The sequence below is a fragment of the Rhopilema esculentum genome, chromosome 5, assembly GCF_057945365.1.
Source record: "Rhopilema esculentum isolate cy_ngs chromosome 5, ASM5794536v1, whole genome shotgun sequence".
Classification (NCBI taxonomy): domain Eukaryota; kingdom Metazoa; phylum Cnidaria; class Scyphozoa; order Rhizostomeae; family Rhizostomatidae; genus Rhopilema; species Rhopilema esculentum.
Genome location: NC_142819.1, coordinates 9,738,994 through 9,980,137, shown reverse-complemented (window position 1 = coordinate 9,980,137; position 241,144 = coordinate 9,738,994). Strand labels below are relative to the sequence as shown.

General features: G+C 36.5%; 14 protein-coding genes and 1 long non-coding RNA gene across 22 annotated transcripts; 8 read left to right on the top strand and 7 right to left on the bottom strand.

Moving 5' to 3' along the window:
• Positions 1 to 4,964: 4,964 nt before the first annotated feature.
• Positions 4,965 to 7,682, bottom strand: LOC135689475 (large ribosomal subunit protein eL34). The gene is made up of 6 exons (XM_065206711.2): positions 7,611 to 7,682; positions 7,424 to 7,491; positions 7,012 to 7,025; positions 6,405 to 6,484; positions 5,459 to 5,562; positions 4,965 to 5,072 (listed from the first exon to the last, which is right to left on the bottom strand). The coding sequence occupies exons 1-6, from the start codon at positions 7,668 to 7,670 to the stop codon at positions 4,994 to 4,996; spliced, it is 405 nt and encodes a 134-aa protein (XP_065062783.1). The 5' UTR covers positions 7,671 to 7,682; the 3' UTR covers positions 4,965 to 4,993.
• On the top strand, positions 7,485 to 18,372 carry LOC135689784 (uncharacterized). Its single transcript, XM_065207128.2, has 9 exons — positions 7,485 to 8,696; positions 10,776 to 10,887; positions 11,114 to 11,207; positions 12,441 to 12,523; positions 13,001 to 13,161; positions 13,849 to 13,900; positions 14,421 to 14,491; positions 15,175 to 15,266; positions 15,372 to 18,372. Exons 1-9 carry the CDS (start codon positions 8,011 to 8,013, stop codon positions 16,049 to 16,051), a joined length of 2,031 nt encoding a protein of 676 aa, XP_065063200.2. The 5' UTR covers positions 7,485 to 8,010; the 3' UTR covers positions 16,052 to 18,372.
• An 876-nt stretch (positions 18,373 to 19,248) lies between these two features.
• On the bottom strand, positions 19,249 to 22,119 carry LOC135681158 (protein CFDP2). The gene is given in 2 exon segments (XM_089116196.1): positions 19,249 to 21,073; positions 21,076 to 22,119. Coding segments are annotated over 2 exon segments (1,560 nt in total). The 5' UTR covers positions 21,731 to 22,119; the 3' UTR covers positions 19,249 to 20,168.
• A 1,649-nt stretch (positions 22,120 to 23,768) lies between these two features.
• On the top strand, positions 23,769 to 32,454 carry LOC135689761 (uncharacterized). Its single transcript, XM_089116309.1, has 4 exons — positions 23,769 to 23,937; positions 28,182 to 28,350; positions 29,428 to 29,538; positions 30,852 to 32,454. The coding sequence occupies exons 1-4, from the start codon at positions 23,835 to 23,837 to the stop codon at positions 31,087 to 31,089; spliced, it is 621 nt and encodes a 206-aa protein (XP_088972435.1). The 5' UTR covers positions 23,769 to 23,834; the 3' UTR covers positions 31,090 to 32,454.
• Positions 32,455 to 38,792: 6,338 nt separating this feature from the next.
• Positions 38,793 to 55,985, bottom strand: LOC135689641 (lysosomal alpha-glucosidase). The gene is made up of 18 exons (XM_065206940.2): positions 55,408 to 55,985; positions 53,982 to 54,127; positions 53,105 to 53,273; positions 51,111 to 51,207; positions 50,337 to 50,449; positions 49,708 to 49,965; positions 48,768 to 48,986; positions 47,585 to 47,787; positions 46,714 to 46,847; positions 46,369 to 46,520; positions 44,984 to 45,132; positions 44,275 to 44,359; positions 43,535 to 43,591; positions 42,463 to 42,587; positions 41,654 to 41,739; positions 40,760 to 40,809; positions 40,347 to 40,496; positions 38,793 to 39,241 (listed from the first exon to the last, which is right to left on the bottom strand). The coding sequence occupies exons 1-18, from the start codon at positions 55,819 to 55,821 to the stop codon at positions 39,179 to 39,181; spliced, it is 2,670 nt and encodes an 889-aa protein (XP_065063012.2). The 5' UTR covers positions 55,822 to 55,985; the 3' UTR covers positions 38,793 to 39,178.
• Positions 55,986 to 64,276: 8,291 nt separating this feature from the next.
• On the bottom strand, positions 64,277 to 69,226 carry LOC135689786 (uncharacterized). The gene is made up of 3 exons (XM_065207131.2): positions 68,875 to 69,226; positions 65,687 to 66,029; positions 64,277 to 65,233 (listed from the first exon to the last, which is right to left on the bottom strand). Exons 1-3 carry the CDS (start codon positions 69,170 to 69,172, stop codon positions 64,405 to 64,407), a joined length of 1,470 nt encoding a protein of 489 aa, XP_065063203.2. The 5' UTR covers positions 69,173 to 69,226; the 3' UTR covers positions 64,277 to 64,404.
• Positions 69,227 to 78,245: 9,019 nt separating this feature from the next.
• Positions 78,246 to 92,143, top strand: LOC135689513 (5-hydroxytryptamine receptor-like). Its single transcript, XM_065206761.2, has 2 exons — positions 78,246 to 78,360; positions 89,968 to 92,143. Exon 2 carries the CDS (start codon positions 90,803 to 90,805, stop codon positions 92,141 to 92,143), a length of 1,341 nt encoding a protein of 446 aa, XP_065062833.2. The 5' UTR covers positions 78,246 to 78,360; positions 89,968 to 90,802.
• LOC135689878 (DNA polymerase beta) lies at positions 83,348 to 146,869 on the bottom strand. Of its 5 annotated transcripts, none has more exons than XR_016143787.1 (17): positions 146,614 to 146,865; positions 145,788 to 145,855; positions 143,630 to 143,687; positions 142,669 to 142,735; positions 141,617 to 141,691; positions 141,072 to 141,130; positions 140,476 to 140,525; positions 137,645 to 137,696; positions 136,268 to 136,322; positions 135,926 to 135,998; positions 134,549 to 134,631; positions 132,345 to 132,428; positions 119,459 to 119,634; positions 119,231 to 119,247; positions 115,345 to 115,451; positions 98,637 to 103,301; positions 83,348 to 88,023 (listed from the first exon to the last, which is right to left on the bottom strand). XR_016143787.1 is itself a non-coding variant. In XM_089108624.1 (16 exons), exons 1-15 carry the CDS (start codon positions 146,655 to 146,657, stop codon positions 115,357 to 115,359), a joined length of 1,056 nt encoding a protein of 351 aa, XP_088964750.1. In that variant the 5' UTR covers positions 146,658 to 146,865; the 3' UTR covers positions 91,530 to 103,301; positions 115,345 to 115,356. The 5 variants fall into 5 exon arrangements, 3 of the variants coding, with proteins under 3 accessions (XP_088964750.1, XP_088964751.1, XP_088964752.1); XR_016143788.1 differs by having other exon boundaries at positions 103,233 to 103,301; XM_089108624.1 differs by lacking the exon at positions 83,348 to 88,023 and having other exon boundaries at positions 91,530 to 103,301.
• A 2,972-nt stretch (positions 146,870 to 149,841) lies between these two features.
• LOC135689512 (sialin) lies at positions 149,842 to 159,772 on the top strand. The gene is made up of 10 exons (XM_065206760.2): positions 149,842 to 150,218; positions 150,714 to 150,747; positions 151,226 to 151,425; positions 153,327 to 153,414; positions 154,169 to 154,264; positions 155,205 to 155,335; positions 156,716 to 156,865; positions 157,565 to 157,697; positions 158,301 to 158,545; positions 158,928 to 159,772. Exons 1-10 carry the CDS (start codon positions 150,009 to 150,011, stop codon positions 159,102 to 159,104), a joined length of 1,464 nt encoding a protein of 487 aa, XP_065062832.2. The 5' UTR covers positions 149,842 to 150,008; the 3' UTR covers positions 159,105 to 159,772.
• Positions 159,773 to 170,558: 10,786 nt separating this feature from the next.
• On the top strand, positions 170,559 to 172,304 carry LOC148960266 (uncharacterized). The gene is made up of 3 exons (XM_089108612.1): positions 170,559 to 171,018; positions 171,263 to 171,372; positions 171,552 to 172,304. The coding sequence occupies exons 1-3, from the start codon at positions 170,559 to 170,561 to the stop codon at positions 172,302 to 172,304; spliced, it is 1,323 nt and encodes a 440-aa protein (XP_088964738.1).
• A 3,777-nt stretch (positions 172,305 to 176,081) lies between these two features.
• Positions 176,082 to 190,892, top strand: LOC135687772 (ornithine decarboxylase). The gene is made up of 10 exons (XM_089108623.1): positions 176,082 to 176,213; positions 183,948 to 184,044; positions 185,208 to 185,503; positions 185,702 to 185,790; positions 186,377 to 186,458; positions 187,051 to 187,134; positions 187,781 to 187,954; positions 189,156 to 189,239; positions 190,047 to 190,139; positions 190,632 to 190,892. Exons 1-10 carry the CDS (start codon positions 176,103 to 176,105, stop codon positions 190,800 to 190,802), a joined length of 1,281 nt encoding a protein of 426 aa, XP_088964749.1. The 5' UTR covers positions 176,082 to 176,102; the 3' UTR covers positions 190,803 to 190,892.
• Positions 185,497 to 207,849, bottom strand: LOC148960265 (uncharacterized). 2 transcript variants are annotated; one of them, XR_016143785.1, is made up of 4 exons: positions 207,252 to 207,849; positions 207,019 to 207,123; positions 189,313 to 189,405; positions 185,497 to 187,260 (listed from the first exon to the last, which is right to left on the bottom strand). It is a non-coding gene; the product is annotated as an uncharacterized LOC148960265 (long non-coding RNA). The 2 variants fall into 2 exon arrangements; XR_016143786.1 differs by having other exon boundaries at positions 207,019 to 207,120.
• LOC135689823 (ornithine decarboxylase) lies at positions 202,521 to 216,816 on the top strand. Of its 3 annotated transcripts, none has more exons than XM_089108622.1 (10): positions 202,521 to 205,931; positions 209,607 to 209,703; positions 209,870 to 210,162; positions 211,069 to 211,157; positions 211,786 to 211,867; positions 212,037 to 212,120; positions 212,282 to 212,455; positions 214,036 to 214,119; positions 214,584 to 214,676; positions 215,233 to 216,816. In XM_089108622.1, exons 1-10 carry the CDS (start codon positions 205,758 to 205,760, stop codon positions 215,392 to 215,394), a joined length of 1,332 nt encoding a protein of 443 aa, XP_088964748.1. In that variant the 5' UTR covers positions 202,521 to 205,757; the 3' UTR covers positions 215,395 to 216,816. The 3 variants fall into 3 exon arrangements, 2 of the variants coding, with proteins under 2 accessions (XP_088964748.1, XP_065063256.2); XM_065207184.2 differs by having other exon boundaries at positions 209,867 to 210,162; positions 215,233 to 216,815; XR_016143784.1 differs by lacking the exons at positions 211,069 to 211,157; positions 211,786 to 211,867; positions 212,037 to 212,120; ... (2 more) ...; positions 214,584 to 214,676; positions 215,233 to 216,816 and adding an exon at positions 209,212 to 209,258 and having other exon boundaries at positions 209,867 to 209,909.
• Positions 216,817 to 217,709: 893 nt separating this feature from the next.
• LOC135689693 (coadhesin) lies at positions 217,710 to 226,595 on the bottom strand. Its single transcript, XM_065207007.2, has 5 exons — positions 226,302 to 226,595; positions 224,619 to 224,780; positions 220,125 to 220,268; positions 218,919 to 219,110; positions 217,710 to 217,999 (listed from the first exon to the last, which is right to left on the bottom strand). Exons 1-5 carry the CDS (start codon positions 226,504 to 226,506, stop codon positions 217,944 to 217,946), a joined length of 759 nt encoding a protein of 252 aa, XP_065063079.2. The 5' UTR covers positions 226,507 to 226,595; the 3' UTR covers positions 217,710 to 217,943.
• An 8,816-nt stretch (positions 226,596 to 235,411) lies between these two features.
• LOC135689686 (dopamine receptor D2) lies at positions 235,412 to 239,625 on the top strand. Its single transcript, XM_065206999.2, has one exon. The coding sequence runs from the start codon at positions 235,712 to 235,714 to the stop codon at positions 237,182 to 237,184; it is 1,473 nt and encodes a 490-aa protein (XP_065063071.2). The 5' UTR covers positions 235,412 to 235,711; the 3' UTR covers positions 237,185 to 239,625.
• The last annotated feature ends 1,519 nt before the right edge of the window (positions 239,626 to 241,144 follow it).

Sequence of the window (241,144 nt, the reverse complement as noted above, 5' to 3'; positions counted from 1 at the left end):
TTACGCTCAATTTACGCCTTAATATAAGAAGCACCCTGAAGTAAACAATTATTTGATTTACAGCCTATTCTTGTGATTATTATTTTCCTTTTTGCATTCTCGATGATTCTGCAACCATGGAATATTGAGACTAAGCGAATAATCAAAGTGTTACAGCCAGCCTATGTATGATTTTCATAAAACCTAAAATTTCGAATAATGGAAAGCCCATTTAAACCCACTACCATGGAGAATATTGTCAACATTATGCCTATGCTTGGAGGCTTTGATTGAATTATTTGATTGAATCCCAGCTGTATGGGTGGAACAGATCAATGCCAATATTTTATTTAGCATCCCCCCCATCCCTCACAAAACATCGATTATTGTAGTGGAAAAACTTCTACTATTTGTCCTCAGCACCAACACTGCCCCCCCCGCCTTAACCCTGTGCAAGCGTCCCTGGACCCCCCCCTGGACCAATCCTCTTCCAAACTATCATTCCAGTCTGTGACGTAGTCCAAAGCATTTTAAAACATCTTATGATCTTCACCATCTTGACGTGGCCTCATTGCCAATAAGACATCAAAGTGGGGTCGAGAGATAATTGGCGCGAAGCATGTTTTTGTTCGGACAGCACTAAGCACTGATCTAAAAAAGTCTTCACTGTTGGAGGAAATATGCCAAGAAATATAGATCTAATTTGCTTTGGAGATTGCAGGTTTGAAGATGCTGTTCTGGGAGTAGAAGAAAGCCTAATGAGCATTTTGCCTTTCGGCTGTGTAACTGACGAAGAGAAAGAAGCTCTGTCCCTCCATGCTTTGAAGCAGATTCTGGTAAACGCAGAAAACCACAAGGGACTCAATTTGGAAAATTATGAATCAAGCCAGTGTCTTGAAAACTGGATGCTCCCCTCACAGCATACAATTTTTTTACAGTCTAATGTTGGAGTATTTTGCGATCAAAAAGCTGGTATTGATGTTTGGTTAGAGATTATTTCAAAATTTAAATGTGAAGCACAGTTCATGTCATTGCTTATCGAAGATGGCGAAATCATCAACTCTATTGTAGCTGAAGTATTAAATTCTCTAAAAAGATGGAACCATACAGAAAAGGCTGGCAGATTTCTTGTCAGTGGTTTGAAATTCCTTCTTAGTGCTAGCAATTATGTATCCATTTCTTTTGAAGAAGTTGACAGCATTCAAAGACAATTATTCAATGTATTGGAAGATGTCTTGTTGAAAACCTCATGCAAAAATACAATGCTATTTTCATTTGAAATAATGAACATTTACTTCATTGAGTTTACCAAATGTTTTCTTGTGATAAAGGAAACAAGAAATAAAGACCTACATGGCAATTTTCCACTGATGATTCACAGTGCATTTGAAAATATTATTAGCAGAGACACAAATTTTGTCAAAATGGATGGTTTGAGTCGTGAATTTCCTGTAAAGCTGAAGAAAATATTCTCAGAAAAACTGCACCAAGTGTCAGAAAACAAGGAGTCACAAACAGTCAAAGAAGTTTTATTAAATAAAAACATGCTAGACTCAAAGTTCTTGGACTGTTGGGAAAGATTTGATGTATTGTGTTATGGTATTGAAGAAATAAATAAGATTCATGGTATTGTTTGCAAAAGTTTGAACATGTCTGAAATAGAAATGGATGCAACATTTCCATCAGATGATTGGCTATCAGTTGTTGAAATAGTAAAGGAACCAAAAGATAGTGCCAAAAAGGAGGATATGATATTGTCAAGTTCTATGAAGATGAGTAAAGAGTGGGAAGCACAATCATTTTTAGAACTGCTGAAGGGCTGGGAGATCTCTGCTGTGTCATGTTTACAGCAATATCAAGCCTTGGCTTCTCTTTACAATCCTTTAATAGTAACTGAGAAATTTTTGATTGGTTGGTTCAAATATCTCCAAGGATGTCATTTGCATTCAGCTGCCGATGTCGAAAGCGAACAGAAATTGGACAAATTGTCCAAGATATCCTGTGAGATGATTAAAGGAATTGATATAAAAGTTGCACAAAAAGTCATGATTGCCTGTGCTGACATATTTCAGAATGAAAGCTATAATTTGCTACATGGAGAATTTGCTTATCAGAATTTTAAAAGCCAGTTAAATTTTGGAATAAATAAACTCTCATTTGACAAGTCAGAAAAAGTATTTGATCACCTTTCACAGTTGACATTAATCCACCCATATGAGGTATTATATGAACTTGTGATAAGAGGTGTCACTTCAACACCAATGGCAATAGTTATTCTTCAGTTTTTGAAGGAATTAAGTGCCTTGCTATTGTTAAAGAATGATGGAAGTCATACAAATCAAGTTATTTGTATCCTACAACAGTTTTGGAAACAGCTGAAAAAAGATAATTTTGAGACTGTGTGCGTATTTATAGATGGGCTTCTGAGGATAAAATATGAGGAATATGGCAATCCTGAATGGAACCTTATAAGTCCATTGGATATAATTGATGATATTTTGCTTCCAGAGTTAGAAAAACACAGAGCTGGTTTGACAAGTGATGTTTCCTTGTCTCTGATTATGCAGATCATGCAAGCAACAATAAACTTTGTAGCCTCCTACAAAGCTAGTGATAATTCTAATGGAATTGTCAAAGGCTTTTTGCAGTGTGTTTTTGATGTGATCCAAATCAAGGAAACATTTGAACGCAAGGCTGATAATGACTTGGAGGCATTGTTTCAGTTAACAAACAGAATAGAGCAACTGCACTTAACAATAATTCTGACTCTAAAACAACTGAAGCCTCTCTTGCTCAATAGTCAAGAATGCCTTGGTATGATAACAAGTGAGCTACCTGGTCTTTGTTGGTTGTCCCAATTTTATTTTGCAGATATTTTTTTGAATGGTGAGACTCAAGCGTCACTGTCTCTTCCACATTCATTGTTATATTTTTCAGACAGTTTCATGAACTTAAACTTTGAGGAAGAGATGACTGCAGCAGTTGAAAGTTCTTCAAATAATGCATGGCTTTTGATTATGAAGTTGTGTCAGATTAACACTGACACCAGTTACCACTTTCTCCATAAACTTACTTGTCATGAAAAGCCAATCACCATGAAGATTTTAACAGCCCTTGCGGTAACAATGATTGAATCAACCAAATCTGGTTGGCAATGTAGCTTAGATTTAGTTGATAAGTACGTAGAAGCACAGGAAGAATATTTCCCCGCCGATCTTGGGCTTGCAGAGCTAAGTGGAATGGATGGATTAATTAGGCAGCTTGCTTGTAAAGTTTCTTTGATTTCACATGCATTTCTCATAATCAGTAGAAAATTTGGAGAGTCCAATGATTGTTTAGTCGTGGATGTGATTCAGAAGTTGCACATAGCTTTTGTGGGTGAGGTCAGCAAGATGCAGACTATGGGTACAAAGGATTCTGTGATGTGCCTTGCAGTTATATACAACTCATTATCAAAAGTCTGTGGAAAGTCACCATTTTTTGCAAAATTTTTTTCAGGACTACTGCTTCAAATTCTAGAAACAATTAATCAGAAATTGGTCTCAGAAAGTGTAGAAAGTGAGGTCATTTTCTGGAAGAATAAACTTGAACACTTGAAACGATCATTGACTAACTCGTAGTTTTTGATACAAAAACATTTTGCAGAAAAGTCCATCTCCCAGGTTATCCTCTGAACGGATGTATTTGTATTAGAAATGTCCACAAGATGTATGGTAAGCTAGATGTTTTCGTGTTTAAGTTTTAGTTGCCTAGATGTTTTTGTGTTGAAGATATCTAGTCATTAAAAAAACCTGTTGCTGCAGACAAGCTGCTGTCTCCAAAAGACCTTTTTTTGTCTCCAATACTGTTTGCAGTTTCGTTCAGGGCATATCCATACTTTGCTGTAAAATTGCAAATGAGGGGGGGGGGGGGTCTAACTCAAAGAGTACATACATATTAGTGGTGGGGGGTTTCTATCTATGACTGCATACAAGAGGGAGGGAGAGTTGAGAACATCAAAAATTTTGCAAATGTATAATGTGAAAGACTCCCTGCATTGAAATTCAAATTCATGTCTGAATTTAATGGCATCAGTTTTAGCAGCAATTTAAAAACTTACTCAAATATTTGCCTTGAAAAATCTGTATTTGCCTTGAAAAATCTGACTTGTGCAATGAAAATTGATAGCACTTATACCAGATAGACAGAGAGTAAGCATTTTTGTATTAGTTATAAATTTCTGACTTCTGAAAGTCTGTCCATGAGTTTGTTTCAAATTTTTGTCAACAGTATAGGAAAACAACCCTCTCCTCATTTTGGGCTATAAGCTTTAAAAGTTTGCAATTAAACTTTTTATGTTTTGATATAATGTACCCTTTTAGTTAAATTGTTTAGTTACTTCCACAGACTAAATCTGTACCCTCAAGACTCTGTGTACGAAAAAATTAACCACTCATCTTGTAAACAACTGCTCATTATAAAAGGTGTTCAAGTGAATTGATTACTCGACAATTCTCAGCAAAAAAGACAGAAAGCTAATTGAAATCGAAAATCTAAATGATTCTGAAGATAATGGCAGAATTTTTTGGACAATGTTGCAGTGTCTGTTTTATTATCTCGTATCCTACTTCCTTTTTGGTTATGCTTCACATTTAATTTCACACTGAGTTTCAGTTTTTTGTTTACACGCCTTTTTGGAAATCAATTTGCAAGCGCACAATTGGACAAGCACACAATCAGGCAATGATTAACATATCGGTTATTGTTTTTCTCAAACGATATGATATCATACCAGTATAGTGTAAACAGGGCTCAAGAAAACTAAGGATTTAGGCGTCAAACCATACAGGGATGATACGGACATAGTGTAAACGGGGTCTTAAGTATCCATGGAATAAATCTAAAGATTTACAAAAAGCTGCCTAGTTTGGGAAGAAGTTGTTTTGGTGCCACATTTGGAATGAACAGGCACTTATAGAACTCCAGAGAACAAAAATACACACATCTTGGTCTTTACAATGTCATAATTATACAATTACTTTTTGCCACCTTGTTGTGCTTTAAGTACACGTACAACAATTTTCTGTTCTTCAATGAGAAAAGCACGGACAATCCTAAAATAAAAAAGCAAACATTAGAATACCTTCAAGAGAAGAAAGTGATGACCCTGATTCAACATGTCAAAAAACATTATGAAATATGTATATGATTTGTCAACAATGATTTACAGTCAAAATTGCCAAGGTGGCAAAAGCAAAACTGTGTAGATGAAAGAGACTTGGCAAAAGCTTTCATAAGTGGCCCAACTTCATGTTATCATTGACATACAAATCAGTTATTTTGATGTTTTATACACAAAGTTCTTTTTTAGAGCTGCCTCCTTTATCGGAAAACAGAATTTAGTTGAAGTTCTTAAACAAGCTGAACAATACTGGCAAAATGAAATAAGTGCTATAAAAAAGACAGAAACATTGGCACAAAAGGTTAGGCTAATATTTACCTTTCTCTGACACATTTTGCACATCGTGAGCCTCCATATGCTCGGGTGATGTTCTTCTTTGGCTTAGACAAAGCTTTTAATTCAGTTGGACGAACGGCTGGAAGCTACATAAAAACGGAAACAAAAATGTTCTAATTATTGCCATCAAAATGCGGAAAACAACACAAAATTGACTGCATTGTGATAAAACTGCACAAGTAAGAAACTTAAAAGCAGCTTAATTTTCATCATGGTTAACAAGAATGCTGTTTTATTAACATATATAAAGTATATGCAAGTGAAGGAAGAGAAAAATGTCATTTGCACTTTAGACTTCTCAACCCGAGAATGACATGGTAATTTTCCATATCAGCATACCAATTATTTCAGTATCTATTGCTTCTAAAGACTTGCAGATTTCCACTCTTTCATCCTTTCAATTTCTGAAGCTGATGTTTTTCATGCTAGGAAGCTGACTTTTGCGACTTTTTCATGAAGATTCAGGATGTTCTTTTTCCATTCCAAAAAATTATCATTGTGATAACAAAATTGTTTCAAGATATATCTTTCCTTTTCTTTCATGGTGTTTGGCAGCTTTATTTTAACCCTTTTTATGTGATAACTGAGAGAAAAGGCTTAATTTAATGGGGCTTGACTTTGTGCAGCATATAAACAAACACCCTATTTCATGTAAGAGGAACATTGAAGTAAGTTTTTATTCAATTTGTTATTGTTAATAAGATAGCTGGTATGTAAAGCTAATAGTGTTGTGTTAGTGGAATTTTAAATAAATTAACTGAACTGAGTTTAAAACAGACTCTACTATTGAAATTATAAAAACCTGTCACTGGGAATTTTTCATTGCAACTTTGAATTTGATTAAAATCTTTGTATTTTGGAAATAAATTTGAATAAAACTGAATTGGCACACATTCATATTAGTAAAATTTCATAACTGGATGCATACCCCACGGAGCTTTAACTTGCAGTCACCGCATTTTGGCACACTTCCTACTTTCTTTGTGTAAAGATAAACCAATTTTCCACCTGGGAAAAATTCAACAATGTTAGATGCCAAACAAAAACTTATACATAGATTAGCAATGAATTGATGCTCTAGATTACTCATAATACATATTTATATATAATTAAATTGGTGATAAAGTCATTTGTTTCCGTAAATATTTACAGAAAGTTTCTTTTTTGAGTTCATACATCCAATTCAAACAAGCAAAACAAAATGAAAGCTTGACAAGTTTTCAAAGGATTAACATTAGCTGCTGACAAATGTCAGTCTGCAGGTATGACAGATGCATGACAAGATCAATGTAGTGCTCAATGCCAAAATTCCTTATTAAAAAAACTTCCTTTTGCATGCCATTTAAATAGTAATAGGAGATTTTCATGTGGATCTATTTGAAATGACTATGCATGCACAATATCTTGTTGAGAATCATTCTGGAACACAGGTACACAAAATCAACTGCAGTGGCTGAAGTCCTGTTCCAAAATGGGGTCCTATCAGCACTGTATAAAACAAATAATATATGATAAAAATATTGATAATAACAAACCTGGAGTCTTTGATCTTTAGATGAAACAGCACATGGAAAGCAAGTAATACTTATAATCATAATTCATAAAGGAAAACATGGACTTGTGGAGTTACTAAGGAAATTCTTTATGGGTCGACTGAGGTAATGAGTTTGATGTGATTAAGCTAAATATGAAATAGGAGATATATACATGTTGTTTTAACATTCAAATGCTAGCCATTTGCAGTACATTGCATTTCTTTGGAGCAATATGCTTAAATCATATCTAGCTCGTCGGTAAAAATACACGAGGAATTACGGTTGACAAAGATACAACCAGAAAGAATACAGATTAAGGCATTAATAAGACGGTGTTAGCTATAATCATAGAGAGCTATAAGAACTGTCGAGCATAATTGATAAAAAGAAGGTAAACAATTTATCGACTCACATTCTTCTCCTGTTCGACTTGGTGTTGTAGGAAAGGCGACGACGAAGTACTAAGCGTTTTGATCCCATCTATAAATACATAAATTTTTTTAAAAATAATCAACAAATACCAAAAACGACTCAAAATGCTATCATAGCTTGAGATGTAAAGGTTTTTAGAAGATGTTATGAGTTTTCGAAATTCTTACTTCTTCGCCGTTTAGGACAAATTTAGAAAAGGACTTTTCGTTTTGAAGCGAGACTGGCATACATTTCAAGGACGAGACTGGCCTCGAATAGGATTCCCACGCTAACTGGCCTAACTCACGTGGGACTTAAAACATGCATGGTTTCACAGAATCGCGTTACAATAAAACGTTCTAAAAAACACCAACAAGGCCAAACTTCATTGTTTTTGTATATTTATGAATATAATGTCAAGAAGGGAGGTTGGATGCTGCTTTATTAAGATAAAGGCTATACCAGTCTTGCGTTATAACAACTGGATATATTATTAGAGTTAGAAATCATGGATTTGATGTTTACATGAAGTTTTAACTCGTTTTAAATCCAACAAGCTCAGAACAATAGGGGATACACTGGTACACGATGAGTGCCATGGAAGATGAAAGCGTTAGCGCTGGAGCTAATTCCTCAAATATTATAAATGGAAATGGTTTAACGATGAGTGCAATGGAAAATGAAAGCGCCAGTGCTGAAGCTAATTCCTCAAATATTGGAAATGGAAATGGTGTAATGGAGTTAAATGACGATGAAGGCACAAACGTTCCATGTTTAAAAGCTGATGAATCACCAAGCGAATGGACATATGAAATGTTAGAATCGACTGATAACATCAATAGTGACATATGTGAAAGTACAATGCCTGAATATTTTGATGATCCTCATCTAAATGAGAAAAGTAACCTGCCCCAAGTCCAAGAATCTGTGGCAGTGTTGGCTAAGAACGATGTCGAAAAGGAAAGCGATTTAGACTCAACTGAAAACAATAATGATGATGATAATGAGGAAGAATTCTGTGACATGTCTGATCTTGCATTCATCACCAAAATTGTCTTGAAGAATCAATCATTTGAGCCCTCAAAAAATCAAAGAAGGGTTTCACCTTTTTCTAGTGATGATGAGTGTGATAATGGTAATGATGTTGTGTCCAGAGCAAGTCAGTTATTAGGAAGAAGACTTGTTTCTTATGACAGTGACACAGGTGAATCAGAAGAGAGCTGTGACTCTGAATCCTCATCATCCTCATCCTCAACAACATCATCCTCTGAAAGGTCAGTTACTAGGAATCCCTATTTAACAAACAGGGGTGACTGGGTGGAGAAAAATATTGAATTCAACCTGCTGCATAAGAATTCACATTGGAAAACTATTTAGCAGGGTTGGAGGTTACATTGTTTTGATTAAGCAAAAAGACCTCTTGGATCAAAAATTATTCTAAGGCACTGGCCCCATAGATGCTGATTTCCCTTTCGTTTTAAAGGACAAGTGACACACTTTTCACCCTATCTTTTCTTTTCATTAACTTGTAGATCATCATTTAGAAGTAAGTTTTTCCTGGTTTAGAACAAAAAATTCTAATCAGGGGGCACAGGGGGCGCGATTTTGCTTTTTATCACGTGACCCTATGACATACTTTGTGATAACTCGAAATTTTCCTGTCATTAATAGAGAGTCTATGAAACACGACGCGACAGGCCCAGACGAACTGAATTCGTTTAGAAGCATGTTGTAAATGTTAATATTGCACTGTATACCAGTAGCAGCAATAACAGATTATCACAATCTATGTCACGGTGTCACATGATTCATTTCCCGCCATAATTTAAAAAGGGTTTTTAAGTAGGAAAATGAAATCAGAAAGGAAAAATATTTCAACAACACTCTCATGCAGCATTTTACTTTAAGTTAAAAGAAAAAAAAGTTTGGCGCCAAAAGCGTGTCACTTGTCCTTTAAATTTGAAATTTGGTCACTGGTGTAACTTATCCAGTTAGTTTCGGGCGAATGATGTCTCCTACTTAGTATACATAGATAATGGCTATGGCAAAATATGGGATGAAATTAGTCTTTTTATACAGTAGTTTTGTATCTAGTACTTGAGTCCCAAGGTATTAACCCATTGATTCTAGTAACATGAGGCTTTTGCCTGTGAATGAGAGCTTCTACTACAATATACCAAAAGGTTAACCAATAGAGATGTGCAGCGCAAGCTCAAGATATATCTTATCAGAGTAAGAATGTGAAACATTGTTTGAGAAGATCAACAACCTAACATGTTGAATCACAATTTCATAAACAATTTATACAACCAACTGTCTGACTTTAAAATCAAACTGTTCCAAACCGGTATGACTCTATGGTCATATCAGTCCAGACAGCACGACAACATTTAGTCATTTCAGGCTAGGAAGTCCCTGTCAGTCTGGGCAAGAAAAAAAGTGCCAGCTGTTTTGTTTGTTTTTACTTTGATTTGATTGGGTTCAAGAGAGTAACTTAAGCTGATTATTTTCTTTGAGGCTTTTAGGTTTCTCTTGCAAGGGAAAAGTGAAAAGTTTAATGTCAAAAAACCTTTAATCTGGTGGTATTCTTTCATGGAATATGCAGTTTGAATAGCTTGTCATATAGTCAAGGCAGAATCATATGGATTTGAAAGCAAAAAATGATAGGCTTGATAACAATAAACAGTTTTTGTTAGGAATTTACAGTCTAAGCTGAGGTTCTATCCACTATCTATTTGGCAGACAGTGGCCCTCAAGATTTTAAAAATGAGAACTAATACCTTCCTGCTGCTCAGCCATTCTTCCATCATTGCACAACAAAGAAAACTTGAGCCTCAAAGGTTTGCACAAACAAAGAAATTGTTGGGCCACGATGTTAGTTTTAGGAGGCTAATACCAGGGCTAGGATTTTTGAATAAACCATGGATTAAACAATGGCACATTTTGAAGATGTCATTGGGGATTACAAAAGCTTTCATTTATTAAACAGATAAAACAAACATAGTTGATTTTTTCACCAATATAGCTGATTATCTTTGAATAACGGGTGGCAGCATACAGAAAAAGCATGGAAGTTTCCTGCTTAATGGAAATGGTATTTAGTTAATACCTTTCATATAGTTAATACTGTTAACACATCTGCCCTTTTTTTGCCCATCTAATTCATTTTTAGTCCAACTAAGTGAAATAAACACACTTTTCAGTGCCCCATCTTTTTGACATTCCAGGGTTTAAGGGGATGTTATTGAAAAATGTTATTTCTTTTAATTTGCCTTTAATTAGGTAAATTATTTCATTTTATTGTCATTATCTTCATTTTCAATGTTTTTCAATTATTTTTCAATAATTTTAAGTGATGATGAAGACAAACCTAACCTACGTAAGATTATTATGGATGCTGAAAATGAAGAGGATGAAGTAAACCATGCTACTTTACCAAAGACAAAAGATGAAATACTGCCTCAGGTAATCTTTAAACTTGTAAATGCCATCATTGGCTTGTCTCAGTCTACAGTAATTATGTTTATATCTCTGTTTTCTTTATTGATAAAGTAACCTCTATCCACATAACCCTTTTCATTATTTTTTTGTTGTTTTATATAAATTGTAAATTTTAATATAAATTTTTACGTGTTTATTATGGAACACTCAAGTTATATGTTCTATTCAAAAGTGCTTGATACTTTTCTAGGAACTTCCAGTGGAACCTGAAATTCAAGATGAGCTACCCAAGGATGCAAGATTAGAGCAAATTGGGGAAATACAGAGCTTTGTTGAACTAATGGGTAAGATGAATTTTGTTGATTTTTGTTTTATTTCCAGTGACAGATCCTTACCAAGTTTCAAGATCTTAAGAATCCTGATAAAGTTATGTAATATCCAGGAACCAAAGTTTTGCCTGTGATTTTAGAGAGGCCTCTGTATTAAAAGGGTCTGTTTCTATGAGCAAATTTACCCCATATTTCAGCCTATAAACTGGCAGTGGGATTAAATCATTGTATGTTTACATGCAAATACCGTCCCACCTGACTTTTTATGGCTTCTTTTCTATACCACCTATCAGTTTTCCCAGATATGGCAATGCATCATTTTTTTCCATGGTGCAAACACATGCTCATAGATAAAAATTTCATCCAACCAGTTTTGTTTTGTATAGCCAGTTTTGTATTTACATAGGTAAATACCACCCCAATAAGCTTAGAGGGGGACATTACAAATATTTGTATAGGAAGGTAGAGATCTCATGGGCTAAAAGGTGGGATAAATTTGCTGATAAAAAGAGGCTCTAAGAAAGGACATTTAATCAGTTTGTAGTACTTCAAATTGCAGATGGACGCATAGTTGCAGAAAGCTCTTCAATTTGGTTTTTTACCAACTCCAAGCTCTAATGAACAGAACTTTTTACTCCTTCTAAGAAAGAAACTCTTTCTAAAGATGTTTCTCGGTTTTTCTGAATGGGAATAACCTATCACGGCTGTTTAGGTCAATTTTTTATGATACCAACAAAGCAAATCCACTTGTAACCCATTTGATTAACCCATAGGCCACCAGTCATACCTTTTTTCTATGTCTGTAATGCTAGTGCTTGTATTCTACCAAGAGAGCTTGGTTCCCTCACCAAGCAATTTGGGGGCTGAATTTCAAATATCTTATAGAAAGCGCATAAAAGCTAATTTTATAAGTGATTGTAGTTTTTTACCAGGGTGTACAGGAATTTACAAATCTTGGCATTTGGCACCTGTTTTCTAGACATTTTGTTGATTTTCTTTATAATGTATCAACTGTCATGTAAGCCATACAAACCTCAAAGGCTGATATTGTTTATCGTTGTAACACCAAACTATAAAATGTTATATATCATGTAAATAAACATTGTAAGAAACAGTTGTCCTACTCTGAATATAAGTTGCTTATCCCAATAAGCTGTTTTCCTAATTTTGGGAACCCAATTATTTTCTCAAGTTTGTTAACCAGATAATCAATCTGATCTTGAATTTTTTCTTTGTTGCACTTCTTAGTTGTCATCAAAGGAGTCATAGATGGTCCAGCTTTAGATGTAGGTACAGTATGTTTCAAAGAGGATCGAAAGCCATTTGGAAAGGTGAGGGAGCTTGTAGAAAAAGCAAAAGATATATTCTAACTTACAGCATGCTCTGATATTGGAAATTATCTGTTAACAGGACGTATTTGATACCTCACTATGATTTGTTATATCCAATTTAGTCATTCCTTACATTCTTATGGAATTTTAAAGTTTATGAAATTTCATTTTCAAGCTTTTGGTGTAGAGAACAGGACGATTCTAACCTGCTACCCTGAGTTTCACACTGAATGTGATCATCGAGAACAGTTTTTTGTTTGAAAGAATACAAAAAAGACAAGCATAACTTATCAGAAAACTAGGAAATACCAACAGTGGATCTGGCTACTGAATTTTGTTTTCACATAATAACGCTTAAAGCCTTCCCTTTTGTAATTCTTTTATTTTCTGCCATTCTTCAAAAGCATGCAAAAATTTGCCCTACGCTAACACCTGTTTTTATGAGTTCACATGATTTAATTTTCAATTGTATTTTAGGTTTTTGACATCTTTGGTCCAGTCAAATGTCCATTCTATACTGTCAGACTTTCCAGTGAAGAAAAATTTGCCAGTCTTGGTCTTGCTGTTGGTGAAACTGTGTATTTTGCACCAAATTACCTAACTTGTACCAATTATGTCTTCGTGGAGCAGCTTAAGAAGTACTTTTTCCTTTGTCATACAGTAAATTTCATTGTTAAACCTGTTGCTCAGAATTTAACACTAAATCAATTAACTGGCAGTACCTTTACCTCAATCAGTGTCCAAATTCTTGCTATTTCAATAGAAACACCCCCAAATATAGGGGCGTCGCAAAAGGGGTGTTGGCGTGCTGTTTCCTCAACACTTTGTCCGTCAGCACATAAAAGGTTTTTGCCGGGCAAAGAAAGCAATTTTTTTCTCATCTTGTGTGGAATTGTAGCCTTTTTGAAACAATTGAAACCTATAAACAGTTCCTTAGCAGTTAAACTTTCAAGTATGGCACTAAAGTAGGAATTTTAAAATAGAAACACATGAAAGCAGCTTTTAAGATTATTTATCTTTTGCCCCCCCCCCACCTTGAAGATTGAGGCATGCCCTTTTTGTCGGCAAAAATCATTTCTGTTCCCGTCCGAAAATCTTTTTGGCTTGCCCCTGAGTGTCTAATGCACGAGGTTTACTCAGACAACAGGGATTATGGTCAGTGTATTCCCTATTAAGTGTGCTTTTCGTAAGGCAATATTTTTGCAAAATTGTCAATATTCAAGAGACATCTTCATCAGTGTTGAACTTTCAGTGTACAGTGGAATTTGATCAACTATTTATAAACTCATTTCTGAAAGTTCCTAATCACATCATATTGTTCGTAGAATGAAAGGCTCTGATGCATCATGGCAGTTTGACCAAGAACCACCTCCAGAGGCAAGTTTTTTCTTTATCTTAACCCTTCCAAAGTCAAAATTACTTTAGACATGAATTCAGGTATCGAGTATCTGTAAACGTTTGCCTTGAATGTTAAATTTTGTAAGCATTCAAACCTACCCTTTTAAGGTGCAAGGAGGGCCCAGGGCGCTGACTACAGACCCAAGGGTCCGTGGTTCGAGTCCATGGCACGACGAAACTCTCACTAAGAGTGAAGAGAGTCGCCAACTCTCTAATTCAAGGCGTAGGAATCACGAGGTGTGGTCTCATCGAGAGGAAGGACCTGGACACTGCTCGATAAACATAGCATCACAGTGTCCTAAAACACTACCTTCGTAGGCTAAGTAGCAAGTTACATACCTACCCTTCACAGAAGAAGGGCGTTTTTTGTCGGCCTGGGGATTTAACCACTAAGCGTAAAGACACCCCCAGAGAGAACAGCTCTCTTTTTCTTTACCGTTCTTTTCGGCACCCTATGTTTTGTGACATTTTGACCGTTTTGCGTTGTTTCATTCTTCAGTGCATAGATTATTCTGACGACGAACAAGAGGCCAAAGCAAAATCAGCAGCTAGGAGAAAAAGAAAAGAAAGGTGAGCTCCTTTTAATTTTATGACTGTATTTTGTGGCTTATCAGTAAATATGGTAGAATAAAATGGCATCTTTATAATGAAGATTGACAAATATCCCAGCTTTTTGGAATAATTTCAAGTTCTATTCAATTTGAATTGACATTGAGCTGTATCCAAGGAATTATGGGATGCCTAATGTGTGAGATGTCTGGTGACAAAATGGAATTCGATCTCGATTTGTTGCCTATAAATAGATTTATAGGTTTATAGCCAATGTTATATCAGTTCATTCCCAACAAGTACTTGCTTCTACTTTTTTAAAAAGATTATATAATCGTTCCTCTTGAATTTGCATATACACACATTAGACAATGAGATTAACAATAAAGATGAAAACAAACGCTAAAAAAAGCGCGGACAAGCTTTCAAATAATTGCAGCAAATAGGTTTTTGCTCAGGATACCTGAAAAGTTATCATTAGCGAGGTAGGTGCCCTGTAATTAGTTTCTCGGTTATCTGAAATATCTGTAGGCCGTAAAGTCATAGGTTAGAGAGGTCAGAGGTCATGGTCATAGGTTATTTACTAGGCAACTTTTTGTGGGTTTAGCGTCTAGTTTAAGAAATTTCTGGTCGTCCTTTTTGTTGCTTAATACCATGTTAATTTTATTTTCTTAGCGTGATAACTCATCTTGCTGTTCTTTTAGAAAAACAAGAACAGAAGATGGCGACAATCAAGCGGATGGCGAAGACACTAATATGGAGAAAAGTCACGCAAATGCAAACGGAAAAGTTCGAGGTTAGTTGATTGATTTCAAAGGCACGGACAAGGATACATCTTTTACACTGTATAGTACTGAGATATCAGATGAGAGCTTTACGACAAAATTATATTTGCTTTCAGGGAAATTCAGCGACTCGGGAAAAGGAAGTTATCGACAGACGCCAGTGAAAAATGAATTTCAAGTTGGAAATGCTAGAAGTAGCAACACTGGTATTTCATCCCATGGCTTCCATGAAACAGCTACGTCTTTTCAAAATGAACCTGCCATTAGCCCAGTTGGTATTCGAGGGCACTTTACAAGACCGCCCTTTCCTGCTGGGAGCTTTCAAAGACCTGGCAACCAAGGGGGCTTGCCTCCAGTCAATGGTATGCCAAGAGAAGCGATGCCAGGACTGACCAATCAGGGAGCGGGGTTTCCACGGACAAGGTTCCAGGGTCATATACAAGGACAAGCACCTTTTGGAACATGGTCTCCTAGAGGCTGGGTCCCTTCGGGTGAATTCCAAAGGCCACCACCAGCCCATCCTGACATTAGACCTCATTCGATGAGACCTTGCAGTACATTTCAAAATGGCTCCATCCGGCAAGGTTTCCGGTTCCCTCCCTCAATGCCCCCTTTTGATCCAAATGTTCCACCGCCGATGTTTCATCACGCAATGCCACCCTCTAGTATTGCTGCAGACTCATTTCCACCAAGACCCCCAAGAAATATCTTGCCAGATCCACGTTTTGCTCCTGGTTTGCCTCCATCAGGTTTTTTTCCAAACAATCCACACTCACAATGGAACACACCGAAGTGACATTAGACATTTCTTTATGTACAAAACGATTATTTCTTGAACAATCCTTCGTTGAAGTTTCGTTTAATTTCATGTTATTTGTACAGGAAAATATTTCAACCAAAAAATTAAAGCAAGAAGCTCCTGAAAGATGCCTTCTAAAAAAGTTTCGGCACCTAAACTTGACTAAAACTTTTAAGCTGCGCTTTTGTTGGCTAGCATAGAAAAGCAGTGATATGAAATTAGGATAAAAAATGATGTATGTCTTTATATTTTTATTATGTCGCATTTTTATTCAAAGAAGCTGAGCATAGATTTGATATTATACTCTGTACATAAGGAAATCCTTCACCTTTGTCCAGTTGTCACTGTCACTGCACAATCTGTCACTGCTTTAATTGGCAGTCAGTTGGCATTAACATTTGTTAGTTACACTTAAGTTTTCCATGTCGTTTGGTTTAGTTTATATTAAGTAAAAGCTTAACTGTTTGCCTAAGGTGGGACACAAAGTTGTGCAAGTAAAAAATATTTTACCATCCCCCCCTCCCAAGAAAAATGTGGCGTCATCGTTCGGAAACAATAGGCTTGCCCCCAAACCTTTCATTATCATGCTGTGAAGCCCAAAAGAGCCGCACATAATGTATGCTTCCACCCTGGGATGTGAGTCGGATGTACAAAACACTGTGGATATGTGGATACGGCATTAGAATCAATTTCGATAACTTTTTGTTTTGGCAATATGGCCTAAAGGAACACTATAAAATGTCTCTAGGAAATCAGTTGAATATGTTGCAGATTTTGTGAGACATGGCTACACGAGCACTGGCAGAACATGTAACCGATTTAATTGATTTTTCATGTTAGAGTTATTGCCTGGTGTTTTTCGGAAAATATAATCACCATTCTAAGTTCTAGAAATGCATCTCGCTACCATAATCACTTCCCATTCTAGAACCCTCGCATATTAGCTGTTTTCCCTGGAAATAAAACTAATAGGGCGCTTTGTTTGATTTTGTGATTCTGCCACTGTCAGAGCTGTACGTTAAAAAGTTTAGAATATCACTGAGAGTTTACTCCTCAAGGTCATTGCAAAATGTTGTCGCTGAATTTTTACCTGCCACCTGTAAAAGTTCACCTTTTTCAAAGTTCTTCATTATAATTATTACTTTTACATTCATTCGGACAGCCTTCATCCCGATGAAGAGAGATAATCGTTTCTTGGTCTTCATTTGTGATTTTATAAAGAAAAATTAACTCCACTTGAAAATGACAGACAGTGTTTCTCAGACAAATAAAATTAGCCCTCCTTTGTTTATAATCCGCAGTTGAAACTGAGGCTCAAAAATAGTCGATAAGATTTTTGTTAGCTGCGGCTACATTTTGATCTAACATTATGTATACGTTTTTATGCAAGCTATCAAAACTTTTACCTAGGTTGAATTTTCAGTTTTTTGGTTACTACGAGTTTTACTTCATTGTAATTTTTCTTCGTTTTTATTCGAATGTTGCAAGTAATATGAAAAACTGAAAATTATCCAAATGCTCCTGTTTTAAATACCATAAGTTTAAAAATGGACTAGAAGCTATGAAATGATAAAAATTTTGAATTTCTAGGATCCTTTTCTTTTCAGAATTCTAAAACGCTTGTAGATGTATGGAAATGGCTGTTTGTAAGGCGTCGTCTTGAGACAATTTGAGATGATATTACATTGTAGATAGCAAACCATAATGAAATTTGTAATTAGAAGCCACTTTTGTTACAAAGTCAACTTGTATCTTAAACTGAATTGAAACAACTCTCCGTTCATCTTTGAAGTTAACAGATTATGGTGATCAATAGCAAGAAAATATTGTCGTGTAGAAAATTTTTGCAGATATTTGACAACTTAAGGTATGCAATTATTCTTTACTTTCATGTATACTTTTCAAGCTTGAAATATTAAATATATTTTTCAATTTCATTAAGCAACCTGCATTTTGATTTTTAATCTATCTTTGTTGCCTGGGGTGTGCAGCATTTGAAAACAATGGGTAAATATTGGCTGAGATGCCTATCAACAAGTCGACCTAGCTTCCCCGCCCAATATTGTAATCGAAAATATTGTTTTTGTACATGAAATTATTGTTTTTAGAACGATAAAAACAAGTAAACTTTTGAAGTATGGCAATTCTAAGGAACACTAAAAACCATTTTGACCATCTAGCAATTTGCTGATTTCAAACGTTTTGTAAGAAATGTCATAAACCATGATTTATCATTAAGTGATTTTAATACATCATGGTGATTGGAATAATTTGAATGCAATCTAGAAAACTTTCGTAAAGAAAAGCAATGGACTAAATTGTGAAATCCCCACTGTTTTGAAATTGATAGCTCTATTAGTTTTTGCAAAATATTCCATTGGAGGAATGATAGAAATAAAATAATGCAGGTTACAATCGAATTCTTATCTTGAAAATTGAATGGGTTGGTGGGACATTCAAGAGAAGGCTTTTAGATTGAAATTTAAAATTTAGAATGCCTCTAGAGGCTTTTGAAATTTTTTTTCCACTTTTAAGACCATTATAAGTAAATTTTATTCCATATTATACGAATGTCAAGGTAAACCTGCTGAAACATTTAGTATACAAGGTTGATTATAATGAGAAATGAATCCAGAACATCTGTTGTTGTAGTTGTCCTTAAGCTCGTTTGACCCCTGGTGATGTTATGAACCTGACGTCTCCATTCAGCTCTATTTTTAGTGTCTTTGTTGAGCTGATAAACATTTCTTGTTGTCATCGCCTTAATGTTGTCAAACCACTTTGTTGCAGGTCTTCCTCTACCTCTTTTCCCTTCAATTTTTCCTTGCATTATCAGTTTTTCTAAACTGTTGTCTGCTCTATTTATGTGGCCATAATAGGTTAATTGCCTCTTTCTGATGGTGTTGAATAATGATCTTTCTGTTTTTATTTGGCCTAGTACCCATTCATTCGTTCTTCTAGATGTCCACGGCACCCTTAGGAGTCTTCTCCATACCCAAAGTTCAAAGGCTTCAATCTTTTTCATTTCTGCTTTTCTTATTACCCATGTCTCACTTCCATATGTAACAACAGGAAATACTAATGCTTCGATTATTCTTATCTTGGTATTTAGTGTGATGTTTTTGTCTTTCATTATCGTTGTCAAATTGGTCATAGCCTTCCTACCCAGCATAAGCCTCCTTCTATTTTTTTGTGTGATCAGAGGTTCTGGTTAATGTACAGCCAAGAACATTGAATTCCTGTACTACCTCGATGGATTCCCCATCTACTTCAAAGTTGGTTATTTCTGCCGTCGTCATTACTTTTGTTTTTTTTTAAATTTAGTAGTAGCCCTTTTTCCTTGCTTGCTTTCTTAACATTTCTGATAAGTTCTTCCAGATCTTCTTTGGTTTCGGCAATCAGGGTCGTGTCATCTGCATACCTTAAGTTATTAATGAGTCTACCATTTACTTTTATTCCGATGTTGTTTTTATATAGTCCTGCGTTTCTCATAATAATTTCACCATATAAATTAAATAGGTATGGAGATAGAATACAGCCTTGTCTCACTCCTTTGCTGATTTCAAACCAATCTGTTGGCCCATACATTGTTCGTACATGCGCTTCTTGTTTATGGTAAAGATTCTTAATCAAGATTATTAGATGTTCTGGAATTCCCATCTTTCTCATCACAAACCACATAGTGTTATGGTCCACACAGTCAAATGCTTTGCTGTAATCAATAAAACAAAAATATATTTCTTTCTTTACTTCGCGTACCTTTTCCAATATCCATCTTATGTTTGCAATTTGGTCTCTGGTTCCCCTTCCTTTAGTAAATCCAGCTTGCTCAATTGATATTTCTCTGTCAATATAGGGTGTTAGTCTTTTCTGGATTATTTTCAGAAGTATTTTGCTCATGTGAACAATTAAGGATATTGTCCGATTATTTGAACATTCTCCTATATCGCCTTTCTTTGGCAGCGACAAGAAGACAGATCTTTTCCAATCTACTGGCCATTCAGTGGTTTTCCAGATTAGCTGACACAGCTTGCATATGATGTTGAGTGTTTCTTTGCCAGTATTTTTTACCAGTTCAATGGGGATGTTGTCAATACCTGGAGCTTTATTACACTCAAGTTCTTTTAATGGCATGTTCTATTTCTGCTAGAGTTGGTTCCGGTTCTTCTGTAAATTCTTCTTCTGTGAAATCATTGGATATGTCTGCATCCCTGCTGTACAAGCGTTGTGTGTATTGTTTCCATCTCTCCTGTATCTCTTTCCCCTCTGTGAGTACTTTACCATTTTGGTCTTTCACTGTTGCCATGCGAGGTGTAAACTTTCCTGTGATCTGTTTAATAGCGCGGAATACATTTCTTGATTTTCCTTTTGCTTGATTTTCTTCCATATTCCTACAAATATCATTCAAGTATATTTCTTTATCTTTCCTTGCCTGATTTTGAAATACTCTGTTCAAGTTATTAAATGTGGAGAAATCTTTTTGTTTTTTAGCGTTTCGTCGTTCTTCAGCAATCTCTATAGCTTTCTGTGATAACCAATGTGATTTTCTTTTTCTCTCTATCTTAGGAATGTTTTTTCCCGCAGTGTCAACGATGATATCTTTTGTTGTCTGCCATAATTGCTCAACACTAGTGTCCTGTGATTCTAGACATGAGAAACGATTCGATAGCTCGATTGTAAAGTTTGGCGGTATCTTTGTTAAATCATATCTAGCTTGCGCATGTTGCTGTCTTCTCTTTTTTAGCTTTACTTTGATAGTGGCGTGAAGCAGCTCATGATCTGTTCCGCAGTCAGCTCCAGGAAGAGTTCTGACTGCCTGTATCGCACTTTTCCATCTCTTCCTGCCCAAGACATAGTCAATCTGATTCCTATTTTTACCATCTGGTGATGTCCATGTATATAGTCTGCGTTTGTGTTGGAAAAACATAGTGTTGGCTATGAACAATTCGTTTTCAATGCAGAATTCTATTAATCGTTCTCCTGCAGCATTTTGCTCCCCTAGTCCAAATCTCCTTTTTCTTCGATATTTCCCACTTTTGCATTCCAGTCTCCAATTAAAAACAACATATCTTTCTTTGGTATATTATCTAGCACTTCCCGTAGCTCTGTGTAAAACTGTTCTATTACATCATCATCGGCATCTGTGGTTGGTGCATATATTTGTATTATGCTGGTGTTGAAAGGATGTCCTTGAAGTCTTAATGCAATTATTCTGTCATTAACCATGTTATATCCTAGCACTGATTTGCTTATCTTTTTATTGACAATAATGGCAACTCCATTTCTCTTGTATTGTTGGTGTCCTGAGTAGTACACTGTGTGATCACCATATCTAAAATCCCCACACCCTGTCCATCTCATTTCACTTATTCCGAGTATGTCTAAGTTTATTCTGTCCATTTCATTTATTACAACTTCCAACTTTCCTTGATTCATCGTTCTAACATTCCAGGTTGCAATTGTGTGGTTTTTGTTGTTGCGGAACTGCTTTGGTTTTTCATCCTCTGCAGTGTCAGCTATCATACGCCCTAATGGGTTTAGTACAACAGTTTCATTATTGCTAGAATTACTCAATCCAGAGCTGCACCCTTCCTCAGTAGCAAGTTGAGTGCCATCCGACCTGAGGGGCACATCTTCAGTCACTATAGCTATTTTACTTGAGACTGGCATTTTCATAACATTTTCTTGGCAGGATACTGTAGTAGTTTGCCGTTGCTTTCTACAGATTGCAGTTCTCAACTAACTAGAGTTTGATTGCCGCCATTCATCTGGTTGTACCATATTTCTGCCAGCAGTCATAGTGCACGATACTTCATCATTTATTTAGCAAGACCAAATCTCTGCTAAAGCATCTCCACCCTGCTCTGTCGGTGGCGCACGGATGTAGTTTAAGTTCATACCCCAGGAACGATATTTGACCCATATCTGGGACCCTTGCAGGTGCTACCACCCCGGGACAGGGTGGACCTGAGAGTAGTGGTAATTAAGAGGTAACTCCATTATCCCCAAAACTCTGGATCTCCCGAACCATAGCCTTACCACCGGATGTAGTTTAAAGTCATTACCCAGGATCATTACCAGAACATCTGGTAATAGTCTTTATATAGCCAGAATAGTCTTTATATTGTGTTCTGATGAATAATTATCAATATATAATATATTCTTCTCATTTGTCATGGCGTTAACCTGAAGTGAAGTGTCAAGGGTGTCATTTATCTATTCATTGGCTGCATCCTACTTAGTAAAGAACGATACTTTTAAAATATTACTTTGGCTTGGGCTGCATATCTAAAGGCGTGAAAAAACATCTAGGTATTTCACCAAAGGTTTCACTTGACATTAGCCTTCTCGCTCTTAACCAAAAGGTTCTGGCAAAAAAAACCTTTGACCATTTTAGCGACCACTTTCCGTGTAAAATCTAGAAAAAAGCAAATTAATTATATTCTTATTTGCTAATGAGAGTTTCTTTTATTCTGCTGACCAATTTAGACTTGTAGGGTGTAAATGAAGCTTCATTGAAGGATTCTTGAGAATATTAAAGGAAGCAACTAAAAAATCAATCAAACTACAGAAGCGAGTCTTGAAAGGCTAACTCGAGTCCTTGAGGCTCACCCGAGTCCTTGAGGCTCACGCCATTCCTTAGGGAGCTACTCCAGTCCATAGAAGCTCTGGTACCTAAGAAAGTAATTAGCAGGGACAGAAAGAACACCCTGGCCATACTAAAATATACAGATACTAGTTGCATTCAAGTTACTAATTACTAGATATAAAGTTTCAAAGTCTCATATATTTCAAAATACAGCTATATGTTCTCAAACCAAACCATAGAATTCGTGTGTCAAGCTACTGAGTTTATATGAATGAATTAACTTATTATATACTCGTTAACGAATATGTTAGTATTAACTTGTAAACGACTGAGCAGTAGAAGTAGATTTATGACTTGTTTGTAATGAGGCCAAAAAATGACGTTGCAGATTTTCCTTTTTTGACTTTTGAATCTTGGAAAATACTTGTGCAAAAAAGCGCAATAAAGATGACTCTAATTTTATCGGCATGATCGCTGTTTTATTTAAGGGACACTAGAATTTGTTGCGAATGCATGGCATGTTTTCAAAAGTTTCTTACAGCTACAGGATACTGTTACAGACATATCTGAAAACAGTTCAACCAAATTTTTCGAAAACGGACCAATTCTAGAAGAGCCTGCCTCAGCCACATTGTTAACCGAGGAAAGTCAGTACAGAAACGGAAAACACGAAATTTGACTGCGTAAAGGAAAGGAAAGAACGAAATGTTGGTGCATATTCTTTCGATGCTTGAGGCCAGCAGAACAATGTATTTCATTGTATTATCAGATTCAAATAAGGCGTGCAAGGCTATGATTCGTCTTCTTTGCGAATGAATCAGTAGTTAGCAGGACAATCTTTGTCAATAAAAGAGTTGTTTTTGCCCCATGTTGTTTTTGCGCCACTCGCCCCCACCTTCAAATAAGTCCCACCCTAGGTACCACTGTCAACATATAAGTTATACCCTAGCATAAAAAGCCTCTGAAATGTGCTTTTTCTAAGGTCATTCAAATATGATTATTTAACGGCATCCCTGTTCCATCCAGCCCCTGAAAATAACGCACCCACAACACAGATCAGTGACCCACAATCAGGAATTTCTGTATGGAGCAGCCCCGTATTGATGCACCAGCCTCGTTTAGGCTCGTTACAGATGCCAAGAGTTTTAAAAGTCAAAAGCTGGTGCAGCAGTTGTCTAAAACCTTGTCAAAATGGACATAAATGGCGATCTTGACGAAAGAGAAGTTCCGTTTATTGAGAATGATAGTCATGAAATAAAAAGGCCATTGAATATGACAGTGCCTGAACGGATAGGTAAATATTTTTAGTAGGCCTTTTTCATGCCAATAATTGCAAATGCTGAAGCTGCTATCTTCATCGCCCAGCCCATGTAAAATCCAACGAATTTTACCATTTAATTAAATTTTGATCTACTGACAGACTCCTGAGCAATAGAAATGTCATTTTGATTTATTTAAGGTCGGTTTCCGCTTTGTCTTATAGTTTGTCTATGGTTATAACTTCCTTATAACAAAACACCTACCATATCATAATTTATTTGTAGATTCATCAATTGTAGGATGATGAATCTATATGGGAAAATATTCAGTTGTAGGCTGTGAAAGCTCATTGCAACATAAACTGTTATTAAAATTTCAATATCAAAGCTTTGCAAAATTTAATGTGAATGGCTGGAAAATTTTACAAGCAATTTGGAGTTATTAGTTCTTTGGGTGAGGAAAGGCTTTTGGATTTATATACACTCATCTTTTATAAGAAACAAAGGCCAATGTTGAGTACTCCAGTTTTTTAATGTTCTTCAAATTTCAATACTCATTGTTTCTTAAGAGTTTCTTAATTATGATGTCATGAATAGTGTTATGGAATGTTCATGACCTTTTTTATCACGTCAAGAGATTCCCTTCCATTCTGATGATGTATTTAGATGTGGGAAGTATATTTTTATCCATTGTGTCTTAAGTTCTAGGCCAACAGGGCAATCATTTTCTTGGATTTTACAAAATTTCGTTTTTCTCAGTTTTATCACGATTTAACAGTTTCTTAATTTTTTTTGCTTCGAGTAGTGAAGTTTCTTAATTTTTTCTGACTGTCCAGTACTCCAGTTTTTTATATTTCCAGTTTCTCATGAAAAAATGAGTGTATGCAGTGATTGGGACTTTTTAATATCAATCAGGTAGCTTTTGCCAAATAATCAAACTGTCTCTGTGCTATATGTTGTTGTTCTTGAATTGGGCAAATAATGTTGCTGTTTCCTTGAAGTTCATATTTAAAGTTTCTGGTAATAAAACATTGTCCATTATTTTCGACATTGTCCACAACAACGTCGTCTTTCATGGAACATCCACGCAAGTGAACACAACTAGAATGTGACTTTTTATAAAAGAAGTCTGTGTAGCTAGCTGAAGTGGATCCATAGTTGTTGATATGCTGTTTGGAGGTTATCAACATAAGATTCAAATAGAGTTTCTCGTAAGAAAACACAAGGCAATATTCTCAAGGTTTTTTATAACTGCCTTTTTAAGTTACAATTGTTGAAAGAAATTTCTAAGCATTTTTACAAGTGGGTATAAAAGATGTAAAAGATTTTCACATGAATCGAGGGCATGCGGATATTTCTCTGCAATAAACTTACAAGACTGTAGTTTGCCCCGAGTTGGAGGAGGTATTGAATTGAATAGAAATTTGTTAGAAAATAAGGAGGCTTTGCATTTGATTGTTGGACGTGACCAACAAAGAGACAACCAGCTATACTCAAATCGTTTGCCACTTTTTACTTGGCTGCTTGGAGTTTATTCCTATTGTGGTAGACTTCAGTAAGTACATCTCACAAAAAGCCCCTTCCCTTGCTAGTTATATCAGTTTTAAAGATCCTGATTTGCTTTGAAAATCCACGTTTCACGAGCACAGCAAATCATAAGACTGCTATTCTTTCATGAGTCGTCGCAAGGACAATGAAATTGAGCCGCCAGTCTAGTTTACACAATGCGTATTTACTCATATGTCAAACTCATGGGTAAAAATTGCATCCTGGAAACAGGACTTAGAGAATTTCTTGGTGTGGCATTTCCAGTCTTCATTCAGTAAGTGTATATGTATATTCATAAAGCTGTAGCCACAAATAAATAAAGATAGAGACGACCGAACAAGTAAAAACTGGCTCTTGATAGTTAAAACGATAATGTAGATTGCACATCAGGGGGTGGGGGGTGGCTTTGGGAACTTTAGATTCCACAAAAATGTCAGCGAACTTTCAACTTCGTTCAAAATAAAGCAAGAAGCTAATTAAAAACGATTGAATAAAACTTCTGGCAAATAATAAAGTAAGATGGTGCCTAGAACGTTTGTTTAATTTATTTCTCGATAATTTTGCCTAAAGCCATCATATGTCTGAAAGGGTAAAAATAGAATTTCAATTTTTTGCGACGGATAATTGGAACCTTGCTACTTTGACTGCATTTTATAGTTCTCAAAACTCAAACTCAAAACATTTCATTCACAGCAATAATTAACTACTACATTTCTATTTAATACTTGAACCACAAATAACAATTATTTTTTACAAAAAAGAAAAACTACAAACAGTAGATAGTTCAAAGTTTGGTATGTTTGCTGTCGGACATATGAAAAGAACTCACAAGGAGCTATCTAGGTCATATGCCCGATTGGACGTTTATAGGTGTAGGTGTTCGATTTCAAAAGAAGAATGTGAATGAAAAATAAAAAATTAAATTCTCAGTTTTATCCCAATTTAATAATTTCTTAATTTGTTTGCTTCGAGTACTGAAGTTTCTTAATTTTTTTGATTGTCCAGTACTTGTTTCTTCCAGCCAGATTCTTATAAAAAAATGAGTGTACATGAAACTACAGGAATGAATTCATCGCATTTGAGATAAAGTCAACAAACCATCTGCCATTTGTCATCTCAAATTCTTCACCAAAATCAACTGAGAAACACAACCACCAAATATACAAGTTTAGTTTACATATTCCAATATGGAAATTGAATTAGTATGCAGTGAAAGTAGGATGAATATGAATGTCTTAATATTTTAAAAACAGTGGTTATTCTGTGTGAACAATTCTAGAGGGAAAGAATATTTAAACAAATTCTAGAGAAGATAATACACCACAGGGTGTATTCTATGTTGGAAAGGCTTAGTTTTCAGTAGAGGTGCGTTATGGCACCTGAGCCTGCAGGCATGCACCCATGGGAACATTAAGAATGATAAATAGTGTTTCAAAGAAAATTTTGTGACAAAAATTTGATATTCCGCAATGAAAATGTCAGAACATTATATTTTTTTCATGTTTAAAAAAGATCTTTCCACTTAAGCGAGAAAACTATTGAGAGTACTATCAAACTAAAAAAATGAAAAAATTTAGATAGTCAGAAAAAGCAGGTAAAAGGAAACAAAGCAGCTGCATGGCTGATCCACGTCTCAAAGTGCAAAAGTTTTTAACCATCACCTCATTTTGACCACTTCCCCCCATAAGGACAACCTAAACCCTGAAGTTTTTTACAGTAGAAAATTGAATTTGGGGTCAAGGCTCCTTTCAATGAAAACTAATTGATGAAAATGATGAAATTTGAAAAACAAAAGTGCAAAATTTAGCTCTATGCAATCGAATAAAAAGTGCAAATGGTTTTCTTTCTACTTTTTAAGTAATTTGTTCACTGTCTTTAATATCAACATTATATAAACATATATATATATATATTGGTCTCCAAATACCCTAGTGTATATCAATTTATAAGACAGATATAAATCTATAACAGATATCAATTTGGAAACAAATATTGACAATGGAACAACACAAAAACATATCAAAATGTAAATGGTTTCAGATGAAAAAAACGACAAAGAAAATGGGTCAAAATAAAACAGCCTTTTCCTTGCTCTTGTTTATGACAAAAAATCAGATGGTCAAGGAAGATTGATTAAAATTTTTGAAAAACCTATTAACGTTACAGGGAAAGCTTTAAATTTCCAAGAAAAGATTGCCTAGACATGTGCTTGTTTTAAATAATATTACCCTTATTGTGATCTACAACACCAAGTTGTTTTGTATCCTGACTCTTCTTTTCCTGACATTGACCTTGGGATTCTTTAGCTATGCTAAACTTAGAATTTTACCGTTGTCTTGGCACATGTAAAAGTGTGAAACCCCCTTAAAATGTTTTGTTTAATAAATGATGAGCTTTTGCCATCTAAGGGTGCTTAGTCAGCAAATTTGTTTGCAAATATTGATAGCTCACCCTCAGCCAGCATATGGTTCTTGGAATCCCTCCTTGAGCACAATATCTAGCAATGACCCTGTTTAGAAAAACACTTAAGAATTGTCTATTGGAATTGTGTTTCAGAGGTGGAAAATCTTTAAACAGCTGTAAACAAAATTTAGATTTGCACAGCCAGCTGCTACCATGCATGTCTTTGATGGTGTGCATAAATTTTTGAGAGTGAAAACCTTGCAAAGGTTTGTTTTTCTTAGTAATAAAATGAGAAATGTTGATACCTACTCTTAATGTTATATTATAGTCTTGTCAGCTGGCTATGATGGTGATGACAATGAGGATGAAGAAAGTCAAACATCAGGGCAATACCTTTTTGATGATCAACCCCTGCACCCACCTGATGTATTGATGGGGGGCATGCATACCCCTCCTTCAACATTGACTATAGATGATTCAGATACAACATATGCAAGGTCAGTAGCTTCAGTATCCAATACCTTTTTGCTATTTGTGTATTATAGTTAAATGTTTATGCTTTTATAAAGCTAGATTTCTTGATTATGCAGTATTATGCAAAGTTTTAATTGTACATTGATAGTGAGGGGGTTTGCAAGAGCTTTAAGGATGACGAGCAAGAGGTGAACACCTCAAAATTATTTTTTGTTTTTTTTAGACTTGCGTTAGACTTTTTATTGGGAGGGGTTTTTAGGGATTTGACAGTATATTGAATGAAAAGTCAAATACTTCCTTGAGTCAGATGTAAAATTGTGTGCACAATTGATACCTTCTTCATTTGATTTGCATCAGTGACAGCGGACATATATCATTATGTGGACTGATGTTATATCTTAATGTGCGGCCAGTTTGGAAGAAAAAAGTGTGGATGTCTTGCATTCCTGCAAAGCACATCAGTAGTAATTCCTATGTGATGCTAGGCATCAGCTGCATACCTTGATTGTTTTTACTAAAGAAAAAGGACCGATATGGAAGCTGCAATCTACCAACAACAGTTTTACCTTCTTCCAAGCTATTTGATGGAAAACCCAAATATAGTTCCATAAATACACTAGCTTGCGTATCGTAATGTGACCAATTGATAACGGGCTATGCTTGAAACGTCATTATTTTGTATTCGCTTGTTTTCCTCGCACAATTTCAAGTTATTTTAAAAGATGTATTATCTAAACAATATTTTTATCATTAACAAGTGGCACCATAAGTGGATTTTATTGCTTTAGAATTTTTTTCTGTATTGGAGATATCTGTTTCCTCTTTTTTCACCACAATGCAGGGTACATTTTTATTTTTTTCAATTATCAGCTCTCTAGCTCCTTTTCAAATTTTTATTTTCCATATTTCTAACTTTGTTTTGACTTGTTTATTGCTTCTCCATAACAATTGGATCCAAGCCAGATTATATTTGTCAACCCTCCTTTGTGAAAAGAATTTCATATTGTTTTTCTCTAAAGATGGACATAGGTTTTATAGCTACAGGTTAATGGTATCCTATGATTTCATTTCATTGCAACTACTGTTTCCATTTCACACAGATCTCGAACTCAAGATGGTGACGGCAGTGCCACTAGCCATCCCCAATTTCAAACAATTTCAATGCTCCAAAAACAGTACCAAGATGGTGAAGATAGCGACGAAGAGAGTAGGTGGGTTCATCTTTACAGGTTTTTTGTTTTTCATGCCTTTTGCAATGTGAATTTTTTATAAAAGTTTTTAATAGAGAATGTTAGAGTGGATTTTTAAACGAAATTGTTAGATTTTAAGGAAGCACTTCACATGTTGTCACGAAGAGGTTCATATCCATAAAGTGACTGCGTTTACCAATCCAACTTTTCTCTCTCTGTACATCTCAATTTTAGGAATCACACCCATAAAGATAAAACCCAGGCTAAATCTGTCCGTCTTCTTAATGATCACTTCTTATGTTCCGTGCATTTGTTTCCCGTTTTAAGCAAACCCTACTTCCACAGCGAGTGCTCTGCTGAATGCAATTTGCTCATGTTTTCTGGTGCCACTGCCCTTCTTTTACTTATTTTCATTCCTTTTAGGATTGCTCAACTTTTAAATTCCCTTCCCAATATTGCACCACAATAAATTTTAAGTTAAAAATCAACACTTTAATCGGATCTCTCTCGGTTATTGACTCCATTTCTTCTTTTCGTTCTTTGCTAAAGGTCTCTTGACCATAGGCCCACTTACATTTCCAAAGTCTCCATACCAGCAAAATCTTGAAATTTTGTTCTACCTGTTCAGGCTTTTACTTGGAGCTGATTTTTGTGACCTTAATAAAAGCATTTTACAGCATTCGGGTTTAGCCTAGTTATTGACACAACTTGAAGTCTAATAATTGATGTTATTGGACCAAAGTATTTGTAATAATTTTCCTATTTCTTTTCGCTTCAATTTTGACACAATCAACCCCAAACAAACTCTTGTTTGCTATCTTTCCTGTTTCCTGTTTCTAATATGATTTTAGCAGATTCCACAATGCTAGCTGGTTAGCTTGGCCGATTAGGCTTGGCCAATTAGGCTTGGCCGATTGTTTGAAACATAGTAAAATGCCATGTTTTGGAGCAATTAGGGTATAGAAAGTACAACACTCAACGTTTTAAAGGCAATCTGTCATGACGTTGCTTGATTATAAGATCAGAGGGATTTTTTATGTTTACGGTCCCCCTTTAATTCATCGCATTGTAGAAAATATGGCGGAGCGCTGGAATTGTGTTTAGGCTATTGTTCAAGCTATTGTTCTCGTTAACTAGTCCACAACGAGACAGATTGCCTTTAAGCTGTAGCAAGATTTTTCCTATGATGATCATGGCTTGTTCCATTCGTACACGACAAGGTTTTTGTTTCACAGAAACATGTTTTAGATTCTACGATGAACCTCAAGTTATCTGAGAGGCTTCTTTTTTGTCTCTGATGCAACTGTAACACTGTTCTGTTCCTTGCCCATAAGGTTATCAAGTGCGGGTCGATTTGACAAAGATAGAGAGCGAATGGCTGTTGTTGGAAGGGAGGATGAACAGTGGGTAGTCAACAGTCAAATGTCACTTAGTCAACTTCAAAGACGCGTACGAATGCTTGAAAACGAACTTATAGACACTCAGCGGTCTCAATCCGTATGGAAGATGGTTCTTTTAGCCATGACAATTATTAACCCTTTTTTGATCAACTACTTCATGCGTAGGAGGTAGAGAAATTGAAGCAATTCTTTCCTTTATTTAATTTCTTGTTGCTTCATGTAAGATTGAAAAAAAATTCAATGTATTTTGTTTTGCGAAACCAGATTTACCTTATAAGGTACCAGAAGCATGTCTTCTGCTTTACAGACTATGTATCCCTTGTATGGTGCAAACATACATTTTAGTGTCCTTTGTTCCGGAAAGCCATATTTCTTTCGTTATTAAAGGCAGTCTGTCCCCTATTGTGCTCAGTTTTATTTTCACGGGAGTGAAATTCACGCACCGTTGACCTTGGTCGATAATTAAACGATTTAAACCAATCAGAGACAATTTTTATTCCAGAGCTTTTGAATCAAATGGCTGTGTTTCCGTTTTAGCGAAGCTGTGGGTTGGAAAATTTAGTTTCCCTGTTTGGTTTCTGCGACAGATATGTCAACAGGGCAAAGAAATGCGTCCATTATTTCCTTTTTATTTTATTTCATTCCATTTTAAACTTATTTATACAGGGTAACAATTCAGTGTAGAAACCTGTTTTACAATTGGCCCTGTGAAGAAAGTATCTAATAATACCGAGTTATTTTGATTATAAAATATAAATGTAAAATATAAATATAAAAATACAATATAATACAATCTGAAAGAATAAAAAGAAAGACAGAGAAACGGAAAGAAGGACGAATTTGTCCATGTTAGAGACCCTTGTAAGTTTTAAGTCTCGATTTAAAGCAATGGATGGAGGATGCCAATTTTGATTCTAAGTCAAGATCATTCCAAACTTGACATATTGTCATCATTCAATTCCAGTAATTAAATCTTTTTTGCCATTTCCGATAGCCTTTTGCTTGCAGTTTCAAATGTCTTCCACTACCGCAGCTAGGCCAGCCAAAGCGAGCAGCGTAATCCGTTAAGGAGGAGGTAAGCTATTGTTCATATTAGCCAATCATCGAGGGGACAGAATGCCTTAAAATCCATGAAATGCTTTCTGCATGGAACGTGTCCCAAACTGGCGTGTTAGATTCAAGATCCTAGATCCAACATCCAAGATCCACGTCTTGATAAAGCCTGCAGGTGAGAGAAACTGATTCTAATTTCTACGAAGAGGTGTCATTTTCTGCTTTTTCACCTTACTGTTTTACTTGACCCAACATGAAAGCATTCCCGAATCCCGTTTCTTCCTCCAACATCTCCCAGAATTTCAGTTCAATTGGTGCCTATTTCCTGAAGACTCACGTTCTATTGGTGCCGAAATATCGTTAGTTTGTAATGTTGCCTTGAACTGTGTAAAATCCTTTCTTATTCTATTTTACTATGTTTGATAAGTGTTAAAAGGTATGCAATGTACGTTATTTTTGTATTTTATTCGATTCTAATTCGAAAGATTATTTTTTTTCATGTGACAAATATTACCTTTAAAAGTGATATCTGTGCATTGCTTAAGCTATGTTCATTTGTTCTGCAATGTACCGTATTTTCTCTAATGAACGCCACCCTCTGATAAACGCCGCATCTTCAACCAACCATGTTGAAAAACGCCGCCCTCTGATAAACGCCGCCCTCTGATAAACCCCGCATCTTGAAAAGCGATGTTTATTAGAAAAGACACCAAACAAGAAGTAACGAATAGTTTTTACGCTTACTATTCGAAAGCTATTAAAGTAGTATGTCATAGAGACGAGGGCTCTGACGAAGAGAGGGATATTGACATTCCTTGACATTTCTTGACATTTCACGTGAACTTTTCGTGTTTTTGGGAAATCTTTCTATCGTGTTTTTGGGAAAAGAAAACATTGTTTAAAGTCTGTTGTTATCTTTTTTCATCAGACTTTTCTTGTCATTTCTCATTTGACAAACTTTTCATCAAGTCTTTTCATTTCGCCGCCCTCTGATAAACGCCGTCTTCTATTGAACACTGCATCCAAAATTTGTATGAATTTTTTGCTAATCAACGATATCCTTCGGTTTCCAGAAGTATTGGAAATGTTTTTAGACACTATTGGGCTCTACTAGGATTGGCTTTTTTTTTCTAAAAATCTTCCTCCAAAAATTGCGATTTTCCAAAGGCAATAGGCTTGGTTCTTTGTGATAAATTTCAGTCCAAAGTTTCCCTGATTTTTTGCTAAATAACGAGATTCTTCGTTTCCAAAAGTATTGGAAATGTTTTATAGACACTTTTGACCTCTTCTAGAATTGGTTTTTTTTCTAAAAATTTTCCTCCAAAAATTGCGATTTTCCAAAGGCTATAGGCTTGGTTTTTTGTAATAAATTTTAGTCCAAAGTTTTCCTGTTTCTTTGTTAAATAACGAGATTCTTCGTTTCCAAAAATATTGGAAATGTTTTATAGACACTTTTGACCTCTTCTAGAATTGGTTTTTTTTCTAAAAAATTTCCCTCCAAAAATTGCGATTTTCCAAAGGCTATAGGCTTGGTTTTTTGGTGATAAATTTTAGTCCAAAGTTTTCCTGTTTTTTTGCTAAATAACGAGATTCTTCGTTTCCAAAAGTATTGGAAATGTTTTATAGACACTTTTGACCTCTTTTAGAATTGGTTTTTTTTCTAAAAATTTTGCTTCAAAAATTGCGATTTTCCAAAGGCTATAGGCTTGGTTTTTTGTGATAAATTTTAGTCCAAAGTTTTCCTGTTTTTTTGCTAAATAACGAGATTCTTCGTTTCCAAAAGTATTGGAAATGTTTTATAGACACTTTTGACCTCTTCTAGGATTAGTTTTTTTTCTAAAAATTTTCCTCCAAAAATTGCGATTTTCCAAAGGCTATAGGCTTGGTTTTTTGTAATAAATTTTAGTCCAAAGTTTTCCTGTTTCTTTGTTAAATAACGAGATTCTTCGTTTCCAAAAGTAATGGAAATGTTTTATAGACACTTTTGACCTCTTCTAGAATTGGTTTTTTTTCTAAAAATTTTCCTCCAAAAATTGCGATTTTCCAAAGGCTATAGGCTTGGTTTTTTGTGATAAATTTTAGTCCAAAGTTTTCCTGTTTTTTTGCTAAATAACGAGATTCTTCGTTTCCAAAAGTATTGGAAATGTTTTATAGACACTTTTGACCTCTTCTAGGATTGGTTTTTTTTCTAAAAATTTTCCTCCAAAAATTGCGATTTTCCAAAGGCTATAGGCTTGGTTTTTTGTGATAAATTTTAGTCCAAAGTTTTCCTGTTTTTTGCTAAATAACGAGATTCTTTGTTTCCAAAAGTATTGGAAATGTTTTATAGACACTTTTGACCTCTTCTAGAATTGGTTTTTTTTCTAAAAAATTTCCCTCCAAAAATTGCGATTTTCCAAAGGCTTTAGGCTTGGTTTTTTATGAAAAATTCCAGTCCAAAGTTTTCCTGATTTTTTGCTAAATAACGAGATTCTTCGTTTCCAAAAGTATTGGAAATGTTTTATAGACACTTTTGACCTCTTCTAGAATTGGTTTTTTTTCTAAAAATTTTCCTCCAAAAAATGCGATTTTCCAAAGGCTATAGGCTTGGTTTTTTCTGAAAAATTTTAGTCTAAAGTTCTTCTCATTTTTTGTAAAGTAACAAAATTCTTCGGTTTTCAAAAGCATTGGAAATGTTTTATAGACACTTTTGACCTCTTCTAGGATTGGTTTTTTTTCTAAAAATTTTCCTCCAAAAATTGCGATTTTCCAAAAGCTATAGGCTTGGTTTTTTGTGATAAATTTTAGTCCGAAGTTTTCCTGTTTTTTTGCTAAATAACGAGATTCTTCGTTTCCAAAAGTATTGGAAATGTTTTATAGACACTTTTGACCTCTTCTAGAATTGGTTTTTTTTCTAAAAATTTCCCTCCAAAAATTGCGATTTTCCAAAGGCTATAGGCTTGGTTTTTTCTGAAAAATTTTAGTCTAAAGTTCTTCTCATTTTTTGTAAAGTAACAAAATTCTTCGGTTTTCAAAAGCATTGGAAATGTTTTATAGACACTTTTGACCTCTTCTAGGATTGGTTTTTTTTCTAAAAAATTTCCCTCCAAAAATTGCGATTTTCCAAAGGCTATAGGCTTGGTTTTTTGTGATAAATTTTAGTCCAAAGTTTTCCTGTTTTTTTGCTAAATAACGAGATTCTTCGTTTCCAAAAGTATTGGAAATGTTTTATAGACACTTTTGACCTCTTCTAGAATTGGTTTTTTTCTAAAAATTTTCCTCCAAAAATTGCGATTTTCCAAAGGCTATAGGCTTGGTTTTTTGTGATAAATTTCAGTCTAAAGTTTTCCTGATTTTTTGCTAAATAACGAGATTCTTCGTTTCCAAAAGTATTGATAATGTTTTATAGACACTTTTGGCCTCTTCTAGAATTGGTTTTTTTTCTAAAAAATTTTCCTCCAAAAATTGCGAATTTCCAAAGGCTATAGGTTTGGTTTTTTCTGAAAAATTTTAGTCGAAAGTTTTTCTCATTTTTTGCAAAATAACAAAATTCTTCGGTTTTCAAAAGCATTAGAAATGTTTTATAGACACTTTTGACCTCTTCTAGGATTGGTTTTTTTCTAAAAATTTTCCTCCAAAAATTGCGATTTTCCAAAGGCTATAGGCTTGGTTTTTTGTGATAAATTTTAGTCCAAAGTTTTCCTGTTTTTTTGCTAAATAACGAGATTCTTCGTTTCCAAAAGTATTGGAAATGTTTTATAGACACTTTTGACCTCTTCTAGAATTGGTTTTTTTTCTAAAAAATTTCCCTCCAAAAATTGCGATTTTCCAAAGGCTTTAGGCTTGGTTTTTTATGAAAAATTCCAGTCCAAAGTTTTCCTGATTTTTTGCTAAATAACGAGATTCTTCGTTTCCAAAAGTATTGGAAATGTTTTATAGACACTTTTGACCTCTTCTAGAATTGGTTTTTTTTCTAAAAATTTTCCTCCAAAAATTGCGATTTTCCAAAGGCTATAGGCTTGGTTTTTTCTGAAAAATTTTAGTCTAAAGTTCTTCTCATTTTTTGTAAAGTAACAAAATTCTTCGGTTTTCAAAAGCATTGGAAATGTTTTATAGACACTTTTGACCTCTTCTAGGATTGGTTTTTTTTCTAAAAATTTTCCTCCAAAAATTGCGATTTTCCAAAGGCTATAGGCTTGGTTTTTTGTGATAAATTTTAGTCCAAAGTTTTCCTGTTTTTTTGCTAAATAACGAGATTCTTCGTTTCCAAAAGTATTGGAAATGTTTTATAGACACTTTTGACCTCTTCTAGAATTGGTTTTTTTTCTAAAAATTTTCCTCCAAAAATTGCGATTTTCCAAAGGCTATAGGCTTGGTTTTTTGTGATAAATTTTAGTCCAAAGTTTTCCTGTTTTTTTGCTAAATAACGAGATTCTTCGTTTCCAAAAGTATTGGAAATGTTTTATAGACACTTTTGACCTCTTCTAGGATTGGTTTTTTTTCTAAAAATTTTCCTCCAAAAATTGCGATTTTCCAAAGGCTATAGGCTTGGTTTTTTGTGATAAATTTTAGTCCAAAGTTTTCCTGTTTTTTGCTAAATAACGAGATTCTTTGTTTCCAAAAGTATTGGAAATGTTTTATAGACACTTTTGACCTCTTCTAGAATTGGTTTTTTTTCTAAAAAATTTCCCTCCAAAAATTGCGATTTTCCAAAGGCTTTAGGCTTGGTTTTTTATGAAAAATTCCAGTCCAAAGTTTTCCTGATTTTTTGCTAAATAACGAGATTCTTCGTTTCCAAAAGTATTGGAAATGTTTTATAGACACTTTTGACCTCTTCTAGAATTGGTTTTTTTTCTAAAAATTTTCCTCCAAAAATTGCGATTTTCCAAAGGCTATAGGCTTGGTTTTTTCTGAAAAATTTTAGTCTAAAGTTCTTCTCATTTTTTGTAAAGTAACAAAATTCTTCGGTTTTCAAAAGCATTGGAAATGTTTTATAGACACTTTTGACCTCTTCTAGGATTGGTTTTTTTTCTAAAAATTTTCCTCCAAAAATTGCGATTTTCCAAAAGCTATAGGCTTGGTTTTTTGTGATAAATTTTAGTCCGAAGTTTTCCTGTTTTTTTGCTAAATAACGAGATTCTTCGTTTCCAAAAGTATTGGAAATGTTTTATAGACACTTTTGACCTCTTCTAGAATTGGTTTTTTTTCTAAAAATTTCCCTCCAAAAATTGCGATTTTCCAAAGGCTATAGGCTTGGTTTTTTCTGAAAAATTTTAGTCTAAAGTTCTTCTCATTTTTTGTAAAGTAACAAAATTCTTCGGTTTTCAAAAGCATTGGAAATGTTTTATAGACACTTTTGACCTCTTCTAGGATTGGTTTTTTTTCTAAAAAATTTCCCTCCAAAAATTGCGATTTTCCAAAGGCTATAGGCTTGGTTTTTTGTGATAAATTTTAGTCCAAAGTTTTCCTGTTTTTTTGCTAAATAACGAGATTCTTCGTTTCCAAAAGTATTGGAAATGTTTTATAGACACTTTTGACCTCTTCTAGAATTGGTTTTTTTCTAAAAATTTTCCTCCAAAAATTGCGATTTTCCAAAGGCTATAGGCTTGGTTTTTTGTGATAAATTTCAGTCTAAAGTTTTCCTGATTTTTTGCTAAATAACGAGATTCTTCGTTTCCAAAAGTATTGATAATGTTTTATAGACACTTTTGGCCTCTTCTAGAATTGGTTTTTTTTCTAAAAAATTTTCCTCCAAAAATTGCGAATTTCCAAAGGCTATAGGTTTGGTTTTTTCTGAAAAATTTTAGTCGAAAGTTTTTCTCATTTTTTGCAAAATAACAAAATTCTTCGGTTTTCAAAAGCATTGGAAATGTTTTATAGACACTTTTGACCTCTTCTAGGATTGGTTTTTTTTCTAAAAATTTTCCTCCAAAAATTGCGATTTTCCAAAGGCTATAGGCTTGGTTTTTTGTGATAAATTTTAGTCCAAAGTTTTCCTGTTTTTTTGCTAAATAACGAGATTCTTCGTTTCCAAAAGTATTGGAAATGTTTTATAGACACTTTTGACCTCTTCTAGAATTGGTTTTTTTTCTAAAAATTTTCCTCCAAAAATTGCGATTTTCCAAAGGCTATAGGCTTGGTTTTTTGTGATAAATTTTAGTCCAAAGTTTTCCTGTTTTTTTGCTAAATAACGAGATTCTTCGTTTCCAAAAGTATTGGAAATGTTTTATAGACACTTTTGACCTCTTCTAGAATTGGTTTTTTTTCTAAAAAATTTCCCTCCAAAAATTGCGATTTTCCAAAGGCTTTAGGCTTGGTTTTTTATGAAAAACTCCAGTCCAAAGTTTTCCTGATTTTTTGCTAAATAACGAGATTCTTCGTTTCCAAAAGTATTGGAAATGTTTTATAGACTCTATTGCGCTCTTCTAGAATTGGTTTTTTTTCTAAAAAATTTTTCCTCGAAAAATTGCGCTTTTCCAAAGGCTATAAGGTTGGTTTTTTTGAAAGATTTCATTCCAAAGTTTTCCTGATTTTTTGCTAAATAACGAGATTCTTCGGTTTCTAAAAGTATTGGAATACTTGTTAGACACCTTTGAACTCATCTAGAGCTGTTTTTTAGAAAATATTTTACCTCGAAATGTTGCGAGTTTTGAAAGGCTATAGGATTAGAGTTTTACTCTCTCTCTCTCATTCTACTATAAAAAGGTATTTTTCAAATTGCCCTATATGCTGAGAAAAGTGAAAAAAATATCCATCACCTGCAGGATTAGCGCTGTCTTAAGCACATTAACAGTCTTCTTGGACAAAACCAGAGAAAAGATTCAGTGTTTCATAAGAAGGAGCTAAAAGTTTTAATTATAATTGAGAAATAATTTACAATTTACAATTTTACAATTCTTTTTCTACTAGACAGTCATAACCAAAAAATTTATTTGGAGATGTCTTTGATTTACAATTATACAAAAGTATTTTAAAGCACTCAGTTCACTTCTTCAAAACACTCTTTATCAGCAATCTCCAAATCTTCCCTTTCAACGATTGCAACCAAATTCCAGTATTTTTATGTATTTTTAGAATACGGCATAAAACTCACCTCACGTGGGTTGTTTTGAGTTGCAAAGCTTTACCAAATCATAATATTAATAGTTCGTCCACAAAAATCAAACTCTGAAATCACTCCATCTAAATAGTGACAACTACAAGGCACTAAATGGTGTTCTCGCTCTATTCTAGTTCCATTGGATGGTGTTCTTTTGTAGTATTGAAAGCTTCATGTTTGAAACAGTTAGTTGCTGTCAATGAAAAAAATCATGTATAAGACCTTGTATTTGAATCATTGCATCAATACATTTCTAGCTGCAATAGGAAACCATTACTCTCTACCAGATTCTATCGCGATCCCCCTCTTCTATGTATCCGAGTATTTCTGGGCCACTATCACAATTCATTACCTTCTATTTAGCCTAAAGTGATCATTTTCCCTCTAAAATACCTTAATAATTCTATCAACCACTCTCTAATAAAACCCCTCATCACCAATCACCAGTCATTACTTTTTATTAGCATTAAGTGATCTTTATCCCTCTAAAACACCTTATTAATTCGATTAACTCTCTCTCAAATAAACCCCTAGTGTGTAGCATCGAATTTTGAAAAAGTCAATCTCCTCTTGAGAAAGCCTTTCTATTACGCTGTCAGATTTTGAACAAGGAACAGTTAGTTGATTTAATTTTTTCGAATCCTTTCTGCATTAGAGCAACTAAAAATGTAGATTCTTATAACGAAATTTAAGAGCCTTTTTATCTAGGAATTTTTCCTAAAGTTGTTAAATTATGCTCCCACTTAAAAAATCAAGTTTGGAATAAACCCCCCTTTGAATAAGCCACCTTCTAAGCATAGTTTTCAATAAGCTCTTAAGCTTGCTCGAATAATGACGATACGCAATCCTTGCTACGAGTTCCTTATATTTTGAATCATGCGCGTTCTGACTCTCTATGCTAGTTAGTATATCTTTTAGGCAGAGTAGAATCTAATAACATCAAAGAATAATTCTTTAGAATTTATATATTTTGATTATGTTGTATGGAAGGACATGATAAAATGGTCCAAAGAGATTAACCTATACTACATTGGCTGGGATATAACCAGATGAGGTCGTTCCCTATCATATTACTGTAGCCTTGGCTTCATTTAGAACTCCAAAAAAAATACATTGACGTTTTAACACACGTCAGCTCTTTCAATTGCCATACCAAAACAAATATGTAACATAGTAAACGGATTTTTGGCTTCTTTTTAAACGGCATGGTCCAAACTCAACAATGTGAAAATAGATCTATATACCATCATCACCATTCAACTTAATATTTCTCAAAACTCTCGAAAGATACAACATACCATTTGCTTTTGATCGTATTGGAATGACGAAGTACCGGCACCATTTATGGTGACTTTGCCAGGGGACTGCTTAATTCCAAAAACGACCAAATCATCCCAAGTTACTTCCGGTTTATAATTTGCCATTCCTGGATAGCTTGTCAGAACACCCTGTCAAAAAACCAAAGTGAGATGAAAATCTTTGCTTTTTGAACATCAAAATCAAAATAATTGTGATTGTAGTAATAGCCAGCAATGATAAAGGAACTGATGATAATTGTAAAAACGTGTGCTATACGAACAAATAAAAGTTCTATATTTGTATGAATCCAAAATACAAAAGGACAACTGCTTTATAAAATGTAAACAGAACATAACTGCTACAAAGACGGTTGACACGGCAAATTATCACAATTTATAAAGGTTATACTCACATCTTTAACCGTGTAGGTCACGTTTGTAGCATGCAGCAACATATCTTGCACTGAAAATGAGGAAGAACATAAGAATCTATTCAATTAAAAGCGCATTTGATGACAGATTTGAGAAAAGCGTTAGCGAATGCAGATAGAAATATACAAATATAAATTTACGTGGAGAAGCAAAATTTGAGCTAAAGATATTTACTTGTGGCTGATGTCATGGTTTGACAGGTCTTACATCCACCTATGCCTAAAGGCATTACAGACAACATTTTACCGATATAGCGAGCCAAATTAGAGAGGTAGGCGTCCAAAATGAGTTTAGGAATCTTTGGAGGTAGGGTGGTGGTGAGAACGTTTCACTGTACATGTTTTACAAACCGTAACCAAATCTACTCAGGGCTCGGAGATTTTTACCAAGCAAATACATTAGAAGCATTGTTAGAAAGTCTTCATTGTAAAAGAAACGTAAATGTTTTCCCAGGAAACTTTTTCAATGTTTTTCTCTACAGCAACCGTGTTTTTAGATGAAATCTTGGAAAATCATGACTTCCCATGATTTCCAATGACTTTTTGTAAACAAACCCATTGATTGATCTAAAAAATGTGCTATGGCTAATACAATATAGGGTTAGATATGAGGAGGCCAGTGGGAGCTGTAGGTAAGAGATGGAGATATCTGCTTGAACGCTAGATGCTGGAAAAAGCTTTAAATGAGCTTTAAAAGCTGTGATATGGAAATTTTAAAGTGATGAAATACACTGCAAAGTGATGCAAAGTGATAAAATACACTGCATTAGGACGCTGCAAAGCTGTAACTAGTTAAAGTTAAAAGGCAGAGTTAAAAAGCAGATTTAAAAAGCGCGAGGATAAATGCGAATGTGACATTTCAATGATATTACTTACACACTTCACCATCATCAATAAACTGGGTGCCATGGGCTTCACCATTGTCATCTAATGCAGCGTACAGACCAAGAGGATTTTTGCGGCTGTATTGAAAAGAAGCGTGATCACAAATATTACTCGGAAATTATCTTGCACGGCAAGAATTTAAGAGGACACACAACAAAACGGCCAGATGAATTCTTGACTGACAGGCTTTGAGGCAATCAATATGATATTTGCACAGATACTTGGAAAGGAAAGGTATAAAATAGAGTTTCGGGTAGCGAATCCGTACTTGCCTTGATTAAGGTATTGCTGACTTTTTTGTGAGGACAAAATTGATGATTTTGCTATTTTCTCATTAAAATAGTGCACAGAGTTGATTAGAGCCAGAATGAAAACTTATTGGTATTAAGGAACATGGCTATAAATAAAAAGTGTTTTTGTTCAGGTTGAATTTGACTTAAACTTGGTTGAAAATAAGCCGTTAGCATTATTTCACGGTGTCCTGGAAAGTGCATTTTAGCAAAAATGCTGAATACACAGCCTTGGATGGGTAGATCATTTCTCTTTAATTAATTTTTCTGCGATGATAGTAAAAGCTTTTGAATTATCAATATTTCAATTTTCAAAGTTAATTTTTTTCAAATCAGAAACCAATGAAGACCTTTGAAGTTCCATGTCTGTTTGTAAAACTCGCGATATAGGTTTAAAGTTTTCTCGTTAGATGCTAGAGATTTGAAATCTAAACTCATTGAAAAGCGGTTTTAAGATGATTTTATATAGGTAGATCGATTTAAGTATAAAAAATTATGAAAAACTTTTACCTTGCTGTTGTAGTCAAGCCAGGCTTCTGCGTAGGAGCAATAAATCCGCCTCGCATATGCAAGTTGGGATACTCAAGTGAGGCTGGAAGTTGCAAAGTCTGTCCTGTACTGTTGATGGGTGGACCCTGTCAAGAAACCCTGGTATTATTAAAAGGATCAACAATGCATAGAGATATTTTAATAAAGAGACAAAATCGCTTCAAATTTAATTCAAAAGCAGCCAAATAAAGATATAGCAACCAAGAGGAATACTGAACATTTTTCAGGCAAAGATTCATACCAACTGCCTTTTATGAAGAAGGCACGAAATAGCGGAAACAAAGTATACTTAAAAACTTTTTCATCCGAGACTCTTCAGAGTATAAACATCAAATAATGACCGAAAGTAAGCGGAAAATTTATGTCCAAAATTTATGAAAGGCACGTTTGATTGGTTCTTTGTTTTCTACCAATCAGCGACCGCTAACCTCTCATTTGATACTGAAATATGCTTCCGCTATTTCGTGCCATCTTCAAATTTTGCGGTACCAAAAACTTATTTGGAAATTGCCTTTTATTTCTTTTTCGCTACACTCAATTCTAAAAGGAAACTAAGCTCGTGATTAGCATGCAGTTTCATATTTTTTTATGATTTCTGTGTTGAATTTTATAAAACGCTTCTCAAATACTAAATACTTAAGAGCTGCTTTTTAGAAACAAAATACGTGAGATAAAACAGGTAATGAATCACAAGGAGCTGTTCTTTCGATTTATATTTGGAGATAAAACAGGAAATAGGTGCATACTGCCCAATCGTCGAAAATAATGATTTCAACCCTAAAAAGAAGGTTTTTGAGCAGAATTTCAAATTAAATTGACATGTTGTTTTTAGATAGTCACCAGCTTGAGAAAAAGAACGTGACCCGTATTTTTTTACAAGAAAATATCAATGATTCTTCAGCATTTTAAGCATACGTTCATTTCTATACAAGAACTGTAGCATATTAGATATTTAATCAACGAAGCACAAAAGGAACAAAATCAAAGGCAACTATGTCAACAACATGATTTTAATTTATGCTGAAATACTTACACCAGTAAGAGAGTACCAGATTCCACTTGGGAAATAAGCCATGACTGAAGATGCTCCCTGGAGGGAAAAAGCGACTTTTTGCTCAATTATCAAGACATTTAGTTAATTTTATGTAAACGGAGTTTTTTGAAACGATAATTTAATATTTGAGCATCAGGGAATTGATCTGTGGAAGGCGACCACTGCTGTGACCAACATTAGCATAACGGGTTATTAACAGAAGATGAAAAATTAAGCAATAGGAGACCTCGATTAGCCACTGGTATTTTCACAAAGAAAGTTAGGAATAAAATATAAAAACGAGCGAAAAAGTTCATAGCAAAATGATTTGAGTGTCAATCGCTTCAAGTCTTTCTGCAGATGTTTTTAAGCAGAGTAAATTTTACCACATTAATAGGAAGGTACTAAAACACGACAACACTGGGATGAGCAATTTTCTATCAGAAAAATTATTTCTAAAAATATTCAGGGACTCCATAATATTTGTTGTTAAATCAGGTTAACAGTAAATACAACCATGTTGTTTGATAAAACAAGTAATTGAGATCAAAATAGAAACAAATAAATGTTAAAATTACAAGAATTCACAAATCAGCAAAAAGTGAAGGCTTTACCATTTTATGCAACCATAAAATGAAGATTGTCAGGAGTTTAATAGTGAAGATTGATATTAGGAAAAGAAACTTTGACTTTGGTCAAAAGTTTAATGAAAATAGATGCCGCGAGCAAGTTGTTTTTACCTGTTTAATAACTGGGCTTATTAACAAAGCATTTCCCCACATAAACTGCTGGTCAATGGCATAGGTGTTGGCATCTTTTGGGAACCTGGAAAGCAAAATTAAGCAATAGTCTCATTTGCAATTCAACAAGGTAAATTTAAATAAAGCAACAGTGCAGTTTAATCAATGTTGGGAAAATAAGACAAAGGTTTGTGGTAAAAATCCAAAAGACAGAGAAATCTTTATGAAATCTATATAAAAAGGAAGGACGTTTTAAAACAGCTTGGCATTTCAGTATTAGCAATTCGCAGCTCTGACCCTCCCCCCTAAATGTCCTTGCCAGTTTATAGAGCAAATAACTTTTTAATTAAAACCAATTACTAGACAAAAGACCAGGGCGGTAACTGTGGGGAGGTGGGTTAAGGGGGGTTACAACCCTTAAAAACCTCCTCATAAAAACGTGGAGATTTTTGCCGTCTAGGGGTACATATTCGGCAAATTTTCAAACATGTCGAGCGATAAAGGATGGCTAACTTAATTTGCAAGCAAATGGGACTGGGCCTCTCTCCCCCTTTGGCACAATAACTAGCGACATCCCACAGGGGTATGTCATGCCTCTTAGCCGTAACTTTTTAAGCTTGTGCTTAATAAGCTGGGGGTAGAGTGAAAATGCTTCAAGCAAAATAGAAAACACACGAAAAGGTGATTTGGCCAGTAACAATCGACTCACTCGAACAAAAGGGCTCTGGCAACAGGATGTCCAGTGAAACTTGCCTCGTAGAACAAAGTGTATAGATAGGGCAATAATAAATATCTCAGGTTTAGCGCGTTCCTAGAAGCAACAATCACTTGCTGTCCAAGAGAAGGAGGATCTTGAGCCTAAAAGAAAAAATATGCTACAGTTACTATAGCTGTACAAAACTGCCCAGAGAAAGTTAGCTGGCATGCGGTAAGCTGAGGTCGGTTACAGCATATACTTCTACTCACACCCCTTTAGTTTAAGAGGGCCTTTCTGTTTCAAAAAGGCTTCTTTGCGGTTTTGGTGAAGTTATTTTATATACATAACAATATATATAACAAACTTATATATACAGTTGAATCCCGTTTAGAAGGAACTTCATGGGGGTGTCAGGTAAAGGTCTGACTTAACCCGGGGACGACTTTCTATTCAAATAAGGCAGAAAATCTAATGGGAATTGAAAATCAGTCAAACTAAGTGAAATTCCAAGCTATCTAGCGCACGACTTTGGACTAGAACAAGGTAGGAAACATCCTATGGGACCTTAAAATCAGTCCGACTTAGTGAATGTCCACGTTAACCAGGGCACGACTTTGGACTAGAATAAAGTAGGAAACATCCTATGGAACCTTAAAATCCAAGTTATGCGGGGTATGACTTAACCAGACTCAACTGATATCACAATTACAGTGACTGCTTTGCATCTGAGAGCCATGACACAAAACTCCACTTTCAAATGATATTTGGAGATAAACACAGAGGACTCCCGACAAACGAGGTCAACAGTGTAAATGATGGGATTAATTACAAAGTACACATAGACAAGTACATCAATATCATTTCTGTCCTAAACAAAAAGACGTTTGAATTAAAACATACGCCGAGGATCACAGTGGCTATGAGATACACGTTGCCAAAGAGCTACAGGTTTTAAAGCATGTCAAATATGTTTCTTTGTAGCAAAAGAGAGTATCGTGCAGTAGATATTGATCGAGGAAGACTCGAACACTCATAGAGCAATCTTGCATTGCACTACAGAATAGCTAAGGGAGGATAAATATGAGTACACCTTTAATTTATAAGAATGCACTAAAGTTGCAGAATGTAGCAAAGTTGCACAGACCCGAAAGTTTCAAAGCAAAGACTCAGCAACACAGTAGGGGTGCACAGTCCAGTTTTGTAGTTTGATAAGTAAAATTGCAAATGGATATGCATTTTTCTGTAGCAAAACAGCATGAGCACTGCCACGCAAAGTAAAGAGCAACGCAAAGCATTAAGGTAAAGTATAGAAAAATACAGTTGTAGTCACCTTGTGCAGTTGAGTGCAGTAATAATTAGATAGAGCAATGATGCTCAGAATTTCTTGTTTCACTTACTTTAACATTGATTGTGTTGTGGTTTCTGGAGAACGGGTAAAATGCACCTAGTTGCATCCATCTTGTGCAAAGCTCTACGTTTGTATCACCCTGGAATCCACATATATCAGCACCAACCAATGGAATACCAAACATCTGGAAATTCAAAATACCTGGCAGAAGCAAACAGAAAAAGAGTTGGCCGTTGGATTCATTAAATATAGAAAGCTTCATGTAAAATTGATATTAGCTTTCAATTATGTACTTGGGATCTTTTGTGTATTTTAAAGAAAGAACTTGGCTTCTTTGACGCTAACTGCCATGTCTCGGTGTGTGGCCGCTAATTAGAAAAATAAAAGTAATTACCTGGAATTGACTTGTATAAATCGTCCCAATTAGCATGGTTGTCACCTGTCCAATGACCCTGGTGGGAGCCGCTGCCAGGGAATGTTGATCGACCAATGACTAATGATCGCTTTTTGCGGACTGACATAAGAGCACTGCGATGGAAAATCAAATATTCATGTCAACTTCTAATGCAGTATTAAACTGATAAAGAAATGTCTGGAAGTGCTCTCTTAATTGCATAAATTGTTAGAGTTTACCTAAACTTAGAAAACCTGCCTTAGGAGGTTTGCTTATCACCAAAACACAACCTCTGCAGGTTAAAGAATGCTAACTTTCATTTTAACTGTTTGTGAGTTTAGTTACAAAATTTTCAAGCCTGACTTGAAATCTGACCAATGCTAACTTTCTTTGACAAATAGTGACGTAACGGGCTAAAGTAACTTTAGTTAAAAAACTAAGGGCCCCCTCACCTTTCGAGGCCCCAAGCAAAATATTGTCTATGCTATTTTACCAATAAGTTGGTATTCTGGAAAAGATAAACGAATTCATGGGACCCTAAGCCTAAAATGTAATTGACTGGATTACCGCCTGTTTGGTAGTATTGCTTTGTTTAAACTGTTATATTTGAATGCTTTGTTTAAACTGTTTTACTAATGTTTATCATTATGGGGTCCCCGAACTGAAATGTGGCTACCCCCGAACTGATAATGAGCGAGCCCTTATTATGGGCTACCCCTGTTACGCCACTGTTGACAAAGCACCATAACGAGCATCTCTAAAACAGCTTTTATAAAGTATTTCCCTAGGTATTATTCGTAATCTTGGTTATTCAATAATTCGTTATTCTAAAGCAAACGGCGAATATAAAGTTGGAAAAACTTTCACTTACTTCTGGGTTGCGACACCCTCTGAATATCCGTACAAACTGTGGAGATCATAATGAATACCATTATACTGTTTGGCCGTCATGCAAATAGTCTGCGCTGGCAACTGGCCGCTTGCAACGCTTGGCATGTATGGTGGCGTATTGTACGATGAATCAGGGCAACCTTGTGTGGAGCCATAAACAAAGTTGGATGGCTCATTCATGTCCTGGTAGAGAGAAACGTAAATGCGATCAGAGCAAGGGAGCAGAAGTTAATGATGGGAATAGAGGAGGGGGGAGGGGTGGGGTGTTTAAAGCATTAGAACGTGAAAAAGAGCGGGGAGAAGAAATTTAGACATTTATGGAAATGGATTGATACTCTGTAACCATGGTTGCCAAAAGACAGAACCTTGAAGGCTGATTACAGAAGTAATTTGACACCAAGACGATGCAGCAAATTGTTTCTCTAGATATTGTGAAAAGAAGAAAGGGAAAAATTGCTAGTTTAATGACCCGGCATGTGGATTCGGTGGTAACTGACTTTGCGACCTCAATCTTCATATTGTTGAAGTGGAGGCAAAAATTTTATTTGAATTTCTGGCAGTTTAGGGGGATTCAGGTTCATTGTTAAATCACATTCTACTATCAAATACCAAATAAGACTCCAAAAAATTAACGATTTACGCTTGAAGGTAAACGAGATTCCATGTTGGAAAGTAGTAATATTTATGTTGAGTGTTGGCATAGGAATGTTGATTGTGAAATAAATGTTTATTATCAATAGGGAAATTGCATGTTGAGCAGATATTTGTTGATTATGAAGGAAAAATTTCAATGTTCATCGTGTTTTTGTCCTAGACTTTGCACCATATGGCAAACCTTGGGAAACGTCATCCAAAATACACTGTGATGTCAAATTTTCATAACTGCGTCACCAAAGGAAAATTCCTTTTCTTGTCATTCAAATCAATTGAAAAAGCAAATCCACGATCAGCCCTTTAAAACGTGGGTGTATCAGTTTGGCGGTATCGTTTGGCATACAGCAAGTTCTTTGCAAAACGGACTTGTATTTGATATACCGTCAAGCTGTAAGTTAGCACGCAAATTACAAAGATTTTGTAATCTCACTTCCTTTTAATTCATAATCTTGATAAGAAATTCTAAATTATTGCTGATAAAAATACCTAAACAAAAAAATTCTACTCACAATCCAAAGGCCATCAAACTTGATCGTTTTCTGGAATCCGTCAATCATTTCTGTCCAGTACTGCTGGGCATTGGGATGGAAGAAGTCTGGATACACTGTCAGACCAGGCCACACTTTACCAACAAGCGGTTGACCATGGGAATCTTTGATGAAAACATCTAGCTCCATACCTCTTTTATAGGCGTGGTAATCTGAGTATTGATTGCTAATGCCTGGGTCCTGCAAAACAGAAAGTCTTGTATTCGTGGAAGAAGAGAAAAGTTCACTTTGTATGCAGCTAGATTCATCTTTTAGCTTGGCAACTGGTTTCTATTCTCTAAGTTACTTTATATTTCACATTTTGTTCTCACATTTAGAAATGACACTTTTCATTACATTTTCCAAACATTCATTACTGTACAGCGAGAAATAATGAGACAATAACAGGGTTATGATTAGACTTATAAGAAATGTAAAAAATTAAATCTAGAATTAATTTATGGGACTAATCAGACTAATTGCAATAGCAGGAATATAAGATGTGCTTTTGTCAACACAAAACGCAAAAATTTCCTATAGCATGATGCCTAGGAGCACTTGCCCCCTCCCCCTTTAAAGACACCCTTAATGAAAAATCAGTTCCACAATATATAACAAAGAGTGAGACAATAGTTTATTAAAGATTACTTCCTTAAGCCTATTTCATCCACATTTCATTAAAAGATTAAACCTTGACTGGATTAAATGTGTAACAAACGCAGGACATGCTGTCCGCTGGATACTGTGAATCTTGCAATGAGTGATAATACAAAGGTAATAGAAAGGAACAAAGACACACGACGACAGAAAATAATCTAAATATTGGCATTTATAAAATTTAATTTACTTTAAAATTATATTTCAATATATTAGATTCTCGCCGTCGTGTTGCTTTGTTCCTGACACTTTACTGGATACGTACAATTATCATGACGTAATGCATCCCTTTGTTATGCAGGTCATCAACATACTGAGGAAGGCCATGCCATTTCTTGGAATCGACGGAGAAGTCCAAGTAACGATCCATATACTCAATATCATTCCATTGAGTGTCAAGCGGTATTTTGTTATCGGCCATGTTCTTGTCAACTTCTTGCATTCTTTCAATTGTTCCATAACCCCAACGACAAAGATGAAATCCAAGCGACCAATATGGCGGTACAATTGGTTTACCTACCAACTAAAGGAAAAAAACGCTCTCATACATCGTATAATTTTGGGGGTAACTGATTGCCTACTGAAAAGCGCACGTGAAAACTCGATCTAAAAGGAGCTTTATTAGAAATTAAAACTATCAAATCGTTCGTTAATCATGGCTTAAGAACAGTTCTACCTAGCTAAGACACTGTCACAATGCAGACTGAAATCAATCCTGCCTCCAGAATAGCCATATTTGCTGTTTTCATTCTAAACTACATGTTCGGTTCAGACACGTTTTATTACAATATCTTGATGACTAGATACAAAAATTTTTACAATCGTTTGCAATTTTAGACCCTAATAAACTGATCTTACTCAGAAATAACATTGAATAGGGCTAAAATTACGTACATCAGTATACTGCTGAATAACGTCGTTTGGAGTTGGCCCCATGAAGAAGAAGAAGTCGAGAATACCGCCAACTGTCCTGAAGGTGATTGCAGGTTTTGGTTGGAGAATGATGTCTAGGTAAGCAACATTAAGAGTACCTTTAAGGTTAGGCAATGGATCATATTAGAGTCGTCAAGCAACACATATTATTACTGTGATATGAGGAGACAAATAGTCAATGAGGTAGTATTGATAGCAGAATGCTTCCTGTATAAATGTTTATCGACAGTGATTGTGATTAAAAGAGCTACATTTTTTCAGAGTTTTGAAATTAGAAATTTTACGTGTGCAAAATCTTTCAAAAGCTAAACTGTCACGAAATCCAATACAATGATATTTTCAAGGTGCAAATTAATTGATAATCGATTTTATGGCAAAATGTTTTCAAAGAGTCATCATAATCAGATAAATCAATTCTGTTGGAAATATCTCTCTCGCTGCTTATTAAAAGAAGATTTTCAAGCATTTTAGACAATATCAAAAAACAAAGTATGGTAATCTACAAACTTACTGACAAGGTGAAAATTTTACATGGAAAATAATGCCATGGCTTCATACCAAAACCAGCCTCTGACGACCTAGATAACGTACATACTCAGCCTCCCCCCGAAGTTTTCTCATTGGATCCCCCAATTCCCCCATCCCCCCACCCCCCATGGCTCTGCCACTGACTGTATCAATTAAAGCAGTAACATTAAAAACATGCAGCTTCTGCCATGCTAGCATTCAACTGACCTTGTGCATTGCTGTTAAGAAGAAAAACTCCATGTGCATTCCCGTCATTTTCAATGTTCATATAATATGGGAAGACACCATATAAGTTGACACCACCCTAAAAATATAACAGAAAAAATCAAAGTTGACAGCATCTTAAGATTGAATGCTTTGACAGCTATTGTTGGAATTAATTTGGCTCAAAAGCGGTTTTTCTTTGCAAGTCTTTGCAAGATTTTCCTATGAAACCTTACAGAAATAATTTTTGCAAATTGTCCTTTTCCTTCCTCTAAGAATGAAGCATTCAAGCTGGAAAATTTAAAAAATCGTGAAGGGAATTTAAAAAAATTAAATATCCACATTACTGGCTCGGTGGCTTTATATTATTTAAAAAAAGCTGTTGGAAAGCAGTCGCGAAGGGTGTCTCTTCAGTTTCTGAGCTGTTGAAGGAAGCTGGTCCCGCAACATCAGAAAGACTTGTGAATACCGCCCGTATCTGAATGTGGCAAAAGCAGATTGGTATCAGTTGCCAGTGGAACACAATCATACGTTTCTAAACATCTTGTGATTATAATGATTAATGCACTGTAATTTCAAACCAGTATTGGACAATATGCTAGCTGATTTAGATTAGGAAACAAAATAAAAAAAAATTCTTCGAATTACTGCAAAAAGTACTCCCAGTGAGTTGTTGTTGAGTCACTTTGTATTATGATTTTTTCCCATTATGGTGTTAAAATTTGCAACAGCTATTGTATCAAAATTGAAAATTTTGAAAACAAATTGATGATATTTGTAGCATTTGTTAATGTTTCTCAAGTAAATGTTTTATTTTTAATGTAAGGTATCTAGGTTCTAACCTATTTTCATGCTTCCTATGAATAATATCATCTTATTTTGTAAAATTTAGAAAACTAAAAAAAGCTGCTGTAATCCCAGGGCTTTCAATGGGGGGGGGGCGCGCGATAAATATTTCTCGTGAAGAGCGCGATTGCCGGATGCTGATAGGTCAAACCACTTGAGAAACGAAAGTTTGACATCGAATCCTTGTTGTTTCCACTGCTCTGTTTTCATATGTCTTCCGATCATTCAGTTTCCGTTTTCTTGAGCCGTTCCCATTGCTCCGGCCCACACCGCTTTGGCCAAAACGAAAATGAAGGTTTTCCCATTACTCTGTTTTGTTCGTTTTCATATCCTTTATTTAAGCTCATCTTGAAACTGAAGATGTCGAATTCTTTTTTTAATTGACTCTGTTTTCGATATTCTCATTAAAACAATTCGTTTCTAAATGACTCTGTTCTAGAATGACTTCTTTTTCGCTGTGTCCATTAAAATGATTCGTTTTCAAACGTTTTTGGTTGATAACTTGGAACATCATTATAAATGTCTCCGTTTTTGAGCGTATTAATGGGAACCAAAATAAAAAACGATTCATTTAGTTCCTTTTCCTACGAAAGCAGAGTAATAGGAACAGGGCCTGCTTTCCAACGGACTTACACATTATTAATTGCCCTTTTGCCATTTGTTGGTTACGTGGCCTTCTTTTTGTTTGATTTGCTAAAGCTATTTTTGTCTGTTTTTTTTTCTTTAACTTTGCTGAACTGAATTGAAACTTCGTCACGTTTCTTAAGTCACTGAAACCTCTCTATGTCGCACAGTACCCTTCACGATAACTCCTGAGGGAAACACGTACATAACTATACAATGTGTAGCATTCAGTTCATTTCAAAAGTTTTTTCACGTTTAACGTTTCAATAGAAAATCTTTATTGTTCTGTGTTAACAAATAAATTTGATTCGCGCGCCCCACTCTTATCACGCGAGTTTTTTACCGCGCGCGTTGATTTTTGAACGTGAAAGCCCGCCTCAAAGCTATGTTTTGCAAACCGTTAAAACTTGAAACAGACATACTCAAACTGAAACATCTAAGCCTTTATTGGTTCTCAATTTTACATTATTTATAGAGAAAATTTATATAGAGTTTGAATGGAACTTTTTGAAATAAGAAATGCTTACCGGTGGGTCTCCAATATCTCTAGCAAAAAGAGTCAGCAACTGCCATTGTGTGCTAAGCTTGAATGGGAGAACATGCTCTCCAAGGCCATAAATATTATCATTCTGTAAAGCTGATGCTATTTGCAAGAACTGATTTGAAAAGATCATCGGACCAGCTGAAGTATCAAATCTAAGAAAGGTAGAAATAATGTAACTATTTGACATCAAAATAACTTGGCCCTTAAAATTTGATTCAGTAAACAATCAGTGAAAATTTTTTCCAGAATGTTAAAATTTTCAGAGAGATATAGTTGTGAGGGGTGGGGATAAGGAGGGCAACTGTCAATCAAGTTTTCAAGAATTCATTAGAGATTTCCTGAAAATCCAGCTTCTAAGAATTCATTAGAGATTTCCTGAAAATTGGCTGTTTGGGCAAACATGCCTCCTTGTACTAGTTGACAATAAATAAAATGTAGAAAAAGGTCATAAATGCCTATTGATTGGCTTATATCTAGGAAATAAAAATGAAACACTTTGACCAATTAAACATTTTATTTGACAAATCATTTTAATTTGACTGTATGACACAGAACTGTAGACTTAAAGCTTAAGAAGCTTATTTCACTTGATATGACTGAAATAGTTGATGCAACACTTCACGAGAGGTTGAAAAAAGAGGAAGAAATCAACCGGGGTCTGAAGAAAAAAGCTGGTGTCATAGAAGAACTTTGTAGTGACTTGTACCAAAAAAGGATAAAAGCTAGAAAAGGAAAAATAAATTAGATTTTAATCTATCATAAGGTAACAAGCTATTAGACACCACAAACTGAAGGTACTGATATGAATGACCTTGTTCCCAAAAACAAAAGCAAAAACAAACTGGAATCTTCTCACTCACATGACTTTCCCAGTAGATTTTCTTTTTACTTGAAAGCTAAATGGGGAATTCTGGTATGTAATATCATAGTCCTGTGATGCACTCTTTTGTGTGACTTTCTGAATTGGAACAGGAACTCTATATCTTTTGTCATCTGCACCACGAATCTAGAACATTCAAACAATACAAATTTAATGTTTTCTGTGTCATAATAAGATGGACAATAAAATACAGAAACAACCTAAGACTCCCTTTATTAAATTTTTATCAAGTATGAGATATTTCATTAAATCATAATCAAAACTCTATTGAAAACTAGAAATCCTCCTTCTAGTGTTAGCTTAACATGCCCCAACTGGATAATCCTATCGAGTCACACAGTGATTTCTGAATCTTTAAGGTTTAGATCTGGAGCATCAAAATACGACTTCTGTCTAATGATACATCTTAGTAACCATAGTATTGATCAAATAGAAGGATCAGCAGATTAAAAAATGGCTTTTAGAGATCAAAACAAGCAAGAAATATAGGTTAGAGCAGCCATGCACAAAACAAAAGCTGTCAGGATATCTTGTATAATCTGTATTAAGAGTATGCATCCTGAAACTCTTAAAAAGAAATTCATCTTCCAAGATTATGGAGATACAGAGCAGATTTACATGATAATCCCCAAGAAGACAAATCTTGAATCCAAAGGTTTCAGTTTCTTGCCTAAGCAAATCTGAAGAATACTTTCAATCCCACATTCCAGACCGAAAAGTTTGGTCTGTGTGGGAAATTTTTATCCTTGATTCCACCCGCGCATTATTAAGAATCTGTTTTTCTGTTTAGCAAAAATATTTGTTTATCTGGTTGTGTTCTCTGCGAATATTCCACCATTTAAACTTCTCATAACAAGAAAAAACAAAGAATACTAAGCTCTGCTTTTTACAAAGACTTTAGAATATGTAAAAACTTTTTTCAGGTTCTTTATAAGCATATGCCTTTAATTAATGAAACAAAATGCTGCAGTGATAATAACTAACAATTAGAGACTGTCAAGCATAGGTATTGAAAAGACACACATCGAGCAAAAATGTTATTCTATAGTTTGTTATGCTTTATGTGCAACGTTTGTCTATGTATTCAGAGGATTTCAAATCATATTCATGATACATTTAAAATAGATTTTCCTTCCATTTACTCACCATTATACCGCTTTGTGTATAATGATGATATTCACCATTCGGTGCAGGTTTAATCAAAGCCGCTTCAGTATCATCTTGGTGCAAAGCGGTGTTTCATGTTCTCTTCATTTTTATTTTAACTTTATCAAAGCAGCAGCTGAAATTTGTATCTAAAGCATGTTTAGGCAGTTGGTTTAGGCGAAATGCGTAAATATTAATGACTTCTAAACTGTTTTTTAAGGATTGGGAGAATAAAAAACCGGTAATGAAAATGAACTCACAGTTACTCTCAATCTAGTTTGGGTCTCAAAAGAGACATCTGCCACAATTTGCTTATAGTTGTTTCCGTATGGTCCACCCCTGCTGTTCAACTCGAGGTAAATCATGAAACCCATGTCAGTGTTCTTCACATTTGTTACTTTATAACCCCCGAAATCGCTCGGATAAAAGCAGTATGGTGTATCTAGATTCGATACGTTGTAGCGGGCAGCTCTCATCTTTGGGTTTCTTCTCGAAGCAGCAGGCACCCAGCAACATCCTCTGGCTTTGCATTTCTCTTCAGTTGCACCTAATCCTGGATAGCAGTCAAATCTTGAATCATCTGCTACACTGCAGCTATCGGCACTTGAACCCTTGATGAGAAAAAAAACGAAAATCACAGCCAACAACGCTTCCTTCAAGCCGGTTAGGCCCATTTTCAAATTCTCAAAAATTCGTGCAGCTGACCACCCTGACGAATGCACCCCAACCAAATGATTTCCTGTTTTTGTATAGAATCAATAGTCTCATGACTTTCAGGTGACAGATATCAGACCCCGCTGCTAAAAGAGCATTGAATTCCTCAGAAATGCTTGTCTGTTTAGCGTTATCAATTTTTCCCACATGACTTTTCACCTGACCTCGATTTGGTATCAAATGTCATTTTCGAACTTTCCTGGAAGTCTCTTCATTCCTGGATTTTAGATTAAAACATTAACATTTCCCGGATTAAAACACAGATTTTGGACATGGTTTGTGTTAGTTTCTTAATACATTAAAGATAACAGTTCTTCCAAGTAAAGGATCCCAGGTTTGAAGGATTTGTAGTGCAAATTTATACAAAAAAATGTACATTTCCAAAATGCCCTCGAATACTTTATTATATAATACTTTGAATAAATTTCCCCACTTTTTACAGGTTAGATTCATTTGGACTTTACACCTTCAATATCGTTAAGTCACATACATTTGGCTATTTTAATTATTAATCCTGGATGGATAACGAAAATGGCTCGTGGAGTGTTACGTTCAAATTGAACCCTAGCAAGCACACCATTCTGTGGTAGAAAGTTCACAGTACGTGCACGTGTGTGTCCATACGCTGATTAAACTGCACCAGTTGCTCGAGTCGTTCGATGTTGAATTTTTTAAGTGCAATATTAACAGGCCAAAGCTTCATAAATGCAAATTTTCCCTACTTTTGCGGCAGGCAGGTTCGCAGGAGTGCAAGTTTATAAGCTAAATATCTTTCCTGGAAGTCTCTTCTATCCCTGGAAGTCTTCCTGGAAGCTTTCCTGGAAGTCTCTTCATTCCCGGTTAAAGCATAAATTTTAGACATGGTTTGTGTTAGTTTCTTAATACATTAAAGATAACAGTTCTTCCAAATAAAGGATCCCAGGTTTGAAGGATTTGTGGTGCAAATTTATACCAAAAAATGTACATTTGCAAAATGCCCTCGAATACTTTATTATTTAATACTTTGCATAAATTTTCCCACTTTTTACAGATTAGATTCATTTGGACTTTACACCTTCAATATCGTTAAGTCACATACATTTGGCTATTTGAATTATTAATCCTGGATGGATAACGAAAATGGCTCGTGGAGTGTTACGTTCAAATTGAACCCTAGCAAGCACACCATTCTGTGGTAGAAAGTTCATAGTACGTGCACGTGTGTGTCCATACGCTGATTAAACTGCACCAGTTGCTCGAATCGTTCGATGTTGAATTACGTAAGTGCAATATCAACAGGCCAAAGTAACATAACTGCAAATTTTTCCCTACTTTTGCAGGCAGGTTTGCAGGAGTGCAAGTTTATAAGCTAAATAATGCCACTCCTGCAAAACCAGGGAATAAGTGGACGCATATTTTCAAGACATGCTTGAAAATAAAGAAAAACCGAATGGATAAAGGAAATGAAATATGGCATTATCATCATTAAATAGCAGAAGAAAAAAAAGCAACAGATTTTTAATTATATTAGGAAAAAATACTTTCTACGAGCACGTGCTGTACAATAGAATGGAACATTGTTCCGTTTTTCAATATTGCGTTTCTATAGCAACATACTATCAAATGTTTCTAAGACAACAAGACAACAGTTTTGCATGACATTTCTAGTAGAACGGTAGATTTATTCGCAGGTTCCCTTTAGCAAATAGACTGTACACCTTCCATCAAAACATGACAATTACCATCGCAAATGTTAGTTTTTACTGTGCTACTGTACTATTTTGTTACAACTGCAAAAGTTAAGATAATGGACAATATCGATCCTTATACGGGAAATTTCTCGGACGGAAAATCTTTCAGTAAGCATGTTAAAAAAATTATGACTGAAAACTACTAATTTTCAACAACTATAAATTGTATCTGGTAACATCTTCTTCGGTCTTTCTATCTTCATTTCTATTTTCTACCTTTTCTCTGCCAGAACTTTCTATAAGTTTGGTTTGTTTGAAATTTTATTATTATCTTTTTTGATTCTTTACATAGTCAAAAAGTATTTGAATTTCATTGTTGCATGTATACCTCTACGATTTATATCTTTAATCCTTTTGAAGATAGAACCACATCGTCGAAAGCATAGGGCTCGAATGCTCTAGAAAGTTGTTTCAGATTTTATTATGAATATTTGATGCGTAACTGCTGTACCTCTATAGAATTTTTTTGCTTTTGCCTTCTTTTTAATTCTATTAGAATCAGTGGCGTACCCAAGGGGGGAATAGGGGGGTCCGGACCCCCCCCCACTTTTCTAAAATATGGTCCTCGAGTATTGTCCAAAAACGATGTAAAACTCATTGGGGGGTAGTATACTGTATGCTTGTGTCAATAACAATTGTAAAATACTTTGCTAACTGTAGCTGAAATGAATCAAATAACGGGGGAAAATTTGCAAAAAGGGCGTTTCCCCGAATTTGCGAGTGTTTGAAGGGCGTGGTCCAAAACAATATCTGGAGGCTACGCCCCAGACCCCCCCAGAAGCCCTGGGTACGCCACTGATTAGAATATATGTGAAATCAAGATAAAATTAACTCCATCATGTCTTTTGTGAGTCTTCCGAGCTCTTAAAAGAGTCTCTAGAATCGAACCGTTCCAGCATGGTTCCAATGTAAACACGAACTGATGTAGATTCGCACTAATTTTTTGCGTTTACACTTGAACGGATCCAACAGTTTCCGTGTCAGTGTAATATCATGAAGTACTTGAAGTTTTATACGAACAGCACTTGTACGCTGACTTCCACGAGACAGCCTAGCATTGTTAAGGTTTCTTTGTTTTCAATTGTGACCTTTCCCCCTTTATCCCAGATTATGAGGAGCTACCCTCAAAGTAAAGGAAAGGAAATGAAGCTCTATGTTTCTTGGAAATTTTTTTGCGACTCAAGTATCTGGATCTCTAATACGTTGAATAGCTTGAATCTGCTTTTGTAAAAATCACTCTTTTTTCAAACGCTCTTTTTAAGAAACAGACAATTGTTGCCGAATATCGATTTTTTTTGATGCTCAAATGAATTTATGCTCAATGTTCTCTATGTTTTTCGAACTAGGTACTATAAAAAATTGTTACTAAGACCACTTGCATGACATTTTTAAAAGCACGACTGCTTAACTGGTAAACTCTGATCTGTTGCGTTAAAATAACAGAAGGTTTTAACAAACACACATTTTCCCTCTAATTGTTGAGCTTAGGATGAGCATAATTCTGGCAAAGTGGACCTCTCGATGCTTTATAAAGTGTGTTTTTGTAAAGAAAAAGAGTGTGTGCATGACTCTCTCATAGTCCGATTACCCTGTCAAATGATGTGGCTCTGTTTTTAGCTAAGATTACAGAAGAACAAAAGTTCTCCTCAAAGCCATCCCTGATTACGCTAAACACCAGCTCCTTTCTAACTTCAAAATTGAATGAGCTAAAAAAAATTATTATGAGGACTAAAGGTTATTGTTTGCAGTTCAGGCGCAAATTACAGTAAACAGTTTCAAAATACCAACACCCAAAATATGAGAATTACCAATGCGAATGTCAAGACCAGAGCTGCTAGGTTGAATTATTGACTGGAAGTATCACTTGTCTTCAGTTTCAGGGGCTGAATCACTTGAGTGTTTATACTGGAAATAAAAGATTAGATAGCGAACCATTTTCTCCTTCCACGACATTTTCAAAATACTAACATGGAATCACGTGTTCAAGTACGGTTAACACGTGTAATATATAGCATTCTTTGTTGCTAACAGTAACGAAACACTGAACAGTTCCCTTGTTTCCGGGGAAGTATCTCTTCGCATTTTAGCCTTAAAGGCATTGAGTCATGATAAATTGGAGTGGGTATACACAAAGTGCGAAAATCCGCTGTGATTTGGAGTGATTTTCATGACTGCGGTGCTATTGGTTGACCTGGAACTGATCACATGAACTCACCTCGTACTGATTGACAAAACAATTTCCATCAATAGCAAGTTGTCAACAACGGATGCTGATATCACATGAAACTGCAGCGATCACGCCGAAACCAAATGGCCCCTATCGAGAAGACCTATTTACCACAACTCAATGCGCACCTCTCATTAAGCGTATGAGTAGTATCAATAGGAAGGAGTTGAACTCATGATATGCATAAAGAGGCGAGTGGAAATTAGGTTGTTTGACAGGTGAATCTACTATCAGAGTCTTGAAAGTAGGGGTAAAACTAAAGGGGGCTTAAAGGTGCATACAAAGTCATCTATTTATCGACATAAACGGTTTTAGGATAGCGTCTTTTCTCATTTAAATATGTTAAAAGCAACACAACGTTTAGGTCGTGTCATTTGCTGCCCTGTCACGAAAATCTCTATTTTTGTTACTTTTTAACCGGGAATTAGAAAATGGCAGCACCCGTATGCGTTTACCAAAGAGTTTGAATAATATTGGTTAAAAAGCTACTAAAAAATTGTAAGATTCATTGAAGGGACGGTGCAATGGAGAACGAAGGCAATTTGGGCTGTGGGCTGAGCAGAACGATTTCGATTTTCGCACTGGCAAAAAGTCACCGATATGGAAAATGCTGCTTGAGAAAGTTGCTTGTCCAAAAATTTCAAAATAGATGAACAATACTAAAAAAGGATTTTCCAAGTCTGAAGGGCGTAGCCTGCGACACAGACCAGACGCAGAATTGAAGGGCATGAAAAATCCTTTTTTAGTAAAATTTATTTTTTTCCAAACCCCAGTTTTTTCGAGCTTGCAACGCCACTGACTGGGAGATTCTGTCTTTCCACACTTTGTCAAATCTTTCCTCTTGAAACAAGCTTTCAATAAAGCTAGCGACAATTGTTTTCATATATTTTGTGCGCTTGTTAGCTGCTTTTAATCCATTCCTTATTCTTTGGTCTTGAGGTTGATTTACTTGAGAGAAAAATCTTAACTATTCAGGACTCGAACACAGTAGAGAACTCGAGCCTTTCTGCCTGTAAATCTTGATATTCATTGTCAGAGATAAAGGTCAAATAGAGCGGCGCGGTACCTCTTAAGACGCGTCAATGAAAGTTTAGCAAGTACTTAGATACCATAGTAGATAAGACCATGGCTTGCTAAGAACAATAGTTTACAATGATACAATGATACAATTCACAGAGGTACTTTGAACTCACCTGCTCACGGACTGCATTATGTAACCATCAATTACATAACAGAAGACAGAAAACTAGCAACGCAATCTAAAATCAACACAAAGATGCGTCATTATACATATAATCCTAATATAAGAAAATAGTATACTCGCTTATGGCATTTTACGGAGAATACCTCGAAAGAAGTGCATTTCTTATTGCCCTTTCGTGAAAAATTCACAGTATGTGTGGTACAGTGGGTAGTTATAAAGATACAGCTTTTTTGGGGGGTGGGGAGGGGGCAGCACTGATAACCCAGTGTAACAACAGCCATATCTTACAAAATAAAAGTATTTTAGTTATGCAACTTATGTTTTTTGGGGTAGGGGGGCAAGGCCCCCCGGTATCTCGGTCCTTGGTTAATTAGGACAGCTGTCCACTTGATGTGGAAATACTCATTTATTAGATTGAGTCTGAAGGGTCCCGTGGCTCTCCTGCAACCATTGGGCAAAGGGCGTTTCCAAAATATTTCAAAGTTGGATGTATAAAACCAATCAGTCGATTCGATCAGTCGATTCTTGAAACGAAGTCAAACTAATCCGTTTTTTGCCTTGCGTTCACTCTGCTATGAAAACGGAGTCGTTTGAAAACGCTCATGAAAACGGATACTTTCGAATACGGTGCGTATTGAATACGTACACCAAAAACGGAGACATTTTAACACGCCAACAACGGCAACAAAATACGTGGTTTCTAGCACACCAAATCTTGCAAAATTGAAAATTCACAATGAACTGGTAGCTGTTACAACAAAGGTTTTCACGATTTGCTTTTATTTAATCTAATTCATAATGACGCCAATTTGTTGAGGATTCGTAAACGCCTCCTTTCCAAAATGAGGCCACCAACAGCGTTTTTGTTGGAGCAGTGTGAACACTTAGGCCTGGTTCAAACGTCGCGCTTCTCATGTGCGGAACCTAACTCGAGAATTGAGTACATGAGGGGCGCGATGTTTGAATCAATTTGGTACGGCAGATTTAGTTAGAAGCGGCACACTAGTTTGGATCGGCAGAGCTTGCCGAGCTGCACGGCTCCAGCACGGCACGGTTTCAAGCATCGAACTTGTCATGTACCGAACTCAATGCATAATTATATTTAATTTATTTTCCTTCACAGAATTCATTTCTTTCTTGGAGGGCGCATGCGTTTCAAACAAATATTTGAGATTGCGCGCCTTAACCAAGATACTTCATGTAACAATCCTAAAACCCATTTGGCGCGACATGATTAAGTTCGACGTTTGAAACGGGAGTCGCGCTAAACATGCTCAAGTGTCACTCCAAACAGAGTTAGGTTCGGCACATGACAAGTGGGTCGTTTGAACCAGGCCTTACCGTATTCAAATCATATCCTTTTGAAAACGGATAAGTGTGAACGGACAGCGTTTTCGTCAACGAAAACGGAGCGAAAGGCACCTGTAGAAAGATGCTATGCTGCTATGGAAAGAGCCTTAGAAGATGCACAAGTCATGGAGGGCTTCTTAAAGATACACAAGATCTATATAATCTCCAAACAAATCAATTCATCAAATTTGTCAAATGAATATAGTAGATGATCTTGTCCTCCCTTTTCTATTTCCTGAAAAAGCTCTTGCCTTGGCATTAGTGGCCGTATCCCTGGGCCTCTTATAAACCTGCAAACTAAGGAACTTTCACCCCTCCAGCCCCGCTGAGATGTTTTAAGTTAAAGATCTTAATTTAAAGAAAAACAAGACACCGCAACAGTCGAAGTCTCTAACACTGTGCTTTCAAACGGTGCAATATAAGCTGGATCCAATGGTTATTTTCGGGAATAAAAATGAAGACAGTATTGAAATCTTGTTAGTTTCAACAGCACTCTAAACAACGAGAACTATGCACTTCAACAATTCTTGACTTGTAGGTAGAAAAGTGTAGATATAGTATGCTAGTGTATTAGTTTGTCCTGTTTCCACTTTTCTGTGCTATTTAAAATTTTGAAATACGAGTGGCCTATCTTATTTATTACTATCAAAAATTTTGGAAAAACATTTTGTCAAAACAAGGGGAAAAGTTCCTAAAACACCAGATGACAGCAGTTCAATTACCGCAGCATTTTTAAAGTATTGTCAATACAGCATTTTCGATAAAGCATCATAGAAGAGTAGACTACTGATTTCTTGAAAAATATGTTCCAATGGGTACAGCCCGGCTCTATGATGAAAGTCACTTGCGAACACCAACATTGAAAATAAATTGGTAACAGCAAAAACTACTGCAGAAAGAAAAGCCATCTTGCCCTGAGGGGAAAGAGGATTAACGCTAATAATGTTCCCATACGATGAGAAAGTATGGGTAAACTAACCCCGTATTACCTTCAATTGATATACTATCACGAACAAATATATGGTTATAGTCATAAGCAATCTATGTCACGAACATTGCAACATAAATACATGAATTTTTTATAAGAAACAAAGGTCCGGTGCTGGTAGGCAGTTTCTTAAATTTTCTGGCTATTTTTCTATCAAAAGTTCGGAAAACTAAAACTGTTTTTTTCAATTTGGGTAGGGTTGTTTCGAAAAATTGAGCCTACCGTTTCTTATAACCTGTTTCTTTTAAAAAAATGTCCACCAAAAGGGCGTAGGAGCATGATGACGGGGTTCCAGAACAAATATATTTGGTACACCTGCGACTACAGATCAAAAACATCCCACACAAGATTTGCAAAAGTCAATCACTGAGAAGACAGATGTCGGCTAACCTAAAATGAAATCCTTATGACGAACAAAGCATCATTAAGGTCGATGTTTGTTGTGATATTTTCATCTTCAAAGGAAACGAAAACATACTTTAGCTATGGGTCAAGTTTGGTAGGGTGCAAATATGAAGACGTTAGCCGCTGTATTTATTTGTAGACCATTTCAATAAAATAGTGTTTCAGTAATGTTTCGAAAAACGTGGGCGCATAGAAAACCTTTCGCGAGGCGATTATAGATTATGTTACAAATTTGTCTGCAAAATGGAGGTCAAACAGCATAACAAAATCAAAAGATACACGAATAGTAGAGGTTTTTGAAGAACCTCCAGGATGGAATTGCGAAAATTCTATCACGTTGTTCGCACCGTACTCACTTTACTCGACAGTCTTCAAATTAAGAATCAAAACAACTTTTGACAATTATTGCGATCTCAAAAGCAAAGGCCATAACGAAAACAAACTAAAGAGAAACATGTAGTGGCAGCGATATGAATTTCAGGTTTCATTTCAAAAACGTAGTAAGACAAGGTTTTTCTTGTCTAGTATATTTTCTGATTGCTCAAACTTGAGGAATGTAAATTTTTACAAATTTCAAGGGAGATGCCCATCAAACCTAACTTGTGCTAAAGTTTCTTTAGAAATTTCACCAAAACTAGTTTAAAATATCGACACGTCAAAATCATTTTTGAGCAATCCATTTTCAGCGACTTGACCTGTAGACTCATCGGCATCCAGCATATCAATTTCTTTCTGTGAATGTCGAATTGGCTTTTTCGCTGGTACATAGGCGTTGATAGCATCTGGTAAAACATTAAGAGTCCGTTCAGTCTCATTTAGGTTCGCTAACACGGAGCCAGCCTTTACTTTGTTCAAGTCGCTTTCGGTTAGGGACCACGATTTCAACATTGCACCATCTCCGAAATAGGTTGCGTCAACTTGATGTTCCAACTGTAACCCACAATCTTGAATAGGGTATTTTGAAAAGTATCTCGACAGCTCTTTTTCATCATTATCACATGTACCTTTGCCTTTTGTTAATTTCTCTGAAAATATGATATCATTAAAAGGCTCGACGACTTTCCAAAGATTTTTTAACTGCACCAGTTGATTTTCGTCTATATTGAGTAGCCCAACAATTGTTAATGTTTCCGAGGTAGGATTTTGCAAGCAATAATGCAAAAGCTTTTCTTCTAATACCTTGTTACGTGAAGAAGGCTGAACGTCCCTCAAGACACGAATTAAAAGCCTATTTAAAAATTTTATTTTGAAATGATTCATTGGATATCGCTCTAGATAACTCAAAACAAAATTTAGCAACTCAGAAAAGAATTGTTTTGATTTTTCGCGAATCCATTGAAGCAATGGCCTCCACAAGTCAATGAAACTTTCTATTGGGTCACTGCTACCATTTTCAGTCAGTTCTTGAAGGTGATTTTGGGTTGGAATCAACACTGACTCTTTAAACAACTCAGGCAATAAGTAGCATCTGGAAAAAAGCAACATAAATACATGATACATGATACAAATACATGAATAACAAAGATAATATTGACTGAATAAGATTAAAAAAGCACACACAATATCTTAGCAAATAGCAGTGCCTTCGAACAATAGCCTAAAAAAGGATAATATTTTTATCTTTCAACTGAAAATCTTATTAGCATGATTTGCGAAGCTACTTCCAGTTACCCAAATGATTGTTTATAACTATAATATTCGATTAGGAGATCATTCATCGACATGAAACATCATATCACGAGGAGTTGCAGGTGCCCAGTCAGCTGTTGAATGTTTGGTCGACAATTCATTGAAGATTTAAACTAAGACAATATCTAGCGTGTAGGAGGGATCGTAACTGAGATTAAGTAGTGGATATGCTTGAAACTACGATAAAGGTTAAGTTTTGACAGCAAGCGTCCAACATAAATTAACAATAAACCTGATGACTTGAGGAGAGCATAGCTTCTTTCCAAGCTCTGGGCTGATGTTGCTAATGACCTTGCTACTGCCAATTCCAGAAGGCCACTGCCCACACATGTACTCATTCAAAAATTTATGAAGGTTCTCTTGGAAATCTTTGTCCATGTAATTGAGATGTACATATGTTTTCTCCCAGTAGTTTTCTTTAAGCCATGCCAATGCAGTTTCGGCAGCCGCATGTAAAACATTAGTCGAAGGCAATGAAGAATGTGTAGCATCATGACGTAAATTCACTAGCCAATCTGGAATGCCTAATTCCTCTGCAACTGAATTCACTGATCTAGCATAAAGACCTTTCTGCACTACGAAGTAAGACCGATAGTAATTTATCACTCAACCATAAAAATCTATGATTTGGTTACATCATTTCAATTATCATTTCAGTTGCTTTTATTCAGGTTTCCCGCAAATTCAGCGACACAAGGAAAAGTTGCAAGGCGATCTCATCTTTAAAGCTGCATTTATGGACCAGAGACAAAAAAGTGAAAATAATCATTTTCTAGCAGGCAGACGGAAAAAGTGCAGATAATATTTTCCTAGTGCAAATATTTTTGTTAAATTATGTCTTTATCTTTTATTTTGTTATTGAATTTACCCAAATTTGTCAGTTTTCTTGTAATCTGCAAGCAAGTGAAAGCACTTAAAAGCTTTCAAATTGGCATTGATTAAATGGAGGAAGTTCATATTCAGAATGAAAATCTCCCAGCACCAGCTCGTGTTATATTTGCTGTATCAAGAAAACTTTACATATTTGGGAAGATCATCTTAAATTAAGCAGCATATTGCAAATAATACAAAAAACTAGAGAAAAATTAACAAAACGCTATTAATCATCCTCTTAACATCTTTTTAGAAATAATTGAATCTTGTAAGGGATAAACGCAAGAGATTATTAGCCTAGTATATTAATTCCTTATTTAAACACTTTTTCATACCTCCCATTGACATGTTTTTCATACCTGTCAATGTTTAACTGTCAATTTAGAACGGCCCCTCCAGTTTGTTGGCAAATGGGAACTGAAAAGCTTCTGTTGAGCACAATAGCTAGCAACGACCCTGATTAGTGAATAAGATCCAATGAAAAATTGTGTACTGCAAAAGAGTATGCAGATTCTAACAGTTCTCCATGTCAGCTCACCCATGCAAAATTAGTTCAGCTGTATGTTAACTTCTTTAGCTTATAACAAAGTGCATAAACAGAATCTCTACATAAGACAAAAAATGATTCTGCACCAGTTTCAAATTGTGGCATGTTGTGTCAGACTTATCTCGTTTATTGATTGTGAATTCTGAGTCAGTATTTTCTTGAGCCACTTCCTAGTGTCTTGGAAATCTTAAATAAAACATTACCATAGAGAGAAATTATTGGTGGTTGTGTATGTTTAATGCACAAGATCTCATTAGAAAACATAGCAGCTTGTAGTTCGATGAGTGCATGCAGCTGTTGTTTTTTTCAGTGCAGCAGTTCAACTCTGTAAGCAACTGGCAACCTCTTTTTGCTGATCACACAGAATGTGCTTATCAAAACAGAGTTTCATCATAATGTTATAACAGCAAATTTTAATTATAAAATAATCTAATTATTCATGCAAATAGCATAAAATTGTTATGTTCTTTTACAAAATTTGGAGGTGATTATTCAACATTGAAATTCAAAGAAACTGTTGTTTTTGGAAGAAAAGAAAATAGATATGGCTAAATAAACATTGGGGGGTGCACAAGTAGACATTTTCCTTGAGTTAGTTGAACTGACAGGAACATTTTTCTCAAAATTAATGTAGAAAGTGTTGCCAATGGTGGGAAGTTTTGTTTGATTGAGTGTTAATCATGGAATAACGCCTAATGGCATCACAAAAGTGGTTTGAATTTCAAAGGGCATGTTATTGACAACAGTGTACTTTATCAATACTTTTTTGACTCTTTATCAGTGGTGTTATTAAAGGGGATGAACACATCCCATTAATCTTATTGATAAATTTGTTTGGCATAAAAAGCTCAGAAACTAGGATATAACTCCCACTGCAGTTTTGGAATCCATCTACAGAAACATAAAAAAGTTGCTTGTTAGACAGAATAAGTTCATTTCACCTTACAACTTCATTGGAAATTTTCTTGACATGCAAGCGGCACTGATTGGGCAACCTCAACAAACATGCGTTCATGTTTCTGATTGGCCTATTTTGACCCACAATTGGGCATATATTATTCCTGGCACTGAGTTTTTGACCAATGTTCTGATGTTTTATACTATGAAGAGCGTCAAACAAAAAGCTTTAGTAGATAACATGTTTCAAAATGTTTGTTCTTTTCAAAGCCCTTCTTAAATCTGTACCACAAAAAAGCCAAGCCCCTTGAAAATAATTTCCTACAACTATGCCCTCCAAACCCTCAGAAAAGTAGTTTATATTATTATACGCACACCCTATGCATGTTTTTAGTAAGACAATATTTTTTTTTCTAAGAAAATGCAAATAAATGCCATCAAATTATAAAACACCTTCAAAACATCTTTGAAAAAATGAATTGCCTGAAATAGTTAGAACCTCTTTAGTCTGTGGACCTAATGAGTGAGAAAATGCCCACTGGTGCAAGTATTGTAAAAAACAATATTGCATGTTTTAAAAATTCTTTGGTGTACTTGTAAAGTTATTTCCCCGAAAGGGAAAATTGATAAAAACAGAAAAGATGCCAGAAAAAAACAAGCAATCTCAAGAATCATTGTGAAGATTAAGTGGAAAATGGCACACTTATCCATGGGCTCCGACAAAGGTGGAAAGTGAGGGGGGGGGGGGGTCAATGGAAAATTAACACCCATAACAAAATATTTTGAAAAAACTTTATTGTTTTGCAAAAAAGTGGGGGGGCCCCCCCTTCGTGTCGGAGGCCCTGTTCTCACAAGTGCACTCTTGCTCTTTGGGCGATTGCTTATCCCCAGTGTGGGAACCATGTAGGTTACGCCAAAGATATCTGGCGTGGACTATCGATATCCCATGATATTCTATATTTTATTGGAGTGTATCCGGTGTGAACTTTACATGGATTTCACCCTGGGCTCTGGGCTTCGATACCTCATCGACTAACAAATCTAGGCTGGCACTGGCACACTGGCATTCTCTTCGATATAATAATATTTTAGCTGGCAAATACCTTGGTCGACCATTCCATTTACGAATCTCACTAGAGCCATAGCAATAGCAAGTCTTGATTGAAACAACTGGCACGAATTTGGAGAAGATCGCTCATTTGACAATTTCGCAGCTGCAACAAGAAGATAAGTGCAGTCAACAGCAACGGGAAGTTTCGCTTCATCTCTGCTTCTCCAGACATCTATCATTTTGAGCGCTTCATCCTGATGGGCGAGATCTTCATACGAAAATATCATTTCATAAACCTTCGTCCATTCTTGCCAACTTTGCCAACAAGTTGACCTAAACTTTTCCGCCATCTTTGAAACAAACACCTCTCACGTGCTTTGAAGAAGAGCTTCATATTCCACTGCGAGGCTACTGAGAAGGCATTTATTTGTATACAATCAGGTACACGATACATTCGATTTAATGGTTGCTGGAAAATGGATAGTGTAAACGCGAAATTGGATGTCAAAATAGCTGTTTCGACCAAGTGAAACTTCCTTTTAAAAAGTTGGACGTGTTCATTTTTCGTTCAACTTTTTGCTATTGTATTCTTTGAACATCCTTCGAACCTATTGTCTTTATTGACGTGCACTGCACTTCAAGGGCTTTACTTCATCAGCCAGGTTATTTTTTGATCACGCTCCTTTCTGAAATTCTTATAAATGGCTGCAAAGAGTCAAGAATTAAAAAAGGCAAAAAGTTTATAAATTTGTTGAGGGAGGAAAACTGTCTTTGGGACAAAAGATCGCATCTGTATCTCAATAGAGATGCAAGACAAACAAAATTAACGAGCCTTGCTGATAACTTTATCTTTCCTGGTATTGCCTCTCGCAGCCTTGTGTTAATTTTTTTAATATCTAAAGCAATGAATTGCAAGAGCTCATCGATATTTTCGCAAAACATTCTCAAGAACATTTCATATTCGTCGACTTCTTCCAGACGGAATTCTCGCAAAAGCGTGTTATCAATTCCTAGTTCATTTCTTTGGGTCAACCAGGGCTTAACCCAGACGAATCTTTGTTGCCTATTTAATTTGTTGCGCATACTTTTTAATTTTTTATAAACAATTGCCATCATACCGGAAGCAGCAGCACATTTCTCATCAAAGTCAATGATAAAACGAGGCGACGCTTTAAAAAACTGATTAAATTTAATGGATGAGTGTAAACGGAGACATTTTTTCATTTAAATGGACCGTTCATTGAATCGAATCCATAAAAATGCACAGTGTATTTCAGCCTTTACTTTTTGGCTCTTTTCGCTCATTTAAAACTCCCCCTCAAAGGCCCTAAACACTTTTTTGCCTCAGGTGGCGCAAAAAGCTTTTTTTATTAACAAAAACAAAGGGAATAACAAAATTTGGTTTTTATTGGTACATGGCGATGTATAGTTCAAACTAACATCAAACTTTTGAAAATGCAGTTAATGCAGAAAAGACAAAACTAGATTAACATATCATAACCTAAGTTATATCGTCAAATTGTCACGCGTACTACCGAAATACTGTTGCTCATGGGCTTAGCAGAGGCTAAAAGTTTAGGCAGGCCTCGTATGGGTCTTGCCCAAATATTGTTGCTGCATTGAGTTTACGTTTCAAACTGGGCCTGAATTTCGAAAAATTTTGCTTTTAAAAGTTCCTTACTAGTATATGTTAATTGAATCTAAAGTTACTGATACTAACCCTTTTCTCTTTATTCACAATCTTTTTCTTCTATTCTTGTCTAATCAATGTTGACAATCAAAATGTGCTTCAGTACCTTTTCAATGCAATTAGAATTAGTTTGTTGATATCTAATGAAAATTGAGCTCTTCTCGTCAAATTTTGTAATTATTTTGACATCAATTTCCTTGATTTATCTCATGTGTGATTGCTTTTAATATAGAATGGAATAAGAACTTTTCGTTTTTCCTTGGCATCTAATGTATTTAAAATTAAAACATCCCAGTTTCACCAAAATCTTTTCTGTTGTTTTCAAAACACAAGACTTGCTGGTTGTCTCCATTTCAAAGATTTCAATAATATATCTTCAATATACTTGGTGCACCTAAAAAATGGATCATTGCCACATTTAAAAAAAAGGAGCTCTCAGGCTTCAGGCTTGTTGGAACTTTTATCAGGAGGAACCTCTGTTGGTAAGAAAAAGCACTGGTATGATTAAAATTATTGAAGATCAATTAAATTGAAGACAACTATACTAAAATAAACCATTGCTGTGATGGCTACCCTTGCATTTCAATAAAGCAACTTCAACTTTATGTAACTTGTTTTGGGCAGAGAAACTGAAGACAATTTTTTCAATATAAATTTTAATATTAATTAAAATTTTGAAAATATTCAATATTAATTTTGAAAAAAACATATTATAAAAAGAAACGGTGGAAGCTGAATGCTAATGAAAATCACTGGTTTTAAATCAGCCAAATAAATCTTCAGACGACAAAAGTTTCAAGTCATGTCTGTCACGAAATTATATCATACCTTTAAACTCGATAGTCCTTCCATTGACAATGTGGGTTACTCTTGCTACTGCCAAAATTTATCTTGCAATGAATTTAGCCTCGTTCATGTTTTATGACTCATGACGCATTTGACGCGTCACCGCGTACGTGAGAGCAGCAGCACCTGTTTTGCGAAGTGACATGAGCGGGTTTTTAATAGTTATGTGACCTGGTTGGAATGGATGGGATTTTGTAACAACCTTGGATAACACTGCTTTAAAACGACACAGCTGTCACTTTGCTACATCAACCTTGTTTTTTCTGTGGTTTACAATTATTTGCTAACAAAGAATTCCTAAAAGTTCTGGACCAATATTTTGTTTGCTGAAATTAATCTTTTTTGAATGACCGAAAATCTCTGCATATAACGTTTATTTTGTCAAATTTTTTTATTTAAGAATTTCTAGACAAATTGCTTGTTGCAAATATGAGAGTATTTTACTGAAGTTTTTCAATTAGTTTACAATCTGCGACAAAATGCATCTTTCTTCCAGTGTGACAATATGGCAATTTCGGAATTATGCCAACATTATCATAAAATTAAGCTAAATTTCAAATCAAGGCTATCCTGTTTGAAAAAGAGGCCAGCACATGCACAAATTAAAAAAGGTGCCCAAAATGTGAATATAGAATTTTTAACTGCAACTTTAAAAAATGAATATAAACAGCTATGAAAACCAGCGCAATTAATTACCTCCAAATACAGGCTTCATTAATACCCTTGCTGCCTTGTACTGATATGTTAGATAGCGTCTAAATTTACTCACATAACGATAGCCACATATGCGGGTGTAATGGAGTAACGATAAGCCGCGGATCACATATCAATGGAAACAATGTCTTTCTTAAAAAAAATTATGCCAGAATTATGCTAGATTTCAAACTATGCCAGACTTCATGCTATAGGACGATTTTTGGCCAAAATTATGCTAAAAGCATGGTATTATGCTAGTTCTTGTAACACTGGACTTTCTTCATTGCTACGAAGGCAACTTCTTACGAAAATGTCTTGAAAGCTTCGTCCACAAGAAAACATACTCTCTTTTCCACTTTCTTTTCAATGTGGCCCACTGAATTCATCTAAAAATTGAAGAAATTATGTTGAATTGAGTTATGAACACTGTAAAGAATCCTAAGAATTGTAATCTTAAAATTCTTTGTTATGGCTTTGCATGTTTTCGTCCCGACCCATCTATTTGTTTTTGAAACTGTCATTACTAGTTAATCAGTATCCTGAACTTTTATTTTTGACTTATAAGGAAAGTAATAATATTGGCTTTTCAGTCAAACTTGCGACTAAAATTGCCTCAGAAATTCATTCCACATTGCATTATAAAATAACAGGAAAATACAAAGAAAGTTCTCTATTCCGCCTATCGGCTTATCCATATAATTTTGTTCCACAGCTATAGGATTACTAGAGGTCTCATAGCAGTTTGCAGACGGAAAAGTAATTAAAATTTTCACAGCTGAGCATCACTTAATGAGCACTCTAGGTAGCAATCGTTCCATTGAAGATCCAGGCAAAAATGACTAGAAAAACAACTTAGTGGCTAGAATAAACATTTCAATTCATAATTTCTTGCTTGTACAAAGATCCTTAGCATAAAGTGAACGCTAGAAGAAATCAAATTTAGGAAACTAATACACCTGCAAATGTGCGTGTGGAAGTTCTGCTCTGCAGTTTAAATAGAATGCTTTACATGCTCCAGACTCGAGATATGTTCTTTCGACTACTTTCTTGTGCACTGTCACTGTCACATTTTTGACTCATACAGGCACGAACATTTTTAGTCACCGTTTCCAGATAAGCAAGAGAAAGTCGTGATGTCTTTTAGAACCTCTATCGCTTTTTGACACTAGTGAAGAATTCTACTTTAATGGTTCCTGACAAATACATTATACTATTTTACCTGACAACCGACAGACTACTTGCAGAAGTTGAGATTATGAAGATAAAGGAAGAGCAACTCAAGCATCCTCGTATCCATTTTCAACGTATTTTGAATACTTCTTCCATTCTTGAGAAGGATTTTTGTGAAATTTTCCTAAAGAGCCAGCTGTCTGCAGAGCTCAAGGGAGTCCAACTGACAAGAATAAAAAATATTTGCACTGCGGTTGTCAGCAAAATAATTCATTAAAAGCGGTGCATCGAAAGGTATAGCAGGGCTGTGCAGTTGAGATCAATCGTGAATAGAAATACTTACAGAAGTCTCTTAGAGTGAATACCCTTTCCTGCAAAGATTTATCGTATTTCATCATGTAATTGAAATTATCAATTATTCAACGGGTAGTTCTTTCATGTTAAGGCAGAATTTCTCGTGCAAAGATTATGTGAATAACAGGATTACTCGGGCCTAATCAAGTCTTTTAAAAAGTGCTAAATTTTTCTAATTATCTAACAATTTGTAAATTAATGAAATTTTGTACATTATCGGGTTTGTCATTCCAGACTTGAGGAATTTCTCTGCAAGGCCATTGATCACAGGGAAAATTATGCCCCTTCCAAAAATCGTTACTCGGGGATGGTTAATGATTCGCCCGAAGAACTAAAACCAAGATAGTATTTGCTCCATTTGAATTTGCAAGCTGTAGTTCGTATTTTAATAGAAAGGAGTAACTGAATGACATCTCACACTAGAAAGCATGTTTGCGCTTTCCTAAAAAACAATCAAATCACAACATGTCGCAGTTGGTATTTTTCAATGTATCGTCTACAAGTACAAATTTGGACAAATGGAAAACAACTGTCTCTTGCTACATCGTAGCAAGTTTTAGATCCTATTTACATGAGAACCGGACCAGATCGGATCCAAAAGTATCCGGATACTTGTGGATCCTATGCCAGGCGTTTACACGGGATCCGATCAAAATTAATTTGCGTTTCAAGATGTTATCTACAGATAGCACGCATGCGCCTTTCAAAAATTGGCGTGCATCCGACGTTTTTCATGCAAAACTAAGAGTCCAAAGTAAACACGGGGGAGGTAAAGCAACTCACAATTCAACCTGAAAGAGCTGTCACAAAAGACAGACTCACAGCAAAATTGAAAATATAAAACATGCTCTAAACATATTTTGAAGACTTTTGGATTCATCTTATCGTACAAATATTTCAACACAGTAGTAAGTCAACTTCGTGTTTAGTTTTCTGACACCAAGCTGACGGAATACATGTATTCAGAGCACTTCGAATGGACAATTTTTCTGTCTGACTTTCGAAAAAAACGTAAACGGATCCGACCTAGATCAGATCCAACTGTTTGCACGTGATTCGGTCCAGTTCGGATTCATACTGGATCACCTCTGAAGGCGATCCCAAAAGTGTTTGGATAGCGGATCTGAAAGTATACGGATCCACCGGTTCCCGTGTAAACGAGAAGCCTTTCCGATCCGAATCGGATCCACTCTCGTGTAAACGGGGTCTTACTGTATATCTTGATGGTATAATATATAACCTTCTGTATAAAGCTGATTTCTGCTAACTGGTCAAATCAATTATAAAATTTCTTACTTCATTCCAAGCCATTAAACTTTATGTCCCCTTTAATCTTTGCTTGTAAATTTCATTTTATGTTCTACTCTTTACCATAATCGCATAATTTTCTAGTTTTAAGCTTTATGTAATGGCTGAAGGGTTGATATAGCTAATTTATCCCTGTGCTCCTTGACATTTTTTATTAAATATTTAAGTTGTAGGACTTCATTTAATCTAGGCACTAGTTTGAGTTGCCTTTTAACAGCCATATTCTAATGATTTGAAAATGAAACAAAGAAATCCGAATGATGTAAAAACATTATAGACCAAACAAAGTTACTTTGGGTTCTAATACCCTACAATCATTGGGTCCTCATATTTGGAATGGGCTACCAAATGAAATAAAATTTGCAAAAAAATTAAATAGCTTCAAACATGATAAAAAAATGGAATGGTTCAAACATGTCAGTATGTCTCTTAAATTTGGCTTTTGTATTATATTTTAAAAACATTTAATCAGAATCCAGAAAAGTTGCTAACGGTCCTCCAGACAAAAATATCCCAGAAGGCAAACCTTCTTCACAAAACAATAGAAAGTGGGCGTGACTTGGGTGTGTCACTGGATCTTTTAGTGTTTTTCGTGAGCCTTCCTCCGGTCAGTGACCGCGCAACCGTAATGATTTCCTGACCCTGCATTTAATTTTAATGTACATTTTTCCATTTATTCATTAATTCTTGTAGTTAGTTATCGATTTGGATCAGTTTGCATTGTACAGATGATTCTGTATATAGTGAGTTCTTCTGTATATCTGTATATTCTGTATAAATGATCGATATGAAATAAGTAAATACACACACAAACAAACTCCTGCAAGCTTTTGAAAGCGATTTACAATTTTGTTCTTAGATTCTCTTCCTTTTCAAAACATCTGAATTTTTAGATGTTGACCAGCAACGCAAGAATACTTTGTAGAATGAACGGAGAATGATATCAGCATCTTTTAAACACTAATGGAATGTTCAAATGGGTTTTAATGACGATCGTAAGTCTCAAGAGCAGGGCCGCTGAAAGGGGAGGGGCAAGGAGGGAAATTGCCCCAGGGCCTCGAGGCCTAGGGGGCCTCATAAAGTAATGATTTCCATTTTGAGAATGAAATTGATCAAGCGTAGCAAAAGTATGCCTAGAAATAGTTAAAATGTTTTAAACGATTGCAAGAAAGGCCTGCAAGAAATTTTCTGAGATGCATTCAAGCTAATCTGAAAGGGGTTAGTCGCAAAAATGTCAAAAAATTAGCAAAAGGTGAAACATCTAATGGAGAATCTAATCATTTGGCTGTTACTCGACGTTACATATTTGTGGCTTGTCGCGCAATAATATTTTGCCGGGTGAAATATTTTAGCCTTTACTGATTTACGTGTATTTATTGTTGTTTATTCTCGTCGCATTCTGATGTTTCTTATTTGCTACATTTTTATCGACTTTTCGCCGCAAGAACTCCTTGGAGCCCGTCGAGCAGCCTGCTACAGTGACCTTTTCTTCATTCACACAAAATTCCCTATATTGTTGGTTTATTCAAATGTATAAATATCGCTTTTAAAATATTGAGAAATATTTCAAAAAAGGGACATATGTATAAATAAATAGTAGCCTATCTGCAGGGGTATCTGCAAAATGCTTGCATTTAGGAATAAGTCTGTTTTGAATTAATTATAGCTAGTTAATTTCGCCCAAATTCAGTATATCTCAGTATTAATTTTTCAACAGTAATTACAGTCAAAATCTTGTGCTAAATCATTACCGTAACGGGATGTTTTTTAAAAAATAATGCTAGAGTATTCTTGAATGTTGTTAATTCATCACTTTAAACTGCAGTCCTAGCAACGCAACACATTCAACGATACTTTACTCTTTGCTTTCTAAGCTACCGCAACGGTAGTTTAATATTCTGCCTGACCTTTGTCGAAATTTACGCACACTTTTCTTCCTAGATGATTTTTTTAAAATTCTCCTGATGTGTTGGGTCCTTGAAGTGCTTTAATCAACAACAGATAATAACATGCCACCGAGTGATGTGAGCTCTGTTATGAAAATTGAAGCTTTTCATAACAGAGCTCACATCACTCGCCGTCTCGCTAAACAAAACCTATCCGGATAGCCCGTTTACACGATGCCGGGTAAAGCTAAAATCGTGCACAGGATCGCAAAATGCTCATTTAATAACAGTCCCATGAAGTTTATAAACAGATACAAGTGGATAGTCATCAGCAAGCAAAGACAACATGTGGAACTTTTTTCGTTGGCTTGAGTTGGATTTACAAGAAAGCTGTAAAATCGCGCCTTGTTAAATGGTAAAATGAGTAGGATTGGGTAAATATTTAAGGTAATATTGAAATAATGTTTCTAAAATAAGAACAAAAGAACTTTTAAAGATTTCGACAGAATTACCACGATGAACTGGCCTTCCCTGGCCTTCCATTTTGGTTGGATGCCTCATCCTTTTTCGCGGATAGGAGTATTTCAACATAAAGATATACTATGAACCAATACTTTACCAAATTGTTGAGAATTTCTGCTATCTTTAAAGTAAGAATCTTTAATGTATAGACACAAGCTCCTTCTTCTTTCTTAAAAGCTTTTAATGACATAAAAGGCAACAAGCTGGGTTAACACATCTGTATTTTGGAATCATGACTACTATTTTATCTGTTTCAGAGAAACAAAGTTCTCAGATTATCATTTGTCTACCTTGATCTCCGATCTTAAAGTTACAGGTCCCTGAGTATCTTATTTCGTGGGTTTTGATTACTCTAATAATGGATTCTGAGAATCGATCAAAATATGCACCTTCCCAGTGGCAAAAAGCGCTAGCAAGAAAACTGCTCAAAGCAGAATTGAATCAAAAAAATTATTCTTTTAGAAATTTCGAAACTTGAAACCTTAAAGATCGCATAAAATGCCTTATAATGAGTATAATCAGCTAAAAATTTGGTGAGTATGCTAAAGAAAGATTTGAAAGTTGCTATAAACAGAGACCAAACTAAAGTGATTTGATGGGGAAAGAGCTTATACTCATACGGATGTATCTCAGCCAATAATTCGTTTAGCTGATTTCACACTTCTAGAAGTGTTCAAAGATATCCTATCTCGTTATGCGATCTAAATAACAAAAATTCACAAAATAGATTTTTGTGACATCAGCACTGAAAGTCCACGTGACAACCCAATGGAAAACACAGAAGGGCTTTTCATAGAAGTGGAGGCTGTCTGATATATGACGTTTTATGCAAGCTTTAATCAAACATTGATTTGGCCTTTCTGAAAGTTCAAAAAATAGTTCTATTGATAAAGAAAAGTGATACGGTTATCTTCATAAATCATATCAAATTACCAACAATGCTGTTCTTAAAAACAAACGCAGCATAGCTAACGCCAAATCGCGACAGCTATGCCGATCTAAAAGCACTGTCTTATGTATAGAACTGAAATGTTTGCCTGGCTCATATAAAGCATGCAAATGAGAGGTAAGGAATTATACAACAATATCAACATTGAAATTTTGTTCATAGGACGTGTTCAGACCTGTCAACCTTAAGTTTTCAAAACCTGGAGATTTTAGATTTTTCCTAGAGAAAAACATGGAGATTTGGTCAAAAACAGGGAGACCACAGTAATTTGTTAAGGGAATAAATATACCTTATAAAATGTTGTGCTCGGGAAACAGTTTATGACAAAAGTGATCATGAAAAGTATCTTCATAACAACTTTTAGTGTTTTTTTGTTAATCAGTAAGTACTAACAAAAAATTGTTGTCATGTGGAATTCAATGTGACCATTATATCTTAATTATATCTCTGTAATGAGAAAACATACACAATGGACCTGTCTTTGAAGCATAAGATGAGCAGTCCAATCGAACATTCGGTGAAGAATCTTCCTAGACATTCTGTTAGACATCTTTGAAACAGGGAGAAAAATTTTAAAAACCGGGAGACCGGGAGAAAGCAGTCAAAACCGGGAGTCTCCCGGCTGAACCGGGAGGGTTGACAGGTCTGCGTGTTATATCTTAAAGCAAAAAGAGAACTCTCAGCGCTGAGTGCCAAATAAAAGGAACAACTTTTGTTAATACAATTATACTTTAAAGCTTAAGAATGACATATTGTTCAAAAAGATTTTTCTGCGTTGCTTATCAAAAATAAACTTTAAAAGCAGATGTTGTCGTGACGGTACAAAATGCGTTCGCTTTTAAAGCAGGGTCAAAACTGTTCCGGATAGCAGAGCTAAATCGTCTCGGTTCCACAGTGCTAGTGTAAACGGAAGAGTTAAATGCGACCGTCTTATCACGGTTCCAATCTCGCACGGGACAGTGTAAACTCGGTATCGGTAAAAGCGAAAAATACAGTTGATTCGACTCGAAACCTATTGCCTCTTTAAAGGCAGTCATCGTCAGTTCAACAATTCATAAAAGCTCAAGTGCAACACCGTAGAAATAACTAGGGGCATTATTGTTGAAGAACCATAGAAACAAAAAAGATTGTTCAGTGGAACAAAGGTTTTTTTTAAATTTTCATGTGCTCATCAGTGGCGTAGCGTCCGGGTATTCAAGGTATTCAGTGAATACCCTGAGATTTCTCAGAAAAAATATTAATACGACGTATAATTGTAATAAGTAAAAAATGTTTTGGGGCTATTGATTCTGGTTGAATTCGTTACCTTCAATATTCTACATTTTGTACAAGTACAAAATATCACGAAATTCATGGAAACAATAACGCTGCGAAGCATAGAGAAGCTGGGAGATCTTTGAAGCTAATTTTGAAGATTGAGCTACTTCATGTTGTATGGAGATCGGTCATGAATACGCAGTGAATACCCTAGACGGTACTTTAACCAATCAAAATTCTCCTTTCCATGAATAATATTTGCCGTTAATCAGCTAAAACAATGGTTCTGTACGCTGAGAAATATGCAGCGTACAGCCTCAAAGTTGGTTCAAAATAGTCTCGTTATGAGATCGATATAAACAGTTAATGGACGTCGGAGCGGTTGGAGTGGTGGATCTTCATCGAAAACAGTAAACATGACTTCATTCAAAGCTATTGCAGTGTCCGTATTACTGTTTCATAATCATTCTCTCATTTGACCCCTAATCTTAATCTACCAACATCAAAGTGGAAAGGAAAGGTAGGCTGCTACATAATACTACACTGACTCAGATCTGTTCCCTCTTGAAATGCCAATTTGTTATTGCTTGCCAATCAGGGATGTTTCTGTTTGTATTATGTGATAGAATTTAAGTAAATGCAGATAGGCCTGGATAATATCCTTATAGTTGCCTGGTGTATTCAGTTATCTTGTTGGCCTATTTTGTTTGCATTATTCGAGCGCATTTATTTGCATTATTGTGCAGTCTCATCTCATTACCTTCGATTCTTTCAAATATTAACTTGTATTGAAAATATCACGATTAGGCCATGAAGAAAAAGTCTATACTGCATACCACAAAATCATTTATAACCCGTGTAATGCCCTATCTGAATAATTTTGAAACTTTCGAAAGCCCTTTTGTATTAAGGTATTAAGAGTAAGTGTTTACAGTTACTTCCTCTTTACATCAGTGCAAATGTTAGACGATTCAACAACAACTATTGGGACATATTTCGACCAGTAAAGTTTTACTGGCTTTCAATGATATGTTTTGATTTGAATTACTTTTGATGAAATGGTTAGTGGTAATTTGATGCAATGAATGAGTTCGAAGAGTATATTTGCGTTGGGTTCTTTAGCAAAGCATCGTTTTCATCATAGTAATGGCCTGACAGTGCAGTAATTGCCAACCGAACCAAAAAGAAAATTAGATAAAATGTCAATTGCAGGTCCTTTTAATCTTCCTATTATCCCCCTATTTTCATCAAGCCCCATCGAGCCACACCCTGCCCCACCCTTTTGTTTAATAGAGAATACCCAGTTGAAAAAGTCACGCTACGCCACTGGTGCTCATACCCCCCTCTCCTTCTCCAGGAAAAATATTGTTCTGTTCGCCAAGTTGTTCTGTGGTTTATTAATGATGATATATATAAAACATAAAACTTAAAGAAAGCCATAAGTGCTGAAGCCTTATACCCATGAGGCCGAATGGTCTTCTGTTTGAGAAAGAATCGAAAAAGCCTCTTCTGTTTGACCTTTGAACTTTTCTGCAGAATTTTGTAGAAAAGTAGTTTAAAAGTATTTAATGACGAAGCAAAGGCGTTCAATCAATATAGGGAAATAGCAAGATTCTTTAAAGCTTTCTTGGGCAACCATTTTAGCTTTTATTCCACGAGTCCGAATGGTCGGCTGTTCTGTTGAAGAATTCAATGTGCTTCTCCCGTTTGATCTTTGAATTCATTTGTAGATTTTTATAGATAAGTGGATTGAAAGCATCTAATGATGAGGCCAAGACGTTTTAGTAATATGAGGGAATAACAAGATTCTTTAAAGCTTTCTTGGGCAACCATTCTTGCTTTTGGTTTTTCATGGTATCGATCTAAAATTTGGAATCACTGCAGATTGTGCAATATGCAGTTTGGATATCCACGTATGTTTTTAGCATAGTAAGGCAGCGCTGTTTTTAACATAGTGTCTGTTTCCATGGTTTAAAGCGAATTAATTGTCGCCTTCTACGATACTGAGGCAGCAGCAGTATTATTTAACAAAATGTTTCCAAACAGCAAATATATTTTGTAGTTTTCAGAACACGTGAACAGTCCAGCACCCCGATGAACTCTCTATATGGCCTCTAGAAAAAAATTGAACACAGATTTTTAACAAGGCCAGACAGAGCAAAGAGTTGGTAGGCCATTTTTTGATATTGTTAGATTGACTTGAAGCAAAACCCGGACCGTTTCTCGGCGTGCTTCTTTTGTCAAATTTGTAATTTTAGTAGAATGTGTTGGAGTTGAGTTTTAGACTTTTACATGTTTTTAAACATTTGGAACATGATCTTCTTCTATGATTTAGTCAAGGCATCTGCTATCATGTATTCAGTTAGGCAATATCAAAAAGCAATTTTCAAAAGATCAACATCCTTGAAAAAATTATTCTTTTATTAGCATGTTTATTTACAAGTGATATCCAAGGCATGTTTAGTGCTTCAAACAAAGCCTCTTTGTAAATAGTTTTGCTTATCAAAAAGTGCCCCCCCTGTGGTGTGGGCCCTGATATCTTTCTATAGTTGGTTGTTTTAATGAAAATTCAGATCATTCAGTATCGAACGCAATCATGATGCTTCTTGCATTGCTAAGCACGCACTTTTAGTTGACGATAGAGCGACAATTTATTGCAATTTTTATAGGCGTGATCTTTTACCACATAGAAACATAGACACCACGACTGAAGCATGCCTAATTCAGTTTCAAAAACAACGCACACTTAATCAGTTCGCATGCGCTGCGCTTCTCATGTTATCACTCCGTTTCTGCACAAAGGTGAGGTAGAATCACAGTCACATTTCAACTTACAGGTAAGTCTCGTCTAGTCTTAAATTGCTTTTTCAGTTTTAATGAGGTCCAAAATCTGCATCAACGAAGCCTTTAAGTTGAATTCTGTCTCCTTTAGAAACATAAAAATTCATTTCATGACCGATAGCAGGTTTGAACCTTACATTAGAATATCAAAACACGCTAGAAATAAAGGAAAATTGTATGTCTCCAAATTTACAAAATTAATGTAAATCTTCTCCATTAAATGTTTTTCATTCATCACGCCTGCGAATACGCCTTATGTTTTTCAAAAACGACATTTCTCTACATCTCGATGTGGCTTTTGTCCACAACACCTTTCAAGTGTTTAGTGTATTTCTCCTACGCTGCAAGGTTTGGGTAGTCAAAGGGAATAAAAAATGCTGCCTAAAAGATACAGATTTGCAAAAATCTTGAATTCTTCAAGTTAATCAAGTAACGTACAATTTCCTATTAGCCAAAGGCTGATCCTTAAATTCAGTGTAGTCAAACTATCAAAAGAAAAACTTACGAGCTGATAGCCATTCTAAAATTTGGACGCCAGAACGTCCCTGCCTGTGCCAATGCCAATCAGGTTGCTAGACCACCTTAAAATTGGAGCTTTATACCTAGCTTTGAGCTTTTCGACAGAATCATCACAGTTCTGTCACAGCCTGCTATTAACATCTCGATGAGTGGAGAAACTTTTGGAGTTTTCAATCGTGAATATGTTCAGCTTGTTTGTTTGATGTAGAATAATTTGCTTCTTGCTGCGTTAAGTTACTGCACTATATGATAAATGGCACTGGATGTTAAATGTCGAGAAGAACTACTGCAGAATCGATCCAATACAAGCTTCCTCAGTGAAGTATGTTCTTGTTATGGATCAAAGTTTGAGATGTTTTGTTCGCATTTAGTTAGTGCACTATTTCCATCTTTCATTATCTTTCTGCTTTGAATCTCGATCTCGATTTCAATCTTAATCCAAAACAAGAACATAATTAACTAGGATATTTCAAGATTTGGTTTTAATCAACTAAAAGAATGTTATTTTGCATAATGAAGTGTAAAATCTCTTGCTTCTTCATCTGGATCTACATCAATTATTTAACATTTCATCATTATCAATCATTGAACATTGGAGGATCTTCAACATCCCAGCAACAACATGGAGTGTCTGTAATAGGACTATTCTCTTTTCCAGTATACACCTCGTTACCGTGAAAGTTATGACGCACTTAACTATAGAATATATTTTCAGCACGTAGTTAGTTCATTACTTTGATTTTGATGATGAAGCAGAAAACATAGATGAAGTTTATTCCTCTTTGTCACACTTCTTCGATAAAAATCCCACTGCATTCTGACAGCACTACGTCTGGATTTTATTTGTTCTAAGCAGTCAAATAGTAAAAGCACGTGTACATATTATTTTGGCGCGCTTCATGCAAAAAAGAAGTCAGTTTTCACATTATATTTGTAGCTAAAAGGTTTTTAAAATTTATTAAATGTGTTAAAACAACACCTGGGTGAGTCAGTCTGTGTTTAAATTCCGTTAAGTCGTCTAAACGTCCATCTGGTCAAGCTCCAGGATTAATTTACAAAAAATGGCCAGTAACGCTATAATATACGTTTATCTTGCAAATGGCGAACATCTTTCTTCAAAATCAATTCAAGCTTCTGTGTGCCACCATATAAGCTAATTTATTTTGGCTGTGAAATCTACATTGTACTTTACGTAAAAAGCACACCCTGAATGAATACTATTTCTTTCTTCTGGAAGATTTTCAAGGTCTCGTGTGCTGTGCTCAATACGAGTTTAAAACACACTGCCCAACGCTTCTATGAATTATGCTTGAGCAGGTCGGTTTAGAGCTTTTGAAGTGTTCTTGGCTTTCCCATGACATCGTCTGCACTTTAAACAGAGCTCATAATCTCCAATCATTGGTCAATAATGGTGTGTTCTCGCTTTGATCTGTCTTTGATTTCAATTTCACCAATACTTGGAAAGTACGTTGGAAAATCTAAGCGGCATCGCACATTCTGATGTTGAGGCCATTCTTGAAATCAAGTTTGTTTGAAACTTTTCTAAATGGTATTCGCTTTGCTGTCTGGACCCATAAAATGTTACAGATATATCTCGGAGAAATAGGAATTAATACAAATGGGAAACCGTTAAGCTTATTTTTAAGATTTATACACAACACAACAAAAAACCTTAAATACAAAAAGAAGAAATAGCGAACCTAACAAACTATGTAATGGATTTAGTCAGATTGCAGTTTATTTGCTTTATAACAGCAGATTGTTCTTCCTAGCACGACATTGAGGTTCATTAACCAAGAAGGCCAACCTTCAATTCTGACTGTGAAATTTCCTGAACATGCGCACCAAACGAGTAAATCTGATTAATGCGACCAAGACGATCCCAAAACGCACATGCGTTCACTCTGTCACAATGCGCGCATGCGTTCACTCGGTCGCAGTGCGCGCACAAACAAAAAGGTCAGCTCAAGGCAGTGCAAGTTGCTAGCCTAATGGCAAATAATGCATTTTTAAAGATTTTAGCAACAAAGTCTGATCTGGAGGTGTGAGATTTATTCCAGCGGCAGATTGAATGATTTGCCTTTACCGTAATAACCACATGGTAACTACAAATATAGTCACTTTAGTGAACGCAGCACACTTTGTGATTTAGTAGCCATGACATGATATTTCTGATCTTGACTCTTCAACACGTACATGGATGATGTTAAAATTTTTTGTAACATTTGAAATCAACCCATCAAAGATGAAAAGAGTCACTACAAGTTTGATAGTAGATGGACGCTCGTATGTACAATGTATTTGAAAGCATGCAGACGGCTAGATTCGATTTAGAGGCGTGCCAAATTAACAAAGCGCGCCGAAGAACGACCTTGCTTTTAAACTGCTTTTATTATGTCTTTATTCACTAATTTCTTTGAATTGCTGAAAATTTACAGCTAGTGTCTTTTTTAACTAATTTGTACTATTTTTAAAGGAAATTGTATTCTAACACGAGTAAAAGAGCCAAAACCATTGTGTGGATACACTCATTAAACCTTGTCTCCACGAAATCGTGGATGTGGAAAATTAATTCTTGAATTCAGAAACTCTCGCACACGTATGGAGTTGGCCAAGTATGGAATATTAATGATAATTAGTTCATGACCAAACGAAATACCTAAAATTCAAGCATAATTTTAATCGCATCAAGATTTAACTTTGAATTTTAACCAGTACGACGAAAAAAAGACAAAATCAGTGATCAATTTTTGTCTTCGTACTTGTTATAAGTATGATTAACAAGCTGCGCTTCCCGAAGTCTGAATCTTCTTTTAATCACAAATGACTTTAGCACCCTATTTTGCATTTCTTAAGCATTGGCTTCCTCTATCTAAAAACAGTCAATGAATGTAAGTGCTCAAATCTAGCAAACAACGAGATTCTCGTAAAACCATAGACTGTCTGCCTATCTAAGAAAAATGGTGCATCTTGCATTCAGAGACAACAGAAATGCTGTTTGCTTTATTCCGGTGCTAAAACCTTATGGTGCTACAATCATTAGGATAGTGCCTTTTATTCAACTACCTTCTAAGTGCCCCCATCTGACACCGCTACAGATCATACAGCTTGTAGGCGATAGCAATTGAAGGTTGATGATAACATGATACTTTGCTTTTGCATACATTTGTAACATGAATATTAATAAAATAATTATGCTCAAATCCATCTGAAGGTGTGAGAGACATTGCAGCCGCTGTTTTTGATTAATTTCAGTAATGTTCTAATAATTATATTTACTCTAATAACCGCCTTGTTACCAAATAAACATCCATTTTAATGGCGCTGCACAGCTTGTGATTAAGGCATCATAACATAGTAATCTCTGATGTTGAATATATCAATTCGATAAGGGCCAATCAATACAAACATGCATAGTGTTAAATCTGCAAATTTTTCTTTGTTTATCGATCTTCCTTCCTCGGGAATTCGACATGCTCTGAATATGCTCAAAAGGGATTTTATTACATGGGGGCTAAGTTATACAATGATTTGCCTATAGACGTAAGAAATGCCGAAAATAAAAAGGATTTTAAAGAAAAACTGGATTTGATTTTAAAATTGGAATAGTTGTGATAAATTAGGCTTTTAATAATAATCAAGGACTTTTAACGTAATATTTTTTCATAGTTTTAAAATTGTCAGTTAGGTTTTTAACATTTCTTTTCTTTTCTTTTAAGCAGGACAGGCATTGAAATCAGCAATATTTTTGTTGAAGCTTTTATCCTGTTGAAATATTCGTTTTATTATTATTATTATATTATAAACACGCTACTCAATAACCTTCTAAGCCTCTATCTAATACTGCCACCGATCACTCAGCCTAGAGCCAGAATACCATTGATGTTAAATGATATAGGAATAATAATGAAAAATATAAGATAATTATGACAATATTTATTTGCACATATTTATTTATGACATGAATATAAAAGCTTAACTCTTAATCGTTGGCATTAAAGAATAATGCTTTATTTTCACTTATGGCAGTCATGCCATCACCTATCATTATGCCAATGTTGCTTAATTTTTTTTCGAAATTGCTGACATTTACTTCATTTTAACATCATTTGATTTTAAAGCAATCTAAGCTATGATGTCACGCGCGTCAATTGCAATTCTTGTTACGAATTTCTGCCTTCTCATGCCCGTTTTGTATGAAAGTTGTATCGTCAACAACTTTGTCTGTACCATTCACTACCAAAAAGAGGACGTTGTCAAAGATGTCAAAGAATAGGGAGCCCTAAGACGGATCCTTGTGGCACACCTATTGTGGCTTGTGCCCATGAGCTGTATGAGCAGTTTGTTTAACTTTCAACTCTCTGATTTCTGTGTGATGAAAAGCAGTATATCAGAATCTTAGCTTTATCCAAATATTTATAGCTTGACAGAGATTCACGATCAAAAAAATCAAACGCCTTTGAGAATTCAGTAAGGAGTTTACCTGCAAACCTATCTCTGTGCAAGGTCGCTTTCTGAGTGTACTTAGCAAAGTATTAAGGAATTGATTTCAAAACTTTGCTCTTTGATAATGAAAATCGAAGTTATCAATAGAGAATGTGATAAGAAGATACTTTTGCATTCAGCAATAAAAGTTCATAATTATCGGTATACGCATTACCTCGATAAACACTCATAGACACACAGTATAGACGAAGGCTATATGATCCAATACGGACATGGCCCTAAGGGTTGCCCTAAGTGGTATATGACCCTAAGGGTGTAGGCCGTACACAACCCGATTGCCAACCTTAGCATCACACGTTCATAGAGTCGAAGTTGTTCGTATGAGTGTAGCTTTGTGAACGAACCCGGCCAGTTCGGATTGGAAATAAAAATAATTGTTGATGTGTCTTACACCAAAAATGAAATAAACTGACCACTTACTTAAAACTGCCACAAATGTTTGAATATTGTCTCACGAACGTCGGTACAGTGGGAACCACAACCCCAACGGGTGCACCAATGTTGGGTGTACAGCTTCGCGGCCTTGGACATAGATTTGTCTGTTGTTTACGAATTTTTAATTTTTGATTACAACATCTGGACTTGAACTGGCTTGCCTGTTTCGGTAGAAATTTTAAGTGTACAGTAGCTTTCTTAGAGTGGCAATGGCATTGAAAGCTGAGTAGAGAGTGGAGAAAAACGTGTAAAAGAGAGCTGAATAGAAAGCGACGATGTCAGTTAGCAAATACTTTTCTTGAAGATAGTGTTAAAAATTGCACAAGCAGTTTTTGCTTTCTCTCACTGATTTTTAAGGGCACACAAGATTCTTAATTTGTGATCGCAATAAATAATGAATAATAATATCAAACATCAAACTTTTTATAATACGACATCAAAATTTCTTTCAATCTATTTCACCTAGATAAGATATAAAATCAAAATTTTGAAAACTTGAAAATATGAGACTATTGTTGCTGAAAGAGGTTATTCTGTATAAAGAGTAAATAGTGTAATACATTTAGTCAGGGCCGTAGCTACCATTGTCCCAAAATGGTAAAAGTACTATGTTTCATTGAGCAATCTATGTTGTTCCTATTGTTTTCAAATTTTGTTTCCCCCTAAAATAGTGCAAAGCTTTCTACAGTACCTACTTGATGTACGCCGTTTTATAAATAACAGCGACTGTTGGGGAACGAGCAAAGAGAGCTTTCAATGAGTGAGGTAGCCCCTGCCTTGGAATCAAAGAGCACACACCTTTAAATTGATCATTGTTACGCATGCACCTTGACACAAAGATGGGGGTTGCCTCATACATTAAAAAAACTTTCTCTTATTCGTCTCCAAACAAGCAAGAAAAATTGACCTGGTAAACTTCTGGCCAAATGTTTATATAACGCGCAGCGCTGCAACCTCAACGTTTGTGATTTCGTTTGTGGTCGAGCCCTTCAAAGGGAACGAGCCTCCCACTACGAAGAAAACCCTGCGATAATCTCACCCATAGTTGTTCTTTACTATGTCTACGCTGAAACAACTTCTATACAAACTTTCCACCGCGGATTAATTTCACTCCTGGATCACATTTTCCTAAACTGCTTCCACAAAAGCCGCTTTATAACTAAACTAACTTCAAACTCATGAATCCATAAAATTCATATGACGACAACTGCTCGAAAATCCATCGTTTGAAAATCAAAGGCGATTATTCTTATAGAAAATTAGCTACATTACTAGCTCAGAATACTTAAATTATAGAGTAAGAAATTTCTTAAACGACTATTCTGTTTTATGTTGTGTTTAGCTATCGTTGCCCTGCGTTTTTTGTTTTTTCACTTTCATATCTAATCAGTAGCTCATTAGAATTTGGGTATTAAAAAACTTCTAAAAACGTTCAGAACTGGAATGTAAAAAAAAAATAATAAAAAACGAGAAGTAATGTTCATAGCGTCCTAGATTTCCTTGCACGTATCTGAGAACTAAATTTCCTTTTTTTCTGTCTGTGTAAAAAATAGTCTATACGCTGTAACCTTCTGTTGCGAAATACATTGTCCTTAATTTGAGCCTACATTTGAAACCTCTAGCTTTAGAAAGCAAAAAGATGTTCTTTACAAAAATAAATGATTCATTCAGATTTGAGGGCTCAGAATTCACCTTTGTGACTAGATTTTGAAAGCTTGCCCTACAGAATGATGGCAATTTTTCTGCCAAATTGAAATTATTGCTGCTCTTATTGCTAACTTGAAATATGATCTTTTCGGCGTTAAATTCGAATTTGGCTACGAATTTTTACGAAAAGCTCTTTAACGGAAGTCAACGCGCCGTAACTGCAGAATCAAAACAAATGATACAACTTAAGATACGAACATTTCTAAAACGTCCATGGCAGGTTGTTTTACAATGTAACCTATCGATCTTTAATTGAAGTGCTAAAAGTTGATCTTTAAACATTTATGTAAACCATTCTGATTCATTTTTATGAGATGTACAAGATTCAGAACATGTGGGGAAATAAAATTGACTATAATCGTTTTGCGTGAAATAATGCTTAGAGCTTCATTCTTTGCTTGAAGTGCTCTAAACGCATTTCGTAACCTGACTGATACTGTTTATTCCTACACGTTCTAGACAACGAGACGCCCAGATTTTTGAAAATCTAAAAAGAGATGAAAGCTGCAGATTGTCTGAAAAGAAAATTAATTTTACATAAAGGATAACTGCAAAGTTCTTGACAAGAGTCGTGAAAATCGCACAGATAACGATGAAACTCGTCCAAAGTATACATTTTGGATGAAATTCTCAATATATCTGGAGACATACACCGTAACAGTACCAATTTGCGGACCTTACAGACGCTTGCAATCACCTCCTACTTACACATGCATGTTGAAAGTTCTCGTAAATGTTTTTATAGATGAAAACAAGACTCGATACTATCGCGATCAAAATGATGTCAAAAAATACTCATTCAGCGATGACAAAGTTTATGACTTCATTTTAATGTTGCTGTTGTTTATGACAACACTCAGGATTTACAAGTGTTGCAACTGTATTCTGATATTTTCAGTAAGAGCTATGAAACAGTCAAAGTGAAATATTTGCAGACATGGAGGGTCTAATGATTTAAATTGGCTAATAGTTGGAACATCTGCGCCCTTAGAACAAGTCACGTGGTAACAGGATTCTAAATCAGAAGAGCCAACGGCATGAGGTGCAAGTAGTGTGAAAAATTCGAGGTGGAGACAGGTGGTGTTCTTAAGCTCTCAAAGACGAAAAAGGTTCTCATGCGAAGCTGCTGCAACGAGCAAGTTAGAATATATATTCATGCTCAGTAATGTAAGAGTGTTGCTCGCCTGTTAATCGCGTACAGCAAAACTGACTTAAAGCGAATAATCTGATAAAATATAAGTCAAGTGAAATCAGAGAAAGAAAGCTCCAGAAGATTGGATTCTAGGCAATAACGATGTCTTTTAACACAGAATCGATTCCATTTATCTTCATTGGAATAATCATTCTCTGCGGAAACTCATTTGTATGTCTTCTGTATTACAAGCACGCAGTTCTGCGTACGATAACGAACAAGTTTGTCGTTTCCGTCGCCGCTTGTGACATGATGATAGCAGTGATATTCATTCCGTTGTACATTTTAAGCAAACAATTCAGTGGCTATGTGGCAGCTCTGTCCAGCTTTGGTTCGTTGTTAAATCTACTTGCTCTAACATACGAGAGACATGTAGCTGTCTTTCACGCACTTCGATACTACGAGATACTGAGCCAGTTGCGTGTCCGTTTGCTCATGATTGAAGTTTGGACGACAACAATAATTATAACGTTGTTTCCTTTGCCATGGGAACTAACCATGTCTAGCGATGATTACCAGAAATGGCACAAGATCTACAAAGGCATTCTTACAACAATTATCATTCTTGTCATCTCCTTTACATTGTTTGTCTACTTGAGGATTTTCAAAGTTAACAGACACCACGTACAAATAGAAGCTAACATGCAATCAATGAGGTTCTCGCAGGTTTTCCGCGGGAAAGAAAAGCCAAAACGCAAACATGTGCTGGAGCGCCTTCTTCTTCCCGCAAGAAGATCAATTCGATTTGGTCACAGTAGGATTTTTGGTGGTCGATCAAAAAGTGAAAGCACGGATCTCTCAATTTTGAATGGTGGTTTTGACGAACATGCTACGGATCAAAAAACAAACGAGAGCGTTGTAGAAGATTCCTCTGTGAATAGCTTAACAGCCTTGCATGGAAATTGTGCGCCAGGACGAAAAGCCGAAACAAATTTCTCTCAATTGTCAAAGGATGTGACTTTTCAATCAAGCAATATAGATAGTGTTCATGAAAATGGCAAAAATGAGCAAAAAGCTGAAAAGATTATGGTAAGACCGATTGCTGCAAATGATGAAGGAAATGGTGATCGAGGAATAGCGAGTTTGAATAGTTCAAGAAGTAAAGAAACCACTTGTTCTTACGCAGGGAAGCTGAAAAGACGAGCATCCTATCAAAAGAGCCAAGCTGCGCGCATCATCATTCGCGAAATAAAAGCAGCTAAAATCATCGCACTAATCTTCATTGTGAACTGCCTTTGCTGGCTTCCGATCATTATTATAAATATCTGTGATGTCATTTCACCAAAAGGTCAGGCTTTCATCTCACCAACGTTCCTAAACATTTCGCTGTACTTTTTCGTTCTGAACAGTCTTCTAAACCCCTTTATCTATGCCATTTGCAAGAAAGACTTTCGTAAGGTGATTGCAAGACGGCTGCGGTTGCTTCGATTGCAGTTTCAATAAAGAGTAATCCTTCACCAGCCCAATGAGACAGTACACTTGCTGTTATGTTCTCACGTATATTCTTTATGTGAATAGGACAGAATAGTGTTTGAATTTAATATTTCATATGTTTTTTGTAAAAGCTTTGAAATCGGTGCCGATAATAAAATCAAACATTTTTATTCATTTAGCCGAGAAACCATTAAGCTGAAATAAATACCTATAAACTATTCGGAGTTGGTAAAATATTATCCATTTCAAAATATAGTATTGGAACACTTGTGCTAATGTTGGTATCTTATTTAAACCAATTGATTTGTTCTTTTGTAGATATTGTTTGTACTGCTTTTCTTAAGGAGAGCGTCAATCAAGATATTACTAACTTTCTTTTAAATTGTACATTGTATGTAGATGATCAAGGTTGAAGCTTTTAAAGAGATTGATTTCTTTGGTGCTAAATCTAATCTTCAATGACTGTAGATGTCTTTATTGGAAGTTTGTGTGCAATTTAAAATGGAATGAGGTGTGAAACCATATGATCAAAGTAAACAAGCGTAAGAGGACAGTAAGAGAATAGAACAGATAAGTATCGAATTTTAACTACATTGTTGTAAGATCATTGCTGTAAGAGCGATGAAGTATAAACAAGGCTCACCAGGATTTTTAATCAAAGTTACTTTCCTTTGTATTCGGTTGGAATATTTCACGCTTTGAGGAGGGATGTTTCTAGGAAGGCAGGGAGTGTAGCAGATTCGTAAGAGGATTTAAAATCCCAACCAACGTACAGACGAAAACAAATATATCATTGCTTTGAATAAAAACAAACAAAATATATACAAAGCAAAAAAACATGAATTCTTTTTTAGGACATTAGGACAGTGATGAGCGTTATGCCCTGCTAATTATCTTGTTCCTCTCTACAATTCTCTTGTCTTTCTTCAACTTTCTGTATTGAAGCATTGGAAAAGGTTAGGAAATCTATCATGTACCCGAGTATTTATCAAAAGTTTCGGCTTTAAAGTCTGGCGACTATTAGAAAAAGAACTTCAAATATGAGAACAAGCAATGGTGAATTCAAAAGGCCTGTCTCTCATCGTACTGTTTATAAAAGTGGCATAAAAATATAGGATTGCCCTTTTTGCAATATTTTAACAAATGGATCTGGGCGTTTATTAGATAGAGTATCTCATGAATCTTATCTAGGCCAATGGCTTGAATTTTAGGAAAAATATTTTTGAGTCTATTAAATTTGAAACCTTCTTTTCTCCTACCTCCGAGAATTTTGGATATCAGAATTTCTTAAAAGTCTGTGTCCTTCTTCTGTTCTTGATTCCTTCAAGCCAATTTCAACTGCTCATACGATTGAGACTTACCTGGTAAGGATGGTTTCTCAAACAATACAATACTTTAAAAAGAAACTTTGGAATATTTGTTTCACTATTCATAAATGTAGCTGCAGAGTTTTCTGGAAATTGATTTCCTGGATTCGTAAAGTTATAACACATAATTTGTGACATTAGGTAAGTTTAGCTATAACTGGTAACTTTCCAGTCTATGTCATTCTGAGAAATTTTCTTTTCCAAGTTCTTTGTTTAAATAAGGGTGGGGGTGAGGGGGGGTGGTCTTTTTGGATTAGTTTAATTACTTATAAAGGTAATCTTTTATTAATCAATATTGAATACAACCATTCAATATAATTTTATACTAAATTTCAGGATACAATAATACAATAAATGTAATAAAATACAATTCTGTAAAAGTTAATATTTGTTTCGGTATTATTAGTTTCTTTTCAGTTTCTTTGCTGAAAGATTTTGGCTAGAGTATTGTGCTAAATATGTTTGTGATTGATTGAATTCGTCACAGACTGAAACACATTCAATGAAGGTTCGAAAAGCGAAAATGGCCAATATTATTTTTTTTCTCTAGTGTTTTTCCAGCCTTGATGTCATATGAATAAAACCAATGTAGCTAATTTGCTTTTTTGCACTTTAATTTCCTGCAATAAATTTGAACTTCATAGGTGTGCAAAAATCCAAGCATATAGATTATTGGATTGATCCAACGTGCTAGTTGCAATGGTTGTGGACAGTTAATTAAAAACAGCATGTCGATTTAGGCAGACAACACATCTGCTCTGACATCTTTGAGGGATTCTTCGCAGGGATGAAAATTTCTAGCTGAGACAGATTAAAACTAAGAAATAACATTAATAATGGATTTTGAAATACCATATTCCAAAGCCAAATCGATGCTGGTTAGCAGAAAAAGAGAACAAATTTTGTAGAAAAAAATACAGGAAAGCAAAAATCGTTGTTCAAAAAGAGTAAACGATAAACAGGAACCATGCAAAACGACGAGGGAAGATCTAATTTCCCGTATGCCGAGCCAAAATATTAGTTAACTTTTAATTTTCTCAAATTTGATTTTTTAAACGAAATTCCATTGATGTTCCTGGTCCTTTTTTCTGCTTGTATCCGTCGCTTATGTTTACCACGTTAACCTCACAAGATGCATAGAATCTAGCGGACGCCTCTCTCTTCTTGGATGAAGGAGAAAAAGCTGGTTTCATAACTATCCTGCAGAACTTAACATGCTAATATGGCCTGCATCAGTGATAACATGCGAGTGCGTGGAACAGAGGCTGTCCTCGAAACGGTGCAATCTCTTACGATTCGTTGAAAGTCACAACAAGCTTTGATTGTGAACATGAATGTTAAGAGGCCTGGGACAGTGGCAATCTTCTTCTGCGATGATTTTCTCCTTATTCAGCTAAAGTTAATTTTGCATGCACTTCCTAAATCTATAATTAGCTATACATGCTTCTGTCACACTTAATATCATTTAAACTAGTGCAAGATAATTTTCAAAAAAAGTTTATAAAAATATTGATTCCTCTACTTCCTGTGTTCCGATTAGTTTTTGACTGATTGCACTAGCTTTCTTCTAAAAATTCTGGTTTCTGCGTTGACGATTCTATAGCTTTTCTGATAGTCATTTCATAAGAGGTTGATGCATTAAAAATCAAACAACTTTTAACCGAATAACACTTTACCTTCAAGTACTCAGAATGCAAAGTAAAGAGAAAATCGGTTTCGCGAAAGCATGGTCTGGGTAGAGCATGGTCTAGGAGCAGGCGTCAAAGAGAGGCAGATGAATCAGACGACAGGAACAGATGTTTTGTTGGGAGTCAAGGAAGGAGTTTCTAAATCCCTCCTTATCCAAATGTCTACAAGGCTATGGACAAAAGAAAAAGATTAGGATTAAGAAGAAAAATAGTCACAGGGAAGCCTAATCTACATAAAAACTTTATCTGAAGATTTGGTAGAGTGGCAACTTAAAATGATGATAAAGAAAGGGTAAGTCGATACAGAGAGAAGCTACTTAAAGGGTCGCGCTGATTAGAAATCATCATAGCGACAGAGAAGTCAATTGACAACGTCGACACGAAGTGTTTTGAGGCTCATTATCCGAGTTTATCAGGTTGAAGTTCTCAGAAAAATAACAAAATCGCCCACACAAAGTCTATCTGTAAGGTTCTAGGACTGACTATCGCATTGAGAAAAGTCAGCTCATATCAAGATAGCATTTAATCGTAGTCCCTTTTCTCAATGTGACTTTACCTGGAGATCTACATTAAATTACAGACAGCTGCCATGTTTGCTCAGTCTCATATTCGTCCAGTGCGAGGGCTCAAGCTAAGCATACTCTCAAACCATTCACAAATCACTTGACTTTGCGTGCTCATCATCTCGCCCATGAACCAGTATCTCTAGATGTTAGCCTTCTGAGTATCATCTTATCTCGTGAATTTTAGAAAAGCGTTGTCACTTCGATGTTGCAACCTGGTACACTTTTTATAACGTTGAACGTATCCGTTAAAGAACGTGGTTCAATTCTATTATTGAGCTTACTTCAATGTCAACCAATAAATATCTATGCTGAAAAACGTTCGACTTAGAGCTGTTAGTTCGACACTGAATTCACGAGGTAAGCTCCTCATTGGCTAACATAAACGTTTGGTTTCAGCGCTATCGAGTTCGCGACTAGATAAAGTGGTGTATGTGCAGGTTAAGTGTTACATGTGCAGTCACGTGATTGGAAATGGTTTGTTGTTCATGGGATCTGCTATTTGAGTCATTGGACAGTACGAACATGACAGTGAGAAAAGATGGCAGCTCCTTGTTATTCAAGGTGTCGGGACATAAAGGTGAAGTCACATTCAGAGAAATGTGTTCAAACCTGGTTCAGTGTTCAAAAGACACGTTTAAATGTTATGTGGATGTACATGTAGTACCGTAAATTTAGGTGGGATTTGTTTTCAGTGAAGCATGGCAATCAAATTAATCCCACCAAATTTTCTTTAAAACTGAAATTTTTTTTTACCAAATTCTACATTCAATGCTAAAAAAACTCGTTTGACACCGATTGAATTTCAAACATATAAATTTCCAGTTTGTGGTTCTTCTTCGTCATCAACATACCTAATATCAAGCTCATCTTCACTGGCTCTACATAATTTCTCTCAGTTATTTCTTTCAAACGTTCAAGTACTTTTGATCTGAAAGTCTTGATATATCGCTAAATTTCGGTCAGAATTTCTAATTCCATTGTTGCGATTGGTGATAAGAAATATTGCGAACTATAACGCTTTCAATTGATGTTCCTCCATGAAATATGAACAAAATAATTAATGAAACAAAATAGACCTCCTAAATGAAGGTTTATGACATTGTTACCTTCTTTGTAACTTTTATGATTGCGTTCCACATAATTTTATGTTGAAGTTAGAAAATAAATTTGGCTTTCCTTTACTCCTCGAAATTCTTTCTTTCCACCGAAATTTTTCAAGTTCTCACCAAAATTTAGATCAAAGTCTAAAAAATATGACCGAAATTTTTCTACCGAAAATAAATCCAGCGAAATTTCGGCACCGGAATTTTTGGCAGTTAATGTAAGCCAACTGATTAAATGCAATACTTAGTTCAAGAAATTCACGGATAATCTTTTGTATCATCAACCTTTTTCTTTAACTATACGGCAGCATTATCATATATAATATTAATAAAAGTTTATTAAGATAAGTAGCTTTCTTTAAAACTAGATTATTGTCATGATTGTACCGTTAACAAAATTTGTCACTTTCCAGATAGAAAGATTCTACAGGATATTGCTCAAGGCCCTTTTTAAAGATAATTTAAATACAGTGCCGTTGTCTATTCTAAGTCATCGAAATTATCGTCAAGCTATGAATCTAAATTTTGATCTATGAAGAAACTCTAAAGATGAACAGAAATATAAGGGCTGTGGGAATTGCATAGAGATTACTATGTAACACTCAGTACATCTTTCGTTACGCGATTCGCTAATCTCTCTTCGAAGGTTGGGATGCAAAATTCTTATTCGGGACTTGCAAGCAGAAATCAGACAGAGAAAGAAGACAGCACATGTGCTTCATAGCCTAAGAGCTTACTCCAACGTGGTAAGTGAAGCTGTAAAAGATTATCCAGATTTTCTGAAGTCGCTATTAACATGAAAATATTCCTAATCTTCAGTGATCAAAAAATTTAACAGAGAGATGAATCAAAGGTTTTTTTAAAGAGTATTTTACCTTACGAGGTTGTGGTATTTAATAGTGTGCTAGCAACATTCAAAACACTGCATTGATTGCTTGATAAAATGTTCAAATTTAGAACTAATTTTTGAAGACTGAATATGGGCAAGAAAGGTGAACTTTGGCACTAAAAATATAAACAGTTAAATTGAAACAGTCAAAGATAGAGATTAAATTTAGATGAGAAAATAATACCGTGGTACGAGCCACAGGATTAAAGTATTCAGCATTTGCCAAGAACAGTAAGAAGTTAATCACAATGGACATAGATAAATCTCAGAGACATTCAACCAAGTCCAAACGGTGACCACATATCGAAAAAGTAGTTTAAGAATTGCCGCATCTTTAAAAAAAAAATAATATCTCAAAACCCGTCGCCTTCTCAAAACTCTGTTTTCTCGAATAACTGTTAAGTCACTAGGTTACAGTGGAGTAAGACCGTTCGTCTTACACCATCAAACATATGTTCACTCAGTCAAAAATACTCGCTCGACAATGAACACGTTATCTTTCAACAAATCCGATTCACTACTTGTTGCTATAAAATGTGAACAACCTTCTAAGCTCCAAACTAAAACACACGATTTTACAAACAAATGAGATGTTAAACACTGCTAAGCTGTAAAACTGTGTTTATCAGCAAACGATTATGAAGATTTTGATCGATTTCTTTAGCCTGATTCACACGAGCGGGAATAATCCTACAACGGGAAATTTCCATTTTAATTTATGACATAAAATTTGCATAATTTCCAGCGTCGTTGGGTTATTCGGGATGTGCTCTAGCTGGATGTTGACTGAGATTTGCCTTAAGGATCGTTGGCAAAGTATCAAACATGTTTCTTCTTTTGCTTATGACCGTTCTAAGATAAAAGTAAAAAAAGCAAATGTGAGACTAACCAGGGCAGGCATGCGGGTTCCATCCATGTAAGAGCAAAACATCCTTACAAGCACATGTAAATCGTATTCCAAATACAATCAAATCGTGGGTAGTTTCTCCTTTAGGCCTACCCATTTCATACCTTGCCTCTGACAGCCTATTTGCTGGCCCTAGGTCAGCTTTAGGTCTTCATTCAGTCTAGCTGTACTGATAAGACCTAATAAAAGGCTAAACCAGACTACAAATGACTGTCTGAAGTGTCAATGGGTCTCTTTACTTCGCAAAGCCTCTCCGCCCGTTTTGTCAGTTAAATTGGGGGTCACTTGGGACCAATGGGATAAACTTTGAAACTAGTACGAATCAATATTGCATGTAAACTAGTATAGATCTAATGCAATCCATTCTCAAATAGTACAAGCCCATGTTGCATTCACGCTAGAACAGATAAAGTGTGATCAATTGTCAATCTTGTACGAATCAATGTTGCATTCACAATAGGAAAGATCCTATGGGATCAATTCACAAACTGGTACGAATCAATGTTGAATTTACACTAGAGCAGATCCGATGTAATCCAGTCACAAAGTAGTACGAATTGATGCTGAATTTACTCAAAAACCTATTCAATTGGATCCATTCAAAAACTAGGACGTATCAATGCTGAATTTACACTAGAGAGGATCCGATGGAATCTAATCACAAACTAATACTAGTGCGGTCTTTGAGGTGATGAACCAGGAAAAAATTAGTAGAAAAACAAAGCGTACGTCATTCTACGTAGAATAGTTTCCTCTATAACATTTGTTGAATTGTTTATTCTCTTAGTGTACCCTCGAATATGGATAAATGTGACACTATCGAATATGGACGAACAAGAGTGACATGAGACCCTGTTCGTTTGTGTCATGCAGGAATCGCGATTAAATACTTATTTCGTTTAAGCAAATTACTATTTTCAGGCAGAATTTTTTTCTTTTGATTAATTCCATTCTTAAAATGGAATTCATCACTTAAAAGGTCTCCTGGACCTCGAGGCCCAAGGGTAGTATGCTTCCCTGCCCAGCATAAGAGATGATAACTGCGCACGCGCTCACTCGACTCACTCGACAAGGTGGCCAAACGATTCGATTTTCATTCGACAACACCTTTTTCACTCGACTTTTTTGATAGAGATCAAACTTCACTCGACATCACTCGACGCAATTCGACTTGCTCGACAAGGTGGCCAAACAACTCGATTTTTCACTCGATTTCTTGTTGAGTAAAAATCGAGTGAAAAATCGAGTCGTTTGGCGGGGGCTTAAAACAGATCCAATTTAATCTATTCAAAACTAGTAAGAACCAATGCTGAATTTACTCAAGAACCTCTTCAATTGGATCCATTAACAGAATTGTTCGAAATAAGGTTGTATTTACTCTAGAACCAAACAAATGGGATTTTTTTTAACAAGTACAGTTTTAAGCTGCATTTAGTCTTGTAAATGTCTGCATTGAAAATGTCTATTTATATTCAAGTTTCAGGTCTTTGCCTTGAGAAAGTAGAAAAAATACTGATGTGGTAGGAGCGGGTCTTCTAAGGCAACAAAACAATGATTCCTTTCGAAATGTACTGTTTACGGTCCTTACATCACTTTCCTCAAAACGCGCGGCTTGGTCACGGATTTCTCAGTGGGTCTACACTTTTAAGATTCCCTCAAAAGAACCCGCGAATGTTTTGCCTCGATCGAAAATAAAATTGATTGCTTTATCTTTCTTCCTAAGCGCTTCGTCGCGGGACACATTTGCATGATGCCTGAATCACTAAGCATTCACGTGCGCTTTTGAATAAAAGGAGCTAACGTTTGCCACGATGTAGATGCAATTTCTCTCGAAGAGCTATTTCTCTGTAATGATTTTCAATATAAAATTTAGTTTTTGATGTAAAATTATCTTAATCATTTAACGTTCAGTGTAGTAAAGTTAAATAACTTTAGCTATCGGTGTTGCCTTTTGCGTTTTTCTCAAGAAGAATCAAATTCATCCCGTCAGTTTTCTAACCTTTCGTATATGACCATCTTTCGTATCGTGATCATCAAGACCAACTATAATTATCAAATGAAAGTGTTTCAGTTCCTCTTGGTTTACTTCTCGCTTCAAAAGGAAATTCAGGTTTGTTCCGGAGATACCAGATAAAAATCAAAGAAATGCATCTTTTGGAGACAGTGGTGGATTAACTAATACTAGGGCCGGAGTCAAAGCTGTCAGGAAAAAGGATGTTATATTGTAAAAAAGCTTTAACGTCATGAACGTATATTGCAAAATCTCGAAGCAACAACTTTAGATGTAGGGAAATTACAAATTAAGGTAAAATGTGATTACAAAAACCTCAAACAACAAGTTTGCGCAATAACGTATCTTTGATCGATTTTTTCGAGTTTATAAAGCTGCAAGGTCAGAAATAAAGTAGAAAAGCACGTCCATAACACCAGACTCGATGCTCAGAAGAGAGGCTACCAAATCGAGTTTGACCTATAGTTGATTGCAGGTAATTCTTTATACCTTTTGAACCACTGAAAGATTGTCATCATTGGAGGCCGAAATATTTTCAAAATGTTTTATTTGAAACATAGTTTTTAAAGCTGTTTGATTTGAAACAAAATTTTCTCGATAAAGTTCCTAAAATTACTAGCTCACCAAGCCATGCAAAGTAGGTTATTTTTCTGATCATTAGAAATGACTTGGCCAAAATGGAAAATACACAAAAATTTGTCTGATGTTGTGTAACTTGTTTTGCCTATCGTATTTTCTCGAAAATAGGTCAACCCTCGAAAGAAAGCCAATTTCGAAATTGCTGAATATTTTACCGAAACACGATCGAAAAGGTCATATTAACTTTTGTACTGATTACCTAATTTTCCATTCATACTCGCATTTTAAGTCAAAGCTTAATCATTAAATTTTGAACTCAAGCTGCAAAAATTGATTTCTCTTCTAGAAACACGTGCTTTGATATAACCACGATATATAGATAGGGCGCAAAAATCGACTTGGCCACCCCAGGGAAAACATAGCCACCCCGCCACTGCTAGTTTGCTGAACTCTAGCAAAGCTGAGAAATCAAAAAAGCAATCCGGCAAAATACCAAAACAGATGCTGGACTGTCCATCACGTGGTAATGTTGTAGCCAGCGCTAATCTAAACGAAAGTTTGGATGAAACTCAGCTTCCACGACAGCGCAAAATCCCACGACGATTGGATGGAAACTCCACTCGTCTTCCTTACAGCGGCAGAAGTTGCATATAGGCTGAAGGTGGACAATGTTTTTGTCGGATTCAGAAACAGATTTGTGCCCGAAAATACTGCTGCTCGATTGAAAAAGACTTGATTCTTGGAAAAGAAACAAATTCAGGCTATATATTTAGGCAGATGACCTAGATTGAACTAAATTTGCATTGCGCTGGGATATGCTTGTGTTTACTGTGCCAGTGTCTACGTGTCCCGTAGAAAGATTATTCCTTTGTCCAAGAAGGTAAAAACATATTTAAGGTCATGAATGTCCCAGGAACGTCTTAATGCAGTCACTATAATGAGCGTCCACGAAGATCTTGTGGAAAATATTCCATTTGCTGCACTAATTCATTTAGATTCATATTTAAGAAAGAGCCAATGTTGACTGTCCAAACTTTACAAAAAACAACTACACTCTTTTTTTATAAGAACCAGTAAATTTAAGTTCAGGCTGACTGTTCTTAATATTTTCAAAAATCCGAGGCTGGATTGTTCTTAATTTGTTCTTAATCTAATAGGGTGTAAGCAGTGCGAGTGCTAGCTTTTACGCTCTAGGGAGTTGTTCAGGCCTCATTTGCCAACAAAGTGAGTGAGACAATCATTCATTTGCCGAAAAGTTTGAATATTCGATTAAAAAGCACCCACACATCGCTAAAAATCCTCGATTTTGAGAAAAAACGTTGTTCAAAATGGCATTTTGCAGAGCTCAGCCTCAGCTTGTTCTTAATTTGTTATTAACTTTTGACCAGTTTCGAGGCTCGTGTTCTTATAAAATTGTTCTTATAAAAAAAGAGTGTGTTGAAAACTACAGCAGTGCTGAATTATCAATCTCTTTTTCCTCTGTTATGTTTTAATTTGACTATGTTACAAACAGGTAAATAACTGTAAAAACAGGTATGAAGCATAAGCACATCAATGTTTGTTTTCTTCTGATACTCAGTATATTATTCTAATTTTGAGCCTCCCCCTTACGAGAATAAACGTCGGGACCTATGCTACCCAAATCGTAACAAAATTGGTCTGCTTGCGAATAAAAAAATCAAATCATTTAGTATCCACAAGGTCAGGTCCTCCAAGGTCAGGTTCTCCAACCCAATGAGAGAGTCTATGAACAGTGGATTTTTGCCTCGATATTCAAATTCTCAAATATTAAATTTTTAATGATTACAAGAAGGTTAAAAACAGAAGAAGCTGTACTGTGCTACTGTTGAAGGAAGAGCATCACAAGAAATCATTTAAAAAGATCTATGCTGATGATAGTAGTGTGATAATAGCATCGAGTGCCATCGAGAAACTAGTAGCAGATACGCAAGGGGAGTTAAAAAACATTCCGGATAGGCTAGACTTACCTTAGTGAGTTTCGTTGAATCGCAGAATTTTAATCAAACTCCGAGGAAACATCTTTTCAGGGAGATAACCTGTTGAACAAAAAAAGTTGTAGTTCTCAGTTTATATGTTATGATAGTTTTCAATAAAAGATACTTTCAAATTTTGCTCAGCCTTTCGTGGTCCGAATGCTGTAAGCTTTTCCCCCAGGTTGAAAAAGTTTCCCGTCCCCGACTTACAGGTAAGCCTCGTTTGATTGGAAAACTGGATTTCAGAATCGACACCATTGCTGCAGTGGAGCATGCCAAAAGTGAGGCCGTTTTTAGGGCAATGGTATTTTAATTAAACTTTCAGATATTGCAATTCAGCAAAGTTTGTTGCATTTTTTTAAACATATCAAACCTAATGTTTTCCATGATGGATTTTTGGTTTTGAGATTGTGTACAGTGAGAACGTAAATTTTACGCCCTGTTTTTTTTTTAAATAAAACTCAACAAAACGACTGTGGAATGAAATAACGAACTTCGTGCAAGATAGTAGATAGTCTTACTTCACAATTGGAAAATAATGAAGTCCAGGCACGTTAAATAATAAAGAGAAACTTCGTGTCACAACGTTAGTTTTTTTGGAAGTTTGGTTATAATGCCTAGAATAGCCAGGTCACTAAAACATTTTTGCTTAATTTTGCTACGCAAAAAGCTTTTGATGAGCTTGAATTTGTTGAAAGATCTCCCTGCTGAGGCAGCTGTACCAAGCAAGATGTTCATGTTTCATTATGGCAATTTGAACATTAGTCTTCCATCAAATCACCCTTGAACGGTTGATTCTTGAAGTTACGTCGTCAAAGACCATATAATGAAGGCTTTTTTGCTCAACACGACATGAATAGGGTGTGCATCGACATGTTTTGAAGTGTTTCCCAACATCCATTTCATCCAAAACAGACAGATTAATTTGTTCTTGGATCAAGCCGAAATATAACGAGCCTGTAATTTTCCACCTTTTTACTGGGATACTCGAATCACCTTCACATGCTTCCGTAGTGGCGGGTCATAGCGAGAAGGGAGGTCTTATGATATACATGGCGATGTAACGGCGAAAAGCCATTCCTCTTTCGCCATGCAAGGCAACAGTATCAATGATTGATTAAAAGGGATAGCAACAGAATTTAAAATCTTTAACGACGTTCTTGTAAAAACCCGCTTGATCATTGACGCATGTTACACAGAAAATTTCATAATAACAGGTTCACATCGGTTTCATCTAAATCAAATGTCAGACAGAAAGTCGAGTCGTTGGTCAGCAGATAGATTCCAGAGACCCTTACAAACAACAGGTCTCATGGCTAAACCCTTAGGAGTGCCAGCCTTGATGAAATCCATAAGAGATTTTAAATTATTAAAAAAGTTTGCTGCCTTCATTAGAAAAAATTTCTTTATTAGTTTTCAAAATTTGCTGAAAAAGCAAAATATTTCGAACTCCTAATCTAATTTTAATAAAACACCTAGTCAAAAGCTGTCCGACAAACCAGCGTAAACTGTGTAGGCCAAAAGAGTAGGAGTGCAGTTAGACAAAACAGACGTAAGGCTGATGTTCAGTGGCAGCTGAAATGATATTGAGCCACCTGATCGAGATCCAATGTATCGTTCAGTCGATATTAAGATATTTATCAAAAAACTGTGATTAGAAAATGCCTTTTATTATAAGATTTTGCTGATCCTTCGGGGACTGAACTACAAAAGCACTCGCTATGATTTCAAGAATAATATTCTGAACTTCAAAGACTTCAAACATCTGCTAAACATGCATGAATGTACACCATAACTTGGTTTTACCGACCAGATTAGAATGATATCCTGATTGTATCAAGAAGTAAGATATTGTCAAGGTCTTCGCGCTATAATTGCAATGCTTTCAGTGAAATTGCGACACTTTGTCTAAAGTCTTTGCAGATTGTAGCATTTAAACTAAAGTTCGGTTGAGAGCAGTCTATTCAAAAAAAGTCGGATTGTTGGCAATTCAAGTGACCTTTTGGATTAGATTTTGTCGATACATATTTGAAAATGGAGAACCTCGGGTTGAAAGAAGTACGACATGAAAATAAAAATCAATAATGAAAAATCACAGACGCAAACAAACTTGTGAAACCAATTTCATCACTATGAATCGACTTATTCATTCTGCCTATGAGGTAAGGAAGGCAGGAGAATCGCTCTACGGATGAGCAGTATCAATCACCTGCCCAAATTCGCAACAAAAACACAGAACTTGCATTTGCTAATTCTCAAGAAACATGTGTTGTGTTCAGTATTTGTCTCTGCAGAACTTGTTGGCGTTAAAGGCAAGCAGATGCTATCAACTTCAGCAGCTTGGTACGCAAATCTTTTCAATCATGTCAAGACGGACACTAATATAGTCCCTAGTCCTCCGAGATAGAAAACATTGGTCAATACTCCTTTTCGATATCCGCGCGCTTAATTTGCGTCAAGGGACTGGGGCGAAAAATTGGGTGAAAAAGTTGCCACGGACCTTTGTTTACAAATAGTTAAGGCGTTTACTCTCGACTTAAATACTACGAAAGATATTTAAGAATCAAATCCACAAAACTTGGAATACTTTTGATGTAAATTTGAGCAGTGATAAGTCACCATTTAACGCCACATCTATATGTAAACATAGGCCCGTGTCAATTTTTTCACCCAAATTCTCGCCCCACTCTCTTTATGCAAATTAAGCGCGCGAATATCGAAAAGGTTCACACTGAAGTAAATCTAAAGTTTTATCAAACCTACTAAAATTTAGTTGCTTTAAGCGGTTCTGAGCTACGAAAAAACTGAAATTTACATATAAAGATTGGCGGATAAATAACTTTTTAAACTTACTTTGCCCCTTACGTCGAAAAAATGGTTTAGTACGCATGACATAATACGGGGATGATATTACGAATTAACAGTACTGTGGTGAAGTTGGAAAAAAATCACAACAAATAACGAATTCTTTAACCAATAAATCCAACCAATTCATATCCAAATTTATCATAAAACGAATATCTAAAATTTCTCTCTAAAATGTCTCTTCATCCATAATTCCACTTACCAAAAAAAATCCACCGTTCAACAGTACTCAAATTACATGTGCTACTTTAAAAGACGGGGGTAACCTATTTACAATAACTAAACGATAATGAAGCGGGGGTAACCTCTTCACAGTACCGTAGGACGAGAGTACCGAAGTGATGACGTCACAAAAATTTATTCTTAGAATTTTTCAATTTTGATTATATAACCCGAAACAGCATTGTGAGATTTCTCTAAATGTGCAAAATCAGTTGAAAGTGTTGCACATTGGCTGAGACATGGCAACATAAGCAAAGGCTCTTTCCAAATCAAACCAATTTGGTTCATAACTTTATTCAACAAGCAACATTCAACTTTCAATAGGCAAGCGGCACTGATTGGTCAACCTCAACAGTCATGTGCTCGTGTTTCTGATTGGCCAATTTCGATCCACAACTGGGTATATATATTTCCTAGCGTAGAGTTTTCGATCTATGCTCTGACGTTTTAAACTCTGAAGAGTGTCAGACGAAAAGCTTTAGTTTACTAAATGTTTGCTTTTTTCAACGTCATTTTCAAGTTTTGTACAGCCAGAAGATTGTTAACATTCAACTTCATTGAAAGCTGTCAACTTCTTTCTTTAATCAAACTGTACTTAAATTTATACATCATTTCAAATACAAAAACCTCATTATAATGTAAATTTAATATAGTATAGTATTACTTTAGAATGTAAATGTGATTATTCACTAAAGCATCAAATTCCTTTAGATGAAAGTCGACTCAGTTGTTATGATGTAAAGACATGACACTGTATAAATAAAAGAACCATATATAGAAAAGAGATGCAGCAAAACCAAGCCAAGATAAACAAGAAAAAAAGAAGAAAATGTTGACAACCAACCACAACCGTAATTAGAAAAACGATGCAGCAAAACAAGCCAAGATAAACAACAAAAAAGAATAAAATTTTGACAACCAACCACAACCGTAATTAGAAAAACGATGCAGCAAAACAAGCCAAGATAAACAACAAAAAAGAATAAAATTTTGACAACCAACCACAACCGTAATTAGAAAAACGATGCAGCAAAACAAGCCAAGATAAACAACAAAAAAGAATAAAATTTTGACAACCAACCACAACCGTAATTAGAAAAACGATGCAGCAAAACAAGCCAAGATAAACAACAAAAAAGAATAAAATTTTGACAACCAACCACAACCGTAATTAGAAAAACGATGCAGCAAAACAAGCCAAGATAAACAACAAAAAAGAATAAAATTTTGACAACCAACCACAACCGTAATTAGAAAAACGATGCAGCAAAACAAGCCAAGATAAACAAGAAAAAAAGAAGAAAATGTTGACAACCAACCACAACCGTAATTAGAAAAACGATGCAGCAAAACAAGCCAAGATAAACAACAAAAAAGAATAAAATTTTGACAACCAACCACAACCGTAATTAGAAAAACGATGCAGCAAAACAAGCCAAGATAAACAACAAAAAAGAATAAAATTTTGACAACCAACCACAACCGTAATTAGAAAAACGATGCAGCAAAACAAGCCAAGATAAACAACAACAAAGAATAAAATTTTGACAACCAACCACAACCGTAATTAGAAAAACGATGCAGCAAAACAAGCCAAGATAAACAACAAAAAAGAATAAAATTTTGACAACCAACCACAACCGTAATTAGAAAAACGATGCAGCAAAACAAGCCAAGATAAACAACAAAAAAGAATAAAATTTTGACAACCAACCACAACCGTAATTAGAAAAACGATGCAGCAAAACAAGCCAAGATAAACAACAAAAAAGAAGAAAATGTTGACAACCAACCACAACCGTAATTAGAAAAACGATGCAGCAAAACAAGCCAAGATAAACAACAAAAAAGAATAAAATTTTGACAACCAACCACAACCGTAATTAGAAAAACGATGCAGCAAAACAAGCCAAGATAAACAACAAAAAAGAATAAAATTTTGACAACCAACCACAACCGTAATTAGAAAAACGATGCAGCAAAACAAGCCAAGATAAACAACAAAAAAGAATAAAATTTTGACAACCAACCACAACCGTAATTAGAAAAACGATGCAGCAAAACAAGCCAAGATAAACAAGAAAAAAGAAGAAAATGTTGACAACCAACCACAACCGTAATTAGAAAAACGATCCAGCAAAACAAGCCAAGATAAACAACAAAAAAGAATAAAATTTTGACAACCAACCACAACCGTAATTAGAAAAACGATGCAGCAAAACAAGCCAAGATAAACAACAACAAAGAATAAAATTTTGACAACCAACCACAACCGTAATTAGAAAAACGATGCAGCAAAACAAGCCAAGATAAACAACAAAAAAGAAGAAAATGTTGACAACCAACCACAACCGTAATTAGAAAAACGATCCAGCAAAACAAGCCAAGATAAACAACAAAAAAGAATAAAATGTTGACAACCAACCACAACCGTAATTAGAAAAACGATGCAGCAAAACAAGCCAAGATAAACAACAAAAAAGAAGAAAATGTTGACAACCAACCACAACCGTAATTAGAAAAACGATGCAGCAAAACAAGCCAAGATAAACAACAACAAAGAATAAAATTTTGACAACCAACCACAACCGTAATTAGAAAAACGATGCAGCAAAACAAGCCAAGATAAACAACAAAAAAGAATAAAATGTTGACAACCAACCACAACCGTAATTAGAAAAACGATGCAGCAAAACAAGCCAAGATAAACAACAAAAAAGAAGAAAATGTTGACAACCAACCACAACCGTAATTAGAAAAACGATGCAGCAAAACAAGCCAAGATAAACAACAACAAAGAATAAAATTTTGACAACCAACCACAACCGTAATTAGAAAAACGATGCAGCAAAACAAGCCAAGATAAACAACAAAAAAGAATAAAATTTTGACAACCAACCACAACCGTAATTAGAAAAACGATGCAGCAAAACAAGCCAAGATAAACAACAAAAAAGAATAAAATTTTGACAACCAACCACAACCGTAATTAGAAAAACGATGCAGCAAAACAAGCCAAGATAAACAACAAAAAAGAATAAAATTTTGACAACCAACCACAACCGTAATTAGAAAAACGATGCAGCAAAACAAGCCAAGATAAACAACAAAAAAGAAGAAAATGTTGACAACCAACCACAACCGTAATTAGAAAAACGATGCAGCAAAACAAGCCAAGATAAACAACAAAAAAGAATAAAATTTTGACAACCAACCACAACCGTAATTAGAAAAACGATGCAGCAAAACAAGCCAAGATAAACAACAAAAAAGAATAAAATTTTGACAACCAACCACAACCGTAATTAGAAAAACGATGCAGCAAAACAAGCCAAGATAAACAACAAAAAAGAATAAAATTTTGACAACCAACCACAACCGTAATTAGAAAAACGATGCAGCAAAACAAGCCAAGATAAACAAGAAAAAAGAAGAAAATGTTGACAACCAACCACAACCGTAATTAGAAAAACGATCCAGCAAAACAAGCCAAGATAAACAACAAAAAAGAATAAAATTTTGACAACCAACCACAACCGTAATTAGAAAAACGATGCAGCAAAACAAGCCAAGATAAACAACAACAAAGAATAAAATTTTGACAACCAACCACAACCGTAATTAGAAAAACGATGCAGCAAAACAAGCCAAGATAAACAACAAAAAAGAAGAAAATGTTGACAACCAACCACAACCGTAATTAGAAAAACGATCCAGCAAAACAAGCCAAGATAAACAACAAAAAAGAATAAAATGTTGACAACCAACCACAACCGTAATTAGAAAAACGATGCAGCAAAACAAGCCAAGATAAACAACAAAAAAGAAGAAAATGTTGACAACCAACCACAACCGTAATTAGAAAAACGATGCAGCAAAACAAGCCAAGATAAACAACAACAAAGAATAAAATTTTGACAACCAACCACAACCGTAATTAGAAAAACGATGCAGCAAAACAAGCCAAGATAAACAACAAAAAAGAATAAAATTTTGACAACCAACCACAACCGTAATTAGAAAAACGATGCAGCAAAACAAGCCAAGATAAACAACAAAAAAGAATAAAATTTTGACAACCAACCACAACCGTAATTAGAAAAACGATGCAGCAAAACAAGCCAAGATAAACAACAAAAAAGAAGAAAATGTTGACAACCAACCACAACCGTAATTAGAAAAACGATGCAGCAAAACAAGCCAAGATAAACAACAAAAAAGAATAAAATTTTGACAACCAACCACAACCGTAATTAGAAAAACGATGCAGCAAAACAAGCCAAGATAAACAACAACAAAGAATAAAATTTTGACAACCAACCACAACCGTAATTAGAAAAACGATGCAGCAAAACAAGCCAAGATAAACAACAAAAAAGAATAAAATTTTGACAACCAACCACAACCGTAATTAGAAAAACGATGCAGCAAAACAAGCCAAGATAAACAACAAAAAAGAATAAAATTTTGACAACCAACCACAACCGTAATTAGAAAAACGATGCAGCAAAACAAGCCAAGATAAACAACAACAAAGAATAAAATTTTGACAACCAACCACAACATATCAAACCATTAAATGAAAACTTGCTAATATCAACCAACAAATTGGTCAAACAGTTTGCAAGCATGTTTGATAACCACGAAACAGCATCGCCAATAATTTAGTGAGAGTTTGCAAATCCACAAACAAGTTTGCCAAACATTTAACAAGTTTCCGCGCCAACTAACAAAACTGGCATTCATCTAATCAAAGCTTGCCAACGATTTCAAATATTTGGAAAAACAATTAGGAAATTAGCCAAACAATTTACATGTTTGCCGTACAACTATAAAATTCGCCAACCAACTAACAAAACAGCCAATCATCTAACAAAGCTGCCAATTATTTAATGAGAGTATAAAAGCTAACAAACAGGTTGGCCCATCATCTAAAGAGAGTTTGCTGACAAATATATAAGTTTGGAAACCAACTAGCTAATTTGTCAACCAACTAACAATACCTTCAATCATCTTATGAGAGTTTGAACACCAACTAACATGTTTCCCAAACAATTAACAAAACTGCCAGGTTTTGGAACATTGCAATGAGTTTGAAAACCAACAAACAAATTTGCCAAACAACTAACATGTAAGCAAACCACCTTGCAAAACTGCCAATCATCTAACGGGAACTTCCCAACCAGCTAACAAGTTTGAAAATCTACTTAAAACTTTGCCAAACAACTACAGCCAGGCATCCGATACAAAACAGCCAAGCATCCAATTACAGCTCACCAACCAACCAAAAAGTTGGCCTAACAGCTATGAAATTTGAAAACCAACAAACTAACTTGCAAACCAACTAATAAAATTGCCCTTCTTCTAACGAAGATTTGAAAACTTACAGACAAGTTTGCCAACCATCTACACACTTTTTTATAATAACAATTTTAAAGGAAAACGAGCATCAAAATTGTTCATAAGTTAAGAACAAATTAAGAACAAGCTGAGGCTTAGCCTCTGCAAAATGCAATTTTGAACAACGTTTTTTCTCAAAATCGAGGATTTTTAGCGACGTGTGGGTGCTTTTTCGGTGAATATTCAAATTTGTCAGCAAATAAAGGCTGCCTCACTCACTTTGTTGGCAAATGGACAGCACCCTAGAGCGAAAAAGCTTTCACTCGCACTGCTTACATCCTATTAGATTAAGAACAATTTGAGAACAATCCAGCCACAGATTTTCAAAAAAAATTGAGAACAGTCGGCCTGAACTTAAATTTACTGGTTCTTATAAAAAAAGGAGTGTAATGAATTTTAAAACCAACTAGCGAATTTTCCAACCATCTAACAAACTTGCATATCATTTAATGAAAGCTTGCCAACGATTTCAAACATATGGAAAACCAATTATTAATCAGCCAAACAACTTGAATGTTTCTCATACAATTATGAAATTTGCCAGCCAACTTGCAAAACCATCTAATGGAGAGTATAGAACTAACAAACAGGCTTGCCAGTCAGCTAATGAGAGATTGCAGACACATTAATAAGTTTTAAAACCAACTAACATGTGTGCCAAACAATGAAAACTGTCAACTATATAACGACAGTGTATCAGCCAGCTATGATATAATATGCGTTGTTGTTTATTGTGCGCACGGTGCGGTGTTTATTATCTTATCATCTGAAAGATTTTGTGAGCCAAGCAACAGTGTGAAAACCACCCAACGATTTTTCAAACCAATTAACGAGCTTAGCTGAACAGCCACATAACAAAATTTGGTCAACCAACTAACAAACGCTTGCCAAAAAACCTACGATTTTTCCAATTAACTAACAAATCTACAAGCCATCTAACGATTTTACCACGGATCTATGGCCCTGGGAGCACTGAACAAGATTTCAGGAAAACTTCTGACAAACTTAATCTCTATTGTTCATAGACAAAAGCTTGTTAGTAAACAAATCCTGATTTTCACTAATCCTTCTAAGGTTCCGTCGTCCTGCCCCAGAGCTGGACGAACTCTAGAAAACGGAAAGGATTAGCAATTAACTCATTTTTCTGGCGCCACACAATACCCAAAGTCAAATCGTTCTTTGCTTCAAACCACTTAAAGGCAATCTGTCACGACGTTGATTGGTTATAAGAACAAAGGGATTTTTATTGCTTCCAGTCCCCCTTCATTTTATCCCATTGTAAAAAATATGGCGGACCGCTGGAATTGTGTTTAGGCTATTGTTCCAGCTATTGTTCTCGTTAACCAATCCACAACGAGACAGATTTCCTTTAACATTAACCAAACAGCAAACAACAATTTCACACACGAACTGCAGTGCGGTAGAATTTCCAAGCGGAAATCCAATTATCTTTATGAGCTTAATGTCAAGAATCAGTGCGCCCAGGACTTATAGATGTTATGATCATTTTTTTTTACTAACCATCTAAAGATTATGTCAACCATCTAACAATTAAGCGATTCTAACGATTTTGCTAATCAATTAATGAGTGATATTCCAGACTCAGGGGTTTGAGTTAGCCACAGCACATTGACATTTTCTGTTGAAAAAGCAAAGTTATTTTGCAACCAACAAAGCTTCACAAAGCAGGACTCTTTAACCTGGTTCAAGATCGAGGGTTAAAACAAACCTTGGTTGGCCAAACATTATTTCTCACATAGCCGAGCCCTTGGTGAAACTGGGTTAAAAGAAACTATCGCTTGCACATACAAGTATGCTTGTATTGAAAAGGGAGAAGAAAAATGATGGGCTTTTTTCTGAGAGTGATGGGCTTTATTCAAAACTTTCGTGCTTCTTGCCTTTGCATTCGTTTGTCAAGGACAAAACAATACAAAAAGCGAAAAATTCATACCAGAGATCGATGGCGATCGATTACTAAAAAGTCAAGAATGCAACCACATTCATGTTGGTTAACAAGTAAGTAGTATAAATTTAGTGACATATAAACTAATAGGGGATACGTTTTAGGAGAAAATATAAGTTTTTAGATATGGAAGACAGCAAGATGGTGACGCTTTTGGTCCTCCATCAATCTTTTATGTTTCAAGTTCCCCGCCTTGCCTACGCAGCATCCTAAATGACCCGCCGTTGAAAAAGTTTAGCGAAATGGTTAAATAGGGCGATTACCCATGTTTTCATCTGCAGCGCAGTGGGAGGGAACCTAATTGGTGCGTTATCTAAAAGAAGAAAAAAGGAGAAAATACTCATTCAAACATTCTGTCAGCTTTGGATTATGTGCAAATGACATCGCCAGTAAATCTTCAAGGAGTTCATAATCCAGCTGCTCCACTTTTTTGAATGCATTCTTCCTTTCAGCTTAACTGTGCTTTTGACCCCGTTTACACGAGAACTGGACCAGATCGGATCCAAAAGTATCCGGATACTTTTCCATACGGGATCACCTCTAAAAGCGATCCCAAAAGTGTTCGGATAGCGGATTCCAAAGTATACGGATCCACCAGTTCCCGTGTAAACACAAGGCCTATCCGTACTCTCTTGGATCCGATCCGGTTCGGATCCACTCTCGTGTAAACAGGGTCTTAGTCGTGACTTTACCTTCAGAAAGCACAGAGTAAAATTTTGAAATGTTATTTATTCTATCAAAAACTAAGGCATATTTTTGCTTGAATCTCGATTCCCATATAGCGTTAAAGATTGCTGGAAATAAGGAAACTTTGGGACTTTCCAAACAGGGTTGGTTTATTATTAATAACATCTAAATTATTTGACCATTTACCTAATAATAATGAAAATTAGATGAAAAGAGAAAATTTATTCAGCATTGGTTTCCTCAACTTTCTTCCACGTGTGTGCTTATTAACAGGGTTTGTCAACATGAACTGAAAGAATATGTGATTGAGTGATATGACCAGGACAATACTCGAGACCGCGACCAACGGCTATGTTCTACCAGCTGACTTTCTTTCTACAAACTGAGCTACAAACTTTTTTAATAAGAAAGAACTTTGTAAGGAAATTCGTTTGGAGCTAGAATCGGATAAATAGGTAGCTATCAAATGTTTAGTTGTGTTATTCTCAGCTTTGCCGCCTATTGCCTACCCTGGGTACCAGAACCAAAGGTGTTTAGAAAATGCTTTCACTACAGTTAAATTAAGGAACAATAATTTAGGAATTTTGAGTATTACGATTTGATCAAAAGAGGACCTAGAATAAGGAACTTCAAGGACTAGGCCTCGAGCTAGGCTCCTCATAAAATAAAAAGCGTTTATCCAGCCCAGCCATATCCATTCCCAGAGCCGAATCGAAGTATATCGTACTATGACACGTTTCAACACGTCCGTGCTATTCTTATTTTTATGCTAGATTCGAATTTACCATTTTAGCCAAAACATGATTTTTGTTAGATGGAGACTGCCTTTTAATCCTTAAGCAAAATTTTTAGAAGTTAATAAAAAGGATTAACATCTCAGTATGTTCTACAATTTATAAAGACATGAATATAATATAATATAATAGAATAATGCAAGCATGATATAAATAAGAATGATAACTGACATACGGAAACCAAAGGCTATAAATTTCGATCCATTGGTTCAACATAATCTTTTCCAATTATATCAAAAATGTCTTCCTCACTTTCTGCAGGCAAAGGCTCTCCCGGCTCGCCTAGAAATATTTTGAACATAACAAAGTTAGAAAATTTTATAAACGTACAATTTTTCATACATGATTTGAAGATTATTGAAAAATGTAGTCTGGAAATTATACCTTGAAAAAATGTAGTAGGCACCAAAAAAGTATTTATCGACTTGATTATAAAAGCAGCTGTATCAAAAATTCTCAAAGCTAGGACCGAGGAGCTGTCTACAATTCACAGAAACGTGAATAATAAAGTTACGCTACACAGTAAATTAGGATTTCCATAAAAGAATTTGTAACAGCAAGGAAGACCAACATCGGAATAGATTCTCACTCTCAATCAACACAGATGTCAGAAAGAGGCCAAAGAAATATATGGCCTACTAAAAAATTTGCTTCAGATCGCAAAAAGAAATTTCTTCAGATCGTAGAAATAATAAATATGTAAACAATCAAGGAACGGCAGCACAAGGGCAAGCAAGAATTCTGGAATTTACTGCAAAGAAGTAAACAATGCTTGAGAACAGAGAAGATCCACCAGCATAGGACAAATAAGGGATGCATTCTCACACGGAAGATTCTGCAAAAAGTTTCATCTAAATGGTGGCTTTGAATAAGTTGCATCAAAATTTACTCGAAGTCGAGTAAGAAGAACATCTGTAGAAAGAACGCCGAAAGATAAAACAAGAGAAGGAAAGTAGACAAAACAATAAATTACCAGGGTTGCTTGGAATTGTAATTATCAATAGAGAACTTCAAATAGATTGAAAATGTGCAAAAATTGAAACCAGTTCTATGAAAGCAGATCCAGTTTAAAGAAATGACAATCAAAGTAGAGCTGAAGCTTTAGTCTCCTGCAAATGCTCAATTTTTCGTATAAAACATTCGAGGAACACGTTTGGAGGCCTATCGATTTTCATGCAGAAAAACAAAAGCTCTATCATGAAAAAATGAGTTTATGCAAAATACGAGAATATTCAATAAACTGAAAATTAGAAACAATACCTTAACACGAAAGATAGTTTACTTTCTATTTACAGAATTTTGAAATATTTTTGACTCTGTAAGTCATTGAATTCTACCTAAAAATCGCAGGCAAGAGGAAAAAATGCAGATATCTATGGTCTAGTTTAAAAATATCCGACTGAGAGGAAATAGTTGAAGGAATTAAAAAGGTTTTAGGCAAGTTATAAAATATATATTATATGGTGTTCCACAAGGGTCACTATTGGGATCCAGGCTATTCAAAAAATCCACAAACGATCTTCTTTTGAATGTTGTTGAAAAGAGCAAACTATACATGTACCCTGAAGACAGGAAAAACAAGGGCATGTACAACAGAAGACACAAGACAAACTTAAAAAGGTAAATCAAATAGAACTAATTAAAATAGCTGCAATTACAGCGTTTTTAAATTGTAGAAATTCTGACAAGAGGGACGGAAGGTTGCAAGGCAAAAAACCAGAAATTTCTCGATTATTGAAAATAATGATGGCTCCCGGTTTCAATTTTCTATTTATGCATGCTTAAAATTATTTTCATATGTTTGTAGAAGTCTGCGGTCTTTCGCAACAAAAATAATTCGATACAAATTAGCATTTTGACAGATTGAAAGATAATTCATGACATCTGATACAAAAAAACGCTTTGCGAATTCAGTAAAAAGCAAGCATATATTCTTCATCACAGCTTATAAGTTTAAAATCTGCATAAAAATAAAAAACTTATCAAATAGATAAATGCGACGATTGCTGTATGTGAAAAAAAGGAGCGTACATTCGTCGCAGCGAAATAATGACTAGTAGTAGAACAGGATTATTCTCATGGATAGCAGCTAAAATAGAGACGGAACAGGCAGATGAAAGTTTAAACAAGCGGAAAGCTCAGAAGAAGGGATGAAAAATGGTCAATTACAGGTTTAACAGCTTAGAAGAACAAGCAAAAAGTTCGGTCTTCACATAACTTGACCTAGTAAAAGATTATAATTGCAACAAAAAGATTTTCTTTCCTGGAAATCAAAATTCTGGTTGTTACTAGAGTAGCCGAAGATAATTTGATAACAGGATCGGGAAATAACCAAGTATACTCAACTTATAAAGTGAACATTATAACTAATTCGCAGGTGTTGCAATCCGGTTGGAAAACTTAGTATTTAATTGGATTTCATTATTTGGACAGACTAATAGACTCTCTTAATTTAATTAATGGGCAATAGCAATGTCGATAATAAGTTCTTTGGAAAAATATTGATCTCTTTAAACAATGTTATTGCGATTATTGGTGACCAAACAGTATAAGGCAGTATTCTAAAAAAAATCAGAATCATTCGAGGGTCATTTTCATCTTGGAGAATTGTTATCGTTCTAAAATTAAATCAAAGTTTGTGACTCTTCAACAATGCGATGGGTTGGCAGTCACTGTTTGGCAAAAATATAAGAATCAATCAAAGAAACATTTTTTATTTTGCATTTTTCAGAGCACTCCTTCTTCCTTCTTGAATGTCCGACGTTTCATAGTCTGAGAGTGTTGGAGAAAACATATAGGCAAAGTATGCGAAGTTTGAGCTTTCTCGTACCATTGCAAAGTCTTGTACAACAAAAGGCTGAACTTGAGCCTTTCCAAGACCTATCCAAGATAGTTTTAATACGATTGTGTTATCAAATAACAAAAGTGTCTGGTATGGAAAGGAAGTATAATTCAGTTTAGTATGAAGATAGCAGTGTCTGAGAACGGACGAATCCACCAGAATACAAAACAATCACTGCGCCTAAAAAACTATAGAAAAACTTTCAATTTGAAAATAAATGAAGTGATTTCAAGCCTGACCGTTTATTTTCACGTTTCGTTTCGTTTAGGCCTTTCAGCTTTACCTTCACGTATTGTGGCCGAGGAAAACGGGAAATATTTGCTCGTTGGTATTGGCAAAACAGAGAGCTTCGGGTTCACATTCTAAACTGTACTCGAAAAGGTAATAAACTGCAAATACTTTCATTCGACTCGAGGTTGGGGGCTGCATCTATCATAAAAAAATATTCCTTCCGCGTAATTCAATTCAATTATCGCGCCTATTCTGAGAAGTAATTTTAGCACATTGAAGTATACATAAGTGTGATTGTCAGCTTTTACTTGTGTAGCCTTTGAAGTCCAAGAATACAAGAAAATACGTTCGTGAAAAAGAAATCGTAAGGAGAAAGGATCAGCTGCTCACATGCGCACGAGAAAAAGGGACATTGTTTATATTCCAAAAAGGAAAGATAGGTCCTTCACATTTGCATGAGATAACATAGATCGCGTACATCAAGAACGACTAGTAGTCTGGAGCCCATCAATAGGAAAGATTGGTAGTTTACATCCGTCTAAGAAAAGAATAGGCGTACCCATGCAAATAAGGAACGGCCGGTATCTTGAGCAAAAGGAACGACGGTTTTCCTTGACAACTGCATTAGGAAATACCGCTTGCTTACATTCACATGAAGAAAAGACAGGTCACTTCACTGCAAAGAAATGTACTGACAGTTTATGATGTGGGGCACCTTATGAAAAGGTCCTAAAAATCCATCCAAAATTGTGAAAAATATCATCAGCGATTTTGAATATTTCTTCACTATGACTTGTGTTTTCAAACAGGGTAGACTGCTCTGGTATCACATAAAGAATAAATGCCACTATTGAATTGTGAGCCTCAGGGAAAATGTTGCTCTCTTTGTGCTATTAAGAGTTTAATTAAAAAAGAGGCAATATGGAAGCATGTATATAAAAACTTAGGCGCAATTTAAGATGATCTATGTAAGAATGTAAAAACATACCAGTACTTCTGAGTGGCCTAGAAAAAACAAATGAAACCAATTTTAACGCATAGTCGAGAAAAAGTTATTTTAGTAGAAAAAGTAAGAAAATCTAAATAAGAAAAAGTAAACAAGAAAAAGAAAAATTCATAAAATTCCTGAGTCAAGAGCACGATGACGTATTGAAGAATTTCACCGATGAGTCATACTGAGAATAGCGACAAAACATTTATAAAGAGAACTACAAACCTTATACAATATTCATTCAAAGTAAAGCCTTTTTCCAGTGCTTCTTGGCGCATCGTCTGATTGAATATGTCACTACCGGTAAAGTAGAGGATCCCGAAGTAAAACTGGTCAAATGGAATCAATCTGATGTCACATCTACGGTACCTATTATCTCTGCCACGCAGCTTGCAAACACCCTAAACAGAAAAAACCATCGAAACAACTCTGTCAAAGCAATGATATGAAATATAATCTAACTTTTATCAATTAAAAGAGCCTCATATGAATTCCAGACTCCTCGTCCGTCCGTCGTCGTCTTGCTCTTCTTCCTGTCCTTGTTTCGTTCTTTGCCTCGAACATAAGGCAAAATTAACGATATTATCTTAAAGGCATTCGACACAGGTAAAAGTGGCTTACAGCCACTCGATCACGAGCGGTTTACCAATGAAACTGAGCACAGAGAAAAACACGTGAACAGTTTCCGCCTTTCTGCAAATCGGCGAAATCCTATAACAGCGCACGGTGGTTTCACGTGAGCAGTTTCCAATTCCTTTCTTGTGCGCTTGCTCTGATCAATTTGGCCTAAGTTATTTTAAGATTCGCTGTACTTATGCATGTAGAATGCTTTGAAGTCTTAGCCTCCATCCACAATATTCCGTCTTTATATAAAAACGGAGAAAGAAGATATATCTATTATCGCCATGCGTCCAGACTTCTCTGCTTTTAGAACAAAATCGTCTGAAAACGAGAATGAGCACGGATACTCTTGAATACGGAGCACAAAAAAAAAGAGAAATTTAAACACACAGAGAAACAACAGCAACAACTTCCATCCATTCTAGCTAGAAAATTTTCAAACATTTCAAATTTGAAATTCACAAAAGAGTACCGAAAGGATCACGTGAAAAATATCTATATTTAGAGTTTAGAATTAGGGGAGCAGAAGACGGGGAAGGAGGAGGCTCCCCGCCATCTAGCACCTGTGCGGGGGGACGAGTAAAAATAGCGTAGGAGGGCGAGTGATTTTTCCGCTGAATTCTGTAGGGGTGCGAGCGTGTTTTGCACATTTTTTTGAGGAAAAAATTGTGATGGCAAAGCTCGTGGTTCTGGCAACCTCTGCGGAGGAGCATTCCACAGCCTCTTTTGAACGGGAGCCTCTGTTCTGCGGTAATATGTTAGATTGCAGCTAAAAATTAGAAATCACAATTTTAACAGATTCGCACACCGCCAGTTGGAATTAAGATATCTGTTATCAAGAGGATGTTACAAAGAAATTATTATTTAGATGCGTCTAGTGGGCAAAATGGCCAGATATTTGAAAGGAAGACTTGTGAGCAAAGTAGCTAGATATTTGAAAGGAAGACTTGTGAGCCAAGTGACCAGATATTTGAAAGGAAGACTTGTAAGCAAAGTGACCAGATATTTGACAAGAAGACTTGTAAGCAAAGTGACCAGATATTTGAAAGGAAGACTTGTAAGCAAAGTGGCCAGATATTTGAAAGGAAGACTTGTAAGCAAAGTGACCAGATATTTGAAAGGAAGACTTGTAAGCAAAGTGACCAGATATTTGACAAGAAGACTTGTGAGCCAAGTGACCAGATATTTGAAAGGAAGACTTGCGAGCCAAGTGACCAGATATTTGAAAGGAAGACTTGTAAGCAAAGTGACCAGATATTTGACAAGAAGACTTGTAAGCAAAGTGACCAGATATTTGAAAGGAAGACTTGTGAGCCAAGTGACCAGATATTTGAAAGGAAGACTTGTAAGCAAAGTGACCAGATATTTGACAAGAAGACTTGTAAGCAAAGTGACCAGATATTTGAAAGGAAGACTTGTAAGCAAAGTGGCCAGATATTTGAAAGGAAGACTTGTAAGCAAAGTGACCAGATATTTGAAAGGAAGACTTGTAAGCAAAGTGACCAGATATTTGACAAGAAGACTTGTAAGCAAAGTGACCAGATATTTGACAAGAAGACTTGTAAGCAAAGTGACCAGATATTTGACAAGAAGACTTGTAAGCAAAGTGACCAGATATTTGAAAGGAAGACTTGTAAGCAAAGTGACCAGATATTTGACAAGAAGACTTGTAAGCAAAGTGACCAGATATTTGACAAGAAGACTTGTAAGCAAAGTGACCAGATATTTGAAAGGAAGACTTGTAAGCAAAGTGACCAGATATTTGACAAGAAGACTTGTAAGCAAAGTGACCAGATATTTGAAAGGAAGACTTGTGAGCCAAGTGACCAGATATTTGAAAGGAAGACTTGTAAGCAAAGTGGCCAGATATTTGAAAGGAAGACTTGTAAGCAAAGTGACCAGATATTTGACAAGAAGACTTGTAAGCAAAGTGACCAGATATTTGAAAGGAAGACTTGTGAGCCAAGTGACCAGATATTTGAAAGGAAGACTTGTAAGCAAAGTGACCAGATATTTGGCAAGAAGACTTGTAAGCAAAGTGACCAGATATTTGAAAGGAAGACTTGTGAGCCAAGTGACCAGATATTTGAAAGGAAGACTTGTAAGCAAAGTGACCAGATATTTGACAAGAAGACTTGTAAGCAAAGTGACCAGATATTTGAAAGGAAGACTTGTAAGCAAAGTGACCAGATATTTGAAAGGAAGACTTGTAAGCAAAGTGACCAGATATTTGACAAGAAGACTTGTAAGCAAAGTGACCAGATATTTGAAAGGAAGACTTGTAAGCAAAGTGACCAGATATTTGAAAGGAAGACTTGTGAGCCAAGTGACCAGATATTTGAAAGGAAGACTTGTAAGCAAAGTGACCAGATATTTGACAAGAAGACTTGTAAGCAAAGTGACCAGATATTTGAAAGGAAGACTTGTAAGCAAAGTGACCAGATATTTGACAAGAAGACTTGTAAGCAAAGTGACCAGATATTTGAAAGGAAGACTTGTGAGCCAAGTGACCAGATATTTGAAAGGAAGACTTGTAAGCAAAGTGACCAGATATTTGACAAGAAGACTTGTAAGCAAAGTGACCAGATATTTGAAAGGAAGACTTGTGAGCAAAGTAGCCAGATATTTGAAAGGAAGACTTGTGAGCAAAGTGGCCAGATATGTAGACGTAGTGTATTGCACTGGAAGGAAATGGGCAGCATTGTGACTATCGAATCCAATGGATAGCGGACTATCAAACCTATGAGACCTACCTTGAATCGCGATCTTGGTCAGCGTAGCCTAATTATTGCCTTCAATATGGAAGCCTTGTTGGGATACGAAGGGTGTAGATATTGTGTGGGGGATGCCTGTACATGTCTGTGTTGTGTCTGTATGTCTTCTGTACTTTAGTTGCTGTCTATCCAGCCTGTTGCCACTCTAGTGGTAGCTATGGTGGCGGTTCTCATCTTTCACTTCCAGCTTGTTTCAGTACGGACTACTGCACCGGATCTTGGTCCTGTGTATTCAGGACCGAAAAGAGAAATTTAGTACCCTGGCCTGCTCTTCATCAAGCCAACTTCACCTTCACGTGGTGTATCCTGGGACCTCAAGTTCTTTAACTGGAGCTAACGAGGCTCTGGCGAGGAAGACTTGTGGCTCCCTGGGCTAGACCTGCAGGCCCACCGGCGGGTGGACACGCCCTTGGGGTTGAACAACCAGCAAGAAATGTTACCTTGCAGGATTGCCTATTCAGGACAAGGTTAGGCCCACCGCTTATAACTGTCGTTGACAGCAGGAAGAGCATCCGGTCGGAAAAAACTCTTCTACAATTACTATTATGCCGAGATTTTCGTATAATTACCATAGAGCTAGGGAGTACCCCGGAAGCGACGCGCGTCAACATCCCCCGGTTGACCGGAGAAATGGACAAGGGGGACCGTGTAATCCGCGACCATGGTAAAAGAAGCAAGTGGAACTGAATATTGGAACCTGGAATGTTGGCTCAATGACAAGAAGGGGAAGAGAATTGGTTGAAGTGTTTAAAAAAAGAAGATCAAGATTGTATGTGTACAGGAAACCAGATGGAGTGGAAATAGTGCTCGAGAGTTGGGCGAGGGCTTCAATATCTTCTACAGCGGAAAAAAGAACGCAAGATATGGAGAAGGAATTATCATTGATCCAGCGTTGAAAGGTAGAGTAGTTGGGGGTGAAAAGACCATCTGAAAGATGAATCAGGGTGAAAGTTATGATTGAAAGCGAAACATGGAATGTCATATTAGCATACGCACCACAAACCGGAATGGACGTGGCAGAAAAAGTAAGGTTTCAAAAGCAACTTGAAGATCTAGTCAGCGAGTCACCGAATGAGAATATAATTATTGGTGCTGACATGACACGGACACGTTGGTACGAGGCAGGATCATCCAGAGAAATCCATGGAGGAAAAGGTTTCGGAAACAGAAATGAAGATGGCGATAGAAGCCTTGAAAGTCTAAACTTAGTCCTTGTTAATACTTTCTTCACCAAAAGAAGGGAACACCTCATTGCGTATAAAAGTGGAGGCAAAAAACCCAAAAGACTACATCATGTTGAGAAAAACAGACTTTAGGATGGTGAAGGATTGCAAAATAATCCCAGGAGAAGACGTAGTAACGCAATACAGACTCCTATGCACAACATTGATGTTAGACGAGGCAGTAACTAAGAAAAGAAAGCTGAAACCCAAAATCAAACTATGGAAACTAGGAGAGGTAGCTCAAGAATACAAACAAAAAGTATTAGCAAACTTCAAAAATGCAAAAGAAACTAACCCAGTAGAGGGACTAGTAGCAATTATCAGAAGGAGAAGTCCCGATATACAAACAAAAAGGCGACCCCCTATGAAACTCTTGGAAAGAATATTAGACCACAAATTACGGAATATAGTCTCCATAAACGGCATGCAATTTGGATTCAGGAAAGGGAGAAGGACCACAGACTCAATGTTCATTGTCAAGCAGTTACAGGAGAAATAAATGGAGCAAGGTAAATTCCTTTTCCTTGATTTTTGTGGACCTCGAAAAGGCTTACGACAGGGTGCCCAGAGATCTTGTATACTGGTGCCTCAGGAAGAAACGCGTCCCTGAAAAGCTCATATGTCTCGTACAAGCGACATATACACAAGCGGAAATAGTTGTGAGAATATGCTGTGGCTGCACTGACAAGTTTCAAATAGAGGTTGGACTGCATCAAGGTTCAGCCTTGAGCCCATTCCTCTCCATAACTGTAGTCGACACCATCATGTGAAGAATTCGGTGAGGAATCTTTCACGGAGCTTCTGTTTATCATATATTTTTTAAATCTACGCAAAAAAGCTTTAATTTGATATATGATGGCCTTCATCCCCCTGAGTGGTAATGAGAAGTGGCTTGGCCCATGGACTATAGAAGATGCCCAAGATAGAGCGAAGTATCGAGCGAGAATTAAGGCGGCGGACCCTGCTGCATGTGGGACAAACGTCTAGGGTTGCGTTTACACGATACCGGATTACTCACGTATCGGATTACTTTTCATATCGGATAGGGGTCCTGTTTACACGGCCCCGCATTAATCCGATACGTCCCGTACCACTTTTGCGGAGTGAAACCACTCCGCTGTGAAAGTGGTATGAAAAGTGATCCGATACGGCCCGTACCACATTCCATCTCGTGTAAACGGGTGAATCCGATACGCTTTCACTCCGGAACCTCGTTCTGAATCTCAAGGAAAGTTCTCACCAACGGATTCTACATTTTTACCCTTCGGGTAACGTTCGCCAAAAACTATTTTATCTTGTCATAATTCGACATTACATTTTTTCAATCCCTTCCCTCGAAAAGGCATTCACTGGCATATGCCTTTACCGATTCAGGCTGAAATTCGACTCTTGTGTAGCTAGATTTGATATCATCGAAATTGTACATTTGATACTAATCTTCCAGTTCGTTTTTGAAGGACCTGTTTCGGTAGATGGAAAATGGTTCAAAATTTGTAAGGAAAGGGGGGAAGGTATATACTTGATGATCATGAGATAATTTAGCGAAAGATTAATTAATTACGATAGTTATAGTCTTTTGGGAGTTCTGTCTCTCTTTTCTGTTGTTGCATGCCTCGTTCTGCTTTTTGACTCGTTGGAATGTCTCTGTTTGGCAAGCCTGACGATGACAACGGATTCAGGTCTAAAACGGAGTAGATAATTTTGTTTTACATTTTATTACGACGTGGAATAGTGAAGCATATGGAATTCGACAATTGAGTTTTCATTGTACAAAAGTTTGGAATGTACAAAATGGAGAGTAGTGTGCAATTCATAGAGATATTGACAGTTCAAGAAAGTTGACGCTAAATGAAGGGATTGTTAGTAAGTTCTTACCTTATTCAATGGAGATATTTCCCATCGGGTGCTGCAAGACGGACCCTGACATTTCGTTGTATGCCAAGGCATCTCGTGATTCTCATTTTTCTTTTTTGATATTGGTTCTGCTCCATTTGTTACAACAGTTATACATCGCTGAAGCCGATTCTGTTTGATTATGTTACCAGTTATTCATTTCAATTATTCTATACAAACTTCTCGGCTGGAATATTTTAGCTGCTATTTGTAACTGTCCGAGCAGCTCGGTTTTGTAACTTCTGCAGTTCTGTGAGCTTGGTATCCCAACACCTGGTGCCCTAAACAGAGCAACTGTAGTAAAATCAGTGGCGAAGCTGGCGGTCATGCTGGTCATGACTAAAAATTTTCAGAGCTAAAGACATTTATTATAATGATTAAAAATTTTCTTTATTGAAAAAGTACCCTCAAAACTCCATTCGTCCAGTTGATTCTTATTATTTCACTGCCCTTCCCTACCTTGGTCCCTTGTGATTAGTCATGCTCATTCTGGAGAGCATGACCTGCCATAGGGTTTCTTTCCTCAGAGAGCCCAACCAGTGGCGTAGCGTGACTTTTTCAACTGGGTATTCTCTATTAATCAAAAGGGTGGGGCAGGGTGTGGCTCGATGCGGCTTGATGAAAATAGGGGGATAATAGGAAGATTAAAAGGACTAGCTATTGACATTTTATCTAATTTTCTTTTTGGTTTGGTTGGCAAGTACTGCACTGTCAGGGCATTGCTATGATAAAAACAATACTTTGCTAAAGGACCCTTCAAATATACTCTTCGAACTCATTCATTGCATCATATTACTATTAACCATTTCATCAAAAGTAATTCAAATCAAAACATATCATTTAAAGCCAGTAAAATTTTACTGGTCGAAATATGTCCCAATAGTTGTTGTTAAATCGTCTAACATTTGCACTGATGTAAAGAGGAAGTAACTGTAAACACCTACTCTTGATACCTTAATACAAAAGGGCTTTCAAAAGTTTCAAAATTATTCTCATAGGGCATTACATGAGTTATAAATGATTTTGTGCTATGCAGTATAGACTTTTTCTTCATGGTCTAATCGTAATATTTTCAATACAAGTTAATATTTGAAAGAATCGAAGGTAATGAGACGAGACTGCACAATAATGCAAATAAATGCGCTCGAATAATGCAAACAAAATAGGCCAACAATATAACTGAATACACCAGGCAACTATAAGGATATTATCCAGGCCTATCTGCATTTACTTTAATTCTATCACATAATACAAACAGAAACATCCCTGATTGGCAAGCAATAACAAATTGGCATTTCAAGAGGGAACAGATCTGAATCAGTGTAGTATTATGTAGCAGCCTACCTTCCCTTTCCACTTTGCTGTTGGTAGATTAAGATTAGGGGTAAAATGAGAGAATGATTATGAAACAGTAATATAGACATTGCAATAGTTTTTTTAATTAAGTCATGTTTACTGTTTTCGATGCAGCCCCATCACTCCAACCGCTCCGACGTCCATTAACTGTTTATATCGATCTCATAACGAGACTATTTTGAACCAACTTTGAGGCTGTACGCTGCATATTTCTCAGCGTACAGAACCATTGTTTTAGCTGATTAACGGCAAATATTATTCATGGAAAGCAGCATTTTGATTGGTTAAAGTACCGTCTAGGGTATTCACTGCGTATTCATGACCGATCTCCATACAACATGAAGTAGCTCAATCTTCAAAATTAGCTTCAAAGATCCCCCAGCTTCTCTATGCTTCGCAGCGTTATTGTTGCCATGAATTTCGTGATATTTTGTACTTGTACAAAATGTAGAATATTGAAGGTAACGAATTCAAACAGAATCAATAGCCCCAAAACATTTTTTACTTATTACAATTATACGTCGTATTAATATTTTTTCTGAGAAATCTCAGGGTATTCACTGAATACCTTGAATACCCGGACGCTACGCCACTGAGCCCAACCGCTCCTGTGAGTCGGCTGAGTTTCAATAACTTTTCAGTTGGTATCCCTGCGGTAAGTCATGCTCATTTGGAATAGCATGACCTCGTCATTATAATCATAAACCTAGCACTGATTTGATTGGCTGAATTCTATCTTGCGCATGCTATCTTGGCCCGTTTTGGACCCCAAGTCATGCTCATTTTTTTCAGCATGACCGACCTAAATCTCCCATACATGAAGTATCTAAGGTCTACTTGTGAGCTGAGAAACATTGCTGCAAGGGAGTGGGGAAATTCAATCGAAGCTATTTCCGAGAGATATATTGTTTATTAACTGCTACAGGGATCACTTGCGTGTGGCTGAGCAAGGTAATTGTAAACCAAAATTGTAATTGAAAACCAAAGGCCGATCCTTATCGATGAAGAATCCTACCACTACGTTGCTGATCATACCATAACTTGTTGCTGATGGACGAACTTGTACCCTGAAACTTGCTTGTGTATTCAGTATTTCACCAAAACCTCTTGCTCATGGAATTGTACTCTTGAAAATTTCCTGTTTTGTCAAAATCACACAATAACCTGTTGCTGATGGATGGAATTTTACATGATGGATGGAAATTGCCTGTCCATTCTATCTGGTTTATTCAATATTACAACCTTACTTGTTGCTGAGAGGGACGAACTTGTACTTTGAAAACTTGCCTGTTTATTCAATATTTCACCAATACCTGTTGTTGATAGAAAGAATTGTGCTCTTAAAAATTTCTTGTTTAGTCAATATTACAACATAACTTGTTGTGTATAAAATAAAATTCAAATTGCATCTTGCAATTTGCCTGTTATTTAATATTACACCATAACTTGTTGCTGATAAATGAAATGGTACCCTGAAATTTGCCTGCATTCAATATTACACCAACTCTTTTTTTGATAAATGAAATTGTACTCTTATATTTCCTTGTTTATTCAATATTACACCATAACTTTTGTTGATAAATGAAATTGTACCCTTAAATTTGCTTGTTTATTCAATATTACTCTATAACTTTTGTTAATACATGTATGTAATTTGCATTGTACCCTATGCAATGCAAATGTATTGTATCCCTGTAATTTGCCTGTTATTCAATATTACACCATGACTTGATGCTGATAATGAAATTGCACTCTGGAACTTGCCTTTTATTGGATATTTGACTATAATTTGCTGATGGATAGAATTTAGAAATGATTTTTAATCACACTATATATGTAGCTTCCACACAGCCAACCTTCTCAGTGCAGTTTGATTTCCCCAGGGCTTTCGGTTGCCAGGAAAACTATGGGGTTTCTTAAACATGGAAGACCAAAGTTATAGGAAAGCCCTTGATGTTGGGCTTGGACTTAACTTGTTGATGTTTATGGCATGTTATACCTTAAATACAGGGGTCAAAACTTTTTGTATATGCTAAACAGTACTATCCTTGATACATTTGTTTTAGATATGTAAAAATTAAGCTTATAAAATTGAAGCTAAGTATAAAATTCTGAACCAAGAAACAAGCATCCCACAATTCCCTGTATCATAAACAAGGGAGGGCCTACCTATCACTGAGGGCTTATCTTGCCTAATTCATCTTAATTCATCTTAAATCATCAAAAGTCTCAATAATTAATAGTAAGAGAATGGATATTTCTTAGCCCTTGCTGATTTGAATAAGCTGATTTATCAAAAGTTTAGATTTTGAAAAATATTTGTAGATATAATATTCTCTCATCTGCAATGTTTTTCCAGTATGATCAGTAGTGTTTGTTGGGGGTTTTCAAATGCACAATTTTTCAAAAACATTGTCCCAAAGATATTTCCAAAACACAACATTGGAGAATGGGGTGGAAAGAACATTTAGATGTTGAAGTCCTTGACATCATTGATTGCGATCTAAACAAGAGCTATTTGATTCAATATACTAAAAAGGGCGTTACCCCCCTTTTCCGAGCATCTATAGGGTGTGGTTGTGTGTAATTTTCCTGGGGGCTATGCCCCCAGACCCCCATCCCCTTTCTCTCCCATACAAAGCATGACCATTGACTTAAGGCCAGCTTCGCCACTGAGTAAAATGGGACTCTACTATCCCCATGAGTATTTGGAACAAAGTTACGTAGCGGAGAATTTCTTTCAATATTGATGGTGAAAATTTCTTTGTATATTTCAGGAATTGTCAAGCTCGAGAGAAGGTAACCAGTAGTGAGTCAATATGCTAATAGAAAGCTAGACTTTTGTTAAACTGAAGACTAACATATTTTGTTTTGGAAATGATCCCTACCGCATAACCACCGATACTCAACAAGTCAGATCAGAGACCTTCTTAAACTTGTGTCGCTATGAAACAACGATTGCTTGGGTTTAATGATGATTAAGGAAAGTCATTCTTGAACAGTGCTGGCCTGGTTGGCTTGCGTATTGACAACGTATTGCAGTTTTTGACTAGGAGGACAAGGAAGATGTAGAAACTCTTATGTTATAATTGCTGCCAGTTCTGAAATAATTGCTGTTATATCAAAAAGCACTGAGATCTTTATTGAAATGCTATCTGATGGAAAACCTGTGAAATACCAAATCGATTCAAGAGCTAGCAAATGTACAACCTGTAAAATATGTTGATGATGAGTCTTAACCTATTGAAATATGTCGATGACTAAAGTTGAACGGAAAGATTGATATTGCCGTCATCCCATCACTTAGCAAATGCAGAATAAAGCCTGAATATCCTAAAAAAATGAGAAGAAAGACTCTCATAGTTGTGAAATCATAGTTGTGAAAGAAGATCTTCTACCGTTGTAAGGAAAGCGAACATCCGGACAGAAAATTCCATGGCTGCAACTTTCACAATATGAATTTTATGCAAAGCTTGAAAATAGTGTCAACTATTGCTCATCAGTACAAGAACGTGTTTTGTAGTTATCAAGGTACACTCCTAGGCACAGTGAACCAAACAGTGGGCCAGCCACCGACAAAGTGATATCTGCAACACGTTGTTTTCCAATTGCATTTCGAGGCAAAGTGGACTCTCGGTTAAGCAAGCTAGTACATCTTGGAGTTTTTCTCTGATATTGAATTAGGTTACTCCAATCGTATTTCAAATGGATGATTGTGTACCCAATTAATCGTGTCCCCAATTAGCTTGTAAGCTAAATATTTTTTGACACATTAATAAAGTTTTTGATTTGATTTGATTTGATTTGATTTGATTTGATTTGATTTGATTTGATTTGATTTGATTTGTTTGTATTCTCAAATAGCATTAAAACCCATTACAAATAGAGGGATTTTATTCGTCTTGGCTTTGATAGGGGACATCAAAGAAATCGCTAAAGCAAGAGAGGCGACACTACCTGTTATTTAGGATGTTATTTCAAAGTTAGCAAATGTCAATGTTCTTTAAAGTTGCTCCTGAAAGTGGAGCAATCGAAGAGTGAATCAAGCACACCGGTAACCTTCAATTTCCCTTAACGCGACAAAAGCTACTAGATTACCATTTGCCCAATCAGTTAGCAGTAAAAATTCCAGTAAAGACAGTGTCAACACTAGAATGAATTTGAATAATGTCTCTGTAGTTGAATATAGCATTCTTGCTTGTTGTGTTGGTAATCAAAGACGTTTTAAAGAAGGGGGCATTCATTCAAGGCGGGCTATATTTAGCGTTATGCTTGTAAAACCCTAGCCATTCAATTACGGATTTCAGTTTGTGTCTTTAAAACAAGAAACTTGAAATGAGGAGTTGATGTAATCCTATTAAAACGCAAACACGGAGATTCAACATTTCACTGCTCAATTTTGGGCTAAAATAGGGTAACTACTTGAAAGAATCTCGAAAATCTGCAAAATGTACGGATTGAAGCAACCAGCATTCAATGCGTAGCCTCATATCCATTCTGAGTGATGCAGATTGTCTAGTATCACCAAAACGAGTCAATTCATTAACAATCGCTTGGTATTTTCTGCAAAGCAGCATGTGTCTTAAGAACGTATATCCAGTGAAAATTAGCAATTCATATGCACAACTAGCTCTTCTTCAATTTATACTGCATACACTCTTTTTCAATGAACTAAAAATGTTTCTTGAGGCCCTATGCTCTTATTTAAAGATAATTTGAATCTCCAGCGTTCTAAAGATATTGCTTTAGCGAGGATTGCTCAGTTGTTAGAGGCGCTGACTAAAGACCCCGTGGTTCGAGTCCCTGGCGTGACCAAACTGTCACCCAGAGTGAGGAGAGTCGCCAGCTCTCTGTAATTCCAGGCATAGGAATCACGAGGTGTGGTCACATTTAGGACTCTGCTCGATAAGCATAGCTTCTCAGTGTCCTAAAAACTACCCTCGCATGCTAGGTAGAAACAAATACAAATGCAAATACAAATATAAGCAAGGTTCACTAGCTGATAATGCGCGAGAAAACATTTTCGAAAAGATAAATTTTTTTCTAACTTTCATCAAGGCTGTGTGTGCATGCTCTTAAGCAGTTGTTTTTCTTCTTCGAAAAATCGAGACCCGGTGTTCCTATAAGATGTGTTATCATTAAAAGTGTGCAATTCTTAAGTCTTGGTAACTCCCTAAAGAGGGAAAGGTCTCTTGGACAATATATTCGAGTCAAAAGGGACAAAGCTCTAAGAGTTGTACTTACCATAAATTTAGATTCTCCTAAAGACAGCGTTTCTGTTATGTATCCAGCATCTTTCAGATTCTCGACAAGATCACGTAAGCTGTCCTGAAAGCGTTCAGCAACATCAAAATCAGAAGTAATAGGAGATACACTGCCATAGATAGCGTGTTTAAATGACACGAAACCAATAAAATTCAATATGAGATATAAGATCTGTGAAAACAAAATACTAAAACATCATTTTTACTTAAAACAAAACAATCATATTTACAAGTAATTCAAATTTGGTTTTTTTTTAAAAAAAGCCATTTTTTAATAAAGAAAATAACTTGACAACTTGACAAGCTAAGCTAGGATGGCTAAAGATTTGAAAAGTAAAACAAGAAATGTCATGTCAGTAGAAGGATTCTCTCGTAAAGCCGTGGCCAAACGACTCGATTTTTCACTCGATTTTATACTCAACAAGAAATTGAGTGAAAAATCGAGTCGTTTGGCCACCTTGTGGAGCGAGTCGTATGGCGTCGAGTGATGTCGAGTGAAGTTTGATCTTTATAAAAAATATCGAGTGAAAAAGGTGTTGTCTAATGAAAACCGAATCGTTTGGCCACCTTGTCGAGTGAGTTCGTCAAGTTAATGTTAAAGGACATTTGCATGTAAGATAAGCACGGCAGCCGCTTTGCGTTTTTTGCCTTCATTTGGTTGGGGGGAGCATAAAGTCGAGTGAAAAATTGAGAGAAAAAAAGAATCGTTTGGCCATCCATGCTCGACTTTGCTCGATTTTGAGATCAAATGTCAAGAAAAAGATCAAGCAAAAAATCGAATCGTTTGGCCAAGGCTTAATAGGCTGCACTGTCTAAAAAGCATAATATTGAGCCAAGATGATTAGGGAAATTTGAGCCAAAGATGACAGCTTCGTTAGTCACAGAATGGATAAGAGAGGAAAATGAACAATAAAGCTTATTGTTGTGAGGCAATTAGACTTCACATTAGTTTTCTCTGTTCTCAATGTTGCAAGACTATTAAGCTGCAATTTACTGCTAATCTGACATGGATTTTTCAAGAAGATAAGAATTCGGCAGCACAATTGCAGGTGCTTAGTGAGAAGGCATGCTGTGATCTTGATTGAAACGAGTATTCTCAAAACGCTGGCAGGCAGAGCTTAGTGCACTTTGCTGTCCAAATAACGAAGATGTTTTTCGAATTGATTTTAAACGATCAGGGAACCAATTTGCCATTACAAGGAATGTTGCTTATTTAGAATGTTGCTCATAAGAATGAATGTCGACGAATGTGAAGAATCCGGTTCGGATAATCCGATTAACCTCGAGTCATACACGTCGAGGAGTTTCTTTGACTGCATCAACGAATCACAGGTCGCCTAGGGTCAGGGAACGCTCTCCTAGAAATATGACATCAAGCAAAACATTATACCTCTCCGGATTGTTCATGTCCGCCATGAATGTCATTATAAACCAGCCTATTTACACTTCTAACTCAAAATAAATCGAAAGGTTTTCAATCCCATTATTGAGGGTATTTTAATATACAGTAGGAAAATCCATGTCAGATATTACGGCAAGGGTAACATATCTCTGAACTTTTTGCCACCATGATGTTTAGCTATCCTTACCTTCTAGAAATTGGAAAATCTTTGGTAAACGGCAAATACCTGCTGCGTTTACCAAATATGGACATTTTCCCAAACAGGGGGTTACGGCCAGCTTGAATCACGTGCACTGCAGCCTTTACTGTATCTACCCTTATTCTACTTCGAAATAAAATGATTATATTAAAGCTAAGAAGTTTTTCAATGCAGTCCGATAGCAATTATATAAGATCTTGAATGAGTACCTTGAAAAGACAGGGAGGAAATCTTCAATCAGTGCCTTTTCTGTAGACTTGTTTTTGTCACTCATTTTTGAGTAGCCTCTCCGTGATACCTGCGCGCAGATTTTACGGAGGGGTGTTACCCTTCCCATAATATACACCTGGTATATAAAGTGAGGAAGATTTAAGATTGTATATAGAATTGTTAAAGCAACAAATATCCATATTTACGCAGAAATTGTGTTGTTTGTTAGGTAATTTCAGTCGAGGTAAAAACAGTGTGTTAGCCGAGTAACTGGCAGAAGAAACAGTTCATTTGGGACTCGATTTGTGCGATCATTCTGCTTCACTACCCAACTCATCAGCTACCAAAATCGTGAGTCTGTTTAAAAACACACCTTTTTCAAAGCCTTGGTTTTGGCTTTCGAAGTGTAAGCTGGATGAGTAACCAATACATCGATATCACCACAGCTTTCTGCTCCTGCAAATCAACAGCCTTTACATCAGATGATGTGTTTATTCCTTATTGATATATGATACATATTATCACTAGTTTTACGATAAAAATTTCTCTGTTAAATTTTAAACTACAGTGAAATGTTAACCTCCATATCTTAGCGCAATTTATCCCAGGTTTTGAGTTTTTGCTTCTCGAGAAATTATGTCAAAATGCATTTAAAGTGATCCTAATTCCACACATCGTAGGAAAATTGAGAACTTATTTAATGCGATCACACTTTTTGTTGTTTAGGAAAATTGGGATGGGCTAGCGGCACGGGTGGTTGTTACAGTGGAATTTCACTAAATTGGAAAAGTGAACTCAGACCGCTACATTCAAGAAATTTTAATCATGTTTAATTCAATCACTAGAAACATAAAAAAGATCTTTTTTTGTTGAATGATAGTGAGGTCCATTATTAAGATGACGATACAAATTATTCTTTTCTCATCAAGATAAAAAGCAGTTACCTCGATGCTTGAAAACAATACTGTTAAATTAGGCAATTGGTTTACAAAAACTATATGAAATTGAACGAAGAGATATTACGAAGATACATTGTTCCTCTGTTATCAAATAGAGTATAGGGTAAAAATTGTTAAGGTGGACCGAAAAACAGAAAGGTTTTGCAAGAGCCTTAGAAAAACAATACATTCCTGAAGAAAAATTTGGAACTTAATGAGAGCATTTGTAATGTCTCTGTTTAAAAATTGCCCATTAACATCGATGTTTTATAATAGACACAAAAAGGCAAAAATCTACCATATTCACGAAAGGGCGTTACGGATAGTGTATCAAGAAAGAGCCTCAACTTTTAAAGAACTGTTAATAGATAATGCAGAAAGTACAGATAATGCAGATTGATCAAATGAATCTGCAGTTCCTTGTTACCGAAATATACCGAACATGGATGAATGTAATGCTTTATCAATAGATCTCCAAAGAAAGGCAAGTAAATTACAAGAGCTGGAAACAATATCTTTGCACGCAAACCTAGGACCACTGCTTATGGATAAGAGAAGTAAGCTACCTGGGACAAAGTCTCCAGCGAGTATTAAAAATTTTATAAAAAATATATCTGCTTTCAATCCTATCAACTTGAAGCCAAATGAAAGGAGATTTCTTGTTGCTGATAATGATTAAAAATTTTAGCTAAAGTTTGAAATTTAGGTACTGCTAGCTAGATGATTCACTCAAGATGGTGATCTATTTAGCAAGATGATGCCCTGATTTTAGATCGAAAAACCCGCAATTTTATAAACTTTTGAGTTCAAACCTCTTCTGTAGCTTCCACAGATGCAGGCTTCGAAATCTTTGTCATGTTCTGATATTTTTTTAAGAATGAACTCCTGTAAATAAAAAGATACTTAAACGACTGATTTTACAAGTTCATACATACATAAGAAATATAAAGATATAAAGTCTCAGATTCTTCTCTCTCGCAGAAAAAAATCATTCCATCGCTAGATTTTGTAAGATCTACGATAAAAGCGAAACCGGCCCCTGTCAGGAACTGAGCTAGCACTGGACAGAACCAATTCCTCTCGTGTAAACAGAACTAGTACTGGACAACAATTAGATTTAAATTTATATATATTTATATATATGCAGTGTTTACTTTATGGAAATTCATTTCCGAGCGTGGTATTCTTGCTTTAAAGTCTTCAAAGTGCCTACAAGGAAATAATAATGATAATATTAATGAAATAAAATTGGGACGAATATCATAACATGATCAGCCCACCAAAATCAGCAAAACTTCTTCTTTGCAATAGAGTACCAAAGTGTGTGTGACGTCATCGAAAATCTATTACTAGAAATTCTTAATTTTGACCACATAATCTGAAAGAACAGCATAAAATCACTCTCAACATGAAAAATCAGTTAGATATGTTCAAAGTTGGGCGAAATATGGCCAATGGTAGGTTCAATGTTTGCTAACGGATTACTGCTATTCTGGCCTGGTTCATAAAGTTATGGACCAAGACCAAATTACAGAGGATTGATGGGGAAAGAGCATGTGCTTATGCGGCCATTCTCAGTTAATTTGCAAAAAAATCTTTTCCTTTTTTGGTATATATGATCAAAGTTGAAAAATTCTAGAAATGAATTTTTGTGACGTCGGCAGAGAGCGGCGTACAGTGAAAACTGAGATAACTCCGTTATCATGGCTGCCTAATGATCACATTACGTTTGCAGCTCGCAGCTAAGAATCGTCCTGTTCTCAACACAAGAGCGTAATTTAGAGCAATCATTGAGCCAATGAGAGAAGCATATCATTTGCATTGCGCATTAGTGCGGAAGCCCGCAGTAGAAATTGCTTTCTCATCATGCTGGAAAAAGAGACTAAAACAATTAGAGTTATACCGAAAAAAGCACATTTTCGTAAAGGCTTTGTGGGTTGGTTTTTGGCTGTTTTTGGGAAAAGCGGACAGCACTCTGGTATTAATGCTTTACCAAGCAAAGTTCGATCTACGCTTCGTACAAAGTTAGACATCGAGTTATGACCATTTTAACACTGAAATTATACCAGAAAGACGTCAGCGATAACGTGACAACAAAGGATTTTTTGAAAAAGTACAAATCGAAAGTTTCAAGTTTAGAGTTTAGTTTAGCAGAATCTGTTGAGAAAACAAAAGTTAGCATAATTGTTAGATTGTTAGAGCATATGCCCTGTCTATATGATGCAAAGTTTGAAAGCCGACTGAATTTCCAATACATGCTGGTTTGTCTCCCCAACAAATTTGAAAGCATGGAAACCGAAAACATGCCTAATCTTTAATCGAACTCTTTTTATAGAAATTATACTTCTGTGCAATAAGCACTGTAATGACCAAATATAAATTACATATTTGGATACTTCATTCATAAAAGAAAACTTTAAAATGCAGAATGTATAGGCTTTGCTTCTTCCAATGTTTTATCAAAATAAATGTCAAAGTGATGTTTGAATAAGAAACATCGTTGCTGATGACATTCATCAAAGTTCACTTACTTCAGACCGATCTTTTGATGATGGTTCAGCTTTTCGATGTTCTTCTTCAAATCTGTGAATTTAGTTGATAAAGATAGCAGCAAAAGTTCAATTGACGACTAAAGTCATTCAGTTAGAGCTGATTTTATGCCTTCATAACCTAAATACACTTAAAAACCCAAAATACAAGATCAAACCACTAACTTCAATTAACGTAGAAAACCTCTAGAAATAAAAGCCTATAACAAAACATTAATTTGTCACAATATAATTTAAATTTAATTAATTTTATCAATACTACGTTTAGAAGGTAAAAGGGTAAAGGGCTTAAAAGAAATATTATCAACCAAGTTATGGTGGATGTATTTTGATATAGTTAACGAGGAGAAGCCACTATTGTGAAACGGACAATGTTTTGCCAAAGGACAGCAACATTTTAATTTCTACAAGACCTTTTTTGCTTCTTTTAATTTATGTGAGCGCTGACTTACGTTGACCTCTAGCCTTTTGTTGTTGTTTTTATTGCTTTGTTTGTAAATATTCTCGTACCCAGTCTCCATAACTATATATGCTGTCCATAGTTTTTTGGGCGTTGCATTCGGGTATATTGTTGGAGTAAAGTGACAAAGAGTTGAAAGTAAAAAGACACGGAGGGCGTTCCTCCAAAGCGGAAGACTTGAAAGTGGCGGCACATGTAAATATAGTTGGTAATGCTTTTAGTTACGGAGGCAAATAGATTGTAAGTAATTGTTCTTAAGTATATTAGCTTTCGTTTTTCATAGATGTTCGTTTTGTTCAGTTTACTCTACTACTTTAATTTGTTCGTGTCATTCTTACTAGGCCTAACCTATTTCATATTGACTACCTGCTTCTTTTCTTTTATCAATTACTAATTTGTATTTAATTTTGTTGCAGGAAACCATGTTCTGAGGTATCACATTGCGTTGATTTTTTGTGTTCCCTGGTGAGACTCAGGACTTCAGCCACGTTTGGCGCCATAACTATTAATATTTTAGCAATGGACTTTGTGATAATTTCACCAGCAAAAAATGTTTGTACAGCCAATACATTTGATTTGCAAAATGAGAAGGATTTTCAGATCACAAGTTAATTGAAGGGAGAAAGCAACGGAAAATTATGTCTCGAGTCACTAGAAAATACTTTGCACTACTCCAATATTATTTGAGTTCAAAGTCCTGAAAAGTTGTCAACCTTCCTTGGGCCATGAAAACCTTACTATATAACTTTCCTCATTTTCATTGGGTCTAAATGAGCATGGTCAGGAAATTTGGGTAGTCTTGATCTCCTCTGTTTTTGTTACATTAGAAGTTACATGCTTTTATCAATTAATAACTAAAGCAGGTAATAATTTAACTATATATTTTATAAAGAGTCAATGCCCAAATTTAACAGTGCAACGCAGTTCTCCAAACGCATTCATATTAAAAACAGGAGGTTTATAAATATTATTTGATTTTGTTGTCTAAATGTTTTTTTAAAAACCATAAGGCAATACGATTTCCTAAACTTCCTCAAGTTCTAAATTTTTGATCACCTTCCTCCATTTCTTCTTCTACAACCTTTCTCCGGTTCTTCAGAAGTCTTCTCCAAACCATCGTTGAAAAGCTAATAAAGCCAACAGCTAGCACTGCCCAACTGAAATCTGGGTTACACGTTCCATGCATCCAAGTTATGCTATGTAAAGCTTATTACAAATTATGCCTATTTTACACATGCCTGTTAAGTTTTGGTTTGCATAATCGACGCGTATAATATAACAATGATTTGCCAAAGCCTGCTAGACGTACAGGATTGCCAAAAATAAATACGAATTAATTTGAAAGGAGGCCTAAAACTATTTGCCAAGGATGCATAGTCGACTTCAAGATGCTTTAGATTGACTAAAATGCCTTGGCACGATAGCACTAGATTGATATAAATATTTCGGATTTTCGTTAGATAAAACACACGAGGAAGGACTGGTTTTCATAATGGTAATTTTCAGGGACCATTAATCAAAATTGGATGCAAGGCTTTTTTGAAACAGTAGTTTTAAGTGGGCACATCTCTTCTCGCAGGGCACATATATTCTCGCAGGGCACATCTCTTCTCGCAGAGCACATCTCTTCTCGCAGCTGTTTCAATCAAGAAGGGCGTGAAAGTGCAGCTTCATAGTTTTCGGAACTAGGAAATCAAGCTTAAATTCCTTTGCGCTTTTTTTTCGGCTATTAACCAACTGTAAATGCTACGTAGCATGTTTCCTTAATATTTAGACTTGATTCAATTTAAGTATCTTATATGTGTAGATTAACAAAAATATCAGATTAACCAAATGAAACAAAATGAAGCCACAAACAATTTCAAAACGGTACTTAAAAAAATACAATCTTGTTTCAGATGTTCTGAATGTTTACCCCTTCCCCCGAAGAACCTTCTAGCCCCCCCTAGCCGAGATATGCTCCATGGTCCCTGATTCAAGAAACATGTAAGAGGCCCCCCTGTAAGAGGTTTATTACTAATGATTATTATGCTATACCGTTCGAAGAAAGCATAAAGTAACTATTTTTCATGTCGGCATTATCAGCATGCATGACGCGTTGACGGGGCACCTTGCTTTCAGAAATTCTTGAATTCTGCAATGAACTCAATTTTTTGATATTCACGTTTTCTAGATCGTGAGCTTCCAATTTTACAATCTTGATCTCAAATTAAATGATAGTTAGCGCACAGGAAATTGGATTCTAATAAACATGCAAGCTATTTCTTTTCGTGTCTGAAAATTCCTAAAATTTTTGAATAAACTTCTCATTTCTACTGCTCGACCAAACCAAGTTGCTATCTAAAAATCTTACCATCAATCGAGTTAATTCCATCATCCACCAACTTTTTGGCAGCACTCGGCCTATGGTGGAGAAAAAAGAAAAATAGCTTATACAGAAAAACAAGAAACTTGGTACTAAAATAAAAAATAATTTTTGCAAATTCGGTTCACAATGAAAAAGAAAAGTTGCATAAATTTTCAACAGTTTATTAAATTGTGCAGTTATGTAACAAGACTTCGCTTTTTATTAGAAAATACGCTTAACTAGATTAGCTAAATCAACTGGTTCATGAGAAAAAGTCGGGCTTCAAAGTAATCTTGTTAGTAAAAAGTTAATTTTTTATGAATGGATTGCTGAGTAAAGGCAGGCTTTATCGGCTTTCCCTGCTGAGAATAGGCTTTATCGTGCTTCTTAAATTGAAAAAAAAACTGAATTCAACTTGATGTTTGCACTGAGGTCTACCCCAAAAGGAAGAGGCATTTGACAGTGTTAAAACTGCCATAATTCTCTCCGTAGCCAAGCTTCAAAGTGGGAAACATTATTTGGATTTTGAGAAAATATCTCATTTCTATTGTCTCTCTCTGTTCAGGGATTAATTAGATAAAAGCTTAGGTGATATTAATTACCCGATACCGGAAACTTGAGTTAGCTCGTTGATTGCAACCGAAGCACTGCTTGCTCTGATCTTTTGGAAAGAAGAAACACAAATATTTCTAGAGACTCTTAGTAACGAGATTTACAGAGAAAAACATTTAATGGTTTGTTCTCAACCTCTCTCTCAAAATTTTGACCTCACAATGAGATTACTCTACTGTAACAACTGTACATTATTTCTATGACTGTTTTTAACAGACTCAAATCTTGATGAAGAAGAAAGCTTTTAAGAGCCATGACAGCAAATATAACTAGTTTTGATGAGAATGTTAGAAAATATTTTAATAAGAATATACGGAAAGTGCGAAACAGATCGTTTTCTGCAAATATAAGACCATGTGTTATAAAAGGTTATTGCCTAACGCCTCCAATGCAAACCCCAAATGGCCTCTTATGCCCTTAATAACTCTTACCAGAGTTGAGTATGTTCTTACTTAATCAACAACTGAATCAGTGGTATAGAAGAATAACTCCCGCATGACATTCTACAAAAGTGCATGTAACCTGATAAACCTACCTTTTCCAACTTTTGAAGCGTCCCGGTCCTGATAAATTCGTCAATCTTTTTTGCTATTTGTTCTCCTATACCAGGCTTAAAAAATAACAAATGAAAAACTTTAAATTTTTACGAAAATTCTAAAATACGAAAATGATAAATGTCAAAAGAAATAAACACAGAGGCCAACGTAGTAGTCTGCGTCATTTGCTGCTCTGTAAGCGACTTACGTCATCACCAGAGTGCCAAAACTTAAATTGGAAATCAAATTGAGATTTCCTTATATAATACAACAAAGTACCAAATAAAAGTTTAAAAGACCTCAAACCACAAGAAAAACCGTTTTTATACGGCTTAAAACTACGAGCAAACATTTTTAAAACATTTTCTGATCAAATGAATTATTTTGCGAGTTGAAGGGTGTCGGGAATCTAAATCTAAACTCATGTCACTTCCAATGTTATTAAAACTCAAAGACAGGCATGCGTGAAATAACTTCAAAACGCCCATACCCCCAAGGGTTCACTTGAAATTTCCATATACGGAGGGGTCCATCCGGTAATTATGGGTAATAATTGGGTACCGTGTTTAACAATGTATCTTTTTTATACTTATGGGTCAAACTAACACAAAACAATATAAAAAAGATGAATAAAAGAACAGATCTATTTAAACTGATAATTATAGGATAAAGTCTAAATTACTGTGACTAGTGGTCTCTGATGTGCTCAACAAAAATATTTTGTAATTTGATATTTTTGGGTCTGATCAACACTTTAAGGGCTGTTAATATTGGGTCTGTAAATTTTTTTCCTCGATATTTTTGGATGAATTTTGATAATTGCGGATTGACCTCCCCGTATATAAAAAGTTTGAGTATTTATGATTGCATCAAATCGTCAGCGAACAGAGGAAAGGTGGTGTCAACTTTAGTGCTAAAATTTAGTGCCATTACATTAAAACACAATTTGGGTATAAAATCAAATTATTCTCGGTTGTTATGTCAAATTTGCATATTTTTCTGATCAGCAATACCAAAATCAAAATAACTGGTATGTTTAAGTACACATTACCAGTTTTCTTGCTTCAGTTCCCGATGAAATCCTAGTTGGGTGGTCAGCAAGGACTGAAGCAGCTTTCCTACAAAAGAGGAAGCAGTTTTCATCTAATTGAGAATGCATTGAGAAAAATTGATTTTGAGAAATCATTTTACTACATCGAAAACTACTGCAGTGTCTTTATTTTCTACAATGCAAGCCTCATACCTTTACTTTTACACTGGAACATCGAAGCTAACGATCGTTTGACTATTTTTAATCTCACGAACGCAATCAAATGCAAACTCGTTAACCGTTCATGTTTTTACAATACAATTTTTCAAGAAGACATATAAGGGGGTCATCTATCCCTTATCAATGGGCATAGCGGATGCTCAACGTTTAAGGGGAAGGGGGTCAGCATAGGTATTGCCTGAATATTATTGCTGTATTGTGATAGAACTACCCGAATTGAACCTGAAATATGATGTATTTTGGTTGCAGCCCTCCCAGCCTACACCTTTCCTTCATCTCTGAATGCAGAATATTTATATGCCTTTCTGCTGCATTTGGGTAGAGTAGCAATGATTCAAAAGCAGATTAGGATGGTGTTAACCCAGAATATCGTGCTTATATCTGTGTATGACATACTTATATTAATCTGCTCGAATCTTACGAAAAAACACAAAAGACGCCTCTGCCAATATGCTAAGTGATTACTAGTAAGTAAACAAAATGAAGGTCTTTGTTGTCCATTACATGCACTTAAAAACGTTCAGTGTAAAAATTTGCGAACAAATTTAGGGCACTATGAAAAAAGAACAGCGGGCTAATAAATGACAATATCCACAATTCCAATTTTTCCAAGCTCACTACTTGCAAATTATGTAATATTTTTCCAAAGATATGTAGAACTGGCTATTCTTTTGTTATGTTACCCTCAACGATTCGTAGTCATAGTCTAGAATAGGGTTAAAAATGATAGATATTAACAAACCTGTAGGCTTTGGACTTGAACATGTTCTTTTCTACGTTTTTCTCATAATCAGCAAGCTCTAGAATTCAAGCAACATGGTTTAGCATCTCTTTTAACCAAAAGAAAAGGTAGCAGAAATGCAGTAAACTTTATTAGTCAGTTCGAGAGCTACATTAAACAGAATGATAATCAAAGTAGCGTTTTAGGTGCATGGTTTTCCTAACCCTAACACCTGTATTCTTACAAAAAAAACATCAATCCCTTCGTACCTACAAAAGCGAAAAAGTAACACTGAGATAAAAAGTAGACAACCATTTTGAATTTCAGAAAAAACATCAATCATTTTCCGAAAAAAAGGCAGTTTAGCTTTACAGGGGTTTTTTTGCTCCCTCTGACCCCCTCCATCATCCGGAAGTCAACGCAACAATAGCAGAAATTATAAATAGCACTAGAACAGATGCTACAGTTTCATACAAAAAATGCCTGTTTCTAAACAGAAACGTAACATTTTTAATTATGATGAAAATCTACAATTAAAGTGAGAGAAACAAAGAGCTGCTCTTTGGAAAATCTTTCAAATTTACGTTGATTATACGATTTAAATCTATTCAGGACTCTATCTCTAAAGGATAATTGTCCTGCAAGATATCTTAATGTTCTATGCTCAACTTGCCAGAAAGCAAGCATCTCTTCTCTCTTTTGCTTCATTGTTGATCTTTCAAGGAATACTAACTTTTTCGCAATGAACACTGGTCAGTGGTGTTGTTACAGCAAGTTCTATCACTAGGACTGCTCCAGGAAGCGCTTCTTTAAGTCTAGACTATTTCATGATAGCTAACAGATCCTAAAGACTAGGTACTCCCTCTTTAGTTTGCTCAATCTCAATTTCGTCGTACTGTAAATTGAAGGAGTCCAGAGCCATCACATTGGAACTATCTTCCCGGGATGCCTCTTTATCGCTTGCAATTGCCCGTTTTTCTTTCTCTTTGCAACCAAAGCATTCCTTTTATAAACCAGCTGGCGTATAAAAGCTCAAATTTCTTTTTTGTCATATCGCACAGCAATATGATGAACAAAGTGATTTGAGTAAACTTTGCCCGATAACCACTGATCGATTTAAATGGCAACGAGTTTAGGGGAGGGGGGAGGGGGGGGGGGTGTTGGATAAGGATAGAATTTTGTGCCACACCGATCAGGTGAATGGAAACTGATGGAAATGCCCATTTATTTAAATTCAGTTCTTAACTTGAATAAAGATTGAGAAGAAAACATGATAAATCAAGCAGCTTTTCTGCATCATTTTGTTTTTACAGACTAACAAAAAAATGCTTTGTACTGCATCAAAGCAACATTTAACAAAGAACATGAAAATCATTTGGCAGTAAATGCAGTCTATTTGTTTATTGGGTGAATAAGTGGTATTAGACTAATAGTTTGAATAACACCCTAGTTGTCCCTGTTATCAAGATTCCTATTTCCTATTTAGATCAAACCCAAGCTACAGGATAGAAAGTTTTCTCTTAATTGCGGCTTACATAAGTGGGCATGTTCGAAAAACTAGGTGGCATGGTAGAGGAAACATTTTCATAACAGTACACCCAATGCCCATGTTTTTGTCCATGTGGAAGCAAGGGTCAATTCTGGTCCCCTGGCCTTGAGATCCCATCATTTCCCCCAAATTATTCCCAAACTCACTCAATTTCAAACATTATACTTGACAGGTCAATCGATAGTAACATAAAACAATACCAATATAACCATAAGTTAAACTTTTGAATGATTAATGATTTTTCGAAAAGCATCAAGTTGGTGACAAGTGGAAAAATTTGCAATTGAAGAAATGTAGCCAGGCCTAAATTTGAGACCTGGCTCAAATTAATATTCACTTTTTTGGGATGCCAGCCAGACAGGTTTATCAAGTCTACATAGAAAATCAGACCATGAGTGTAGCCAGGTCAGCTCTTTATCTGTATCTGCAGTGTTGAATGTATGCCTAGATATGGTTGTCTTGTCCCAAAAGATGGCAAAGGCTACATCAACTAAAAAAATTCTATCATGAAAATTATGTTGAATGGATTATTACATACTATACCTATTGCTATTCTAAACAAAGTTCTAAGCCATACAACACATTGCACATATTACAAATATAAATAAATTGATACTTTATTCCACTCACCAATCAGAAAATCGCAAAAATCAGAATTAGGACTTGCTTTTGGTGCCTTTCTTTTGCTCATATTTGCTCTGTAAAAGGATAGATTTGGAATGAAATATGAAAGAGACAATACAACACTTTCTTACAACTTGAATTACAGGCAGGGTTGGAATTGAATATATTGATTTATGACCAATCTTGGACACAACTATCAAGAAAGCAAAAGCAAGTAAATATGTATCATCCAGCAACCCACCTCAATACCCCCCTACCCCCTCCCTCTCTCAAACCTTCTTTCTTCCTTTTTTATCAATATCAGAATTTATCTGTTATATAGCAGAGATGTTAACATAAGTAATGCCAAAGATGTGGCAGAAACTCAACACGACACTTAAAGATGTCTGTCTTTAAATCCAAGAAAGGAACTATAATTGTATTTGGCAATGTTTAGCACCCCATCCAGCTAGTGGCAAGGTTTTATTGATGTTCAACTAATTACATTTGAAAATGATAATAAAATAAAAAAAGGAAAAAACATAACTTCTTTAAATATTCTAAATTTAGGAATTGAATGATTTGCATTGAACCTCGGCGCACTTTTGGAGGGCTAGAGTTATCTGCTGTGGTACATTTTCATTTAACAAAAGGTTTGAACATTTCACCTCTCAACTCAAGCTCACGTCACAAGTCAAATCCCTCTCACTTGTCGCGCCTGATATAACCTAACGAAACTTTTAGACTCTATATTGTTTTAGACTCTATAAAATCTATATTGTTTTTGGATTTTTTCTGGCGCATCAATACCCATTTTGCAAGGCAATAATTTGAACAAGAAAATTTGAAATACCTAGCTAGGTAGAAATCAGCGGGCAATACATCATACATCAACATACAACACAACAGGCCTCAAACGTCATATTGGAATCTTCCAGAAATATTGCTATAAAATCAAGCAATGATATTTCTGTCATTACACTAGTATAAACAAGAAAAGGCATATAAGCTATCGTTTATGTACTTCACAATAGAGTATAAGTTTTCTACCAGCTACTTCCCGTGCCATTCACCATTCACATAACAACAATCTGACACTACTTCATGTAAGAGAACACTATAGAAGTACCCGATGTATGACTCCACTATCTCTTTTGGACATCTTTTTGCTGACACGTCTTTCGGTGCAGGCAGGGGTGAAGCCAAAAAAAATTTTTGAGGGGTAAAGACGTGCTTTATGCCAACAAAAAAGAGCGTGTCTCACATTTGGGGGAGTGTGGTCAAAAGATAAATACTCTTATATACTGACAGAAGAGTTAATACCTTACAATTGTTGAAAGAGGTTCCAGGGTGAGTGCAAAAATAGCTTCTTTTGCCCGGAAAAAAATCCCTAATGTGCCGACGGACAAATGTTTGCACTTTTGCTCTGTCACTTCATACTTTTTGTTGAGGAGGGGCGGGGCGTCTGCACTTTTGCTCTGTAAAAAAAGTTTGCCCTGCTAAAAGTTTAAAAAAGCCATAAAGAAAATAAAAACTACAGAGGGTCTGAAGCTATGTTATTGTTAAAGAATGATAAATTACGTTGCTTTTTTTATTCTAAGACGTCTTATTTTTGATTTGACTACTTTTTGATAATTTGCTTTAGACCACTGTCAGGTTGTGGATCTCCTAGGAAAAACCTGTCTTGGGCCTATATTAAGGAAATGTGCTTCAGAAATGTGACAAAAGGCACAACGTATTTTTTAGAAAAAGATCAATATGCACACTATCACCCCTCTGAACTCTTGGTTGGTTAAGCAAGATGTAAAATCACTACACACAAACATTCTTCAAGATTAGAATATCGATACTTAGCCACGATGCCATAAAAATTGTGGGGAAACCACCCCGCTGCATTCTCTAAACCATACATAATATATCTCGTAACTATATTAACATATTGAGAGAATATCGGATCAATTAATAATTCAGCAATTCGACAAAGTCACAGTCACAACTTCTTAAACCGAACAAAACAAGAAACAATGGACATGTGGCTTTCATGGCTAATATTTTACCACAAGACAATGGCACCTTCGATATAAAAAATATCTTTAAGACACACTTGGAGATTATTGCAAAGGACAAAGAAATATAAAATAGATGGTCGCAAATTTCAATTTAAGTCCTTCGAAAGCATGATGATCTCGAAGATTGGCTTATCCACGCAAAACTTGTGTCACACACTTCATTGCAACCTAGCTCACTGCAATACCCCTGCAACACATATCACAATATATCCAACTCAAATGTTCCACATGTGGTATGTGTGCAGAAACGTATTATTTGTTATGTGAAGAATTTTATATACCTCTACAAATACACTATATCAATAAAATCGTACAAACATACAGTTGTTCAGTTCAGTTGGAATACAGTTGCGTAATATACAACGCTGCAATACATCGATATACCTTTGCTGCAATTATCACTGGATACAGGGCTGTAGAGGAACTCATTTGTATACTGATCATAGAAGAAGCAAACTGATCATAAGCCCCGAAATGGCGAGGAATCAAATTTCAAATTTCAAGGGACTCAAATTACCTCTTGAGGACTCAAATTTCAAAACGCAACATGAATAGCTATATGCATATAATATAGAGATAAAACAATATAGTATGTCTGTTCTGACACATCCTCCAGACCTCCAGATATTTAGACTGGACACACTACTTTAAGAGCAAGCTGAATTTCAGATCTCTCCCGTCACAAGGCAGTTTTGCAATGTCGGGTCGGTATTGCATCTTTTCTTAGTTTTCTGACTATCTGTTCTTTTTGAACGGTTTTAAAGAAAGGGACAAATATTGACCACACTTAAATCTGCAGTGAAAGGAAATCAGAATCAATTTAGAAATCTATTCCCTCCAGACCAAACTGGCAATAACTGGTAATCCCTTAAACCCGGACGTTCACTTGCTTCACTGGCTGTTGATTACAATGGAAAGCTATCTCGTTCTGCAATAATTTCTATTGGTGTTTCTCAGGGCGCCATCCTCGGACCACTTCTGTTCTTATTATATGTGAATGATCCACCAAGCCTTATTGATTCCCGAACAGTGATGTTTGCTGATGATACAACTATCCTGTCACAGTGTAAGTAGTCTTACTCCCATCATTCAAAAGGACTTTGACAGTGTTAGTCTATACTATAGTGTTAGTCTATAAACCATCTTGTCCCTCATCCTACCAAGACAAATATGATTCTTCAGTAAGCCATCACAAGCAACAATGTTTAAAGACCGTACTGTCCTATCCCTCAAAAATGCAGAAATTGAATATGTCAACTCTTACGTCTCACAAGTGTATTGGGTGCAACACTTGGACTACTCTTTACATGTCAAGGACACCTGTAAAAAATAAATTATGGCCTCCAAGTAATAAGAGGTGTTAAGCCTTTTGTGTCGGAGAATAGTTTGATCCTCTCTGCCAACTCGCTTGTCCTAAGCAATTTGGATTATTGCTCACCAGTCCTGTATAACCTCAGCGCTGGCGGGGATGCAATGTTTCCGAGGTTGGGGGTGAACCCCCATAACCCCCCTCAAGTGACATCCCTGTGCACAGGCCTTCTCAAAATCTCTTGATAGCCAGGTATAAAAGTCTGCATATTCCATCAATATTGTGAATTGAACTAGAAGACGATTTTCATGGTAATTTTGTAAAAAATGTTCCAAGAATTAGGAGTTTTGATTGGTGGTATATTCATTGAACCATTTATTCTCCAGTATCGGGGTTTTCTACATGTTTGATAGCCTGTGCTCAAGACCCTTAACCTGTAGGAAGAGGTCTGGAGCACAGGCTACATGTTTGAATCAAATTACCATACTCGTCTTGGGTCGGAACACAAGGACCTCCCCGACTTTTTGCAAAACAGTAGAACCTCTCTACAACATTTTTATTGGTTCTTCAATTTCCTCTTGCCCCCTCTGTCACTTTCTACATTGCATCGGAACCCTTGAATATCGTTCAATCAGCTTTTCTATATGAGTTCTTGGAATTCATGTTCTTTTTCTTAGATGCTGGTCTCTCTTCCATGATTTCTTCAATCTCAGTATCTTCCGCTTAGCTTCCTGTTCACAGTTTTGACTTTGTCCAGCATGTGACACAAATCTCCAAATTATTCAATTTTGCAAGACAATATTTTGCACAGAAATATGAAGCTCTATTGGTTTCACTTTAAAGCATAAACCAATAAAGAACAAAAACAACATGGCAGAGAATAAGAAACAACTTATACCAATCAGGTACATCGTTGCATTGCTAGGCCATTGTGGTATACTCGTAGCCTATACGATGAGAGTGAACTTGAGTGTTGCGCTTGTGGCAATGGTTAACTCGACGTATGTACAAGAGAGATCGCATCATACCATAGATCCTGAGTGCCAAAAATCGGGCACTAACTCAACCACTTCACTTCAGGTTTTTTTATTGTCAATTTTAATTCCTCCATCTTTTAATTCAACAAATTTTCAATAACATTTCACATTTGAAATGGGGATTACAAAAACGATTGGCTTGCTATTTACTGTGATAAGTGTTGCTGCTCGAAGAAAATTGTATGTAAATAGATAGTAAAATAATTTTTTCAAGTAAAGAAAACCCCTTTTTTGTTTAGATTAAATATCAACAAGAATTATCACCCGTTTTGTTGTTCCCTTTATAACCTCTCATGAAAAGTTGTTGCACTGGGAAGTGGAGATTAACGAAGTAATTAAGTGCTATACAGCTAAGGGGAGAAACAACTTGCATCTTCCATTAGGGGTTGATGGTTGGCCTGTCAATTTTAATCAGAAATTTCAATTTCTTTCTCTTTTTACTTCTTTCAAATGCCTTCTGGTTCTATGAACTTAAGCATAGGAAAAGAAGCTAAAATAAATATCGAAAAGTAGCTTAAGATTGCTATTTACTCTACAGGATGGTGAATTTGAATGGGACGAGCAGCTACAGGGTATGATTTTGCTTATTTGAGAATTGATTCCTAAACTCTTGTAAAATATACATGCTGATTTCCGTGGAATAATATTGTCTGTTTCAACTGATAACCAGCATTCAATTAAACCTCTGTTCATCTAGAGCTTTCATGAGACAATCATAAAAAGAACAAGTTACATAGATTGTTGAAGTATGGTGAATTTCCTGGGCTGAAGTATCAGTTTTCTCAAGTATATCAGTAATCAGTATACCTAATGAACTATGAGTTATGATGAATATATCAACCCAAAGGCTGTAGCCTTCTCAGGCAAGTGCTTTTCTTAGACAAAACCATTTATTACCAATGTCTCATTTTTGATAATCCACTTGTAGCAATGAAGCCAAATTCTTTAGCTTACAGCATATGGTGATGTCTTAACACAGTCTTCTTTAATTATTTTCTTTTTACCAATGTGTCCTATGGTGGCATCTATATGTAGCAATATTTTAAACAGGTACCATTCTTGGCTCATTTTTCTATGGATATATGGTGACACAGTTACCAGGTGGCTTGTTGGCAACACTTTTTGGGGGCAAATGGGTGTTTGGCATTGGAATTCTTATCACTTCCCTGCTGACCATAGTAACGCCATTTGCTGCAAGGTTGAATGTGAACTTATTCATAGCACTGAGAGTGGCTGAAGGAATCGGAGAGGTTGGTCCTCAACATTATTTTTACATATTTTTTTGCTCTGCATGCCTTTCCTTCTGGTAATTGAAAATTTAAATATGTTTAAGTGCAATATTTTGGCTTAAATAAATGAGCAAAATATTTATCCAAATGATGTCTACAGAAATCTATATAAAATTAATTTGGAATAAAAAATTTATGCACCAAAAAGCAGCTATTACTCTGTCCTTTTTATTATCATTTTTTAATTTCTATTTCGGCCTAGTTTCTTCCCACATTCCAGACAAGTTCTGTTCAATCCACAAATTACTATTTAATGACCCTGAGCAAAAACTAGCGGCTGGTTCTCCAACTATGCAAAATTACATAAAACTTGTGCCAGATTACAAATTTGATTGTGGATAAATTTAATTTTAGATTGAAGGATCTTTTTTAAGATACCTTCTACCTATTGAGGCTAACAAGAACAGTATATAATGAGCTTAGATTCATATTCAAGAACATGATGAAAGTACAAGGAAATATTTAATACGCCAGAAAAATTGTATTTTGTTTAGATTTGTGCTCACGTAAATGTGTCTTGAATTGAATATTTTATACAAACCTAAGTTAAAGCTTATAAATATTATTGCTCCCAATGTGAAAAGACCTTATAGCTTGAATAAAGCTTTCATTGATTTTAATAATCTTTAATAAGAAATCCTTAGTAATAATTGTTGTTAGCAACAATACCTTTGGATGTTAGCCATTTGGAAAATTTTGTTTAGATACTGCAAGGAACCAAGTATTGACAAAAGATAAAGATGAGTAGAAGAACTAAAGACGACATAGCAAATTAAATTGAGTCAGAAATTTATTTAGAGCTGGTACAGTACTTATTCAGTTATTCGGCCTTCTAGGGACATGGGATTTCAAGATGCATGCGGATAATTGAAAATGCACAAATAACGGCAGAAACAAGCAAAAATCAACAAGATTAGTGTTATGAAAGTTAATCTTAAGCAGACATTACAAACTAAAACACTGATTACTTTTTAAATAGGAATGAACCTTTGGCTGAATGAACGATAAGTCACGCTTTCTGACAGCCAATTCCTGTGACAAAACTTTTTGATAAGGTTTTTCACATCTTTTACAGCCTATGTAATCAAAGTCTGGATCATCAATGGGTCGAATGATTGAATAAGTCCTATGCTCTAGGGAAGTTTATTTCAAGTTGCTAAGGTGGCCCTTTCATATAGAAAAGGAAAATATAAACATTGTGAGCTTCAGTAACAGGACCTTGGCGAATAATGCGAGTTTCACTTCAGAAAAGACAATCCAGTATGGCTAGGCCATTTTCGAGCTAGTAGATTTGACTGTTGTCAAATACAGTAAAGTAAAAGATATGATATGGTTGAATTTATATATTCTTAATAACAACACGGTATAGTCATTTCTACCTTTACCTGTGGGTTTTGCTCAATTAAAGCAACATAAATAAAAATAAATTTTCAAAAAAACATGATATTTGAATAGCCACAAACACTTTGGAGCCGATATTTCAACGAACGAATATCATGATCTTTACTGGTGAAGGATGCACTGAGTCGATACAGTAAAACTTTGTTTGCCAGTAAAACTTTGTTTGCCGAAAAGGTTTCTTGTTTTTTATTTATCTGCTACCACCAACCTCTCACACAGTGGAAGGGTCAGAAATCAAACAGACTATTTTTGTTTACAGAGGTCGATGTCATCTACTTTAGAGAGATTTATGAACGGCAAAAGATTTTTTAGACACATAAACATGAAGTAATGCTACATAGTTGATCTCTTTTAAAGACTACAGATACTTTCGTTGCAATTTTTCATCAGAGAAACGTTCGTATGGATGGTAAAGAAACCTTTTTTGAAACCTTTTCAGTTTTGCATTTCTTTCTATCAAGGGTGTCACATTCCCAGCAGTTCATGCAATTTTAGGAAGATGGTCACCAGTATATGAAAGAAGTAAATTGGCTACATTAGTGTACTCAGGTATCTAGACTATATTTTTGGCTATAATTGACTTCGTTTTTCATTTGGTATGACTCTTTTAAATTTTGCCTTGACAGAAAGTTTCTTAGAGTCAAGTTGTCTAAAAGACGAATTATCGACCAGGGGCGTGTGATATAAGGTTTCCAGAGAATAAAGACTTACCTCCTAAGACACATAAAAATAGTTACTATTTATCAACTTCTGTCAAAATAGAGAATCCATCGTTCTTCTCTTGCAATACGCCAAGAAATGATTTAGTACAAAAGTTAAAGAACAAACCATTTAATTGTTATTCAGTTTACAAACTAATAATCTTGATTACCAGACGAAAAGCATTTTATTGACTGGGGTTTTCGAAGTCTGACGTATGCGGTAGCTAACCTTTAGAATGTGTGACGAACCCTTCATGGTAAAGCAGCCCTTAGCATCTGGCCTACATGAGTTGTGCTGAAGATTCGAAAACTGGTTAGTCTCATCAAAAGTCCCATCTCTTGCCCAAAACATTAGAATTATTCAATATAAAGGCAGATGTAGAGGTTTATAATTTCAAGAGCTTTTCTCTGTGGATAAGTTTCCTCCTCCCTACGTCATATTTTAGGGCCTTGTCTTTTTGTGTCTTGTTAGTATTAACCTAGGCGGTCCAGCACAAAGCCTTGCATCAACTTGAAATCATGAAACATGCTATGCTAAAGCTATTCTGGACATTTAACTGTGCAATTCCTTGCAATTGTTAAGATGTTCATTTAAATTTTAGGATCATCTCTTGGAACATTATTAGGGTACCCAATTGCTGGTGTGCTTTGTGATTCAAATTTTCTTGGTGGTTGGCCATCAGCCTTCTATGTTTTTGGTAAAGGATTACTCATTTTTTTACAATTCAGTTAATGATGTAAAAACTTTAAATTTTTGCGTATTGACTGGCTTATAGTTTTCTCCTGAACGTATCATTATACGAAATTTAGTGGCTGTATATAATCAAAGACTTATTGTACCTAGTGGCTTGGTGCTACCGTAAATCCTTGAATTTTGGACTATGATGCCTTTCGTACTTCGATTTTTGATTTGGTTTTGTGTTTAGAAAGAGCTATTTAGTAGAATTAAATATGGGTTAAACTTGAAAATTGTAAAAAACCTACAAAACGAGCTATTTGTATGGCAACCTGGAGGTTAAATTCCCTCATCTCGTACAAGCCCCTTTCGAGTGACCTACATGTAAAAACTGTCCAAATGCACAAGCCCTCAGTGGGCAAATTTGATGATTTATGGCAATCGATTTACAAAGAGTTTATCGATAATTCACAAATGGTCAAATGCCCCCCCCCCCCCCCCCTAACGAGGATAATTTGTTGTAATTATACTTCCAATTTTTATTTTTGCGTTTTCTTGGAGGTTCCTAAATGAAGGTACTCAAAGTTTTCTTTGCTAAAAAGCTGAAATATGTTTTTGCGAAATAAATTTTTTAACCATGTTTTAATTATATTTTTTCACTATATTTACTGTCGCTTTTACTGTCGGTTTGATTTATGTCTGAGACATTACGATGAATGTATTAAAAAAGGAAATATTTTTTCCACACGAAGGGGGTCTTATACATTTGCCAAAGCAAAAAGATTGTGCTACAGTGAGGTGAATTTTGAATCTCAATTACATGATAGGTTCATTTCCAAACTCTCACTCAAAACTGTTATGACACAGTATGAACATTCTGCAGGGAAATTTACTCTTTCTATGTGTTGACCTCTCTTAACCGTTGCCTTCAATTTTTACTATGCAATTCCATTTATCTTTAGGTGTACTTGGTATCATATGGTTCATTTTCTGGTGTCTGTTTGTATCGAGCTCGCCCGAAACTCATCCAATGATATCAACAGAGGAACGTCATTACATAATTGCTCATCGTGGAGGTAACAGCTTTCGTGAAGTAAGTGAAGTTGAAATTAGGCGTAGAACTCAAGCATTTAGTTGAAACACTCGGTTCCTTCTAAAGTTATCCGAGTCGGACCAATTTATATCTACTCATATGCTTAATCATTCAAACCCAACCATAAGAGAGAAATCGTGGTCTTCTCGGATCTGGGCAACTTTTTTCTTAATTTTACTCTCTAATTAAGGTGTCATAAAATGTTCCAATTTTTTAATTACTTATTTTTTAATGTATTCTTTCAACTTTGATGCAATGAAGTGCCATAACTTTCTTTTAGGTTTTTCGCCTTTTGTTTTAAATGCGATGTCCCGCATAAGGCAGGTTAATGGAACATGTTATGACCATTTTGAATATTTTGCCTTAATTTTGAGAAAGCTTTACCGGTTTAAGGAAGATCATTTGAAGGCTCCACCCATTTTAAAAATAATTTTTTAGTTAAAGGCCTTGTTGAGCACATTCGTCAAAATATTTAGCATAACATAATATTTTTTTGGTACGCAACCCTTTCAGGTGAATGTAGAGATTCTGTAAAATTTCTTCTTTCTCTTTTTTAGTATTTTGTAGAAACTTTGTTAGTTGCCAGTGTAACTGAGGCAAATGGTTGTATATTGTAATACCTAGAACCCCCTTTCAACTTTATATTTCAAGCATTAGATTTATTAAATCTATGCACCTCAATTTTGCAGCTCTACCAATAAACTGGTAGCGTTTTGGTTTGAAGCTAGCCTGCATTCATACTGATTTCGAATGTTTTTTTTTAATTTCTGTTTTTCCAGTCTGCGATTATATCTCTGAATCTATGGAATATTTCATGTGGTTATGTAACGTGTTTCGTTTTCTGATCATTTTTATATTATTTCACCACATTCTTAGGGCCTAAGCACGTGTTTACACGGCGCTATCGAAAGAACCCGTACATTATGCGTACTTATGCAACTCATTTTAGCATATAATTGTTAGGTTTTAGTTTCCTGGCATTGTGTTTTCGCCTTTATGTGTCGTTGCGTCATTGGCGTAAATATGTTGTCTTTACGCTGTTATTCGGTAACTCATCAATTTAAGTCAGTTGTGTTTTTGGCCCTGAATGATTAAGATCAATCTTCGCTTCCTAAAAGTGTTGTCTCTCTCAGCTTAGGCCTTAGGGCCTAAGCACGTGTTTACACGGCGCTATCGAAAGAACCCGTACACGCCACTGTTAGAACCAAGACTCGTGTCAATGCTTAAGATAACCAAATTTGATGTGTTGAAATTTTTGGAGATAATGTGAATAATAAACCCATAGTTACAATAACGTGATACCAGGTTTGAAAAACCACCCTTTAATGAACATGTTTCCCCATTTGTGTAGAATGAGATCTTGTTCTCTTTATTTTATAGAGTGATCGTCCACCATGGATAAAAATCTTTACATCCCTTCCTGTGTGGGCAATAGTTGTCGCACATACCTGTCACAACTGGACATTTTACACCTTCCTGACTTGTCTTCCTTCATATTTCAAAGAGGTTTTGAACTTTCCTATTAAAGAAGTAAGTTTTGTTAATGCTTTGCTCTTCAATTCACCTTCAATTAAAATTTTAGCTGAAGCTTTTTATTTGAAGGTGTCCATTCAGGAACGTCTGATAATTGATTGCTCAAGATGTTCTTCCTACTAATCGACTCTGAAGAGCCTGCTACTCAAAGGTCCTTAATAGAAGGGGGGGAACGCTTATTAATTTTTCGATTTTTTTCTGACCCCACCGCAGCTTTTTTGGACCCGCCCCCCCCCCGCTTATTAATTTTCATATGCAATCATTCATATCCCTTATTTCATTTGTCCTTTGTTCTTTCAGGTGTGAAATTTCTGTAAAGTTTCTCTTAAATGAAGTGGTTGCATTGTACAAAAGTTTTAACATAGAAAAGTAGTATAACATCCGAAAAAATTTACATAGGCCTTGCTGATGTACACAATGATAATTAGCCTGCTCATTTTAGTAACACAACAATGCATTATTACATGGTGATAATTGTCATGACCCCAAAAAAGAATTATCACGTGATTTTTATGATTTTTCACATTTCCGACCCCCCACTTACTAGGACCCCCCCCCCGCTTATTTATTTTTTGAAAAATTTCTGACCCCCCCCCAACTATCAAGATCCCCCATTCTATTAAGGATCTTAGAGTACCTAAATGAAACTTCGTGTTAACACCCATCACGTTTTTCAAAGCGTTTTTATTGTTTCAGAATGGTTTCCTGTCAGCTCTGCCGTATTTGGCTGCTTTCATATGCTCTTTGATAGTTGGGCAGTTCGCTGATTTTCTCCGATATAGGGGCATTCTCAGCACTGGAAAAGTTCGCAAGCTCATGACTGTATCAGGTTCAATTTCTTATCACTCTGTACCTTTATTTATTGCATTTTGTTTAATACGTAAGTTGTAACGGAATAAATTTATAGGAATTTATTCTTTACTTGTAAAATTTATTTTTGATGAAAGCCGTGCTAATTTCTGCCTTGCCTTTAAAGGCGTGTTCATCAAGAAATTGACCGTACATTAAACTTTTTCTGCTTTAGAGCAAAGAGCGTAAAGTTGTTAGATTAAAATATTTCCCTTGCTAGCCAAGCACCCGAAGTTTCTTCTTACGATTTTGGAATATGTAATGTTCTATTTATATGACATAAATAACTTCGGTAAGAATTAAACATGTTTTTCTTTCACGAACCATCTTTAAATATTTGGGCACGCCCTCGATCTTGATCTTTCAAATTTTTTTATCTTAAAAAATAAACTCTCTTTCTAATCCCTTCTCCTGTAACCCTTGTTAGGACCTATCTATAGGCTCGTGATCCTTTCCCTAGCATTATAAACTAACAAAACGCCCTGATAATATTTCAAATTTATTGCACGCCTCGATAATGTCAGAATAGTTTGTTGTATACCTCGATATAATCATCAGTATTATCAGTGTATATTGTTTACAGGTCTTTTTATTCCATCTGGCCTTCTGATTGTCACGAGCTACATGGGGTGTGGCCAGGTAATCATTGCAGTTGCCCTGGTTACGACGGCTATCGGCATACTTGGCTTTAATGTTGCAGGCTTTTTGATAAACCATTTAGATGTTGCACCGAAATATGCAGGCATCCTGCAAGGAATCACAAATACGATGGCTACTATACCGGGTTTCTTAGGGCCTGCCGTTGTCGGCATTCTCACCGAGAACAAGGTAAGGCTTTAGCTACCAAAAATTCATTCTAAGGAAGCGAACCAATTCTATCTGCAGATTTACATAATAAAAATATTGTTTCGTTCTTTTCTTCTCTTGCACCCTATGCAAAAGATGTACTTATTGATAATGTAGAAGTGAGCTTCCTTTCCTCAACTGTTTCCTTTAAAAAATGTTGATGCACTGTGAAATATGTTACCTATCAGTGTGGTTTAATAACAAATTCTTCCACTTTGCCTTTAATCGATCCATTCTTCTCATCTGCACGGCTACCCCAGACTTACATTGCAATTTTTGTAATGGCGTTGAGAAGTTTAAACGTTCAAACTATTTAGGATGGGATAAAACTCAGTCGTTCATAATCTTTCCCTTTGCTTTACAGCCTACGAGAGAGCAATGGCAGAAAGTTTTTTTCATATCTTCGGGCATTGCTACATTTGGCGGTATCATATTCCTGATATTTGCATCCGGAAACGAACAGACCTGGTGCAAACGGCCCATTCTTATCGATGACGAAAAAGAAAATAACGATGATGACAACCGTCCCTTGGTACAGTAAAAAATTAAATTTGCATTTCAAATAACCCTCTTTTTAGAATACCTGGATTTTTGTTAGATAAACTATAATTTGTAGATGATCAAACCTTTTGAAAGTTACAGTTTGTTATAGAAGAATCAACTTAAAAAAGCAGACACTTTGCATAACTAAACTAAGAATCGGATCGATGTGGGTTCTACTTGTCCTGCAGTTTTAAGTCCAGTCTTGAAATAGGCCCAGATCAATACAGACGAGAATTTTCCTGAAGAAGATAAGGCCCCATGTACAAGTTCTTTTAAGCTGCCGCATTAGGCCTAATTAAGGCTTAGTCCGGCTTGTAGATACTAAGTTACAATATCTAACACAATTAGTGAGTAAAATGGGAGAAAAGGTAGAATAAGTGAAAATAGATATTGAGTGATTTTAAACGTAGAGATCATTAAATTCGAAAGATTAGATAATTTTACACTTCTAAACATTTTATGTATTTTTTTCGCTCGGGTTTAAAAAGAATTTCTTAAGATTTCAGCTATCGAATATCTACAGGTATAATGTGTTTTTGTGTAGCTTTTTTCAATTTATCATGGTTAGATTCAAATTCGCACTTTTTGTTTATCTAATGCCCTTGTCTTAAACATTGAAGGGTGCTTTTAAGCTGCATTTTCTCTATCTTAATACCATTTCTAGGTAAGAAGAAGTGAGAGGGGGGGGGGGGGTGGTACTCAGAACCCTAAGGGGGGGGATACCATGCTCACTCTTACGAGTCAGGTTCCCAGGGTAACTAGGAATCCACTCATAATTGAAACCTTTGTTGCTTCAATTGTCTCACAAGGATAGTAGATCATGTAGCCGAAATTAGGCACCATACACCATTCGTCTGTACAAACTCTCCCCCCCCCCTTTTGCGAAATCGTGTCCTTGTATTGTTGTAGTATTGTAGTATATGGTTGTCTTGATTACATTACTGTACAATATGAGAGACTCTTACGAGTTTATTATGCTTGTTTTCGATTGATTCTCCTACACCTGCATTCTAAAAACAGAAGTGCCTTGGATGTGCCAGGCTGTGCTGTAGGTAACTTCTAGAAGCCTCATCCATGACCACACCCATGACCACACCCAACTACCTATACCAATATACTGATTGCCTTCTAAAAAAAAGCTTATCATCAGTGTAGAGGCTTATCACCCAATTTAATCATTCATTATTTTCAGTGACTCACATTCACTGACAGGAAACTGCTTATTCAGCAAAAACCTAAGGCGTAATAAAGGGATACTAGCACAGAATTCTTTAAGCCAAGAAAATACTCGCTCTCTTGGGGGGAGGAATGAGCCCACTCCCTTGAATTTCATCGACTTTTGGTAAAGGGGCTTTGCCCCCTGAGCCCCTTCAACAGCAACCCTGACTATGAATTGTTTTTAACACTGCCAAATACATACTGGACACCACAGACATTGCACTCAATCAATTACACAACATTGGACGAGTCACAGTTAAACGAATAGTTGATCTTATTTTCTTTACCTGTAGTGCTAGACTTGAGATTATCGCTGTTAGACATGACTTTACACACCTGACATCTGGGCTTCATACAACACGAACTTCCCCTATTATTGTGTCCCTTGTCTCTCCCACTAGTAAGTCTAGCCCTAACCAAGATATCCTCAAGACTTTTACACCTCCTAAAAGCAACTACTGGTGGTACAGAAAACAACTCCTTGTGCTCTTCTGAACCAGTGAGCAAGGCATGGTGTTTCCTGGCAATATTCCCCAATCCATCAAGTGCCGGATGGTATGCAGTAACGAGTGGAACCCTCTCAGCCCTCCCTTCGTTGGTTTCCCTATTTCCCGCATTTTCCAGAAGAGTCTCCCTATCTAGCCTACGTACCCTATCTATTTGCTTATTAACTAAGGACTTTTCATACCCCCTATCTATAAGCCATCCAGTGAGGTTACCTTCATGTTCCTTAAACTGGCCATCACCGGAGCAAATCCTACGATACCTGAGAGCCTAACTATAACGGAACACCTTCTTTGTATAACAAGGGCGACAAGACTTCTTATGTAAGAACTGGTGGGTATCAGTTGGCTTACAAAAAAAGTCTGTCATAAGGACTCTCCCCTCTCCTACTTTTACCGTGACATCCAAGAAACTTATAGTTTCTGTGGAATGTTCACTGGTAAATTTAATTATGTCGTGGCTACTGTTGAGATGGTCAATGAATAGCTTCAACCTCTCCTCCCCGTGTGTCCAGATAAAGAAAATGAAAAGTGTCATCGATAAATCTCATCCAGACAAGGGGCTTATCTTCGGCGAAGGTATCCATCAACCTCTTTTCTAACCTAGTCATAAAAAGATTGGCATAGGCCAGAGCGAACTTCGTGCTTATAGCCGTACCTAACTTCTACCTATAAAATCTATCATTAAATTCAAAATAGTTATTTTCTAATACTAAGGAAGCGAGCCCAGCGAATGTGTCAGTAGCCACGCTTGGATTTTTCCGTCTATCCAGCGCCTCCCTTACGGCCTCTAAACCTTCCCTGTGTGGAATGCTAGGATAGAGTCCCACAACATCAACAGTGCATAAAATTGCCCCCTCTGGTATAGTTCCTATATTCCCTATCCTAGAGAAAAATTGTTAGTAGCTATCTTTAACATAAGACCTACTTTGGAGGTTTGAGGTGGTAGTCTAGATATTCTGAAACATGCTCGGTTAATTTACCACAATTTGAAATGACTGAACGCCCCTAAAAATTACTAAGACCCTTATGAATCTTGGGCAACAAATAAAATCTATCACTAAAATAAATCTACTACTTCTATCAAATAAATCTAAAATAAATAAATCTAAGATAAATCTATCAAATAAATCTACTACTTCTAAATAGCCAGCAACTTCATCTAACGCCGGGTCCGCCTCCCTTATTTCTTTTAACTTATCATTAATGGTCTTACCCACTTCTACAGAGGAACCCACCTCAACCTCTTCGTATACTTGCCTATTGTCTAATTGTCGGTTAGCCTCCATTATTTAATCCCCCCGATCCCAAACTACAACCGCTGAACCCTAATCAACTTCTTTTATAATTATGTCCTTATCACGTTTAAGCTTATCGAGTGAAGAAAGTTCTGAAGGAGAAAGATTCCAAAAATCCTTACAGACAGCACCTCATTCTCCACTAGCGAAGATAGTTCTCAAGAAGAAAGTTATTCTAAGGAAGCTTTTTTTAAATAACTGTTTTTCTGTTTAATTGTTGTCCTTAAAATGCCATTTTAACCTCATTTATCGTTTAAACTCCTCAAGGTCCGCTTTCAGTTCCGCTTTGTCGATTTCCTTTGGTGTTGGGCAAAACTTGGGGCCTTTGGATAACAGAGAAAAATCATCTTCCGACAGCTCCTTCTTCGGAAGGTTGACAACATTTCTGCTGACAAACCTACCTGTAATGCGTCCCTCCTCTGACAGCCAATTCATTTCCCCAACACCAATCCTCAATGACCCTGAATCAGTAGATTATGATTCTTTGTTGACTGACGCAGGGGCCTTGGACGGCAAGTCATTCCCATCAAACATATGATGCTCGTGGTGTTCGGTTGTCCTGAGAATACCAGCATAATCCTCTCGAAAATCTTTCCCATTTCTCGCTAAAATGCTATTAAGTTTACGTCGTCTTTTCTGGTTCAGTTGGTTCCATTTAATCCGCAGTTGCTACTGTACATGGGCCAACTCTACCTTTGACAAACTAGCACGTACTGCACTTAGGTGGTGAAAAGTCTTCTCTTTCTCTCCGATCAACAATTCCCGATACTGTATGACAAGTAAGGCCAATAACTGCGAATGTGCAGATTTCAGAACATTGTTCCATGACTCTCTAAACTCCAACGACGGCGTTCCCACTAGTGAAGGCACCTTCTTTAATAATAATCCGACAGGAATAATACTGCACTCTTTGCAACTTTCCAAAAAATTCCGACGGTGTTCCAGTTTAATGAGATTAGTAAATATATTAATAATTGATAAAATACGCTCCATTGATTGTCCCAATTACCTATTCCTAGCAAACTAAGAATGATCATTTCTTTGATGGACAACCAGCCAAGTCCTTTGCGTAACGGCACAGAAAGTGCATCATAAGGACTACCCGTAACGATTCGAGCAGCTCGTTTTGTAATTTTTGTAGAGACTCTATTCTCGTAATACCGCTACAGCTCCAAATGCAGCAGAAATAGTTTAGATGTGGTTCTACAATACTACGATAAATGTCCATCAAGGTCTCCATTAATACAAAGTTTTTACAGTAGTTAAATAGGCCGATCGCGTGAGAAACTCTCCCTTTTATGTTGTCTATTTGGTACCTCCACGTTAGACTATTGTCTTTAAGGAGACCAAGGTATTTTAATTTGTTCACTAAGTCAATTTCAGTGCCACCTACGTTAAACACTGACAACAAAGCAGGCTGCCCTGCCATTTTATTTACATTTTGCACTGACCCAACAATCATAGTCTGTGTCTTAACGACGTTCAAGGATAGCTTATTACCTTGAAGCCATTTCTTAATATCGATAAGTTCAGCTTTTAACACCATGTGCAATTCATCCAAATTTTTGGAGGAAGTTGAAATCATGGTATCATCAGCATACATGTTTATCACAGTCTTCTTTAATGCAAAGAGAAGATTATTTATGTAGAGCAGAAAAAGAAGTGATCCCAAGCAAGACCCTTGTGGCACTTCGATATCAATATCTTTAATGTCTGAAAAGACGCAATTTTCTTTACAAAACTGCTTCCTGGTATTCAAATACGATTGAAACCAATCATGTTCCAAGCCGCTGATACCATAGAATTGCATCTTATCAAGAAGAATACCATGATCAACAGTATCAAGGGCCTTCTTAAAGTCAATGAAAATCAAAGCCGTAAATTTCCCCCTGCCGATGTTGACGTACCAGTCATTCGTGCACTTCAGAAGGTATGTGACAACAGAGTGTAAAGAGCGAAAACCGGACTTTTGTAAGCATATAAGCTTGTTTTTGTCCAGATATCGATGTATTTGGTCGTGCATAAGTTTTTCAAATAATCTAGAAACAGCTTGTAGAACAGATATTGGCCGAAGTCACCTTCAGAAGGTCACAATTTCTTTCGCCTAATATAATGATTACTTTGTTCTTACGATCGAAAAAATCCATGTTCTTTTCGATAGGCTCCGTCGGAGGGCGATACCAAGCTACTACCAAAAATGATCTTGCACCCTTAGGCTCAACCTCAATACTTATCATCTCTAAAGCTTTCTCAGGAAAATTATTCCCACGAGTATGCTTTAAAGAGTCACTTGTGTAGACTGCAACCCCTCCCCCTTTTTTTGTTCGATCCTCCTGAGGGTGCAACCGTCAATTCACAACAAGTCATTGGCAATATTGTCATCTAGTTTTGTCTCGTTGAGTGCCAAAACATGAGTAGATTTCTCTTTCATCAAAGTTTTAATTTCATCAATGTGCAGAAGAAAACTGTTGACATTCAGTGACGGAATTGCCAGCCCCTTACTGCATCCCAACCGCTGCACCCCCATACTAAGAGGAATAGAAGATTGGCAAGTACTAGGGGGTTCATCTAAGGAAATTTGGTCACCGTCTTTTGCCCAGTTACATTAGTACCAGTCTTATCAGATATGTTATAGATTCAGATGTTGTCAAAATAATTCACAAAGTTTCTTGCTAATATAAAGTTACCTTCGATGATAAGGTGAAGCTTCTTCTTACCAAGACAAGAGATGTCGACCCGGTCGTTCTCAATGAAGTGCAATTGATTTCTTGCACAGAGATTCTTCAAGCGGGAATTCAAGTTGGCAACTTTCTTCTCTATTCCGGGTTTGTCTTTCCGAGTAACCAGCCCTGAGATGGCAATTTCCGTGTCCAGTGATTCTTTTTTCACATCATTAACCAGTGTTTGCAGCATTTCTTCAGTATCAACATTATTTTTGATAGCATTAGTATCGATATGGACTACAACAAGGCTAGGCTTGCGCCGAGCGACTGCATTGATGTGGTCAATCTGGTCTCTTGAGGTAGCTCCAGGATGTGCACGTACTTTGACGAAATGTTTTTTGCATTTTTAGACAGATCATGCTCATTAACTCAATTTAGATTTGAGTCGCCTACAACAAAGATTGTTTTCTTTTGCTGATTTGCTTGCTCGGGTTGATTTTCTTTGGAGCTGTTATCAGAACTTCCACCTCGCGGATTGTTATTCCCCTTTTTCTTTTGAATCAGATTCTGTACTCAGGGGAATCTTGCCCATGCATTCTTAGCTTGTTTGTTGCAAGTTGTTTTTGTCCTTCCATAGTTGGTCCTTCGAAGAGGATGAATTTTTCTAAGCGCCCCCGGTGGGGCCATGGATCGTAGGGGAGGCAGAATATATTGTCGTTTTGCTCTCTGCTAGGCTGTTCCAACAATTTATCAATAATTCTCTGCTTGTTGTGCAGTTGTCTTTCCAATGACATTATTCTGTTCTCCAAGCTTTTGATGAACATTTTTTCGTAGTGGAAATTATTTGATCCATTGGTACCGGATTCAGACATGGACCGATTACAAACATGGGCCTTGACTGAACTCTACGTCTGAACTCCACGTCTGAACTCCACGTCTGAACTCCACGTCTGAACTCCACGTCTGAACTCCACGTCTGAACTCCATGTCTGAACTCCACGTCTGAACTCCACGTCTGAACTCCACGTCTGAACTCCACGTCTGAACCCCACGTCTGAACTCCACGTCTGAACTCTACGTCATGAACTCCACCAAGTGTGTCAGAACAGCAACTTTTGTAGGTGTATTTTCCCACTTGATCTACACCACAATTTTATATATTGATATAAGCAGTTAGATAAGTAATTCTATCATTTTTGCTTCACAAACATGCATTCAATAATCAATCGGGGAGGGGGGAAAGTATTTTAATCGGATAAGGGAAAGTTAGACATTCAATTTTCTTTGAAAGTCTCAACTCTCAACTATTTTTGTCCTGTGATTGTGGATGGACACTTACTCGAAGAGTATAAATTTTTATCCCTTGTGCGAAGGTGAAGGGGTGGCTTAATTTTGAAAAAGCTTTAGTGTTTCTAGACGTCCGGCAGGGATCGCAGTTTTCATAAACCAGATTTTGTAGATATTATTTGACAAAATCAGGGTCATGTCTAGCGTTATAGTTTAAGTATAAAGAGAATAATAAGCCACAGATTGGCTTTTCTTCCTTACCCATCGTTTTTGATCTTTATTTCTATAAAAATAAAGGTTATTATCAACATGCTAACTTCTATACAAGATTTAGGCTAACCTTGACCATTAATTAACATAGGGGCATACTTCGGACAGTCACTTTTTGGCAATATTTGCAGCGAATTCGCATAAAAATTTTCGCAAATGTAAGTTGAATTCCGAATTCAAGGGGAAAAAGCGCAGTCGAAAAAATCGCGGAGAAAAATTCGCTTCGCGCAAAAACTCGGAAATTTTCAAAAAGCTACCTTTAAAGCACGGATTCCGGAATCCAATTTTCAGAAAGTGAAATATTTAATGATGTAACAATGACAAAACTTAACGTGTTTTGAATTAGTATTTTATGTGGCCCCTTCAATAGGGGGGTATGAAACATGAATCCACGGCGAGAATTTTTATTAAATAACGTTCTCACGCAAAGTTTTTTCGGCATTCACGTTCATGTTAACCTGGTTTGTGTTCAGAATTTAAAACTCGATGTAAACAAGGGCAAATTTCCTTTCTGGCTTTTTGATGTTCAGTGAAGTTGATCGACCTATATATCTTGATATAAAAAGTGCCGTTGGCTAATGAACTGTCTCAGCACTGCCTTAACGTTACTGACCCCAACCCCCCCCCCCCCTTAGATAAACATGAAGTTCAAAAATATGTTTTAAATATCATCAAATACTCCTTTGCCGTGAAAGCAATCGAAAGCGAAGCGCTCTTTTTTAGAATCATATTCCATTCCCCTTTGAGATATTTGGTTGTTTTTTGATATCTTACATTTGTATCAGCTGATTTTGTATTGAGTTCATTGCACGCCGAAAACTTAGTGAAACAAAACTTGCATACAGTGTTGCATTCGTTACACTGACTGACCAGTAAGAATACACATACCTTGACACGAGCTTTCATCGAAATATTCTGTTGCTAACTCTAACTGCTCTCCCAAACCTAGAGAAATGTCCAATTAGGAAATTTGCCTCTCTGTTCACCTCACTAATTTCTGCAATACTTTCATCAAATATTTCGTCATTGGAATCTTCTTCTTCGGTATTAGTGTCATAAAACACCCACCTATAAAATAGTTCTTCGTCTGCATCGTTTGCCCCTTCCGCCTGTTCTACGTTTTTTCCTCCTTCCAGTACAGTTGTTTCTGCCGCTAGGTTGCCTATATCCTTCGTCGTTAGTGCCGTCCTATAAGCAGCCTCTGGTAATGTACCAGCTTTTGCCATTGTTGTGATCTTGACAAACTGTCCTTTGCGTCACAACTTGACCGTTAACCAATGCCCATTCCCTCATCAATATTTTGTCGTCTGGCGTCATTGATATACCGGGTAGACAGAGGTGTAGAAAACACGAGGTCTTTCAATTCTAAACTGTAGTCGGGTAGAGGATACCAGCTCGATACAAGTGTGTAGTAAGCCATACAATCCACTGTGTCAATGATTTAAGGCTCTTTTTAATTGAGGATGCAAATGATCTGGAATACTGAAACATGGTTTGACAGTCTTGCTTATAATTTACTGATGAATGCAAATGCTTAATGTCGAAAGTCGCGCGGCTGAGTAAATTTATGTCATTGTGTTCAAACGTATCGAGATTTGCCTGCAATTTTTACAGTCCCTGTTCTAAATAGTGAACAGATTTCTGACCCCACTGTATTATATTGCCAGTGACGTCACTTCTCACACTACCTCCCTCCCCCTTCTTGGTAAATATTCATTTGAAAAGAAGACCAAAGCAAAATAGGCATATTTTTTACAACAAAAAGTCGCGAACATTATATGTTGCTATAAATGAACATTTTTGAAACAAATTTTCGCATTCGTAGTTTGCTCGGCGAAATTTCCCGAAACGACTGGACTATCTGCTGAAAACTCAGAATGTAGAAATCATTAACACAGCAGTTTCGCAAAACATCTACGTGATATATCAACTTAACAGGTGAACAGGTAAACAGGTGAAAACGAAATTGTGCCGAAAATCATAAAAGTTGCGGGGAAATATGATGCAAATATAGAAAAATTCAAAAGTTGTGGGAGAACAGTTGCAAATTCTGAGAAAAGTTACGAAAGTTGCAAATTTATCCTCGCAACTTTTTCTTCGCTCAACTTTTTCTTCCCACGACAATTTCTTCCTCCTAATTATATAGTACGTGTTCACAATTACTCGTCATCAAAAAAAGATTTTCGTGTAAATTTTGACAAGAATGAAACCTGGGGCAAAAAATTTTAGCATAGGATGATAGCTGTGGGAAAAAGTGGCCGCTAGCCCTTGACCCTTGCTTTCTTCTTGACCTTTCCTTTCTATTTACAAGCTATCTTTTATTGAGTTGAATTTTTGTATGATTTTGATTGACGGTGATTGCTGCATGGCTTAAAATCGAACGTGATCCAAGAGTGGAAGTATCATGAAATTCGAACGAATTCAAGATATCAAAGCAAAATTAGAACGAACTCTCAGGTGAAATTATGAACTCTCATTTCCTATGAACGATGAACACAACTATGAAACCTCAAGAGCGAACAAAGAAGAAATTATGAATCTCATGCTTTAAATTACTTTATCTTTTTGAGTTAATATATACAGTCTTCTTATATTTAATCTTTCCTTTTGTTTTATTGAATCTTTGGAACATTTTGAACCCATTGGTTATTCTGATACTTCAGCCAGAGGGGCGTATCTAGTACCTCTGGCCCCGAAATTGAACCAAAGAAGGATAATTTCTACATGGCCTACACCGAGCCAGATTTACATATTGTTCTGCATGTTATTTTCTCTTATTTGTTTTATGGTAATTTCTTCTATTCTTTCATATTGGTATAAATATCTTATTTTAATTAAAATATGTCTCAAGAATGGGAAAGCGCCACTACTCTTGCAAATAACTTCTCTCCAGCGATCACTCTGTCTAAAAAGAAACGAACTCGATCAGGTTATCGAGGATACGTCACAAAACTCATTGCAGACGCAAATCAAATCTTAGAATTAGAACAATTTCCGAACATAAATGCAGAAAGCATACGAAGTCTTTTGAAAGAGCGCCAGAAATTATTACGCGAATTTGATGAACAAATTTTGGAATTGATCGCTGAGGAGGATATTGAAGGGGAAGTTCGTGACAGCGAAGAAATACAGGAAAAAAGGTTACATGCAGTTTCTGTAAAGGGTCGCATTTTTCAGTGAAATGTAGCATAGTGACGGATAAATCGCAGCGAAAAACAATTCTTAGAAAACAAGGACGTTGTTTTGTTTCCCTGAAAAGGGGTTATATTCCAAGAATTGTAAGAGCAACATTTCTTGCCACATTTGTAAACAACGCCATCAAACGCTAACATTTGCGAAATCGCCACGTTCACACCTGCAGTTTCTGGGAGCCAACCTAGGGTGCTTGCTAATCCCGTACAGTGGCAGAGTAATCCATCTCACTCATCAACCCCTGTCTCACATTTCTCACATTCTCACATTTCAGCGGCTCAGGGCCCCTATAAGACAGCCGTTGCGCGTTTCATTTTTGATTCGGGGAGTAAACACTCGTACATATCTGAAGCATTGAAAGAAACACTCTCGCTTCCAATCGTAGGGAAAGAAACATTAACGATTAAGACATTTGGTGATACGGAGGGCACTGTGCGTACTTGCGAGGTCGTTCAGTTTTGCGTGCGCAGTCCTTACAATGAATTGTCTACCTACATTAATGCTTATGTAGTTCCTGTCGTGTGCGCGCCTATCAGTAATCAGGCTATCAATTTTGCTGCGAATAACTACCCACATCTTGGTGGCCTTTGGCTTGCCGACTATCCAGCCGAACACAAAGATGAATTGAATTGTGAAATCTTGATTGGATCAAACTTCTATTGGCATTTCATGTCAGGGAAAGCAATAAGAGGAAGGCCAGGACCAGTCGCTTTGGAATCCAGCCTTGGCTGGGTATTGTCAGGTCAAGTGCATAATTCTCTCCCAGCTGATTCGACTCAAGCCAACCTAGCTGATACACATGTTCTACGACTAACCACGGACATCGTTTCTGAAGAAGCGAACACAGAAAGGCAGGTAACGAGATTCTGGGATCTGGAGTCCGTTGGCATTTAAAAGAATGAGTCGAACTTGTTCCATACCTTTGAAGATGAAGTTCAATTTCTTGAGGGCAGGCAAGAAGTGAAGTTGCCATGGAAACAAGATCACCCACTACTACCAGACAACTACTCTTTGAGAAAAAATGGCTACAAACAACGATATCGAAACTATAATGAATACAGGAATATTATCAAAGAGCAAAGAGCAAGAGGCACTTGGAATCATAGAAAGGGTCGTTCCAGACAAAATGGTTCAAACTGGCCAGGTGACATATTTGCCTCGTCACCCGGTAGTCCGCAAAGACAAGAAGACGACGAAGGTGCGTATCGTGTATGACGCATCAGCCAAAGATCGAAACGGCACGTCACTGAACAGTTGCCTATACACAGGATCTTGCCTCTTAAAGACGGTAGCCGAAATTGTCGCAAGATTCAGACTGTTCCCTGTAGCATTGACAGCAGACATAGAAAAAGCATTTCTCATGATTTCTGTGTGGCCCCCAGACAGAAATGCATTATGGTTCTTATGGCTGGAAGACGTGAATGATCCATCATCACAAATGATTATTTATCGCTTCGCAAGAGTAGTTTTCGGAGTGTCAAGTAGCCCTTTCCTTCTGAATGCCACCTTAAAAGCACATAGAAGAATACTCTGATGAATACCCGGAGATATGTGAACGAGTCCTGAGTTCTCTATATGCCAATGATGTTAACACAGGAGGCTACAATGATTAAGAAGTTATGAAGCTCTGCGAAGTCTCAAAGGGAATAATGAAGCAGGGCGGATTCAACCTGAGAAAATAGCTGTCGAATTCTAAGCAAGTAATGAAGAAGATAAATTCCATAGAGTCGCAACCAGACGTCAATCCTAAGAAACCGAACTCAATCGAAGATGACCAGTCTTTCGCAAAGGCGTCCTTGAAACAATGCGAAATGACAGAGAGTGAAGAACCAAAGGTACTTGGTCTCGTTTGGGACAGTGAGCGGGACTTGTTAAAGTTCAACTTAATAAAGTTATTGGAAGCTGCAGCTGATATGTCACCGACAAAACGAGCAATCCTCGGGCTCATAGCAAAAATTTTCGATCCACTCGGCTTAATAACACCTGTAACTACTCCACTGAAAGTTTTCTACAGGGGCTGTTCGTGGAAAACCTTGAATGGGACGAAGCACTCCCAGACATTTTATTAAATCAGTGGAACTTTCTTGTGTCTAAAATGAAAAAGCTGGGAGACATATCTATTCCACGATACTACTTCGGAGACATAGATGAAAAACCAACAGAACTCGAACTATATGGGTTTTGTGACAGCTCAGAGCAAGCATATGCTGCAGCTGTTTATACAAAAATAACCGTCAATGGACGTCCAAGGACTTGCTTGGTTATGTCAAAATCCAGAGTTGCACCATTGTCAAAGCTAACAATTCCACGACTTGAACTTCTCTCAGCATTGATCCTAGCACGTCTGATCAATACAGTAAAGGAAGCCTTAAGCTCTTTTTTCAGTACCAAAATTGTGAGGTGCTGGACAGACTCAATAACAACGATCTACTGGATCAAAGGACGTGACAAAGAATGGAAGCTGTTTGTAGAGAATAGAGTGCAAGAAATCCGCAAACTTGTTCCTCAAGATCTCTGGAACCATTGTCCAGGAACTGAAAATCCCGCTGACATACCAACGAGAAACGTTGAGATTGCCAACTTTCAGAAAGAAGATCGATGGATGCGAGGCCCTGGATGGTTATCGCAAGACGAAACTTTCTGGCCTAAACGCTCGATGCAACAAGAGCCATCTGAAGAATGTATCAAGGAACTGAAAGCTCGCCATGTCATGAGTATGTTCATAAATTCCGAAGAACACCACTTGATTTCCACAATTATCGATTGAAATAGATTCAGATCCTACACAAAGCTACTTCGTGTAACTGCTTACGTTCTACGGTTTGTAAAAAAATTTTCGCAACAGCGTGAAGGAAACAGAAGAGCTATCAGCGCAAGAGTTGGAAGAGGCAGAAAAATGTTGGGTAAAGGATATGCAGTCAACCTTTAAAGAAGAAAAGCTCGCTGACTTGAAGAAGCACCTCGGAAACGATAAGGACACGAAGGGCATAATTCGTTGCTATGGTAGGCTTAACAACTCAAGTTTACCAATTGAATCAAGAAACCCAATTCTTCTACCTAAAGAGCACCACGTAACCCACCTTATAATACAGAACTGTCATCGTAACGTACTGCACAATGGAACAAAAGAAACCCTACAAGAGCTCAGATCGCGTTTCTGGGTAAATCAAGGAAGACAACTTGTCAAGAAAATCTAATTGTAAAATCAAGGAGTTTTGTGCCACTTAAAATCAAGTACTTCATTGGGAAAATTCCAGATGTCTTAAACAAAGGCAAATAAATGATTGCTCATCTACATTGTTGATAAATGGGATCATTTGATGAATTGGAGAACCTGCAAAGTAGACGGGCCTGTGGAGTTACAGGTAAAGGGGGGGGGGCAATAAACAATGTCCATTAAAATTAAGTAGCTAAGGATAACGGTCGATGAAATCCTGGCCTGGAACAAACAATACTCAAATTTAAACGTGAAATGAAAGATGGATTGTCGTCGAATCGCAAAAAAGGGGTTTTACCCCAACATGCAAAACCAATATCTACAAAGCACTTGTTGAAAGCAGACTACGATATTTTAATCTGTGTTTTGAACTAACATCTTTATGGTTTTGAAAATAGCCATTACTTATTGGATTCAAATGCTATAATATAGTAAACACGTGGTTACTCTTTGTGTTTATCATGTATTTCAGGCGCGGATCTAGCCTGGACTCTGACCAATGCAAAAGCTGTCAGAGAGAGAAGCCACGCCCTTTTGTGTTGGAAACGCCCAAATCTTTCTGAATATGAAATCAGCATCACTGATAGTAAGTAGGTGGGTCCAAAAAGAATTCTAAGGAAACGACTCGCAAAGAGAAGACTAAATTTACCTGACAAAGAAAAAGCAACTGAATTGCGCGACCCCGGTAGGATTCGAACGAGAGCCACACACATTCCGAAAGCAGCGGTCTTACCACAACACTACCACAGAGCATAGGTCAACTCTGATTCCTATTGGTTGGCTGTACCTCTGCAGAGGAAAGCTCGACTTCTGATTTGATTTATCAGAAACATTGGAATTTTGCCTTGTCATGTGACCGGAAGTAAAATTTGAAATGGTACCTGGCAGATTTGAATTCTCTGGCATACTGGCATCATGAAACAGTTTAGAGAACCTTGTCAACACCAGCGTTTAGGTAGTTACGGTTATTTCCCTGTCTCTATTCTGTGCAGAGGCTGAAAGATAGTCAGCAAAATATATGCCCTGTCTTCGGCATGTTGTTGGTATTGTAACGATTGGCTTTAGTGTGTGATATGTTTCGTAATATCTCAGTTGCGTGTTATAGTCACATGTGCTGTTGAGTCCTGTTGTGTCAGTTAACGCCTTTCTAATGGCAATGTGTTTGTCTGTCAACATGTATTGTGACGTTCGTATCGTTCTCTCATTACCTTCCGTTCATGTTATGTGTGTGCGTTGTTCACTTTAGAGTTAGTCTTGCTGTTGAACAAATAAAGACAACATCAGAATAGAGTCTCTCTCGTGTTCTACTTATTCGGGGCTTAGGCAAATTGGCCTAGCCCCATCGTATCTTCACCATCCTAAGAAGAACCCGACCAACATCAAAACGTTACAGTATGGACGGGGGAAGATTAAGGACGAAAGTTGCTAAAGAATTTGCCAAAGAAGCTATCGATTAAAAATTTTGATAGTTGCAATTTGATTTTGTTGCTGTAAAAATCTGACTTTTGCCTCTGCATAGGTTGCTGTAGACTGGATCCGCCTCTGTATTCTATTGCCCAGCTCCTATTACTCATATTGTCTAACACGGTAGAAGTCATCAAATATTTCGTTTTCTGAATTGGATTCCGGATTCCGTGTTTAGATGTAACTTCTGAATTTCTCTTCGAATCTCCTTGAATCTAACTAACTACGTATATTTATATGTACAAGGAAAATACCAGAAAAGCATAACCAAGCATAAAATGTTACCCAATATAACTAATGACTACGCAACATGATGTAATCCTAATGAGGGGTAATCCTACGGAAAGGAAAAGTATAGCCGCTCGCAGGAAACCGTCATTCCTTAAGTATCAGTTTTCGAATCATCTCTCGCGATTTTATACCTCCATTTTACAACGGTAAAATCCCAGCTGTATGGGCGGCACTCTATTCAAGTTAATATTTCATTATGTTACCCCAACCTCGCCCACCTAGGAATACTCGATATGTCAGTAGGAAAATTCCACGATTTGCCCTCGGTACCAACACTGCTCCTCCTGCCCTTATCTTTTGCAGGCGTCCCTGTGCGAAATTATGGGTCACATTTTTTCAGAATTATATGTCCTAATTTTTTCAACCAAAATGGCACGTCCGTGTTAAAAATAGGGCTTATTCAATTCTCACAGAAGAACTTGAGATTTTATACATCTATTATATTCACAAAAACACAGTTCCAATTTCACAAAGGCACAGTGCTGCCCCCGCTGTCCCCGTAGAGTCAGGGCAGGAGGGGCAGCTACCCCCGTGCTTCTAGCACCCCTGATTGAAAACACGTTTTTTTAAAGAACGGTTTTCAGGCCCTGATACGCTATACCGGATTGCTATCGGAGCGGAGCAGAGCGGAGCGGAGCAGAGCAGAGCGGAGTAACTTTTACTCCGGAGTGATATTTAGGGTAGCAGTTACACTACGACGCTCCGCTCGCTCATAAACCTGTAATCCTTTGTATTTCTGGAACACAAAATCCACCAGATTAAATTTTTTGATGATATGTTCGAATCTATGTGCTGTTGCGAATTCGTTTTCGAAAGCTATGCATAAAAAACTAAAACAACCATTAAATTGAGAGATAAATGATGGGGTTGTAGGACGGATAGCGAGATTGTGTTGCTATCTGATGTGTTAAAGTATGTTTTTCGCCCAAGGGCCACTTCATTAAAATTTGGGAAGAAATGAAATCCAAATACAAAAATGTTTTGATGATTTCGATTTTGCATTATCCAACAGCAACAAAATCTCAGAAAGCGCCATTGTTCACTATCGATCGAATTGCGTCAAGCAGAAAGCAATAAGAAAATCCTTTGTTTTAAAGTGGAGCATATCGGATTCGTGCGCTTACACTACAACGCTCCGCTACGGAGTGACTCCGGAGTAATTTCCGTATCACCTCCAGAGCGGAGTGATTTTCAATCCGCTAATCAGAGCGTTGTGTACCGGACTGATGTGGCGTAGTGTAACTCAAACCCCTATCCGATATGAAAATTACTCCGCTCCGATAGCAATCCGGTATAGTGTAACTGGCGCCTATACAATTTTTTGACTGTGCATAAACAATTTTTTAAATGTGCATTCACATTTTTTCAAACTTGCATGCACCTTTTTTTAAAACTGCATACACAAAAATTAATCATTTTTTGCCGCAACGGCGCGCCATAGGCTTTAGTGTTCCGGGGTCATAGCACTTGCGCGTTGATAACAGTGGGCTAGTGGAAGACGTGCATGATTCATCTCCCGTAATTAGCGGATTATCAAGGTTGTAAGAGCTGGGCGTCATTCACTCATTGGCAAGGCAAGAGGGTTTTCTAAGTATGGCACTCCATAAACTTTCATTTGAGGAAAGTTTTTCGGTTGAAGTTATTGAAGATGATTTTGAAATCCGAGATCTGTTTGATTCCAAAAAGGATTTGCTATTAAAGCAGGTTTGCTTTTTCTATTCATTATTTCTTGTTTCGTTTGATAGTTTAACGCTTCCTATCATAAAATCAGAATTATCAATTCACTTCGAACACTGGTGAGCCTGGCTCAGTTGATTGTTAAGCATCTGCCAGTTGATTTGCTTCAAGAATTACCTCAAAGTTAAGTTGTTTATTCAAAAAATTGATCATGATTTGGTAGAAAAGTCATGCTTTGGAAGACAAAAAAGGCTATCCACAAAGTTGTGTTCTTTAATTCCCGTCTGCATTCAAACAGTGTTCAAGTTCTGGCGCTTAAAAGTTGTCCAATCTTCATGTTATAGCAGGGCCTACGCACGAGTTTGAAAGTGGAGGGCCAAGGCTAGCAAAAGTAAGGAGCAAGGCTTTTCCTTGTTTACTGCAGCTTTAAAACTACTTGCTTTGCAAAAATGTGGGGGAGAGCCAAACCAAATAGAGCTGTCGAGCAAAATTGTGACAGAATGTGTCCGTTGTGCCTAGGTACCTTGGAACTGAATCTCAGTCGGTGTTCTAAATAACCCAGACCCATTTTGCGGCAGTCTCTCAAATGTGGCCGCTTTCATCAAACCTTGCAATAAAGACGTACTATTAATAGGTAGTGTGTAAAACGTTTTTCCGTACAAGAACAGTAAAAGATTTACTAAGGTTTGGCAGACCGAAGAAGTTTACGACGCCGAGGGACGAAAGGTCATTTCTGAGGAAACCGCGAAGTAATATACTTACGTTCAAAAAGTATTGAGACACCCTTCGAAACTTCGAAAACATTTTATGCAACAAATTTGGAAAGACTTTTTCAAAATCTTTTTCATTTAAAAGATACGGCAGCTATTTCCATGAAACTTTCACACGACGTTGTTGATATCTTGAAGCCTTTTATGTACGCCAGAAAAATTAAAAATACATCTACCATAAAATTTATATAGGTCTCGAGACGAAAACATGGAAGCTCTGAAAACTCAAAAACTGAGTTAAGAGAAGCGCTTACAAATTGCTTTCTACTAAAGTAAAGTAAATGGATTTTGCGATATTGTATCAATTCTCGGCTGCTCGTTGAGTGCAGCTTTTCTGGTGTGTAAAAAGTTTTCCCGTACAAGAACAGTAAAAATTTTACCAAGGGTTGGCAGACCGAAGAAGTTTACGACGCCGAGGGACGACAGTTCTTTACTGAGGGAACTGCGAAATAATTGGTTTGAATCCTTACCAGACATCATGTTGTCATGTAAAAAGAAGCTAAATAATGGAACATGAGCAAAAACATGGCTATAAAAGTCATGAAAAATAAATTTTCCAGCGTTATAAGAAGAAAATGCTCTCTCAAAGCAAAAATTAATCATCGATGATGAGCAAAATGGCTTCTCCTTGAATGTTACCCAATTTTAAAAGTACATGTAGCTTGAATAAATGCAATAATTTAATAAAATTGTAGCATTTTCGTCGACGAAGTAAACTTTTTTTGAAGCTTAAAGGTTTGATCTTATAATTTCTTTCATAATTCTTTTTGTTATGCAAACGTGAAATTAAAAAGTTGTATTTGTTTGGACAGCTCTAAACTTTTTGGAAGGTCATGTGACTTTGCCATTGTTAGGCCATACAACCCTTCTGCATGTTTTGCTGTTATAATCAGAAAAATTGAAAGAATCCTGTGTTTTCGTGGTTATGCTTCATAAGTTGAAGCATTTTCTTAACTTTTTATTCCATTTTGGGGAAACGTAGGCCTAGATTATTTGTAGAAAGACTGCCCAAATCTGAAAAAGTTTCCGTTGCAAAACCGAATCTAACCGAACGCCATAATTCGTTTATCGAGTTCGTCCCAATTCTTTTTGAACGTAAGTGTACAATTTGATGATTTGAGGTATACGAATAAGGAACTTTTGGAACTAGGCCTTGAGGTAGGTTCCTTATTAAAAAAAGCGTGTAAATCTAACTCCAACTCATGTAAAGCTATTTACAACGTATTTTTACAATCATAGCGTGATTCTCGAACTTCCACTCTAACGACCTTACTCGCATGTCGCGAACACTATCTCCACGGCACTAACTCGACTGTAACTCGAACTGACGAATTACGCAAGAGCCGTAACCGTTAAGCCTTGGCCAAACGATTCAATCTTTCGCTCGATTTTTCAATCGACTTTTCACTCACGCCAATAAAATGGAGGCAAAGAAACACAAATCGGCTGCCGTGTTTATCTTACGTGCAAATTTCCTTTTACAATCTCTTGGCTTCATCAACCTCTTCCAGCGCCCGTCATTCTGAAGCATCGACAACCTCAGAGAGCAATTCAAGTTCCTTAGTCATGGAAAGCATTGTGACGGAGATGGAGAATGACAACCATGAGGACGAGGGCGTTGGAAAGCCGCAATGCGACGATGAAGGACAAATAGACGATGGTATTCATAAGGACGAGGCTAATGATGATGTTGGTAATATGGAGGTGATCGATGAAATGGAAAATGCTGGGATAGCGAAAGATGACCCAACCTGCATTAACCTACCAAGAAAAAGAAGCAAGAATACTGAAGCGAAACGTTAGTGCAGAAACTGGAGTAACTACAATAACCCCCTTGTAAGAAAGATGTGAAGATCACACTTATCAGTACTGCGATGCAAATTGGAGAGCATCTTAAAGGCATTCGACACAGGTAAAAGTGGCTTACAGCCACTCGACCACGAGCGGTTTTGAACAATCAAATATGTGAACATTTTCCGCCTTTCTACAAGCACATCACAAGGTCTTACATAATGGTGTTCAAGAAACACTAAACTATATTCGCCAGAAATACTGGCTAGTGAAAGGTATCTGAGCAGTTCAGGGGTTGATAAGGAAATGCCTGATTACAGTGCTACTTAAAGCGAAAGCGGAGTGACTATAAGCGGATAAGCGGAGTCTGCAGTATCCATCATACTCATAAGTCATAGGCTTTTGTATTGCAATAGGTGTTAGGTTTTTATCATTATATTAATGAAGTTTCTATTATTGCCATAATATTATTGCCATGTTTTTTGCCCACTTTGCTATCAAAAAAGCAAAACAGATGAAAACCAGACCCTAGGACCCCTGTGACCCATAGGACCACTAACTGCGAAGAACCAAATCGCCCCTAACTACTACGTATTTGCCGCTCCCCTAGACAATAGGGGTCATACATAAATGACTTCCTTGCAGAGGGGGGAGGAGGGGGTCTATGGTTTTGGTGATGGAAGGTAACACTTTGAGGGGGGGAGGTTTCCGGTTTTGGTGATGTCACCTTGGTGAAAGTGGGATCATCTCTTTTAAGGTGCCAGTTACACTATACCGGATAGCTATCGGAGCGGAGTAACTTTCATATCGGATAGGGGTTTGAGTTACACTACGCCACACCAATCCGATACACAACGCTCTGATTAGCGGAGTGAAAATCACTCCGCTCTGGAGGTGATACGGAAATCACTCCGGAGCCACTCCGTAGCTGAGCGTTGTAGTGAAATCGCACGAATCCGATATGCTCCACTTTAAAACAAAGGATTTTCTTATTGCTTTCTGCTTGACGCGATTCGATCGATAGTGAACAATGGCGCTTTCTGAGATTTTGTTGCTGTTGGATAATGCAAAATCGAAATCATCAAAACATTTTTGTATTTGGATTTCATCTCTTCCCGAATTTTAATGAAGTGGCCCTTGGGCGAAAAACATACTTTAACGCATCAGATAGCAACACAATCTCGCTATCCGTCCTACGAACCCCATCATTTATCTCTCAATTTAATGGTTGTTTTCGTTTTTTTATGCATAGCTATTGAAAACGAATTCGCAACAGCACATAGATTCGAAAATAAGAATTTTGTGTACCAGAAATGCAAAGGAATACAGGCTTATGAGCGAGCGGAGCGTCGTAGTGTAACTGCTACTCTAAATAACACTCCGGAGTAAAAGTTACTCCGCTCTGCTCCGCTCCAATAGCAATCCGGTATAGTATAACTCTAGCCTAAGGAAAATTGCATCGAGCTAATCTATAAGGACTTAGACTCAAGTTGCTATTTGCATAAAGGAAGGGTTAGTACGTAGCAACATGTTTATCTCCAGCAGATTATGTAGATTATCTGAAGATTTTTGTCTCAAAACCAACTGGTCGAGAATTTTAGGGTGTCTTACTCCCTAACACCCCCACTGGCTATGCCTCTGTTTACAATAATCTGAATTACACAAAACGTTTCCCGTAAGTTGTAAATAAAAGTTATCAAAGCAGCTTTAAGTATAGACAGGTTGACAAACAAACAAATGTGGGGAGTGGTTGTGCTTTAATAAGAACAACTCTTCGAGAATGGATCAAAACTCAAGGTCATTTTTTATGCCTAGGCCCTTCTCAAAGGAAATTTTGGACGAACCCAATTTATTTTCAGCTTGTTTGAGACATATTTGATAGAACTAAGGGAGTAACCCCCGTCATCCCCTTCTCACCTAACTTGCGTTCTGTGTTGAGAATTGTTCGTAACCATTCGTAAGGCCCCCTGTTTGTCAGAGAAAACTAAAAATTGGTGTTCAACAGTCAGATAGAAATGGCAGTTAATTGACAGTAATTTTCACTGCTATCATCAAATGCTATTAAACTTTTGCCCCAGTTTTTTTTCTTGTCGAAATTTTACAAGAAAATGCTTTTTTGATGCCGAGTATTTATGAAAACGTAATGTATACTTAAAAGGAAGAAAATGTCGTTGGAAGAAAAAGTTGGGCGAAGAAAAAGTTGCGAGGAAAAGGCTGCGCAATTTCGTTTTCGTTTTCACCTGTTTACCATGGACCACGCGCAAGATATCTTTTTAGATGACAATCAAGATGAAGAAGGAAACGATAAAGATTTTGAAACGTAGACCTTTTATCTTCAGCCTGAGATCAGGTTTCTCCGCCCCGAGAGCAGAGATTGTATCTATGAAAAATAAAGTATATACTTAGCAAAACTGATTTGTTAATGATTTCAACATTCTAACTTTTTGACAGAAAGTCCAGTCGTTTCGGGAATTTTTGCCAATACTGTTCATTAATCGCAACATATAATGTTCGCAATTTTTTCAAAAATCAAATTTTGTAACATTAAATTCCCGCAACTTTTTGTGATAAAGAAATATTATGCTTTTTCGCTTTGCTCCCCTTTTGAAATGAATATTTAGCAAAGGGGGAGGGGATAGTGTGAGAAGTGACGTCACTGGCAATAAATCACAGGAGGGGTCAGAAAGCTGGCGACACAGTAGTGACAGGGGGGATAAAAATCTTTAAAGTTTTAGTGAAGTCATTAATGTATGACCCCATAGACTAATGTAAAAACGACAAAAATGCCATCGACGCATCAAAAATCACTTTAATAAACTGACCAAACAAGAAATGCAAAACAGGTTACTTAACATTCATCTAGCGTTCAAAAAGTAGAGAAAATGAGAAAACGGCGTGTGTCAGCCAGACTAGGGTTTAGAGGACCTTTAGAGGGAAAGAGGGATGAGATAAATGAACAATGTGGGCAGAGCAGGGAGCAGAGCAGGGTGCAGAGCACTAGAATTCAGGGTAAAACAGTAGCCAAAATATAAAAAGGCGCAAAAGAAACAAACTCGTAGCGAATTCGGTGCGAAATTCGTCTCGTAGAAATTATAAAAGAACAGGAGACAGACGATTGTTAAATGGGTTTCAGCCAAAATGGCAATTCTTCCAAAGCTGTCAACATGGTAGCATTCAAAGGCATTGCTCTGAGGGAGCGGCAAATCATGTAGTAGTTAAGGTTCCTTTTTGTTTCTTCTTTTACAAATGGTTACGAACAATAACTCTCCTTATATTCTCGTATATCTTCAAACTTTCTCCCCTTAATGATTTTATGAATTTGCCAGAAAAGGACGGAATGGAAATCAAATCATACATTCTCTACGCAGAATGCAAATAAGGTCAGAAGGGGGTGCCGGAGGTTACACCGTAAATTCTAACCAAGAATTCTAACAGATTAGCCTAAAACAAGCTGAAAATTGGTTCTGTCCAAAATTTCCGTTGAGAAGCCACACCCTCCAGGTCACTGGTAAATGATGGAAAGGCCAATTTTTAAAATTTGGTTTTTAATTGTGGTGTAACCAGGTTTGGAAAATTTTGGTAGGCCAAAGAGGAAAATATTTTTGCTGATCACAACCCTAAGAGTTTGGGAAAATACCCATTTTGTAAATGTGTTTGAAAAGTGTGACACCCAAAAATTCTCGATGAGTTGGTCGGTGAACCTTCAGATGGTCTAAAAATCTTTACTTAGTCAGCAGAATCGTCTATCGGTAGGTAAAATAGCGCATTAATTTTTCTTCAAGGCTATCACAATGACTGTAGAACGTTTCGCTTTTTTGAAAGATAACTATTTTTACATGAAAACAAGGAATGTATGGGCCAAAAAGCTATGATAGAATCATGGGGGTATAATCATGCGATAAAGCAGTTTTGAGGAAGATTTCGAAGAGAGTTTTTCGAAGAGAGAAATCTTTGGACAGCCTAGACTTTGTGCATCGCATGCACTATTGATAAAGCACGGTTGCCGTAAAATTATGATTCACAACGATTTTCGTAATGAAGAATTTCCTCAAGAAATATGGAATATAATCGTCTAACGTGGAAACTGTTAAAAATCATCATAGAATAAGTTGTTACACAAAAGAGCAATCGACGCTCAAGCTCAAAAAGCAAAAACGAGATGGTCAAAATGTATTCATTTCTCATTAAAGACAAACATATAATATCATGTGTGGTCAAAAAAAATTCAGGTGAAGTCATGCTTTTGCTTATGTTTCAATCATTTCAAGAGAAGAGAGTACTTTTTTGGCAAAAATCCGTTCCTTTGTATGTCCGTCTGAAAATCTAGGGTAATCTTTTTTTAGGTAGAAATCTCGTTGCATGCACAAAAAGCTAATTGTATGTTCATTAGGATTTTAGCCAGCATCCGCTTATTGCTCTTGTTTGTAGGGGAGTGGACATTTTAATTTAGGAACCGGGGCAGAAGCAATAGAATAGGTCTGAATCTTTTATTTGCGTAAAATCTGTGTTTTGTGGAGAAGTTTTTAGTGGCTAAGGAAAAGTGTTTAAAATACCATGCAAAGCTTTTGTAATGAATCCACACTATTAGAAGACATGATACAAAGTTCTCTTCTCCTTATATTTAAATACCACACAATGCAATACAATGCTATACAACCCAACACAACATAGTTCAACAAAGCACAACACAATCCAGCATTATTAAACAGAACACAACGCAATACAACAGAACACAACGCAACAGAACCTAACGCAACACAACGCAACACAAAGCAATACAACACAACAATAGAATAGGTCTGAATCATTTATTAGGTTGAATTTTGTGGTTCATGCAGAAGCGTTTCATGGCTCTACAAACTTTGCAAAACAATATAGTACAATCGCTTTTGTCACCATGTTTGTCCTCATTTTGTAACCAGGTAATGAGTTATCCTGGCTTTGATTTCCTTTAACTAAGAAGATAGCAGATTAGTTTGCAATATATTAACATGTTTTCGATGGTATTTAAGAATATTTAGAATTAATGAAAAATGCATAAAAATCCTAAGAAATCCAGAAATCCTTGTTAAATCTGTACAGAAATCCGAAAATTCCAATAATAATTATTTAAATTTCAGCAATCCAAAAATTCTCTTACGCTTTTTTTAGGATGTGAAGTGCCCCTTGAGTTTCATTTCAGGCAATATTTTTCACTTAGAGCGATGTCGACGTATTGTATGTTGCAAATCTTGGCGAAGTAATCAACAGAATAGACTTGTTCAAGAAATGCTTGCCAAATGTAGAACCATTCTATGGTAAGTGAAAACAGATTTTCAATTTTCACTACACAAATATCTGGGTTTTGTGAAAGATTTTGAAATAATACCATAAGGCCCTAGACGCACAGAACAAGATTTCAGGAAGAACTTCTGACACACTTAATCTCTATTGTTCATGTAGAAAAGAGATTAAGCCTGTTAGTAAACAAATGCTGATTTTCCAGTGCGGTCACCCAAATTGCCACTGAGTCAAATTCACTAATCCATGGAAGGTTCCGTCGTCCTGCCCTAGAGCAGGACGAGCACTGAAAAACGGAAATAATTAGCAATTAACACATTTTTCTGGTGCCACACAAGCCCAAAGTCAAATCGTTCTTTGTTTTAAACCACATTCATTAGCCTATTTCCAAGCGGAAATCGGATTATCCTTGTCAAACTTGAAAGGTATTCTCGATTTTCCACTTTGAAAAAGATGACGAGTTCTAAGAAACAATTTTTTTTGCGAAGCAAAGAAGGAGCAAAGTATATGTCCAGGAATTTCCTGATTCGCTGTAAGTGCATGTCACCTGTATTCTACCGCTGACATTAGGGCCAGCAATGAAAGATATGCGCTGTTCAACTTCCAAACACAACAAAAGATATAACTAACGTAAATACTTTGAACTGCTTAGTTGCTTACTGGGGCAGAATTCTAGAGACCAATGATATAAACAAAATTTCAACTAGTTCTTAATTCATTTATAGGGAAGGATTTAAACTTTTTTTAAGGAAGGGTTTGCTTTCGTTAAAATGTCATTATCAAGAATGTTGTTTGCATCATCAATCATGTATCTGTATCCATTAAGAATATCTCCATTTTCCTGAGGACTAGAGCCGAGTGTCGTAATCTCCCGAATCTTACAAGCTTATTCTAGGCAAGCTTTATATTTTTGAGCTTTCAGGAAAAATCTGAAAGGAAATCCAAATTTAGTACAAATTCGTCTTAAAATTTATTTCATTCAAGCAATCAATTATATTCCTCCATTATTCTCTTTCTTTGAGCTTTTAGTTTCACTTTGAATAATTCCTCTAGATCCTTTTGTCGTCACTGCTATTAGCTGTTTATGAAACTTGTTTATGAAACTTGTTCGTAACAACGTCAACCTATATAGCGTCAATTTAAATAGTAAAACATTTGCATTTAAATTATTTTCTTGTAGCAATAAAGAGCAACCCAGATCCCGTGGTATTGAAATTGCTGGGAAAGAGTGGCCTTGGATTCGATTGTGCAAGCAATGAAGAAATAGAGGCGGTCTTAAGGATTGAAGTTCCTCCGGAGAAAATAATTTTTGCACACCCAACCAAGCAAATATCGCATCTTGAGTTGGCTAAGAGATACGACGTCAGTATGATGACATTTGACTGTGAAAGCGAATTGCATAAAATCAAAGAGATATACCCGGAAGCCGAATTGGTTATCAGAATGTTGGTTGACAGTTCAAAGTCTGAATTTCCGGTAATTTACGACATCTGCAGCATTCATAAAGTCATTATGGTAGCACACATGTCCAAAATATGAACATAAAATAATGCGTGCACATAAAACCTCCACCGTTTCCTCTTAGTCCCTTTTAGTATAGTTATCAATTAACGAGACTGTTTTTGAAATTGTTTTTGATAATGGTTACCATATTTGAAGGATTTTGTTTTGCAGATGGGTACTAAGTTTGGAGTCAAGAAAGGTTGCACAAAAGAATTGCTCACCAAAGCGAAACAGCTGCAATTGAATGTGATTGGTGTGAGGTAAGATTTGTCTGCACTAAAAGTTCACAGAGATGCCCATTAAGGGTATTCCAAAGATCATGGAAAGCCTATCTTATCTGGCTTGTTCTAAATGTGAATGCTCTTTTTACTGGATCCATCCGAAGATCCATAATGCATATATTATTTAAACATGATGTCAACGTAAGAATCCTTCTTAGATATTTCGGTATCAGGTTTAGCAATGATATGTTACAATCAATCTTCAAAATTTCTCACTCTCTTTTTCACTTCCCGCTTACTGAAATCGGAGTTTCATTTTCTGTATTGTTTACTCTGATATCTGTGAAGTGCTGAAATACCTTTGTGTACATGGGGTCTCTCTCTCCTTGGTTAGCTTTGCTTCTGAGAGAGTTCCTCCTTTTGATGATTCTCAAGACATACATATCCCACTGATAATTTGTGTTCCACATGTTATTGTGATAATAATTTTTTTGTTATTTTGATTTGCTGTATTTTTATATATTATTTTATGAAAATGTATGTTATGGAATTTAAAATGAAAAGAACCTGAACCTGGATGATTTTATTCAACGTATAATGTTTTCTGAAATTAATTTTTTTTTAGTTTTCATGTTGGTTCTACATGTTTGGATTTGGAAACATATGTGCAAGCAGTTAAAGATGCGAGGGAAGTTTTTGACGAGGCGGTAGGTTCTTTGTGAAACATGAGTATATATGAAGTATACCCATATATTCATAAAACTTTCACTTTTCACACCTTTTTAGTTTCACTCACACTCTTTTTTATAAGAACACACTTTATAAGAACACTGAGGCTCGATTAGCCCAGAAAATAAGAAAAGGCTAGGTCAGATAAGAAATTTAAAAAAAAACAATTCGCATTTTGAAATTTATGTCATGTCAACAGAACAAAACTATGCAAGTTTGTCCATAAACACTAGCAGTCGTTGCTTTTTTTAAAAATTTTACCCAGTAAAACGTCTTAGAAACTATATACAGTATGTAGCTTCACAAATATTTGCAAAAAAATCATTCTTAAAATAAGAACAATTTTAAGAACATTTGAGCCTAAAATTATCAAAAAGTTAAGTACATCGAGGCTCGGCAAAAATTATCTGGTTCTTATAAAAAAGAGTGTAGCTCTTTTCTCTTCCTGTGACAATCCATTTTGATATTTTGCATCCGACTTCTGATCTGAATTAGTCGTCAAGGGATGTTTTTGAAATTTTTGAAATTTGTTATCAATCAAATGAGCTTATAAAAGTTGTAATATTTCAGGCCAGCTTAGGATATGAGTTTACCCTTCTTGATATCGGTGGAGGATTTCCAGGGGCCGTAGGGACAGAGGAACCCTTTCGCAAGGTGAGCATGACAATTTTTTTGTACTTGCTTACTAGGAACCGAAGGTAATTTTTTTGGCACTGAGAAGATGAGCTTAGCAAGCGGTGTCAAGCTCCTTCCTCTCGATGTGACCACACCTCGTGATTCCTACGGATGATAATACAGAGAGCCGGTGACTCTCCTCCCTCTTGGTGAGAGTTTGCTAATGCCAGGATCACGAGACACAGACCGTGAAATCTGTAGTCAGTGCCTCTAGAAACTAGTCTATCCTCGCCCCTGCTCTCTCCCGGTTATTCGCGTAGTACAGCCTCATAGGAAAATAGAACGAGGTAAGGAGCAGAAAGTGGGAGCATTTAATGACTCTGACATTCAGGGTACAAGAAAGTACGACAAACGTGGAAAGCACATTCTTTCGCTTTGTTTGTTGTTCTGTCAATAAAAGCACGAAGCGCTCTTTCAGTTCAGTCATATTTGCGTTCTCAGATAACCAAGATCCCTTCCTCCAGATAACCAAAGGCACAAGCCTCATACGTCTTACAGCAATTAAATCAAATGTAAATAGAAATAGTTGCGATTAGTTTTTAAGTGAAAGAGCTTGATGTGTCTTTAACTATGTTTGAAAGAGTAGCCCTTATGATTTGATTTGAGAAATTTGATTTCATTTCAGATTGCAGAGACGTTACAGAAATCTTTGAAAGATAATTTCTTTTTATCGTCTGGAATACGAATTATAGCTGAGCCAGGACGATATTTCATTGATGGTGCTTTTTCTTCTGCATGTGAAATAACGGCTGTAAAGATTCCCGAAGAGGGAATTGGTAAAGAAAATGGTTCTGTTGAGGTGACGTATTGCCTATGTAGTACTGTCAAAATGCCTTCACTAAGATCCTATATGATAATGTAATGCAGCAAGTTGTGAATCGCAAACAACATTGCAAATTGCGTAATACTCGGAGTTCAGACAGCACCAGAACCTTCCTCCGGATGAATTTCTTAAAATTTTATTGTGTTTTGTAAATTGACTTAAAGTAAAATCACATATAGTTTTGTACCCAGTTGTGGATCGAAATAGGCCAATCAGAAAAACGCAAGCACAAGACCGGTATAGTTGACCAATCAGTGCCGCGAGCCTGAAGAAAAATTACCAATGGAGTCCAAGAGAGAAAAGGAGTTCGTTTTCTCTCTTGGGCTCCATTGGTAATATAGTTTTGTCTTCACGCTTTGTCAGGAAGAAAGAGAAGCTCAAGCACAACGGCAAAGCCTTCTAACTGTGATACAGTTATCAAGTTATGATCAGCCTTCTTGATAATTTTCCTGCGAAATGTTATTCCATCCATTCTGAATCAATTATGATATGATCGAAAACAGCCCGATTAAATTTGATTGATTATGAAGCGATCAAAAGTAATACGATGAGATACAACAGGATACAGTACAATAAAATTAAATGCAAATATTACAGTAGAATTTGGTAAATGCAGAAGAGTTCACTAGGATTCAATACAATATTGTAAATTGCACTCAACTGACACCACAGAGCGAAACACAAAGCAATGCATCACAATACAACACAGTTCAACTCAATACAATACAATAAAATGCCATAAAATAAAATGCCATACAATACAATACAATGCAATGCAATGCAATGCAATGCAATGCAATGCAATGCAATGCAATGCAATGCAATACAATACAATACAATACAATACAATACAATACAATACAATACAATACAATACAATACAATACAATACAATACAATACAATACAATACAATACAATACAATACAATGCAACAAGAAATAACGCAATGGAAAAAAGTACAATGCAATGCAATGCAATGCAATTCAATGCAATGCAATGCAATGCAATGCAATGCAATGCAATGCAATAAGATACATGCAACATAATGCAATACAACACAATACCACATAATACAATACATTAACTATTTGTGTTTCTTTGCAGAATGTGGGATTTATTTTGCGAAAAGCTTTTTTTAAGAATTCAGAATACATATACTTTAGATTGGGTTTCAGAAACCAGTGGAATACCATCTCAGTGACAGCATCCATACATCTTTTCGTTTCCCCGAACGTAAGGTTACTCCAAAGCTTATTAAGGTAAGTTTAGGTCCTATTGCCTTTATTGTCAAATCTAAGTTACCCATTGATAAAACCAAGATATAAAACTAACCTTGTGTACAGTTGGTATGAAATTTGCAATCTCCCAATCGTGACACTGTTTTTTAACTTGCGGAGGTCTAGACGGTTAGCCTTGCTGTCTTTGCTGAAAAAAAAGTGATTGATTTATTCTATATCGTATCATAATACGTTTACATAAACACAAGCAATTCACGTTGCTTTTCAAACTTGTCCATTGTGGTCTTTAAGCCCAACAAGGAACCTGATGTTATGTCTAAAAGAGATAAAATTGCAATCTAATGACGTTCGTATGATGTAAATCTCTTCAACCATGTAACTAGTTTGTGAATTTTCAAATGTGCCAAGACTTTCTGTAGCTACAGGAAACTCGTTTTTTTTTTGGACGGTACTTTCATTTCTTTTTCATTCTACTCTTGGGCTGGGCCTTGACTGTGGGGATCAATGTATCTGATGGTTTAGGCATTAGTCAGTTGCAATATTTGAAATGCAATATATCATACATACGGATGGTAATAAAGAATGGGTTTGATACTTATGAGTGCGAATCAAAGAACAAGCACTTTCATCAACTGTCAAAATCCTGGTCTCAAGAAGTGTGCTGACAATAAGAAATGGGTATTTAAATAAGAAAGAAGGAAAACAGCATTTAACCTTCACCAGTAGAATTTTCACCCTTTCAAAAAGGTTGGAAGTTCTGCTTGTCAATTATTTATGCTATTTTGTATTAAAAATTTTCTTTCAATGACAAGGCATATTTTTTTGTAGGACTACACCGGACAGAAAAAATATCCTTCTACTTTATGGGGAGTATCTTGTGGGCCATTAGATTGCATTGCAAAGGATATTTACCTCCCAAAGGTAGATTACTCATTCATACTCCTTATTCTACATCATAATTGCATGATGGTTTTGATAATAATGCCAATAATATATATCTTGCTTTGCATCGGCCTCAATTGTTTCCTGATTTATGGCTTTAAAGATATTCATCTCAGTATTATGACATGTCTATCAATGATATTCTCATAAAATATCCGTCTCTGACTATAATTAAAAGAAGCATTTAAGTAACACTCTGAGAATGCAATAGCGAAGTATGGTGCTTGCTTAATCCCAGAATCTTGGGCTGAAACGATTTCCAAGTGTTTGAAACTATTTGACATATCTTTGGTTCCTTATTTATCCCCAAATGATACATTTTTGACGTCAATTTATTGGTGCACCTTCTATGCAGCACGTTTTTGAATATTGGGCAAAGTGAAATAAAATTTAAACTCTTGTCTCTTTTCTCTCTCAGAAAATATCCTTATAGTGTCATACGAATTGACCCTCAGTACTTATTCCTTTTAGTTGGAAAGCGGTGATGTTATGTTCTTTGAAGATATGGGAGCCTACTCTCTTGCAATGGGCAACCGCTTTAATGGTTATGGAAAAGCAAAGATATTTTATGTGGTACCACAGTCGAAGAAGGATAGATTGTCACGTATATTTTCAGAACAATTACTTAATGACGCAAAATAATGAAGTGTAAATACTTCTTAAAATGTTTAATTGAGGGAATTTTGTTGATTAAAAGATACCGGTTGATTTTTAATTCTTAATTCGAGTGATTACTCAACTCTCCTTCCGATGTGGCAGTTGATACAAGAGTGGCCTAAACTTCTATGAAACGTTTCTTGCTAGATGTCATCATTGTAGTTAAGCGGCTCGATTATGTTGTCATGGCACTGCAGTCTTCTAGAACTTGGTTGGGGAAGGGGAGTGGGGGAGGGGAGGAGATAGGAAGGGGAAGGGGATAAGGAGGAGGGGTGAGTTTAAAATTTCTTTCCAGTAAAAATTAATACATTTATTCTCATCCAAAATGGTCTGAGTAAGCTAGATAATAATGCGCATTTGTAAGTGATGATGTTACATTACAGTGAGAATGAAGAAGAATGCTATGGGAGTTCAGAGGTTCGGTCAGGCAGCCTTTTTGAACAGCTAAGGTGATGATCTTCCATCAGCGTTCTTAGTATATTCCTTGTGTTAGAACAACGTTTAATAATACCGGCTAACCATGTAATATGCTAAAGAGAAAAAGATACCGTGCATCTTTCTTGTAGTATTCTCTTTCTGCCTGATAATTGCATTAAGCGTGAAACTCGAAATAACTTAAAACCATCATGTTCTTAACACCAAAAGCTTTTTTCTAGCATATAAATACTTTTCATAAGATTCTATATCTTTGTCTTGTATGTAAGCCGTTCTTTTTAGCTTCGTCCGAGAAGATGGTCGGTCTATGTTTTGATAAAGGGAACAGGTATCGGGGAACGAGGACTTTCTCTTGGGGAAATTTGTAAAACCGCCGCGTTGTTCTTGAAATAATAAGCAACACATTCTGTAGGATAACACTCTGATATGAAAAGGGAGTTTGAGTTCCTTTTTACAGTTTCTCGGATTTAAGAAATTGCGTACCCTGGGTACCAGAGTCTGGGTACCGGAATTAGAAGATAGTTGCGGAGGTGCGGAGGAGCGTCTATCTGCGAAGATGGAAAAGCTAGACGCTCCTCCGCTTTTTTGCTGTGCATTCTTTTCTGTTTTTCGCAAACTTTCCTAGAAGAACGAAAAAAAGAATAACTCGCATTAAAGCCAAAAAAATCTGTTAAAAAACATCGTGTTAATTTTCCAAACTAATACTTTTTCTTTTACCCTTCTTGCCACCTACAAACAAAACTCCTAACGCTATCCTACCTAATTTGCATAGCAATAAAAACTCGCTCCATCATCGTTGGATTCTCTAGATCCGAATAATTAGGTTAGCCATTTACGTCGGTACATGTCAAAGCTATAAGCTACGCCAACCCGGTCTCATACAAATCCCTCCTACATTCCTGTTGATCTGCAGTCCTGCACTCATGTGTTCGTTCGCGATGATAGTGTCAAAGCTCCCCTTCAACCTCCTTATTGTGGCCCGTTCCGGATTCTTTGTCGTTCTCAAAAGTATTATACTCTGGACATCAATTGAAAGCAGGATACAGTATGCCTGGACAGGTTAAAGCCAGCCTTCATTGACATCTCTGCTCCTCCATTTAAGAGTCGTGTCGTGACCAAAAACTGTTATTCCCACTTCTCCAAAAGAATCCGATGTACCAATCCGTAAAACTCGCTCTGGACGTCATGTTCATTTTCAAGACCGTTTATATTCGTAACTTGATTATATCTGTTAACTCTTTTGCACCTTATAGGGTGTGATTTGTCAGTTAGTTAGGATCGAGGAATGAAATTGAGATGGAGAAATAAAAGACTTGTTTATTAAATTGAATTCTCAAGCGGTAAGTTCGTTCCATTTATTTTATGTAAAGGGATCTGTTAACGAACCTTTAATCCCACCCTCTTAAAAAAAACAACACATTTCCAAACAAATGATAAGGATATAACTAACTTAACCTCTATAGCCAAATTGTCTTGCAAAATTGAATCAAGAGCCTAAGTCCTAAACTAAGATTCCAGGAAGTGAGCTTGCTAGGTGTGACGTTATAAGCCTGTGTATTTATGTTATGTTGGACATGCGCCCGGTTCGTTATGGTATGTTATGCGTGAGAATACAAAATGGAGTATTGAAGTTTGAGTTGGGGTGTTCTTTCGTTGTTATATACCGGATAATCTTACATGGTGTCAGGTGAAACATCCATCTTTGATGTTTAGGAGGTAAATGATTGCTTTGCTGGTTCTTGTTTCGCGATGACAGATCCGGATCCAATCGTGCCTGGGCCTAGTACTTACTCCTAAGGAAATTGCGGACATCGGCGTTTATATCTAACGTGTCATTACCCCCACGATTAAGCTTAGAAGGGAATTCGGCAGAGAATTGGAAGCAATGGAAGCAAATTTATGATGCGTACGAAACTGTTACGAATTTGAAGTCTAAACCAGACAATTTTCGAGTGGCTGCTTTCATCACTTGCATAGGACCGGAAGCTCTTCGAATACACAATTCACTTCCGTACCAGGAGGAGGGTGAACGTCAAAACATTGAGCGAATCCTCGAATTATAGAATACTTACTGTATTGGAGAAACAAATATAATTTACGAACGGTATAAATTCAATAATTGCACACAGGGACCTACAGAGTCAATTGAAACTTATGCGGCTTCTTTGCGTCCCCCTCGCAGCCACATGTGCATTTGGACCACTTAATGATAAGTTGATACGTGACCGAATTGTTTGTGGCATTCACAACAATGCTGTGCGACGTAAGCTACTGCAAGAACCAAAACTCTCATTATCTAAATGCATTGACTTATGCAGGGCCACAGAAGCAACTACTGCTCAAGCAAAAATAATGGCTGGCCAAAATGATAATCATGACCTCATGGCCCATTATGTTGGAAAGCAAAGCAGTCCAAGGAAGACCACTGGAGAACCAAGAGGTTTTATTTCCGACTGCAAATTTTGTGGGCGTAGCCATAAAAGAAACAAAGAGAGTTGCCCAGCCTTTGGCAGATATTGTTCTGGTTGTGGTAAGAGAAACCATTTTGTTGAGAAGTGAAGCTTGAAGAAATCAACAGGTATGAGAGATACATTTTCTAAAGCCTAAATACATGCAGTGAAGAAAGAAAACACTTCAAGTGATGATGAAATTCGCATTGTTGAAATTTCACTCAAAAATAATTTGGCAATCAATGCTGTGTCCCAGTCCCCTCCTAAGAACAAACTTTTTGCCTCCATGATTATAAAAGGCAGGTAAATTTTTTTAACTTGACTCAGGTGCTACCTGTAATGTCCTTCCAGAAGATTTCGTTCCTCCAGGCACAAAAGTTGAAAAATTGGATCACTCTTTGCGCCTGTACGGCGAAGCCTTATTACCGATAAATGGTATTTGTAAACTTAAGGTAGTAAACCCGAAGAATCAGACTGAGTACACTGTCAGATTTGTTGTTGTAAAAGGTGACTATGTAACATTATTAGGAGCTAATGCAGCACAAAAGATGGGACTCCTGACTGTTAATTATGCTAATATCTTTAACGCAAATGTAGATTATGTTAGCTCTAACAGTATTGCTTCAAACAGCACACATCAACAGGCACAACCAACGGTTGTCATGGAAACAGTATTATCGACTACTGCAGATGCTCTACTCAGTATTGCAAATATAGAGAACCGTTTTGGAGATGTCTTTGAAGGTCTGGGTCACATGCCAGGCAAGTTGCACTTAGATGTTGATGAGTCGCAAACCCCTGTTGTCATGCAGAGTACCAATCGCTCTTAAAGCAAAACTCAAGGCTGAATTGGAAAGGCTGGAAAATCTTCATGTCATTCAGAAAGTTACAAGTCCAATACCCTGGGTACCAGACTCACTATATAAAATAATAGAGAGTCTGGTCTAGTGCGCCCTATTCTCGTTCTGGTGAACTTACTTGAAAGAACTGAAGTCTATTTAACAGACTAGGCCTGTGAAACAAGACTGTCGGATAAATAACAAAGATACTCAGTAGTCAGAGGAGTTTTGGGAAATCTTACAGCCAATGTATTTTATATAGTTCTGTAAAGTTGACATTATAAATACAGTGATAACAGACTTTTCTGCCTCAAGATTCCAATCAAATCAGGTGTAAAACGCCTTGGCAGCAAAAAGCATATGCGAAGCATGAAATTAAAGTTAGCACAATGCAGTTATTAAATGTTAATCATTGTTAAATTTCGCATACAAGTTAAAATAAGTCTTTTGTAATTTTCCACATAAATTGTGTGTACTTTCAGTCTACTTCCTCACTGTGAAGGCAGCGCGCTTGGACACCGCGGCGGTTAGAATCATCACGTTGGAAGTTCACCACAGCAAATATGGCCAATATGACAAGCGAAGCCCCGTATGCCAGGGGAAATATTAGCCATTACTTAATTTCTTTTTCCTTGTTGTTGTTTGTTCTCGGCGCCTTGCGGTGTTTCTTATTTACTGCATTTCACTACAAGGCCTAATTTCTTTGCAATGAGAGGCATTGCCTGAAATATCAGAGACTTTCCAAAGCCAGTTGGCAATATGGCGAAGGTGTCTCTTCTCTCTACAAACAAGGCTCTCAATGTTGTTTTGTGTTAAGTTCCACAACATGCGGAAAATATTCTTTGAGTACAGTTTTAACAGCATCTTCAAACTAGCATTTATTTATGTTGTGTTCTGTTCAATGTTTCACACCGGAGCTAAGTTTATTGTTTCGCGGTGACCTTTGAACGTACAGAAATCTGTACACTCGCTCCTGATTGGTTAATATCAGCACACCAAAACGACAATTGGACGCACTAGACCAGACTCTCTATTTCATTTTATAGATAGTGAGTCTGGTACCCAGGGTACAAGTCCAACAGATTGGGTATCAAATCTCGTCATTGCAGAAAATGAAGGTGTCAAGGTATTCAGCAAAATCGACCCAAAGGAAGGGTACCTTCAAATAGAGCTCGATGAAGAATCAAGCATGCTCACAACATTCCAGACACCATGGGGGCGTTGGAGGTACCTCAGGATGCCATTTGGAACTAAACCAGCTTTAGAAAATTTTCAACACAAATTTGATCAGTGCATTGAAGGCCTATCTGGGGTGTATGCAGTCGCTGACGATGCTCTTGTTACCGGAAGAGGAGATACGTACGAACAAGCTGTCAACAATCATGACATGAACATGCTGGCACTTTTGAGACGTTGTCAACAAAAAAACATCAAGCTGAACAAGGACAAATTCAAGTTCAAATGCGATGAAGTTTCCTTCATTGGTCATACCCTAACACAGAATGGTCTTAAAATAGACCCCGCAAAAGTTGAAGCCGTCACAAAGATGAGCAAGCCGAAAGATATCGCTGGTGTACAAAGGTTCATTTGCATGGTAAAATACCTGGCCAAGTTTCTTCCCAGACTATCTGAAGTATGCAAACCTTTGAGAAATTTGACTCACAAAGATGCACCATGGGTATGGGGAAAAGATCATGATAAGTCTTTTGCTGACATACAAAAAGCAATTTGCGAGGCGCCAGTTCTAAAGTATTTTCACCATAAGGCAGCAACAAAAGGCCAGGCTGATGCATCATCAAAGAGGCTTGGTTTCGTGCTCATGCAAGAGGGACTTCCTGTGTCATATGCAAGCAGAACCCTCACCCCTGCAGAGCAAAATTGCAGCCAAATAGAGAAGGAGCTGCTTGCACAAGTATTTGGAGTGGAACATCACCATACCTATGTCTATGGCAAAGAGATCACACTTTGGACGGATCACAAACCACTTGTCTCAATCGTCAGCAAACCACTCGCCTCTGCTCAAAGAGACTGCAAAGGTTGCTACTAAGATTGCAATCATGCGATATTAAAATCTGCTATAAACCTGGCAAAGAAATTGTTCTAGCAGACACACTCTCTCGTGCATACCTGCCGACAAGTGAGAGACCGCAACAGAAGAGAAAGTCGAAACTTGTTAGAATATACAAAAAATAGAGCTATTGTTTAGTTACGAACAATGACGTTTACTTCCGCTTTTATTGCACGCTGTCATGCTGTGAGCTGTAAGATGATACTTCTTCTAAGTTTTCGTTCGAGTTGTAATCGCCGTTATGTTATGGATGAATTTATCTTCAATCGCTTGTTTCTGTGCGTAAAACTCCTGATTTTAACAGGTTATGGGCCCAGGAGTTTTGATAAATTCGAATAGAATTTGCCACGAAGCTAACTTTCGACGTTTTTAAATTCAGTGCGAATTATGGCTGCGAAACCGATGGAGTTTATGTCACAGCACATTGATAAGTTCGATGGAACGAATTTTCATTTATGGAAGTTCAAAATGCAAATGGTTCTCGAAGATAAGGATCTTTGGGGTATAGTTTCTGGCGAAGAAGTGGAACCTGCGGGGGAAGGAACCACGGAAGCTTCTGTGCAGAAATTTCGAAAGCGTGCGAGGAAAGCACTGGCGACCATTTGTTTATCGATAAGTGACAGTCAGTTATCTTTGGTTCGATCAGCGAACACAGCTGGCGAAGCGTGGTCAAAATTAGAAAATCACTATGAAGTCAAATCACTGGCTAACAAGTTGTTTTTACGAAAGAGGTATTTTACTGCGACAATGTCAGAAAATGATACAATGATGGAACACGTAAACAAAATGAGAAGTTTGGCAGAGCAAATGGCTTCAGTGGGAGCGCAAGTCTCTGAAGAGGATCAAGTGGCGACTCTTTTGTGCAGTTTGCCAGATTCCTATAATAACCTTATTGTTGCACTTGAATCACGGGCAGATCAACTCACCCTAGAATTCATTATTGCCAGATTGCTACATGAAGAAAGAAAACGATCTGAAATTTCATCTGACCTTGGAATTGCGATGGCAAAGGCACTTGTTACCACGAAGGAGATGTCTAGAGTTGCTGGACACCAAGTGAAATCCACCAATAAGAAAGGGAAATGCTACAACTGCGGTTTAAAAGGACATTGGGCAAGAGACTGTAAGAAACCTAAGAAGTCAAGCGAAAGGCCGAGACAGCAAGCTAATGTTACAGAAATGGAAGCCACGCATACTCTCTTTTCGGTAACAGCCAGCACAGACAAGAAAGAAGCGAATACCTGGATTATTGACTCTGGTGCATCTCAGCACATGTCATGGTGCAAAGAAAGGATGGTGAATTTTCGTGAATTTGCTGTACCAGAGAAAGTACGCTTGGGTGACAACAGGGTTGTATTGGCACAAGGTACAGGGTCAGTTTGGGTTAAGGTCAAAGTCGAAGGGAAATGGAAGCCTGTTGAATTGGCTGAAGTGCTGTTTGTTCCAGATTTGGCAAAGAATTTGCTCTCAATCAGTGCAATTGTCAAAAGGAATTTGTCAGTGGTTTTCAACGAGGACAAATGTCTAATCCTAAATAGCGATGGAGAAACCTTGGGTTTAGGAAGAAAAGACAGAAAGTTGTTTATTCTTGACTGTCTACCAATGAATGAATTAGCACATGAAGCGAACAGTGCAGATGATTCCTTACAACTATGGCATCAGAGGTTTGGCCATTTAGGAGTGAAGAATTTGAAAACGTTGCAAGATGAGGAACTAGTTGAGGGACTAAAGTTCAATGATTCAAAAGATATGCAATTTTGTGAGGCCTGTGTCGAGGGAAAACAAACACGAAACTCATTTCCTAAAGGTCAAGCTACACATGCTACTGAGCTTCTAGAGATTGTGCACAGTGATGTATGTGGGCCAATGCAAACAACCAGTCTGGGTGGACATCGATATTTTGTTACCTTCATCGATGATAAATCAAGATTTACTGCAATATACTTTGTAAAAAACAAAGATGAAGTTCTTCAAAAGTTCAAAGAGTTTGAAGCCATGGCAACAAATATCACTGGACAGAGAATCAAAAATCTTCGATCAGATAATGGTGGGGAGTATAGTTCCAAGGAATTTAACGATTTCTTGACACTCAAAGGTATTTCAAAGCAGAGAAGTGTCCCAAGAACACCAGAACAGAATGGGGTTGCAGAGAGAATGAACAGAACCATTCAAGAGACTGCAAGGTCAATGCTGCATGCTGCTAAGTTAACAAATGATTTTTGGGGAGAAGCAGTTGCAACAGCAGTCATTTTGAGGAATCGTAGTCCCACTAAAGCAGTGAAGGACATGACTCCATATGAAAGTTTTTATGGAAGAAAACCTGATGTTGCACATTTGAAAGTATTTGGATGTGATGCTTACATGCACATTCCAAAAGAGCTCACAAAGAAATTTGATTCAAGATCTAGAAAGTGCATCTTTGTTGGGTACAGCCTTTACAGAAAGGCGTATCGTCTATTTGATCCAAGAACAAAGAAACTTTATGAATCTAGAGATGTTGTTTTTGTTGAAAATGAGTTCAGAGGTCGTATTCAACATCAAACAGTGGAAACAAAGAAGATAGATTCTACTGTTAAACCAGTTTTCAAATCTGATGAAGAACAACTAGAAACTGAGTATGATGAAAGAGTTGCAGACCCTGAAACAGATAATGAAAATAATCAAAATGCGGAAAGTCAAGATGCTGAAGACTTGCAAGAGCCTAGACGCTCAAACCGTACAAGAAAGCCTCCAGAAAGAGACGGTTTCATTACTGGTGATTGGTGGGAATTTGAAGAGTCTTTAAATGCTGATACTTTAAATGAGAATACTGAAGAACCTACAACAATTCAAGAAGCATTGAATTCATCTGCAAAAGTAAAGTGGAAAGAAGCCCTTGATAGTGAATACACATCACTTATCAAGAACAGAGCTTGGAATCTTGTTGAACTCCCAAAGGGACGTAAACCAGTTGGATGTCGTTGGGTCTTCAAGATTAAACATGATGCTAATGGAGCAGTTGAGAGATATAAAGCACGTCTCGTTGCTAAAGGCTATTCTCAGGAAGAAGGTATTGATTATGAAGAGACATTCTCTCCTGTAGCAAGATACACATCAATTCGCTCAGTACTTGCTATAGCAAATCAGTTGGATTTAGAACTGCATCAAATGGATGTCCAAACAGCGTTTCTTAATGGAGAACTAGAAGAAGAGATTTACATGTTACAACCAGAAGGCTACAAAGAAAAAGGCAAAGAAAACTTTGTTTGCAAGTTGAATAAAAGTATTTATGGACTGAAGCAAGCATCAAGATGTTGGTTCAAAACAATGGATGCATACATGAAGAATAACGACTACGAGCAATGTCAAGCTGATTCTTGTTTGTATGTCAAGCGTGTGGGAGCAGAATTTATAATCATTGCTTTATATGTTGATGATATGCTGTTAGCTTGTAGCAGTAAGCAGCTATTGCAAAATGAGAAAGAAACATTGCAAAAACGGTTTTGCATGAAAGATCTGGGTGAAGCTCGTTATTGTCTTGGAATTCAGATTGAACGTAACAGAGCTGAAAAAAGGATGTTGCTGCATCAAAGCACATATCTTTCAAATTTGCTACGGAAATATGGAATGCAAAATTGTAAAGAAGTATCAACACCACAAGTGACAGGTTCAACACTACTTGCAAATGAAGGCGATCCTGTTGATAAGCAGAGATATCAAGCACTTATTGGAAGTCTTACTTATGCAGTTACAGCAACAAGACCAGACATTGCACAAGCTCTTGGATCTGTCAATCAATTTAGTTCTAACCCAAGTGGAGAACATTGGCAAAGTGTCAAACGTATCTTACGTTACATTAAAGGTACACTAGACTGGGGAATTCAATTTGATGGTTCAAAAGAAGAGGGAGTACAACTTAGTGGATTTGTTGATGCAGACTGGGGAGGTAATGTAAATGGACGTAAATCTCAGTCTGGCTACATGTTTACAATCTGTGGTGGAGTTGTCAGTTGGGCAAGCAAGAAGCAAACCAGCGTAGCTCTTTCCTCAACCGAAGCAGAATACGTTGCAGCCTGTCTAGCTACTAAGGAGGCAGTATGGCTTCGCTCACTACTTGCTGACTTGAATTTTACTCAAGAAGAGCCTACAGTTGTTCAGGAAGACAATCAAGGAGCAATCGCGATGTCTAAAAATCCGAAGTTTCATGCTAGAACAAAACACATAGACATCAAGCACCATTTCATCAGAGAAAAAGTGGAGAACGGTGAGTTAATTTTAAAGTACTGTCCTACTAGCGATATGATTGCTGATATGCTCACTAAGGCACTACCAAGAACACTGTTTAAAAAATTTCGAATGATGATGAACATAACAAACAGAGTTTGAGCAGAGACTCATGAACAACCTTTTTTAATTGTTATAATCTATTTTTTGAGTGGGAGTGTTAGAATATACAAAAAATAGAGCTATTGTTTAGTTACGAACAATGACGTTTACTTCCGCTTTTATTGCACGCTGTCATGCTGTGAGCTGTAAGATGATACTTCTTCTAAGTTTTCGTTCGAGTTGTAATCGCCGTTATGTTATGGATGAATTTATCTTCAATCGCTTGTTTCTGTGCGTAAAACTCCTGATTTTAACAAAACTATCCACATGTCAAATTATCTCCCCATCTCTGAGCCACAGCTGAAGGAAATACAGCGAGAAACCAAATGTGACAACACTCTACAAGCACTGAATGAAATAATTTTGAATGGGTGGCCAGAAAGAAAAGATACCCTTCCTCGATGTATTCATCCATACTTCTCAATTAGAGACGAGCTAGCAACACAGGATGACGTAATATTCAAGGGTCAGAGAGCAGTTGTTCCAGAAACACTGCGCAAAAATATCCGGGATAAACTACATGTAACACACACAGGAATACAGAGCTGCCTCAGAAGAGCCAGAGAAGCAGTTAACTGGCCTGGCATGAACAAAGATCTTATCAACTTCATCTCGAAATGTGAAATCTGTAACACATTCCAAAACAACCAGGCCGGAGAGCCTCTTATTCCTCGTGAAATTCCAAGCCGACCCTGGCAAATAATTGCTGCTGACATTTTCACCGTCAACAACAAAGACTTCCTCTGTACTGTGGATTGCTACTCCAACTACTTTGAGATAGATCGTCTATTTTACAAAACTGCTGGGGAAATTAAGAAGAAGCTCAAGCGGCACTTCTCTACTCATGGCATACCAGATAAGCTCATGAGTGACAACGTACCTTTCGCCTCTAAAGAGTTCCAGGATTTTGCCAAGAAATATGAATTTACCACCGAGCTAAGCTCGCCAGAGTACGCACAAAGTAATGGCAAAGCAGAAAATGCCGTCAAAACTGCAAAGATGCTAATGAAAAAAGCAACTGAATCTGGCAATGACTTCTATCTCGTGCTACTAGAATGGCGAAACACGCCGTCTGAGGGGATGGAAAGCTCTCCTTCCAAGCGTATTTTTAGCAGACGAGCTAAAACACTGCTTCCCATATCGAAGAAACTCCTTAAACCAAAGGTTGTCATTGGTGTCCAAGAAAAACTTCGAAAGAGGAAAGAGATACAATCAAAGTATTAAAACAGAGGCACAAGGGAGCTAAGTGCGTTAAAGAAAGATGATGTAGTCCGGATAAAGCCAAGAAATTCTGCCAGAACAGGCCGCTGGACCAAAGTATGTGTCATAGAGCAAGTTGGTGTAAGATCTTATAATGTAAAAACCGAAGATAGAAGAATCATCAGACGAAATCGAAAGTTTTTACGTCAAACCAAAGAGCCATTCTTTGCAGATGAAGAAGATTCAATCATTTTCCCCAGAAAGGAACGAGAAGCAGTGGCTCGACCTCATGAAGATCACCAATCTGAAATGGAGCAATTTGATCCACAAGAGGCCATCGGCTGATTCTATTTATACCGTGACGTCCAAGGCTCCGTCAACGGCTGATTTTTCGTCTCAGATACCATAGGGGCGTCGTACCAACGAATGATAGGTATTGCACTGTCCGGGCTACCTTCTAACCGTATCCTCACGTATATGGATGATATCGCGATTTTCAGTAAATCGTTCGAAGACCACATTGAAAATCTCCGACAAGTATTTCAATGTCTTCGATCGTCCTGCATTTCGTTAAAATTATCAAAATGTATCTTTGCCAGTGACAGGGTGGATTTTCTTGGATTCGAATTGTCAAAAGAAGGGATTCGTCCACAAGCTCAATTGACGGAAGCAATAAACTCATACCAGCGTCCTACAACTAGAAAGGAATTAAAAGCATTTCTCGGACTAGCTGGGTTTTATAGATCATTCATTCCGAAATTTACACAAATCTGCCATCCATTAAATGAGCTTACAAAAAATAGTGTCGTTTTTTTTGTGGAGCGATCAATGCGAAACTGCTTTTCAAGAACTGAAGCTCAAATTATCATCAAAACCGGTACTGATGTTTCCTAATTTGGGAGAACCATTTGTTCTCGAAGTGGATGCCAGTAATTATGCTTTAGGGGGTATATTATCGCAAGTCGGCGGTGACAGTCAACTACACCCCAGAGCTTATTTTTCAAGGGCTCTACAATCATCCCAAAAGAAATGCTCCACTACCACCAAGGAGGCCTTTGCACTCGTTTGCGCTGCTCGACATTGGCGAGTTTATTTAGAGGGTACTCATTTCATCATTCATTCTGATCATAACCCTCTGGTACATATTCGGGATCAGAAAGACCCTCGTGGGAAATTCGCGCGTTGGTTGTCTGAACTTGAATAATTCAGGTATTCCATAGAGTACATTCCTGGTAGAGCGAATATCAAAGCCGATGCCTTATCTAGGAATAAAGCTGCAGCAACCTGCCAACCAACATCTGAGCTCGAGGATAAGATTTATTCTTTGTTCGTGGACAATAAGAGTTTTCGCGTTCAACTCAAGGAGGAACAAGCAAAACACCCGTTGATCGCCGATGCTATGAGAAGTGTTCAGAACGGACAGCCAATTTTAAGGGACAAATATAAACGCGTTCTTCGTCGGTTACGATTCTGTGATGGAATGCTTACAAAATCTGATCGACTGATTGTACCACCATTCTTAAGAAAACTCGTCGTATCGGAATATCACGATTCAGCTAACTTCGGAACTGAAAAGCTATACGCGATTTTGAAGAGTCGTTTCTATTGGCCAAATATGTTTGACTATATCAAAAGATTAACCCTCGGATGTAAAACTTGTCAACGATCTAAGTGTGATCTATTGCCTCCTAAAGCTCCATTAGCTGAGATGTTCACTCCTCACGCCCCAATGCAATTCATTTCGCTAGACATTGCATATTTACCGAAAGATCATTCTGAATACCAGTGCGTTCTGTTAATTGGAGATATCTTTTCGAAATTTATACAGGCCGTGCCACTAAAGGACCAAACAGCGCCTACAATTACCGAGACCGTCTTAAAACATTGGATTTTTATTCATGGTACCCCCGTTTACCTCCTTACACATCAGGGGAGCAACGTAGATGGCGATATTGCTAAATCAATCTGTAATAAATTACGCATCGAAAAAAGGAGTTCATCAGCATATCACAGCCAAGGGAATGGCTTTGCTAAGAGGAGTATTCGTACGATGAAAGATTTAATCCGCGCCGTTTTAATTCATCGGCAACTTCCGCAAACAAAATGGCGTACAATTTTACCAGCCTTTATTTTCGCCTTAAATGCTAGCCCCAGTAAAGCAACAAAGTGTGTGCCATACAATGTTGTTTTCGGGAGAAATGCTGTTCTACCGGAATATATCCTTTTTAAAAATCAAATACCAGACCAGTTTGACAACATGACGCCTGGTGAATATGAACACGCCACTAGCTGCTCCTTGCAGGCTATATTCTTTAAAGTCGTGGACGCGTTGAAGATAAGTAAACTTACAATGCAAATGCATTACAACAAAAACCTTCGTTTCACCAATTACACCCCAGGACAACAAGTATGGTTTAAGGTCAAACATTATAAAACCGGAGAAAACTGCAAAATAGCACCGCGGAGAGATGGCCCATGGACGATTGTAAATAAACTTCCAAACGGCGTGAATTTTACTATAAGAAATCTCCGCATGAACAGAAAGTAGTACACCAGGATCGGCTCGTGCCAGTAATAAAAAACGAATTCATTAATGCACCAGAAAGGCGCAACCCTTCTGACAATTCCGACCATGCCAGTCCTACATCCGAAGAAGCCGATTATTCATATTCATCTGATTCTGACTCAAACGCTAGCAACAATAACGGTGACATAAACGAGCAGAGCGATGATTCCATGCAAGAAGAAGACGCTCCTCCCAGAAATCAACCCAGACGCCAGAGACGTGCTAGAATTCTACCAGGAACTATTCCGTGGAACGCTTTGGACCTATAATATCGTAAAATTTTATTAAGTAAGGGGGGAATGTAGGGTTGGCTTGATAAGTTGGGTGTACGCAGTCTTTTTATATGGACACATTACCTTTACTTGTGATGTCATGAATGATGTTATGAAATGTTCCTAACCTTTTTTATCACGTCAAGAGTTTCGCTTCCGTTCTGATACTGTATTTAGATGTGGGAAGTATACTTTTATCCCTTGTGTTTTGAGTTTTAGGTCATCAGGGCAATCCTGTTCTTGGATTTTACAACATTCCATTGTTCTCTGTTTTATGACGTTTTCATAGTTTCTAAACCTTTTGCTTCGAGTAGTGAAGTTTCTTGATTTTTTCTGACCGTCCAGCAATCGTTTCTTATAGCCAGTTTCATATAAAAAATGAATGTAACTGGTCTCTTCCTGACATAACCTCTTCCCTTCCCTTGAATGCTATGTCAGGAAGGGAAAGTCGGCGCAAATATGATATACCCATTTCAAAATTCTTCAACGAACTTCAGAGGTGGCGTTCCTGCACTGCAATAAAATTTTTCTTGGCGCCCTGCAAAACCTTCGATTGCCCTGCGAAATCCAATTTTTTATAGATTAGGGGGTTGGGGGGTTGTGATACGCCCCCACACCCCCCTGGGATTTTCGCCCCTGTTGATGCCTAGCTCACTTAGAATCGTCCCTCGGTTCACTTTGCGTTGAGATAGAAGTTTCACAAACTTTCCCTCCAAAACGCTGGCATTCCCGAACCTTACTGCGCATGTTCCATCAATACATTTTTCAAAAGTCTCGTTTGCATTTCAAACTTTGGCCGTTCGTATCCCCAACAAGCATGGCACACCAGTTTGAGGAAAGCTCTTCCGTTGAAGTTATTAAAGATGATTTTAAAATCCGAGATCTGTTTGATTCCAAAAAGGATTTGCTATTAAAACAGGTTTGCTTTTTCCATTCATTTTTTCTTGTTTCGTTTGATAATTCACTGCTTCCTAGCATAAAATCAGAATTATCAATTAATTTCACTTCGATCACATGGACTGGAAACTGGCTCAGTTGATTGTTGGCATCTGCCAGGCTTCACAACTAGAAAACACTCCTACAGAAAATTCCGCACCAAATATTTCTCTTAAAGTTGTTTTTGTAATAAACAGAAAGTGACTGTAGACAGAAGTGTGACTGTAAACAGAGCTAACTTTTAGGATAATTGGAAGGCGCTATTCAGGATATGTTTTTATAATAGATAGCCCAAGTTACGCCCGCTACGAGGGCACGCTGCAACCCTTAAAACCACGAGGTTAAATTTCCCTCAGCAAAGACAACAATTCAGTTAAAACTCCCAATGAATGATAGGAAAACTAGCCTTGGTAAAGACAAGAATTCTATCAAAGCTCCCAATGAATTATAGGAAAATTAGCCTTGTTTAAGACAAGAAAAGACAAACACGTCTAGCCTCTATGTCAAATTGAATAGACACGCGCCGTAGGGGTCACGTGATATAATACAGCTTGCTCTGCTAAAAAATTTTGGTAAAAAATTTCACTCGCACTCCTGTGACTATCGCTAGGTAGGGGGGAGCCCGAAAGGAATAGGGGAAGAGGCTTCCCCCTTCCTAGCGATAGTCACAGGAGTGCGAGTGAAATTTTTAACCAAAATTTTCTAGCAGAGCAAGCTGCTTCCTTAGAACAAATTTCTGTTAGCCGTAATATGTCTGTGGTGTTCATTTTGACATCATCTCGGAATCTTTTAGACATAAAAATTCCTGAAAGTAATATAATTGATAGCAAATTGACCATTCGCGATTTAAACTCCAATTAAATAAAAAAATTAAATAAAAACCTTACATAATTATTTTCATTCGAAGCCTACGTACCATATCTTCGACACAATTACCTTTTGAAACAAACACTGCAGTAAGAAAGCACCTCGGTTTTTAGCGGTCAGTTTTTAGTGTAATTTCATCGAAATGAGCACAAAATAATTTGAAATGAGTAATATCGAAATCACGTAAGAACAACAACGCTTACTTGTATTCGCATGCCATTGATTCTGATGCCAGTGAAGAAGGGGAACAGCCAGCAGCCATCGCAGAACCGAAAAACGGGCAGCAGCGGGTGTACCGTACGTAGCTACTAAAACGAAGAAAAGGAAGATCGTCAAAAGCACGAATTACATGGCTCTTGCAAAACAAATAGTAAGAAACGGGGTTCAATCGTCGATCAATAAAAAATCAGTTGATAAAAAAGCCAAGGAGACTCACCTGAGATCGAGAGCAGCCACTACTAACTGAAGCTGTAGCACATGACACGACCGTCGAGGACCGCTTCGAGTTCGAAAAGGAAAGCCAAGCAGCAGTGCACGTAGATTTATTAGCTATCCTTTACCAAAAAATCCAATGGATCCTTTGTGGAAAGCAAAACGCATTTGAAAAGCCTCCTTTCAAATTGAAGGATTGCTGGAAGAAGAAGTTTTGCAATCTTTTGCAGAGAGCGAGAGAAAAGAAAGAGAAAGGACCTTTAGAAACACGGGACAAAGACCACAGAGAGCACTACTGATCGAGATGATTTTCGAACGAATCCGTGAGAAAAACCGTAAATATTGAAGAAACGGAAGCAAAAATGAGAAAAAAGAAGACCGTAGCATGGTGACCCATAGATCGAGGATTCAGAGGAAAAAAGAATCGGGAAAATCGGCCGAGCGGTTTTGGCTGGAAACCCTCTTAATCGCGGCGTGGTGGGGACCTTTTGTTCGGTGTTCATTTGCATATACGCATTTTAGTTATAGTGGACCAGTGGACCGCCAGCCCGCGGCACGCCGAAGCAGTACGCCCCCCGCGACAGGCCGAGCCAGTGACCCGCAAACCCCCTCCCCCCCAGCCGAGCTGCAAATTAGCAAAGAATGAACTAAGGCCATCCCCAACACACAAAACCCCCCTCACACAAAACCCCAACAAACACGACCTGCCCCCCGTAGAGGCGTGCCCCCCGCCTGGGGCGTGGCTCCCGCTAAAAAGAGGCTGTGGCATGCTCCCCCACAGAGGATGCCAGAACAACGCCCTCTGCCATCGAAAAATTCTTCCTCAAAAAAATTTGCAAAAAACACTCGCACTTCTGCAGAATTCAGCAAAAAAATCATTCGCGCTCCTACGCGGGGAGCAGAAAACGGGGAGGAGGAGGCTCCCCGCCCTCTAGCGCCTGTTGACAGTCGTGCGAGTAGAAATCGCGTAGGAGTTCTCACCTTTGGACTTCATTGGTAACATTCTCAATAGGCAAGCGGCACTGATTGGTCAACCTCAACAGTCATGTGCTCGTGTTTCTGATTGGCCTATTTCGATCCACAACTTTGTATATGTATTTCCTAGCGGAGAGTTTTCAGTCTATGTTCTGACGTTTTAAACTCTGAAGAGTGTCAGACAAAAAGCTTTAGTTTATTAAATGTTTGCTTTTTTCAAAGCCACGAAATGTTCTATTGTATCTGGTAAATCGTATCTTGTTTGGATAACATTACTATCAATACGCGTAAGTGCATTGTGCTTAATCAATTTTCTAACGTTTAATGATGTTTCCCCTGTCTATTTGTTTATCAAAGGTGCAAAAGGTTATATAAATTACTAGGCAACCAAACTGAAAGACTCAAAAAACAAACAATATTTAAAGATAATACGACGAGATTTTTCGCACCCCCCCCCCCCCCCCCCCGACTCAGCATGAATCAACCATAAGACGCGTACGCCAACGAAAATCTGCTGCTGCTGCTCTAACAATCCTTTCCCCCTTTCTTTCTTTCCTCTCATTCTCCTCCTTTGCTTTCTTGCTACATTCCCTTTCACTCATATCCTGTAGGATTTCCAGTGGTAAAGCTGTTGTATTGGTCTACTTAAAAATCCTTTCTTACCCTTAGAGATTTTAGACATAATAGCTTTTCTTACCCTACCATCTCTACTTGTGATAAAATGTTCAACTCTTCCCATCTTCCACTTCTTTTCTCTTATGTTCTCATCTTCAATGAGCAAAACATCTCCAACATGAATTGGCACGGTCTTTTTTTCTAGGGAAGAATGTGATTCTCTTAAGTTACAAATATACTCTCGATGCCATCTATTTCAAAAATGAGTCACTTTTTTGCATAAATATAAATAACGCTTATGAATTGACTCCTTATCTGAATTGTCATTTACACATGAATCAGAATCAGTTAAAGGTGACAACTTTCTTCCACAGATCAAATGAGATGATGTCAGGATTTCTGCATCAGATTCTTCATATATGTATGTCAAAGGCCTGGAATTCACACTGTTTCATTGAGGAAATCTATTAGATTTTAGATATCTGTGATATCGTGTTTGCTCACAAATCATATACAGTCTTATGCTCATTTCAATGCTGCTGTAAATACTGTTAAGAAACATAATATGCTTATATGCATATATTAAATCAATTTTTTACTTTTTTACTACCGGTTCGGTGCATGCCGTTACTTCTTTACTACTTTTTTGTCGAGCAGCCTGCTATCATGGCCTCTTTATTATTTTATTCACGCAGAATCTTTATTAGTCTATTTTATGTTTAATGATTATGTCAGTATTTTGATCTATATGATATTCTTTATCACTTAGAGCGATGTCGACGTATTGTATATTGTGAATCTTGGCGAAGTAATCAACAGAATAGACTTATTCAGGAAGTACTTGCCAAATGTAGAACCATTCTATGGTACGTAGAAGCTTGGTAGAATTCTCATATCTTCATTAACACTTCTGAATGCAAGTATTGACTTATTAGGTTACCAGGAGGTTTGCCAACCTAGATAATATTCGAAAATCGTTCAAAATTTACTATTCTTTTCCTTTCTGGCAGAATTTCATTTCTTTTTCAGCAGTGAAATGCAACCCGGATCCAGTGGTATTGAAATTGCTGGGAGCGAGTAACCTTGGATTCGATTGTGCCAGCAAAGAAGAAATTAAGGCGGTATTAAAAGCGGGTGTCTTGCCAAACAAAATCATATTTTCACACACAATAAAAAAAATCCCCCATATTCAATTCGCCAAAAAGCACAATATCAGTATTTTGACATTTGACAGTGAAAGTGAACTGAATAAAATCAAAATGATATACCAAGATGCCAAATTGGTCATGAGAATTTTTGTTGACAGTTCAAAAGCTGGATATCCGGTAAGATGTTTTTGCTATTAGGATTTGGGGCATTTTTTCAGTTTGGCAAGGTTTTTATAACATATATTTGACTAAAGTTGGCTGTAAGTTATAAGACAGAGCCAACTTAGTCCAAAGAACTCGATTGTTTGTGATATGAACATCGTTTTAATGTAATAATAAACTAATTTTGAAATAATGCTATGATATTATACCAATTTAATATTTAATTTAATTTTTGGCAGTACAAAATTTAAAAATGGTTTTGAAAAGCAGTCACTATACAACACGGTAAAGCTTTTTTCTGACACTCTTCAAAGCATAAACGTAAGAATCAGTGTCAAAAAATGCCCCTCTGGCCCCCACTCTCCATTAAGCCCCCCTCTTTAGCCTTTGCTGTCAAACATGGAAAAAATGTGCATTTACTGGGTTTCCTAACGGGCGTGATGATAATAAAATTGTGTGCATTAAATACGGCCCTTGTAAAGACTTACTTGTGCGCCTAAAAAATCAATCGAAATTTGTTTAGAAGATGTCCCAGGGTGTTCAATTGATCCTAGTGATTTTATTGAGGATGAGGACCTTATAACTGATTTATTAGACTCTCAAAGCTGCCAGCGAAGTTTTCTGAGAACATTTGTAAGACATTTTTATAAACAAGGATGTTTTTGTATAATATTTTTTTCTTCAATTTTTTAAATCCCCGTCTCTCTAATTAGCCCACTCTAGGACTGAAAAAAATAAATAAAATTGTTTTAAATACATATGTCTACTTGCCTCTTTAAAGGGAATCGTATGAATAGACAAATTTACATACCATTTCCATATTAATTCTTGGAACATTATGCACTGTAGATGTTTACAGGATTGAGTTCGGGTTTTTGAACGATTCCGGGACAAAAAATTTCAATGGTTAGTATTTTGCAGATGGGTACCAAATTTGGGGTCAAAGAGAGTTCAACTAGAGGGTTACTCGAGAAGGCAAAGCAGCTTCAATTGAATGTCATTGGTGTGAGGTATGATAATTTTCCAAGAACACATCTTTCTTGATATCGTTAATATACAATAAACCCTCTGCATAACAATGTGAATTAAAGTAGCCCTTCTTTAATTCGTTTGATGGAAGTTCATTTGTCTCGCTCAAATTGCCCCTCAAAGAGAACAGCCTCCTGGATCTTGTAGGTCTAGAAACACTGCTAAAACAAGCGATTCTGTCATCGGTCAACATCTTTTAGACAACCCAGATTGTGCAAAACTCTATAATGACGACATGTTTCGGATAATTGGCAGAGCCCGGTCGTCCTTCCATCTAGCAGTTTTGGAGTCAATCTACATAAAAACGAAGAGCCGCCATTGTGTAGACAAAAGGAGTTCGTTTTCTCTCTTGGACTCCATTGGTAATTTTTCTTTAGGCTCGCGGCACTGATTGGTCAACTATACCGGTCTTGTGCTTGCGTTTTTCTGTTTGGCCTATTTCGATCCACAACTGGGTATATATTTTCCATCGTGTTCTTTCGGAACCTTATTCTGACGTTTTTGCTCTGAGGAGTGTCAGACGAAAAAGCTTTTAGTATGTCGTAAAATGTTTGCTTTTTTCAAAGCCATTTTCAAATTGTTATCGAAGTTCTACTTTTATGATTCTAGTTTTCATGTTGGCAGTTCTTGCTTGCATATTGAAACATATGAAAAAGCAATTAAAGCAGCAAGAAAGACGTTTGATGAAGCGGTAGGTATTTTCTATTTTTCATTCTATCAAAACACAGATTTTTACTAGCGGTAAATTTTTGGAATGTTGATCTAAAACATTTGCTATCAAGAAACACTATGTCTGTAATGTTTCTTTCGGGTTATTTTGATGGCTGTAATTCCATAACGTACTGCATTTTCTATTTTAGTCCAGTTTAGGATTTCAGTTTACTCTTCTTGACATTGGAGGAGGATTTCCTGGTGCAAAAGGAACGGAAAGTACCTTTGTCGAGGTAGGTAGTTTCTTTGACGCAGTTTATGCTGCATTCTATGCTTTTTAACAAGCCTGTATTGTTTTGGCGGAACAATGTTAGTTGCAGGATTGACCTTCAAAACCCCTCTACTAGAGTACATTTTTTGAATTGTGAAAGATGTAAATAATATCTTATTTCAGCTTGCAGAAACGTTACAGCTGTCTTTCAAAGAGCATTTTCCTTCAACTTCTGGAGTCCGAATCATTGCTGAGCCAGGAAGATATTTTGTTGATAGTGCTTTTTCTTGTGCTAGCGAAATAATTGCTGTAAAGATTTCTGGAGAGGGAACTTGCATAGAAGACGATTCTGATAAGGTATGAATATAATGTGGAATAGGATGACATGACATGGTATGACATGACCAGTCTAGCCTGTCTTCATCCCAAACAAATAAAAAACCAAGATTGAATTTTCTCCCTCTCTCTTCCTATTCCCTCCTTCCCTTGTTGGGGGCTAGCTTTAGGATCTTGAGCCTTTCCTTAGCATCACAAACTAAAAAATCTTGAAGAAAATGATATTACGCATGAAATGATATTACATGACGTAATTTGTCCTTCTCATTTATTCATTCTCATTCATTCTTCTCATTTGTCGCTTCTTATTCATTTCTTCGCATTTTCACACATTGGGACCGGCATTCTCTACGTTTACTTATGGTATCACGTGTCGGTTGAACAAAATATTTTATTTTTTATTTCACTCATCATCTTAACACACCCAACCGATCATTTGATAACACCGACGCAGTTCACGTTAATTGTAGAAAACAAATTTGCATAGATGTATGTTAATATTTAGCGTAAGTTTAGCTCATTTAACACGGTCATATTCACCATAGTGAATATATTTCTTCATGTCCCCCGACTGGGCAAATGGCTCAATAAAAGAATATGAAATAGTAAGCTCAAATCTAAACTTTGAGAGTGGTATAGATCTACAACAACGTTTGTTGTTACTTGACTAGACTCTCTCCAAATCTAGTCAATGGTATACGCTCGTCAATTAAACAAACGATGGCATGGACTAATTGTTAAAGTTTACACACGTAGCTTGTAGTTGGAAAAAATATCGTTCCTCAAATTTGAAAATGAAAGGAAAATGAAAATGTTTCCATGATACAAGTACCTTGTTGCATATACGCAATAAGTGATATAAACAAAACATTAGTCATTTATTCTTGTCATTTCTGCTTTCAGCTCAAGCAGATATTTTAGTATTATGCAAAACCTTTTTTGTCTAAAACTATTTTTCTGATTCTTTTGTGCTGCCTAGAAGCCTTTGATATAAAGGTATCTGAAATTTTACTGGTTCTGAACTATAGACTTTCCCTAATGTTTTTCGAAGCTTAAGAAAGCTTTTGATAATTTTTCCATTTGTGGACCTCTGCATAGGAGAGACAGAGAAGGATCTCTGCGTAGGAAGGACCCCTCATTCTGTCTCCTTTGTAGAAACCCACAAAACAAAACAAACAACAAATCAACCGATAGAAACAAATATTAACCGCAAGTATAATGCTTGCTAGGGGCTGGCCATCTGAGCTTGTTACTTTCTTGTAGCATACTGATTGATTCGTCATCTCAGAGTAAACATTTTTCCAGGTTTCCTTTACTTTAGAGGTAGCAAAGGTTTTCTATACCATTTTCAAAGCCTGGAAAAATTTGTTTTGGTAGATTTTCAGGATTCTATCGATATTTCTTTCTAGTGTTCCTTTTATGCAAAATTGCAACTTGCGATAACTTAGAATTTCAATAAATTGTCAAAACAGATTGACTTTATTGAAATGATTTTAGTTTCTTTAGTTATCTAAGATTCTAGAGCCTATCATTTTCATGTTTGGAGCCATTTGGTTCACGAATCAAAGCGCTATGACTAAATTGTTAATTTGCCATTTCAGACACAGCTGGAGTACTATTTAACTGACAGCATTTTTACATCCTTTGGCTTTCCTGAGCGAGAGGTTGTCCCAATGATCATCAAGGTAATGTTGGTCAGTAATTTCATTTTCAAAAAGGTATATTGTTTCAAAATTAAAAAAATTAAAAACAATTCATATTCAAAAATTACAATTAAATAACCTTAGATGTTTGATAAATGCTCCCATATATTTATGGATTTCTCAATTTTTTCCAACCACTTCCTCTAGTTATATCTTGCGCCCTGCTAAACTTTGGTTATTGACTTTGAAAATTGACTGGAAAAATAATTTTGTCAGAAATCATCCAGTCAAAGTTTTTCAGTTGAAATTTTTCCCGTTTTAGTCACTAAAATGTGTTTGCTTATTATGGATTTTCTTTCTTGTCTTTTCTCTGCTCATAGAGAGTTTAATTTTGCTATTATCTAGATTTTTCAAGCCGCTCTGTTCATTTTCACTTCCCCGTATATCAAATCTTGTGGTATTTGAGAAGCTTATAATAAAGGCAGAGGAAAATTATCTTTTCTTAGGAGTGCGTAGGCCAAGAAAGGTATCCTTCTTTCTTGTGGGGTGTGACGTGTTGTCCAATAGACCACATCGCAGAGGATGTTCTCCTTCCTAAGGTACTGTAGAAGTCTTTTATCAATTTTCAATCTTGGCTAAGATTTTTATTGTAGTTCAACAAGCTTTCAGGTGAATGAATTTTAGGTGTAAAGATCCTTTTTCTAGCAGTTGTGCACACGAAATGGAATACTAGCTATTGGTAAAACTTAAACAGCAAAAGGAACTTATCAATCATAATGAAGAGATAAAGATATTATACCAAAATTGAGAGATATGATCCAGAGAGCTGCTCGGACATTGAAAAACCGAGCCATGAAGCAAGACAAAGTACAAAATGCCAAACAGATGATAGGGTATTTGTAGCAAATAATTTAGTTTTTAGATTCCCTGGGTTGATATTCTGGATAGCAGCGGTAGCAGAGGCATTATACTGCAACACAGCATCTAGAAAGGGCAGTAATCAATTAGATTTTGCCCATATCTTTCTATGTAACCTAGCTCATTAATAGCATTTTTCTTAAAATTGTAAAAAGGGTAAAGCTCGCTGTCCTTTGATTGATTGTAGATGGAATTCAAAATCATTTCAGCTGATTCAATTTGTAAATCAATTTTTAGATGGAAGTTGGTGATTTGCTGTTTTTTGAAAGCATGGGAGCTTATTCTCTTGCTTTGAGTTGTCGATTCAATGGATATGGCAATGTCAAGATTTGTTACGTGGTACCAGAATCAAAAAGAGATAGGTTGCTAGACTTTTCTGCTACAAACGGATATCATTAACGCAAATTGCTAGATACTATCTTTTAAACCTAAAAAATATTTCTAGATAAAATATGATATCTTTTATTTATGGAAATGACGTTAAAAATATCTATCTTTAATAATTTGATTGTATAGATGTTATGTTTTTGTATAACTTCGCTTTACTTTTGATACTTGATGTTGTTATTATTACAAGAAATAAATTCTTTTGAAAATATCCTAGACAACGGTTTATGCTGACAGCTTGCTATTCTGAATATGCTTTTAGCTATTAGTTTAGCATGTTAGTTCGGAACAGCCGAGGCTACTAGAATGGGATATTATCGGTCTCGAGCACTCACATCTTTCTTAAAACATTTTGGAAAATGCTTGAGTAGCTTCAGATGTAACAGTTTTTTACCATGGCATGAAAAAATCCTGCCTATAGAATGACTTTTCTTAGGTAGCCTGAGACCAAGGAAAATTCTTAGATTTCTGAAAGAGTTTCGAGTTATCTGCCAAGGCTCATGTAAAAGATTTTCACATGAATCGAGGGCATGCGGATATTTCTCTGCGATAAACTTACAAGACTGTAGTTTGCCGCGAGTTGGAGGAGGTATTGAATTTAATAGAAATTTGTTAGAAAATAAGGAGGCTCTGCATTTGATTGTTGGGCGTGACCAACAGAGAGACAACCAACTACACCCGAATCGTTTGCCACTTTTTCCTTGGCTGCTTCGAGTTTATTCCTATTGTGGTAGACTTCAGTAAGTACTTCTCACAAAAGGCCCCTTCCCTTGCTAGTTATATCAGTTTTGAAGATCCTGATTTGCTTTGAAAATCCCCGTTTCACAAGCACAGCAAATCATGAGAATTTCTTGGTGTGGCATTTCCATTCTTAATTCAGTCAGTGTGTATGTGTATATTAATAAAGCTGTAACCGCAAATAAATAAAGATAGAGACGACCGAACATGTAAAAGCTCTTGACAGTTAAAAACGATAATGTAGACTGCACACCAGGTGGACTTTGGGAACTTTAGATTCCACAAAAATGTCAGCAAACTTTCAACCTCGTTCAAAAATAAAGCAAGAAGCTAATTAAAAACGATTGAATAAAACTTCTGGCAAATAATATAGTAATATGGTGTCTAGAACGTTTGTTTAATTTATTTCTTGAAGATCGATAATTTTGCCTGAAGCCATCATATGTCTGAAAGGGTAAAAGTAGAATTTCAATTTTTTGCGACTGATAATTGGAACCTTGCTACTTTGACTGCATTTTATAGTTATATTTAAGCTGCATATATGATAACGGCACCAACTTCATTAGTAATAAGTGAAACTGTTTTTAATAATAGCATGTACCCTAGTGGCTGTCGATTTTCACTTGTCCTTTATTGAAATAAAAAATATCAAGATGTTGAAATAATCACCTTATTTCATTCCACTGACATAGTTTGATAAGAGCCATCGCTGCATAGAAGAAGCAAAGTTTTATAGAATTGCAGGCAGGGTTTTCCTCTTCAAAACCACTACAAAATAATCCCATGCATTTAGATGCTATCTAGCAACTGGTTCTGAATAAGATATCGGCGGTTGTCCAAAGTAATACAAATCAAAAGTAGCAAATTCAATTATTCCATCTTTGTTTACTCTCTATTTATTACAGAACCGCTTGATTATTTGGACTGGTATGTACTTCAAACAACCTGAGATCATCATGAACGATGTTTCTTCCTGCCATGTATTTTCAATGCCAAAAGAAACCTCAGTGTAAAAGAGCTAAATGATATCTACCCATTACCACACTACAAAAAGAACTCTCATACTCCTGCAAGGTGCATTTTCATTTATAAACAAAAGTAGTCTTAAGATATGTATGTTGATATTGGCAAAGCAAACTTTCGTTTGCAAAAAGAAGATATTTTCTTTTTACCTCTGTTTTTTCACACTTTTAAATAAAGCAGTATCGAAATATTTTGCCGTCCTTGCTGCACTTTCGGTTCCATTTGACAAAAAACTATAATTTCTTTGATTCGAAATATATCAACTAAAAAGGAACTTTATTTGTGATGTGTATATTGGGAACAAAACACACCTGAAATTTATCAAAAATCAAGAAAAGATATCAAACAGATGTTATTTTAGCATGCTTATGCTGAAGAAAGTGCAAATGATTGACAAACTGTGATCCTAATTGTAGCGAGTCTCGTTTTTAAGTAGGCCCTATTTTCCGAGTACCAATGGAAGCAAGTGCAGATGATCTAAGAACTGTGATCTTAATGATAACAAGCCTCGGTTTTAGGTAGGCCGTAGGATGCCCAGTTCAGTTAAAAAGAAGGAGACAACTATATGTCTGATATATTTCTATCCGTAAAATTGCAAATAAATTAATTAAAAATGATGATAAATTTGTGTTCGGAGTAAAAAATGCGAACAGTGAACAGATGCATTCAAATAGAGTTATAATTTGAAGCAGTTAATGACTGGACGTCTTTACACGTGATTTAAAAGCATTTTTCGTTATTTGGAATCATTGTTTTGGCACCATCTCTACCCAGATGCTTTATCCTTCTGTTGAAATGTGTTATCCAAAGTAAGCCATGATAAAAGTCACAGCCAAAACCAGTGCTTCTTTGTAACCTACAAAAAGGTTTAAAGAAACATTCTATAAGAAATTAGAAGTTAGTAGTGTAGTGCCTAAAACTCTCTGCTGGATGTGAAAGAAATGGAATTATTTTCACCTTGGGCCTACTGAGCAAAAGCATGCAAACGTCTTGATGTGGTTCAATTTTTTTCCGTACTATTGAATAAGATCTTGCCTAAATTTAAAAGCCCTCTTTATTTGAAACATTTAAAATGGTATTGATTGACAATATAAAGAATAAAGAAAATCAAAAGAACATACGTTATAAATACTTGGAATACATTTCTATGAACCTCCTTGCATTTTTTCTTTTGGATACTTTTCATCAAAAAGTCAAACAAATGTGTCAACTACTGACATAAAATGACCGGCAATAGAGGTAGGAGCATTGAATCTGTCGCTTACGACTAACGTATATTTTTTGCATTGCATTGCATTGTAAGGATTTTTTGAGAATATTCATTTTACTCACATCATTCCAATTCACTTCAAGCAAACCCTGCTTGCAAATTAATGAATGTAAGGGCTTATAAATATATTTTCACAGTTATTCAACACGATGGATATTTCAGGCAACCACTGGCACTTGACTTAGCAGTCACTGCATTGGCTAGAGCTTTTTGCCTTGAAGCATGGACACAAGTGCATTATGTGACTCAAAGGAAGAAGGCTGCACTACCACATTCTTTATTCAGTTATCAGGCATGCCTATAAACTGGTAGCTTTCGTAAGCTATACATGCATATCATTTTTCCCTTTTATTTAATTTCTTAGGCCAGCGACAATATTGATTCCATAATGCATATAAGAGAAAATTTATATTGCAGTGTGGCATTGACTCGATGTTCTGAATAGGACGTTTGAAAAAGATAGAAACTGAGCTTAAATATAATGACCTCTGGAAAGTATGCATACCTTGAGTATAGGAATACAATCTGTTACCATGATTCGGCTTATATGATTGGTCCACAACACAGTCACAATTAGGGTATGTTCCAGTAGAAAGAAAGCCTCCATGGCAAGACCAAAAACAGCATGTCCCCAAACAGCTGGCATATTGGGTCACAACTGTTGGTCCAAGGCAAGCGTTTGTCCTCGTTGTTGTACCTGGAACACATAAATACTTTTTAAATATATGTGTTCTTCTACATCATGAAATTAGGTTTTGTTCACATAAATTGTAGAAGAAATCCGTTTTCAGGCACACTGTCGCAAAAGAGAATGGTATTGATACATCACGTTTTCTCAATATAACTTTACATAGAGATTCAACTCATAACAGTCAAATAGGGACGGCTACAGTGTGCCATCCAATGATAAAAAATACTATTCATTATTTTATCCATTTTCTAATACGAGTTTTTCAAAAAAACATCTAACTAAGTTTTTTCTAAGTTTTCAAGAAGAATTTTTGCGTTGCGAAGCAATTTTTGCAATTGGGTCCTTCCATGCTTTAAAACAGGCAGAGTGCCTTAAGACACCCGTCATCTCAGAACTGAATCAAATTTTTGCATCAGAAAGTAGCTGTTGAAAAAAAGTTGAAATAGGAAAAGCACTTCTCATTTTTTGACAAATCAATATAAAATATATGGAATATATATATGAAATATTGAGACCCTAAGACCCTTCAAACTCGAATTTCAATGAATCAAACAATGTCCTTTATGCATATTATGATTTTATTGGGTTAAATTTGATGGCCTTTTCTGGCATAATAGAATGGTTTCGAAATGCTGTATCAGCTGCTACGTGTGTGTAATATCATTCAAGTTCCTAAAACTATGAATCTATGGCAGAAATCAACTTGTGTTTGGTTGAGGGCAAATCAAAAAAGGCCGCCATGGCACTTTTTAAGAAAAAACCAATTGAAGAAAGCATGAATTTTAAGCACAAATTTTAGTTTTTTGCTAATAATCTCTGCCTTATAATGCTGCAAATTTCTGAGCTGACGGGATCTTCTGAGCTTGGCCTTTTGATTGGGCATTATTGTTAATGCCGCGACTGTAACAGAAAGTTATCAAAAAAGATACCAACTAATTGAAAAAACAGAATTGAAAAAAAATATTATGATGAATAATATAATACTGAGGATAAATAATACTATTGTAAAAAAGCATATACCATTTGCGTTGCATGTTGCGTTGCAACCACTCCATTCCGACCATCCTGTTGTGTTGCATGCTCCCGTTTCGCTAAGGTCAAAAGTACAATTTCCATTGCATTTTTTTGGCACTATAACGGATCTGTGACGGCTTATCGAATACCCTGTACAACAAGATTAAAAGAAAAATAAAAATTCACGGCAAAATCTCTGTTTATTTTCAAAAGAAAATTCAAAAGATTCAACAGAAGAGCAATGGAAATCTGTTATCCATAAATACCTAATTAACAAACACTAAATTAAGCACGAAAAAACCGCTACTGTGTAGACAAAAGGAGTTCGTTTTCACCCTAGGACTCCACTGGTAACATTCTCAATAGGCAAGCGGCACTGATTGGTCAACCTATACAGTCATGTGCTCGTGTTTCTGATAAACACTAAATTAATTAACAAATACCTGAATAGGAAATAAAATTGAAAAAGCAAAATTACTAAACTAAGATTTATCAAAAAAGTAACTTTAGAATAAAGAATTATGTTAAATCGATAGAAGGGTCACCCCTATTATTGCTCAAACTAACTATTGTCCACTTGAAGGCTAACTACAGAGGAAAAAATGGGTATTCATTCTCTTTGCAGAAGATGTAGGAATATTGAGGAAAATCTTGAACACTTATCTAAATGTCCACTATTCCCTGCAAGCCGTTGGACAGAGAAAGCATCCATATTAACTATCAATCAAATTCAACTAAAGGTGAAGGAATTCCTCCCATCGACGAATTGACAGGGTATCTGCCGTATCTGCCGGTGATGTCCTTTTTTACAACTGGTCCAAAATGGAGATTTGGCATCAGTTTTATTATCATAATGACGAGGGTATCATTATCATTATAACGATCTCTCTTGATACTCTTATAAGATTCTTACGTAAAATGGGTTTCTCAAACGTGATCTCATAGTTAACTTAGCGATCGCAAACAATACGTAAAATAAATGCTCGAAAATGAATGCCGATGGCAACATACTTTGGAGTGCCGCAAGGGTCAATTCTCGGACCGCTGTTGTTCAACATTTATGTTAATGGCCCACAGGTCAGTCTTCCATCGCGATCAACCCAATAAGCAGTTGATACAACTATATATGAGACAGGCAAACCTAATGACATACAAACGACCCCTAATAAGGTAAATTTTTCATAAAGAAACGTGAACAGTGGTCATACCAAAATTCTCTGCTCATCAACGCAAAAAAGACTAAGCGATCGTCATCAAATCAAAGAAAAGACTATATCACTGTCATTGGGAGGAGAATCGATCAAATTGGGTGAAAAACCTCGTCTCCTAGGAGTTTACCTCGATAAAAACTTGGACGGTCGAGTCATTCGAAAGAATTTTCCTCTAGTTGCTACGGAAAGTTATCAGCTTTAAAAAAGTTATCTGCAAAATTGAGAAAACAACTAGCTGAAAGTCTAGTGTTGACGAAAATTGATTTTATTCATTATTTGTACACACCATTGAAAATCAGTAAAAATTCACAAAGTGCAACAATTGCAGAAAGCAGCAGCAGGTTTTGTGCTCGATCAGTACGCATTTTCAGCTGATATTCTCAAACTTAATTGGCTTCCAAAGAGAAAAGAAGGGAATTTAACTGCATGTATATAAGCGCTTTATATAGATTTTAGTTTATATAGCTCTAAAGTAATATAGTTTTACATTACAAGATGTTCCGGCAAAGCTCTTAAATTCCGGCAAAGGAAAGCAATGGATGGAGAGAAATTCCTTAGAAAAAAATTGACACAGAAGCATCTAGACTAGACAAAACCATCTTTCGGCAACTAACCATTTCAGTAAACATTGTTTTAGAGAAATAGGACAATGTGATTTTGATAGGCTACACCATCATAGACATTTTAAACAAGCAAAACTCTGATCAACATTTATGTGCTCTTTCATGTTTGTACTGATTACACCTGCTAAAGAAAGCACAGACGATGAATCATTTACACAACCCTCACCAACTGACAACGAAGTTTTTACTTCAGTTGCAGAAACTAGCCTTAGTGACTGCCATTGTTTGGTTGTTACTGTTATGGAATCAACAATCCATCAACAAAAACCCAAAAATATAGAATACCCAATCTAAACCAGGGCACTTCTTACAACAATCTTACAAAAACGTTTGGACAAATAGTACACAAACACGCACCTCTAAAAACAAAGTTAAAACAGGGAAGTGCTGACCCCTTCATGACTCGCGAATCAAAGAAAACAATCTTTTCAAAAACATCATCAAAGAAAAATTTGAAACTTTCAGTAAAAATTGAAAGTAGCTTGTATTTGAAATCCTGATCAGTGCCGTCGGAAAGAAATTCATATTGGGGGGGGGGGGGCTGTCCATTGTTTTCCTTCTCATTCAGTACACTGTTATAAAGGAAACATACTACAGTTTGACAATTATTGGGGGGCTCCAGCTCCCCCCGGCCTCCCCCCTGGTTCCGACGGGCCTGCTGATGATTGATTTAGAAAGAATAACAGTTAAAATCAATGTGATGAAATATAAGAATGTGATGCCGTATAGACAAAGATGTGTCACAAGGACCTGTCCTAGTGCCTACCTTATTCACTATGTGCATCAGTCATATGCCACACTTGACCTCGCTACTGTCAAGACTACTTGCTGATGACACAAATCTTTTCGCCTTTGGGGAACACTCTAAAGCACTGTTTAACAAAACAAAATTCGAGCTCAGGAAGCTCTATTAATGGTTAAAGCTAAAAAACTGAAGGTTGGCTCTGAAAAGACAATGTTCTTTATTACAAGTACCTTGAAACCCTTAGCTCATAATGTCATTTTTCCTCTTACTTTGGACAAGCAATTGAAACAATTAAATAGTATCGAGCACCTCGGTGTTTTGATTGATGAAATTCTGAATCGAAAAGCCTCAAAAAGGAACTGATAAGATAAACTTCAGCTTTCTCTAAACTTCGATATTTCCTACCAAAATATTGTTTTATCATTGAAACATACAACTTTTTTAAAAAAAGTACTGCCTTGAAGTATAAGGAGTAGCAACCAAACAAGATCATCAAAATCTAAAGAATATTTTCTTACTGAAGCAAAAAAGATGCTTTTAGTTTGATTCATGAAGAGAAAAACCCAACTTTAAATTCCAATTTACAATTTATCAAATTTAAACTATTTTAATCTTTACTTTTCATATAGCAGTATTTAACGACCAGATGAAGAGCCACCCTGTGGAAATACTGGTCATGATTCGTCATTATTATTATTATCATTATTAAATAACAATGTTATTCATTGTGCAAATAACAATGAACATGACATACTTGAAACTTTTCGAAACTATTTCATTACAAACAAAAGGAAACATGATTATGATAAAGAAGAACGAACAAACTACCAATTCTAAAGGACAAGCAGAAAATGAGAGGAGAAAAAGCAGGTGTTTGAAAAACTGAGCATCTTCAACTTTCTAGGCGCTCGATTGAGCATCATCTAATATCATCAATAAAAAAATTTAGGTTTCGCAATTATCTTTTAGACAGCATAAACATGCTAGGTGCTTGATCAATCAAGATCTAGAATTTATAGGCATGTGTTGAGGCACTTCTCCTTGCAAGGCCTGAATGGGGTGAAAATATGCCCTAAACTGAGGAGCTCGTTTATATAATAATCTGCAGAGAGACCTTGCTAGTCTTACAAGGAAACACTGAAAAACCATGATCAACAATAACAATTAGATAGCACCATTCATTAATAATATTTCTTTGTCTGATTTATAATATCTGTCTAAATTCTTATTGCATAACAACAATGAACTAACATCAATTGATTATCATAACTTTGCAATATTGTGTTTACCTGCTGTGATCAATATAATTATGCTATATAATGGAAACTTGCATTTTTAATATCATTTAATGAGTTTTATATGCGGTATGATCAGAATCGTTTAAATTTATCATATATCCATATGTTTGTTGTGCTTTTTTAGCTTGCATGTAGTCTTGTAACATTTATTGCTTTTGTAAAAATCTTGATTTAAGTAGTGCAGGCTTGATAAGATCTGCTTTCCTGGGTCACATATAATGTAAATATAGCTTTCATGTATCTTAAGATTGCATTTTATGAAAAAAATTCATTTGAATTGAATTGTATATGAGATTTGGGCACAATAATACATTTAATTCTTAAATTATTCAGCAATTCTAAAAGATGATGACAATCAATATGCTGTTTGATAGATTTTGTACCAAAAGAGCTACAACTCTTTGTCTGGCAATTTTACACAATCTTTGAAATTTTTCTGCCAACACCCTCCCCCCCCCCCCCCCTCCTTGGCTCTAAAACTGTAATCAGTATGTGGTGTTTTTTTTGTTGATATTGATGGGCCTACTTTATACATAATCACTAAGAAAATCATTCTGGCCTCTTATTGCTGGATTGTGGCTTTCTCAAGAAAATGAAAAATAATTTGACTAACAACTGTTTACCTGGACATCTTCCTACACAGGACGGAGACCAGGAAGACCATACACCAACATCACAGTTCCGGTCAGTGTAATCAGTACAGCTTGTCTCTTCTGACAAAGCATAACTACAGGAGCCACCACATTGTGGTGAGACAGTGATGCTTCTTGTTCTAGTTCTTGTGCCTAGAATTAAAAAAGTAAACACCCTTGAACCTTCAATTGGCATAAATCAGACAAAAATTAAAGAATCTCTTGATACTCTGAAATGATATGAATCTTAATAATTCAATATGTGTCATTCAGAAGGAATATTTGTTTCAGCTCTACTTGATAGTGCTTCTTTGTTTTACCTGTTCTCTGAGTTAGAAGGAAATTGAAAGACTAAAAACTCCTGTAGTATGAGTAAAATATTTACAAGAAAATATAAATTACCAAGTTTGTATTTGTATTTGTATTTATTTCTACCTAGCATCCGAAGGTAGTTTTTAGGACACTGAAAAGATTATGCTTATCAAGCAGTGTCCTGGTCCTTCCTCTTGATGTGACCACACCTCGTGATTCCTATGCCTGAAATTACAGAGAGCTGGTGACTCGACTCTCTCCACTCTGGGTGAAAGTTTGGTCATGCCAGGGACTGGAACCACAGACCATTGGGTCTGTAGTCAGCGCCTCTAACAACTGAGCCATCCTAAGTTGTGAAACAGTAAAAGAATGCAACATCCAAAGCCAACTCCAGCTGTTTCTCGTGAGCTTTTCATCATCCAAGCCAATTCCTGGTGATCATACTGCGATACAATGTTCTTTACAATTTCTATCATATTTAGGTGCAGGGCCCCCTTTTGCTACCATAAGCACATGGCCTGGGGTCATGCCCCCCTGGATCTCCCTAAAACTGCCACTGCTTTTGCTACCCTGCCACTGCTTTTGCTACCCTGCCACAAGTTTTGATGAAATTTAAAGTACCTTGTCCAATAGTCCAATTACAGAAATGTATTGCCTCTTTTTCTGTTGTATATCCTGCCAGCCCAAGTATGAGAGTGCCCACAATTTTGGAGTTCTGGTCTTTTTCCAAAAAAAAACTGTTTCTTATCTTTTTTGGATTGTCTAGTACTCTTTCTTATAGTAGGTTTCTTATAAAAAAAGAGCAGACTCTTGTTTGAACAAGCAAATAAAACTAAATTCATCTACAAGTTCACAGTTATAAACTGTTTTGAACACACATTGAAAAAGTTACAGGCTAAACGAAGAATGTCTTTTGAAAGTGATGTATGTGTGAATATGGAAACGCCCATATATCAATAGCCTTCTTTAATACCTGTCGGTATTCAAACAATCAGATGTTCAAAGTACGCCATTTATCAAAAAACAATGGCGTCGGCCATCCGAAGGATTCGGAAAAGTCAAACTCATATATCTTTGATATAATTTAAGCAAGATGCAATACAAATGGCTAAATATTCTGAACGACACATGCAAAAATCTCCGTAGCTATCGAGTCACGTGCCCCTTAATTGCTCAGAGGTTCAGGCTTAGGGCCTCCGACGAAAGGGAAAACAATAAAGTTTTTTATTTTGGATTTGTTTTGGAAAACAATTTTGGAGTTTTTTTCATTAAATCTTCCCTTGACCCTCCCCCCTTTCCAACCTGTATCGGGAAGTATGCTAACCTTGACTGACCCTACTAGCGAAACAAATGGCAAATTACCATTTCCACAATTCGTCTGGCATTCTCCCCAACTGCCCCAGGATGAATATTGACACGATCTTGGGATACAACTTGTCCGCCTCCGTGTGGTGATAATTACTCGTCTTCGTGAATCCGTTCTCCTCCTTGATGCTTGTGCATCTAGGATTACGCACAGAACGATGCAAGTCAAAATAAGAGCTCTCACAGGCAGCTTTACTGCCATTGCAGCGTCACAGGCTGTTGCAGATCATACCATACCTGATTCGGATAGGATAGCAGCGGTTCTATTATTCTGATTGTTGTCATGCAGCAGGTACATGGAAAAATGGATTGAAATACAATGGAAAAATGGATTGAAATACAATGGAAAAATGGATTGAAATACAATGGAAAAACGGATTGAATTACCAGTAACCACGGCTATCGTAATCAATTACGTCTGTGATGATTCTGTACGTCTTCAATCTCTTATTCAAGTGCCTCCCAGCGCTGCGTCCGCTTTCTAGCATGTGGTTTTGGTCGTTTTCAGCAGCCCCCCCCCCCCTTCCCTGTCATATAAGCTGTCAAACTTGGGGAAAGCAGCAAGTTAATTCTGTAAAGCTCCTAAGCATTGCGCGTTGGTTGTTAAACTCACGCATTTGAGTCATAATGAAAGATGAAACTTGTTTTTTCTAGCAGAAATAGGTCTGCCCTCCTTTTTTAGTTTCACCCCAGGGCCTCCGAGAGCTCTCGATACACACTGATACATTCAAACCGAAAACTTTCCGGTAAAAAATTCGTCCAAAACTCTATTTGTACAAAATCTAAGTTTGCCCAAAAGTTTGAAATTGTAAGAAATAACGTTAGACAGGGACGTAAATTGGCAGATACTTTGGGGGAGGGGGGTGAAGGGCTCAAAATTTCCGACTAACAAAGGTCAATTTTAATTTTGTATGAGGCCCTAAACTTTTTACCAACAAAACCTTATAAATTGTCTCGTAAATAATTATTCAGCTGTATGATAAAGTTTCTAGATTTGTAAATTTAGAAGATCGAAAATGCAAAAATATATTTCAGTCCTTGCTGCATATACACTCTCTTGTTTATAAGAACCAGTAAATTTAAGTTCAGGCTGACTGTTCTTAATTTTTTCGAAAATCTGAGGCTGGATTGTTCTTAACTTGTTCTTAAATTAAGAGGGTGTAAGCAGTGCTATTGCTAGCTTTTTCGCTCTAAGGAGGTGTTCAGGCCTCATTTGCCAACAAAGTGAGTGAGACAGCATTAATTTGCTGACAAATTTGAATATTCACCTAAAAAGCACCCACACATCGCTAAAAATCCCCGATTTTGAGAAAAAACGTTGTTCAAAATTGCATTTTGCAGAAGCTCAGCCTCAGCTTGTTCTTAATTTGTTCTTAACTTTTGACCAGTTTTGAGGCTCGTGTTCTTAGAAAATTGTTCTTATAAAAAAGAGTGTAATTTCTGGTTGTTGCTCTGCACAACTTTATTTATGACTTGGATTCGTAGTCTTTATATCAAATCTTCACAAATCTTATATGAAGGGGTCAGCACGTCGTTCTGATCGTCGATTTCTTGATCAATACCTTTCTTCATCAATTCCGATTAATTTCAATTTCTCCTATACCGCTTTTAAAAAGTTAAATATTTTCCCCAGAAATCCAGCATTCTAAAGTTTAGTTTCCAAAACTTAGTTCTTAAAAACAATGTCCTTGGGTCAGTCGACGTAGTTAACTTATTATTTTAATCTGATGTCTTGAAAATTGTACTCAGAAAAAATTCAGTTCTCTACGACGAATTTGCGCTATTTTTCATCGCAAATGTTTGTTGAAGATGTGTGACTATCGAAAAATTATTTGGCAATGACTTTGATTCCGGGACATTCATTAGGTGTTAATTGATAGTGTTTCCTTTATTATTCATTAAGATTAAAGGATACCCTTCTGATCTTACGTGTCTCTAGCTGACTGGTTGCTATTAATAGTTGGTAATAATGCTTTTATCTAGAAATATGCTGTAGTAGTTTTTAGAGTTAGGCTTTTTGGCAGAAGCATGTTACTGTTTGGTCGCAGTGCTGACGCAAGAAGTCGTGTCTCTATGTTCCTCTCTGCCACCAGTCCAGTTTAAAAGGGCCGTGAGTTATTCCATATATATTTAGTTGCACTGAACTTAAAGTGTAGTATAACATATTGTTGAAGATACACGAGATTTTATATGGCGACGATGGCTGTCTGTGCGAAGCTCGTCACGCTTCTCATGTTTTTTGCGTTGGTACAACGGTATCAGAGAAGTCTATATACCAAAGTCAACTGTGATACTGATGAAAGCATATGTACACTATCAGAAGGAGCATTTGGCAATTATTTGTGTCATTTTGCAATCGCTGTTAAAAAATTTCCTCTGAGAATTAGGCCATTGTCAAGCAAGTGGCACGGAAGTAAAGCGTATCTTTTATTACTTTTGATCTTAAGTGGCGATATCGAAATGAACCCAGGACCAAACAAAATATTAAAAACAAAATTATGAACAGAATCCAACCTCAATATTTTGGAAAATTATGAACTTCTAAGTGTGGGCTTCAATTTTTCTGGTTCTTGTAGAAAAGTATGTATTTTTCCAAAATAAATTCAATTTCATTCAATTTGCTGATTGTACGAAAAGAGAAGAATGTTATGCTGTTTTTCGGTTTCTTTCACTTTCGAAAAAGACACAGTAAGAAACAAAAACCTTTCCGTCTGGCTGACGAGCCCACGAGATCGATATTATCTAAAGATTGTGGCCAAAATGTTGTTATAAGGCAGAGACTAATAAAAAAAAATTCGCAGCCCACTTCCTTCGCTATCCTTTATGTGAATCCACTTGTGTACTACTGGTAGATAAATAGAATAACAATTCAAATAACACAGTTTTTCGATCATTCGTTCTCTTCATCGATGATTAAATTTTTCATAAAAGTTCGGCACAATCTGCAACAGCAGCTTCATATCAGATAACAGCATTCATTAAAATGGACCCCATCTTCATTGAACAAACACACTTAACACGATAGAAACATGATATGAACATAACCTAATGAGTAAGACCAGATCTAGCATAAAATTATGCTTTTAGCAAAATTTTGCCCCCCCCCCCCCAATTTTTTGCAAAGCAGGAAGTTTTAAAGCTGCAGTTGAAGGGGTAAGAACCCTTACTTTTTCTAGCCTTGGTCCCCTCCCCTACTTTCAAATTTGTGGCGCTGGTCCTGTGTTTTCATTGATATGTGATCCGCGGTCTATCGTTACTCCATGCAAACACATTACACCCGCATGTGTGGCTATTGTTATCTGAGTAAATTGTGATGCTATCTAACATACCAGTACAAGGCAGCAAGTTTATTGATGAAGTCTGTTTTTAGAGCTACTTACTTGGTTACTGATTTCCAGAAATAGCTCTGTTAGTAAAAAATATGGGCCACATATATTTACCTATACTTGACCGCATATTCACATATTTGATGATCAATTAATTGTGCTGGTTTTTATAGCTGTTTATATTCATTTTGTAAAGTTACAGTTTAATATTATATTTTCAAACACATTTTGGGCACTCTTTCTATTTGCGCATACGCTAGCCTCTTTTTAAACAAGTTTGCCTTGATTTGAAATTTAGCATATTTCTTGGAAATCTAGAACAACTTTATGATAATTTTGGCATAATTTCGAAAATCGGCAATATCTGGCATTTGTCATTTTTGCCTGAGTAAAACATTTCTAATTTTAATACTTCAATCAGTTGAAGCCTTGCTTCCAACAGAACTTATTTCGACAGAAAGATTCGATATGGTGGATAGGTCAAATGTATGGTCAAAGAGAGAACCCAAATTTGGACACAGAATGCTTTAACTCTGTCTGGCATTTTGTCTAAAAAGCTTCCAAAAGCAAATAAAAAGGGGAAAGGGAGAGTTAGTCGTGAAGCAATGTACAATTATAATGATGGTGCGGTGCTTCAGTATATGCATGAAAGTGGACTGTATAAGGCATTAGCCAATTTGTACAGAGCCTACTCATTCTTCTACACGGTGATACCTGTCACATCAGCCAGTGGTGAGAGGTCATTCTCAAAACTAAAGATATTCAAGAACTATCGACGAAACAAATTGGTCACCAACGATTCAAGAGGCTATCACTTCCCTAAATCGGAAAAGAAATCGCTTGAATGAGGGCTTGAACTACGATGAAATACTAGAAACTTTTCCAAACATTTCAGAAAGAAGGTTGACATTGAAATAGTTCAAAAAAGGATGATTCGTCATGTATTTCTTTGATTATTTGTAAAATTGCTCCTTTGTTCAGAGGCTTATACTGATTCCTTTAAATCCCGATTCTGTTAGTTATATCGTACGATAACCCACTTGATTGTTTTGCAAGTAAAGATATTCCCATGAAACATTGCTCTGAAACAAGTTACAAACCAGTTAAGAAAATTTAAAAATTTAACATCATGTATTATAAGGGTTCCAAGTTTTCAAAGAAAATTTATTTTGAATGAACGCATTATTTTAAGTCTATATAGAAGGGTCATCAAATGACATTTTGGGAACATTTAAAAACTAACTTGAGCCATAATACCATTTACCTCTTATCATCTACTTTGCAACAGTCGGCAAATTTCACATTGATGCCCCCCTCAATTTTATCAAAAACGGCCATTGTGACATGACAAGGTATAAACAAAAGTATACATGCAAAGTTCGAAAAACAATTAATAAGGAACCAGTTGGGCGGAAGAGATTGAGGGGTCGACAAATATGATTTATCTACCTTCAAGTAAAGGTCACATAAAAAATCAGTAAGCAAGAGGGAAGCATAAAAATGTTCATCAGAACTGAAAACTGTTATTTCTTTCAGAACTATATTACACTATTCTTAAGATAAAAGACTGAGTTTTAAAAACGGGCGTCTCCATCAGTTTCCAGTCACATAAAGGGTGTGACATGAAGACAAATTTTTATCCAATACCCCTCCCCCCACCCTCTGCCGCTTAAACTCGTCCTTGAGTGCCACTACAAAATTGCAACTAAACATACTCGTTAACAAATCTGTCGAGAATTTTCGATCCAGATATGTCAAACTTTGTGTGCATAGATTTTCATCTATCAGTTGCATCTCTTTTCTTTTTCTGGTTACGTCGTAAATGGCTGACCTGGGAAACAACATTTCTTCACAGCTTTTTGCATTGCATGATTTTCAGCTGTATGGAAGAAAACAAGTTGAGGGGGGCCGAGCCTCCCATTTTTTTTAGAAAATTTTGGGGGGGAGCACCCCCTAAACCCCCACCATTGCATCCCTGGGTGAAGACACTGTCACTTCATTTAGAGCTTCAGTCTGAAAGCGGCCCTTTTTGTCCCAAAGGCTGCATGAATTGTTAATTGCTTTGCACTATTTCTTTTATTTGCAAAGCTTTCCTTTCTGGCTTCTGCCAAGTACACCATCTTTCGCCATCGTTTGCAAGCAAAAACTTGAGGCAATTTGCTGTCCAACTATGAGCAAACGGGCATCAGAATAATTTTCTTATTTCAAATAATTTTGATTTATCTGACAATAAAGATGCATTTAGGTTGCTGTTCAAAAACGTTATTTGAACTGCGAGTTTGCCGTTCTCGACAGATAGTTTCTAATACCAATTTGTTTCTCCAATTATTCACAGTATTTATTGTAGTATTTATACAAAAAAAATTTTGCCGTCCTCTCTGTGGGTGCCGTGAAAACTCATTCTTGGATTTAGGGGAAAACTTGTAGCTATTTGAAATTGAGGGGGTAAGAAAATAACTGCACTCTTCCAAAAATATCTTCCGCCCCACCCCCACCATAAATAATGGCTGGTCCCTAAACTAACCGACTACTAGCAAGAAAGGCTAAAATAGTTGATGTTTTACATTTAAAATTATCGCAGATCCTTGTTTGTAAATTATCCCAATGTTCCAGGTTGGGTATTGGCCATAGATACCTTTTAAATAATACCTGTAGTAAGAGATTATTAGGGGACCGAGGTCCTTCCTTTCTCCAGCCCCCAGTTGCGATCTCTGATCACGAATAGTCCTGTGGCAGGAGGGGGAGTATTGCCACCTGAAAGGAGACTTTATCAGATCTACTTTTCTAGGGTAGTTTTTGGTGTAGATTTTAAAAATCTGAATGCTTAACAGACCGTTTGGGGGGTTTTTCCAAGATGTAGGGGGTGTAAGTATTTCAGGTCGATGTCTTTGACAAAATACATAATTTTTAAAGAAAAAGCAGTGCTAAAAGAAGAATATATTAATGAAGCCTGTCAAAATTAAATTTTTTATCATAGGGACCAATTCCTAGTATTAGAGGGGGCGGGGGGGAGAGCTTACACAAAAACCTATGGTTTACGGGTGCTGTTATTGCATCAAGTTATCAGGTGCATAAATTATGCGAAATAGGTATTGCAAAAGGCCTTGCTGTAGTTGTTTCTTGTGTTACTCAAGATACTTTGAATGGTCCTAATGATATGCAATATCCGGATGAAACAATCCTCTACTTCACAGGAAAGGGTAGCTTATTGACTTCATTTATTTGACAGTGTTTCCATGTGCTGCCATGTGAAATCGTGTCCTACTTCGTTGTTTTAGGATATCGCTAGACTTGTTCTTACAGTGCTATTCATATTTCACATTGATTGGAAGATTTGATTGTGGAACCCTTAAAATATGATTCTGTTCTTCAGAGCTTATTTTTCTCATTAGCCTTTCATCGTTGTTGTTAATTAAAGAATATAATTTGAAAACCATAAAATATCTTAGTTGATGCTAATTACAAACACGACGGTTCCTTTCATTTCTTTCTCGGAATGTGAAAGAATTATGTAAATATTGCAGAAAGAAGTGAGAAATGTTGTATTATTCATTATGGGCATCTAGAATTTTCAAATATTATCTTCACAACCCCCCCCCCCCTGACATCTAGATCCTACGATAGGCTCTTGAAAAGCAGAGATGCAAGAATTTAACCCTTAGGACCCACTAATCAGGAAAAGCAGATTAGAGGAATTCCAGAACAGTTACGGTGCAATCAAGGTGAAAAGAATCCTATGTGTACTGGAAGCCTTTCATAAAGTGCCCCTCTGCCAAAGCAATCAAGGAAAGCAGCAGCTAATCCGAGTAGTATATACATTCTTAGCTTTTGGTTTCTCAGCAATGGATAGAAAAAGAGCAACTCTTTGAAGTAATTTACGAGGTTTAGGTGGCAGAAAAAGCAGCTTTTGGTTGTCGAAGACTCTGAATCTCCCCTCCAAATTTGCTGAACCTGGTTTCGAAAAGGGGGAACGTCACCAATTAAAGCTGTTCAAACCAACCACGAGGAAAGAGACATAAGGGTATGCTTTCTGCTACACCTAGCATTGACAAGCAAAAACAGTGGCATTAATGAATATGTTCTTCTGTCAAGCACTTGGAAGATAGATAGATACGATAAAGCCCTTTAATATTCTTGTCCCCAATGAAGTTTTAAACCTTGCAGTCTACATAGCCAGGGGCAGTGGTAAGCAGGAACGGATCTAGACCGGCTGCACAGGTTTAAGAAAAACCGGTCAAATTCTAAGAGCCATGTTTCTCTGTGAATCTTTATTTTTTATCTAAAATTTCAATTTTGACTATGACTGCATGACTACAGTCCCTGACTGACTACAGTTCTTTTTACATACTGAATTGAACCCTCACAAGATTCCGATCAAAATCGAGGAAATCAGTCCCCACTCGAAGTGACAGTCTGGAGTATGCTATCTATGCGCCAATATTGAAACCGGTGGCTATTGTTTTCTGAAAACCTCGCCAATATGAAAACCGGTGACTAAAAAGCATATTCGATATCGATATCCATAGCCCGAAAGTGATATAAACGAGAAAGTGATATAAACTTTAAAACGAAATGATATAAAATGTAATACGGGTGCAAATGAGAATCTGAGGTCTTGTATTGAGGTACTAGACTTTCTTTTTTGGAAAAACTCATGAAAATTAGTTGTTTCGGAAAAATTTTGAAAATAACAAACGAAGTTGCAAGAAGAGGATCAAAGGCCACACTGAACCGAATAAAATTGTAACATTTTAGATAAAGTATAGGCAAATTAATCACATTTTACTTACCTCATTAACAACTTTTAGCAATATTTATGGACCAATAACACACAGGACAGTAACGTGGTAAATCACTCCGGAACCGGTCATAATTTTGGCTAGATCCGCGCCTGGTGGTAAGAATCCAAAGATCTTAGCATTAGTTTCAGATGATCTTTCTTCGCTGGAGGCAACCCTCCTCAGCTTGCATTTTTACAGTAGAAATGGTTAGGGAACTAGCAAAAATCACAAGAGTTCTTGCCTACATTTGCATAGCTTGGTTTGTCAGCTTATGTCCAAGAAAATGTTATTGCATCACTGATAATGTCACTTGTTTGGTAAAAGACATAACACCTGTTTAGATTATGCCTACCGAGAAAAAATTCTCGAGAAGTTCTGCAAGGGATGAGAAGTAGTTTACAGATATATCACTCCTTCTTGTCACCTTCTTGTCAGCAATGACGATGAAACTGCAATGCGGTACAGTTGTTTAGATGAATTCTCTGATTATGAAAATTACGATTAGATACAAAAGGCTGGGTATATTAATTTGGAAGATTGTTAAGAAACTTTCTGTTTCTCACTGGAATACGTAGAATGGATGTGATGCCGTCGCGGAAATTTCGGTCTTACCATTCCCAAAAGAATTTGAATTGACCCATATGGCAATAAATAAGTCTCTTTACTTATTTTTAGCAATATAAGTGCTTTTGTAGTCATTACAGGGCATAAAAACGAATTATACAGTAAAACAAAAGAAACCGCAACTAGAAAGATTAATACCCCCGTATCTCGGAAAAGCCCCCCAAACGGCCTGATCAACACTCAGATTCGAAATCTGCACCAAAAAATACTCTAGAAAAAGTAGGTCTCTTTGAGTCTCCTTCTAGGTGGTAATGCTCCCCCTCCAGCCACTGGACTAGAACGTTTTACTTTCATCTCTTTGTTGTTTGCGGACAATATGATTTCATGAAGACCCCCGTCCGTTTTGTGTAACCATAAGGTGAAATTTGAATAAACTCAGGTTAATAATCCTTTGGGTAGTGATAGCCGAAGAGGAACACAGAGTTATGCGTTATGCCTCATCAAACACGTTAGTCGCTGGCTTCATTGACTCCAACAGTTGAATTCAAGAATGTGACTGTTTGCTTATTTAAGAGGAGAGTTTGGTTAAGTGCAGGTAACCCTGGATTGTCTTGATTCGGAAGCCTGGATTTTTTTGCAAAAGACTGTTTACAGAATGTGAATCAAGCTTGATAAAAAGAGGAAAGAATAATTTCACGTGGATTCTAAGCCAACCGTTGGGAAATAAACAAATATAATGGCGGCAGAATCAACCGCGGAAGCAGTAATTAAGTCGATTTTTATGGCTCTTTTCATTATTTCTGCCCTTGTTGGAAACACGTTAGTGTGTGTTGCGATAAGGAAAAATAAAAGACTCCAAACTTTGACAAATTATTATGTTTTCAACCTAGCTGTAGCTGATTTTCTTTATGGCCTTACTGGAATGCCTATGATTTTAATAACATCAATAGCGGGCGAGTGGATTCTTGGTGACGCCCTATGTCAGGTGAGTGGTACCCTCACAACACTGTTTGTATTGGTTTCCATTTGGACAATGTGCTTGATCGGTGTTAACAGATACTTTGCTGTAGGAAGGTCAACATCCTATAAGTCTATTTACAAAAAGAAGCGAGTACTGATGAGTATCGGTGCAGTTTGGGTGATCGCTACTGTCGTTTCCATCGCCCCCCAGTTTGGTTGGAGCAGCATCCGACAAGGGGACAATTTCTGCACAATCAATGGCAAAGATGAGATTTCATATTCAATTTTCGTCATCTTGTTCGCATATCTAGCTCCTCTTCTCGTTCTTACCTGCCTCTATACGAAAATATTTGTTATTTTACGGAATCACGAAAAAACTATGGTAGGAATGAGGAGTGGAAGTCAACGAGCGTATTCTGAAAATGATGGGGACTCCATCGATATGAGTAGCGCTTACAAAGTGGAAATTGAAAAAGCCACAAGCCTGCCACGAGACGTGGTATTTGATAAAACTCTGGCTCAAAGTAGCCCAGAAAAGCAAATTAACAAATACACCGCTGATCAAAATAACACAACAAAGAATGGACCTGTACTCCAGAACGGGGGTGAGGTCAATTCAAACAGAGACTCGTTTGCCGATGTTTCCACCGCGCCAGCCAACACTGTGGAGGGAAGTGCCACGGATTCCGTTGCCGAAGAACCGCCTGCCGAACACGGGAATGACATAGAGAAATTCGAAAATGCCGATGGTTCAAAGTTAGCCACAGCGTCTGGCGAGGAGACTCCAAGGACAGCTTCTGATTCTGGTGTAGCGTTGATGTTGAACACCAAACAAGGACAACCTACGGTAACATATCACGCGGACGTAGAGAATTTGAACGAGACGCAACAGCCGCGTAAGACGCGAACTCTAAGCGGTCTTGCAAACGCTCTTAAGTTAAGACGTTCGAGAACAAGTAAAAAGATTAGAAAATTCAAAATGGAGGCAAGAATAACAAAAATGTTGTTCGTTGTGGTAGCTGTTTTCTTTCTTTGCTGGACACCATTGGCTTTGGCCGCTGCGCTGTATGCCTTCGGCGCTGAACCCAAGAATTTCAACTTTTTTAGTTTTAGTTTTGTGATTGCATCAATCAATTCAATTTGTAACCCAATTATCTATGCTTTTATGAATAAGCTATTTCGCAAAGCTTTTAAGAACTTGTTCACAAGCTGCCGTATGATGAACAATGATTCTCAAGAGACAAGTTGATCAACTGCACGTGAGCTTTGGTTCTGGAATCACTGAGTCAGTTTTACCGTAAGCTGGCAAAAATCCAGGTTCCTCAAGATGTTAGCGGTGTCCAGAATGTAAAAGCCAATTTGATTGATAAAGAAAATCGCTAGATATTAGATGAAAAATGGGAGCAGATCATTTTAATAGTGTTTTGAAATACATTTTAGGCAACTTTTGTGTGTGTTAACGAAGGTATTTCTCAAAGAACACAAAGATTACTCATTGCTTTGCTTCATTTGCATGTGGAAGCGTTACTGTTTTAACTTTATTTACATCGGGGCTCACATGATATGCACGCATGTTTTATTCGAATTTTCATGTCTACTTCCAGTGGCGTAACGGGGGTATCTGGGCCCTAAGGAACAAACGTAGACCTGAGGCCCCTATATACGGACTGCAAGAAAGTCCCATCCGGTCCTCTTCAAGGGTATAGGGCATGTCAAACACAAAAAATATGTAAAAATGATAAGTTTTTTGTTATCTAGGGAGAGCTGAGTTATTAAAGCTTCAGCTGAAGAGCTTTAAAAGTTTTTGAAAATGACTTGAAAGTGACCGTAGTCGTTGAATATCATTGATATAAATATCATTTGAGGGCCACCTTTGGTCAGGTTATCTGCTCTAAACTGTGTTACGCCACTGTCAAATAGAACATGCTGGTTTGAAACTAGCTAGCTACCCTTTACCAGTTAGATTTCTCTGATGTAAATGTGTCAGGGACCTTATACCCTAGATACCAGTTACTAAGGTCTTACTGATTGATCAAGGCTGAAAACTCTAAATTCTTTTAGCTGGCTTTTATATTCCAATGTCCAAGTGGTTCCGTGAGAGTTCATGAAGTTAGCTCAAGTCGCACACACATCAATTAAACATTTCATTCAAGACTGCTTTAACACAACATATCAGCCGAAATTCATGTAATTTCCCGCACCTTAACAAGTTCTGTGTAAATATTTTTAACTTATATGAAACATGCAAACATGCAGCTAACGTAAATGTAAGATTTGCAGTAGAAAGTAATCAGAAATTATGTCACTGTGGTAGCAGCTTTTGCCGTTTTTAGAAATAAATAATGTCTTTATGTAAGGATCCGGTGCTCTGGGGGACGACCATACTATGACCCAGTTCCCAGTACTCTGTTTTCCAATTTTTCCATTTTCGAATGACACTGCGAAAATCAAGTAAATCCGTTTTCCAGTGTATTAACGGGAACGCTGATGCAAAAACGGATTCATTCACCACCGCTTCCGTACGAAAACAGAGTAATGGAAACAGGGCCTATACTTATTATTTTTCCTAACACTGCATTCAGCTGTTAGTTTTTCTATATATTCACCGATATCAAGCGTGACGTCAGCAAGTAACTTTTCAATTCGCAATGTTATTTCAGATTGTTCTGTCCAAATTCCAAAAAAAGATCTGAAATAGATATGTGTGCGTGTACTGGTAATCAGTGTACCACCCCGTGCTTATTTAAGTCTCGCGTTTGCTTGATTCTGATATTTCTCGATAACCCCTGCCCTCTTATTATCACCCCAGTCCTTAACAACTTGTCGGTGATTTCCCATGTCAGCCAGGCTTATCGTCTCCAGGCCACAACATAGATCAGTACATTCTTGAAAACCAACTTATTACAAATATGTTCACACTGAACTGTGAAATTTTGCCCTAGCCCAAAGCTTAATTAAATTTTGGTGCCTGTTAATTACTGGTTTAAAGGAAAGTCTTGCTCAGGATATGTAATCTTTTACAGTTTTCCGCAAGAACCTTAGTCAAAGTTTTACAAGGAAATCGCTATTACTGAGACAGTCATTTTGCTAAACTGTTTCGTATCCATGGTACTTTTTCTTTGTAACGTAGGTATATGGGTTGACATGACACGACTGTGTGAGAGACAGTTTAAAGGTTTTCAGTTAACCGTTTCCGTGAAGTTTTATGACAACGAAGATAGTAAGCAACTTAGATCCAACTTCAATAAGATCAAAGCATGCAGTAAGCGGACAGCGCCTGCAAATTGACGTTGTTTCACCCTAGTCACTGAATAGAGATTCTATATCAATAACCCGTGATTACGTTATGATTCATCTGCCCGCAAGTCTTTCCTTCATCCCAGAAATTGACCTTAGTTCGTAGCCAACTTGAATCATTTACCCATAAAACCGAAATTTATATTTAAAACCCCTTAAGTTGTCTACCCGATACCAACCCCTTTAATTTGTTTCCGATAGGATGAAGCTAAATGGACAGTTCTTTATATATTTCCCTTAGTTTGCGGTATATTGAGAACAGTGTTTTGCTGGTTCCAAGTAGTAACTTTTATTTTTTATTGATTTAAAGGTAATGTTGATTAATGTATACATTCAAATGTTGAAAGCTATATAAATGTTATTATTTGATAAACAGAACAATGACCCCCTGGATATGCTGAACATTTTTTTGTTATTTTTCCTTTATGGGCATATTTCCCTTTGGCTTTAGCTATTCAACTCTTAAAAAGATAATTGGTCAACTCCTTTCGCGGCAGGACACCATTCTTCAACAAGAACACTTTTAATTCGAAGGTCATTCATTACTCTTTTGTCATTGTTCTTCATTCAAATTCCAAGCACGCTGCCTACATTCATTTTCGTTAAAAGAACTATTGGACACAGAATGGTTGATGTTTACTAATAATAATGATGAATAAAGAACCACAAAGAATCCCAGTTCACAATGAAAGGGAAGTTCTCAAAAAGATTTGTAGGAGATTGGGGTTGGGTCGTACGCACGTTTTGCATAAGAAACTAGTTTGTATAAGGTTTCCCGATATTTCTGATTCTTTTGAATTCAACGTGACCCGTTTCCTTTTCAATGGACATAGATAAGAAGAGGAACTCCTTTGCGACTTATTAGGTGTTATATTCCATATTACTTTTTGTTACAGTTTTGCGATATGAACCTTTAATAAACTTTTAATCCTATGTTTAAGAAAAGAATGAAGAGACTTGACCCTGATCAAGAGCTGCGTGTAAAAAAAATGCCTTGATTACGACAACCCTCTCGTTTTTTCCGAAACACTCCAACTTTTGAATCAAAGATATTCCTTTTGTCGGAGATTCAGGCTCACTTGAGATCGATCAAGAAATGATGCGCCAGTTAATAATTCATTTTCAAACAATCTTTAATTTCAGAATTAATACTTTGTCACAGGCTCTTACGATTCGGTCTTGAAACATGACTCCATTCCAAAAGGAAATAGCACGAATTCTTTTTTGAATTTTATTATTCAAATAAAGGATTAAGGAAGTGTATAAAATGATATTAGCCTGGCTTCGATAGAAGCGGGATGTTTTTATCTAGGGTGTTATACGCATAGGCCCACAACAGATTTTTTAACAGTGACGTCATAGAAACTGATTTTAGAATTTTTTTACATTTGACCACTTAAACCTGAAAGAAAACCGTGAAGTACACTGAAAATGCAAAAATCAGCTTAATTCTGGGCGCAGTTTCTCAATCAAAAATTTATAACCTATCACTGTTATTCTGTTTAAATTTGGAATCGTAACAAAATTGCCAATTTGCAACACAATTTATTGAAATTGCATATGTAGCGGAATTTCATCATGTTTTACAAGAAGTCTTTGGAGTCTTCTGCATTGTTTTCTATACCATTCTTTACTGCAGGAGCGTTGTAGTTCCAGTAAATAGCTAGCAGGATAAATGACAATTGACAACAGCAATTTAATATACAGATGTTGTATACAAGTACAAAAATAAAATTTGACTGATATGTAAAGTTTTATTGATATCTTTGACGTTTTATACTCTGAGAAATTTCAGAAGAAAAAGCTTTTAGTTTGTTGTAAAATGTTTGAAACAATTTTTCAAAGCCATTTTTAATGATATCTTATCTTTTATCGTTTATTTGTTTTTTATTGCACTGCTTTAGAAAAGTAA

Excerpts from the sequence above, each read along its gene's own strand:
- LOC135689513 (XM_065206761.2), top strand. The coding sequence starts at position 90,803 with ATGTCTTTTAACACAGAATCGATTCCATTTATCTTCATTGGAATAATC.
- LOC135689761 (XM_089116309.1), top strand. The coding sequence starts at position 23,835 with ATGGACATAAATGGCGATCTTGACGAAAGAGAAGTTCCGTTTATTGAG. Across the intron at positions 23,938-28,181 it reads GACAGTGCCTGAACGGATAG|TCTTGTCAGCTGGCTATGAT; the intron begins GTAAATATTTTT and ends GTTATATTATAG. Across the intron at positions 28,351-29,427 it reads TCAGATACAACATATGCAAG|ATCTCGAACTCAAGATGGTG; the intron begins GTCAGTAGCTTC and ends CATTTCACACAG.
- LOC135689693 (XM_065207007.2), bottom strand. The coding sequence starts at position 226,506 with ATGGCAGTAAAGCTGCCTGTGAGAGCTCTTATTTTGACTTGCATCGTT. Across the intron at positions 219,111-220,124 it reads CGCAACATGCAACGCAAATG|GTACAACAACGAGGACAAAC; the intron begins GTATATGCTTTT and ends TATGTGTTCCAG. Across the intron at positions 218,000-218,918 it reads ATTGTATTCCTATACTCAAG|GTTACAAAGAAGCACTGGTT; the intron begins GTATGCATACTT and ends ACCTTTTTGTAG.
- LOC135689784 (XM_065207128.2), top strand. The coding sequence starts at position 8,011 with ATGAGTGCCATGGAAGATGAAAGCGTTAGCGCTGGAGCTAATTCCTCA. Across the intron at positions 13,901-14,420 it reads ACCAAGAACCACCTCCAGAG|TGCATAGATTATTCTGACGA; the intron begins GCAAGTTTTTTC and ends TTCATTCTTCAG. Across the intron at positions 14,492-15,174 it reads AGGAGAAAAAGAAAAGAAAG|AAAAACAAGAACAGAAGATG; the intron begins GTGAGCTCCTTT and ends CTGTTCTTTTAG.
- LOC135689878 (XM_089108624.1), bottom strand. The coding sequence starts at position 146,657 with ATGTTGATGTATGATGTATTGCCCGCTGATTTCTACCTAGCTAG. Across the intron at positions 143,688-145,787 it reads TTTTTGCGATTTTCTGATTG|AGCTTGCTGATTATGAGAAA; the intron begins GTGAGTGGAATA and ends CTTGAATTCTAG. Across the intron at positions 135,999-136,267 it reads CGGAAATGAATTTCCATAAA|GAGTTCATTCTTAAAAAAAT; the intron begins GTAAACACTGCA and ends TTTTATTTACAG.
- LOC135689512 (XM_065206760.2), top strand. The coding sequence starts at position 150,009 with ATGGCAGAGAATAAGAAACAACTTATACCAATCAGGTACATCGTTGCA. Across the intron at positions 150,748-151,225 it reads ATGGGACGAGCAGCTACAGG|GTACCATTCTTGGCTCATTT; the intron begins GTATGATTTTGC and ends TATTTTAAACAG. Across the intron at positions 158,546-158,927 it reads GCATTCTCACCGAGAACAAG|CCTACGAGAGAGCAATGGCA; the intron begins GTAAGGCTTTAG and ends TTTGCTTTACAG.
- LOC135689823 (XM_065207184.2), top strand. The coding sequence starts at position 205,758 with ATGTTCCATCAATACATTTTTCAAAAGTCTCGTTTGCATTTCAAACTT. Across the intron at positions 209,704-209,866 it reads AAATGTAGAACCATTCTATG|CAGTGAAATGCAACCCGGAT; the intron begins GTACGTAGAAGC and ends TTTCTTTTTCAG. Across the intron at positions 212,121-212,281 it reads CGGAAAGTACCTTTGTCGAG|CTTGCAGAAACGTTACAGCT; the intron begins GTAGGTAGTTTC and ends ATCTTATTTCAG.
- LOC135687772 (XM_089108623.1), top strand. The coding sequence starts at position 176,103 with ATGGCACTCCATAAACTTTCATTTGAGGAAAGTTTTTCGGTTGAAGTT. Across the intron at positions 186,459-187,050 it reads GGGAAGTTTTTGACGAGGCG|GCCAGCTTAGGATATGAGTT; the intron begins GTAGGTTCTTTG and ends GTAATATTTCAG. Across the intron at positions 190,140-190,631 it reads AGGATATTTACCTCCCAAAG|TTGGAAAGCGGTGATGTTAT; the intron begins GTAGATTACTCA and ends TATTCCTTTTAG.
- LOC135689686 (XM_065206999.2), top strand. The coding sequence starts at position 235,712 with ATGGCGGCAGAATCAACCGCGGAAGCAGTAATTAAGTCGATTTTTATG.
- LOC148960266 (XM_089108612.1), top strand. The coding sequence starts at position 170,559 with ATGGCTACAAACAACGATATCGAAACTATAATGAATACAGGAATATTA. Across the intron at positions 171,019-171,262 it reads AGTAGTTTTCGGAGTGTCAA|AGTCGCAACCAGACGTCAAT; the intron begins GTAGCCCTTTCC and ends TAAATTCCATAG. Across the intron at positions 171,373-171,551 it reads CAGAGAGTGAAGAACCAAAG|GGGCTGTTCGTGGAAAACCT; the intron begins GTACTTGGTCTC and ends AGTTTTCTACAG.
- LOC135689786 (XM_065207131.2), bottom strand. The coding sequence starts at position 69,172 with ATGGCGGAAAAGTTTAGGTCAACTTGTTGGCAAAGTTGGCAAGAATGG. Across the intron at positions 66,030-68,874 it reads AAATGGAATGGTCGACCAAG|TGCAGAAAGGTCTTTATGCT; the intron begins GTATTTGCCAGC and ends CTTACTTCGTAG. Across the intron at positions 65,234-65,686 it reads TGCTCTCCTCAAGTCATCAG|ATGCTACTTATTGCCTGAGT; the intron begins GTTTATTGTTAA and ends GCTTTTTTCCAG.
- LOC135689475 (XM_065206711.2), bottom strand. The coding sequence starts at position 7,670 with ATGCCAGTCTCGCTTCAAAACGAAAAGTCCTTTTCTAAATTTGTCCTA. Across the intron at positions 5,563-6,404 it reads GCAAGTTAAAGCTCCGTGGG|CTTCCAGCCGTTCGTCCAAC; the intron begins GTATGCATCCAG and ends GTTTTTATGTAG. Across the intron at positions 5,073-5,458 it reads GCAAAATGTGTCAGAGAAAG|GATTGTCCGTGCTTTTCTCA; the intron begins GTAAATATTAGC and ends TTTTTATTTTAG.
- LOC135689641 (XM_065206940.2), bottom strand. The coding sequence starts at position 55,821 with ATGGGCCTAACCGGCTTGAAGGAAGCGTTGTTGGCTGTGATTTTCGTT. Across the intron at positions 40,810-41,653 it reads TATTGATGATGGTGAAGTGT|TGCAAGATATGTTGCTGCAT; the intron begins GTAAGTAATATC and ends CCTCATTTTCAG. Across the intron at positions 39,242-40,346 it reads AATACGATCAAAAGCAAATG|CAACTAACTGTTTCAAACAT; the intron begins GTATGTTGTATC and ends TTTCATTGACAG.